The 252,476-nt window shown below is 41.3% G+C and overlaps 2 protein-coding genes and 1 long non-coding RNA gene across 14 annotated transcripts; 1 reads left to right on the top strand and 2 right to left on the bottom strand.

Moving 5' to 3' along the window:
- Positions 1–8,556: 8,556 nt before the first annotated feature.
- On the bottom strand, positions 8,557–18,399 carry SRP9 (signal recognition particle 9). The gene is made up of 3 exons (XM_014862366.3): positions 18,066–18,399; positions 13,649–13,717; positions 8,557–9,762 (listed from the first exon to the last, which is right to left on the bottom strand). The coding sequence occupies exons 1-3, from the start codon at positions 18,135–18,137 to the stop codon at positions 9,643–9,645; spliced, it is 261 nt and encodes an 86-aa protein (XP_014717852.1). The 5' UTR covers positions 18,138–18,399; the 3' UTR covers positions 8,557–9,642.
- Positions 18,400–53,648: 35,249 nt separating this feature from the next.
- Positions 53,649–68,982, bottom strand: LOC139042576 (uncharacterized). The gene is made up of 3 exons (XR_011499474.1): positions 68,923–68,982; positions 62,379–62,430; positions 53,649–61,427 (listed from the first exon to the last, which is right to left on the bottom strand). It is a non-coding gene; the product is annotated as an uncharacterized lncRNA (long non-coding RNA).
- Positions 68,983–106,896: 37,914 nt separating this feature from the next.
- ENAH (ENAH actin regulator) lies at positions 106,897–252,151 on the top strand. 12 transcript variants are annotated; one of them, XM_070501673.1, is made up of 15 exons: positions 106,922–107,167; positions 176,364–176,529; positions 184,507–184,684; positions 210,110–210,194; positions 226,748–227,061; positions 228,973–229,083; positions 231,349–231,653; positions 232,856–233,001; positions 233,161–233,218; positions 233,996–234,044; positions 238,071–238,137; positions 240,871–240,933; positions 244,321–244,399; positions 247,143–247,200; positions 247,756–250,722. In XM_070501673.1, the coding sequence occupies exons 1-15, from the start codon at positions 107,163–107,165 to the stop codon at positions 247,791–247,793; spliced, it is 1,722 nt and encodes a 573-aa protein (XP_070357774.1). In that variant the 5' UTR covers positions 106,922–107,162; the 3' UTR covers positions 247,794–250,722. The 12 variants fall into 12 exon arrangements, with proteins under 12 accessions (XP_044618763.1, XP_070357774.1, XP_070357771.1 ...); XM_070501670.1 differs by having other exon boundaries at positions 107,018–107,167; positions 228,289–229,083; XM_070501669.1 differs by lacking the exon at positions 106,922–107,167 and adding an exon at positions 107,411–107,528 and having other exon boundaries at positions 228,289–229,083.
- Positions 252,152–252,476: the final 325 nt, after the last annotated feature.

Here is a 252,476-nt window from a genome sequence, read left to right as displayed (position 1 = left end):
ATGACTTCTTCCACTGCATTTTCTTTTTTCTGGAATTCCTACTATCCAATTCTGAACTGCTTTTCCTATTCTTTCTCTCCTTTTTTTCTACCTCTTTTTTCTTTTCGGCTCTACTTTCTGAGCTATCTCTGCAATGTTTTCTTTTCACACCTCTACTTTTTCATTTCAGCTATCATGTTCTTAATTTCCAAGAGCTCTTTTTCGTTCTTTTAGTCTAGGTTCCCCTGAAAGCAGAGCCTGAGACAAGGGCTTACATATAAGTAGCTTATTTGGGAAGTCACCCCAGGGTAGGAGTCAGGGCTGGGAGGTGACATGTAAAGGAAGAAAAGGTAAGGCAAGGGTGTGTTTTCAAACGGCCATGCTCTGGGCAACTGGTGGTTTGGTTCTATGGGACCTTCTGAGAAGCTTTGCAAAATGAGTCTCAGAACTGTCCACCCAGGGGACAAAAAGTGAGAGTGTCAGTTCCCATCCCTTATTGGTCAAGGGTGACCTCACAGGCTTTAACTTCCCTGCATCTCTGGGTTGCACGTGCATGACTATCAAGAAGACTGATGTCAGACCAACACTATAGAGGAAGGGACTAAGAGAGCAAGTGACTGTTCTCAACATCTGAAACTTCTGTATGACACGGGGTATCTGTGGTAGGCTGAATAATGGCTCCCCCAAAGATATTCATGAGCTAATGCCCAGAACCTGTGAATGTTACCTTATATGGCAAAAGGGACTTGGAAGACATGATTAAGATGGGGAGCTTATGCTGGGTTGTCTGAGTGGTCACACAATGTAATCACAAGGGTCCTTATAAGAGGGAGGCAAGAAGGTCAAAGGAGGAAGAAGGAGATCTGACGACAGAAGTAAGGGCAGAAAAGGTGATGCAATGCAGAGCGTGAGCCAAGGAATGCGAACAGCGACTGGAGGCGGGGAAGGCAAAGAAACAGGTTCTCCCCTAGAGCCTCCGGAAGGAACGCACCCTGCGGACACCTGGACTCTAGCCCTTTAAGATGCATTTCGGACTTCTGGCCCTGTAACAGAAGACATTTGTGTAGTTGTAAGCCGCTAAACTTGTGGTAATTTCTTATAGCAGCCATAGGAAACAAATTAAGTTTCCAAGGAACCAAAACAGTATCCGTACACAAAGATAAAATACGAGTGACAGAACGGGTGAAATTGCTCGCAACCTAGTTAACAAAGGATCTTCTGAATATGAAGAGGATTCCTCTTTTTTAAATTTAATGAACACATGGAAATTACTATGTGCCAGGCACTGTTCTAAGTGCTTTACAAATGTTAATTCATCTAATCTTCCTAACAACTCTATGAGGTAAATACTACTATTATTGTCATTTGACATCTGAGGAAACTGAGGCATTGAGGTTAAGCAACTTGTCCAAGGTCCCAAGAACCCTTAAGGAAATGACAACCCAACAGAGAATTAGCAAAAAATTTAGAATTCAAACAGATAACACAAGTTTGGAGATGCTGTGTCAACTCAAGTCCTCCAGAAAGCACACACCAAGATGGAAGAAGAAGTGGAGATTTATTGGCAGAAATGCCTGTGAAGGGGCAAGGGAGCAGGAGCAGGTAGGGACCTCAGGCCATGACGCAGGTCTGACACCTGGGAAGCAACCTAAGAAGAGGGTAGCGCTGGGGTGCACCTGCAGCAGATCTCACAGGTGTGCCAACTGGAGGCTGTCAGCTGACTGTGGCTTTTGTAGTAGGTTCTCCGTTTTCTTTTTCAAAACATTTTGAGGAATAATTGGCATACGACAAACCACAAATATTTAGAATATACAATTTCATAAGTTTTGGTTATGTGTACACCCATGAAACTGTCACCCTAATCAAGATAAGTGAATATATCCATCACCCCCAAAAGTTTCCTCATGTCCCATCGTAATCCCTTCCATTCACATCTCCTCTCCTCCCCAAGGAGACAGTGATCTGTGGTCACTGTAGATTAGTTTGCATTTTCTAGAATTTTATGTAAATTAAATCATTCAGGATGCACTCTTATGTCCGGCTTCTTACATTCAGCATAATTATTTTGAGATTCATCCATCCTGTTGTGTGTATCAGCAGTTCATTCCTTTTCATTGCTGAGTAAGTACTGTTACGTAAGGACATACCACCATTTCTTTATTCAAAAACCTGTTGATGGACTTTTGGGTTGTTTTTGGATTTTGGCTATTAATGAATAAAGCTGCTATGAACACACAAGTACAAGTCTTTGTATGGATGGTAGACGTATGCAAAACTTTTTAAGAAACTATTTTCCAAAGAGGTTGTACCATTTCACATTCCCACCAGCAAGATATGAGATTTCTGGTTGCTCCACATCCTTGACAGCACTTACTATGGTCAGCCTTTTCAATTTTAGCCATTCTAATAGATGTGTAGTGGTATCTTGTGATTTTAATTAGCATTTCCTTTACAACTAATGACATTGAACATCTTTTTATGTGCTTATTGTACCATCTGTACATCTTTTTTAGTGAAGTGTCTTCAAATTTTTGTGTATTTTGGGGGGGAGAAGGGTTGTTTTCTTACTGAGTTTTGGGAGTTCTTTATGTTATGGATACAAATCACTTACCAGATATATGCTTTGCAAATAATCTTTTCTATGTGGCTTGTCTTCCCTTAACTGTCTTTAGAAGAACAGATGAATTTTGAAGTACAATTTTTTTTTCTTTTATAGACTGTGTTTTTGGTGTTGTATCTTAAGAAATCTTTGCCTAACCAAGGTCACAAAGATTTTCTCCTGTTTTCTTCCAGAAGTTTTATATTTAGATCTCAATCCATTTTTTGTATATAGTGCAAGGTAGAAGTCAAAGTTCACGTTTTTTAAACATATGGATATCTAATCTTTCCTGCACCATTTGTTGAACAGACTATCCTTTCTCCATTAACTTGCCTTTGCACCTTTTTAAAATATCAATTATCCACATATGTGTGGGTCTGTTTCTAGACTTTCTATTCTGTTCCACTGATCTAGTTGTTTATCTTGATGCTGTCTTGAACAATTGCAGCTTTATAATAAGATATGATAGAAAACGGTTTTAGGGACCGGTCCCATGGCCGAGTGGTTAAGTTCGTGCGTTCTGCTTCGGCAGCCCATGGTTTCTCTGGTTTGGATCCTGGGCGCAGACATGGAACTGCTCATCAAGCCATGCTGAGGCGGCGTCCCACATGCCACAACTAGAAGGAGTCACAACTAAAAATATACAACTATGTACCGGGGAGGGGGGCAGCTTTGGGGAGAAAAAGGAAAAAAATAAAATCTTTGAAAAAAAGAAAGAAAATCGTTTTAATTCTTCTTTTGCAAAGATGTTTTAGCTATTCTAGATTCTTTGCTTTTCCATAAGAATTTCAGAATGAGCATATGAATTTCTACAAAAAACCTTGCTGGGATTTTAATTAGGACTGCATTGAACCTATAGATCAATTTGGGGAAAAATGACATCTTAACAATATTGATTCTTCTGACCCATAAATAAGATATACCACTCATTTAAGTCTTTTTAATTTCTCTCAGCAATGTTTTTTCAGTGCATACCTTTTGATATTAAAAATGTGTCTTTTTAATTTCCATGTTTGTTGCTAGTATATAGAAATAAAATTTTATGTATTATATACATTGATTTTGTAACTTGCAATCTTGATAAACTCACTTACTAGTTTTGGTAGCTTTTTTGTAGATTCCACAGAATTCTCTATGCAGGCAATCAAGTTGTCTACAAATATAGAAAGTTAGTTCTTTCCAATTTTTCTTGTCTTATTGCACTGGCTAGAGTCTCCAGTATGATGTTAGTGAATGTCCCAAGTGCACTAAAAACTGTTTTCTGCTGTTGAATGGAATGTTCTGTAAATGTCTGTTAGATCCAGTTGGTCCATGTTGCTGTTCAGTTCTTCTATATCCTTGCTAATTTTCTATTTACTAGTTCTATTACTGACAGAATTGTTGCATAACAAAGAATTTGTCTGGTCTTTGTCCCTGGTTCCTGGGAATTAACTTCTAAATCTTTGGAATTTCCTGAGTGACAGAAGAGTGTTATTCATGGGGGGCCCCTGGAACCATATCTGAGTTTATTCTCATGAGATGACAAGATAAGGGCTGGCCATGCCAGAAAGACCAACCGTATGACTAGAGGGTTGAGGATTTAGGCAAGGTGTTATCAGCACATCCCCTGGGGAGGGGAAGTGGCGCTGGACATTGAGCTCTAGCACATAACCAATGACTCAACCATTCCTACATAATAAAACATAATGGACAGCCAAAGCTTGGGTGAGCTTCCCAGGTTGGTAATCATACATGAATGTGCTGGGAGGGTAACCTGTCCTAAGGACATGAGAGCTTCACATTTTGTACACTCCAAGACTTTATTCTGTATGTCTCCTCATTTGACAATCTGCGTGCTTAGACTATTTGCATTTAATGTAACTACTGATATGTTTGCATCTAGGTCTACCATTTTATTATTTGTTTTGTGTTTGTTTCCTCTTTTTTTTCCTGATTCCCTTTTCTTGCCATTTCTTGTTATTTAAATGTTTTTCAGTATTTCATTTTGTCTATTGTGTTTTATGGTATTTCTTTGCATAGTTCTTTTAGTGGTTGTTTGAGGAATAAGCATATACATATTTAGCTTTCAGTATACTTAGAATAAATATTTTACTAGTTTGAGTGAAATGTAGAAACCTTATTATTACATGGTCCCTTTATCCTCCTCCCTTATGTTATTGATGTCTTATGTATTACACCTACATACAACGAAAATACCATTAATGTTCTATTTTATTTCTATCATCAAACATATTTTAAGAACTCAAGAGAATAGTTTATTCTTTTAACCCAGATAATTAGCATTTCTGTTGCTTTTCCTTCATTCCTGAATATTTCAGTTTTCCTTATGGTGTCATTTCCTTTCTGGCTGAAGAAATTCCTTTGGCAATTCTTTTTAGACGAGGTCTACTGGCAACGAATTCTCTTCATTTTCCTTCATCCAATGGCTTTATTTCACTTGCATTCATGAAGGATATTTTCACCGGCTACAGAATTCTGGGTTGACAGTTCTTTCCTTTTAGCATTTTAGAAATGTTGTGCCACTACCTTCTGGCCTCCATCATTTCTGATGAGAAATCCATTCATTCAAATCGTTTCCCTATATGTAACATGTTGTCTTTCACTGGTTGCTTTCAGTATCACTGTCCAGTTTCACTATGATTGTGTGGATTTTTTTGAGCTTCTTGAACCTGTAAAGTTTTTCATCAAATTTGGTTAAGTTTCTAGCCAATATTTCTTCTAATATTTCTTTCAGCACCACACTTGCTCTTCTCCTTCTGGGATTTTGATGGCACAAACGTTAGACCTTTTATTATTGTTTTGTAGGTCTCTGAAGTTCTGCTCATCGTTTTGCTTTTATTTTCCCAGTTTTTTCCTATGTTCTTCAAATTAGATAAATTCTCTTGGTTTATCTTCAAGTTCACTAACTCCTCTGTTAAAGACTAGTCAGTGAATTTTAACTTTTGGTTACTGTTTTTTTCTCTTCTGAAATTTCCATTTTGTTCTTTTTTTAATCTTCTATTTCTTTGCTAAGATTTGTTTTTTCCATTGGTTTTAAGTGCTCATGATTACTTGCTGGAGCATTTTTATAATAGCTGCTTTAATGTCTTTGTCAGATATTTCAACATCTGTGAATGGGATCTGCTGTCTTCTTCCCTAAGAGCTGAGATTTTTCCGACTTCGTGGTATGCCAGGTAATTTTGGATTGTATACTTGACATGCTGAATATTGTTATTTAACTCTGGGTCTTGTTTAAATCTACGGGAAATATTGAGGGGTTTTTTTGTTTGTTTCAGCAGGCAATCAATCTGGTTAGGTTGCAGGCAATGTTGGTTTTTCATTTAATTGCGGTTGAATTAACATATAACATTATTTTAATATCAGGTGTACAGCATCAGGCAAAGGTTTTGAAAACTGAACTGACACTGGAATCATAGCCTGCAGAAGGAAGGCTAGGATGTCAGTTCAGCTTTCAAAATTTTTGCAGTGCTTTTTGCACTTAATCCATGTGAATGCCTCCCAGCTGTCAGTCTTGGATTTGGGTGTTGCTCTATGTTTTGGTATAATGAAAAGGATCAGATCCATACACAGGTACAGCCTGGGGGTAGATCCAGGAGTTCATAAACTTTATGGGGTCACTTTTCTGAGGTCCTTCCTCTCCATGACCTCCTGGTACTTTCTGGTTCCTTGTACTGGGTCTCTGGCCAGAAGCTGAAGCTTTGGTTACCCTGTGTACTTTTGCCACTGTGTCTGCATCCAGGGCCAAGCAGCGTGGAAGAAAGAGAAAAAAAAACAGGGGTTGGTTCTACTCTTTTGGAAACACAATTGTACTGGAGAGGAAGGGTCATCTCCCTGAGTTTTGGCTCCTACAGGTTCCTACCACCAGCAGCTGATGCTGTCACCACCACGGGTTGCTTGGAGGATGACGTGTAAGAGAACACAGAAAAGAAAAACCAAAAGGATTTCCACATTCTGAGTATTGTAAGTTACCCTTCTACTCCCTAGGCCAGAACTAGAGGGCTTCTGGCACTGTCTGTCTGCACCCAGTATTCACTTCCAGGTTTCCAATGTGTTGAGTTCAGGCTGAGGGATACCAGAGGGGAAAAGACAGACTCATCACAGCTTCAGTGGGACTTCAAATTCTAGTCTTCTTCCCCACCCCCGTGCCATCTTCTTTTCACTGCTGTGCCCGGTGGGAGAGCCACGGTGGGAGAGCCACGGTGCAGCGTGCTTACTCCTCCTTATCTGGAACCAGCCCAATTAGCACTTCTAACGTAAGAGAGAGGAATGAAATATTTTGACTTTCTCCTCACATTATCACAAATTTTAACTGTCAAACTAGAACATTTTTCCTGTTTTTTAAGAGAAACACTAAATAGTATGATACTGCCATTACTGCAATAAGGCATTATTTACTAAAAGAGGAACAAGAGGAGTGCAATAACTATGACAAGGGATTTGGGTTTCTGTTCCATTTTTAGCAGGCAGAAAGGATAGGATCGCTTACTGTTCTTGGGCAATTAATTTCACATTTCACTCATTCTGAATTAGCTGTAGAATACTTTCAAGACTATTGCCATCATATTGCTGTTAATGTTACATTTTTCTAAGGGTAATAAAAGATACCAACTATCAAATGCTGCCAACACCGCCTCTAATCAATGACAAAGCTGTGACTAAGGGATTCCACATTTTTAAGACAAAGTTGGCAGGCGAGGAACCCCGAAAGGGAGAAGCCCACCCTTCCCAGCAGAGAGCACGTGTGCTAACAGCAGCATTTACTGGATCTGTGCTCCAGAGTGCAGGCCTGTACAAGAGAAGAGCAAAGTGAAACGACGTGAGCCTGTAACCGTCCCTGGAATCCCAGTTACTGCAGTGACTCCATGTGGATCGCCCTCGAGGCAGCAGCAAATACATCACAAAACCATTCGCTAAAAAGTAATCCGTGAAAGTGTGACTACAGGGTCCAGAAATACTTCCAGGTTAAAGAACAAATCAGAGTATACAGCACTGAAATTTCCAGAATATACTATGATTTGGTGTTTTATTACTTATATGGTCTTTAAGAGAGCCAATACTTTTACTACAACTGGTTCTCTCAATTTTATTTTGTGCAGACACAAATAAACCCAAGTGTTAGATTTGAGGATTTCAGTTTCCCCTCACATAAGAACACCCTCCATGCTGGCAATCTTATTTTATTTCCCAAGTGACAAAAATGGCATTTAATGAAAGACACAGCTCAGGAGAAAAGGCACACATTACCTGTAAATAATCATTCAATTAAAATTATGAGAAAACTTAACAGCTGGCTACTTAAACCTTTTCCCCTGAAAAATAATAATCATAACAATAATAGCAATAATTGCTACGATTTATGGAGCTTCACTACGTTACAGGCACCATGCTAAGGGCTTAAAATGGATTACGCCATTTAGTCCTCATAAAGTCCTACAAGTACTTCTGTTTGCCCAATTTCCAGAGAAGACAAAGGAGGCTCTGAGAAGCGTCTTGTCTGAGACCAGTGAGTCAGGAAGCAGTGGAGCCAAGATGGCAAGCCAGGCAGTGTGCTTTGGAACTTGTGCTCCTAACCTCTCTGCTATAGGCTACAAGGACTCAAAGAACCCAAATACCAGTCTCTCCCTTCCTAGTTTTCTTTATATAGTAGTGTTAAAAGTGTAAATGAGAAAGGATAAGGCCAAAAAACCTCCCAGTGATCCCACTAATTCTGTGGGAAAAAACTCAAACCCAAAAAGCCCTACACTATTTGATGTTTCTTTCCTTAATCAAGAAAACAACCTTGCCATCAAGGCACAGCTCAGAGAAAGGCATGAAATAAAAAGTACCAAGAAACGAAAAACAAAATTTACTTACAGTATCATTACACTCACTTTGGACTAAACGATTACAGTATATCCCAGTCAAGATATAATGTATAATTCAAGAAGAATTATAACAATAATTCTTGAGAAGTTAAAAAATTCAAGACAAACAATATATACACATGTAATATTTTATTTACTGACCTCTCTGAAACATGCCACAATTCATATGGCTAGTGGAACCTTCCATGGCAAACCGTTGTGCAACCCAACAAATTCCTAACAAAAAACACTTTAATGTAGGAATCAACATGTGAACATTACATTTAGGTGGTAAAATCAGGTTATGAATATAAGATAAATATCAAATAACATCATACTTCTGGTTTAATGGAAAACATAAAAGCTGTGACGGTCAGTCATGCTTAACACCTTGGTTAAGTAAAGAGAGGAATGAGCAGGTGTGTCATAGAGGTATGCAGATTTAACAGCTCAAATAATCCTTAGCCCTTCCGAGAAACTAGAGATGGGAACTATGTGGCAAATATTTCTGTAATATGGTGGTTTCAGTTCATCAGTGATCATTCTGTTCATGCATTTAAAGTAACTGCAGTTGGTTTTGAGCACTGAAAACTAGATTCAAAGTAAGTCTTTCTTCAACAACCTAATGATGCTATGAATCACTTATATTCAAAAATATAGTTTAGATTTGCAAAGTTTAAGGTAAAGCATCCCTATTTTCATTATTACTTTTAGATACAACTGAGACTACGCCACCATCCAGTCAGATACACTGCTGTGCAGTTCATGCCAGGTACCACATTTCATATTTGTTGGTCATCAAGAGCACAAATTTTATGCTCCAAAAGAAACATATCAATCCAGCAAAATGGTTCCATTTAATGTTCCTTTAAAGACAGATTAAATTTAGGGAAGAACAGGCTTTTCTTGACATCTCATTTTCAAAGTACTGATACAAATTTACCAGAGAAATAATTATATATTTTGCCCAACATCAAATATCTGCAAAAAGTTTCCAAGATAGATGCAATTCTTGATCAATTTCCAAAAGTAAATAAAGGCTTTCTAACGGAAAGCATTTACATTCCTAGCTCTCTAAACATTCAAAAACAAGGTACAAAAAAGGATCTCTTGGCTTCTGAATAGCCTACTTTGTTACATAAGTATTTTCTGTCCCAATACTTTTTCAAATTCAAAAGATATTTACTTCCTAAGAACATGCCAATCTTCATTTCAAACCATTCAGTCCGTTTCCATGGCAACACTGCGGGATTCCTTGGCTACCATAAGTCGCATTAGTTGACTGTGGAATTTCTCAATCTTCTTTACATCTTGAGCTTGGTCTGTTCTATACACCAAACACTGTCAGAAATTTTAAAAGTACACATTAACTATGTAAAGATTGTTGACAATGCAGCAAATGTATGATCAGTAAAAATTTGATCTCTGCTACCATCGTTCTGCTCTATTCTCTCTGGAGGTCATACTGAGAAAACTACACTAAGTCCCCAGCAACTACGTTCCTTATGTATGGTATTTCACAGTATTTTAAATGACCCTGCTGTGGACAAAAACTCAACGAACTCTATCAGAAGTTTCTCAAAAACGACCAGTTAAGCAACATGTTAAATCCTGCTGTGACCTAATGAGAAGAACTCAAGGCCTGGAATTAGGTAATTTCTGTCTGGGATCTGGTCATAATTAATTGAGTTATACTGGGAAAAACATGGAAATCTTAGGATCCCTTTCTCTATTTGTGAAACTGTGTGTCGACGGTGGGGGTGTGGGTGGGGGGTGGAGGATAATTTAAAAAGAAAATCTAGAATCCCTTGCTTACAAGGGATTTAATTCTGGTCACCATCTAAATTAAACCAGATAAATCTGTCCAACTTTGATTTTCTGAAGGTTATTTATAATTTTTACCAAACCAAATACTTCCCTACTACAAGTTAAATTCTTCATTAGATAGAACCTTAAGATCTGCCTATGGTTGGTCATAAAACCATTTGTTCCAGATTCTTCAAAAATATCAAATTTAAGCTGGCAGCTTTTTTCCTCATTTTGTAATATAAGTCCATTTTTCTTTAACCCATCTTAAAGGTTCATATGAGTTTTAAACAACAGGAACTAATGATCATGAATAATATTCACCAGCTTAAGTAATTTGGAGTTTGACCTTATCATGCCCAACTGATCTGAATTCATTCAGCCTTTAAATCACCTCTTAAAGAAATTTTTTATCCACACATTGTACACATTTGTGTAACAATCTTGTAAAAGAGGCCACAATAATCTCCATCGTTTCAATTTTAGTATATGTGCTGTGGGAGAAGGTAGATACCTTCTCACTACAGTATGACAGAAAAAGATTTTAGGTCCATAGAAGACAATATTACAAATCAGTCACAGCATTAGAAAAAATGATGCATAGGTGGGATTATAAAAAAGTCAAAGCCATATGATCATAATAATAAATGAAGTCTAAGACTGAGTTTTCTGAAGGAATTATTAGCTATTAAAATGAATCAGTGAGGGAAGAATACAAACTCTTCTTTAAACAAGTCATCAGAAAAGAGATTTTTACTGTTGGAGTTGATTTGTTCATCTACTATTTAGGAGGATGGGTTTGATTGCATCTTTGGTCCCTTTTAGATATGGACTAATTCTCAGCAATCTTAAGAAAGAGAACAAAAAGTACTTTTCATATTTAGACCCCCTCATAGGAATCATCAATGGTAAATGAAGTCCTTTCCAATACTGTCTATCATGGATCCTTAACCATGCTTAATCAATTCCAGGGGCAAAAAGTCATCATTTGGAGAGAAAGCCTTTTGTATTAAAATCAATTCTCCATTTTTTCCTACTTTTAAAACAGGACATACCAGATTTTCTTCAGCAAATACACTCATCCATTCCGTGATGATCACGATTACAATTTTTCTCAGTGTGAATGCTCAAGATTCAAGTATACATTCACTGGATCTACTAAGCGGCGAGCTCTAATACTTTCACCCTCGTGTTTTGCTTACAACACAACCCAACTAAGGAAGCACCCTGTCAGTATGGCACTTCACGGATGAGGAGAGTGAGGCCCAGAAGTCCACACTTTTAGCCTGGACTTTTCCAAGGCCAAGCGCTAGTAAAAGGCTAAGCTAGGACTCAACTCTCTTGACTCTAGGACTAGCATACCACAGCTCAATTTAGTCTTCCTTTTTCACATTTTCAGTTACTTCACCAAATTCATCGGTTCTTGGAGGACACAGTAATCTTTGCATGAAATCTAACTTCATGCAACCGCACGATGAATCCTTGAACACAAATATAATACATGACCAAAGACAAAAAGTGATTTTTGAACTATGAAACTTTTAAAATAATTAACCTATTAAAAAATGTTTACTAAGTACCTGCTGGGTAAGACACCACGTTAGTCCTGGAAATACAGGTAAGAGTATCACTGACCTACTCTATCGTCTTGAAGCTCACAATCTATAAAGAAGACTAATGTGATACAGCACAAAAAGAGCCAAAAAGAAAAGCAAGAGCCGCAGTGGTGCCCGTGAGCCACGTGTTGAAAGATAAGCAGCGGTCACGCCACACGGGGGCGGGGCGGGGTTCACTACTGCGGAGATGGGAACAGAACATACCGAGGCGGAGGCCTCAGGCAGCACGGCGGATCAAAAGCGCTCTTCAGCAACACAGAAGAGACCGAGATCAGAGGGCACGTGAGCGTGCAGCTCACATTATGAGTGACGAGGAGCCCCTAGGGGTTTGGAAGCAGGGTGGTAACAATCAAATTTGCACTTCTAGAAATCAGTCCAGCAGCAGGACAGGACGACTGAAGGGTGAACTGGAAGCAGGGACACAGTTGGGGGGCTATTCCAATAGTCCAGGCAAGTGATAACGAGATCCTAAATCTAAGAGAGTAACAGTGAAGACAGAGAGTTCACGACAGGAAATGAGACGAGGGAGCTTCACTCAATAACCCCCAAACGATGGGGAAAGTGCATGGAACGTATCAGAGAATCAAAAGCCAAGGTTTTCAAACGAAGGTACAGTGGACACGAGAGAGAGGAAAGGATGGGGCCAAACACAATCCACGGGTAGACGACAGTACAATGGCAGCTGGGAAACAGGAGGAGCCGGTTTGAGAAGAGAGGATGAGTTCCATTCTAGACAGGCTAATTTTGAGTAGTGAGGTAAAGATGCTCAACTTAGAGATGGTCAGGAAGTAAGAAGAAAATATGAGCCCAATGTACAAATTTGGAAATAGACATAGATACGGGCAGTACTGGACTTAATGAGTGAATGGATCGCTCTAGAAGAAGTGGTGTGAAAAGGCGACCGAGGAGAGAATCCTGGAGAAACCAACATTTGTAGGGGCACATCAATGAAATAATAAGCAAAGAAAAATGAAACAGAAACACAGAAAAAGAAAAGCAAGATAAAATGGAGCCACAGATGCCAAAGCAATAATTCCCACAAGAGTGGTTTCCTGTATCAAAAACAGCCCTGGTGGCATAGTGGTTAAGTTCACACACACACTCCACTTTGAAGGTCCAGGGTTTGCAGGTTTGGATCCCAAGTGTGGACCTACACACGGCTCATCAAGCCACGCTGTGGCAGTGTCCCACACACAAAATAGAGGAAGACCAGCACAAATGTTAGCTCAGCAACAATCTTCCTCAAGCAAAACAAATAAACAAAAATAACAGCATGGAGGTGAAGTAAGATACGAACTGATGAGACTGTTGGTTCAAAATGAAGGGGCTGTGGATGAGCTCTCACAAAGAGCAGTTTCAGTGAAATACTGCATGTAGAACCCAGACGACAGAAGGTGAAGAAGTGAATGGGATGTGAGGAAGCAACAAGAGTGAACAGACGGGGAGGGAGATATAACCATAAAGCCTACAAGCTGTGTTCAAACACCATCATCCACTTTTTACACGCCTGTAAAGAAACCATTACCCCTTACATCCAGTTGTCGTCTCTACATTCCTCTTGCTTAAGGTCTGAAAACAGCAATTTTTAAACCACATGTGACATACTGCGTAAAAGAAGCAACTTAAATTATTTCCCCAAGGGCCTATAAAAGTAGCTTCTAGAATGAGGTTCCTGACTTTGGAATGAAATGCAAAATAAGCATCCTAATGGGTGATCTGCATAAATTCTATGTAAATAACAAATCAAACAAGTGATTAACTCAAACAAATTTGAAAGTATGCAACAAATAAAAGTGTATACTTACAACTAAATCATCTGTTACTTTAATACACAAACTCCCATCAGAATGCCTATATTTGAGAACCACACGTGCCTGAAATAAAAATACATATTTAGAAACAGTGAAGTCAGGAGACATTTCTCATAAATAATTTAGCCCAGGTGGGCTAAAAAGGATTCTTTCAGAATTAACAGCCAAAACATCTAAAGGCACCTTTACTATAAACTTATCATTATTTAAATGAGGCAGAAACCAGCATTTTTGTTCATTCCTATTGCTACAATTTATTTTTTTAAAGACTTTTGAAAAAGTTGGCTATTTCACTTGTAGCCAGTCTGAAGAGATATAATGAAAATTCCCCAAACTTAATTTTAAGTGGTTTGGTGTTTCTCGACAGTAAGAATATACACGAAAGAGGATCAGAGCATCCCACCTCAAAACATGCCATTTTGGCAAAAGGACGGGTTTGAGCTGAAGGCAATTAGCTCTCTGCCTTTTCTGGCTAAAAGTAGGACACAAATTAACCTTTCTAAAGGTGGTATAAAATTCCCAATTACAAAGGTGTTCCCCTCTCCCTCCCTGGCAAGAGGTAAGAGAAGTGCTCTTATCTGTGTAACAAATCTTAATAAACAACTCTCATTTATAGCACATTTCCTAGTCACCTTCCGACAACTTACCCACTCCCAGAAGCCCAAAACCCCCTTTCCTTTGTCCAGCCTCTTTTCCACACTTTATCACCCTTTGTTAAGATGGTATATAGACTCCAACTTCTAACAGCCTCCTCAAGTCACATTTCTTTATGAATTCGCAATCATATGTGCATAATGGCTTTTTTCCCCTCTTGTTAATCTGTCTTTTGTCAGTTTAATTTGCAGGGCCCCAGCCATTAAACCTAAGAGGGTACAGGAGAAAGTTTTTCCTCCCCTACAGTACCCACACTCCTAGCCACAGAGCAATGATAGGAAAAGAAGGGGGGAAATAGCCGAAATGGCTAGTTAAGTCCAAATCCATTCCTCAGGAAACAGTGCTGCAGTCGCAGTTCAGGCTCTCCACTCTCCATGGCTCTCAGGAGGTGAGTTCAGACTATGAAGCAAAACCACGTCTTTATCATGATGGCACAACATGATGCATTATTACATAAAAGCAGAATTCTGTCTTGAAAAGAAGTCTCCATCACCAACTTTTCCAAATCTAGAATAACTCCTATACTGACTGCCATGCCACACAATACTTATTGTCGTTCAGTATTCTAGAGTTAGGTAGCCAAGAAAATGATTTAGATATTAGCATATTCCAGTAAAAGAAGACATCTCCCAATAGAGTATACAACTTTCAGGAACATTATTTTTATTTCCTCAAATGATGGATTCAAAACAGTGTATCGCAGGGGCTGGCCCAGTGGCATAGTGGTTGGGTTCAGCACGCTTCACTTCAGCGGCCCAGGTTCATGGGTTCACATCCCGTGCCCGGACCTACACCACTCATCAGCCATGCTGTGGTGGGAATCCACATACAAAATAGAGGAAGACTGGCACAGATGTTAGCTCAGGGTGAGTCTTCCTCAGCAAAAAAAAGAAGAAGAAGAAGAAGAGGAAAATAGCACATTGAAGCAGAGTCAGCTTTTTGCTAACTAATATAAACAAATCTTGTTGAGCTAGCTGTTTTAAAAAGTGCTAAGTATCTATAAGCCAAAACAGGAACATAATTTTAAAATGGTTACAATGTAGCATCAGAAGAAACAGGAACATAATTTTAAAATGGTCACAATGTAGCACCAGAAGCCTCAAGACAATTCTGAAAACTAAATACAAAGGGCTATCAGAGCTGTAACTGCCAGCTTTTCCCACTATGCTCTCTGCTCTCCTGGGATTGCAAAAAAAAGCGTCACACTAACCTATGAGATTTGTGTTGGTGAGGAAGGAAAGGGAACTCAGCAAGCACTTAAGTAGATAGAAATAATAACAACTAGGTTAATTATCTTGAGGCTACCTAACTGTTATTAAGCTATTAAATTCAGTTGTACATAGTTAAAAAAATTCAGTTCTCCAGAAACAAAAAGAAACCGAAACTTTAAAATGTACTAAGTATGACAACTATGCAAAGTTTTAGCTCTCAGTTAAAAGAATACTGACTGGCTTCATTAAGAGAAACGAGAGTTAAAAAGTCTATGGTACCATAAGAGGGTCCATTTTGTAACTCAGGGGGCACCTAAGTCACCATGTCAGATGCCACAAAGAGAGAAAAAGAAATCAAGGCTCCCGCTCTCTTAGGAACTTTGAATTCCACAAACCAAAATAACCAAAACACAAGACAGCATGAATTAAGTCCTATAAAGGTATATACAGGTAAAATACTAAAAGAGAAAACGAGTAATTTACACTGGGGGAAAGGGAAGTGTAAAAAGGCTTCAGGGAGGTGGCATTGGAAACACATTTTTTTCTGTGAAGGAAGAAGGTAGGAGAAAGGGTGAAGAAGCAGTCTGAAGGAAGAGATGGTGAATTCCGTAGCTTCGTGAGACTGGAGCTGAGAACAGTGGAAACGGTGGGAGACACGGCCAGAAAGACTGGAGAGGCTCAGACTGCGGACCAGGAGCCTGGACTTCAGCCAGCAACCACTGAAGAACCAGAAAACTGAGAGAAGTCAATTCTTATGTTTTAGAGTATAGTGGGGGAAGTAACGGAAGGATTAAAAAGGCAGACAGACCAACTAAGAGGTTAATAGACGGTTCAGCAGTAAAATCACCTTCAATTACAGCAAACGCAGACAGGGGATGGGCACAATCAACGGGTCAATGGACGGGAGAGAAAACCGAGAATTCTGTGAAACAGATTCCAAAGACTTCTGACAAAATTTCTCTTCTTTTTCAGTGCAGGCAGTATGGACTGGTAGGAACAGCACAGGCTTGGGTTTTAGAGACCTGGGTTCAAATTTTAGCTTAATGTCTTAGGTACCAGGCAATCATTTAACGTACCTAAGACTGTTTATTCATCTACCTTAAGGGGTTGTCTTAATTGTTCGCATAAGTTATAAAAGTAAATATACGTAAAATGTCTGTCATACAGAAGGCACTCAATAAAACTGTTAGTAAAGCTTCCTTTCCTCACTCATCCCCTCACCTCCCTATCAAAAAATCAGAGTCCAAAACCAGCAGAAGACTATCATGAGGAAGCAGAAGTTTTTAGGCCACTGGAATTTTCTAATTGGGTAAAGAGCTGAAAGGTTCTCCCTCTCCTGCCTGTTCTAGACATGCTTTTATTCATAGCAATGCTCTGTAATTACCATTTTATTTTCCTTTTCCCTACCACTACCACCACGCTCTTAAAATATGATTACTCTTGAAGTGAATGTATATATTCTTTAGGACATTTTCAAATATTTTTAGTTTACACTGTGGGTACTTCTGGACAAAAATCCTGTATTGTTCTCCTGGTACACTGCTTGAAGGAAGAAACAAATGGCCCTATGAACAAGGGAAGTCAACTAAATGGAGAAGCCAGACATCATGTCATCAACAAAGTACTCAATCTCAAAAACATCTAACTCATCTCATCATTTATTATTATGTAAATTTTACTGTAAAGAATGGAGCTAAGAATGTTTTACAGCTTCTTGTTGCTTATCTAGATCTAAAAAGCTAGCAGCATGTTTAATTACCAAGGAGCTGCTGCAAACAATTTTTACACATGACAATAAGCAAAAATTCCAGAGGAAGAAAAATCAAGACCTGAATGCTAAATTCCCATCACTTGGACTTCTTTGCTTTTTAATAATGAGCTAGCCTCTGGCATCCACTGATAATTTTCGTGGAGGCCATGAATGAATCCCAGGGATCCACGGGCCCCCTAAAATTGCTTGCAAACATTTACATCTAATTGCATTTTTCTGAGAAAAGGGTGCAAGCATTCTCTTATTCTCAAAAGGGTTCTGACCTCCAAAAGATTAAGAACCACTATGCTAAGTGGTGCAGATGCCTCCACATTGGGGTCCTACAAGAACGTCTCGACGGTGGTAAAAAACCACCACCGTTTTATTCTACACTTTAAGATACCTTTACCCCGGTAGTACGGGTAAAGGGCACCAAGACGACTAAGGGACGGGAGGCCAAAGCTGCAGGGGGAGGAGCCCTGCCCTTAGAGACACGTAAACCAACCAAAACTGCTAGGGGAGTTCAGGGATTGGGGGCGGGGGACGGCAGACTGCTGAGCTGCTTAGCACGCAGAAATGAACCTGATTTGGCCCATTTCACAGCCTCCCCGGCCGTTAATCAGGGAGGAGACAGTAGAAACAATCAAACTCGGCAGGGTCCGTCTCTGCTCACTCCCAGCACCGCTGCCCCGCCCCCGCCAGGGTGCTGCAGAAGCTCCGGAGGCCGAGCGGACGGAAGGGAAGACATCCTGAACCGGAGCTGGGGCCAGAGGCAGCGGCCTCGCCGGCGATTTACCTTCATGGGGTCGGCGAGGTAGAGCTTCTCGGCCGCGCGACTGAACTCCTCCCAAGTCTGGTACTGCGGCATGGTGGACCGGGCGGGACGGAGTGGGAGGCACGGCCAGGAACCGCAGGCGTCACGACCCTGCACCACTCTACCTACCTCCCACCGCCACCAACCGATACAGAGCCCCAGCCGCCCAAAGATGGTGGCGCCTCCTCGCACCAACGCCTCGTCCCATTGGACAGCCCGGAACGCCTTCGCCCAATGGGAAGGAGGGATGTTGCCAGGAGGGGGCGGAGCCCCGAGCGTGGGGCTCTGGGAGCGGGCCCAGAGCAGTCGAGAGCAGGAAGATAGATGGAGGTTGCCACAGCGCCACCTCTAGGACTGGAGGAGCAGGGGGGCGTTGTGTCCCGCTGTCCTTCGGCCTGGACTGCAAGGGTAAAGCCCAGTCCCTTCAATGAAGATGAAGCAGCTCAGTGGTAAGTGCTGGAGATATAAGAATGGAGACAACAGGGCTTAGTCACACAACCTAGTGAAAGAGAGGGGAGACATAAATTCAAGACTGCAACCGAAAACATATCATAGACATTTATGTCGGGTCAGTGGAACACGAAGGAAGAACGATCACTTGTGGGTCGGGGGGATGCTAATAGTGATGGCACAAGCGGAAGCTCGAGAAACATGATGGATGTTCAACAGGTGGGCAAGGAGGGCAGGACATCTAGGCCATTTTTGACCTGTGGTGTATTTAATGTGGCGGGTGTCTGGGGAGTAGGGGAAGAGAAGCAGCAAGAGAAGAAGTCATAGCATCCCTGATGCCGGGATAAGAAATTTGAACTTTGTTCTCCAGGCAATGAGGTGACATAGAAGGGTATCTTTCTTTAATTAAGCTTATTGAGGTGTATTTTATGTACAATGAAACACACCAGCTTTAAATGTACAGGTTGATGCATTTTGACAAATGTATAAGTGTATATATACCCTTAGGGTATACCCACTATGCCACAATCAAGATATAGAACATTTCTTAATCTCCAGAAAGTTCTCTCATGCTTTTTTATATTCAGTTCCCCCACCCCAACCCTGCCCTCAATCACTGACCTGCTTTCTGCTGCTATAGATGAGTTTTTCCTGTCCATTGAAGGCCTTTAAGCAGATTTGCACTTTTTAGGGCTCTAGCTGTGCACCAAGACTGAATGAAGTGGTGCAAGCCTGGGGGCAGGGAGACCTCTTAAGACGCTGTGCAATAATAGAGGAATAAGAGCCGTGGATCTGAATTAAGGCACTGGCTTAGGAATGGAGAGGGGATCCAGATGGAGATTTACTTGGTGAGTGATGTGGGGTATGGAGGAGAGGAAAGAGTAGAATTTCTCCCAGACCAGTGGAGATAGTGGTGCCATTGACTGATACATGGGAAAAGGACGAAGAACAGGTTGGGGGGAGATTGGGGCAGACAATGAATTCAGAGTTCTGGACTTGATGAACTTGAAGTGTCTTTGGGACATCCAGGTGGAGATGTTTGGTAGCTTAGCTGGGTATCTCCATCACAAACTCCAGGAGTCATCAGCAGATAGGTCTTTGTTGAGGCTTCCCAGGGAAACAGCCTGGGAAATCCTGGGATCTGGGCTAGATAGGTGGCTAATAAATTGGGTCAAAAGAGAGAGGTTAAAGGGTCAGCTATCAAGGAAATGTGGAGGTAATATAATAGGAAGGAGGAACTGAAGTTACGGGTAGATAAGATGTTGGGGTTTAACATTTCGGAGAAGCAATCGTTCCTGGTGAGGCTGGGTTGTCCATATTAGTATTAAAGTCAGTTGTGAGTAAGAAAGGAGCTAGGATGAAGGAGAAGGCTATGAGCCAGGGGCCCAAATCCTTAGTTAATGAGATTGGGGTCGGGGAGCCATAAAGAACAGAAGTGAGAGGCAGAGAGGGTGGAGTCGGGAAGAATGACCCTCTGGGAGGATGGGTTTTTGCCTGAAGGTGAAAACATTGGAAAGTAAGACAATGCTATCTTTGCCTTCTGTCACAATGAGGAACCTAAGAGATTAAATCATTTCAATTCAGCAAAACATATATCAAGTGCCTACCCTGGGCAAGCACCATGAGCTATGCCAGGCATTGGAGACCCAGCAGTGAACAAGACAGACCTCGCCCCTGCCTCATAGAGATCACAGCTTAGCAGGGAGGGTGACAGTAAAGAAGTGATTTCCATTGCAAGGGTTCCCATCACTGTGAGTTCTAGCATCCCAGAGCCTAGCCCAGCCCCAGCCCTTAAAGAGAGAAATCAAGATGAGGAAGAAGTTAGAGGAACTGCCCTAGATCATTCAAATGTCCCCAGCTACAAGTTTATTCTTTCCAGCTGTGGAAACATGGCTTCCCAAAGGCTGGCAGAGGGTACCCTTTATAAATTGCTCACACATGCACAGCATCCGAAAAAGAAAAATGCCTTTCATTCCCAGTCAAGAAAAGCAGGGCCTCTGCACCCTTTGTGGCTATCCTTTGGCTTCATTTTTAATATCTCATTTGAGCATTAAAACAACCCTGCCAGGGTGGTCCACAAGCCCTTATCACAATTCTGAAAGATCTGATAAACAAAAGTATCTTGGCAACTCCTTTGGTGGAAAACTTGACCTGACCTTTAGTAAAGTTGTTTGTAGTCTTCATTTGTCCCACTTGGTGTGTTTGATTACAGGGTGGAGCCCAGCCTCTGCGGGTGGTATTATGAAATATATGGCATGCACATCGTATTACCTTTTGGAATCCAACAAGCTGTGAGTTCCAAAACGCATGTGGCCCCAAGGATTTCAGATAAGGGATTATGGACCTGTGCCACTCTCGTTTATAGGTAATAAAGAAGCCAAGTCTGAGAAAGAAATTTTACTTAGGAGATCGGCACTGGACTTTGCTCTCCATTGTCCAGCAAGCGGCAAGCCAGCAGATGTTAATCACAACAGGAAGTGCTATGATTAATTTTGACCTTTAGAAAATGTACCTAGTGGCAATGGCGAAGCTGGACTGGTGGAGCAGAGCCTGGGTACAAGGTCAAAACCAAAGGCCTTTGTTCTTTCCCCTGGGTTGGTTGCCTCCTGTAACTGTTTTCCTGTCCTTGCCTCACGTTCGATTACATTCCCACCAGCGTCTTCCACTCAATCCACCCCCAGCTGAAGTTGCTTTCACAAGGTCACTAACTGCTCTCACAGGTCACTACTCACCTTCGTATTGCCCAATCCAGCAGACTGCTCTCCATCCTTTCTCGACTAGATTATTCAGCTGCATTTGAGGCCACTGGCCATCCCTTTGTCCTTAAAACTCCACAGGCCCTTGGCTTTTTGACCCCATTCTTCCTCGCTCCTCCTTCTACCGCTCTGGCTTTTCCTGCTCTGACTCTGTCCTGGCCTGCTCTGCCCTCCCTGATCCTTCAGCTTGGGTCTTGAGGTCCAGCCTTTGGTTTCACCCTTTATAGTTCTCCCTGGGCTGTACTCTAGACTTTCCTTTCCACCGCCATGCCGTGTGACTCCTGGATTTCTGCTTAGTCCAGACTTCTTCCCTGAGCTTCAGCTTCATATATCCAAATGCCTGCCAGGCCCTGGGCTAACCCCAGAATTCAATTTGGGGAGATGAAAACAATTTCTCAGCAAATTGAAGCAATTTATAAGCAATAAGTGCGATGTCTCCTTTTTTACTTATTTTACTGTTGGCATTGGCAAATTATTAGCCACTCATACTATATTTGACTGCCAGGAATTCAATAATTATGTGTTGCAGAACTTTTAAGGGCCAGTCATTGTAGTGGGCCAAGTGCTTATAAGCTAATGAGGTCAGGGGCAGAGATAATAAGGCAAATTCACAAATACCTATAATTGAAGACAGAAAACGTAATCTTTGCAGACAAAAAAAATCCACAAGATTTGGAAGCACATGTGTTTATTCTCCCCTTCCTTTATCTTTCCTCAGTGGAAGAAGGTTTTGTTGTTGTTTTTAAGATAGAGAAATGACTAGCTGTGTCTGGAGTCTTCTGCTTGAAGCTTTTTGTCCCTCTTTGTTTTCCTTAGTTGTCTGGTAAAAATGGTCAGCGCCATAGCTATTCTAGACCAAGAACAGGTGTAAGTTCTTAAATGGATTCTCATGTTAATAATCATAATAATGGTCCACAGTACTGCTGCCGTGCCAGGAGCTGTGTGTCCTTACATTGATTTTCATGCATTAAGTATTGATGGAACCCACTATGTGCCAGGAGTCAAAGAAGCCGCTGTTCCTCTCCTACCTTCCCAGGTTTCATGGATTCAATGCAAAGCAGTCAGGGTGAAACAAAGCTGGTGAGAAAAGCCAACCAAGAAACCGGTCTGCCCAGTAGTTGGGTCCAGAGTAGGGAGGGAAGGAGACCTGAGGGCATCCTGACATACATGCAGGTCTGGGGCAGCTTTGGCCTGGCGTCCAGTGGAGGGCAGTGGTGTGCAGATAGTCACATGGAGACGTGTCCCTGAGGGCCAACTCCAGCCTTTCCAGTCCCCCACGGAGCACACGCCCCTAGCTTAGCTGGGGAAGGTGTTGGTGCATTTGGTTACCTTTTGCTCAGTCTCAACACTTCCTTCCAGAGAAAGCCTGGCTCTTATTTGATTGGCAGGAACTTCCCATCCAAGTTAATTCATTAATTACTTATCAAGCTCCTCTTCCGAGCTAGTCTCTCTACCGGTGCGCTACAGTGCTACAGTGAAAACAAAGATGTGCACGGGCAGCATACACACTAACGAGAGCAGAGGACGGTGCAGGGGTAAGGCGAGTTTACAAAAGATCGAAACTGAAGGCAGAAATAAGCATTTATGGAGCACCTACCACAACAGGCACAGCACACTGGGGATGGGAGCAGGTCTAAGCATGCTGTGTCCTCCCAGATGTTTGGGGGGCGGGGGGCAGGAGCTCAGGAGGTAAAGACAATACAATATTAGGTGGGACTGTATGAAGTGCCCAGAACAGTTCTTCCTGGTGTGTCCGTGGGAACAGCCCTGAGCTGACCCCCTGGGACCCACGCTGGGCACTCCCGGATCCTGTGATCAGAAGCCCTGGAGCTGCCTAGAGACAATAAGGATGACCTTGAGGCTAGGGGATGGGAGTGGGGTTGGGGAGGTGGGGAGGGAGGGGCAAAGGCAGAGATAGAAGTCACCCTAAGAAACAGAGCCCCTCCCAGACCCACACTGAAGGGGGCTGGGAGATCAAAGCCCATTAGCACCCTCATGCCACCCCCACGACAAAGACACCCCCAGGAGCATCTCAGAGCGGGAGGCTGTCTCTCCCTGTCCTGGTTGCACCCCACCTCAAGAATGCTGACATTTCCATACTTTGGGCAGGTAATGACCCCTTTAAGTTGAAACAGATTTAAGCAGAATAAACACACCTCAAAAAACAACAGAGGAAAAAAGCCTTGTTTTTTTCCAAGGGTGTTGAGAGAGAACAGGCTCTGATTGAGCCTTGGGGATGGGACATGCCACCCTCAATGCTGCCTCCTGGGGGAAGCTGGGTCAGGCCAGGTCAGACGCTGCCCAACCCGGCAGCTCCCTGTTCTACTCTAAGAGAGACCAGAGGCCAAAGGCACGGGCACCCATTCCGAGGCTCCAAGCTTGTCAGTTTCATCTGAAACTGATTAAAATGAAATGCAAACCCAAGTAGCTGGGAAGAGAAGGTCAGAATTTTAGCCCCTCCTGCTCCCCTCCCTCCTCCTGAGCACGCTGCTCTCTGGCCTGGGTCCCATCACTGCTCAGATTTCCCCTTCACCCAGGCAGCCCCACGCTGCCCATAAACCCCAGAGAATGGCCCCTTTGTAGATGAGACAAACCAAAATAGCACTATCTTCTTTTCTCTGCCTTAGGGAGATTCACTTAAAACCCCAAAGTCCCAGATGTGGACGACAATGGAAGTTGTTGTTGCAAATTAGTGATCCTGGAACAGATGAGAGGCAGGTAGTCGGAAAACAGCCAGTGTGGTGGGAGAGAGAACAATTACACAGTCACTCCATTAACCCAATTAGCAATCCCTGGCAGGAATTCTGGTAATCACCAAAGCAGCGCTGTGGGGAAGGTGGGAAAAGGAGACACCCCATGGGTCGGGGAGACCAAGGGGCTGGGGGCTGGCGACAGGGGATCGATGCTGGGACTAAAAGGCTGAGACTAAGTCAGTTATTTCTAGGCTAATAAGTGTTATTTTTATCATTTTCTAAATGTTCTGGATTTTTTTTAACCATGCCCCAGAGCATTGGATGAACGGCGTTTGCGTTAATTAATAAATCAGATGACATCTCCGCTCAGCTGCAGGCTCTGCTGTGGAAACTCTCCCGGTGGCCTGGGAAATGGTGACTGTGGATTCCTGATTGATTACAGCTGTCGTGTCCTCTGTTATTCAGTCCAACAAGTCAATCAGCACATCCTGAGCGTCTACCTGGCACTCACCTGGTTTTGTGAGGGGAGGGGGAGCGGACATAGCACGAAGAAGGCAATGTCTGCATGCACGACTAGCTATAATAAGCGGTGTTTACGATCAAGCCACAAAATTCTGCTGAGCAGAGAAGGGATAGGTTAATTGGGGGCATCAATCAGGAAAAGCCACACGGAGGAGCTGGATCTTGAAGATAAAGGTCAGAGTATGACAGACGGCATGGTCGGGCTTTTGGATACTACGTGAGGGCGTGAGCAAAGACACAGACAAGCTTTTAGGGAGCAGATGCAGCCCTTTCCCTGGGGAGATTGGGGTACCTGGAATATGGTGATCTTAGTGGCAGAGAGGCCTAGAATGACTGGCTGGGAAAGAGGGCATTGGAGTGGGTGGTGACGACTAGAAACATGGTGAGGAAGGTCCTCCCACCCCATCTTGACTTTATTCCTTCTAGAGGCCACAGGGTGAGGGGACTGGCCTCGGAGCTTCGTGTGGCCACCGGGGCTGCAGGAACCAGGACACTGATAACCACAGCCTTCATGGCAGTAAGTGAAGGGAGAAAGGGAGACCTACCAAGCTGAAACAGCTGAACGCACTGGGTGAATGTGGCAGGACAGGTGGGGAAAGAATGACTGATGAGGTGCCTGCCCTGTCTCCTTCCCCAGTCAGCTCTGGGAGCCGTGGTCCCCCAGCTCTACCAGCCTCTCGCTCCATTGTCACTCTCTCCATGCGTCATTGTGCTCTCACCCAGTTTCTCTCCTTTGCTCTTGTCCCCTTCTCACCTTCTCCAGCCTTCCAGGCACTGTGAAAGGGAAAAATAGTAAAACATGCAAAGCTTTTGTTTTCAGGACAAAGATAAGGTGTTCTGTGTCTCAGCTGGGCGTGTCTGGTTGCTCAAGCTCCTGCTAAGCTTTGCGACCTGTTCTGGTCTGTCTTCAGGATATGGGGCCGGGAGGGCAGGCCCTGACCCTTGTAACCAAATACCTCAGACAGGACCATGCTGACAGTCCTGCTCAGTAAATATTTGCTGATGACCAGCATGACGACGCTTGGAGAAACTAACCCCCACCAAACTGTTCAGGAAAACATTCTTCTTTCATCACTGACCAATGGAATTTCTGTATCCCAGAGATGTTGTCTCAGGCATGTGAGTTGAGGTCTGTGGAACTGTCATATGATAGGGGTGAGGGCTGGGAAACATCCATCTTGGCTCCAGGGCCTCCTTTCTTCTGGGTGTGGGTCACCAGCACCCTCATAGGGGCGACCTTCCTTTTTCCATTCCAGTTTGAAAGCAGCAGTCTCCTGGAAGGCCCTCCCTCCCTCTGCGCAGGCTGGCATCGTGTTTGTGCGTGAACTGATGGGTATTCTATACCCTCTCTGTGCCCAACCACACAATACCCGCCTGTTCTCTAAGCACCAGCCCAAAGCCACTCCAGCTTCTCAGGTTTCATAACTGCCCGGCGAACACACCTGGTCCTTCTTCCCCTGGGGCTGCAAGGTTGGAGGCAGAGGAGATGGCCGCCTGGTTTCCCCCACTCCTGGCTCACTTGAGTCCAGGCCCCTGAGGCTACTGGGGATCTGGAAGCTGACTCACTATTGTGCAAGTCCAGAGAGAGCCTCAGCAGCTCGGGACCTCCTTCAGGAGGGAGCAGCCTCTTGTCCTAGGCAGGAAGAGAGCAATAGGTCTGAGGCTCACTCGTAGACAGGGGTAGGACAACGACTTTGGGAGTGCAGGAATTGCGGGTGCCCAGAGAGCTTCCCAGTGTCCCCTTGAGAGCCCCCAGCCCATCTCCCAGCTCCGCTCCTCTGGGAGGCCCTGGCTCCTCTCTAAGCAAGCCCAGACAGATGTGGCCGCGGAGCTCACCCTGACCTTGGAGCTCCCTCTACAAGCAGAGACAGGCCTTCAAAGGCCTCCTCACTTCCTGGGATGGGGGTGGCAGTTAGGGCAAGTGGCTGTTGATTGCCATTGTGTCATTTTCTGGTGCAATTCCAGGTGGCCATCTGTCCAGATGTGGAGGCCAAGGGGGCTCATGGGAGAGAACCGCTTGGAAGCTGCCGACGTGGTGCTCCTGTGCCCTGTCTGGGTGTTGGGAAGCCTCACAGCTGCTGGGGCCAGCCGAACCTCCCCCTCGCTGACTTGGGGCTTCTGTGTCAGGGTGTTGGTGAAGCGGCGTTTTGGCAAGAGCCTCGGCAGCTGCTGCCAGGAAGAGGCTGAAGGGAGATAATTAGACCTGGTAATTGGTTTGCTTTTTGCTTTTTTACAGGCAACAGTGACTACAGCTGAGAGAAGAAGATACAGAAGAAAGTTGCCCTCCAGGACGAAGGCTAAGCTCTCAATTCTAGGGGGACAATTCTGGCCCCCGGCCAGCCCAGCACTTCTGTCACATCTTGCCTGGCGCATCTGTCTGGCTGTGAAATGGTTTTCTGCACCTCATGCTGCCCCCAAGACAGCAGTGGAGGTTTGCCACACCCATCTCCATGCTCACCCATGTCCATGCTACCCTGGGGACCAGGCATTTTAAAACTCAGAAGCCAAGGCTAACCTTTAGATGGCATTACCCAACTCTGGCTACCCCAAGAAGAGATTCTGTGGGGCCTCTTGCAAAGGACTTCATTAAACACTTTCATTTCTGGGCAGAGCTGACTCATCATTTACCCCCAGATAAGTTAGCTCTCTGGGCCGTTTCCAGGCCCCCATCCCTCCCGTTGGCCATTTCTCCAGACCAGATGGCTCCTATTAGACCTCAATTTGCAACTTGCCACCCTTTGTGGGCGCATGTTCTGGCTCTGTCCCAACTTGAGCAGCTGATTCACTCGGATGTTCTGGGAAGTCCTCACTATTTGATTCCACCTCAGCACATCAGCTTCGAAGCTGCGGGTCAGATGTCCAGTTTTTGTGGGGAACCTGGGAGACTGAAGTCACACCTCAGGCCAGTTACCCGGGAGCTCTATCTCAGGTCCTCGGAGCTAGGACTGCCTTTGGGAGGGCTGGTTGCTCAAAGTCCATCAGAGGATGGAGTAGGTTGGAATCAATGATCTGTTTCGTGGCTGTTTAATATCTTGAGTAAAAGCAGAGGAAAAAATTCATGACCAGTTTGAGGTCTGAGAGGTTTAAACAGCATGGCCTTCCTCTGGCTTCTCCCCCCTCCAGTTACCCGTGCCTTTATTCAGTAGATAGTTATTGAGCATACACTGTGTCCTAGACATGGTGCTTAGGGCTCAGGAATGAGGATAAAAAGACAGTTCTTGCCTTCAAGGGCTTACTGACTAATGTCTGAGATAGGCAGGCACCGACAACAAAGTGAGAGCTGATGGGACACAGAAGTCAAGGGCCCGGGCTCGGATTCCTGCTCTGCCGCTTGCAAGCCGTGTGACTGGGTGAATCATGTAACTGCTGCGTGCATCAGTTTCTTCGTCTGTAGAGTGAGAATAATGATCACCTTAGTGTTTTATGAGGATTAGATTAGTTAGCAGATTTACAGTGCTTTGAACTGTGCCAGGAATAGTGAGGATGGTACACATTTGAGATATTTTAGAAGCTGTAGCGTCCACAGGACTAGTTGGGTGAAGGACTTAAGAGGAAGGAAGGGGTCGTGTATAAACCCCAGGATTCTGGCCTCTGGACATGGCAGCCGGGAAAGCTATATTTGAGTGTAGGGTCCACTGCAATATATGTTTTGAATCTTGAGTGTTACGGCCTTGGTTTGTTCCTTTGTAAAGTGGAGACGATAATATCTTCCCTTTCAACCTAATGGGGAGAAAGGAAGAGAAACCAACACTGGAAGCTACTATGAACCAGACACAGTTTTATTCTGACAATTGAGAGAAATAACATATTTAAAACGTGTTTATATTCAAAAAATACATTGCAAACGGTAAAGTACAACACACAGGGTAATCGTGATTTTTCTCTCTACCTTCTCCCACCCCCTGGCCAATAGCACGGAAAGCTGAGAGACGGTGGAGAAGGCTGACTTTCACACAGCAGGTCTGACTTTAATAACAGCAAGTACTGCTGTGCTACTGTTTTGCCTCCACGTGACTCACCGTATCTCTCTGCTATTTAGTTCCTGATTACTAAAGCCTTGTGACCCCTTAGGAGGCTGGTGATTTCCTCACAAGGAGGACCTAAGAGCACCAAGAAGCATAGTGAGCTCCTTAGAGGGAACGTTTCACTGACGGTGTGATCTGATGGGTTGAGCATGAACATTCTGCAGCACAGACCGGGTTCCTCCAGGCCTTGGAGGGGCTGATCTTCCAGCTCCTGGGAGCCTGTCAGTGTCTCAGGGCTTCTGGGAGCAGGCCCTGCACAGAGCATGAGCCTGTCGATGGAGGTGGGTGAGGAGGGTTCGCATCCTTTGACAGAGGGGAGAGGCCAGACTCGGGGGTAGCAGTGCAGGGAGAGCGTCAGCCTTGCTGTTTGCTCACTATCAAGAGCTGCCTTCGCATGTCCCAGAGAGACTTTTTGGCAAGGTTTCAGAGCTTGCCACCAAGATTACAGGCCAGCCGGCCTGGCAACAGTGTGGGGGAGGAGGATGTCTGCGGCTGAGCGAGCTGTACTCGGCCTGTTTGGGAGCCTGGCCAACACTAACGGGATTACCATCCGCTGCCCCGCTATCTGCCAGGAAGTTGTGAAATGAAATTTCAAGGACCCTACCGCAGAGAGCCAGAGAGAGCGTGGGACGACTTGGCTGGAGCAGGAATCCTTGGGGAAATCGGTTCACTTCCCTGGCACTCCATTAGTCTCTTTGCAGAACAGAAGCTCTGCCACCGAGGCCAGCACTGGGCAGCTGTGGGCTCCAAGAGCCGGTCTGTTCTCTGCACTGCAGCCCACGGCCTTGGATGAGGGCAAGAGAGAGGGTGCCCTGCCTGGAGGGTGGCGCGGGGGTGCATTGATGTGAAAGAGTGCCAGGGCTGAACCCCAGGAACCAGTAAGCGAGTCCCTGGCTCCTTCTCTGCCTCTCCCAGGCTTCTGAAACCTAGACTGTAGGGTCAAGATAAAAACTGCCTAGGAACCTTTATCCAACCCTCTAGAGGGTGGAGAGAAACAAACCATGAGCTTGGCGTCCGCGTTCCTGGTTGGAGGCCCTGCCTGTTCACTTAATCAATCTGAGCCTCACTATAATCTGCTTATCTTGCAAGGTTCTTGTGAGGATCAATTGAAACAAGGCGTGGGAAAGTTCTTTGCAAACTGTAAAGTGCTTTAAAGGAAGGAGTTGCTCCAGGCACGGAATCAAAGGCCCAGAGGGTAAGAGGAGCTGAGTGGAGCCTTTTGGGCCCGACTCTCTGGCTACGCCAGGCTGGCTCTTCTCCTGAAGACACAGAGAGGGACCTTCCACGTGGACCTTCTTCCTGGCTTCCTCTAACGCGAGCATCCCCGCTCTCACTGGTGGTCTGGGGTCCTAGTGAGAGGGAGTTCTCCAAGGTCACAGAGCTGACTGGTTTCCTTGTTGGGACAGGTTTACCTGTGACCCCAGAGCCATTGGTCTTGGAGACAGCACGGAGGGTCCCCAGTCCAGGGACCACCGGGGACCCTGTTTTCAGCAGGATTTTTGTTTATAACATGACAGTGTCTTTACCTTTTATCTAGCAAGAGTGAGTAATCTATTTGGGATATTTAACAAAAACCAGACATTACCTCACTCGTGTCTTATCCAGAGCTGCTCCAGTCTTCCCATTAATTCCAGTGACTCGGGGTCTTTCACCATGTTAAGCAGTATAGGGAGAAATCCACAGACTCGTTTTCCCTGAGTAGAGGGATTCATAGAACACACAAATTTGAGAAGCCCTATCTTGTATTTGTCTTCAAGCCTTCTCTTTTCCCCAGTAAACATCTGTTTTCCTCATTCTGAGAACACGGCAGAGGAATTAACCCCAGCCCATCCCCCAAACCATCCTGACTCTAATCGAGTGTCTCTGGCTCCCCTCTTCCCTAAGGGACATGAGGAGTTTGCTGTGTGAACTCGCCCTGGCCTCCCATGAGATGCTCGCTTCAGTCTGTACCTCTGGCAGCTGCTGACAAAGCCTGTGCCCACTTGAGTCACTATCTCTCTGACTCTTCTGTTAGAAAGTAGCCATCAACCTCAGAGCGGATGGTCTGCCTGCTGCTTCCCTGTCTCCAGCCTGTGCTGTTCCTCCCAGGTGGAGACAGGACTGTCCACTTCCTCAAGGACCTGTTGATGGGTCAGAAATGGAATCACCCTTGGGTGGTCCTCACAGAGGAAGGACAGCTATCATGATCCAGGCCAGGCAATAGTACAGCTACGTTTTGCAGTAGAAAAATGGAGACCCAATTAAAAACTTCCATGTATCCAAAATCACCATACATTAGGTGATATGAAGGAATATTTGTTAATTTTGATAGGTGTTATCATGGCATGATGACTACATAAGAAAATGTCCATAGTTGTATAGATGCTTACTGAAGTATGCAGGAGTAGAATGACGTAGAGTCTGAGATTTGCTTTAAAATCCATTAGCAGAAATATAAGAAAGAAAAGACAGAGATAAAGCAAGTAAGACAAAACCTTGTTAATAGTTGAGTCTGGGCAATGGATAATGTGGTTTCGCTATACTGTTCTCAACTTTTGTGGTTGGTTGAATATTTTTATAATAAAAAAAATTAAAGACACTATGAATAGCGTCAAAAGACAAGCCATAGACTGGGAGAAGATATTTAGAACACATGCAACTAGCAAAGGATTCCTATCTAAAATAATATAAAGACCTCCTATAAATCACTTTACAAAAAGTCAACTCCAGAGGAAAAAAAAATGGCATAGATTAGAACAAGCAATTCCATTCCCCGAAAGAGAAACTTGAATGACCAATGTCTACACTCACTGGGGATCAGGAAAATGCAAATTAGAAAACAAGATACCAATTTATATCTGTAAGATTAGCAAAAATCGGAAAGTCTGGCGATGTCAAGTACTGGTGGAGATGTAGAGTTTAAAATATATACTTAGAAAGCAATTTGACAATGTCTGTTAGAAACGTGTCTGTCCTACCACCGGGATTCCACGTCTGAATATATACCCCTCAGAAACTCTTGGGCAAGTGTGCAATGTGTGCTTGGAACACATACCTGGATGTCCATTGCAGCGTTGTTTCTGATAGCTAAAACTGGAGACATAATCCATGGCATATTCCTATAGCGGCCTACTACATAGAAGTTAAAAGGAATTTATTTCATATATATACATATATAATTAAGAATGAATTTCCAAAACAATATAAATATTGAGTGAAATAAATTGCAAAATAAAATTGCAAAAGGCTATGTATGTTATTATGCCACGTAGATAAACAATTTAACACACCTAATGTAGTGCTTTTGACTCTTTCTATCTATGTCATAAGAATACAGAAATAGTTAGGCCACAAAGCAATAGGAGAATAGTGCTTATCTCCAGGGAAGGAGAGAAGGGAATGGGGATGACCTCAGCTGTACCTGTAATGTTTGTTTTTTCTTTAGGAAAAAATGTAAAAATAGAGTCTGAAGCAAATAGATCGAAAGAGTGATATTTGAATATCTGGGTGGTAGGTACAGGGTGTTTATTATATTGTCTCTGTATTACTCTGTGTATTTCAAATATTTTGTAATTTAAAAAACAGTTTCTTGAGTGGGGCCCTAAAGTTCCTCCTCTCGAAATCTCATCTTTTCCCAGGACTTCAGAATCCCTCGACTGAACCTTCCCCTCGATGGAAACGATTCCCAAATCTGACGCTCTATCCTTTCTCTCGGGCTTTGTTTCGGGGTCTCCACCCACTTATGGCTAATTCTTCTACCTCAACTTCCTCCCTCAAGTCGGTGGCCTCTGCTACTGCTGTCTCCAACAGCTCTTTCTTTTCATTTCCTGTTTCTGTCAGTAGTGCACTCAGTAAATGTTAGTTTTTATTTTCATTAGTCTTTTCAACTTTTACCTCTTCCCACTGAGTTCACCATACACAGAACTGCCAACTTATCTTCTTGGAATTCAGTTGGGGACTTTTTTTTCTGAAAAGCTGTTTTTCTTCCCCCTTGAAATGTTGTTTTACATCAATTTTTCCCAAGCTCAAAAACCTTATGGTGGCCCACTGCCAGCCTAAGAAGATCCAAAATCCGGAACAATTGGTGTACCACCTCGAAGTCTGCCGCCTACGTCTCTCTCCAGCTTTGTCACCCTCCGTGTGCTCGCACTAAAGAGGCGGCCCCACCACCCGGTCATGCTGCGGGTTTTCATGTCTTCCTGCAAGTTCAGTTCTGAGATGCTGTTACCTTCAAGCTCAGGTCCAATGCCCTCCCCATAAAGTCTTCATCCAGCTCTACTTCCGGAACCAATCCCGCGGCACAGCCCACAGGTGTAGGCAACGCTCTTTTTGAACAAAACAGATCTAGAAGGCACCTCCCTTCTGCCTCCCCAGCTCCCTTTCCGTTAATACTGAGCTCAATTGTTTGGCAGACCCGGGAAGCAGAGGTGGGATGACTAGACACATTCATCCATATGGTTCCTCATCCATATAAACAGTGCATCTATCTTTCTCTCTTCCTTTCCTTTCTCCTGGTTTTTCTCCTATGACATCAGCTACAGAGCAGGCTGGCCTCACATCAGCCTTGCAGAGAGGGTCAGGTGCTGTCCTCCAACTTATGGCAAGAACCTGAGGAAAATAAGATTCCTTTAAGTGCAATATTGTATCAATTCCAAGATGCACATTTTTTTCTCATTTTGATATCTCTGAAATTAGGGTGCGTTGTACAATCAACGAAGTTTTTTCTTTCTTGGTGATACACAAAAATAAAAATGTGTTTTATATTGATGGTATCTATAACTGGCTGAAATAAGGAATATGGGAAGGTATTTGGAATGCATCTAAAATGCAAATAAACAGCTTTTACTATTTGATATGAATATTAACTATCAGTGTTAAAAATGAGATTTTGGAACACTCTCGTAGGCATACCTATCTTTGAGAAAATGTTTCCAGAACAGCATTCCGGCACATTCCCTCTCCAAAGCTGCACTGGGAACATGTCTTATCTATTCTGCCATATTTTGTAAACTATTAAAGGGCAGAGACCCAGAGGAAGATATATCTTGGTATGCTCTATAAAGAGCAATAAAGGGGGCCAGCCTGGTGGCACAGTGGTTAAGTGCGCATGTTCTGCTTTGGTGGCCCAGGGTTTGCCAGTTCAGGTCCCGGGTGTGGACCTACGCACTGCTTGGCAAGCCATGCTGTGGTAGGCGTCCCACATATAAAGGAGAGGGAGGTGGGCACGGATGTTAGCTCAGGGCCAGTCTTCCTCAGCAAAAAGAGGAGGATTGGCAGCAGATGTTAGCTCAGGGCTAATCTTCAAAAAAATAATTTCAAAAAAAGAGCAATAAAGAACAGAGATAAAGCCTAACAAGCAGAAATCCTGAACAAAAGGTTTGTATGAAGGAAATAACTGGCTAGTGGCCCCCGAGATCATATGTGGGTGGTCAAGAACAGAACCCCCAGTGCTTGCAGCTCAGTCTAGGCTAGACTCCGCTATGATCGGATCTCTTTACACATGCTTCTCGCCACGAGCAGAACATTCAGGTTATCAGTAGTCACTCCAGGTATGTGTTGTGACAAGAGAGGTTGCCCGACAGCTGGGTCAGGAATTCATTGTTTCTACTTTCTCACTTTCCTGTCGTGCCTCCCACCTGCTTCCATATCACTACCCGCCGGGAGTAAGGCAAACTAGATTCTTCCATCGTCCTCTGTCACCTCCTCAGACCACTTCTCCCAACTCTTGGTGAGGTCGGGAGCCCCAACTTTGGTCACTGTCCCTAACCGGTCAACTTATGGCTCCTTTGCCTGTTCTGTTCGAATGACTCAGGCAGTAAACTCCCCGGGTGGTAACAATTTGGGTGGTCACGGGAGACTCCGAATGCAGTATGTCACTGTAAATTATTAAGTGTTGTAACTGTAAAAGCAAGGAGCTCTGAGTAACCGGAGAGCCAGGGCAGAGAGGAGTTTGAGAACACACACACACACACACACACAAACCCAGGATGAGGTTTCTCAGCGACTTTGTTACATGGTTTTCTCTTCTGCTTTATTCTGTGCTTGACCGCTTTTGCAGTCGTAAATAAGGATGTTGCCAGCTCGGTGCCTGGATGCTTGAGCCGGGGACTGGCTGCAGAGAACTTTTCCTGCTTATGGAAGCAGCAAGGGAATTGCGGGTTCCTTCTGAGGAGCCGGTGTGACTGCAGCGATGGCAGAAGGCAGCCAAGGTGACGAGAAGCATGTGTGATGCTGAAAGGTCTGAGGTCAGGGAGCCGCCTGGCGCTCGCAAGCCCTTCCACCTGGCATCCCCAGTGCATCCTCTCTGCCTCTCACCGGCATAGCCTGGTGAATGGAGGTCAGGGAATGCTATTCTGGGTGCTTAGAGAGGGACAGGAGGCTGCTGGATGCATCAGCCTGCTTGTGGGAGGACGAAGGAACAAAAGCATCCCTGAGGCTGTGTAAGCACGGATGCTGTTCTCTGACCTTCACTCCAGTGGCTGCCTCACTCCTGGGTGTGTCATCCTTGCCAAAACCACAGGGGGAGGAAGCCACCGAGACAAAGAGGTGACCGTGGAGCCAATTGCTATTTTCAGCCTGTGGCTGACCCTGGCAAGTAACCTTGAGCAGGTCATTAACCCCTCCCTAGGGTGATTATATTGGATTCCAACCTATGTCAAGGAACTCCTGTGAAAACTGATAAGTTGAGATTTTAAAGTACATCGAGATCGTAGAAGAGATAAACAAACAACATCCCTGTGTTTTGGGCCAGCGTTATGGGCTGCCCTTGAACTCTGGCTCTCCATGCACTGGCCATGCTCTCTCCTTCACTAAGTGTACAACAAATTTAGGACTAGTAATACAAATAGCTAACATCTATTAAATTCAACTATATGCTGGGCACTTTGGTTTAATGCTCACAGCAACCTTGTGAGATACAGCTGAAGAAAGGAAAGTCTAGAGAGGTTAAGTAACTTTCCCAAGGTCACACAGTCAATAAGCCAGAGCCAGTATTTGAACTCTGGCCTCCTGAGTCCAGGGTCTGCTCTTATCCACGACGTTGGAGCATATTTGAGAACCAGGTAATTCGTCATTAGTGAGCACTTGCTGTATGTTCTGCACAAGCTGGGTAGTGTGAGATAAGGACAGGAGACAGACGAAGGTCGGGTTCTAAATCAGTGACACCAAAGTGCTTTTGGAGATGTGAGGGAAGAGGGATCAGTATGGGCTGCACTTTTGGGAGAAGCTTCCTGAAGAGAATGGGGCTTGAGTGCTCTCTTTTTTCGCCTTCTCAGCAGAATTAGAACATTTCTCTCTGGAGTCGCAGTGTCTAGAAAGATGCTAACGCATATTGGTTGTGGGAAAAGGGGCGTGGAGGAAGGACAAATCAAGGTCAAATCTGGGACCTGCTGCATACACTGTCTTGAACTGATTCCTAGTGCCCTTCGGCTCTTGAAGCCTCTACAATAAAGACACCTGCCCACGTTGTATACTTTGAACTCACACAGTGTTATATGTCCTTCACATCTCAATTAAAAAAAAAAGAAACCTGCGTGTCTCCTGAATGTTTCTGGCCATAGAACACTCTTTTCATTGAACTTGTGACAAATTCATAGACTTCAAGTTTGGAAACCACTGATGTAAAGGAAAGCACCTCATTGGAAATAGAAATAGTTTCTAATCTTCAAGCAACTTAAAACCAAACTCCCTGAACGTCCAAAGTAACTTTCGCCTTTGCAAAGCCGGCGTTCATCACTATTGCTCTTATGACGTGTGTGGTTTTTTCCTGTGGTACCATTTTACTACCCTAGCCAGCCTACGAATATCTCAGATGCAAACACTTGGCTGGTGTATCTTTTGATGCCCCAGGGCTCCTAGCCCACATCTTCTCTAAAGAAGGTCAATCAATATATGTTGATTTAAAAACAGAGACGGAGAGCAGAGAGAAGAAAATGAAGAAGAAAAAAACCCACCGTTGAAATGACGGCAATTATTGGCAATTTACAACTGACGACTTCGTTGTTAATTGCTACTCATCAATCAGTCGTCTTTGCAAGAAGAGTCAATTGCTTAAAATGCAAAATAATGCAAATTTTTGTCTTGGCCTGGGTTGGAGCTGGATCTGTAGTTAAAGGGAGCCAGCTTTGGGGCGTGGCCTCTAAAATACGTCTTCCTCTATTAGCTTTGGCTGCCTTCTGCTGAACTGGGAGTGCCTGTGGTGGCTCCAGCCATGGGAGCTTTGATGCCTGAACCTAGCTTTGGATAAAGCCCTGAGGACCCCCGGGTCAGTATGGCAGCAGGTGGCAACCGAATGGCTGCTTGTGATGCCACTACTGGTGGAACAAGTAACCCGAGGGTGGTAGGGAGCCTGCAATTAAAAGTGCAGGTGACACTTTCGGTCTCAGGCATGGTCCCCAGTCTGAACGTGCCTCCCTTCCCCACTCTTCGGACCCAGCGCCCATGGCTGGAGAGGGCATTATCTGAGAGGTTTGTGACTTTTAGTCTCTTAAGACCTGTCAGTCTTAAAGGTTCTTCCCACCCTAACTCCCTAACCCACGCCGAGTTTTGAAACTAACCCCCGCTGGGAGAGGGAATTCATAAATCATTTGTTACTGATGCCTCAGAGGGGTTTCCGTGGGACTGGACAGGGGCTTCTCTCTTTTGGCCAGAAAGGAGAAAAGAAGAGGGCTCCTGAGCAGGACCTGCACAGGATAAAGATGTCTCTGGACGTTGGTGGCTTTGGCTTACAAAAATTCTGGTTCTTGTGGGTGGAAAATTGATCTTGTTTGTTCTTTTTCTTCTTCTTGGTTGAATTCCCAGCATGGATCTTGCAGGTTTTGTCCTTGGTGTCAGAGTCACCCAGGCTTGGTCCTCACTGGGCCTGGAGACTCTCTCAGATTCCTCCGTCTCCCTGCACCGAGGAAAGCCAGGGCTGCCCCCTTGGCACAGACAGCAGGAGCTGGGTGGGGGGCTTGGCGAGATTCCTGCGGGGCACTGTGGGGGCCTGTGGCCACTTCCCCTCTAGGGGGCTCCAGTTCTTGCAGCTATTTAGAAAAGACTGGAATGAGGGGGTGGAGAGACTCAAAGCCTTGAAATAGGATCTGTGGTTGTTTTTCCGCTAAAACCAAATGGATCCCTGCCCACCACCTGGCCTGCCAGTGCCCTTCAAGTCAGTGAGCCCTGAGGAATTGCTGCTGGTGGCGGTGCAGGATGACCACATCCAGGCTCCATCCTCTTTGCTTCGGAAGCACTCATGGGCCAGTCTGGAGCCAATGCGTCCTCGTGACTTCCTCCCTCGCTGGCTTGTGCTGTGGATCAAAAGGAGGCCTCCACGGCCAAGGTGGAAACCTGTCTTCAGTTTTCCATTTAACCTTCCACTGATTCCCACAGGCCTTTGCACACAGTGGGCCTTCAGTGAATGCTGCTGGGGGAGCGTCACTCCAATGGCAGACGTGGGGAAGGGTTGGGAGTTAGGAGGCCGTTTTTAAATCCACTGTTGAGGGGCAGCTGTCAGAATCCCCATCCCTATCCTTAATTTCTCTGATGCCTGCTAAGGAGCCAGGGTGTGCACAGTTCTTAGGCGCGTTGCCAACTGTCACACCCACTAGAGCAAAGAAGAGCTGCCCTCAGCAAGGTGTGCGTGGACGGCTTGGCCTATGAGGCTTTGGCCCCACCCATCTGGCCACAGGCTCTCTTTCTTGTGACTCTACTCATCACTACCCCTCCAACCATCTGGTCACCCCCACTTCTCCTACCTGAAGGGGAACCCCTATCTGGCAGAGGCAGCCTCTCCCTACATTAAAGCTTGAGGTCAAGGGGCAGGGGAAGCCGGGAGCCGAATTGGCAGGGTTCAAACAGCACCATCAGTCTGCTGGAGGGGCCTGGCTTTCCCCACAGGAGCCCCACGGTGATGGGACCATGCAACTTGCAGTCAGCTGTTATAGCCACACACTTCCAGAGACTTTTCAGGCTGAGCAAAAACTTTTGACCACTGCCTCGTCTTGGAATTCCAACAGTTCCAACTTTGGCAGTGTAGTTAACTGGATGTCTTTCTCCGAATTCCTTTATTCCTAGCATGCATAGAGGCCAACATTTACTATGATCTTCCTACGCGCCCAGCACTACGCCAAATGCTTTCCATGTGTTATCTCATTTAATCCTCATGACAACTGGACAAGGGAGTTCACTTATCACCCCAAGTTTACTGATGTGCTAACTGAGGATGGAGAGGGTAAGTAACTCGTCTGCGATCATAGAGCGGGTGCGTGGCAGGGCTAGAAGTCTGACAGAGGCGCCAGTCTCAACAACCACGCTACTGTCTCATGTGTGTGATGACTTTCCTGTGTCCTGGAGGGAAGTCTTTCCATCTCACCAAATCTGGGTCTTTTGTATATTGGTCTAGCACGAGGATCAGCAGACTGTGTTCCATGGGCCAAGTCTAGCCTCGCCTGTTTTTGTAAGGCCTCCACACTGAGAATGCGTGTTTTTTTTTTTTTTAACATTTTTAAAGCAATGTAAAAAACACAAACACACTGAATTGTACACTTAAAATAGGTAAGATAGTAAATTTTTTTTCTGGCTGGGTCTTAAAGCCTTTTTAAAAAGATTGTAGTAAAAACACACAACATAAAATTTACCATCTTAACCCTTTTTAAGTGTACGGTTCAATAGTAAGTGTATTCACGTCGTTGTGAAACAGATCTCCAGAACATTTGTCTTGCAAAACTGAAACTCTATATCCGTTAAACAGCATCTCTCCGTTTCTCCCTCCCCCTAGTCCCTGGAAACCACCATTCTACTTTCTGTTTTTATAAATTTGACTACTTTAGACACCTCATATAAGTGGAATCTACCAATATTTGTCTTTTTGTGACTGGCTTATTTCACTTAGCATAATGTCCTCATGTTTCTACCATGTTGTTACATGTGACTGGATTTCCTTCCTTTTTAAGGCTGAATAATATTCCACTGTAGGTACATACCACATTTTGTCTATATATTTATCCATCAGCAGACATTTGGGTTGCTTCCACCTGTCAGTTATTGTGAATAATACTGCTATGAACGTGAGTGTGCAACTATCTCTTCAAGGTCCTACTTCAGTTCTTTCGGGTGTGCACCCAGAAGTGAGATTGCTGGATTTATTTTTAATTTTTTGAGGAACCACCATATTGTTTTTCATAGTAGTTGCACCATTTTACAATCCTACCAACAGAGAACAATGGTTCCAGTTTCTCCACATCCTCGCCAATGCCTGTTATTTTCTAGGTTTTTTTTTAATAGTGTGAGGTGATATCTCATTATGGTTTTGATTTGCATTTCTCTTATAATTAGTGATGTTGAACATCTTTTCGTATGCTTGTTGGCCATTTGTGTATCTTCTCTGGAGAAATGTCTATTCAAGTCTTTTGTGTATTTTTTAATTGGGTTATTTGATTGTTGTTGAGTTGTAAGAGTTTTTTTATATATTCTGGATTTTTTTTTAATTTTTTTTTTTTTTTTTTGAGGAAGACCCTGAGCTAACTACTGCCAGTCCTCTTCTTTTTGCTGAGGAAGCCTGGCCCTGAGCTAACATCCATGCCCATCTTCCTCTGCTTTATGTGTGGGATGCCTGCCACAGCTTGGCTTTCCAAGGAGTGCCATGTCCGTACCCGGGATCCGAACTGGTGAACCCTGGGCCACCAAAGCGGAACGTGTGAACTTAACCACTGCGCCATCGGGCCAGACCCTATATTCTGGGTTTTTAACCCCTTATCAGATATGTGACTTGGAAATATTTTCTCGTATTTCGTAGGTTGCTTTTTAATCTGTTGATTGTGTTCTTTGATCCACAAAAGTTTTGAAGTTTGATATAGTCCCATTGTCTGCTTTTGCTTTTGTTGCGTGTGCTTTCAGTGTTATATCCAAGAACTCATTGCAAATCCAATGACGTGAAGCATTTCCCTATGTTTTCTTCTGGGAGTTTTACAGTTTTGGGTCTCATGTTTAGGTTTTTAATCCATTTTGAGTTAATGGTACAAGGTAAGCATCCAACTTCATTCTTTTGCATGTAGATATCCAGTTTTCCCAGCACCATTTTTTGAAGCGACTGTCCTTTCCCCATTGAGAAGATAAATTTTATGTTATGTATATTTTAAGAAAAAAATTTTTTAAGTGAAAAAAAAGCATATGCAACAGAGGTAGTATTTGGACCACAAAAACCTAAAATATTTTCTATTATCTTTCTGGCCCTTTACAAAAAAGTGTGTTCTCCTCTGAGCTAGCACAGCACAGCATCCCACTGCACCAATGTGGTCTGTGCTGCTGGTGAGCCCCCGCAGGGCGTCCGCCGTTCTGTAATTCTCTGATTCACTTTGGACTAGGCCTGTTCCAAGAGTGTGCTTAACAGCTAAAAACTCAATGGATTTGTTCTGTACATGAAGATGGAGGTGCCAGTGGGGATTTAAAAACCCTCGGCTGCCCCTTTGAGTCTGTGTAAACCTGAGGCCCGTTGCCTGGCAGGCCGGCCTACAGCCTGTTTCTGGACCTGCCTGGTTGTAAAATAAGGATGAGAAATTTCGGCCTTGGGATGCAGGGAAACCAACGAGGGGAATCTGACCAAGGCTCACCGAGATATTGACGAGGAGCTCTGAAGCCTTCTTAGAAGGAAGAACCAGTATGAAGCATGGGCAACATTATTACCTTAGCAAGTCTTCGAGCTCCTCATCTAAATGTGTAAGATAATCTGCCTAGGCTCAAGGAAATATCATTTCTCCTTTCACACTGGATGTGTGAACGCACGGCCAACAGGGGCTCTCTAATTTAATATCTTCTCCTGTCTCGCCTCTCCGCCGGGTGCGAATCCCCGAGGCCTGGTCTGGGTCTCATGTATTTTACTTGGATCTTCCCTGCACGGAGCAGCACACAGCAGCTCTTTCTACTTGTTTGCTGCCTGACTCATGTTCTGAAAAGACCCTAAATGGAAGCAGACCTCCAGGAAGAGTCTCTGAGCAAACAGGGCTTTCTCTCTGTCCCCCTAGAACGATCTGGAGGCCCAGAGAGCAGGTCTGAGCCGGCTAGGAGGGCCCCACTGCCCCAGGTGAGGGGTGCCCGTGGCCCAGGCCTGGCTGCCCCGGTGTTCCCTCCCCGCCCCGTCAGAAGCCACGGCTCCAGCACTCCCTGCTCTTCAGCATTCAGCTCTCCTCCGTGCTCCAGGAAACATCATGAGGGTTAATTATTTCTCGGGGCTGACTCAGACAGCGTTTTCCTGCCAAAGAATTCTGTCAGCCAAGCACCATCCTGCTGCAACCCCCAGCGAGGGAGCCTTTGTAAGCGTGTCAGGGAGGAAGCCCCACTGTCAGGGAGACCCACAGCCCTGCAGCTTGGAGGGGGGGGTCCAGACCTGAGCTCCCAGGGTGGGGCTGGCTGCCAGGGAGGGGGCTGTTGCTGGGGGACTGTGGGAGGCCCTGTGTGAGAAGCCAGCTCCAGAACACTCTCACCACCAGGCTGCCTTTCAGCCAGTCCCTGTGGGGCCACTGCTCGCCTTTCAATTTGTTGATTGGAGATTGTGTCCCTGAATACAGCTTAATGTCCTTTAGAAATTATCTGTTCTTTTTTTCTCTTGTTAAAATTTCTCCTGCTTTCTCCATGTGGTTTAGATTGTCACTGTGTCCCTAACGGCTGAAGGTGGATAATGGGACATCCGGAGAATAGGGATGATCTTCCAACACAAATGGTCTGCCCTGTGAGGCCAAACTGGGGGTGTGTGGAGGGAGGGAGGGAGAGTCTCTGGGGGACCGAGCCTGGGAGACATTGTCTCAGGGCGGTGTTGGATGGGAAGGGGATGAGCCCTGGGGGAGTGGGGGCAGGGCCTCAAAACCAGAGCAGAAGAGGTGGCGGGCCTTGGAAGCAGGTGAGCCAGGAATGGCAGTCTGAAAGGATGGGGACGGCTTGGGTGGCGGAGGCGGGAGAAGGGGAATTCAAAGACGCTGAACTGTGCTTCCGAAATCTGGGACCAGAAGCCAGGTGAGGAGGAGGCAGGTGAACGAGGTCAAGGACTCCGGCCACGGGGGCCATCAGCTTCCACCTGCCCTCTGACCAGGAGGATGTGGGCAGGAAGGTATCCGCAGGGCGGAGCAGACGAATTGTCCCCTCAACCAGCCTGTGCTGTGTGTATGGTTCCTGCTGATGGGCCAAAGCTTTGCCTTCATACAGAAAGAAGAGTACTTTGAACAAAAGGATCCAGGTGAAGGCAGGGCTGTTCTTGTGTGAGAAATGATAATTATACTAGTCAATTCCATCTCCTCTAAGAACCCAAGACCTGCAGTAAATTACATGGTTACAGTTCGACCCTATTTCCCCGCACCCCAAAACGACAGAAAACCCAACAACCACGTTTTTCAAGAGTCAATAGATATTTACAGAACAGCTACTACATACAGGGAAGTATTTAATATATTACATCGTTTAATCTTCTCAATAATTTTGTGATCATATTTAACAATAAATAAGTGAAGACTTCAGAGATGCTAAAAGGTAGCCAGGAATCACGTGACCGGACGGGTATTAAACCTAAGCCTGTCGATGCTGAGAATGCGGCGGGCTTGGCGTCTGATGAGCGCTCTATAAATCCTTGTTGAATGAATGGACGCGTCTGCTCGGCTCCAAGCTCGGGGCTTGCCTACTGCTCCATGAGCATGTCCAGGGCCCAGAACCTGGGTTGGTCAGTGCCTACAAATATGTCTCAGGGATGTATTTTTAAGATTCTCTTCTTATCTCCTCTCTTGTGCCCTCCACTCTGCAGCTGTCATCCTGTCCCCCTGCCCTTTCCAAGAAAGCATAGAATGGGAAAGTTAATTTCATTATTTGATGTACCAAGTAGGTGAGTGCCTACCATGGCGCCAAGCCTTGTTCTAGATGCTGGGGTTAAGAGCGAGCAGAACAGATAAAAATCTCTCCCCTTGTGGAGCTCGCATTCCAGCCAGGGTACAGACATGTGTCTGAGAGAGGTTCTTCCGTGACTTGTCAGTCCATGCAGGGATCCGGGAAGCTTTGGGGGAGATAGGCCAGAGTTCTGGGACTCCTGGGCTGCTGTGCACAGACTGGAGTAGGCACCTGCTGGGCTGCCTGCCGACCCTCCCTCCCCAACACTGCCTACTGCCATCATCATGGTTGCGGGCGTGGGCTCCACAGCTCCATCTCTGCTGTAGTCCCCTTCCTGGGCCATGGTTTTCATCTCAGGACGGGCCTCTAAACCAAGCTGGGCTAATTAGTGCCACCGCATCTGGAATTCAGACTAAAACGTTCAGTCTGGGCTGATCTCTTTTTTTCTTTCTTTTTTTTTTGGTGAAGATTGGCCCTGACCTAACATGTGTTGCTATTCTTCCTCTTTTTGCTTGAGGAAGATCGTCCCTGAGCTAACATATGTACCAATCTTCCTCTATTTTGTATACGGAATGCCACCCAGCATGGCTTGATGAGCAGCGTGTAGGTCTGTGCCCGGGATCCGAACCTGGGAGCCGTAGGCCACCAAAGCAGAGCACACGAACTTAACCACTGTGCCACCAGGACGGCCCCTTGGCTGATCTCTTGAACATGTGAAAAACCAGAAGCAGAGGCACAGCCTTTTGTTTATTTTTTCTTATTTTATTTTATTTTTCTTACCATGTATGAAGACATCAACATAGAGATGAGACATGGAAAGACTCTCCTGAGACCTTCTAGTCTCTGATTTGGGGATCTTCCTGAGACACAACTGCTTTCCCGACAGTGGGTGCAGAAAGAAACCCTCTGCCCGTTCAGTGATTGATCCTTTGTGCGTAAGCTGGCTTGAGTTGGTTTCGGCTACTTCCAACGAATCCAGTCTCGTCTTCAACATAAACAAAAGCAGAAGCAGGAGCCCCGGAGCTGCCTCGATACTATCAGGTCCGGGAGTGACAGTCAAACCGGGTCCCTAGAGACCACTGATGACGGGGTCGCTTCCCTGCCAGGGCCAAGGCCTCAGAGCACATGGTGAGTGTGCAAATTGATCTGGATACAGCCAGAGTCCCACTTTAGCTCAGATCTACTCCCGGTACAGGATCAGAGTTTCTGATCCACATGCATTTTTTTCCCTTGCTCTAGGCCCTAGAAGGGAGTAAAGACTGTGTTGTAAAAAAAAAAAAAAAACAAGAAGAAGAAGGAAAAAGATGAACTACCTTCTAAACTGTGGGGACAGTGCTGGAGTGGCTGTCCACATTGATCATGGCAAGATCATTGCAAGCTCAGCAAGAACCAGCTGCCGGGTCACGGCCTGTTTGGAAAGACAAATGCAGTCCATTAAAGGGGATTGTGTATCAGCTACAGAAAGCTCCTCCTTTGACTGCCTTTATTCAGCACCTGACTGGCTCCCACTTGCCCTGCAGGCCCCAGTTTTTCCTGGGAAGCCTTCCCCAAGGTCAGCTTAGGGAACTCCTCTCCGTGATGGACCTCCTTACTACACATGTCGCTCTGTTTAAATTGCCTGTGAACGTCCTAAGAGTAGAGACCAGCATCCAGTTCAGTCGCTGGCGCATGGTAGATGTTCAATATATATTTATTCAACAAAGGATTAAATTTCGGCATTAATTTAGCACTACCTAAAAAGTCCCCATACCTAAACTTCTAAACAGATGACCATATACTTGGCGCTTCATCACACTATAAGGTAGACTCAGGTATGTGTGTTTAGGAGGCAGAGAGAGCAGATAGGGCTCAGGTGCCCTTGACTAGCGAGAAATTGCGGGACCCTCTATAAAATAGAATCTATCACTTAGGATTAATGGAGACTTTATACAACAGAAAGCAAGGGTTTACTCTCTCATGTCAAAGAAGTCCAGGGGAATTCAGTCCTGGATGGGAAGGCGGACCCCATAAAGTTATCAGGAACCCCAAGCTGCTCTGGCTTTCCAGCACTATGCTTAGCACTGGCCTCCATCCCCAAGGTCACCTCATGGTCCAAGAGGGCTGTGGCATGCCAGCCATCACATCTGAATTTCACACAGCAGGACAGAGGAAGAAAGGCAAATGGGCAACAAAAGGGTGACCTGTCCATCTGAGTCTAAGCAGACTTCTTGAAAATTGCACATATAACATCCTCTTATATCTCATTGGCCAGGAAAGCTTGAAAATGTAGACTGTAGCTGGGTACACTGCTACCTCAAATAAACCTGGAGTTTTATAAGTAAGGGGGAAGAGAAGAACAGGTGTTATGCAGGAACCCGCCGTCTCTGCCCTACTCCCTAAGCAAAACTCTCAGAAAGAGCCTTTTTTTAAATAAGTTAAAAAATCAATAGGTCTGTAGGCAGCTCCACTTAGCTGTACGTCTCAGCTCCCTTTGCTGGAGGGGCTGGTAGTCAGTACTTCCATCTCTACACAGAGAACTAGGGAAGTGTGGGGGGCCACTGCCCATGTCTGCTTCTCCTTTGCGCTCATCGCTTGCACTCAGTCAAGGCGGGACCACAGGAAGAGCGCATCCTAAAAAAGCTGCGGAGGTGCCAACTGCACCGAGGCTCTTCAGCAAGTGAGCCTCTCTCACGAGGCTGGAGGAGTTAGCTGAAATGGGGCTGACGGCAACCTTGAAAGAAATCTAGTACCCTGGGGCCCTGCTAGAGAATGGACAGCCTGGATGCTCTGCATTTCGATCCACAGCTTGCAGGAAAAGCCCTGACAGCCCGCAGGCCTGTGTGCTGGTCTCCAGGACCAGGAGAAGGAGGAGGGACCCCTTTCCTTTCATCCTCATCCCCTAGGGCAGATGGTCCCCAGTAGTCACACTTACAGCATCTTCTTCATGACATGACAGATGCCTCCACGACCTCAGGCCAGTTAGTACTTTCTCACACTGCAACCTGATTCTCTCTTAAACTGGGTCTGTCTGAATGTAGGATGACTAGGCTAAGGGAAATGTGGGAGAGGAATGATGAGCCCTGGGTTGGAATCTGGGCCCTGACCCTTGATTTCTGTGTTGCCTTCCTGGCTTGTTCAACTCCCCCAAGGGTCCATTTCCTCGGTTAAAATAGGAATGGTAATGACAGAGCTGCTCAGAGGATTAAACAAGATAATGTTGGTGAATGCAGTTAGCATAGTGCCTGGAGAACAATGGGTTCTCAATGAAAGATAGTCAAGTTTACATCTGAGAAAACAGAATGGAGATAGACGGCCAAAGCCGTTGTCAAGACTCAACCCCTAAACAAAGCTCCCTCTGAAATTAGAGAAATTTGCAACCTTGGCACCTTGGCTGGAATCCCGGGAAGGGATGGGCACTTAGAGCAGCCGAACCACCCCAGCCTGAGACGCCAGGCTCCAGAGGGCAAGGGCCACTCCCCAGCCCAGGGCAGGCCCAGCTCAGCGAGCGGATTCACATTTTGTCCTGTGGACACTGCACTTGGAAAAACATTATTGATTCTGTGGTTCAGGTTGCAAAGAGAGGAAGAAAGACTAAATTTCATTACAGAAAGCATTTATGCCTCCCTGTACTTTCTATTGAGAGGGACTTGGCAATCATTTTCATTAGTGTCTCTTCTTAAAACAATCTCAGAGATAGCTTATCCCCATTTTACAAAGGCAGGACAGACAAGTAACTGAAGAGTGTGCAGCCAAAAAGCAACAGTTGGAGTTCATGACTCCAAAATTTCTCGCATGTTGTGTACCGAGCCAGCTCCAGCAATCGGCTCCGTGAATGCCTGTGGGGGCCTCTCCAGTCCTGTACTTACTGCTCAAATCGGTCCCTCGTAATCACCAGAGAAATGCAGACACGTAAATCTAGGGCATGACTGTTTTCCCTTGCAGCTTAGGACAAGAGGTAAAAAGTGATTTTTCTTCCCAAATCACAAATGGGTCTGACTGCCAGCGAGTTGTGGAGCAGGGATGTTGAAACTCTTTCAGGACAAACATCACACTATAACCTCTGGAGATGGGAGTGTTGGGGGGGAGGGCGGGGTAAGACAACCCGATGCCTCCCCTGTTTCCAGCACCTGAAAGAAATCATGCCTGGAGTGTGGCCCCAGTGGGGCTGAGGGGGAGGTTGAGGCACGGAATAGAGGTGAATCCAGGTGTCAAGGTAAAAGCAGCTCACACTCACGCTGTACCTCCCCTGTGCGGGGCTCTGTTCTAAGATTTGCATCTATTAGCATATTTCTTCTTTGCAAAGACTCTGTGAGATGGGTTTGATCATTCTCCCCTTTTACAGAGGCTGCGACTTGAACTCAGTCTGGCTCCTGATTCCGGAATCTCCACCACTCTCCCCTAAGCTGCCTCCCAGGACAGTATGAAGTGTGAGTCCATCTAGTTGCCTGTTGGGCCAGCCTCTGGGGACCAGCATCCCCTCACGGAGGAGGGCTGGCCAGCTCCCAGGGTGGCTCTCATGCCTCCAATCACAGCAGCATGGCAATCTGTGCCCGCTACCAGAAGGAAAAGCGCTCTTGGCACGTGCCCTCCTGAAGGGGTCAGTTTTCAGAGGACGAGACATTTGGTGAGCTTGTCTCGAACTGCACAGAGCACGTGGCGAACCGACCAGGCCTGCTCAGCGAGGGGAGTCAGGAGGGTGGCTGACTGCCTTTCCTCCTTTGCTGAAGCCACTGGGCGTCTGGAACCAGCCCCAAAGCTCAGGCCTGACTTCGGCCTTCCTTGTCCGGCGAACAGGGTTTATTGATTTCAAAGCATGTATTTCATTCCCTTTTCATTCCAGCACTAAAGCAGCTCCCTTTGCTCGTTGAGGCAGAGCCCCTTCCTCTCTCTTTTCCAGAAAAATCCTGAGTCACAACTGTCTTGGATTATTTAGTTGATCCAGCATGGAAGCTGCTTGTGTGGCCCCGTTTCATAGGGGCATTCAGACAAGGAGACCGCCTGACCCGGAGCCTTCAGGAGGATTCCGGGGGGGTCGCAGGTATGCATCCACTGCATGGTCATTAACTGCTAGGAAAAAACCGGCTAGTCACAACTGTCTACTGTCAGTTTTCAAAGCAAGTCTCAGCAAGCAAGTGGCTTGGTGGGAGGCGTCCTTAGTCAGCTAGGAAAGTGAAGCTGACGTGCTGCCCGATCCAAGTAAGGCATGGGTCATACTCTTTCTGTTTTCTGGTATTCTCTGGTTCTTCCTAGGGCCTTTTCTCACTCAGGTGGTTCATGCGATACAGACAGCAAAAAGACGGGAGGATGAGAGCCACTGAGCAGAGCTGGCAGTGGTCACTCACTCCCTAACGTCACACCCGCTGGCTTCCAAGTCCAGACGCAGGTGCCTGCGCCCTGCTGGGGTTCTGCCACATCTTTTGTAACATTTTAAAACAGGCTTTGAAATGCCAGATGACAAAATGTCCCTTGGAGATGGAGAAAGTACCATTTGGGTGATGACAGAATTCTGGGACTTGTGACAGATATGCCTCCCAGGGGCCAGAGCGGGAGGTCAAGGTTCCAGGCCCCCATCCCAGTTGAACCAAACGACCTCGTCTTTTTCTGGTTTTATATATTGAGGTTGGGTACAGATTTCACTTGAAAAAGAGTTCTATTTCTTCAAAAATGTTTACGCAGCCCCCACCTGTGTTCTCCTTATCATGTCCATTAGCAGCTATAAAGAGTTTTGAAGAAGGAAAAATCAGAGAGGGTGAGGTCATTATTCCTCGGGTGTTAGAAAAGTCTACTGAAGTCATCTGGGCCTCAGCAGGACATCCGTGAATAGATCTCTACAGCAGTAACACCACCTGCTGGGTTCCACAAGAGCCAGATCCTGGCCTCCTGGGTTCCTCAAGCTCTCTTCTTTGGGACGTGAGAAGATCACAATACAGTATGTTAATCCGAGGTAATAATCACATGTAGGAGATTCCTACATAATCCAGAACTAAAAAAATGTGAAATTAAGTCCTGAGTTGCCTTCAACATAGGAAGATGCTTCTAACCTCTTCCAGTCCTGGAAGATGTCACCAAATGCTGCTTCAGAGTCAAGGCAAAGAGTAACCAGACGCTAATAAGGCTGATCCGCCCTTTCCTCTCCTCTCCCGGGCAGTGTGAATCTCTGACTACAGAGACCCTCTCAATCCATCGGGGGATAGCCTCTTTTAGATGAAACATGAGGCCAGGGCTCCAACCTGCTGCCGTCCTGAGAGGCCCTGGGAAGGAAGGCTTCTGTGCTGTACCCTGGAAGCCAGGCCAGATTGCCCCAGCTGGTGCCCACACTGCCTCTCCCTCCCTAAGGGTCCTGCTGCTATCAACTCACTGCTCACATTTCCTGTCACTGCCTTTTTCAAACTGCTGAGTGACGCCAAGTACTCCCTTTGCAGGGTTCCCTCACCCGGGGCTGGGAGCTCTCCAGCAGTGTGGGAAGGTCACGTGTTCACAACCCAAATCAGCATAGTAGGGCAGAGTGATTTGGAAGCCTGTTCATTTTTTTAGTTCATCAAACTCCTACTCACCGGGAAACTCTAAACCCGAGGCATAAACCCTCTCCGGAGTTGTGACACCCTATTGTCACTCATTTTACTTCATCAAACACCCACCCCTCTTAAAAATGCCATGAGGCATGTATTTATTTTTAAGATGAAGGTGAAGTAAAATTGGAAAATTACCTGAGAATTTCCTGGCACTCTAGCAAAAAGGAGATTTACCAGGGATGTTTGGAAATCAGAAGGAGGGATCAGTACTCCACGCAGGGAAGACGTTTGACCAAATCGAGAAGCAGGAGGGAGTTTCCTTTGCTGCCTCCCCCATCCGGCCACACGGTGCCTTTCCCCATGGACATCCCTGCCCCTGGCAATTCTGTCCTGTACGTCCCCTCAGAGTACCTCACACAGGACGGACCCTCACCAATGGCCCTCGGCTGCTGCTCTGGACCTGTCTCCTTCCAACGTCCCTGTTAACTCTTATCCCAGGCCAACCCCTTCTGCAGGTGGCCCTTGTGGGTAGCTGTTGCTTTGGAAAGGAGCTAATGACTTCTAAGTTCCCTTCCAGCACAAAAATTTTAGTATGCTTAACTGTGGTGAAAATACCTTAAAGACTCGCTCCTTCCCGGGGATATTTCTAATTTAACCAGAAGTAATATCGTACCCAGAAGAATTAATTTCCAATGGAAATTCAGCAGGTAGCAGAAACGGCTGCTGGGGAGTTGGTAGATTAGCCCATTCTGCCTCATGGTAGCTTCCATCCTAGCTGTGCAAGCCTTTGCTTTGGGACAGTGTAAAAAGGCCTGGATAAGAGTCGGGTGACCTGAATCTATTTGTGACTCAATCTAATTCAACCAGTATTTACTGAGCGCTATATGCCTGGCATTGGCTGAGGTCCTAGGAATCCAAAGATAAATGAGACACATTCCAGGTCCTCAGTGAACTCCTAGGCTATTAGGAGGCAGCTTAGACCGTGAGAAACGCTTTCCCCGCAGTATCGACAAAAGGTTATGGAAACACAGAAGAGAGGATGATTCATTCTGCCCGGAGAAAGCTGCAGAGAATTAATATTTGCGTTGGGCCTTTAAGGATGAGAAGGACTCAGCAGACTGAAAACAGAGTGAAGACGGTGAGGGACCCAACACTGGAACGAAAGCATACGGAGGCGATTGCTGGGGAGGTCCACGTATCTGGAATACGAGGAGGGAGGTGGCAGGGAGGAAGCTGAAAAGCAAGGTTGGGGCCAGATTTTGGAATGGCTGTCAATGCCTTACCGAGGAAGGGAAACGTTACCCAGCAGACTGTGTGGAGCCACGAGGAGTTTTCAAACCTTTATGGAAAGACACATTCAGGAGACTGCCGCCTCCTTGCAGGCAAAGGGCAATGGAAGATGGAAGTTTCTCCTAGGGCCGTGAGGATGGAAAGGAGGGGATGGACAGAAGAGACACTCTGAGGATAGAATAGATGCAAATGATTGGCTGCTTAGATGTTAAAGGAGAGGGAGAAGTCCTGAGTGACAAATGAGTTTTCTTGCATAGGCTGCTAAGTAACGGTGGTGCCGTTAATTGAAGATAGGGGTTATGGGTAATATATACCGCACAGGAAGTAATAATGAGCTTGGTCTGGGACCTGTTGGGTTAAGAGTCTAGGGTGTGACATGAAGGTGGTTGTTGATGTTTCTGCAGAGGATTCTTCTGCTGTTTACGGTTTCGGTCTTTTTAAGAGGATACCAAGTGCCCGCCACATGTCCGTCTCTGATCTGGCCCTTCTTTCGGGGCCATCATTTCTTCTGCCGGCCAGCAGGGTGCAAATGTAGACAGAGCATAAACAAGAGCCTTGGGGAACCTCCACACTGTTTTCCATACTGGCTGCATGAGTTAACATTCCCGCCAGCAGTGGATGAGGGTTCCCTTTTCTACACTTCCTCCCCAACACTTGTTATTTTTTGTCTTGTTAATTATAGCCGTTCTGACCAGCACAGAGGTGATATTTCACTGTGGTTTTGATTTGCATTTCCCTAATAATTAGTGATGTTGAACATCTTTTCATGTGCCTGTTGGCCATCTGTATATCTTCTTTGGAAAAATGTCTGTTCATATCCTCTGCCCATTTTTTAATTGGGTTGTTTGTTTTTTTATCGTTGAGTTGCATGAGTTCTTTATATATTCCTGACAGTAACCCCTTATTAGGTGTATGATTTGCAAATATCTTCTCCCAATTGGTAAGTTGTCTTTTCGTTTTGTTCATGGTTTCTTTCGCCGTGCAGAAGCTTTTTAGTTTGATGTAGTCCCATTTGTTTATTTTTCTTTTGTTTCCCTTGCCTGAGGAGATGTATTAAAAAAAACTTCTGCTAAAACCAGTGTCAAAGGATGTACTACCTACGTTTTCTAGGAGTTTTGCTGTTTCACATCTTACATTCAAGTCTTTAGTCCACTTTGACTTAATTTTTGTATCTGGTGTAAGATAGTGGTCTACTTATAAGTGGTCCTTTGCTTGTGGCTGCACAGTTTTTCCAACACCACTTATTGAAGAGACTTTCCTTTCTCCATTGTGTGTTCTTGGCTTCTGTGAAAAACAGTATGGAAATTCTCAAAAAATTAAAAACAGAACTACCATATGATCCAACTATTTCACTTCTGGATATTTATCCAAAGAACATGAAAACACCAATTCAAAAAGATATGTGCACCCCTATGTTCATTGCAGCAATAGTCACAGTAGCCAAGACTTGGGAACAACCCAAGTGTCCATTGATAGATGAACGGATAAAGATGTGGTGTATATATATATATATATATAATGGAATACTGCTCAGCCATAAAAAAAATGAAATCTTGCCATTGTGACAACATGGATGGACTTCAAGAGTATTATGCTAGGGAAATAAGTCAGACAGAGAAAGCCAAATACCGTATGATTTCACTCATATGCGGAAGATAAAACAACAACAACCACCACCCAACATAAATACAGAGAACAGACTAGTGGTTACCAGAGGGGAAAGGGGTAGGGAGAGGGCAAAAGGGGTAAAGGGGCACATGTATATGGCGATAGACAGCAACTAGACTTTTGGTGGCAAACACGACGTAAGCTATCCGGAAGCTGAAATATAATGATGTGCACCTGGAACTTACATAATGTTATAAGCCAATGTAATCTTGATTAAAAAAGAGAGAGAGAGAGAAAAGAGCTGTGGGACTACCGCCACCATTAACCAGAGGCAAAGCCAACTGGAAGATTCTGGAAGCTTAGGTCCTTCTTATGTACAGGTTTACTTCTTCACTTTCCAAGTGTTAAGCTATCCTTCCTCCATTTGTCTCTTGTTTTCACTGTGTCTTTCTCAAGTAATATCCTTGCGTAGGGAACGAATTATTTTTCCAAAGCGAACTTGGGTCTTCCTTCTTGCTTATTTTAGCATAAACATTGTTAAGTGAAAGAAAACCAGTGTTCACTTATGAACTAGAACCCTGTTGTGGAGAGAAAGTGGTTTGGGAAATGTTTGGAAAATTAGGGGTACATCCCCCAAACCCTAAAAATCCATGCTCTTTGACCTGTAACCTCACTACTTAGAGTGTATCCTTGAGGAATAGTGGACAAGTGCACAAATATGTATGCACAACATTGTTGATCTTATCATAGTAAAAAACTAAGAAATAACCTAAAAGTCCAAAGATAAAGGATTTAGTAAATTAATTAAAATTATTCTTACAATAGAATTTTATGAAAATTAATCCATTAAAAATGACAATGTAGATCAACATTGACTGACAACTAGAAGCTAGAAAGACGTTAGAGATTTATTAACTGAAAATAATAGCTTATATAAATGCATTATGTAGAATTTTTAATAAAAATATCTGGAGCCCAAAATCAGCAAAATGTAAATCACAATTATCTGAGAGCACAGTGGGAGGAATTTCTGTGGGTTTAATTATTTTTCTTTCTGCTTGTCTTTATTTCCTAGTCCTTCTGCAACAACTATGTATTACTGGCATGACTACATATCTATACTTCTTTCAAATGTGCCAGGGCGAGTTTACCAGCTGTCCTCCAGATTAAGCAGAGGAAGACAGAAAAATTGTTGAAAAAAAAGCTATTGGAGGGGCTGGCCTGGTGGTGTAGTGGTTAAGCTCACGTGCTCGGCTTCGGTGGCCCAGGGTTCATGGGTTTGGATCCTGGGCACAGACCTACTCACAGCTCATCAAGCCATGCTGTAGTGGCATCTCACAACAAAGTGAAGGAAAGTTGGCACAGATGTTAGTTTAGTGACAATCTTCCTCAAGCAAAAAGAGGAAGATTGGCAACAGATGTTAGATCAGGGCCAATCTTCCTCACACACACACACAAAAAAAAGCTATTGGAAAAAACAGTAGCTAAGTTGAAAATTATGACCCACAAGGTATATTTTACAAGGGGACGTCCATCTACACTCCCATCTTCATGGTCTCATCCAGTTTTAAGACATTCAGTAATGTCTGGATGCAGATGATTCTAATGCGTCCAGACCTCGCCTCTGAAATCCAGACTGGTATTTCCAACTGACTACTCAACATCTTTATTTGCTGTCTACCAGGCATCTCAAAATTAACATCCAAAGGGAAATTAACATCCTTATTTTCACTCCCCCATTTGCTCCCCACATAGCATTCCCATCTCAACTTCATTCTTCAGGTTGTTCAGAACAAAAACCTTAGAGTCATCCTCGCCTCCTTTCTTCCTGTCGTACCCACACCCACTTTCTCAGGAAGTCTGTTGCCTCCACCTGCAGAATATATCCAGGAGCAGATCAGTTTTCACCACCTTCACCACTACCAGCCTGATCTGAGCCACCATCCCATCTTGCCTGGATTACTGAAATAGTCTCCGGACTAGCCTGCCTCTGACCATCCTTGCCCCCCACCACTCTTTTCCCAAGATGGCAGCTTGACTGATTCTTTCACATTTTGAGTTATAGTATGTCACTTTTCTTCTCAAAACCCTGCTATGGTGCCTACTTGGAGAGAAGAGCCAGATCTCAACGATGGCTTTCAAGGTCCTACGCCATCTGGTTTCCTGTATCGCTCTGGTCTCCTCGTCCCCCACTCTCCCCGCTCACTCCCTCCACTACAGCCACTCTGGCTTTTTTACTGTTTCTTGACCACACAGACGTTCTTGCCTTAGGGCTTTTGGACTAGCTGCGCTTTTGCCTGGAATGATCTTCCTTCTTATGCCCTTCAAGTCTGCTCAAATATCCCTGTGACAGATTGGGTGTCCCAGGCAGCAGCCTTGGAGCTGGCAACTGGCATGCGGAAAGTTTCAGGCGTGCTCTTGGGGTCAACTCCTACAGCAGGGAAAAGGAAGCGAGATCGGTCTGTGAAGCGGTCTCAACAAAGTGGTCAGCCAACCCCACGAGGAGCTCTGCAGCTGGCAGGCCTTTCAGAGCCGTGCTGAGTTACGGTGGGGGGCCCGGCCGTCCTATCGCTGTTTTGACCAGTCATAGGATGAGGCAGCCCCAGGGGAGGGGCTTCAACGGAGGCAATTCTAAAGGCAGGCTGAGCCGAGGGCTGTCGGCTGGCAGCACTCCCAAGCACTTGGGGAAAGAAGTCCATCCGTCCTGATGGGAATCACAGATGGAGCATTACAGCATCCACTGCGATCCATCTCTTGTGTGCGCGGATCTGCTGCCTCATATCGGTTCGGGGAGCAGCTCCTTTAGAATTCCAGGGGGCTTCTTTCTTGCGAGAAACTTGTAAGAGGAAGGCGAAGGGGAGGAACCACAGCCCCCGACACTGCAGATTGTTTGGGGGCTACAACTAATATTCATTTTCCCCCTTACCCCTATTTTCCACTCTGGATTCCCCTCACACACAAATGGCACCTCTACTGGCACAGGTGGCTTACCTGGCCAGGCGACCCAGACCCTCATCTCTGAGGGATCTGTTCCCTGGTCACCATGCTTCTCAGACACGGCGGTTGTACTTGCCCATTAGCTGTCAAAATTGGGGGAGGGAGTACCAGGAGTCACCCAAACAGATCACCAGCATGCCAAACATGTTCCTTCTTGCCCCCAGTGTGTAATAGCAGTCCCACCTTCTCTGACTGCCCAGGGTCCATTACCCCTGCCAAAATGGTGACTCTTTCTCTTGTCTGCTGGTCATTTAGCACAAACAGCCTGAAGTACCCAAGTGGCAGCCATAGCTTATAGTTCAGTGAGTCTTTTGCTGTGGCCTCTGGTGGAAGCATTTCTCCTTTTGTAACCGGGACCTCTAACCCCGCGGAGCCCCGAGTTGCAGAGACAGGAAGCACAGATTCCCCAAGTGGATCATTGAGAGCGACGGTAAGTGGAGTCATTCATGCTTCCACCTCTTGGTGCCCAGATGGAAAAAGTTTGTTGTCATTCTTGAAATGCCTCGGAGTTGATGCTTCGACAGGCTATTCCACCCCTCTCTCTGACTAGAGAGTGTGGTGTATGTATCATGCTCACGGGCCTCCTCTTGTACCTCTTGCTGTGCCATGGGCCACTTGGTCTAACGCAATGTGACATGGGATCCTACGCTGGCGGGTTGTACACTCTGTAAGCACTTGGATTGTGGCACTGGTTGAGGCCCTGCACAGCGAAGAGGCAAAGCCACCCCTGGAATATCTGTCTCATTCTTGCAAAATTAATCGCAGAAAACCAAACCAAAATGAAACAAAACCTTAGTTAAGTAAAATAGGGCTGTACTTTCGCACCATCAAAATACTTTGCAACCACTGAAAACTAAGTTTTAGAAGACTAGTTAGTAACGTAGCCTGTGCTGTTCTGTGAGAAAAGCTGTTTACAAGACGTTCTGTACACAAAACCATCAGTGCAATCTGATTTTGTAAATCTATGTGGCATTGAAAAATAGTCAATAAATGCTAGCTGTTATAGTCCATTTCTATTAGGGTCCCAGCTCTTTTCTTATACATTGAGGGAGCTATATATCACAATCATAACACATGTTAATCACTTATGTGACACAAATTTAGTGCAAACTTTCCGAGTCTGTTGACGCTTCATTTGCACAGAAGTTTTAAATTTTAAAATATTCAAATCTGTTCATCTTTTCCTCACTGGTAGCTTCTCTTGCTTTAAGGCCATGAAAACTGTCATTCCTGCACAGACCTAATAAATGTTATATTTGCTACTAGTTTTTCTATTAAAAATTTTTGGTCGCTACTCTGTGCAAGGTGGCTGGTTTGTCTCCTCAAGGGACGACACCAAAGAAAGGACTCAGAGTCGGTCTCTGTTGCTGGCAGGCTGGAGGTGCAGTGGTAGGAGCTGGATCAGTCTCGGCCAGTGGGAGCCCATGTTGGCGCATCCATAGCCTCCATCCCTCCCACCATGGCTATTCCACTCATGCACCCGTCATACTGGCATTTGACGGCCAATGACAGAGGCGGGTTGACTTCACCTGGCCGAGTCATTTTTGTCTACCTGGTTGTTTACTATTTCTTCGTCAGTGGGCACTATCTCACAGGCATTATCATGATAACCAACTGTCTTTACACTGCACGCCCAGTTCCCTATGTCCGTCCAAGTGCCCCTACCGCAGACTTCTTTGTCCCAATCTTCAAATCATTCTCTTTCAAGGCCACTGACCAAGACATTCACAGGTACCCGTAAGTCTTTGTTTAATCTAACACCAAGCCACTTCCTTTTTTACACGAACTACATGACAGATTTGCTGCCTGAAGGTCTAGCCATTGAGAGGATTTCTGCTTACCACCGTCTTTCGAGGTCACCCAGAGTGATACGGTAGTGCAGCTGCCATCCACTTTCAGTCTGCACTCACATATCAAGACAACCCATCCAGGATCCACACTTAGGATTTTCCCTCTTCTGTTAACTGGTCATAACTAGTTATCCAGGGGTGCACACGGAGCCATAGGAGTGAGCTGAGAGAGAGGCACTGGTGTTACAGCGATGGGTGGCAGGTGTGTCTGGGCTACCAACTTGTGCAGATCGCTTATGCCCTTCAGCCCTGCTCGTGGTTGATCCTGGATGTACCATTTCCATCTTATGGTGGACTACTTCTGGGGCAGCCTGACCTTATTCCAACAGATCTGACAGAACCCAGCTCATGACAAGCAGTTCTGGCAGCCTAGTCATTTGCTGTCCCACGGTCAGTGTTCTGTCTCTATTAGAGCCTAACAGCATGCCAAGAGCTTTCTAGAAAGGTATTTAATTCTCTGCTGCAGATGGCATGGCCTTGTTCCAGAACCCTGGAGATCTGCATTGTGCTTCTCCCGGTGGGACTTGTCATGCATTCCACACGACGTCTTTTCCTACAACTGATACCTCTAGTAACATGGAGTCTGCCAGATCATATGGTCCAAGCAGCAGGACTGCTTGCACTGCAGCCTGGACGTTCTCGGCACAGCCCTTCCTGCTCTTGGCCCTGCTTAAAGTTGACAGACTTTCATGTCACCAGGTGTAGGGGTCAAAGTGATATTCCCAGGTTTGGAATATGCTGCCTCTAGAATCCAAAGAGACCCACAAGTGTTGGGCATCCTTCTTTGTGGTGGGAAATGTAAGAGCCAACAATGTATCTTTTACTTTGGGGGGCTGTCTCAGCATGCCCCAGACCACTGGACCCCCAGAAACCTTACTGACGTGGCAGATCTCTGAATCTTTTTTCTCCCACTCTCTGGAATGCATGTGTTAACACAGGACTGGAATGCACTAGTGACTTCTTTCTCAGCTGATCCAATTAGCATGATGTCATCAATATCCAGCCAGTCCAGGTCTCTCAGGAGCATTGACATAGTCCTGAGGCAAGACTGTAAATGTGTATGTTGTCTGTTCCGAGTGAATCAACTGTCCTGATCCTCTTTTTGGTGGGATGGAAAAGAATGCATTCATCGGCTCAGAGGCCACGTATTATGCACCTGAGGACACGTTAATTTGCTTTAGCAAAGTTATCACCCCTGGCACAGCAGCTGCAGATGGACTACTGCTTGCTTGACCGTAATCTATTGTCATCCTCCAAGATCTGTCTGACTTTTGCAGGGTGCAAAATGGTGATTAAATGGAGACATGAAGACCACCAGCCCTTAGAATTCCGAATTACTTTTGTAATTACTTTGTATGAATTGCTGTCATCCCCCCTGGGATGTGCTATTGTCTTTTATTTACTATCTTGGCTGCTGGAGCAGGAGCGATGAAGGAAAGGAAGTGTCAAAGCCTTCCACTTGGCCTTGCCACAAAATAGCTTTTATTCTCCAGGCCAAGAAACCAGGATATGTCCATTCTAATTACACCTTCAGGGACTGGGGAAATGACCACCTCGTGGGCCTGTGAACATGGTGGACACACTGGGGGCCAGACCCAGGCCAGCCTACCTTAACTAACTGGCCCCCATATGCACTCACTCTAACAGGGGTCTCATGATGATGCTTCAGGTCTCAGGGTCTCAGCTCGGACTCCAGGCCCAACAGGCCTTGAAAGAGCATTCCTTTTCCCAGTGTATGGCTACCCAAATAAAGGGGCATGGTTCCCTCTGGGGAAAGACCTGGGAAATGCCCACCATGTACAGCAACGTGGTATTACAGGGTACTTCCTACTGGGGACCTTACCTCTCTTTCAATCCACGGGTTCTGGGTCTGAAAACGACCTCGTTTCTGGAAACTGAGCAAGAGCTCCTGACCTTTTATTGGGGTAGCTGTCCTTGGCCTCCTGATCAGCCATTCTTGATCTGTTGTGTTTGTTGTTGGACAGACTGAGCAGAACCCTTTTGCCCAGTTACTTTTGTGTGCAACTCTTTGTGTCTCAGTCCCCTGGCTGCCACTCCAACCTTGCTGCTTATTATGATAACTGCATCTACCTGGCTTCCGAGAGTTAACGGCCACATCTGCTCCCTGCCGTTTCAGGGTCCAATCATGCCCATTGTCATTAATGAGACTAGTTCTGTAACGGCATCTCCTACCATTGGCTCTGGCCTATAGACTCTTAGTGACCCTGGTGCCCCTCTCATACCCACCATACACTCACTGCTTCGGGGTATTCTCCAGGCCCTTCTACTGAATATAGTCATCCGGCAGGCTTTTCTGCTGCACAGAGTACATCAATTCTAGGATGGCCACTTCTCCAGGCCTTTTATCCCCTTCTTCCATCACCTGTCGTGGTGATTCTGGCATTTCCACCTCACATAGTGTAGACCGTCCTTTTTTTCATGCTTCTAAGAGCCAGCCTAGCAGTGTGTTCACACGGTCACTCTGGAATCTTGCCATGGTGTTAAATCCTCTGTCCCGAAAGCCAGCTCCCAAATTGGGAATCTCTTCCTCTTCCAGCTGTACGTTTTGCCCCTGTTGATCTCACACTTTCAGAATGGGTCCCCTGTGGACTCTCCCAGCAGTTCCTGGTGTCTGTGTTGGTGGGCTTGGCAGCTCTTTGGGGATAGAAGTTCTTTCTCCCTTATCAGGCCCAGCGTGTCCTGGCCAGGTTATGCTGTGACGTCATCCTAGTTATTGGCCTAGTGGTTGGAGGGCAGATGGCGGCAGCTTCTACAGGGGTGTGTTGTCTTGCAGAGGCGAGTCCTCTGTATCATCTCTAAGCAAGGAGGCAGTGCTAGCCCTTCACAGGGAGAGCTGGGCCACTTCTGCAGGCTCAGAGGTCTCAAGTAATCTGGAAATTCAAGATTTGGGGGAACGTCAACTCAGATATTCATATTGCATGTGTCAGGGCCCCATTTTTTCCCAGTCAGGGCCCCATCCTTGACATAGCAGGCCTGTCCAGGTTGGGAGTTTAACCATCTTTGTCTCTCTGCTACTCTTGTGGTCCAGCCGTGTGACTGCTCCTCAGCTTTCCTAGCCTCCAGGTACAGGTGATGAGTATCTCCTTAAATGCTCGCAAGGAGGAAGTTTTAAATGGCTGATTAACCCTTCTCAATATTTCAAAGGGCTAATTATTCCTAGCAAAAGCCAGCCAGTTCCACTGTCCTCATGGTTATCATTTCCCCCATATTTCTCAAATGCCTGATATACTGCACCCACTCGTGCATTCCCTTCCACCAATTCCAGTTCACCATCAGTGAAAGTTTTAACAATTTCATGGCCACCTCGTACAGGGACTATCTGTACACCACCGGCTACCATCAATGGGGTCCTCATTGCCGGCTGGAAGGCAGGTGATCTAACGTCAAAATCCCACCTCCATATCTGCTTTCTTGGCCCACTGCTGGTGCCAACAGGCCTGGTTGAATTCCCAGGGAAGCAGACGCTGAGGCAGATATTAGCACAAGAGAAGTCTCTTAGGAAGGGCTCTTGATGTCAACACCTGTGGAAGGGAAGTGACGAGGGCAAGACTGCATTCAGGGAGGAGTTGGTGGACCACAGTGCAGTTGCAATGAGGCCTCAGCCTTGCCCATGCGAAGATCTGAAGCTGGGATGACCCTTCGGACTAGTGTCAAGATGGGGCAAGGGAGCAGGCCCTCGAATCTCCACATTGACCAATCATCGGATGTGGGCTGCCCCAGCAGCCAAAGTGATCTTAGGCAAAGTGCCCTTCTTCATCCAAAGAGGACTGACTGCTGAGGGCTGTCAACGCTTCCAGCAGCTGAGGGAATAGTCTTCAGTCCTGAAGGGGTAGCCAGACAGCGTCAGAGCATCTACTGTTATCATGATAAACAGACAAATAGACCTGACTATCTACTACTCAATGAGTAGCAAACCCTCTTCTCCAATAGATAGCACTTATCATCTTCTAACATAGTATATAATTAACCTACTTATCACATTTATTGTTTAGTATTGATTTCCCTTGCTTAAAAATATAATTCTAAGAAGATAGAGACTTTTGTTGATTTTTTCACTAACATATTCTAAGCACCTAGATAAGGACCAAATGACCACATGACAGGGGCAGAAAAAATATTTGTTGAATAAATGAACAAATAAATAAATACCTAACTCATTGGGTTATTGAGAGGGTTAAATTGAGTTGATGAATGTGAAGTATTTAAACAGACCAGACGCACAGTAACCACCATGTTACTGTTATTATCGTAGAGTTCAGAGTCTTAGACTGACATGGTAATAGTGATTGTCTCTGACTAGTGGGAGGATGGGTAATTTTAATTTTGTTCTTTGGAATTTTGTATTTTCCAAACTTTGTATGATGAGCACATTTAACTTTGGAATCAGGAAAAAAAATGGTAATTATTAAATTAAAAGAATGTTTAGTTGGGATTTTCTAGACGGTAAAGAGAATGAAGGTCCCTAATGGACATCATCTCTCTGCATCAGAAAGAACAATTGATGGGACAGCAAGTTTCCAACGGTCTTTCCACTGGACCTTTGCATTGCTGGGTGCCTAGGACTGTGCTGGCCCGGAGCAAGCCCTCAGTAAATGTTTGATTGAAAATTAAAGACAGGGACGGAGATTGGCATGATGAGAGTTAGGAGGTATCCATGCTACTGTTGAAATCAGCATTGTCAGACCAAAGGGGATTAAAAATGAACTGTTCTAGTCTCAGTTTTATCTATATCTGGTCTCAGTTTATATCTCTGCCAAACAGATAATAAATACCTTTTCAGGAACCCTCATCCACTGCTGGTAGAAATGCAAACTGGTGCAGCCACTATGGAAAACAATATGGAGATTTCTTAAAAAATTAAAAATAGAAATACCATACCGTCCAGCTATCTCACTACTGGGTATTTATCCAAAGGACATGAAATCAACAATACAAAGAGATCTATGCTTCCCTATGTTGATTGCAGCATTATTCACAATAGCTAAGACGTGGAAGCAACCCAAGTGCCAACCAGATGATGAATGGATAAAGAAGATGTGGTATATATATATATACAATGGAATACTACTCAGGCATTAAAAAAAAGACAAAATTATTCCATTTGCAACAACGTGGACGGACCTTGAGGGTGTTATTTTAAGCAAAATAAGCCAAAGACAGACACTCATATGTGGAAGATAAACAAATACATGGATAAGAGAGAACAGATTAGTGCTTCCCAGGGGGAAGGGAGTGGTGGGGAGGGAAGAGGTAAAAGGGCACATATATATGGAGATGGATAAAAACTAAGACAACTGGTGGTGAGCACAACGCAGTCTATACAGAAACTGATATATAATAACGTACCCCTGAAATTACACAATGTTGTAAGCCGATATGACCTCAATAAAATAATAAAAATAAATAAATAAAAATAAAAATTTTAAAAACCTGAAAAAAAAAAGGATAATAAATACCTTCTCCCCACTCTGAGCTGTTAGTGACCTCATAGCACTGCTTCAAGAGAAAATGACTTCAGTGCTATCAAAATCCCAGCTGCCTTTTTCATGGACGTTAACAAGCTGATCCTAAAATACACATGGAAATCCAAGGGACCCAGAACAGCCAAAACAATCCTGAAAAAGAACGAAGTTGGAGGACTCACACATCTGGACTTCCAAACTTACTGCAAAGGTACAGTAGTCAAGACAGCGTGGCACTGGCATAAGGATAGATGTATAGATTGATGGAATAGAATCAAGAGCCCAGAAATACACCCTCACATATGGTTAATTGATTTTCCAGAAGGGTGCCAAGAATTCAATGGGGAGCAAAATAGTTTTTCCAACAAAGGATGTAGGGACAACTAGATATCCTCAAGCAAAAGAATGGACAGTCAACCATATAAAAATTACTTCAAAGTCAATCATAGACCTGAATGTAAAAGCTAAACTATAAAACTCTTAGAAGAAAACATAGGGATAAATCTTCGTGACCTTGGATTAAGCAATGGTTTCTTAAATATGACAACCAAGCACAAGCGACAAAGCAAAAAAATAGATAAATTAGACTTCATCAAAATTAAAAACTTTTGTGCCTCGAAGGATGCCATCAACAAAGGGAAAGGACAACCCACAGAATGGGAGAAAATACAGCTGGCCCTCCATATCCCCAGGTTTTGTTTACCCAGATTCAACCAGTTTCAATCTGGGTTGGTTCAATTCACGGAGGTGAAACCTGTGGCTGCGAAACCCGCAGACATGGAGGGTCAACTGTATTCATCGTACTACACCATTTATGTAAGAGACTGGAGCACCTGCAGTTTCGATATCCACAGGGGTTCCTGGAACCAATCCCCCAAGGTTACTGGGGATGACTGTATTTACAGATCATATATCTGGTAAGGGGCTTATATCTAGAACATATAGAGAACTCTTACAACTCCACAATAAGAAGACAATCCAATTTAAAATGGGGCACGGGATTTGAATAGATGTTTTTCCAAAGAACATATGCAAATAGTCAACAAGCACAGAAAAAGATCTCAACATCATTGGTCTCAAGGGAGATGCAAACCGAAACCATAATGAGGTCCTTCTTCCCCCCCAGGATAGCTACAATGAAAACGAGAAACAAAAAACAAGTATTGGGGAGGATGTGGAGAAATCAGAATCCTCACACACTACTGGTGGCAATGTAAGATGGGTCAACTGCTTTGGGAAACAATTTGGCAGATCCTCAAACTGTCAAACATAGAATTACCACATGACCCAGAAATTCTACTCTTATGTAAACACCCAAGAAAACTGAAAACCTATGTTTACACAAAAACTTATACACAAATGTTCATAGCGACATGATTCCTAATATCCAAAAGGTAGAAACAACCCAGGGGCCGGCCTGGTAGCATAGTGCTTAAGTTTGCGTGCTCTGCTGCACCCCAGGGATTCACGAGTTCGGATCCTGGGCATGGACCTACACAGTGCTCATCAAGCCATGCTGTGGCGGCACCCCATAGACAAAATAGAGGAAGATTGGCAACAGATGTTAGCTCAGGGCCAATCTTCCTCATGAAAAAGAAAACAAAAAACAAGAAACAACCCAAATACCCACCAAATAACAATTGGATACATAAAATGGATTAAGAAAAAATTCATACAATGGAATATTATTCAGCCATCAAAAGGAACGAAGTACTGATAGCTACTACAACATGGATGAACCTTGAAAACATGCTAAGTGAAAGAAGCCAGACACAAAGGCCACACGTGGTATGACTCGGTTTATATAAAATATCCAGAATAGGCAAATTCATAGAGATAGGAAGTAGATTGACAGTCACCAGGGATGGGGGACAGGGATGAGGATAGCGGTGGAGAGGAAGGGGTAGTGACTCCTGTAGGGTTCCAGTTTCTTCCCAGAGTGATGAAAATGTCCTAAAATTAGATAGTAGTGATGGTTGCACAACTCTGTGAATATAGTAAAAGCCAGTGAATTGTACCCTTTTGAAAGGGTGAATTTTAGGGTATATGAATTTCATGTAAATAAAGCTTTTTTTTTTTTTAAGTTAATGACATAGAGCTGTCTCTTGAACCAGAGCATTGGAGGCTGGACTAGTGCAAACCTTCAGGGGGCCAGGAAGTCCCTGCAGGGCCATGGGGCAGCCGAGCCTTCTTCCTCACAGTGCTGGTGCTCACATCCCGTTTCCCCACATGACATTCTTGCCTCTGTGCCCTCTATCAGGTTGCTAAATGGCTTTCAGAGCCTGAATTAGCCCGCAGCCAGAAGACCTGCCAGCCACGCTGAGTGACTCTTCAGAAAGGGCCCGGCTCCTCCATTCCAACAGCCCATCCAGGGGGCGTCTGGTCTCTTGCCTGGAGTGTCTCCACCCACCGCAGTCCTCAGCGCCTCCTTCTCCTGCCGCCTCCACGTAGGAACTTCCCGGTTCCTGCAGGCCCCTCTGTCCCCCACAGAATTACAAACGTTATCCACTTCACCAAATCTCATTCATCAAAAACACCACGCTGGGTGATTTTCTTTAAGAACAGATTCCTGAGGTTCACCCGCTGAAATTCTGAGTCAGTGGGTCTGGGGCGGGCCTGGGAAGCTCGAAGTGCCCTCAGGTGATTCTGATGAGCAGCCAGATTTGGGAACCTTTGATCCGGTTCACCCTACAGCATCCCCGCCGAGCAGTTGACTCAGCTTTGCCAAGGGATGTTCCCTGACTCACAGAGCCTGAGTTAGGTGCTCCACCCAAGGGCGTGGAAAATGCTGTGCTCATCACTACCCCCATCACCAGGCGAATCACGGATCATCATCGCCTGTTTAAACGTCTCACTCCCCCACTAGACTAAAAGCTCTTTAAAGAAGGGGACTGTGTCTTGTTTAATGTTTTACCCCCAATGCCTGACTCATAGCAAGGAGTCAATACATTTGTTGAATGAATGAATGAACACCACCAGCAATCTACTAATATAGTCATTATCTAAGGTGTAACGATTGTGCTTGTAAAGCATTTGGTACAAAGAATTTCGCAGTGACAATATTTATTTGGATATGATATAAAGGGAATCAGAAATTGATGGATATATCAGCTCTGAAGATCTGACCCAAAGCAAGCTGCCCTTTGGAGAGAATGATCCAGCTATTCTCTCAAGAGAATCATTTAGGAAGACGGACCATTTACTACAAGGGTTTGAAGTGTTTCCTATGACCGAGAGCAAGCTGTGAACTGGCCTCTGTTGCCCGTAGGTGCCAGGAGAAAGGACAGTAGGAGCGGATCGTTCCCCAACCCTGAGAGGCCTCAGATTCAGCCATCCATCCGGTGAAACGGAGGTTCAAGTTTTGAGGGGCCTGAAGCTTACACAATTTTAGAGGGCCTCTTAAAGAAAGATCTTTTTTCTCTATCACTCACAAACATCCAGTGCCAGGACCCAGGACATGCTCATTTTTATGGTGCCACATCTGACCCTGATCTTTTGTGACGTGCCAGTTGAGGCTTCACAGAGGGTGGCAGGAGTATTCCCGGGAGTGAGTCCTATACCCGGACAGCCAGCGATAACTTAACTCTACACTTCAATGACAGCGTGCCCCATAAACATGTCCCCCACACCCCATACTAAATGTATTTCCCATGCAACTTCCTCTTAGCTGGATCCCCAAATGCCCATGGCCACTTCAATGTCACTTGATGTGAGGGGAAGATGATGGAGGGAAAGTTTGGGTAGAGACAGAGATCTTAACTAGTTAAAATAGCTTACTTTTGAAACTTTATAAAAACATTTAACCATGAAAGCACATAGTAGGGCCCTTCCCAAAGCCTTGAAAGGGGCAAGTGAAGCCCCAGGGAAAATGGGTGTATTGGCCACCAATGCCTAACTCTCAATAAATATTTGTAGAATGGATCAATGAATGATAGAGTGAACGAAATATTTTAGAACCAAAAACTGTTATGCTACTGAGATTTGCTAATCAAAATGAAATTCAATGCAAATTATAAAGTTGCTCCAAAAGCGAATGAAAAATTACAGGGATGTTAATGACATGGGTGTTGCACCACAATTTTCCGGGATCCAGCAGGAGGACTATTGTTCTGACATGTATTAGCATTGGCAGGTAACCAGAGATTCCTCCTCCTTTCTGGAACTAAATTGGCACTCCAGCCAGTACACCTCCAAGGCAGGCCCTTCCTCAGGTCTGAAAGGTGAGAACAGGGAGAGACAAGCGAGAACCAGTCCCCAGCTCTGTGTCACCACCTCCTCTGCTTCTGCTCCCTGGCTCCCAGGAGCTGCTGGGGAGGTGACCTATCATGGGCTCATTTGTCACACCGTCCCTCGTGGTGGGCAATCTCTTCCTCGCCTCTAGCCCCTCCGGTGCCACCCCCATCTCCTAATTCACAGAGATAGAAGACTATGCCCAGTTTCCCATCACCAAACCTGCAGAGTTCCCTGCATCTGAGTCCATTGCCTCTTCCTCTGTTCCTGTTGAGATGAACAAGTCCCAGCTCCACCATTTACCAGCTCTGTGACACCAAGAAACTGAGGCAACTGTCTGGGCCTCAGTTAAAAATCGACCCCTATTTAAAAATGGGAATAACTGTATCTATTTGTTTAGATTGTTGTGGGCATTAAATGAGAGGGACATAAAAGGCTCAACAGAGGACCTGACACGAGAAACTTTCTGGAACTGTATTACTGTTATCATTTAGTCCAGGTTCTTCCTGGGTGTTCTGAATTCTATCCCATCTTGCCTCGTCAGGAACTCCATTCCTGTCAGTTATTCGCTCTCCCTATTTCTTCGACCTTTCTCCTATAGGCTCCTACACATCGACATTTAAGGAAATTCAATTTACTCCAATTTTTAAAAATGACGATGCAATTAAAAGCTTTCCTTGACCCCACCTGCCCCTCTATCTGTCATTCTATTTTCTCCTCTACTTAATCTTCCTTAAAGAGTGGTCCTGTCTCATGGTCTCTCCTTCCTCCCTTCCTTTCTATACTCACCCACCACTCCTCTGAGCCAGTCTTATCGAGATCACTAAAATCTCCCTGTGGCTGCCAGAGCCAACGGACAATCTTGAGTCTTTTCTTCCCTGATGTCTCAGCTGCTTCTGACATTGCCGATTGTCCCTTCCTTGAAATGCGTTTTCTTCCCTTGACTTCCATAGCATCACGCTCCTTAGTCTTTACTTCACACTTTTCCGGAGCCCCCTCCTGGGTCTCGCGGATGAGTCCCTCTTCCTCTGCGGGTTCTTCAGCCTCTGCCCTTCCCTGAGTGGTCATATTCTCTCCTGTTCTAGCCTCAGTCTGGCTCTTTTCTTTCTCTCCCCTCTCCCTTGGTTCACCCCCCGTGACTCCAGGGCTGCCATTATTATCCAATGCTGGAGACCAAGAATTCAGTGCCTGCAGCCCAGATCTCTCATCTGGGCTCCAGACGCTGCATCCAGCTGTCTCCTTCCTTCTCCACTTACATTCCCCACAGGCCCCTGGAAGTCTAATCTTCAGAGATAGGCTTATCGTCATTCCCCATAAACTAGTTCGTCCTCCCGTTTCCCTCTTTTGGAGAATGGCACCACTCTTTACCCAGTTGCCCAAACTAGAAACTTGAGAGTCTCCCTTCACTTCTCTCTCCAATCAATTAAGGAGCCTTGTCAATTATTCCTCCTAGAAGTTCCTCAAATCCATTAACTTCTGTTCTTTTCCACTGTCACTACTCTCCTGATTGGCCTCTTTGTTTCCAAACTCCCTCCCTCCCCACAGGATAAAACCCAGGCGTGGAGCGTGTTGGGTGGGGTCTGGAGGGATGGGCTGGGCTCCTTGTGGTCTGGCCCCTGCTTACCTCTCCCCCCTCCAGTCTTTCCCGCTCCTGGCCACCTTCTCTTCCCTCTCACCGTACGGCTCCACTTTCAGTTTCCAAAAACGCTGAGCTCTTTCTTGCCCTTGGGCCTTTGATCCTGCCACTCGCCCTGAATGGAATGACCTTTGCAGCCTTTCGTTCCTGACTAGGGTTGGAGCCATCTCTGACAGCCCCCATATGTACCCCCATTATAACATTCCGTTTGTTGTGTTCGAACTGCCTGTTTGCCTGTCTGTCTCCCCTCCCCTTTACAAACTGCTCGAGGAGGGGACGGAAGCTCTCTTGTTCACTGCCGTATCCCCAAGGCTTTAAGAAAAGCCTGGCACACGGGAGGTGTTGGACACCTAATTGCCTGATGAACTGATGACCTGCTGGGTCTGCTGTGCGTCCGGGCAGCCGTTTAAAGGAGAGTCCTCAGAGTTGCTGAGTAACCTTTTTAGGCACGTCTTTGCTGATATCTCAGCACTTGCCCCAAACTTTCTTTCCACTATTATCGAGGCTCAAATTCTGACACGGAAACCCTGGGTATTCTGCCTCATCTTCCCCATCCTCCAATAAGTTTATTGAGGACCCAGTCTGTGTGCAGCCCTGTGCTGGGGGAGGAGAGGTGACCAAAAAGTCTAAGATGTGGTCGCTCAACTCAGAGATCCGATGAAAAGAAACACACATGAAACAGTACGGAAGAGTGGATGGCGGAATACAAGTAAGTACCGAATTACATGGCACAGGCTAGACTTCCTGTCAGGGAAGTGGAAGAACACCGAGGCTAGACAGCCCAGGGAATGTTCAAGTTTAAGGTATGAGCTGAGCTAAACTGTGTATAATGGGCAAGATTTTGGGGGGGACGTGAGGTTAGGGAGCAAGTGCCAGGTTAGAGTAAGACATGAGCAAGGGCTCCCATCTAAGCTCCCTTCAGACTTTTTTTCACACTAAAGTGTAAGTGACTGACAAGAGCTTAAAATGTAGCCTAGAAACTGTACTTGCATTTTACATCAGGGCCTTCAGCTTAGAAGATGTAGTCCTAATGACAGAATTTCAGGCATCTACCCCGAGCTGGAGAAGAGTATTAGAGTAAAAAACATATATAGTCATTCCTCTCTCTCTATTTGGTTTGCAAGTTTTCCTATATAAGAACCAGGCACAAATACGCCAGCTCTGCTGTGCAAATATTTTCCTTGATATGAGGTCAGAGTGCTGTCTCAGCCTGCCTCAGGCACACGCAACCTCGCATCCTCCCCACGGGCCGTTTGTTCTCAGTGTTGTTCCATGTCAATCTCTGTTCAGAGTGCTTTTATATCCCAAGTGTTATTTTAATCAAAACCATGTTTCATTTTTTTTTTTAAATCCTCTCTTATTTGGCACAGAAATGGCTCTCTTGTGTATTGTGAGTGATACTCCCAGATACCATATAGTGTCTCAAAATGCTTCGCATAGAGTCGCCCTGCTTAACCTTTCACAACAACAGGGTGAGGTAGGTTCCACTATTGTCCACATTTACTTAAACACAAGGACACTGAGGCACAGACAAATTAAATAACGCACCCACGTTAAATAACTTGCTGTGAAGTTAGGGCGAGAGGATTCCGCTGCCAGCCTCTGCCAGTGGCTGGCGGCGGTGGGGCTCCTGCAGCTTTGGAGATGCTCGCGTTTGATTAGCCTAACGACAGTTTGTGGTATCGAACCTACAGCCATGCTTCTCCAACTGTCTGCATTGAAGGACAAGTTTTATTTTAATTTTTTGAGTTTCCAAACCATTGAGTGACAACACTTTCAAAACTGCTATAAAAGTTTCTAAATGCGCACTTGCAATTTCTATACTTATCTCGTTGCACGTTAACAACAGACAATTTGCAGATTTGCAGACTAGCACCAGTTTGAGGAATACGTTTTAGTAACACAAATGCATATTATCAGCAAAATTGGTTTCATGCTTTTAAAATTTCATTTCATTCACTCAGTGAATATTTGTGAAGTGCTGACTACACAGCGTGCAGTAGGGCAATAAACCAGGTACAGTAAACAAGAACATTAGGGCCTGGACAAAGCTAACATTCCAGCAGGGGAAGCCAACTTGAAACAATTCACTGAAAATCAATTAACTTTTTAGATAAATGCTAAGAAGTTTAGAATACTTGGAGTTCTTATCAGGGGGCCCCAAGCTTGTCTGACAGGTCAGAGGATGTGGCTCAAAGGAATCTTTAATCTTAGAGCTGAACAATAAGTAGAGGGTGCTAGGCCCAGAGTGGGGAAAGAGGCTTCTGGGCAGAAGGAAGGGTATGTGCAAAGGCCCTGAGGCAGAGAGACAGATAGGAAATAAACAGGGACGGTGGCCTGCAGGTTTGTAAAGCCATGCATGCCAAGGGCTTTATATTTTGTCTTAAGAGCTATAGAAAGATTCTGGAGGATTTTGAGCAGGGGGGTGAAATGATCAGATTTACCTTTTAAAAATAACAGTCTTACTTTCCCATTAATTTAAACATGACAAGTTTTCGTAACAATTGTAATGGGGAATAACAATCCATTTCAGACATTTTTACATTTGAACAAGAAGTTTGGAACTGCTCTCATGTAGCGAGGGTTCTTTGTGGTGACTGTACCTCTAAAAACACACGGAGACAGCCACTTACTTCTCCAAAGGGGTCAGTGTGTTCGACCTCTGTGCCCTTCCCTCAGCCCCGCCATCCTCACAGGAGCATCTTAAGGAGAGCAGCTTTGTGATGTGTCACTAAATGGCATCCATTCCTCCCTCTTCTGCACTAACAGAACCACACTTTTGTTCAAGCCGGCGTACTCCCAGCTCAAATGCATTTTTCAAGCCTATTGAGAGTGATCATATGGCACAGCTCTGGCCAATGAGAAGACAGCGGAAATCTGCTGTGGGTTCAGCAAAACCTTTTGCTTTCCGGATGAAAGCAGCCCCATGTGGCCAGTATGGCCCTGTCCCCTTCTTCCTACCTTAAAAATGAGTCCCAGAGGTGCTACAGACACTTTGCCACCACGAGGTGACAAGCACAAGGAAGAAATCCAACATGGTAAGGTTGGAGGAACAGAAAGGCCCTGAGTCTCTGATGACTCGGCCTGGACTGCCCACTTCCTGTCCTCTTGTTATGCGAGAAAAATAAATCTCTGTGTATGGAAGACACTGTGCATCTGGTTTTCTGATTCTTGCAGTTGAAAATAATTGAGCTTTCCAATTGGAAATGGATGGTCCACAAAATCAGATCAAAGTGCAAAGCACAGTGTTCTCCCCCTGTGGCTGTTCCCATCTTTGGACATTCAGATATTTCAAAGGAAAAAGGTTTCTCTTTTATTTCTGACATCCCGCCACCCTTCTCACCGGGAGCTGTAACGGAATAAGTCACTCCGCCTTATATCCTTTGTTTCCTCAAAGGGGAAGGGCAGGCAAGGAGGCTTCGGGTGGAAAAGGCTGATATACTACACCACATCAGAATGTGCTGTTCTCATTTATTTTTTAAGACAAACCCATCTTTGCATGTGGGCACTGGCAAAGAATTGATGGTTACGAAACAGTGGGCGACAGCGGTAATATAGGAGGTAAGTGACACACAGCAAAGGAATCTTGCGTTCCAATTACACAGAACGCAAAACCATTGTGGTTCATGACATAGCTCCCACATTTTTTCCCTATTTACCCAACAGGGCTCCCGTGAATAGATAGTGCACTCCGTTTGTCAAGTGAATATGTAAAAATACTGGGCTGGGTTGCATGAAGCAGCATGTAAAAGCCATAGGAGGAAAGGTACCAGGAAGGGCTCCTGCTGCCTGTTGGTCATTCCCCTTGGCACCACTGAGTGCTGTTGAGAACCCATAAAAATGTTCTGTGCAGCATTCAGGGCTGAAGCTCGGGAAGTGGCTGTCCAAATTGATGCACGCCGCAGTTACTGTATTCAGCGCCAAAGCAATGCGTCTACCTTCATGAACATAGACGAGCAGAAAGAGTGAATTCAAAGGTCGTTCTCTAGGCAGAGAAGACATTGCAATTCCAGACACACACTGTCGAGAAGCCCATGCGCCTACAGTGTAAAGGGCTTTTTAAGATTATAAGCCGTCTTTCAAGCAAAGCAGCCTCTACTAAAAATAATTCCATTTGATCAAAGTAGGAAGAATGCTACTGGTTGGTATCTCAGGGGCAGAGATGGAATCAAAACACAGCGTGAGCTCTCCTCCCACGCAGGACCTCATGAGGGGCCATCTATCAAAGGAGAGACGTTTTAAAGGAGCGCATGCACTATTGGGGCGGCCAAATGAAAATATGAAATACTAAGACATACGCGTAATGAAGCCTCCTTGGTTTCTAATGAGGGGGACATCCCACTGACAGGGGCGGGCTGAAACTCTGAACTGGGAGAATGAGGCTGAAATCCCCATGACCTTGAGGCAGCTGCTGAAGACTTTAATGTATGTTCATTTTCAGTCACTAAATTTTTGTTAACTTCCGGAGCGTGATTAATGCCTAAAGAGGTTTAAGAACTTCTAATGACGCTAATAGCCACTGGTTACCACTGAAAAGCGGTCCTGCTGCCAGAACAACAAATGGCCAGGCACTTAAAGCCTCTAGCAGGGTGGAAAAAACATCTTGCCAAATTTAGTCCCCTCCTAGAAACAGCGTGGTCAGTTTTCTGAACTACACTTGAACTCCAGAAGTCCATAGATGCTTCATTGGATGAAATAATCTTCCCAGTACTTCAAGGAAATTTGAAAATCTTTGGAAAGTCTAAAAAGTTGCAAGATCCTAATTTTAGAAAAAGAGGAATATTAGAGGGACCGGCCCAGTGGCGCAGAGGTTAAGTGCGCACGTTCCACTTCGGTGGCCTGGGGTTCGCCAGTTCAGATCCCAGGTGTGGACATGGCACCGATTGGCAAGCCATGCTGTGGCAGGCGTCCCACATATAAAGTAGAGGAAGATGGGCATGGGTGTTAGCTCAGGGCCAGGCTTCCTCAGCAAAAAGAGGAGGATTGGCAGCAGATGTTAGCTCAGGGCTAATCTTCCTCAAAAGAAAAAAGAAAAAAAGAAGAATATTAGAAATATATACACAGTAAAATGCATTAGGAAAAATTTTTGACGTTAACAGCAGTTATATGAGGCAGTAGAATTGCTACTTTTTTATGCACCTCATATTTTCTGAATTTGCAAATCTGAACATATATTATTTTTTTATTTAGACCATACGGTTTATAACTGTGAAATTTCAGGTGTACATTATTATTTATCAGTTTCTGTATAGACAGCATAGTGCTTGCCACCAATTGTCTAATTTTTATCCATCACCATATATATGTGCCCCTTTACCCCTTTCATCCACCCCACCCCCACCCCCTTCCCTTCTGGTAACCACTAATCTGTTCTCTTTGTCCACATGTTTGATTATCTTCCACATATGAGTGAAATTATATGGTGTTTGCCTTTCGCTATCTGGCTTATTTCACTTAACATAATACCCTCAAGGTCCATCCATGCTGTTGCAAATGGGACGATTTTGTCTTTTTTATGGCTGAGTAGTATTCCACTGTATATATATATATATATACTGCCTCTTCTTTATGCCTTGATCTGTTGATGGGCACTTGGGTTGCTTCCATGTCTTGGCTATAATGAATAATGCTGAATGGACACACACTATTTTTATAACCAGAAAACTTTATAAACCATTTTTTTTTAAAGATTTTATTTTTTTCCTTTATTCTCCCCAAAGGCCCCTGGTACATAGTTGTATATTCTTCGTTGTGGCTTCTTCTAGTTGTGGCATGTGGGACGCTGCCTCAGCGTGGTTTGATGAGCAGTGCCATGTCCGCGCCCAGGATTCGAACCACCGAAACACTGGGCCACCTGCAGCGGAGAGCGCGAACTTAACCACTCGGCCACAGGGCCAGCCCCCTTTATAAACCATTTTTAAGAAGAAAAAAAATGCTTCAAGAGACTCATTGAAAAACCAGGCAGCCTTTTACAGAGGAGAAAGGTGAGTGGGTTTCCCCCCTGCCCATCACTAGCTGTGTAACCTTGGTATTGGAGATATACTTTGTAAGATTAAATGAGGTAATATACGAAAAGCACCCATAATACGTGGCGGTTTGCATCATTATTCCTGCTTAAATGATGTTCTGTGTTCAAAACCATATTCAGATAGCACCAGGTGGAAAATTCTATTTTGATGAGAAATTTACCTGAATTTCAAAGGGAAAGAAAACTGCCCTGCGAACAGGATAAAAGAACAGTCCCACCCTAGCTGCAAAGCATGGGAATCCTCCCTTCCTGCCTCAGCCCCCGTGGGCTCCAGAGAGAGAAACAACAGGAGGGGACACGATCGTGTTGGCCGGGCGCCACCGTCGGGCATCAGAATCGGGCTCCCTTTCACCTCCGTGGGCTTCCAGACGGATAAAATGTGGGAGGCTCTCAAGACCATTTGTCAGGGCCCCCCACGTCTGGGGTCAGGTGCCGTGACGTGGGTCACAGCAACTGCCGTTGCCGCAGCTGTTGGCCATCAGCCCTGGCAGGGGCTATTTTAGGTTTCACTGAGTGTTCCTTGCCCCACAAGCGAAGCTTCTGAGAAATGCTTTGAACTATTCAAGGACCAAAAGGCCCTCAGGGCCTCCATTCCTGGGAGGCCAGCCTTCTGCGGAACTCGGCCACAGCGAGGGTCGAGTTTCTCTCCTGGGCTGGGAGACTGTCTTCGCCCCGGGCCAGAGCTTTCGGGGAACAGAACCATAACCATCCTTCCTCGGAGCCAAAGTCCTTGTGGAGATTTTCTGCTCAGTTTTTCTAGTCGTTCCAGCTGAATATGTCTCGAATGAACTCTTCCCTTGCAGTGCAGGTCGGGAGGCAGTGCCCCAAAGATACAGAAACAACGACAACAGCGAACATTAGTTACCACTGCCTTTGTGCCCAAAGTTGTGCTAAGCAACTTCTGCATTGTTGTATTTATTTCTCCCACCAACCTTGTGAGGTAACTACAGTTGTGACTATTTTATATATCACTGGCCTGGAATTACTATGAGCCCACAGCCACCTTGCAATGCATACAAGCTTAGGAGCGTCCTCTGCTTACCGCCTCTCTCTGTAAAATTCTCAAATGAGCCCCAGTTTAAAATGTGCACATTTGAGTCTTTATATATTCAAAGGAATAACCCTCATTAGATTCTTCTCTTTCTCCACATTCCTACCTCGCTGACCCCAGATACTTCTCTAGAAGACCCTGCATCCAGGTTTCAAGTGTGCTTTCTTTGTATCCTGTCCCTCAAGACTAGTGCTCTGAGCTCCTGGCCTCAATTCTCTCCTAGAAGCTGTGATACTCTTTTTTAAGGCCTGAGAAACAAATGTACTTCCACAACGACCAAAAGATAGGATGGGATAGAGAACCAGCCAGGACCATATGCACTGAATTTTTTAGTGTAAGAAGAGCCCATGGAGCCCATTATTCATTTATTACGCAGGCGTCCGCTGGGTAACAGCTGACAAATGCAAAATGATGCTCTGTGCGTTACCAGACTGTCGGGTTTCTCAGCGCAGCCCAGCCGCGGCAGCCCCTTCCTCTGTCCTTCCTTCCACCCACCTCTCAGGGCCCGCTCTCGGCAAACATATGGGAGCCATTCGGGCTTCCTCCTTCTTTTCCGATGTCCAAGTCACGTTGACAACGGGGGATTTACAACTGCCCAAAATGGAGTGTTTTGTTTTAGTTTGGATTATTCCAAGATTGGGGCCTGTTAAAAGTTTTGTAACTACGTAAATATTTATCCAGAGTTTTTGGTTACTATATAAACATAACAGACACGACCCGGGACCCAAATGCTGTAAGTTGCATAAAAGTCTTCCAATTAAGAAAGGGAGCAGCTAATAAAGGCCTTCGGAACTGATTATTTTTATCATGAAATATTTTACTGCTATTTTTATTCCAGGCTTTTAAAGTACCAAAATATGTTCATCCTTGACTCTGTATAAATATTCAGACCTCACGCACCGACCATCAGCCGACGTGTTTCAGCATGTTCCGGATCACAGAGACATGGGGGAGAGAGTAGATGGTGCAACCCGGGACTTCACCTTTACACAAAACATCAGAACAACAGTGGGAAGCCGTGCGTGAAAGATGCTGCTTGGAGCTGTGTCACCTTTGAAGGCGAGATGTTACTTTCTGTTCAAATGTCACGTGTTTACATTTGTTGGAGGGTTCTGGTTGACACTTATGGGTGCTGGGTAGAAAGAGCTGAAATGTTTAGTGCCCCAGATGGTAATTACCAAGCATAGACATTGAAGTCCTCAGACCTAGGGAGGCACATGTTCACGAAAAATGTGGGGGAACATATTACTGCGCCTTCTTTTCTTAACCCCTCTGCTTGCCATGAAGTTAACCTTCCACATCCACGGTGAAGTTTCTGTTTGATGTTCTTCAGAGCTGTGGTCTCAGAAGGAGGTCACCGGCAGAGCTCCCTACTCTTCTGGGGAAAGCGCATCTGCTCTGGTGAGACCTGCTTCCTCTGCCCTGGCCTGCATCCATCTCCTCCATCTTTCTTCGGCTCCCTGTCATCACTTCCAGTGGACAAGCAAGGCAGGTCCTTCTTCATTGCTTTGCAGCTGGTCGGACTGGACCCAGGAAGCGGATTGTGTTTCTGCGCTTGATGGTCCATCATTAAGGGAAACAAACCCTGTAGCTTCAGCTCCAGGTGAAATGGGGCAGCTTTGCCGGCTTCATAAACTCTGGCATGATCTTATCTGTTGTCCAAGAAGGAGATAAGAGAGCAGGCCCTGGAAACCTTGTAGAACCCTGCTCTGGGGAAGCTCACAGCTGCTCTGCGGGGGGCTTCATTTCTTTAAGGGACTTAGCTAGTGGGCAATCACTGTTGTGGGAATGTTCTTATCCCCACTCTGTATACGAGTGAACGTTCACAGCAAATGGTTTAATGACCTGCTCCAAATTTCCTAGCACACCAAGATTATAGTTAGAGAGGAAAATAGCTAGAATTTCTGACTTTCAAACCCATGCTTTAGCCGGGAGGCAGCTCTAAACCGACATACCTTAAATGCACAGTAGGTTAATCTGAGAGAAATAATGAAGCTTTGGATGGAAGTTATCAAAGCTCGCTGCTAACAGTTGAACTCCCTCACCTCTGCATGGACCTTCACGGAGCTGAGCAGCATTGCTCTCTTTCTCCCTCTGTGGACTTGTGGTTCAGAGAGGTTAAGCTACTTAGCCAAGAACACGTTTTTAGACGTGGAGCATGACCAGGGCTCCTAGGTCTCCTGACTCCAGATGAGGGCTTTTCCGGTGATGCTAGAAACCGACTGGCAGAGGTCTGAGCAACAGTTACATACCTGCAATGATTTTGTATTGTCCTGTGTCAGCTTGGGTTAGCTGGTATTATGTTTCCCAGAATTCCCTTCTTTGTAGACTCTAGGTTAGAGGTGGCCAAAAGAGAAATAGGGGCAAGATTTGGAAGGTGGAAGTAAAGGAACAGCCACTACTCTGTGAAGGTCATTGTGGTTTCATGTGGTGACAGACAGATGCAGAAGTGCTGGTGGGTCCCAGCTTCCATTCCACGTCCAGAAATTCTTTCTTTCTTTTTGGAACCACTTTATTGGGGTATGATTGATATACAAAATGCTGTACATATTTAATGTATACAACTTGATGAGTTTGGAGATAAGTATAAACCCATGTATAATCACCACAATCTATGCCATTAACATATTCACCACTTCCAAAAGTTTCCTCCCACCCTCTTTACTGATTTATTATTATTATTATTTTGTGTGTGTGTTAAGAACACTAAATTAAGATCTACTCTCTAGGTCTCTATACTCTAGCAAATTTCTGAGTATTCAATATAGTGTTGTTAACTATAGGCACTATGCTGTACGGGAGATCTCTAGGACTTATCATCTTGTATAACTTAGACTTTGTATCTTTTGACTAATATCTCCCCGTTTTCCTCTCCCCCCAGGCCCTGGCAGCCACCACTCTACTCTATCCAGCAGTTCTTTCTGACTGCTGGTCCTGTGACCAACAGTGGCCCCAGACCTAACACCAGATGCAAAGGCTATAGCTTTCCATGGGCTTCTCTAGAAGCTCTGCTTTCACAGTCCCACTCCAGCAACTGGATGTGCCCGGCTTCCCATATTCCTTGGCAAGCTTTGACTGGTCCATTCACACCAGCGCTTTGGGAGGGCTGGTTAGTGACAGGTCCTCCAACTCCCCCGCGGGCACCCCTACTTCCTCAGCTTCTCCCACAACTGCCTAACATATCCTGTAAGGCTTACAGTGGATCTGCTTTCCCAGGTTGAACTCTGACTGATAGAATAGCCAACATGGTAAAAGTATGGGACTTGCCGAAGAAATACAAAGGCGTCCCTGCCCTCGAGGGGCTCCCAGCCCATTGGGGAGATGGAGCATTTAAACACAGCCAGCTGGGGACTCCTGGCAGCTTAGGGATCAAGTGACAAATGCACAATGTAGTCATTGCCTTGTAGTCCTTGCAGCCCGAGGTGTCCAGTGTCTTTTAGTGCAAGGCGTGAGGAGCTAAATGGGATAGGACACAGTCAGCATTCTCCACAACTGGTATCCACATTTAGTCCCAGGTGGATACAGACTTTTTCCTCCTCTGTTCCATCCAGCCTCTGGACTCCTTATCGACACAAGAATGGAAAGTTACTTACATGTTGGATGGAAATGTGGAGTGCAATTCAACGCAAATGCTGACATTGAAGATTTCCCATCCAACCAACAGAAATTCCCCTGGCCCACCACACTTGGGTAACTCGAGTTCTGGAATTCCAGCCTCGGTTAACCCAAATCCACAAATTTGCTGGAGTTATGAAACTTAGTGAGAGTACTCTTTTTCTATTATTCACTCCCAATATGTTGTGTTCTGAGCCGACACCACGGAATTTATTTTCCCCACATGTTTAACCCTCTGCATGTTGATTACCTTTTGGTATCTGCCAAAGGAAAAACAGATAAAAGCATGCATTCTTGGTCTTTTTGCAAAATAAATTTTATTTCTAATTTGGCTGGAAACTTCTCCAGTCACTCGGTCTGTTGCCTCATTTCGTTGGCCTCAGTTTCCTTCTGTTAAAAACAGAGTTATGAATACCTGCGTCCTCGGGGAGGGGAGAGCATCAGTGCTTGGCTACCAGTCTAGGGAAGATCTCTGGATGAAAGGTGATATGGAAGGAAAGCAGCAACCTGGATGAATATCCGCTGAAAAAGTCCAGTACTCCGGCCACAGCAATGCCACAAGCTTCCGGAGGCTGCTTGTGAACCGACGCTTTATTTTGCAAGTGTGTATCTACGTGCCTGTGTGTCTGGAGTGTTCACTCTGGAGACCTCAGGATACAGTAGATGACATCATAGGTAGCTCAAGGAAAATGAGGATTTATTTTTAGCTGTTACGCTTGTCTGTTAAATGATCTGAATTTTAAAAGAAAGAGGAAAGGGGAGAAGGGAAAGAAATATAGAGGGCCATGAAAGAATGTGAGATTTCCGCTTGATCTTAAAAAGCACCAGAGTGAAACTCAAGCACAGCTTTCTTATTTCTTTTCAACCAGAAAGGTGTTGACAGGAAAAATGTATGAACAGCGGAGGATATGCCCTCTCATGAGAATTTGGTTCCTTCTCCAGATCATTCATTTTGAGAACGTGGCTCCAGGTGTCCACAGTGGAGGTGGCGGTCTTTGTCAGATATCGAGCCTTTGGCTTGTTACTCGTTTATTCCTGGACATTGTAAGATGGTACTTCCAAGCCATCTGTCCTGTTTGTCTTGCTGTCTTATGTGCTGACATCCGAAAGGTTCCTGCCCGCTCTTCGTTTCTGTGCTGTGCCGAGACCTGGCAAAGAGAGAAAGGCAGCCAAGGAGTGAGGTCAGATAGAAAGCTGGGTCTGCTAAGCAAAAAGGGGGGAGGAGTAGAGAGTGCTGGAGGATGGAGAAAGAGGACTCAGACAAGGACGGTGCTCTAGGGAAGAGACTCTGGAAGGAAAGCAGGAATCTGAACAGTGGCACGAAAATAGACAGGAGACCAAGATCAAGAGACATAAGTGTTCGTTTCTGTACGAGCATGGTTGACTTAGACTATGTCGTGAAATGTGGTCAAACACTTTGTCATGGTGCCCTGACATAGCTTATACTTCAGGAACATCTGGATTCTACTCCCAGCTTTGTCGCTAAATCAATGCATGGCTTTGGACAAGTCACTTGGGCTCAGTTTTCTTCTCTATGAGCAGAAGAGGTTGAACCAGGATAGGGGTTCCCAAAGAGGAGATCTCAATCAGAAGAGATCTGACTCCCGCAGAGGAGTCAGAAGAGATCTCAGACTTGTTAGAGGACTTAAGCTGGTTGCTTCCAGCCAGCCACGCCTGGCCTGGGCCCCTCCTCCTGCCCTTCCGACACCCACGGAGTCGGCCGCGAAGCCTGGCAGTACGCCTTCTCCTGCCCTACCTCCCAACTCCCTGTGACCTCAAGACCTCAGAAAGCCAAAACTAGCTTCTCTACCCAAGTCCTAGAACTACTTTCAACCCCTTGAGACTTCTTTCAACTCTAAAATTCTTGCATTTACTGATTCTATTACAGAATAGCATTGCAGGCCACTTACATGGCAACTGACTATGGACTCTTAGAACAGTCTGGAGGTGAGCTGTCCCAACTGGTGGGCAACTGAGCTTCAGGGACCCAGGCCTTTTCTACCTTGTTGCTCTTCCTTCCCCCAGAGTTGTCCCTTGTCTGCATCGTGGACGCAGGGTCATCACCACATGAGTGCTCAGCTTGTGGGAGAGCGGAAGGGTGAAAGAAAAGTCCTGGATAAGCAGTTTCTTTTTAAGCAAGTCATGTGGGAATTACACACATCGCTGGCGCTTACGGTCCGTTGGTGAGAACACAGTCAAATAGGCATACTGAACCATAAGGGGGCTGGGAAATGCAGCCTCTGGCTGGGTGGGGATATGTGGGCTGAAACTCCATCACTGTGGAAGAAGGGGAGACATCTGCAGTCTGCTACAATAAGGAACCAGAAGACTACACCAATAGGGATGGGAGGAATTGCGGACCCTTGACTAGCCATCAAAAATGTCATGGGAAGGGGAAAGGAAAAAAAAGCTATCCTTGTTAGGAGCTGCGTGTCTGTTTGAAGGAAAATAAACCATCAGCAAACCCCAGCCTGGCCTTCCTCTTTAGCTACAGCCCGCTCTTCTAAGGACCTTTGCTTTAAGGTGAGTTGTTGTAGGGTATTCAAACTTTTTAAAAAAGAACTTGCATTTATAAAAATAAATTCTTACATCGGAATCTATTTGTAAAAAAGAAAACAAAAGCATTGCTCTGGTTGAAACAGAGGAGAGGGCTCAGAGCTCTGGCTCCCCCTTCATCCTCCCTGCTCTTGCTGTCTTGGCATCCTAGAGGCTGACACTCAAGGGATGTGATGTCAACTCAGAAGTCTTCCCCCAGAACAGCGGGGCTCCAAGAACCCAATCTGAGAACCCCTGAGCTATGGGAACCCCGAAGCTGCTACCAAGGATAATGTCGTCCATGCCAAACTAGGACTGTCATGAACCTCGTATTGATGCTCCAGGTCATATAAGTGGCAAACGTGAAGTTTACTCATTTTCTGGGTCATAACTTTGTTATTATGGAGACGTGTATTATTTGATTTTTGTTTTATGATATTAGGTGGCTATATTTATGATTGATTTAGTTAACAACACAAACCCCAGTTTAACATGGTTACCATGGAAAAATATCACCCACTTTATGACGTGGTTTTATAGACGGCACAACTGCCAAAAGCCCTCCTGGGACAAGGCCCATCTTGACCCCAAGACAGCTCCAGGACAGCACTATGCAGACCTGGGCAGAAGACACAGACAGGGGCTCCCTGCTGACAGTGCCATTACTACCAGCACCCAGGGACCAGCGACTCTCTACCTCTTATGGTGAAATATCAAGAGAGGGGCATGTGAAAGAAAAGACCTAGAAGTCCAACTCAAGATTAAATTATGGATGACATCAAAAGAAGCCTCTGGACAGTGAGGAGCCCATAATCCCAATGTCACATGAACAGAGGAGCAAGATGTTTGACTGGGCTAGAAGAGATATGGGCTGGGGAAGGGGGAGGCGGGCTGCTGTTCCTCAAGCAGCATCACCGAGGGATGATTGACAACCCCTCAGACTGTCTTCAACAGCTACTACACTTTCAAGAAAGAAAAAAAAAGGCACTGGACCTGGCTGAGAGAGACACTGTTCCTGACGCAGGTTTATTCCTGACAAGGGTAAGCAGAAGGCTTTGGAAGTAAAAACAAAAACTGAGGTGCCAGTTTTCCTCTTACACCCATCAGAGCAGATCAAGTTGCTTGACTCCCAATCCAGCCCAAATGGAGGAATGTCCCCATTTAAGCCCTGGGTTAAATGAGCAAAACGCTACGTGATGCAAATTGTTCAACAAGCGCCTTGTTAAAAAAAAAAAAAACCTAACAGAAAAATGGGAAAAAGACATGAATAGGCATTTCACAGAGAAGGTGAATAAACAATCCCAAAGATATCAAGCTGATCATTCCTCAGGGACTCACAAACACAGTGAGATGTCATTTGACACCTACCAGCTTAGCGAGAATTAAGAACTCTGACAATACCAAGCTTGGAAAAGGAGGCAAAGCGACAGGCATCCATTCACATTCCTAGTGGGAGTGTAAATTGGTATAATCACTTTGGAAAACAATTGGGTATTTTGTTGTAAAGCTGAATGTGCATATAATTAGGACCCAGCAGTTTCACTCCTGCATAGATATTCCAGATCAGGTTTTTTCAAACACGTATCTATTAGTGAGTCATGAAGCCAACTTAGCGATACACAACCAACATTTTTAACAAACAAAGGAGAATGCAGTAGAGTAGAAAAACTTAAAAGGACACTGTCTGTAGTAAAGATAAGTTTGTTTCATAAAACGTCTCACGTATGTGTATGCTCGCACCTGTGTGCAGGTTGTGATGTAAAATTTTTATCGTACCTGTAAAATGCATTTATTATGTGTAGATAAAATATTACTCTTTTTTTTGAGGAAGATTAGCCCTGAGCTAACTACTGCCAGTCCTCCTCTTTTTGCTGGGGAAGCCTGGCCCTGAGCTAACATCTGTGCCCATCTTCCTCTACTTTATGTGTGGGACGCCTACCACAGCATGGCGTGCCAAGTGGTTCCATGGCCTCACCTGGGATCTGAACCAGCAAACCCTGGGCCACTGAGAAGCAGAACGTGGGCACTTAACCACTGCGCCACCGGGCCAGGCCCAAAATATTACATTTTTTATAAGTGTGGAAACCAATGCCCTAGAGTACCTTTTTGACATATGTACCAAGAGATATGTAGAATGTTCATTATTCACAAGAGCAAGACATTGCAGACAACTCAAGTATTCATCACCAGGAAGATGGATACATAAGTTGTAGAGCATGAACACAATGAACTATTACATAGCAATGAAAAGGAATGAGCTCTAGCTACACGCAACAATATGGGAAGATCTCAGAAATACAATATCAAAAAAAAAAAAGAGGGCTGGCCCCGTGGCCGACTGGTTAAGTTGGTGCGCTCTGCTTTGGTGGCCCAGGTTTTCGCCAGTTCGGATCCTGAGCGTGGACCCAGCACCAGTCATCAGGCCACGGTGAGGCAGCATCCCACATGCCACAACTAGAAGGACCCACAACTAAGAAATACAACTATGTACTGGGGGGATTTGGGGAGAAAAAGCAGAAAAGAAAAAAAAAGAAATATGATAACAAGAGAAAAAAGCTGTGCAGAGAAGACTGTATCTAGTGTGTTATTTTTATAAAGCCCTAAAACAGCAAAACAAAACAAACCGTATTACATACATGGCAAAATTGCTTTTTTGAAGCAAAGAAATCCCAAATTTAAGATAGCGGTTACCGCTGGAGGGGAGGGAAGGAGAGAGTTACTGGTAATGTTCTGGTTCTTAAGTTGGGTGGTGGGTTTCACATGTGTTTATTTATAATTATAGTTCAGAATTTATAGATCGGTTTCATATATGTATACATGTATGTAATATATGAATGTGTGCAATGTTACGTAAAACCAAAATCAATGTAGCCATAAAAATGTCTAATCCGCTAACTCAAAAAACATCTGTTTCCAATAAGCAAATATACCTTTCCCCCTCAAAATAGAGATTTCTATCAAAACCAACAAAAAATGGACTAAACAGAAGAAGAAAAAGAATAATCCCTTTAGGCAGTCTTCACCAATCGCTTTAAAGCATTGACCACACAAATCCGTCCTTATTTTCATAGTTGGTAAATGAATCAGGCCAGACTCTTGTTAAGGAGTAGAATGTTTTCTCCTGAGATCAGCCTTTGAATGTTAAAGCAGAAAAGGTTTCCAGAATAAATCCACTGAAGTTAGTCACAGACCATGTTCCCTGCCTACTTTTCTTGACTACAATAGATTATTTTCTTCAAACTGTACTTTTGCACAAACTCATTTTGCCAGTGGGAGTACAGTACGCCCCAGACTGGAGCCGGCTCTTTAGTGGACCCAATTCATTTACTGTGCTCACTCTCAAAACACAATTGAAATGGCTGTATCCTTTAAACTGAACACAGGCAATGGCTTCTAGGCACGCATTTGGCTCAATAATTCATGAAGTATTCATGATTGCGTATTACTGAGAATAGAGTAAAATTAGCCGCAGAGCAGCCCAGGAAATGGATCCGCCCTAAAGTATTAAGTGTCACTACATTATGGCAAACTTTGCTGTTTTAAAAACCATCCATAGTCCCAAGGACCTACTGAAATAAAAGCATCAATTATGAATTGTTGGGCTTGCAAAGGTGGAACAAGCTTTCATATCTTTGTGTTACGGGGTGGATTGTTTCTCCTCAAAATTCAGGTGCTTAACCCCCAGCACCTTAGAATGTGATCTTATATGGAAACAGAGTCATTGTACATGGAATTTTTTTATAACAAAGTCGTACCAGAGTAGAGTGGGCCCTTAATGCAATATAACTGCTCTCTTATAAAAAGGAGAAATTTGGACAAGGACATGTGCACAGGGAGAATGCCATGTGAAGAATGAAGGCAGGCTGGAGTGACGCAGCAGAAACCAAGGAATGCTAAAAATGCCAGAAAACCACCAGAAGCTGGGCAAGAGGGGTGGAATAGATCCCCCTTACAACCTCCAGAAGGAATCAACCCCACTAACACCTTGATCCGGGGACTTCTGGTCTCCAGAACTGTAAGGCAACAGTGTCTGTTGTTCTAAGCCACGCAGTTTTTGGTACTTTGTTACAATAGTCCTAGCAAACTAGTACACTTTGGTTCTTTAAGATTTAGAAAACATTTTATCTCCTATTTAAATGCTGAATATTGTAATTATGACCTCTGTAGGCTTACAGTTAGCATTTGAAATCAGGAGACCTGGAATAAAGACTCTGCTCTGCCTTTTAATTGGCTGTTTAATCTCAAACAAATCATTTACCCTCTTTAGTTTGTGTTCTCGTGTGTGAAATGGTCGTGATCCCAATATTTACCCTACTCACCTCTCACAGTGGTAAATGGGCCCAGTGAGAGAACACATGGGAAAGTGTTTTGTAAATTGTGAAGCATCCGATTACTGTGTAAAATATTCTGGTTTTCATCCATTAAAGTGACGGTAGTGATTATTGACCAACTTTCTAAAGTATTGTGCGTGTTAGTATGTCATATGCTGGCTTCCCAAATAACGCCAGCAAACCTGTTGATAAGACATAGCTGAGTTTATTGCTTACTGCGGGAAGGGAGAACACCACCTCGACAGAACTTTGGTGGTGTCTTAGTGACAAGGTTGGAGTTTATTAAGAATTTGAAGTTTGGTTTAAGGCAGGTCTTTCCATATGGGGGCTTGAGTACGATTGGTAAAGACTGTCGGATAATGGTGCGAATAGCAAGGCAAGGATTTTGAGACAGGGTTTCAAAGAGTCTTTGGACGTAAACTGTTGATGCTTTCTGTTGAAAGAGTTGAAAGTTCCTGTGATGAACAATAAGGTTACTTGCCTGTGAAAGTGTCTCCTGGAGCAGTAGTGCAATTCTGGTAAACACAATGGAATAATAAAGTGATGCTAGTGTAGACAGTAGATGGTTTTGGTCCTCACGTCCAAACTGGATGGGAGTGGGGAGAGAGAGTTTCAGTTCTCAGGCACAAAATGTGGGCAAAGTGCTTGAGTTAGTGGCTAGTGTCGGCCCATTCTCTCTCTTTTGGGCAGGCTTATCTTGCTGTTCTCCATCCGTGTTCTTTCTCCCAAGGTATTCTTTCTCCCAATTTATTCAAATTGGCTCTCTGCCAGAATTGTCCCTCATCATTACCCCAAAACTCATTTCTTCCTACCTTAAAACCCAATGCTAATTTTGGTTAATAAGGCTCTATAGTACTACAGATTTCTCATTGTTATAAGAGATCCCCGAAGAGAGTTGTTTTATTTTAAGAAGAATTCAACCCAGATGAACAATGCTGCGTAGACAATTGTGCAGCAAGAATTATCTTCTGAGGAGGATCAGTGAGGGCTTTCCTCCTTCCAACACCTCTGTGTCTGTCTCCACCGCGGCCTCAAGGCAGAAGGCAGAGGGCACTTGGCCCACTCAGCTTCTGCCCCTTCTGCTGTGCTGATCAGAGAGACTCCATTAGCATCAGCTGTGTTCAGTATGATGCCCATTTCTTTGCATTAAAAACAGGAGCAGGGCCCAGGGTTTAGAACTCAGATAAAAGATCTCAGTTTGAAACTGGCTTCTAGGTCCTGGGTGGCCCAGGTTGAATTAATCTAGACCCCATTTCCTACCCCCTACCTGTTTCCCAGACTTCCTCACCCCCACCAAGCTAATTTCTTGTTTTAAAAAGCTACTTTGAAGAACTGGTAATTCTCTCCTTCTGGTGCAATCACGAGCGAATGAATGGTTCATTGTTAAAGAAGTCATTCCGCTGAGCAAGGCAACCTCTCCTTCGAACAAGGTTAGGAATGCCGGACCCAACCTTCTAATTAAGGCGAGGATTTGTGTACATTTCTCGTTCTGTAGCCCAATGTATCATAGGCATTTCAAATCACTGAATTTTGGGCGTTGCATGAATGTTATTTGTCTACAAATGAATTCATAGATGGGTATATCTTACTTTTCTAAAAGGGTTCAAAGACGTGAGATTTTTGAAAACAGACATTTTACAGGGAGCGAGAAACGTAGCTAGCAGTTTGCTGGTGGCTAAGAGTGTTTGTGAGAGTTCAGGTTACCAAGACAATTATACTTTCACTAGATGCCCAAATCCTACTTATCCGCTTATAATTCCTGTTGATTTACGAGTGAGAAATGAAGATACAATTTACTGGCTAAGCCAGTACTATAATGAGTGGAACAAAACAGGATATTCTAGAAGAGTAATAAGCACTCATCTTTGATTTCTAGCACCGTGGTCAGGGAATTTGAATTGGTTGTGAGTTAGATCTTTCGAAAAAAAAAGTGTCACTAGGTGGTCCCTAAAATTTCTGCTGGGAGATGTTACTTTTTAAAAAATGTGGTAAAATATACATTACCTAAATTTTACCATCTTAATGATTTGTAAGTGACAGTTTAGTGGCATTAAATACATTCATTCACATTGTTGTGCAACCATCCCCACCAGCCATCTACAAAACTTTTTCATGTTGCAAAACTGAAACTCTATGCTCATTAAACCCTAACTCCCCATTCCCTCCCGCTCCAGTCCCTGGTAACCACTATTCTAGATTCTATGTCTATGAATTTGGCCACTCTAGCTATCTCACATATTTGATCTCTAGGTATCCCAATATTCGTCCTTTTGTGACCGGCTTATTTCACTTAGCATAATGCCTTCAAGGTTCATTCATGCTATAGCATGTGTCAGAATTTTTTTCCTTTTTAAGGGTGAAGAGTATTCCATTGTATCTACACACCACATTTTGCTTCTGCATTCATCTGTTGGTGGACACTGGGGTTGCTTCCACCTGAGATGTTACTTTTCACATCTGTTCATTTTCTGACATCTCCCATCCCTGGCTCACTAGAGAGAGCCGGCCACAATCGGAGAGTAGGGGTGGGGGGCGGGTTGGAGGTGAGGCAGGTGAGGGGGGAAAGATGAGGCAAGTGGGAAGCCAAGCACATGTGCAGAGCGAGGCAGAGAGGGCCGCGCCGGCTTCCCTGGAGGCCAGGCAGACAGCAGCAAGACCTCCCAGGAAAGTTCTACCAGCAGCCATTCTTCATAGTTTTAGGTGTCCTTTGACCCTATGTTTAGAATCCCCTGGTCAGGTGCAGCCTCTGGTAAGTGACTGTAGAATTATACTAACACTTCTACATAAACGTTCACTGAAGCCTGCTAGAAAGACATTTACCAGAAGCAAGCCAGTGATCATTTTGACCCAGTCCAGAGGAGCAGTCAGGACGTGTGAGTTTCAACCCCCCTATTACCTCCGGACAGCAGTGTGTTAAACCTGAGTTTTCAATTTGACCAAAATGGAATCATCTTACAAGTTCTTCCTGAATTAAAAAAAAAAAAAAGGAGGCCTCTGGCCTTGGGAAAATTAGGCTGTAAGACATTCTGTAAGTAAAAATATTGATAATTTCAGTACTTCAACACATTGGACATAAATATTTTAAAATCAATTTGAACACAAAAGCTGGGTCATTTCATTTGATTTTCACAATAACCCTCAGGTGGAGGTTGGAGCAAGTATTAAGAAACATCTTACATGTGAGAAAAGTAAATTTCAGAAAAGCCATGTGACATATCTAAGGTTACACTCCTAACAAGTGACAGCTTTGGAACTGGAAACCAGGCCTTCTGAGTTTCAACCTTATGCCCTTTCTTTAAGTCAGGTGTATTTACTCCTGGGAAAAGAGACAAAAGGAGACTGAGTTGCACTGGGACTGGGTGAACTATGGATAATTTGCAAGCTGTGAGCCCTGGCTTTGCCACCAACGAGTTATCTCACCGTAGCTAAATAACCTTATCACAGCCTCTCCTCCTCGGAAACTACGACTCAACGGCTGACTAGCCCAGGGACCGGCCAGTGCAGGATTTTAGCCAAACGGTCTCATTTGAACGGTCCTCAAATTTGACCTCCATTCTAGATCAGAAACATGTCTTTATTTTTGATTATGATTTTCCAGAGAAAAGTGTACTCAGAGTTTAAAATGAATGAAGGCAAAGCTGCGCCGATTGAAGCGGGTGGGGGTCCAGAAGCTCCCCTCAGGAGAGTGTCCACAGGTCAGCCTGAGGAATCCTGGGGGGAATCAGCTGCCAGTCAGTTTGACCAGAACTTTTCAAACGTTTACAGGCCTTCCTGAAGCACACCTTGACATCTCGCTCTCCTCCAGCCAGAACTGTGGCATTTACACTGTGTGAGGTAAAGCTGGGCGTTTCTCCCCCAAGACTTCAAAACCGATTTCTCTAAGACAGTCACCCAACCCTGAATGGGGTGGCCTCTCTCTGCTGCTGGTGATGGCTGTGGGACCAGCCAAAAGGGATGAGGAGGGCTTCTTAATGGAGAGAAAGGAGAAAGGACAGGACTCCCTTTCAAGGAGAAGCTGAGAGGTGGCCTATGCACTTTGCCGTCTCCACACGTCCGCGGATCCCCCCCCAACGGCCGGCACTGTCAGCGGACGTCCCAGACCCGCCCCTGCGGCTGCAGCCTCCGCCCTCCAGAGAGGCCGCGTTGTTGCGGGGAGAGCGTGTGTGTAACTGGTCCGAGGCCGAGATGTGCGCGCAGAGGCACCCGCCTGGCGAGAAGGCGGCGTGGGCGAGCGCTAATGAGTGAAGCTGGGCCCGAGAGACTGTCACCAAGGCGATCGCCAGGCCGGCCTGGGTGTGAGGTTACTCAGATGACTGCAAACATATGGGCAAATAACACCTCCTTTGTCTAGCACTGGGGAGGAGAGTGAACTCCTAGATACTGGAGCATGTTGGCAAATTTTCCAGGTGACCGGAACTTAGAGGAACCCAAACTGCAAATTTTAAACATTTATTGCTGTTGTTTTTTGAAACTTTCTGAATGTATTCGTTTTAATGGGTCCTCATTACTAGGACTCCCTTAATGTTCCCTGTTTAGGACCCCCGAGGTTCGTGGGTCTCCTATTCTGCCCCAACAAGTTCCCACCACCCTCACCTCTGTTATGAGCCTGTAAGGTGCCTGCCTGCTGTCACACCTGTCCCTGCCTTGAGGCCTCTTTCATTTTTTGTTAACTTTAATTTGTATATGGTTGGGGGAGCCAGAATGTCAAACTCAGAACTGGTTAATAAATAATAAATAAGACTGAAATCATTCTCATATGAATTAAGTGCCCTAGCTTTTGTACATTGATTTTGTTTTTTGAGGAAGATTAGCCCTGAGCTAACATCCACTGCCAATCTTCCTCTTTTTGCTGAGGAAGACTGGCCCTGAGCTAACATCCGTGCCCATCTTGCTCTACTTTGTATGTGGGACGCCTGCCACAGTGTGGCTTGATAGAAGGTGCGTAGGTCCTCGCCCGGATCTGGGCCAGTGAACCCCAGGCCACCGAAGCAGAGTGCACAGACTTAACCACTGTGCCACCGGGCTGGCCCCAGTACCTTGATTTTTAAAACAACACAAATGTGTTTTTTTAATTATTCTTTTTAGTTGTGGTGAAACACACATAACATGAAATTTACCATCTTAATCAATTTTCACTGTACAGTTCAGTGGCATTAAGTACATTCACAGTGTTGTGCAACCATCACCACCATCCATCTCCAGAACTCTTTTCACCTTCCCAAACTGAAACTCTGTACCCATTAAACAGTAACTCCCCTTTTCCCCTTCCTTCCAGCCCTTGGCAACCACTGTTCTATTTTTCTGTCTCTATGAATTTGTCTACTCTAGGTACCTCATATAAGTGGAATCATACAGTATTTGGCCCTTTGTGACTGGCTTATGTCACTAAACATAATATCCTCTAGGTTCATGCATGTTGAAGCATGTGTCAGAATTTCTTTCCTTTTTAAGGCTAAATAATATTCCTTTGTACGTGTCTACCACAATGTGTCCATCCATTCATCTGTTGATAGACATGTGGGTTGCTCCCATGTTTTGGCTTTTGTGAATAATGCTGCTATGAACATGGGTGTAAAAATATCTCTTTCACTCCTTGCTTTCAATTCTTTTGAGTATATACTGGATTGCTGGAACACGTAGTAATTGTATTCTTAATTTTTTGAGGAACTTCCATACTGTTTTCCATAGCAGTAGCACCGTTTTATATTCCCACCAACAGCGCACAAAGGTTCCAATTTCTCCACATCCTCGCCAACACTTGTTACGTTCTGTCAAATGCCTTTTTTGCTTGCTTATTGGTTCTTGGTTGTCTTTTAGATAATGAAAACTACCAGCTTTCAGACCTCTGCATCAGTGGGGTGTTTCCTATAGGAAGCAATAACAAGTTAAGAAAGTTTGTCTCCTTTTGCACAGCAGTTGTAATAATAAAAATCATACTTTAAATATATAGAGGCGCTAACCACTAAAAAGAAGCCTATAATCAATTATTTTAAACAGATCTTTCCTAAAATACATTTTTTATTATAAAGTAATATATATTCACTGTAGAAAAGTTAGAAAGTATAGAAAAGTAAATAAAGGAAAATAATGCCAGTGTCTAAAGATAATTTCAGTTAACATTTTTGTGCATATCCTTCCTTTCTATACATCCCCACACACCTGTAGATACAAGTATTTATGTACATACATATATTTGCTGCCACTTTTCTTCCCTACATTTTCTCCCATGACCTGCACCTCCCCCACACTTGCACCTTAGGCTGTTGACCATTCCCTAATCCTGCCATACATGCCCATGGCTTTGTGGTTTTTCTACTCTTCTTTAAGAACATTGGCCTCATTCTATTCTTACAGTTTGGTAGCCTGGTTTTCTCACTTTATAATATATTAAGAGCATTTTCCCATGTCATCATATCTTTAAATCATCTTCAGATACAAACTTTTTAATAGCAGTATGGTAAGAATCCTTAAAAAAAAATAGTCACCTCTTCTCATCTATTTGGGAGGTTTTCATGTTCTGGACTTTCTTGGGGATGCTATAGAGTTTAAAAAAAATAATTAGGGGCCAGCCCCGCGGCCGTGTGGTTGGGTTCACGCACTCTGCTTCGGTGGCCCAGGGTTTCGCTGGTTCAGATCCTGGGCGCGGACATGGCACCGCTCGTCAGGCCACGTTGAGGGGGCGTCCCACATGCCACAACCAGAAGGACCTACAACTAGTATATACAACTATGTACTGGGGTGTTTGGGGGAGAAGAAGAAGAAGAAAAAGATTGGCAACAGATGTTAGCTCAGGTGCAGTCTTTAAAAGAAAAAAAAATAATTAAACCTGTTTTTACCGGAAACTCTCTGGGAAGCCTCTTTCTTGAGATTGTTACTCCCATTTTATAGATGGTGAAAGACAGACACCCAGAGAGGTATTTTTGGTCTGGTATTTTTTCCTAAATGGCAGGAATATTGACCTGTTGCATATGGGAAAGAAGTATGCAGAATGGGCCAATTCAATCAGGCACTCAGACTGTCAGGGGAGGAAGAAAATCCCTAATTTGGACAAAAACTCCTAAAAAATACGAAGGAGTTCTGGAAGATTATTGTTGTGTGATTCTGTGAGCAGCTTCGCCTCAGAGTTAATTGACAGTCAACAGTAATCCCAGTGATGCTCTGGCATTGTCAGAAGTTTGCAGCTCATGCCTCCATGTGTCTTTTTAAAGAGCAATTAATAAACGTTGGCAGTGTGTTTGTGATTCTTCTGAAATGCTTGGGAAGGATATTGTTGCTGCTGTAGCTTTGTGTATTTTGGGTCTTACAAATGATTTACCACTTACTAAATTTGAATTCCAATTTGTGGATTTGGCTCCGGCTGTTGCCAGCCAACAAATGTTATAACACTGGGAAGAAGTTAAGAAGCTATCATAGATGGCTTCAATTTCTAACTTTTTCCAGTGTAATCATGTGGAAAAGAAACTTGTGGATTTATAGGTCAAAAAATATGACAGGGAATTTGCATTATTTAAAAAGATATTTGTGATATCCTATATGGGAAAAATTTCTTTGTCACATATTTTTAACCTGATATACTTGAGTAAACAACTTTTTTTAGATTATGAATAAATGCTACAAGTTAGAATTTAAGTAATAATTACTAGATTGCTTTAATTGTGACTATTCTGCTAAATAGTAGACTGTATTTTCCTAAGTATTTATCATTCTTCTTCCTTTTGTCTTCCCTCATGGTGTAAAAGAAGGAAAAACACGACATATAGAAACATAAAGGCAGAAATTTATAGGAAAATCTTAGAAGGTGCTGTTGTTGCTGCATTGTAGATTTCCACTAATATAGTGCAATTCTTCATTATCACATCTGGCAGCAAAGTTAATTGAGACAAGACCCACTATTTTCACCTTATCACTTCATAGTGAACACGATGTTGCTCCTCAAAGCAACAAAGTTGACAATAATGCAGCGTTATCTAATTAGCACCATTTGCTCTGTCATCCGGTTTTGGAATATGTTGAAATATACTAATTTACGGGATTTCAAATAATAAATATAGAATTTTAAAAACATTAGAACTGGAAAGATACTCTAAATCAGCTATTCTCACTCTCTATTTACAGATAAGGAAACGGAGATCTGGAGAGGGTAAACAATTTGGCAGGTTCTTTTTCATTTATCCACTCAGTCATCCATCCACATAGTTAGTCAACCAATTTACCAAGCAGGAGTTAATGCGAGGCCCTCAGTAGGCAGGAAGCTGTAAGACACCATCACTGTTCTGGAGGAGTTGAACTCCAGCGAGGAGAGGCCGGCAGGCAGAGCCCCACCCACCCACTACAGCAGATTATGACGAGACCTCGTTGGCAGCATGGGCTGAGTGCTACCAAAGCACAGACATAGCTGTTAATTCTACCCGAGGAGGTCAGGAAGGCTTCCCAGGAGAGGAGACTTTTGAGCTGGACCCTAAGGAATGAACATTTTATGTATTCATGTGGAGAAGTGCAAAGGGCAGCCGAGGCGGAATATACAGCAGAAGCAAAGCCATAAAGCCCTGGGCGTGCACGGCAGGATCAGGGAACGGCCAACAGGCTAAGGTGCAAGGGTGTGGGGTAGGGGAATGAGGAGAGGTAGGGAAGAAAAACGGCAGAAGGTTGGTCTTAAAAAGTCTAGTGTGGCTAAACTGGTAAAAGCTTTGAATGCCATGCTGAGAAAGGTGAACCTTATTCTGAGAAAACAGGGCTCCGAGGAAGGCTTCTAAATAGGGCTAGGATGTGGTCAGACTTTGGTTTACACTGGAGATGAGTTAGAAATTTACATTCTAAACAGGAGGTGATGAGAGCTTAAACATGGAAGAGTGGCAATAATGAGGAACAAGGAAGATAGATGGATGGCCAATAAGCACATGAAAAGATATTCAATATATTGGTCATCAGGGGATGCAAATTCAAACCACAATGAGATAACACTACATGTCCACTAGAATGGTTAAAACTAAAAAGGCTGACCATACTAAGTGTTGGCAAGGATGTGGAGCAAATGGAACTCTCATATTCTGCTGGTGGGAATGTAAAATGGTACAATTTTGGAAAACAGCTTGGCAGTTTTCTATAAAGTTAAATATATACTAACCATGTGATCCAGCCATTCCAAATCTAATTACTCACCCAAGAGAAATGAAAACGTATGTCCACACAAAGACTTGTACATGAATGTTCGTATCAGCTGTATGCCTAATAGCCTAAAAACTGGAAACAACCCAAATGTCTATCAACAGATAAATGGATAAACATATTTAAACAAATTGTGGTATATCCATACAGTGGAATACTACTTAGCAATAAAAAGGAATGAACTATTGATAGCTATAACATGGAGGAATCACAAATAAATTATGCTGAGTGAAAGAAGTTCACACAAGAGCACATACTGCTTGATTACATTTATATGAAACTCTAGACAGGACTAATCTAATCCATAATGACACAAAGCAGACCAGCAGCTGCCTGGGGCTGAGAGTGGGGGGCAGATTGATTAGGAAGGGTCACAAGGGAACTTTTCAGGGTGATGGGGTTGTTCTATACCTTGATTGTGATGGTGGTCACACGGGTGCATAAATTTGCCAAAGCTCATTGAAGTAATGTAAACTTTAAGTGGATGCATTTTATTATATATAAATTGTACAATAAACTTCATTTAAAAATACTAAATTGAACTTGGTGAATGAAATAAATGAAAAACATGCTAGTTGATCTGATTTTAAAGGCTTATCTCTTGGTTCTACTTAATTATGAATTGATGTCTTAAAATAATCTAAACAGACACAGAAACAAATACAGAAGGGACCTCTCATTCCATCCGGCCAATCAAAGGGAGAGACTTACACAGTAGAATTCAGTAGCCAGTATGATACAGAGACCCAGTTCCACACGTTAACAAAAAGCAACTCAACTAGATATTAATGGAGTATTAATAAACTCCACTAGAATTGGAAATAATGTATTTTAAGGATTCCTGCACCACCTTTCATCCATTTGAAAAGTTACGTTCTTCTATGTTTTAAATGCATCTCTGCTCTATTTATGTATTCAGGCTTAATAAAATAATTGAGTTATCTTTAATACTGCTGGTTTTAAAAATTCCTTTATTCCTTTGTATTTTCATTTTTATTCTAATTAATTTTTAATTAAAATCTTTTTCATTTTATTGCGGTCACATTGGTTTATAACATTATGGAAATTTCAGGTGCACTTCATTATATTTCAGCTTCTGTATAGACGGCATCGTGTTCACCACCAAAAGTCTAGTTTTCATCTGTCACCGAACACATGTGCCCCCTTTACCCCCTTCACCCTCCGGCTGTCCCCTTCGCCTCTGGTAACCACCAATCTGTTCTCTGTGTCTATGTGTTCATATTTATCCTTATCTTCACATATTTTATTATACATCCAGGGGAGAAGAAATGTGGAGAAGTAAAATACGGAGGGAGGTAAAGTGAAAGAGGCATTGCCCAGAACTTGTTCCATAGCTGCTACGTCCTTGTTTAGACTTTACTCTTTTCCATCTTACTCCTTAAAGGAGTGATCCACTGGGAAGCAGCAGAACTTCGTAGGGAAGCCACATGAATTTAGAACTGTCTTATCTCCGTCTTCGGGGGGGCGGGAATGGGGGGGATGGGGGGAGGGGGGAAGGGGGAATTCCCTCCCTTCTTTTGCAGAGCCTCTCTTCCCTCCCTCCAGGGGCGTGATTCCAGCAGGGCACTCACACTGGGTGGGGGACAGAGCTACATCCATCAAAGTACTTTATCCAGCTGGCCGGTGTTCTGGTCAGGTAGGGGCACGTGACCCAAGAGGGTCAATCCGAGCTTTTCTCCGTTTTCCCCGCCTACAGTTTATTGGGGTAGAGCATGTCCTTCTCTGATAGCCAAGTAAGAGGTGAGCCAAGAGCAGCTGGCAGCTGCAGTTACAGCCTTGTGAAGAAGCCAATCTGAGAGAAAGAGAGAGATACAAATAAAAGAGAGAGAGAGAATCTTGACCGTTTGAGACGCTGGTCATCCCTGTCTTTCCAGAGGTTTTATTACATGAGGAATAACTCCCTTAGTTCAGGCTGGTTTCTGTCCATTACAAGCTTTCAAAAAAAAAAAGAGATTAATATATGTCTCTTGTCCTCCCGTATGGACGACAATACAATCAGCCTTTCCAGGGCAGCAGAGAGTGGTGTGGGGTGCAAATGAAAAAAAATTGAGGGGTCCTCCAGCGAGGGCATATGTATATTGACATGCAACCTAATTGGTTTCTAGGACCCCTTCCAGACCACTGCACCCCAGATATTTGTAAAAGGCTTCCCCGCCCGCTACCGTCCATTCCTCTTCCTGACTCAGATGTCCACTTCCACTCAGACCTAAGTGTCTCAAGCTCTTTAAGTTCCCTTCTTAGAGCCTTCTGGATCTTTCATACACTCTAGCTTCACTGCAGTTCCTCCACTGGACCGCTGCCTAGTAAGTCTGGAGGCCAAGATCTAAAATATGGCTCTGAGACCTCCAAGAATATCTGCTCCTCTTCTCTTCCCTCCTTTGAGAGAAAGGCCTTCTTGAACTTCTGAGGGATGACCTCAGTGTCTTTTTCAAATTGGAGACACATGGGTTTCATCCCAGCTCATGCCTGGCTCCTCAGCCATGACATCCAGACAATGGTCCCTCACTGAGAACTTTGCCGGAGAGCTGATTCCTAAGAGTTTAGTGGATTAGGGGAGTATCTTCCTCATATTTACCTCTGCCACCAACTTGATGGCCTAAGAGGGGTGCTGTTCCTTCTAGAAACTTGAACTTGAACATGGACAAAGACTCTTAATATGTGGTGGAACAACTGAGAGCAGTTTGGAGCATTCAAACAGGACTTTACTAAAGATTTGTGGATAAAAAAAGGAAAATAAGCAGAGAGGGAAGCAAGAATGTAGATCACTGGGTTGTAAGTTACAGTTCTTGCTCATGACCTCAAGAGCTCCTGTCTTATCTGCATGTAATGTGGTGCCCTAAGAGGTTCTGCCTTCTTATCATTCTGCGCATCCTTCCCCATCTTGCATTTCCTGCCCTCTTCTGGAGGAGGAAGAACTCCAAAGTACATTAACCAACCAACCAGTGAGGAGTTGTGGTGCAGCAAGGCACACGGACTCTGAGAAGTTCTCAGAGCATCCCTTGATACGAGAACCTAGGTGAAAGTGGACATCCTTCAAGTGGACCAAAAGCTTCAACCACAGATTTCCCCCTCAGTGCAGCAGCCATTGCTCTACTCAAAGACTGTGGGAACTTCTTGAAGGAGAGAATTGGTTTATTAGTTAATTTTGCTGTATAACAAACTACCCCATAACTTTAATGGCCTTAAAACAATAACCGTTATTTCTCATGATTCTGTTGGTTGACTGGGCAATTATTTTGGTCTGGATCAGCTCAGCTGGGGTTGGATGGTCTCGAACTCTCATTCACAACTGGGGGTTCACAAGCTGTTGGTCCAGGACCTCAGCTTGGACAACTCTCTTTTATCCATGTGGTCTCCCATTCTTTGGCAAACCAGACTAGGCTTCCTGACATGGCCATCTCATTTTCGGTTTCCAAGGAGCGGCAAGTAAGGGCAGGCCCCAATGTGGAAACCATTACAAGTCTCTGCTTTTGCTATTTGCTATTGTCTCATTGGCCAAAACAAGTCACATGACCAAACTCAGAGTCAACTAAAAGGCATGAATATTGAGAGAATATTTATTATAACCATTTTGTAAAAACTCTGACCACGGGGTAGGCCCCTGACTTGGTCCTGGCCAATTAGAGAACCTCTTCACTCTGGTTCAGGATGGTCATGTGGCTCAAGCTGGTCCAGTCAGAGTCCTTGCTGGTTGCATGGGATTGTTCAGCTTTGGGATCACCGTGCTGGTAGAATGTGAAATTGGAACTATGTATAGTAGGAGAGAAGAGGTCAAAACACAAAGGCAAAGATAAGCAGAACTCTGAGATGGAGATGGTGACGTTGTTTGCACCCCTGAATCTAGCTAGTCTGAAGATCATACTTGAAATATACAGATAAGTTCCCTTTTTTTTTTTGCTTAAGCTACTTTGAATTGGGTTTCCATGAGCTGCAACCAGAATCCTTATGAAAAGACTTGGTTAGACGGTCAAAGCAAGAAAATCTCCTTTTCTTTGACAGGTTAATGGTCATGGTGGGAGTAGTTACGTTAGGTTTAGCATCAGGGCCCCTTGTTACAATATTCCTCTTAGTGTCCTCTCACTAGAAACTCTATCATGACGAGAGGGTTAAATGCCGTATAGTCTATGGATTGACGCCAAATGAGTAGGAGTTAACCAAAAGATCAAATTGCCCCATGTCAATAACTTTTATGCATTTATGCTCACTGCCTAGACTGCTTTAATGCTCCCTTCCCTACTTGTATCCTCACATCCAGTCTTAGAACAGAGTCACTATGGAAAGCACTCATTGAGTCAAACCTGATATAAACTATGAACTTAGCTGGTTACATCAACTTTCAAAATTAAACAGACCGTTCAGTGCTTGGGATACCAGCAAAACATGAAGAATCACAGGCCAGCTTTCTTAGGAATTGTTTCTTAACTTAATTTGGGCATCATTCAGTAGGAAAGGAATGCCAAACCAGCCTTGATATTAGACAGAGGCCTGAAGATTTAAATAACTCATATAAAGCAAATCAAGATCACCATCTCATTAGTAACAGGAGAGAAAATAAAGGGAAAAATAAGAAAAAGACCAGACCGTGAAATTTTGAAGGGAAATATTATTTGCAAGTGAGACACACTGAATAAAATCAAGTACAATGAGATGCTCAGTGAAGGCAACATTACAGAAAACACACAAAATAGGAGCTATTTAAAGAAAAATTAATTATGAGATGCTTGACAGATATAAAATGCCACCTGGCTTAGACAAGAAAGCCTGAATGGGAAGCTAAGAGACTAGGGTTCTATTCAACGTCTTTCCCTGAAATATTGTAACCATACGCATTGGTGATAAATTTCCAATGAGTACTTAACACCTAAAAAAGTCCTTCACAAGAAGATAAGTGAAGAAATAAATGAATCTTTTCCAAAGATTTTTGTTAAGTTTCATCCTACACTAAGACTTTTATGTCCAATTGCTTTGCAAACAACCAAAGCTCAAGATAGCATGGGGTCACCTAGGGGCTATGATGTTCCCTATTTAGTCTCTCTGATACTAATCAGAACATTAATAAAGAGAATATAGACACTTTTCTAAACACCTTTGGGCTTGGCTTCGTTTTGTTTATTGACCTGTATTCAACAAAAAATGTTAGCCAATACACTCCAACCATTTGTATACACGTTTTTGGTTCACTGAGTTGCTTTAAGAAACTCTACCCCTATAAGGTCTAGAAACCTCTGCTAGCTGTATGCCTGGCATATCTAAGGTGAAGGAGTGGTGAATGACTGAATTACCATTGGTCACTTCCCGGTAGCATTATCATCCTGGAGAAAAACCCAACATTAATTGGAGTTCCCTAGTTCGGAGACTCATTTAACTCATTTATGGAGTCCCTACATTGCACAAGGTACCAGCCTGGGCACCCGAGATACAAATCTCCACTCAGGGGAGGGGTTTATTTATAGCTCGGGTGATCCGAATGTCATGATTTACTGGATACACTATTGTTCCAGCTACCCGTGGCAGAATCGCGAGTTAAATGCCTTGACGGTGTTTTGCTTTCAACTATGCGAGTTCCATTTCCTAAGTGGAACTTGAGTCTCTTTTTCTTTTTTCTTTCTTTTTTTAACCAGAGGAAGTAAAGTGAAGTAGAAGAGGCCATCTGGGGCAGATGTTAAGAGTGTGGCCTGTGGAACCGGCCTTTCTGGCTTTCTCAGTTACTAGTTGTGTGGCTTTGGGTAAGTCTCTTAACCTTTCTGTGCCTCACCTTCATGAGCTACATGTGTATCAAGGATGACCACAACGGTACCCACTTCCTAGGAATGTTGTGAGGATTAACTGAGTCAATGTATGTTAGTGCCTAGCAGGTCAGCAAATATCATTACTGGCTAGTCAATTACTTAGCTACATTCATCTCTTACATTCCTGTGACTCAAAGAACACTGCGTTTCTCAATGTAAAGCTTATCTACGTTGGCTACCATCTAAAGCAGGGATTAGTGCGGAGAGGAGATGGGAATGGGAGACTAAATTCTGCCGTTAATTATCTTAATTTTTGATTTGCACTTCATTTCACTTTAGACCAAATGAGAGTATTTAACCACTGACTACCTTGATCAAAGGACTCATTCTCTTCATATACAAGATGAGTACGATATCACCATTTTATTTCATCATAAGTTGGTACTAATGATAAATGAGTTAAGAATATTAAAATGTTTGGAGGCCAAATGGAAGTATTACCACTAATGACACATAATGGAATCTTTTTTCTGATAATTGCTGCTTTTCTTTCGACTTTAGGAAGGCTTGATTAGAGATTGAATTTTGACGTTAAAGCCAAGAAAATGAAGATTTGAAGATAATTTCTCAAACTAGAATCTGGCCAGGTCACCATGCTTAGCAACGGTTTCAGAGAGAAAGATAATTGGGATTTTTAATGAACTTTGAAACTTACCTGAGCAGTGGGGAAAAAAGCTACAAAAGACGTGGTGTTAAGCAGTGTGAATTAATTTTAGCTTGTTCAGGATACATCCTAGTGGTAATTTCTTTCTTCTCTACTGTGATTAGCCGAAAATAATCTTTTCTTTATTAACTTTTCTCCTGATTTCCTTTGAGGAAAGACTCCAAATTCAGTTGTCACCTGATCATAATGTCCCTAAAAGAAAAGACTGGTATTCTCAAGTTTGATTACAGTAAATGGGGTTAGTAAATCAATCCGGTGGAAGAAAAAGGGCAACCACTCGTTTTTCTTCCCAAGCTACCAGCTTGATTTTATAAAATAAAAGATGAAGAGTTCAGAATTAGATTATGGTGATGCTTCTTTTCAATCCAATTTCTAAAGGACCATGATTTGATTGCTGTCTAGAATTGGGGCCCACCTGCTGAATTCTTTAAATGGCAGCCATGGCTGAATTTTGTGGAAATAATGCATTGCATTTTATAGAATATGGCCTCTACCGACTAATGTTACTTCAATGCTGTTCAGGCTTTATGAATCTTCTGCCAAGTTTAAACAGGGTAGTGCTAAGAAAAGAAAGAGACACTGGGGAAGAGGAAGTGAAATTAACTGAATAAATCCTAATTTGGAAGGGAGAAAAATGACAAATGGAAGAAAAATGCAAATGGCAGAGGCAAATAGTTTCCTCTAATGTCTCTGTCTCTTGATAATATTTTAGAACCGAGGTTATATATGGGCAGCTAAAGCTGAAAGATGAGTAATAAAAATATCTTGAATCCTACTGGAATATCATGTTCTACATTATTTTTCTTCCATTCTTGGAGAGACAAAGAAAAATTACACTGTGAATTAATTGCCACAAAAGAAAACAGGTACTGTTACAGATAAGTAGAAAATGTATAATCACATTCGCTCCAAGCTACCTTCTCTTCCTCACCCATCCCTAAGCAACTCCTCATTTTTCAAGGGAGAATCCTTTTTTGGGTGATGGGGGAGATAGTGCCTACAATCCTTAGCAATGATTTCCTGACTGCTGAGTAGCATTAGTCATGCATCCTTCTCACGCCCATAAATGGAGGACAAGCCCACACTGATGCTATCAGACGAATTTAAACAAGGCATGTTCTGAGAGAACCCTGAGAGCCAGACTGACAACACTCCTGCAGCAAACCCATCTTCAACAGAGCACGTTTTGTTTCTTCTTATGCCTGGGTGCACACAGCTAATAGATGCGCAGGTCAACTTGGGATGGCTGTGTGTACCCAGGGCGTGGAGCAGGCCTACTATTGTGGTGTTAAGCTGGGCTTGTACTGTGAGGGAAGATTGAGGTCCATATGCTTAGTGTTAAGGAGAGTGTATTTCTTTTGATTAATTGTTTCCTCATCATCTTAGAGCAGTCATTCGTTGATTCATTCATTCACCTTTCAATCATCCAGGTACCTACATGAGGGCCGGGTATGGGGCTTCAGGTGGGGCAACCCCTATGAGAGAACAGTTCAGTGATTTTTACCATTCAGCCAAGCCAACACAATCTCAGCTAATTTTTTTTTCCTTTTTGTGAGGAAGATTAGCCCTGAGCTAACATCTGTGCCAATCTTCCTCTATTTTTTGTATGTGGGATGCCTCCACAGCATGGCTGATGAGCCAAGTATGTCCGCACCCGTGACCCGAACTGGTGAACCCTGGCCGCCAAGCTGAGCGGGTGGAACTTTAACCACTCAGCCATGGGACCAGCCCCTCAGGTAATTTTCAAGCAGAGTTTATGAGAAGAAAATCACCTTAAATTTTTACTGCCTTAACCCACTCTTACTTATGTCATAGGAAGGTAGCATGGTGTGGTAGAAGGGGGGATGGACCAATCATTGGAAATCCTAGGTTTAAGTTCCGGTTCCACCACAAAGGGAACGCATGGCTGTGGATAACTCATTGAACCTCTCTGGGCCTCACTTTCCTTTTTTGAAAAAATGAGGGGGTTGGACTTGAGATTCCTTCCATCTCTAAAATTCTTTTATTCTATATGGCAACACATTCCACAAAGTTTCCTTTGTGACCAGAATTAGTCTGTGATTTCCTAGCTCACATTTCCCTTTTGCCCTCCTTGACTGTTAAACCAAATATGAACAAGAAGCAATAACATTTGGTCACAGCCAACAAATTGCCCTTCCACAGAATGACCTTTGGCGGTCAGGCCACCCATTGCAGTATCTAAATCCAAAGGCAAGGGTATGACCAACTTGTGAGCTGGCGGGCTGCCATCCAGAAGGATGGAAATGGTTGTAGGCAGCCAAAATTCTTGGCTGGTACATTCTTAATAAACATAGAAAATAAGAACAGCATTTTCCACTTGGATTGCTTAATTTGGTACCCATACCACTGGAACATTTGCTGTTAGGATAAAGATGATGTGATATATCACTTATTTAGTGCAGGATGGATTAACTTTCACGAATGAGAAGTAGGTTATGGAGTCATCTGTAAGGAATTCTTATCCTTGCCTCTTGTCTCTGGCAGGAGATAGTTTGAGTCATTACAGCAAACTCTCCACCCCTTTTGGCCCTTTGTAAGAGTTTTCCCTGAAACACAAGCTCTGCTGGATTTACTGTATTGCTATGAATGGACTAAGGCAAATTGGTGTGAATTCTTTGCGGTCGAATATGTCTTATTAACACTTTTCCAAGATGGTTCCATATGTCCTTATTACTTTTCCAAGAAAAAAGCCTCCACAGCAAATGTTCTTTGATTAATTTGGAAAATAATATTTGAGGTGCCTGTGTTTTACTTACATAAATGACAGTGTTTATGACAAGACAATGAACCTCCTAGTTAGTAGCTATGATTTTTAATCATGCCTATTGCACTAACTCATCCAGTTCTTCAGCTCTTATATTCCGTCTTTACTTGTAAGATGGCAACAAGGCCATTTGACTGGCAAGGGTGTTTTGTCTCTAGTGCTTGGAGATCCTTGAGTAAAATACTCTCTGTGACGGTGAGCTGTAATTAGATATGTGGGTGGAAATTAGTGTTCTTCAAGTACACCATGTTTAAGCAGAGGTACTGTGCTTTTTACTACCTGAGGCCACCCTGGTCCTGTGCCATAGCTCCAGGTCACTTGCTCCCACAGGGCTGTGGGTTTGAGACTTCAGGTTCCAAAAAGAAAATAACTGGGTATTGAGTCTGAAACCGGGGAGCTTTTTATAGTTAAACTGGGCCACACCGTTCTATTACAGACAAGTCAGGCATTGACCAAATATGACTATAACTTGTCCACTTTTGTTTTGGAAGTGTAAATGATCTCAACTGTCGCAACCATACGTAATTCGAATTGTACTTCCATCTTAAAATAAAACAGCCAAACTTATGAATAGATTCCTGGAGTCACAGTCGGTCCTCCATTTTGGATTAGATCCTCTAGTAATAGCAGCCCAGAAGCAACAGACCTTTTCCATCCTAGTCATCTTTTATAGAGAAAATACATCCCCTACCTCGAGACTACAGGAGGCCTGCAATTTGTCCAGTTTAAATTTTTATTTGATTATTGGATTTGCTTCTGGATACCGAAAAACTCCCCCAACTCTAAATTCTGGCTTCCTCGATGACCCCCGTACGCCCCCACCCCCCAGTGAGTTTGCTTCGCCAGCATTTCACAATTACCTTTTAAAGGAGGTGATTTCAAGACCGTGTGAATGACGGAAAATTTAAAACCATCATTAGTTCGCAGCCCTCCCCGCCCGCCGGCCGGAATTCCCTTTTTGCTAATGACGAGAGAAAGCGGCTTCACTGGCTGCGTTTCTCTCCTCCACTCCCGCGGCTGCACACGTTTGAGCGCGCGTCTCCCGGCGACTGCGTTTCCCCGCGAGCTGGCTGCGTTCGTTTGGGGATGAAGTCATCCCTAAACATAGCGTGTGCATATCTGCTCGTTAAATCGGTCCAGCAAGCTGGGATTCCTGGGGAAGAACGGGAGCGCAGCGAACAATGATGACCATATTTTACATTTGCACGCCACCCCCTCCCCCCTTCCCGGAGGACTCGCTGGGAGCCGCCGCGCGGCGGGGGCGGGCGGTGGGGCCGGCCGGGATGCCCACCGACTCGCGGTCCCGGGCCTGAGACAGCAACAGGGCGAGCTGAGGACAAGCCCCGCGCGAGGGCACCCGGCCGCCAGCAGCTCCGGAGTCCCCCGGCCCGGCCCGGCCCCGTGCCCAGTCACGCATCCCGCTCGCCGCCTCCCGCTCCCCACGCCGGTGCCCGCGCGTCCCGCGCCCGGGAGGTCCCGCGGGTCCCCGTGCGGGAGGCCCGGGAGCTCCCCCAGCTTCAGGGGAGCGGGAGGCGACGGGGAGGGGGCCGACGGTCACGGACAACCCGGGGCGAGGACCCCCCGCGGGCAGCGGGCCGGGGGTACGGGGGGCGCCCAGATCCCAGGGGGCTGGAGGGGGCGGGGCGGGGAGGCAACAAAGAGCTTGCACGGCCCCGCCGCCGCCGCCGCCGCGCCCCGCCCCGCTCTCCGCAGTCCGGCGGGGGCCCGGGCCGCCCGCGGGGGGTGCGCGCCCGCCCCCGCCTCCCCTCCCCCCGCACCGCCCCCTCGGCCCCGGGGGAGGCGGGAGGAGGGCGGCGCCTGCGTGCTCCTCCGCGCGCCCCGCCTCCTCCGGGCTCCGCGCGGCGCTCCGGCTCTCCGCCCGGCTCTGCTCCGGCTGCCGCAGCTGCCGCTTGCACACGGCCTCGGGCGGGCGCGGCGGCGCGGGCCTGCGGAGCGGCGGCGGCGCGGGCCGGCGGCACCCCCGAGGGCGGCCGAGGAGCTCCGGGCGGCGGCGGCGGCGGACTCGCTCGGCCGGCTGTGCGCGCCCTCCCCGGCCCTGGTCTCGCCCGCTCGGCCGTTAGGGCCGGCGCCGCGGCTTTGTGCGCGGGCATGGTGTAGCCCCAGCCGCCGCGCGGAGGAGCCGGCGCGTGGCTCCGTCTCCGGCTGCGTCCCCGCCCCCGGAGGAGCGACCCCCTCGGCTCGGCGTCTCCCGGCTGCTGGGGACCCCTCGGCGCCGCCGGCACCATGAGGTGAGGGGCGCGCGGGGCGGGGGCCGGCGGGCCATTGTGCCGCGATCCCCGCGTTCCCCGACCCCGCCTTCCCCCGCCCGGCCCGGCGCGGCGCCCCGGCTCAGCGAGCTCTTCTCCCCCTCCCCCTTTTGTCCCTTCCAGTTTCTCTTTCTTTCTTGTCCCCCTCCCCTGGCAGCCCCTCTTATGGGGGGGCTCTCTTTTCGACGGTCTCCCAATTTTCCTCAACTGCTCTCCTTTCGTCCTGGATTTCCCTTCCGAAATTTCGTTTGCTCCTGGCTCCCTCCCCCCCAACCTTGGCGAGCCAAACCTGGGAGATGGGGAGGGGTTCGAGAATGGAAGCGTGCATGTTGCTGGGAAACAGGTATTTTTCTGGAGATCTGTGAAAATGTCGTGCGCTTTTATGACAAAACTCTGGCGTTTCATGAAAAAAGGAAGAAAAGTTTGAAAGATCTGAAATCTGTGCGGGTCATCGAGTGCTCTGGGAGTGGGAGGGGAGGGAGCTCTGAAAGGTGAAATTTCACGATGGTGGGGGAAGGGAAAGGATTTATTAGGTTTATATTTGGGGGGACAATGAAAGGGTGGGATAAGTAAGTTGTTTGGGGTGTGTAGACGGGGGCGGGGGCGGGATGTGTTTGGAAAACCCTTTTCTCTCCTTCCTCTGTTGCAGCCCTCTGTTGCATTGCAGCATCTGGCTTTCCCCTTTCCTCTGTAATCAATAAAACAGAAGCTAAATTATCTTTTCAGTCCCAAAGAAAAGGATTGAATGTACTGTCGTAAAATATTTTTTTAATTGATACGCTGGAACATATGGTGTGATATTTTTCTTTGTCGTTTCTCCAATTGTGTAAGAGAATAAACCATGATGTGGTGTGTCATTCATTGGGAATTTTTTTCAGCCTTCCCTAAGCCTGTTTTGTGTCCATAACCTTCTCTTTTCGGATTGGTGCAAGACTTCGTGAGAACTGGGACTCGGGAGACGGAAGGCTGGTCCGTTCTGCGGTATCATCCTTGTGGGCCTTCCTTTTAGGTTAAACAATTGTAAATAAAGTAAATTACTCCATTTCTGTCTCCTGGAAGAGATAGTCTTACACTTACTTCTTTTGTATTTGAATCTCCTTTGTGTTAAAGATTAATGGCCAACTATTGCCAAGACCTTTATAATATAGCACAATGAGATTTGAATGATATAATCTTCAAATTCCTTCGCTTTGGCGAGAAAGTGTCATGTCATTGGAATTCTTTCTCAATTTAAGTAGTTTCCATTTTAAACTTCAAGGTTTTTTTTTTTTCCTAACAAGGTTAAGCACTTTCCCATTTTGTTGATTTATGTATTTTTTTTGTTATGTAGCTGTGTGGGATTTTCACTTCAGCTTACTGTGAATTTGCATTATGTTTTTCTCTGATTCCAAGTTACAGACCTTTATTTTGATGGCCTAAAAAAACTGTGTTCAATGCTGTTTCTCTAAGTGACCCTTTTCCTTGGTGATTTCACACAAGTTACTTTCAATGTAGTGGATCAGTTTAAAATGTAATTATGGCATACAAAAACCATAATCTTTGTAAAATATGGCTTGAAAAACTTAAGCCAAGTGTTTGAGCATGGTTTTTTATTGTTACTAATGTCCTTGAAAACTCAGAAGATAGAATAAAACATTCGTAGTGTTATATCTTGTAATATTATGTATTGTGGATTTCTGCTTTAAAGATTTAATGCTATATAGGGGTCTTGCAGACCAGAAATTACCAGTTTTTTCCAAACTTCGGGTAAATTTATCTCAACACTGAGAAATGTAAAACCGTGAAAGTGGGATATTTTTAAATGAAATGATAGTAAAGTTGTCTGATTCAGAGGTGACGAACCAAAGAAAAAAGTAGTTTTGGGTATTCACTGAAGTTTGATCACTATCATGTATAGTTGTCAGTCTGTCACAGGCATATTATGTCTTCACTTAAATCTTCACTGAAAAGTTCCTTTTCTAATGAAAAGTAGCTTGTGATTTTTAAGGTATTTTCCTGCTCTATTCCTTCTTAAACCCTGGGAGGGAGGAGTCACACTGATGCTTCCCAGCAACGTAAATGCAGAATGAGGCCCACGGGTCTGCAAAGTTCGTTCAAGTAGTCTGCAGTAATTCTTTGTAGGCTAATTTTGAATAATTTAAGAGCAGAAAAGAGGATCAGCTTCTCACTCTGGAAGGCATCGGGTCATCTGGGAGGTGGCGTGTGCAGCTCGTGCATGCCAGTTCCTGAGACACCTGTAAAAGCAGGGTGGTCTCCTGGGGGGTAAAAGGTTCTTGTGCTGGTTGCAAAAAGCTTTGGGATATTTTGGTGCTTAAGAAAAGGCATTTCAGGTTATATTAATATTTGACTTAGTCTTGATGCTTTCAAGTACTGTAGGATATAAATGTTATACAATTAAACTGAGTCTTTTAGTTATCTTAAGGAGTAGTTCTCATGTCTTCAAGGCCGTCCAGAAAGAGGAATTTCCACTTAAGTTAGTCCAAATTCTGAGGCGAGGATATGATGAATATGTTGCGGTTTAAGTATTTGCGATAAGGTCTCTCAGATGACTTTAATTTTAGGCGTAGCATGCTCATTGTGCTATAGTGTAATAATCCCTATGCAGAGGGAACTGAATAATACTTTACATTCCTGAAACAATCTTCAGGGCATTCTACACATGTAAAAAGCTGTATGTAGAATTGCTTGCTAATACTTGGCTTAAAGATGAGAATTAAAAAAATGAAAAAGTGTATTTCTTATACGAGACAGTGAAAGGGCTGACTCACAAAAAATTGGTAGTTTTATTAGTGTAATGTCCAACTTTTTGGTTCTATTCTTTTCATTTATGTAAATTTTCAAAAGTATATGATGATTTGTGATTGAGGTGGGTGTATATATATGTAATATTATAGAGTGTATACCTTTTAAATAGTTGCTTTTTTTTTTTTTTTTTACTAGTTGGTTAGTTACTTAAGATCTTTTTTTATAGAAAGAGGAGCTTATCTGATCTAAAATAGTTGCATGTAGCCTAGTGGCTAAGAAGAGCTCAGAAGATTTTGGATTGACATTCTTGGGTGGATATTAAATATCCAGGTTCCACTCACCACTCTGTGGCTTTCTCATGTAAAAAGGGGTCGTGAGGTTGTGGGGATTCGTCCAAGCCACTTACTAGCTGGATGACCTTGACCTAATCACATTATTTCACAGGTCCATATTTCAAACTATGTAAATATAGGGATAATTCTTTCCTGGGTAGTGAGGGTCAAATGGTAATGGAAGAGAGGGTGCTTTGTATCCTTGTAAGCGTTACGCGGTTATGTTACCCTTGTTTCAAGGCTTAGTGCTCTCTTTAGACTAGTTACGTAAAACTTTTGGGTAGTTTGCTTCACCTTTCTGGGCCTTTTATCTGGTTCAAGGATGGCGAGTAGGTTACGTTTTGCTCATCTGCCTCCATAAAGGAAGCCATAGGCCTGAGTCTGAAGAAGCTGAGACGGGCTGTTGAGGACGGGACATTGTAGACATCACTCATTCATAGGGTGGCCAGGAGTCGGAGCTGACTGGACAGCATGTGACAGCAAGCTCCAGCTGGTAGTGGCCGCCATGTTGGTAAGGACATGGATGCATTTCTGGGCTTGGTGGGAAAGCGTGCTCTGATTTGTAATGTTTGATTGGGATGTGGGTCCCAGAGAGGGGCAGTGGAGAGTGTTTCCTGGAATGCTACTTATTTACCCATCTCTGATCTCGTCCAGTCTTCCTGTTTTATAGATGAGGAAACCCATCTTTAATTTCCTTTCTGTGTGTATATTTAGAGTCTTGGTAAGACTTGTGATTTTGTTACTTTCATCTATGGTAATGCTAAGTTTAATATATATTTTAGAGTCAGGTCCTGTCAAAGCCCAGAAGATCCAGGTTTTATATGCTGGCTCGTTAATTGAGCAAACTGGTAAAAATGGAGATAATTCTATTATTTCACAAGATTGTTGTGTCAAGAGAGATATCTATGAATGGATACAACTAGTAGTCTCTGTTCCCATGTGGCTTCATTTCTACTTATGGCTGTTGGATGTGTGACTTTCCCACAGAGGTTCTTTTTAGGGACAGGAGCCAAATTTGCATTTTTTTGGAATGTCAGTGCCTTGTAATTAGGCGTTGTTTGGCATTGTAGGTATTTATTAAGTGAATAAATGTTGAATTAGTGAGGCTTAATGGAGAAAATCTCCTGAAATTTATGCAGTATTCAAGGTTTCGGATACCTTCTTGGCCCAGTTGGAATAAGCAAAATGACTCGGCAGGCCCCATTTGGCTGTTATGGAGGAAATTACCTACTGGACTGATGATTTTGGTTACACCCAGCTTAAATCTGGGGTGATTGTATAACTTGTAGAGCGCCCAGTCTCTCTCATAAGTGTAAGGAGGATTTGGAAACATGTGATTTCCATTTTTATGTGGTTGTGGGGGAGGGAGAGAATCTTAGAGTCTACCTGTGCCAACTTAAAATCTCCTTTTCCTTTACCCACCTCCCCTTTCTTTGAAATCGGTGGATGGACTTGAGTGGAAGTAAAAGTTCAGAAACTGAACTGAGGCTGTACCTCAGTGGATGCTTCCCCAAATAAGGGCATATGAAGTTTACTGGAATAGAAAGCAGGAAGGGAATTCCTTGTTAGACCTTCTGGGAAGTAGTCTGATCTATTTACCTCCCAGCTATTCCTGTGTTCCTATGCACTCTGCGTATTTCTTTGCTGTTGCATTTATTACATTGTTTTATAATTATCTGGATCTGTCTGTCCCTCTTCATTGTAATTCCTTGAGGGCAGGGACTACGTTTTTATATTCATGGTACCAGCAAAATATTTGGCAAACAGTGGGTTCTCATATAAATTTCTGACTTTGACTGGAGCGTTCTTTTCCAGAATCTGTTCACTGACAATCACAGCCACCATTTTTGGAGCACCTGTAATGTTCTAGAAGCTCTGCTGGGTACTGTAGGGTGTGATATAGTATTTCGCATATAGTAAATATTAAAAAAGTTATTTAATTTCAACAGCCAAACAAAAACCAGCATCCTGACCAGAGCAATAGATGTAGGGTTTGTTTCTTACTCAAACAAAGCTCAGAAGTGGCCCAAAAGAGTCAGACTCAGGTTTGTCTAACTCCACAGCCCCTTGGAGGGTACCATGTTTCTGTAACTTTCTTGTTAAATCCTGAATTAATGCAGGGGCCATCCTTCTGTGCTTTAGTCTCTTTGATCATGGGACTTGTAAGTATTTTTGAGCAGCAAGTGTATGCATGTCTATTGGTTTAGCTTATTTCTGCTCCATCGAATGCCGCCTTTGTTTTGATTCTTATCAGTGTTTAAAATACCAATAATTTTTTCCCTATTTTTTTGCAATTATAAATTCTGAAGGCTGGAAGTCTGAGATCAGGGTGCCAGCATGGTTGGGTTTTGGCAGGGCTCTCTTCTGGCTTGTAGACTGCCATCTCGCTGTGTCCTCACACGGCAGAGAGAGAGAGAGAGACAGATCTCTCTGTTCCTTCTTAGAAGCTCACCAATCCTGTCAGATTAGGGCCTCACCATTATGATCTCATTTAACCTTTTTATTATTAGTTATTTAAAGATTTTGTTTTTCCTTTTTCTCCCCAAAGCCCCCCAGTGCATAGTTGTATATTTTAAGTTGTGGATCCTTCTAGTTGTGGCATGTGGGACGCTGCCTCAGCATGGCCTGATGAGCGGTGCCATGTCTGCACCCAGGATCCAAACTGGCAAAACCCTGGGCCATCGAAGTGGAGGGCGTGAACTTAACCCCTCGGCCATGGGGCCGGCCCCTCATTTAACCTTAATTACCTCCTAGAAGCTCTATTTCCAAATACAGCCACATTGGGGGTTAGGGCTTTGACATGCGGATTTTGGGGGGACGCAATTTAGTCCATAGCAGAAGATAGCCAGATTTTGTTGTCAGTGCATACCACTTTGATGGGAAAAGCTAATCTCTGTAATGCTTAGGTGAGTTATAGATAGGTTTTGTTTTAAGTAACCCTACAGGTAGAAATCATTTACTAAAGAAAATAAATGAGGGGGCTGACTTATGCAAGAAATCTCATTTTCTAGAAATTTCTCTACCATGGGAAGCTTCTTTTTTTTAAATAATTCTAATAAATTTAATTAATGGGTAACTGTTCCAAAGAATCCCTCTGATGTGAAGCAGTGTGCATACATCTGAGTGTGAAGGTTGCGTGGTATGGAGGGTACAGCTGTGAAGTCAGCCTGAGTTTGAATTCTGTTTTGACATTTACTAACTAATTGATTTTTGAGTAGGTTACACTTTTTGAGATTTGAATTCCTTCTGTAAAATGGAGATAATTTTTGCGTTACAGAATTGTTGGGAAAATTAAATCAGAAATTACATAAAACCCTGGCATAACACTTGGCACGTAAAATGGTCTTGATAAGAGGAAATCCTTTACTTCTATGGAAGTCTGACATCTCTTAAGTTTATGTTAAGAATGTGAAAAATCATGTAAAGTGGTACAGCTGCTTTAGAAAACAGTTTGGCAGTTCCTCAAAAAGTTAAACATAGAGTTACTGTGTGACCTAGCAGTTCCACTCTTAGGTAGCTGCCCAAGGGAAATGAAAACATATGTCCACACAAAAACTTGTACACAAATGCTTATAGCAGCAATATTCTCAATAGACAAAAAGTGGAAACAACCCAAATGCCCAGTGACTGGTCAGTGGATGATCAAACCGTGATCTGTCACTACAGTGGAGTGATGTTTGACCGTTGAAAGGAGTGGAGAGCTGGTGCATGCCACAGCGTGGATGGAAACAGTATGCTGAGTGAAGAAAGTCAGATGTGAAAGGCCACGTGTTGTATGGTTCCGTTGATGTGAAATGTCCACAATGGGCATATCTATAGACAGAAAGGAGACTAGTGGTTGCCGGAGTCTGGGGAGAGTGAAGGAGGAATGGAAAGTGACTGTTTTTATGAGGATAGGTGCTTGCTTTCTGGGGAGATGAAAATATTCTGGAATTAAACAGTGGTGATACTTGTATAACCTCGTGAATAGACTAAAAACCATTGAATTTTATGCTTTAAAATGGTGAATTTTATGTTACGTGAATTGTATCTCAACCTCCACTGCCCCATCCTTGGTTTGTTATTTTCACTAGAATAGATAATATCAGAAGAGGCTCTCATTTGCTTTACATTGTTTCTGACATTTTTATTACTTTGCCTTAATGTTTTAAATTGACGTCTTCTTGTTTTCTGAAGAAGAGACTGAAGACAGAGCCACTGGGCTTTTCTCTGGAGGGAACCAGGAGATGGCAGTGCCCCAGGGGCAGCACTGACCCTGGTGCCTTTGAGAGGCCTGGACAGACTTTGCAGCCCTGTTATCCTGCCAGGGTCGCAGCCATCTCTCTGGGAGCCCTGTTCTAAGTAAGGATGTCTAAGGTCGCTGATCAAGCCAACAAAGCAAATCCATCAGAATCTTCAGAAAACTGTTTACTCTGAGTGGTGATTTTTCTTGGGTCTGTTTACAATAATCTCAAATACCAAAGAAAGTTTCGTCTTTGGGGGATGAAGTGGCCTTGATGGCATTTTTAAACGGACTGAGTACTTTTCCAGTGGGTAAAGGCCTTCAGAACATCTGGTCTTGGTAACCAGCACATCTGAAGATGAAGTCAGAATGACTACCTTTAACTCTGGCTTCCAAGGTTCTCAGTCACCTTTTTTTTTGGTGTCTGCGTTATATGTGTCAACGTGGTAGGGAAGAAGCTTCATAAAGGACCCTGGACATAAGTGAAATAAGATGAGTCGCTCTTGAGGGCAGGTCTCAGAGAGTCCGTATTGCTGGTTTCACAGGGAAGTGAAGGGGTCTTTCTGTGCAGGTTTTAGTAAATATTGGTTGTATTTGAGTGTCTGCTCTGTTCTGCAACCCTGAGATGTCCCTTCTTCTCCTCTTCCAGATTCTCATCTCCTGTTAGACTGGTATTACAAGCAAAATTGTGACTGGTCAATTTTTAACAATTTACGATTTAGGAATTAGAAGTTTTCATTTAAAACTTAGAGTTTTTATTTCTCTGTAGTCTCTTTAATCTTTGTATTTGTAGCATTTTACGAGAATGAACCAATTACTGTTGTCCGAAGAAATGTCTGGTCAATGTTTTGTCTTTTACTTTTTTCCTTCTATTATAAAGCGGTACAGGTTTTGCATAGATTTTAGAAAGAATGGATGGTCTAAAGATGTTAATAACTCAAATCCAAACCGTCTAGAGTTTTGACATTTTGATGAATAGCTTTCTAGACTTTTTATAATGCGTATATACAGCCGTAAATGTGCTTGTGTGTGTGTGTATGAATGTGTTTTAAATAAAAGTGAGATCGTACTCGGTAAAGCTGCAGTTATATTATATATTTTGTAACTGGCCCCTTTCCACATAATTCTTGTCACTAAACACAGATCTGTATAATTTTACGTAGACTGCACAGTATTTTCACTATGCTTTGGATGGCCTTAATCTACTTAATCATCTCTTAGGCATGGACTGGTAGATTTTTTCCCATTATTGTGCTTATTATAAAAAACACTGCTGTGAACATCTTTGGATATATGTTTTTTGTGCACATATCTGATATTTTATATCTGCACATGTACTTAGATTTTAGGATAAATTCCCCCAAGTAAAATCAAGGAGTAGCATTTATTTCCTTCCTTTCTCTTAGTTTTCTCTGTCAGCAGGTCCTCTCAGGCCGACCTCCATTGCTTCTCTCCGTCTCACTGCCACTGCTCAAGTCCAGGCCACTGTCACTCACCTGAACAGTTAGTGTCTCCTCATTTCCATTCTTGTCCCCTGTTTTCCATGCATCAGCTAGAATGATCTTAAAGAGGAAATTAGATAATTGTTATTCCCCCTGCTAAAGCCTTCAATGGCATCTTTGTACATTTAGGATAAAACCCAAATTAATAATAAAACCAAAATTATTAAAGTCCTGGCTGATCTGGCTATATTCCTAGCTCCCAGCACCAGTGTCTGTGAGTACACAATAAGTATTTGAGAGAATAATAAATGAAATTACCAGACCAAAGGGAATTTTATCAGTTTCTGATACATATAACCAAGGTAGCAGCCCTAGGTGAGTGTGCCAGTATCTTCACGTTCTGGCCAGCTCAGGACATTATCAGCCTTTTTAATCTTTACCAATCCGATAGGCAAAAGGTGTTATCTTGTCATATTAATTTATATTTCTTGGATTACTAGTAGAGTTGAATCATTTCTTCATGTGTTTATTGTACATCTCTATTTTTGTGTGAATCAGTCTGTTCGTGTGCTTTGATTTCTTGATGGGATGTTTAGTTTTCTTGTAATGATTTATAATATGTTTTAATAAGTGACCCTTTATAAAGTGCAGACGTAGTGTGTCAGTTCTCTAATGCCGTGTAACGAACCACCTCAGGACCTAGTAAAACGTGTGTGAGTTGGTTGGGCAGTTCTTCTGCTGGTCTGCCCTGGACGCACTCATGTTTTTGTTCCTTGGTTGGGTCCATGTGGTGTGTCTGTCTCTTACTTTGTCATAGCAGCCTTCCACAAGATTGTGCCCCACTGTGCAAGCTCTTCTTAGACCTCTGCCTGTGTCCCGTCCCCTTATGTCTTCTTGGCCAGAGCAAGTCACATGGTCAAGCCTAGGGTCAGCGTGGGAGGAGACAATACACGGATGTATCAGGAGGTGTGATTCATTGGGGGCCGTGATGTAAAATCTACCACATGTATCTCCTAAATTCGTCACTTTTACGTCTGTTTGTTTTGGTATAGACGTTTTAAAATTTCTTGTCAGATCTGTCAGTCTTTACCTTTATAGCTTCTGCCTTTCTTGTCATGTGTTCCCCAACCTAAAGTTATGTGCATATTAATCTACATTTTCTTCTTTTACTTTTCTGGTTTCATTTATGTTAAAATTTAAGCCACTTGGAATTTATTTTGGTGTAAGGGGAAAGGTTAGTATCTAACTGAATATCAGATAGTCATTTGTCAGTGTCATTGTTCAATAATCCGTCCTTTCCCGTCGATTTGAAATGTCACGTTCATTGTGTAGTGAATTCCCATAAATACTTAGTTCTGTTTCTGGACTCTTTAATTATTTGTCTAAGTCTATGCTAGTACCTCACTATTTTAATTACTCAAACTTTATAACTTTTTAAATATCTAGTAAGGGAAGTTACTGTTCATTTTCTTATTTTTCAAAACCATATTTGCTATTTCATTAAATATATTCTTTTCATTTAATGTATTCTCTATTTTAATATATTCGTTTTAGATTCATTTTGTCAATTAAAACAAATCAAGATGAAATAAAAAGGAAATTTACACCCTCATGCCTGTTGAAGTTTTAATTAGAATTGTGTTAAACTAATGGATTAATGTGAGTGGAGGAAGAATTGAGCCTTTTATAATACCAAGTTTTCCATTCTTTTTTTCTCTCCATATATCCGCATTTTTTCTTTGATCTTTAGTCAAGTGCTGCAACACAGTTTCTGGTTTAATAGGTTTGATATGATACTTTTAAAAAAGTTCTTACGTATTTAGAGATTAAACTTTTGGCTCATTTTCACTATGAGTACATCTGTTTTCACTTTTAATTTTATTTAAAATGCATGTGCTTGTAGTTAAACATAAAGCTTGTGTTTTTTTAAAAAAATTTTCCTTCACTAATGAGCTTAATTCCAATGTTGGCGTTTATATTCCTAAGTTTTCTTAGATTTTGAAATGTAATACCTAACAGTTATTGAGTACTTACTGCCTGAAGTATTTTGCATATCAACCATTTAACACTCCTCTGACAGCTTATAAGGGAGGAACTGTTGTAATCTCCCTTTTATAGGTGAGGAAACTGAGTCACAGAGGGTTAAGTGACTTACCCAGGGTCACCAGCTGGTTAGCAGTCAGACTGGGATCCCATCCCTGGTGGTCTGGATGTGAGCCCCATGCTTTTAGCCGTTGCACTTCAGGGCCCCTCTGTGATGGTTAACTTTTATGAACTGAGGTCTATATTTGAATTTTCTAATTGTTGACATATGAGCAAATAGTTTATTTTTGTTTGTGATTTCATCATGTAAGAGTTCTTTATTTTCTGAAAATAATTAGCACAAGAACAAGGCCATCTAGAGTGAATTGAACTAGAATAGGAGCAACATTTCAGAGAAGCAGGGGTAGGGAGAAAAGGCTGATTTGGGTTTAATCTTGAAAAAGGAAACAAAATTATGAAAACATTCATGACATGGTGGCAACTATGTATTAAATTCTTAGAATGGAAGAATGAATCAACTGTTGGTTGCTTTCGTTTTTGCATAATTTTTCTTGAAAAAATGGCAAGATAGCATGAAACTATGTCCTTCATATTATGATGGACTTTTCCAGCATGATCCTTGCGAAAGTCATTTTTGCCAAAATATTCAAGGGCTTCATTCATAAAGCCCAGGGCTTTCCTTAGATTTTCAGATAATTTTCTTTTGACCTCCTGTTCTCTTGTCTTTGTTAGCTGTCTCCATTTTATTAGCTGATTGTATCCGTTAAAACGCTTTCAGCTGCAAGGAACAGACTTAAAGTGCCTAAACATTGAGAAAATTGACTATCATGTAATTGGAAGTCCAGAGGAAGAGTGGGCTACGCCACTCAGTGGCTCGCCGATGTCTTGAGAACTCAGGTACGTTTTGCTGTCTTTAGTGTCTGCTTCGTCTTCACACTGGTAGCAAGCAGGCCTTGGGATTTCTATGCTTCACATTCAGGAGCAGTCATTCTTTGAGAAAAGAGGACGATCTCTTCTTGTGTTCCTCCTCCCCACTTCGGGTACAATTTCCATACAGCTAAATGCATAAATCGTAAGTGTACATACAGCTTGATGAGTTTTTGCTATATATACACACCTGTGTAGCCCCCAACCGGGTCAGGATACAGAACATATTTATCACCCCATTAAATTCCCTCCTCCCTCGTGTTCCTTCCTGTCGGGGGCCCTCTCAAGTCTTCATTTTTGTCAGTGGCTTTGCCGGTGGTTGGAAACTGTTCTCATCATTTTCAGTGATTTCATAGAGACCTGCATCTTTTGGGGAGGTTTGCACTTTTGCTTTGTAGATGATTTGCATTGTGGTGCTTTGTGACTGAAATACCTGCCAATCATGGAGGAGAGACTGACAGGGCAAAGGTGAAATGGACTGACAGAGGCTAATGCTACCTTGGGAAGGATGTTGGACAGGAACTAATTTTCTAAGTGGTTAGTTCACTAGTGGATATTTTTATGGTGGGATTACTTCTGCTTCCCTGGGCAATCTGGCAGCTTATGGGAGTCTGGCAACGAATCATATTAGGACCCCTGAACCTATTTTGTCTTTATTGTATTTTTATGTGTGTGTTCTGGATTCTCTTAATTTATTGCATTGGTTTATTACTCCATCCAATCTGTTGTCCATGCAGCAGTCAGAGAGATCTTTCTGAAGTTCAGATTTGAATGCTAAGTCTCACGTCTGAAGCACTTCCGTGGCTTCCCATTGCTCTTAGGGTTAACACCAAACTCCTTATCATGGCCTACTTCCTGCATGTTCTTCTTGTTCCGTGATTCCAGAGTTAGTAAAATGGCCCAAAAAGATAAATTTTCAAAAACCACTGACAAAAAAGTAAAGATGTGCATAGACACATGCCATTCCCTTATGCTCAGCGTTTAGTGGTGGAGGAGGCATCAGTCAATTTGCAAGAGCCGTGAAGAGCGCTACCTGGTCTCCTGAGGCTAGAGGCTATTTCATATATTTTTGTTTGATTCTTTTCTAAATAATGTCGTCTGCAAATAATATTTAAAAATTTCCTCTGGTATGTGTGCCTTTTGGTCACAGCAGATTGCCAGCGTTCTTTTGTATTGCTTTAGTGTTGTTCTGTTCATCTATTATGTTGTTCAGATCATCTGCTTTAAGGGAAATCCCTCTCAATGTCACCTTTTTATGTTTCTCTGGATGTGGAAGTTTTTCTAGGTGCTTTTATTTTGGGAGGAGATAAGTTTAATAGAATCATCATTGGCTTCAAAGTCATTCTGCCATTTACTGGCTCTGAGGCCTTGGCTGTCGCAGCTCTTAGTTTCTTTCTCTGCAAAACAGGATCCATAATCCATTGCCTTGTTGTGCGGTTTGCCATAATGCATTTAGAGGATTTATGGGTTTGGTGTATTCTGTTTATTGTTTTCCTTTGTTGCGCCGTAAATAACTTTTTTTTAAAGTGAGTTCAAGCTCCTGAATGTTCTTTTGCCTTTTTTTCTTTAACTTTTAATCTGAAAGGTGTCTTTTCTGTTTTAAAATTTAAGATGAACCTTTGCATTAAAAAGCAGACCCCCTGACCTGTGGAACTGTCATTTGCATCACGAGGAAGAAGTCCCCTTTCTCGCCCTGCAGCCGCCCCAGTTCTCTCACTCTACTGTCCCTTCATGATGCTTGGTCCTGGCTTGGTCAGCTGTTGCTAGCCTTCCTCCTAAAAAGCCTGTGCCCCGTGGCACACAGAAGAGATGTCTCAGCTGGGCATTCAGGGCCCACAGAACATTCCAGCCTTGCCTTTCAGTACTGCCCACGTGAATTCATTTCAGATGGTGTTTATTGTTCCCCAAAGGCACTGAGGGATTTTGGTCTCGTTACTTTTGTTCTGTTTTCTGGAAAGCTGCCTTCTTTTTGCTCACTCAGTCTCACTTTTGCTTCAGTTTCCCCTTCTAGTTTATGTCTTTAGTGATCACTCCAGGCTAATTCTCTGTCTTAGGGAACTCACAGCATCTGTTGACTGTCCAGTTCATTTGGTACTTCAGAGTAAATTTCCCCTCAAAACATGAAGTGTAAGCTGCTTTTACTCATGGCCCTTTTCCCTGAGCACTTTGTAACATGCTGGGTACAATCAGGGACTTCCAATAGCTTTTTAAAAATAAATTAAGAAACTAAAGTGGACGGCCTAGTTGCAGAGTGGTTCAGTGTGCACAGTCCACCTCGGCAGCCCAGGGTTCGCAGGTTCGAATCCCGGGTATGGACCTACACGCTGCTCATCAAGCCATGCCGTGGTGGCGTTCCACATACAAAATAGAGGAAGATTGGCACAGATGTTAGCTCAGGGCTGACTTTCCTCACCAAAAAAAAAAAAAAAAAAAACACAAAACGAAACTCATGATTATTGATTGTTTTAGCCCTTCCCATTTTAATTCTGTAGGTAAATCATCTAATTTTCAAACATATTAGGACAGTATTTTGAACGATTTTATATTAAGCACAGTATGTTTTTATACCCCTTTAATGAAGTTATATAAAGGTATGAATAAATGAGAAAATGAAGATGTCATGGTGTAAAATCAGATTAAAAATTTTAGTATGTGCTTGAAAGTATAAGAAAAACACATCAAGTGTGTGTCTCTGTGTGTATGTGTATGTATGTTTTTTCCCTGCCTGGAAATCTTGTACAAAATAAGTATCCTGTCACCCGATCAGCAATCCTGTTTCCCTTTAACACATTAACTGTTTTAGTTCTTTCTGTCTGAGTCTATAAAAAGTACTAAAATTAAAAGCTAATTCAGTAAGGTTTTTATACACATCATGGGTATACAGATTATGAAGTAGGCAGTTTATTTTTTGTGACCTCCACATTTACTCTTTTCCTGCCTCTGTTTTCCCAAATGCTCCCATAATTTCTGGCAGTTAAGGTCCTCCAGAGAAATAGAACCAACACTTATTTATTTATGTAAAGGAATCGACTCTCACAATGGTGGGGCCAGGAAGTCTGAAGTTTGTGAGGCAGGCCGGCAGCCTGGAGACTCGGACAGGATTTTTGTTACAGTTTTGAGGCAGAATTCCTTCCTTGCCTCTCTGGCTTCTGATGTTTGCTGGCAATCCTTGGTGTTCCTTGGCTTGTAGATTCCTCAGTCCAGTCTCGGCTTCTGTGGTCACATGGCTGTCCTCTCCCTGTGTGTCTCAGTCTTCCCATGCTCTTCTAAGGAGACCGGTCATATTGAATTAAGGGCCCAACCTGCTCCAGTATGACTCATCTTAACTAATTACATCTGCAATGACCCCGTTTCCAAGTAAGGTCCCATTCTGAGATCCTGGGGGGTTAGGACTTCTACGTTAACTCTTGCTTGAGTTTCTCATTGGAGTGTGGATCACAACTTTGGCCTCATTCACCTCTCACTTTAATCAGATGGACTAACTGCCCCAGGTGACAGATACAGAGGGAGATATGCATATGCATATATTAAATATAAATATATGCAAAAAAATCTATGATAAAGCTACTGGAACTAATAAGTGAATTTAGCAAAATTGCACAGTACAAGATCAACACATAAAAATCAGTTGTCTTTCTATATACCAGCAGTAAACAATCTGAAAAGGAAATTAAGCAGTTCCATTTACAGTAGCATCTAAAAGAATAAAATACCTAGGAATAAGTTTAACCAAGGAGGCAAAAGATTTGTATACTGAAAATTATAAAATATTGCTGAAAAAAATTAAAGAAGACCTAAATAAATGAAAACACCTGTGCTCATGGATTGGCAGACTTAATATTCTTAAGATGACAGTATTACCCAAAGTGATCTGCAGATTTTTAATACAATCTCTGTCAGCATCCCAAAGGCAATTTTTTGCAGAAGTAGAAAAACTCATCCTAAAATCGTGTGGAATTTCAAGGGACCCCAAATAGCCAAAACAATCTTGAAAAAGAACAAAGTTGGAGGACTCACACTTCCTGATTTCAGAACTTATTGCAGAGGTACAGTAATCAAAACTGTGATACTGTTTTGTGTGGCGCTATAGACCAATGGAATAGAGAGCCCAGAAGTAAGCTCTCACATGTATGATCGCTCGATTTTTGACAAGGGTGCCAAGACCATTCTCAGTGAAAGGATGATCTTTTCAACAAATGATGCTGGGAAAACTGGATATTGCTAGTTCTTTTGAAAGAGAGTTTAGCATTTCTTCCTGCAAGCCTCCTTCTAAATCAGGGTTTCTCACTCTCGGGACTGTTGATATCTGGGGCCGGATAATTCTGTGTGTGGGGCTGTTCTGTGCATTGTAGGGTCTTCAGCAGTATCCTGGCCTCTGTCCACCAGATGCTAGCAGCTCACTCCTAACCGTTCCCTCTAGTATGACAACCAGATGTCTCTAGACGTTGCCAAAGGTTGCATTGGGGGAAAATCACCCCAGTTGAGAACCACTACGCTAAATTCTATTATTCAGGAACTACAGGATAACTTTTATAAGTTTAAAAAATATGTTCAAATACTTAAAACATTTAAATATTTGATGTTTAAATGAAAAAGGTGACACTTGTGCTGTTTCCTACTTTTATTACAAGAATCTTGTATCTTTTTGGTTACTTTGACTTTAGCCTGGTAACCCAACCACGATTTATAAACAGTGTTTCAGAAAAGAAAATCCTCCCTGAAAATCAGTGGATATTAGCCCATTTGTAAGTTAGGAACTACCTGAAGATGAAAAATACCGGCTTTTGCATTTTAACAAGTGAAATAAAAAAAAAAAAACACTTTCAAAGAAATTGTTGTATTTCATTGTTAGTTCAGTGTAAATATTTAAAATAAATTTAACTCATTGCTTTTAAAGATAGTTTTGTGATTAACTTTTGTGTCCCAAAGACCCCATAAATTTTCCTCATTGTTCCGGAGGCCCAATGCTTGAAGATCCCACACATGCCTGGCTTTCAGTCCCAGCATCTCTGATCAGGGCTAACCTTTGGGTAACCTTTGCGCACACTGGATACAAACCAAGTGGGCTAGCCAATTGCATATGACAACTTTTAATATGCTCTATTTATGTAAAATAAGTAGACATTTGATAAATAATAGCTGTTATTTGTTCTGCATTTAAAGACAGGCCAGGCAACTTGCTGAGTGCTTCACATGAGTCATTTCATTTAGTGGATTAGAATAAGCCGGGAGATTGGTGTCTTCATTGCTCTTTTCCACTGGGGTAAACCAAGACTTAGAATGCTTAAGTGACTTGGCTCCAGTCGCAGAGTTGGTTAATGACAGCTGAGATACAAAGTCCTGCATAATTCCAAAGGCCTCACTCTTAGAAGTCTGTCCGGCCTCTAATTGCTTTACCTTTCAGTGCTGTTCTCAGATTTCATCTTCCGTTCTCAGCATCGGTCACATCCAATGTTATCTCCACTCTCATCTTGGAGTTTGGACTGGAAGTGGTAGGAAAGGCTGCAGATTGGGCTGCATTGTGTAAGGCTTTGAATGACAGGTAAAGTAATGAAACTAATGTGCTATGTACTTCTTTACATTATTTTTTTCCAATCCTTACAGCTACTCTGCAGGGGGGCTGTTATTATCCTCATGAACGACCTTCCTTGAGAGTATGTGGCTAGTAAGTGATGGGCCCTGGACCTGAACCTAGCACTGTCTTGCTTCCATACCTCTGTGTGTTTTTGTCTTCAAAATGATTCAGCCTTTTCCGGTAGCTTAATGACTTCCAGTTTGTGGGCTCTGGAGGCAGCTGTGGGATTATTTTAAAGAGTACTTGAACCCATGTGGGTTCATCAAGCTTTGTAATCCACAAACGCCAGCCTTCATATGCATTATATGTCAAGTATATGTAGATGCTGTTATGATAATGTACAGATTAATTTAAAAGTGCTTTTAAACCACATTTTCTCAGTCAACCTATATTGAAAGTAGAATTCATGAATTTAAAGGGCCTTCTCATCTTCGAAAAGGTTGAGAACCGCTGTTGTAAATTGATTTTATCTCTGTTTAATCTATTTCTTAGGTGGGGCTTGGCAGTCATTTAACTTTCTCAAAAGAAAGGAGGAAATCTCAAAACAGTGAAAGCATTTAAAGCTATCGCAGGAATAACTGCAAACTTTAATTTTTTGTTCTTTACATGAAGTAGAATTCTGTAAAAAAAAGACAAAATTTGTGAACTGTTACTAGTTGCCTACATAGGCAATCCATAAAAATAGTAAATAAATTTTAAGTAGCAGAAAATTTAAATTGTTAGGGAATTATAGCCCTTGCTTATAAATTATGATTTTTAGAAAATAAACTGAAAGGATCCAATTACTTCTTTTAAATTATGAAACAAAAGATGTGTGGGTATGCTATTACCTAGGAGTTCTAAAAAACCAACTCTTGCAGATGATGCTTCTAAAAGTAATGTGTCCAAATTGAGTATCGGTTTTTTGCTAGTACATAGAGAAACACTGAGAAAAGGCATACCTGTACCATTCAAGTTGTAAATAGGCTGGAATTTGGGCTTGTGATTTTAGAGTTTTAGAATTTATATCGTTAGACTTCTGACGTTGGTGGTAGCCCATGGGAATTTGTTTTTGCTTACTTTCTCAGCCTTGATGGGGTTAATTGAGCCTTGGCGAATCAAGAAAAGGAGTTCTGGGCTGTTTTCAGACTGCAGAATCTTGTTGCTATGCAACAAACATTGTCAGTCAGTATAGGGTATAGTAAATTGGTATTCTCTGTCCCTTTTTACCACATGCTCATTTTGTAATCTGAGAAAAGTGGTTTTGGGCTATTTTGCAAGGTTTTATTTTAAAACAGGCATTTTAAAGATTTTTGTTGCTTTTTGTAATTGGTTACATTTAAAGTCTGTGGAGTCTCTCTGTTCTTCTGTAGAAGATAAACTAAAATGCTTGTGTTCAAGGAAAGGGTTTTATAGATCTGTTTCCAGGTTGTTTCAGGTTAGAGTAGTATTTTTGTTTTGTGACTAGAAGTGGGGTGATACTGCCAATTTCCAATGAGTGAATTTTTGCTAGAAAATTCAAGTTGAGTAACTTGAACATCAGAGCTTTACCGTAGCACTACAGATTATTTTGAAATTTCATTTTGAAAAGCGTGGACCCAGAAGTTGCTATCAGTATCCCTTGTTTGATAAGATTATTTTTAGAGGAGTTCTGAACTTGTATGGCGTCTCATTTAGAATCTGGTAGTTCGTTTTCTTTCAGGAGAAATTAAAATGTTTTAATAGCAAATGGGTGTGGATAATAGCCCTTTTCTAAAAAAGTATGGTAAAATGTATAACGTAGAATTTACCAGCTGAACCCCTGTTGTGTGTGCAGTTCCGTGGCACACGTTGCGCGACCGTCAGCTCTTTCCATCTCCAGAACTGAGTAACAGCTCTTTGTATCCACTGAGTAGCCCAGCCCAGGCTGTCTTCTAAACGCTTTAGATAAATGAACTCATTTGATCTGCATATCAGCGCTGTGAGGTAAGCACTTCTCTTCTGTCCAGATGAGGAGACTGAGGCACAGAGAGAGGAGCACACGCTGGTTGTGAGTGGAGCCAGAATTCAACCCCGGCCTTCCCGCGCTTCTGTGCTCCCAGCCACTTATGTTGTGTTGCCCTCTTTTGGAATTAATTACTTTCTTTTCTGTTTGGTAGTAAGAGCAACAATTAAGAAAATTTTTTTGGGTAGCTTTTTCAAGTAATGTTAATATACTTTAACAGTGTTGAACTGTTAATGAATTTAGTTTGGCCATAAATCCCTGTAATATTTTGGATATTTTTTCCATAAGTATTTTAAAAGGATACAGTGTGTATTATTTAGTTTTATGCTTAATTGTACATAAAATGATATATGTTATGGTAAATCATATGAAAAGGATTTAATTCCCCTTTCAGTTTGTTTCTGGACCGTTTTCCACGATGGTCCTTCCAGTAGAGTGTACAGAGAATGTAAGTTATTTTCTGACAGTTTCATGTAAGTAGATAGTAAGGCACATTGTTATTAGAGAATTCTAAAGTGATGCCATCGAATGTCCAGAGCCCACTGGCATTGGATCTGCTGCTTCTTCGTATGTTCTGAATTCATGCCGTCTTTTTCATGGATAGTCTGGAGTTAATTGTGGTATTGGCACTCCAGAATAAGGAGCAGTGGGCAGGAATGAAAAGGGAGAAAAGCAGTGCACGGTGTCATTTGAACTTTGAGTTGACGCAAAGGGATGGCTTTTTGCGAACTCCGCTTTCTTTCTGCTAGGTACCATATCCCTGTTCTCATTTTAGCTAGAGAACTTATGTTTCCCTCGACCCTCCCCTTCTCCCTGAATATTCTGGTAGATCTGCGGTGAGAACCCTGGACCTTGATCCTCCCTGAGTTTTCATGTTCCCATCCTGATCAAACAGATTTACTTTACAGTCAGTTTGCTTTTCATTTCTCTTCCCAGTTGTACCATCTTTTAAAAAAATTTCCTCTTTTTATTTTTGTGCGTTTGTATACACGTTTGATTATACTCCACACAGTTTTTGCTTTGTTCACTTGATATGTTTTGCATTTTCTATGCTTTGAAAAAACTCAGAATTTTATTAGTTGCATATTTCACTGTAATTTACCTATTTCCTTTTAAATGGCTATTTACATGGTCTAAAGTGATTTTGTATAATGAATAATGTTTCATGAACCCAAAGGGTTTTTTTCCTCCTAATTGCAGACTAATTTCTTAAGATAGATTTCCAGAAATAGTGTTAGATCTCTGAAGAAATAGAAACAGTTTTAAGAGCTCTTGAATCATATTGCCAAATGCTTTCCAAAAGTGTTGTACCAGTTTTCATGCCAGCTAGCAAATATATGGAGTGTCCGTTTCCCCACAGCCGGCAGCAGCAGCGAATGTTTTCACGTTGACCTTTCAGTCTAAGACTTGCCTTGTGGCTGTGTTGAGCTTTGTCTTGAATTACACCTAGAATTGTCATCCTGGTCGGGATGGGACTGGAGAGAAGGGAGGCCTGGCTACTACGTTCTGCTCCTTAAACTGCTTTTCCAGTTCGGTTTTGGGACAGCCGCCGCCCAGGTAAGGTTTCACGAAACGCTCTACTCTTTTGGGTGCATGAAGTGACTTCCCTCCTCTGCGTTTCAACCCCCTAAATTATTTGGTAAGTTGAATGGTACGGGACAAAGGAGAGTGTGTTTCAAATGACATTTCCCTTGAAAGTTGGGGCAGGAAAAGCATTGGCTCCCTCCTTCAGCCTGCCAGTGGGCTCCATGGGTCAGTGGAGGTGTCTGAAAGCAGGTCAGTGGCCACCTTGTCCAGGGCATGCCTCTCACCTGTAGCCTGGGTTACTGCTGCTGCTTTAGCTAGAAAATCATTGTTTAGCTAGAAAATCATTAACAACTCTGGGGGTAAAGAGGCTTCTACGTAAAGACTTGTCGTGGAATTCAGATAGACTGAGTACTGGTAGAAATTTTTCCCACCAAATAGAAGAGAGGTCAAGGGAGAGCATCCCAGAAAGGCGATAGTCTGGAGGCTTATCTGGCTGCCTCTGACCTCACACAGCCGTTCAACACTGGTCACCATCCTGGCCTCCAACCACTTTGACTTGAGTGGTTTGTGCTCTCCGGGTTCTCTCCTTATCTCATTGGCTGCATTGCTTGGTCCTTCCCTGCCTTTTCTTTCTGTTTTCCCCTCTGACTTTCATCCCCCCCCACCCCCCCCACCCCGTCTGACTGAGCTCCTGGGCTTTCCCTGCTGTGCGCTCCTGATTCCCGCATTTCCATTTCTGGCCAGCACTCTTAGGAGCTCCAACTTAATTAATTTTGTGTAACTCGTAGGCCCCTTATATATCCATGTCCAAATCTGAGTGTGTGATATGTTCATACAAATTTATGCTTACGATAAATAGGTATTTCAGTGACAAGGTTCCCTCAGATTTTCAACTATAAAAATAACATAAGGGGCTAAATGATAAATAATACCAATATAAGATTTTGTAATATTGAAATGAATGTCCTCTGCTCTCATTTTGTGACCTTTAGATGCCATTATTTTTATTCTGGTAAGCCAAAAGAAAGTTTACCTATTTCCTTCTGAATAACTGAGTGTGAAAATTATTATTAAAAGATTTTACTCGTGTGAGCTCGTCTGTGGTATATATCTGTGCCATGAAATACCACTCCTTTTCCTCAGTTGAGTATTTTGTATTCAGTAATTTGAACTATTGCATGGTGTACAGCCTGCTCAATCAGCAGTTGAATTTTGTCAGTATTGATGCCTTTGTAGAGCATTGCCTGCTTATTTGACTATTATTGTATTTTTGCCCTTGTAAAAATGAGGGGAAAAGTAGAAGAAATTTCATGTTAATAACACAGTTGGGTAGATATGGAAGTCTCTAGCTATTCCAGAAGAGGTATTTCTTCAGTCTCAGTGGGACTGGACCCTATTTGTACGTAAGCCAGTTGTCTGTATCTTGTATCAGACAAGATAATTTTGTTATCACTGACGGAAACTCAAGTTAGCTTAAGAAGGACCCTTTTATAGCTTCCGTCATCAGAGTGAGCGCTCCCAGGGCCAGGGCAGCTCCAGGACCTCAGGGTCGACAGGAGAGCGAGCCAGTTTGGTTCACTAGGAGTAACTCTCTCTCTCATCTTTGCTCAGCTTTATTTGTTGTCCCTGCAGTCTTTCTTCAGATGGTTTTTCTATTCTTCCAGTTTTTGTAAATTGAAGTCAAAGACTGTTTTCTGTAGTCTTCAGGTAGAAAAATCCTGGATTACGACTGGTGACCAGCCCTGGTTGGGTCATTGTCCCTTCTTCCCCAGTGGGCGATGGGGGTACTGTGATGAGCCCCAGTGGGTGGTGGGGAATGAACACTTTTCTGAAGTGAGGGAAGGAATGTTGGCAGCAGATATCCGTTATGATATCCAACTAACAAGGACAGTAGCAAAATTAAGTTAAATACACAACATACAGGAAACATCTCTAAAAGGTAAAGTCTGATGATGGAAGAAGTTGGAGATTAATGTTTTAGTGATCTGTTGGACTTATAGGACAGGATTCTAGAGCTTGTTAAGGGACGTAACTTGCAACACTCCTTTCCTTTACAATAATAAGAGAAGGCTGGGGTTCACCTTCATCCTAAGAAAATTGGTAGGACAGCGTCTCACTTCTTGTGAAGTCTCTGAGCAATTAAAAAAAAATCACTTCTGTCTACTAAATATTGCTGTAGGTAAAAACTAGAATTGGAGGCGAGAATTATTTAGAAAATTAATTTTATCTGCACTTTATATTTACTTTATCTTGTTTTAAGTGATTGCTTGTACCTTAGTTTTTAAAACTAAACATTCATCCCCTAAGTAGGCATTTCATATTTTTTGGCTCTTGGAATGAACCCTAATTTTTAAATTAAGACTACTGCTCAGCTCCTCCACCTTCTGCTTTCAGGAACGGGTTCTGTGTGAGAGTAGGGACACTGGAATTGCACGTCTGAGTGTTCCATGTCCACATTGCTGACCAGAGTGCTCCCCCATCACATATCAGCCTAAGGGAGGAGCCACTGCACGTCCCTCAGGGTCAGGGGGCACTTACATCTCAGCTTTCTCCCTTATTTGGTGATGCAGGGCCGTACACACCGCGTAAGATTGTGGCCTGGGAACAATCAACCCTGTGACAGCTGTCACAAGTATCAGGATCCCAGAGTATTTCCTCTTCAGGGGACCTTAGTCTTGGCCTTTTCATTCCCTATAGCAGGGTCCAAATGTTGAGGAAAACAGAACGTCCTTTCATTGCTAGGACAGATTGTCTAACCTCCACTAAATTATGAAGATTTTTTAACATTTAAAGTTTCTGTATTTTCCAAGAGATTTGTTAATGGAAGTATCCTTGTCCTTTGGATTTACCGGTAAAATTTTGGGGTTTTGATTGCTGATAAAAAGACTTGTTATTTCCTTTCTTTTTTCAATTGCGGGTTAATAATACAGGTGTTCTTTAGAAAAGCTAACCAACACAAAAGAGTTAACCCCCAGACTGAGCCCTTGAGGAAGTATTTTACTAATACGAAACAAAACAAAGAGAAACTGGGAAAGATAGTTTAGAAAACAAATCAAAGGGACTAACTTACTTTGCTAATTATAGGTAAAATATGAAAAAACTTTGGGCAATAGAATATAAATACTAAACACAAGAAGCATATGTCCCTAAAAACAGATAGAAAACCCCTCCCTTTTTGTTTTATCTTGTTCTTTTCTCTAAGCCTATTTTTTCAGGAATCTCTTAAATCCGTCCTAAGACCTCTAGTGTCTTGAAAGTTCTGGGCTGCTTTTCTTTCGGATTTTCATGTAATCCAGAATCTTTTATGTAATATAAAAGTTCTTCTACTTCTAAAACTTAACTCGCAAGGTTTTTTGCTTTAAGTAGAGAAGACTTCTGTAAACTGGATGTGTGTTTGGGATTTCTCTTTAAAAGTGTATCTTTTTTTTTTCCTCCTTTTTGTGGTTTCTTGCGTTTAAATTCACCCTTTGAGTGACTTTATGGAGCAGATTACGCTCGGTGTCCCCCAGCCTCCAGCCTTTTCCTGAAGGCTCTCCTTGCATGTTTGAGGCTTGTAGTTATGTCATTCTGCCACAGTTTCTCAAACATGGCATACAACTTAAACATTTTAACAGCTTCATTGAGGTATAATTAACATACAATAAATGTCACATGTTTAAAGTGTATAATTGGACAAGTTTTGACATGTATGTGCTCATGAAGCCATCATCGCAATCGAGTTAGTGAACCTATCCATCACCCCCGATTTAAAAAGTAATATACGCATGTCAGCAAAAATTTGGAATGTAGGGAAAAAAAGGGAAGTCACCCATAAACCCTAACACTTAATTTGTGTAATTTTCGGTGTCCTTTTTCATTTAACGTGGTATCATGAACACTTTTCCCTGTTGTTACGGGGTCTTAATAATAGCAAGACTTTTTAAAGAGTTGACCAATGACATGTTGAAACACCCTGTTTACACATCTAACATGACAGTACACAGAATGTTTCATGTTGGGGGTAGAAACAGATTTTCAGCTGCTTTTGAAGTAAGAGAGAGGAAGAAGGTGGCAAGGAGAGCTTGAGTGGTTCTGGGTGTTCCACTCTTTTCCAAAGCAAGTACTCCTGTCCCCAAGGGCTGGGAGAGGGGGTGCAGGTATGCCACCGAGAGCTTGTACGTTGTAATTGAGTGAAACTGAAGCTGTGGGTAAGGGACATGGTAAATGAGAGTGCCTAGTTGGGATATATTCAGCTGTTAAAGGCCCATGTAGCGTATGGGAAAAGTTTGAATTTTGAAATTCAGTTTAATTCAAATGAAATAATTTAGGAAAAAACAATGAAGAACTCGGTAGGTGGAGTGTCAGGAGCCTCATGGTATATATGTAAAGTAATCTCAATGATTGATGGAGATAGATTTACTTATTTTTTACATATGCACATTTCTTTCTTTTTTCCCAGCTTTATTGAGATACTGTTGGCGTGTATGTAACTTTACGAGGTACACTGTGATGATGTGATGCATGTGTGTACTGTGTGAAATGAATACCACAATGAAGTTGGTTAACATCTACATCCCCTCACATAAGTACCTTTTTCTGTGTGTGTAGTGAGAACATTTAAAATCTATTTTCTCAACAGCTTTCAAGTATGTAATACAATGTTGTTAATTATAGTCACCATGCTGTATATTAGATCCCCAGACCTTATGCATCTTATGGCTGGAAGTTTGTCCCTTTTGACCAACATCTCCCCATTTCCCCCACTCCACAACCCCTGGCAACCACCATTCCACTCTCTGTTTCTGAGGACAGCCTTTTTAGATTCCACGGATTAAGTGAGAAGATACAGTATATTTGTCTTTCTCTGTCTGGCTTATTTTACTTAGCATAGTGCCAAGAGGTAGATTTAAAGAGATAATGCTCATGGCCATACCAGGAGGGTCAGAACGGTGATAAATGTAATGAGAATGGTTACTAGGACAAGTTTAGATAATTGGTAGGAATACGAAGAAATGTTTGGGAAGATTTTTTTTTGAGGAAGATTAGCCCTGAGCTAACTGCTGCCAATCCTCTTTTTTGCTGAGGAAGACTGGCCCTGAGCTAACATCCGTGCCCATTTTCCTCTGCTTTATATGTGGGACGCCTACCACAGCATGGCTTGCCAAGCGGTGCCATGTCCGCACCCGGGATCCGAACTGACGAATCCGGGGCCGCCGAAGCGGAATGTGAGCACTTAACCGCTGCGCCACCGGGCCAGCCTCTGGGAAGATGTTTTTGTGAGTAAAGTAGCATTAGTCTGGTGATGACTCCAGTATGGTGAGATGAAAGACCGTGAGGTGTGAAGTTTGCACCAGCGTTCTGGAATTGGTAATAGGATGATGGCCTTGTCACCCTCCAGAAGAAGATTTTAGGCAAGTTGAAATGCGGCAAGGATTTTCTGGAGAAGATTGGTTTTAATTGAGGACACATTTTATTGTTTGATAGTAAGAGACTGTGCAGAAAAGTGGATTTCCAACAATTAAAAAGGATTGTCCCCACCAGTAGGGAGCTTATCATCTGTTGGCTTAAACCCAACGCACTTTCAGAAAATGAGATAGGGCTGATGGGGGAGTGGGCAGGGGTTGAGGCTCCAGATGGGTAACTGTGAAAACAAGAATGAACCAGGCATCCCAGGTTGCGTGGGAAAGTCGTGGGTTTTTAATAGGGGCCTGGGACTTTTCTGGTGGGTAAGGGGAGAAACCAGGAATGGTCACACTGAAAAAGCTTTCAGAGATAGTAGATCCCATCACAGCTTAATTTCAGATGGTCCCAGCTTTTGAAATCACTTGTTTGTTAGGAGCTCAGCACATGCCTTTCAGTGGAAACTGTGGTCTTGTGAAGGCTGATTAGGTCCTCAAGCCTCAGGCCATTTAATGCATCGTGTCCTTGAGGTGTGTATTATCTTATTAGTTTAACTATATGAAACGTGCTGGTTTTGGAGGTCAAAAAATCATCAGATATTGGCGATTTAATATGGTTTAACCCAGTACATTTGCTTATCACCAGACTCTTTTATGCTTTTTTTTTTTTTTTTGGTGAGGAGGATTGGCCCTGAGCTAACATCTGTTGCCAGTCTTACTCTTGTTTTTTTCTCCTCAAAGCCCCAGTGCATAGTTGTGTATCCTAGTTGCAAGTCCTTCTAGTTCTTCAATGTGGGATGCTGCCACAGCATGGCTTGATGAGTGGTGTGTAGGTCTGCACCCAGGATCCGAACTGGCGAACCCTGGGCTGCCGAAGCAGAGTGCATGAACTTAACCTCTACGCCACTGGGCCGGCCCCTCACCAGACATTTTTGATGTCTATAATTTGTTTGCTTAACAGTAACAATATTGTGCTACAAAATTGACCTGATGGACGTTTCTTACAAACATTCCTCTGGGACCACCCATTCAGTGTTTCAAATTGGGATGCCCAAGATTGAAGATTCCCCCCTCCCCTGGGTGTTGCTCCCTAATCTGCTTTGGGAACAGGGGTTTTCCTCAGTCTCAAGGTTCTGATGGGTCTTCTAACAGTCGTGCTCCCTTCCTCTGTCCCCAGAATAAAACTTACGGAGTGCGGGAGGAAGAGAGGCAAGGCGGGGAGCTGTTTTAGGGTGGTGGTCTTCAAACTGCATTTTTAACAGCATTTATCAAAATCAAAAGAATAGAATAGAAAACATCAGAATGTGTTGCACATGGCAATGGCAAGTACTGTTCCATGAAACGTTCAGGTCTTTGTGTGCATGTGCGCTGGGTTGCAGTATATGCGGTGTGTTTATCACCAGACTCAAAACTTTGACGAATGCTGTTGTGGGGGATGCATTGGTTTGGGTCGGGCATCTCAGGGATTCACAGTATGCCATTGTAGGGGTCCTGGGACTTCCTTCACCTTCTCCCTTTCTACTGGGGGCCGGAATGATAGGCCTTCTCTCTTTCCACTGGTGCCCCAAGCTCCTCCAGACTGCGGCTCACGTCCCTCCTTTACCTGCTATGTGATGAAATATCGTCTAGCACAAGGGCAGAATCCTTTGTTTGTTAGTTTTTAAGGGGCTTCCTAGTAGTTGCTGGGGTAAAGGTAGTTAAAAATAGAAAATGTAAGGCACAGAGGCACCTTTCTTGTTTTTCATTTCAGTGTTGTGAATAGAACATAGAACTTCCTAAGTTGAGTTTTTGTCCAGAAATCCCTGAGGATTCGCCTGTGATTCAGAGAAAACAAGATGAAACAGTGCCTGACATTTAGTAGGCACTCAGTAAATATTTGTGGACTGGATGAAGGAATGGAGAGAGTCCTGAGCACTCGTCTAGGATCCGTGAACTGCTGCTGGTGAGTGAGGACGGTAGGAACAGAGAGGCTATCATCTTCCCCTTATTTCTGTGCTGTGCTCTCTTGGAAGGAGAGCGATAAGGAGAAAGGAATCCCAAATTGGCAACTGGTTGATTAACAGCAGTCCCTGTGGCCGGCTTTGTATCTGGATGGCCATTCGTTTTTAGGAGAGCTGGGTAAGCCATTCATACAGAGCTGCTGCTGGTTTTGTTTTTTAGGGATATTGGCCCATGATTCACTTTTTCTTTCTCCCCAGTTACCGGGGAAGTTGATTGCTGGGGAGGCTGATTGCTTTCAGGGAGCTGTCGTTTTCCTCCTGGGGGATATTTGGATGAGCGTGAGGCTGCTTTGGCAGGGCAGCAGCTGCTCAACAGTCTGTTTGGGGATTAGGTGCAAGTTGGTATGTCGTTGAAATCTGCCTCCTGGTTCCCGAAGTTATGTTCCTTTGCCTCAAGGATAAATGTTTTCCTGCCTGATCCAGTCATAGTCGCTTAGTTTTGTCTGGTAATGTTTCTAACTAATAACCTTTCGCTTTAAGGGAGCTTCCTTGAAAGAGCATTTGATAGCTACTCTGAGCGAATTGAAAATGTTGCTTCTGCCTTCCCTTAGTTTTTGCTCAGAATTTAAGCACAAGTTGGTGGTAGCAGGATGTTTGAGTTAAAAAGTTAGCTGTTTATTATCTAACCACTTTGGTAATGGCGGAGACTGAAGAAGCCTTCTGAATGTTTCGATGGCAGTACCTAGCGAGATTTGTCCATACCTTGTAGTGGAATTTAAGTTCTAACAACCTTTCGAAGTGTTAGTAGTAGAGTTTACTTAGCTGGTTGAATCCTAAGCTTGCTAGTGGGTTGGGGTTGCATACATGGGTCCCTGTCTGACCGGTTCTGGTGGTACTAATTACGCCAAGAGATTACAGAAGAGACTCAATTAATTGCCAGCCTCTGACCATTGCCCACTTAGCGCTGTTCTGTTAAGATCGCTCTGATTATCTGAGTGAATACTTATTTAATACTACAGAAATAAGAACCTGCAGTATGTGCTTTTAATTTGGGTGTATGCTGACCTTTATGTATCAGATAATGTGTCTCAATCCTGAGCAGGATCTTAACAACCCCAATCTCTATTTAGGCTTTGCCTTCAAGCTCAGTATGCTCGAAGGTCTTTTGTTTTATCTGGAAGGTTTTTTGTGATATCTCTGAGCCTGGAAGAGTAAGGTCCAAGGATTCGGAGGTGTATTTGCATGTTAAGTTTGGTGGTATCTTTGTGAGTAGAATTTAAATTCACTTTTAGAGTTGATGACACAGTCGTCAGTGGACTGGTAAATTTCATCTAACTAGAGAATCACAGACGCAAATGTCCTTTTGTTTCTGATGTCCCAGGTTGCATTTGGTGGCCTGAGCTCAGCGGATTTTCAGCACTTAAGCTGGGCAGTTTCAAACCTTGATGGAGTGGGTGGGCTCCGTTTTCTGAATGACTAGTAGAAATGTGACAGTAAACTTTGAGTGCTTGTATTTTATTGGAGTCTGGAATTATCTCTTCCAAAGAGTGGTATCACTTTTGATTCTTGAACATCTCAACCAACTCTTCTCTTCAGAAAAGGATATTTTTCTCTTCAATTTTTATATATGGATACCATGTAAATATAGTTGTAAATACTATATATAGTTATGTTCTTGTGAAACTGCATTTCAACTACAGATCAACAGAAGAGTAAATGTAGTTAGGCTGCTTTTCTAGTGTATTTTAATTTGAAATCACTTATATTGGTAAAATTAAATTTATTTAGTTTTTTTCTAAGTATTATTTAATATTGGCATACTGTTTCCAGTGAATTCTGAAATAATTCTCATGCCTTAGATGTGACTCTGTTAACATATTACAGGGTTTGTGTGTGGGGGGAAGGGCATGGGGTGATGGAAGGGGGGAAGGTTATTAAGTATCTTATGGGAGCAGAAATTTGAGACAGGTGTCTAAGCTTCTGAAAATAGATAAGATATGCCTCATAGCGTATCTTCACTTCATAGTGGGCTGGAGCATTATCCTTTGTCAGGAAGGATTTATAATTAGTGATTTTTGTTGTTATGACTGAAAACCAGACCCTTGTCTTGACTTTAGGGAATACCCAGCAAAGTTCTATATTTTCTTTGGCTTGATAAGTGATATTTGCCCATTGAAGTAGTTTTATATTTAAAATAGCATTAAAAATATAAAAATAGATGTGCTTATTATAGAAAATTGACAAAGCATGGAAAAGAAGGAACAAGTGAATAGGTCAACTAGTATTTATTAACCTTACAAATACTTGTTATTACTGCCAGGCACAATTTTCTGGCCTGGGGCTATGTAGGTCTCTGTACTCAGGAGGCCCACGTTCTGGTAGGGGATGGAGGGGAAAGATGTACCAAAAAATCAGTAAGTCTGGTATTATCAGGTTGCAATAAGTGCAAAGAAGATAAATGGGTGGTGGAAAAAGATGGGGGAGGGGGTGCCCCAAGACCTGACTTGATTGGCATGGTTAAGGAAGTCCCTTCTTGGGGATGAGGTCTGAGTTGACCAGAAAGATGAGGAGGTAGTCATGTGGAGATAAGGAGGAAGAGCATTCCAGATAGAAGGTACGGCAGGTCCAAAGGCACGGTGATGAGAGTGAGGTTGGTTTGTCCAAAGAGGCAGGAAGGGGAAGAAAATAAAGCGTCCGTGGCAAACCCACAGTAAACATACTTTGAGTCTTTTTTGATGTATAGTTTGGCTTGTGTTCATAGAATTTGTATTCTGCATTTATCCCATTTGCTTCATAATGTAAATGTTCCCCCATTTCACAATGAAGGCCTTTAGTATACAGTTTTAGTTTTGGCATAATTGATTTTGTAATTGTGTCATGATTTACTTACCCATTCCCTGATAGTTTGGCATTTAGATTTTCTCTTTCTTTCTTTTTTTTTTGTTATTATAAATGTTATAATTTGAGCACTTTTGGATCTAAAGCCTTTTTTTTCTTAGGGTTGGTTCTCAGAAGGAGAAATATGAACTGGGGCAAAGATATGAATATTTATTATTTATTGCCAAAATAGTTTGCAAAATGGATTGTTTTTAGTTTGTGTTTCAATTACCAATGAATGCTTGCTGTATCCTGACCTGCATTATCATCTTTTTCTTTTGAAAACTTTTTTTTTATTGTGGTAAAGTACATACAACATAAAATTTACCATGGTAACCATTTTAAAGTGTACAATTCAGCGGTGTTAAGTACATTCACTGTGTTGTGCCCCTACTACCACTGTTTGGTTCCAGAACTTTTTCATCACCTGGAATGGAAGCCTGTGCCTGTAAGCAGTCACTTCCCCCTCCCTCCTCAGCCTCTCAGCCCCGCAGCCCCCAGCCCCTCGCAACCACTAATCTGCTTTCTGTCTCTATGGATTTGTCTATTCTGGGCATTTCATATAAATGGAATCACGGCCGATGTGGCCTTTTGTGTGTGGCTTCTTTTGTTTAGCCGAGGTTTCAAGGTTCACCCATGTCGTAGCAAGTGTTAGTACTTCATTCCTTTTTATAGCTTCGCCCTTTCTATTCCATTGTTTGGTGTGTCTGTATTTGCCACATTTTGATGATCCGTTCATTTGTAGGTGGCCATTTGGGTTGCTTCTTCCTGTTGGCTATTGCGAATGGAGCTGCTATGAACATCGATGCCCAAGTACCTGTTTGAGTGCCTGTTTTCATTTTCTCTGGGTGTTTACCTAAGGAGTGGAATTGCTGGGTCATGTGGTAGTTCTCTGTTTAACTTACTGGTGACCCACCAAACTGGTTTCCACAGCTGCACCATTTTACACTCCCGCCAGCAATGTATGAAGGTTCCAGGTTCTCCACATCCTCTGCCAACACTTGCTATTTTTGTTTTTCCTGAGTGAAGTGGTATCTTATTGTGGTTTTTGATTTGCATTTCCCTAATCACTGATGATGGGCATCTTTTCATGTGCTTGTTGACCATTTGAGTATTATCTTTTTTCAATTTGAAATTTTTGTTGAATATTACATGTGTAACAGGTACAGAAGAGTACCCCCTGTCGTAAGCGTTCCCCTCAGTTTTCACTAACTCAGTAGACCCATGTAACCACCACCGACACCAAGAAACAGAATCCAGCTCCTCTCGTGCCCTCCTACGGTCTCAGCCTCTCCCCGAACGGTAACCACAGCGCACCTTTAAAAACATAGTTGAGTTAGTTTTGTCTGTTTTTGCACTTAGATAAATAGAATCACACAGTATGTATTCTATAGCAAGCTGCTTTGGCTCAATGCTGGGTTTGTCCTGTTCGTGCACGTCGTTCCTGTTATTCCATCGTATGAACTGCTAGTTTGCTGATGTAGTCGGCTGTTGGTGAATATTTGCATTGTGTGCAGTTTTGGGATCTTGGAATCTTATGAACATTCTCGTATTTGTTTTTTTCTTGAGTATATGTGTGGGGGTCAGATTTGGCTTTTGTAGTGGTTATACCAGCTTCAGTTTTAGTCTTATTTTTACAACGTTGCCATTGGTCTAAGTATTTCCTCTACTTTGTTGGTTGGTTCTTTTTTTCTTTTCAGTTCTCTTTTGGATATAGAGAAGTTTTAAGTGGTTTTGTTTTTCCATTCTTTGGTTTCTTTCAAGTTTAGAAAATGACTCCTCCATCTAGAGTTTTGAAATTGGAAGGTAGCTCTCTGAGCCAGATAATCTTGGTATAAAGTTGAAGACTAATGAAATGTAAGCATACTTGAAAAGAATGAGAATATTTTCTGACCCAGGGACCTGGGGTTGCTTTGTTTTCTTATTAGATTTTAAGAATGTCCTCCAGTGTTTTTATAGTAATTGTAAAAATCACAGATTTATTTTTAATCCCACCGTGGCACCAAAGTGACTTATTGGGGCAGGAATCAATATTACTTTAATTCTTTGGTCTTTGAGCTCTACTAATGTTCTACTCCTTGAATTACTTTCTTTTAAAATTACAAAATAATGCATATATGTTATACAAAATTTGAAAAATACAAAAAATTACAGTTACGAATCGCTTAATGTTGTTCTGAGAAATGCGTTGTTAGGCGATTTTGTTGTTGTGTGAACATCACAGAGTGACTTACACAAACCTAGATGGTACACCCTACTGCACACCTGGGCTCTATGGTAGTAATCTTAGGGGGCCGTTGTGTCTACGTGTTGTATGTTGATGGAAATGTTGTGGTGTATGACTGTAACACCTCTACTCCAGAAAAACCACTTTTGGTGTGTTTACTTTCTATTTTTTTTTTTAAGCAATATTGGTTTTCTGTTAAACATAATCTTCTGTGGTGTGATTTCCCCCTCAATAATGTACTGTGAATACTTTCCTCTGTAATGAAATATTATTCTAAAGCATGATTTTTTAAAATAAAAGCATGATTTTAAAATTTAATTTTGATCAAAGTAGTACAAAGTTTATAAAGTCAAATAGTTCTGCAAGGCTTAGAATTAAAAAAAAGAAAAGTCCCCAGCCGTGTTCCTTTCCCTTGTAGAATCCAACTGTCCAGAGGGACCACTGTCCCCTTTTACTGGTTTCTTCTGCAGTCTTTTGGTCTTCCCAGATAGTGTGCTTAAACCAACATTTCTTGACTTGCTCCAATTTTTAGACTTTATCTCTTGACTTCCCACTATGGAAGATACAGAATTAGTTTGTTAACGTTGCCTCCTTCCCCATCATGCGTACTTTTCATCTTCTGGATGTGGTTATATGACAAATTTTGGTTAACCAAGTTTGCATTATTATGATGACATAAATATTATTTACATCAGAGGCACGTTGCATACCATGACTGCATTTTCTCTTGAAACAACTTTTTATTTTATCTAGATTTTATGAATCTTTATGTTCATTTACTTAGTTTTCCATGCGTTCATCACTTATTCAGTTCCAAACTCTCCTAGTGATGTTCAGCTTTAATTTTGCTTTCAAAATAGTCAAACACATCAGGTAATCTTTCACTGTCTTTACATTTTTTCTTGGATTCCTTTTAATCTTCTGTTCCAGTTTGGACTGGTTGCTTCCCTGGCCAGCTTCTTGTAGTGAAATTTTCACCATCATTATGGGAATTCTCTGCCTTTTTTCTGTGTTGCTTGTAGCTTCCTTGTAAATGAAGGATGGGAAGCAAATTCTTTTAGACCTAGAGTATTTAAGAATATCTTTATTCGAGCTTCCTCTTGGTGGATAATTTGGTTGTGGTTAGAAGCCAAGGTTGGAAATTATTTTTCCTCAGAATTTTGAAGCCACTGCTCTTGTGTCTTTGAGTTTCCAGTGTTGCTGTGAAAAATCTGATATGATTCTCATCCCCAGGCCTTTGTAAGAAACCTATTTCTCCTTTCTGGGAGCCTTTAGGATCTTCTCTTTATTCCTGGTGCTCTGAAACTTTATAGTGATGTGTCTTAGTGTGAATCTGTAAAAAGATTCATTGTGCTAGGCCCTAGATGGACCCTTTCAATCTAGAAACATATGCCTTCAATGCTAAGAAATTTGTATTTTTTTTGGTAATGGACTCCAGAAAGGAGGAACTCTTCTTACGGGGTTTTCAGTCCTTCTGAACCAATTCTTTTCTTCTCTTTCCTTTCCCATTTTCTATCTGTTGTTGTTTTTCTTTATGTTTCAACTCAACTCCAATAAATAAATCCAATAAAGGATTTAAAATTTTTACTGTCTTTGTGTGTGCGTGTGTGTGTGTGAGGAAGATTGTCGCTGAGCTAACATCTCTTGCCAGTCTTCCTCTGTTTTATGTGGGTCGCTACCACAGCGTGGCTTGACAGTTGGTGCTAGGTCCACACCCAGGATCTGAACCTGCGAACCGCGGGCTGCTGAAGCAGAGTGCATGAACTTAACCACTACACCACCAGGCCAGCCCCTACTATCTTTTTTTTTTTTTTAACTTCAAAAGTTTTCTTTTTTAATGAATCTTCCTTTTAATAACATTATTTAGCTTATTTATTTTTTAAAGCTGTATTTATTTATTTATTTTCCTCCCCAAAGCCCAGTACCTAGTTGTATATTCTAGTTGAAAGTCCTTCTAGGTCTGTGTGAGCCACTGCCACAGCATGGCTACTGACAGATGGGTGGAGGGGTTCTGCAACCAGAAACCAATCCTGGGCCAAAGTGGAGAGTGCCGAACTTTAACCAGTAGGCCATCAGGGCTGGCTCAGTAACGTTCTTATTTCACCAGTGAATATCTCTTTTTTTCTTTGAGGGTGTTAATCACTTATAGTTTGAAATTTTTTTCTGTTCCTGTGTTGTCTGTTTTGGTTTTGTTTTTAAAAATTTTCCCCTCTCCCTTTGTTTTGCTTCTTACTTTCAGGTTAAAGGATTTCACAAATATTTGATGATACTTGGCTGTCTATTCAGATTTAAGCATAAGGCTTTTTTTTTTTTCTTTTAAAGTGAATTGGAAGGTGTGCTTTCATGAGCTGAGCTCGTAGAATGGTGTTCCTCTTTGAAGGTGAACTGGTGGATCTGATCTTCCTTCTGAGATCTTCAGCCATCAGTGTCTGTATAGGTCTTTTTCTTTCAGGCATTTTGTTTTCCATAGAGGTATTTTCCTGCCTAAGAGAATAAGCTTGACTGCCAAGCCTCTGTGGCTGAGTTGGGGAAGAGGAGGGTAGGAGGTGGTTGGTAGTTTCCATTCAGTATTTAGACTTGCGCTTAATTCCATTCTTTGTCTGCAGTCCTGCTAGTATAAACTTTCCAGAGTGAAGGGCTAAGTGTCTGGTTGGGTTACTTGGGTTATGGGATCTGGGAGTTTGATGAATGGCTCCTTATACAGCATTTCAACCGCTTCTTTTTAGCTTCCCCCACTGCTGATTCTGGAACCTTTCTAGGCTTTCTTCCTGGTACCCACCCTCAGCAACTCCACTGGACACTTTCTGTTTTCTTCAGCCTGCTACACTAATCCATCTCCTGGCCAGCTTTCAAAATTGTACTGGCGTCTGTAGTCTGCTATAGTCCTCTTCTGTTTCTTTTTATTTTGTTCATGGTCTCTGCCTTTAAAAAAATTACGTATTATTTAGCGTTGGACTTGTATGAAACACCGCTACTCCATTCTGCCAAGGAAAGAGTGAGGTCTTCTCAGATCTTTGTGCTTGGTACTGTCAGCTGCATTATTCAGGACCTTAGTGTATGCTTAGTTAGTTTATTAGGTAAGTGTAAGAAGGGCTAGTTTTGTGATTGGTTAGGCCGTTAAAGTTTACTTATTTTGAATGGGCTGCCAATGCTTTTCAACTAATTTCTTAAAATATGGTAATTCTAGTAGGTTAAATTTAGATGTGTATATATATATATATGTATTTTTTTTTTAAAGATTTTATTTTTTCCCTTTTCTCCCCAAAGCTCCCCAGTACATAGTTGTGTATTCTTCATTGTGGGTCCTTCTAGTTGTGGTGTGTGGGACGCTGCCTCAGTGTGGCTTGATGAGCAGTGCCATGTCTGCGCCCAGGATTCGAACCAACGAAACTCTGGGGCGCCTGCAGCGGAGCCTGCGAACTTAACCACTTGGCCATGGGGCCAGCTCCTTAGGTATATATTTTGAAGGATCTAATATTGCATCAAAAGTATTTGTAAAAAATTCTCTGATGGTGCTTTATGAATAATCTATCTAAAAGGAGCATATTCTTTAATACAAGGGGGCTATGAGGTTTAGGTTTTTAAGATGTTGAATATTTTTAGGGTAAGAGTATTGTATTAGTTTGCTATGGCTGCCATAAAAACATACCACAGACTGGGGGGCTTAAAGAACAGAAGTTTATTTTCTCACAGCTGTGAAGGCTGGAAGTCCAAGATCAAGGTGTTGGCGTGTTTGGTTTCTTCTGAGCTGGCTCTCTTTGGCTTCCAGATGGCTGCCTTCTTGCTGAGTCCTCACATGGTCTTCCCGTTGTCTGTGTTCTAATCTCTTTTATTATAAGAAGTCTACTTCTTATATTAAATCATATTGGATTAGGGCCCACGTATATGACCTCATTTTACCTTAATTACCTCTTTACAGATCCCATCTCCAAATACAGTCAACATTCTGAGGCATTAGGGGTTACGACTTCAACATATAAATTTGAATGGGGACACAGTTCAGCCCTTAACAAGGATTTTCATGATCACTTATGCTTTAAAAGCAGTATTATTTCTAATACACTTGAGAAAGGAATGTATTAGTGTGACCTCGCGGAAGTAGTCTGGGCTTTGTAGTCAGATCTATAGGCTTGATTGAATCTTAGCCTTACCTCCTAATTGTTCCCTAAGTTATTTAGCTTCTCTGAGCCTTGCTCCCAAATCTGTGAACTGAGAGTAACAGTACATCACAGATTGTAAAATATGAGACTGTATGTTAAAGTGCCTGATGTAGAGGTGATGCTCACATATTCTCATTGTTCTTTCTTTTTTCTTAAAGTAGTGTGTTTTGTATCCTTTTTTTTCCTATTTAATATCAAGTCAATTTCAAATATAGATATGTATTATAAAAATAACTGTATGCTTTTCTATTCACAAGTGATTGAATGTTGGCAGTTTCATAAGGTTTAACCTAAAAGTGTGTTTACCCAGCAAGTCCCTTGTTGGAATTTCCCATCATCACAAGTAGTTGCTGGTTTAGCATCCTTATACATATGTAACACTCTTCCTTATTTCCCTAAGTGAAACCTGCAGAAGTGTAATCTGCTCCATCACTGGATATCTACATTTTGAAGACTTGTGATGCATAACGCCTGTACCTTTCAAAATGCTTATACCATTTCACTGTTATCAATAAGATAGGGTGATGCTCTTTTCCTACTCTGACATTCTCATGGTTGAAAAGGATCTCTTGTTTTAACTTGCATTTCTTTGCCATTTCTTTGAGCTTCAGTATTTTTCATACCTTTGTCAGCCTTCTCTAAATTTTTTGTGTGGATCGTTCATTTTTATATTGAGGTGTTTCTGTTTTCCTTACTGATTTTAAAGATCTCTTTTCCTTTGTCTCTAGATTGTCTTGTTTAAAAGTTGAAAACTCTTTTACTGTTTTCCCATTTGTTAATTAAATTAAAGAGAATAGAACCTTTTCATCTCATGGATGAAGAAGCTGAAACCAGAAAGACCAAATGCATACACACTTGGTAGTTAAGGGAAGGGTCAGTTCTGGGCCCAGACTGCTCAAGTTTGAATCCTGGTTTTATGGATTAGTACCTTTATACTTTAGGCAAGCTCTTTAATATATAAGCCACAATTTCCTCATCTGCAAAACTGGAAGTAACAACGTACCTATTTCACATGATTATTGCAAGGATCAAATGAGACAGCGGTTGTAAAGCTCCTATCCAGTGCGTGTCACGTTGTAAGTACCATTGAAGGTTAGCTGTCAGCAGTAAGATTAGATAATGGCTGTGGGAGTAGAATTTCTGATTCTGTGCCCTTTGTTTTTTGGCATTCCCAACCTTTTCACTGGAAACCTCATCAGCATTTAATAGAAAGCAAGTATTTATTTTAAATAGTATTTATCATTTTTCATTTTAAGACAGAGTGGGTTGCCAGCTGATTGTAATTAGTCTTAAAAATGATTTCTTGAATATGTCTATTTAGTTGCTTTTGTTTTTCTGATTATGTGATGATGGTTTGAAAACAGTATAGGACATAAAACGCCATATTTAAGAGGGATTCTGATTGTCCACAGCAGTGGTTTGCAGCAGAGGTCAGTAACTGACCCTGTTCATGACAGCACATGAGTTTTGCTTCTACCTGCTCATGTTAGAACACAAACTCACACCCTCCATGTATCTTGATTTTTGGGAGAGTTAAAGCTTGCACGTGACAAGAACCGTTTGACCAAAAGGCTAGTTTTAACTGTTAGATGTTGCTTGGCTAAATGCTAAGAAAAATTGGTGACTTTTTTCTTTTTCAATAAAATTTAAAAGCTAGACCTGTGTATCCAGTCTGCTTTTCAATTAGATACATTCACTGCTTGTTTGCCCGTCAGTGGTACTTCTTTTTGTGCTATAACAGGACTGGTGAAAGGGCAGATGTAGTGCTTTGTTTTTACATGTTTTAAGCTTTATTTTGTTATGTTCTTATTGTCTTTTCAAAGTAATTTGTTTGCTTTTTTTTTTTAGATTTTTAATTTGGTGTTTCCTGTTTGTGTTTCAGAGAATAACAAGCAATCTGATTGCTCTAGGTTTGGGTTTTTGGATCTGTTTTTCTGTCGTGCAGATTTTCTTTCGTAAGCCCTGTGAGAAATCAGCACTATACGCTGACATCATCCCTATTGGGTATAAACTGGTGAGCCCTTCACAACCTACTGTAATGTCTAATTAGTGTTGACTAGAGTGCGCTTGCAGCCATCCTTAATCTTGTCTCTTAGGGCTTACTGAAACACTCTGAGTTATGTTTATTTTCAAATCTTGTTTTTTCTCCATTTACAAATATTTGTTGCGAATATTTAGCTGAATAAAAAAGGAGAATTTATGCTGTTTGGTCTTTCGCCTACTGTTATTAATATATTCCAGTATTTTATGTTAAGACATATAATTTTTAAACTTTGAAACTTATTTCCAGTGGTTAAGTCACTCCCTCAGTGTATAGTCCCCCTTTGTTTAATAGCCATTCAGTGCATGTTTTCCCACCTACCTAATGCCCCCCCCCCCGTTATATTAAGCCCTTATTTTCCCCTTTATCTGTTTGCCCATTCTCCCTCAAGTAATTGACATTATCCAAATTAAAAAAGAAACAGTAGTAACTTCACTGGCCAAAAATGGTGGAGTCTGGACTTTAATTGTTCCTGGAAAACCCGTAAGAGTTTGGTTTTTTCAAAATGCAAGAGACAAGGAATTCCGGTTTTTATGTCTGCGACTAAAAATAGCTTATTTAAGTTTCTGAGTTTTAGTGGAATGACAGTGTTATTATTTTACTCATCATGTCTACTGTTACTGAAGATTTTTTGGCATAGGAGTTTTTGCTTATTAGAAGTTTCTAGCAGAAATTAACTACTCACAAAAAGTTTTACATTGTCTTATGGTTGAATAAATAAGATTTACAATAAGATTGACCCATTAAAACCTGATATTTGAAAGGCTATTAGCTCCTATTTTCATCTGTTTTATATAGCACATTTCTGATTTCACCATGATCTTTTTTTCTTTGCAATCCTAAGTGATCAACAATTTTTATTTTGACCATTTACGGCCATAGCCATATGCTACTTAAATTTGTGAACTTTTATCTAAAATGATTTCAGTTTTATGATTTTGTATATTGGCTGATGCTCTGATTTTTAAAATTTTACATTTGGTTAAATAGTAACGTTTTCCTTCATGTACTTTTTCACTGACTTTTTCACTGTCCGTCTGATTGGTACTTCCTAAGTTTGTCTTTGAAAATAAACGCGGCTCACAGTGCTCAGGTAGCTGGAGCAGGCCTGTAATGAATGCTTCTCTGTCCATTTCGGGCTGTGGTAGAATAAACATGGCAATTCCTTTCCTTTTTGAAACTGAAGCTTGATACTATGTAATATTTAAAGACTAACAGAACAGTTGTTTGAAGAAAGAGAAAAGCGAAGTTATATTTGAAGGCATACTTTTTTCCAGTTTTCTCTGAGTATTAATGTAGAATTAAAAATAATTTTTGACTTTTGTGTAGCCTAAAATTGAAATATGATGTACACCTGAAATTTATATAATGATATAAACCAATGTTACCTGAGTAAAAAAATGAAGAAAAATGCAATTTTATAGGAGCTGCAAATTACCGTATCTTAACTTATTTCAGGGGTTATTCTTTTGGTAATTCACTAGCTTTTAAACATGTGCCTTGAACTCTAATAGAGATATATGTAGTTAAAAAAAATTCTTCGGAAGTTTCAAAAAGTTCCACATCTAATTTTAAATGTATGTTCATTAAATTATTTACTTGTTTTTACTTAGAGAAAATGACCTGTTTTAAGGTGGAGTCTTCATTTTGGATGGTCAAGAACCATTGATTAAAGGATCTGTTTTTTTGGCCATTGATTTGTGGTGCTCTTTTATCCTTTATTTAAAGTTGTTGTTTAATTTTGTGTGTCCTGGAGAAATTCGCCTTAGTTCTGTTTGGCCATCTGTTCTTGTGTGCATCCTTGCTGTTGTCACTATTGTGGCTGTAATTTATAGTAAGTATGTCAGTATCTGAGAGTGCCGGTTTACTCTTTTTAAGGTTGACTTAGCTATTGATTAACCTTTATTTTTCATAAACATTTTTTGAGGGGGGATTTTCACTATTTATTTATGCAACCTCGGCCACCTTCATCTGGATGGACGTATGGTCCCCAGTGCTGATGACGCTGTTGCTGGCGGAGCATCTCCGCGGCGCGCGCAGGTCCGCGCGTGTCGAGGTCGCGTCTGGTCCGCCCCCCCTCCCCAGAAAGCAGAAAGCTGCGTAAACGTTTTAGGTGAAGTTTATTGAGTTCCTTAAAGAATCCAAGTAGAATTTGAGATTGCATTAAGTTTATACATTAATTTTGGTAGAGAAATGCTGTTCTAATATTTGGGGATTGTATTGGTTCTTTTAGGTAGATGATGATGTCATCAGCAACAACGCCAGTTCCATCTCTTCCTTTCTAACTGTTGCACTCTTTCTTTTTCTTTTCTGACTGTGTTGGCCAGGGACTCTAGCGTTGTGCTAGACCGCATGATAACATCCTTCTTTGACTTAAGGGGAGTGCACCTGAAGTTTCTCTATTTTATATTTGTTAGGAATTTTTGGTATACATACATAACCTTTCCAAATTAAGGAAACTCCCTTCTGTTCCTGGTTTGCTAAGATTAAAAAAAAGTTCAATTAAATAGATGCTGTCTTCTTCCTATTTTTCTCCTTCTATTGAGATAGTCATATGTTTTTCTTTTTTTAGCCTTTAATAATGGACAATCTTTGTTTTTTTAAGCAAACTTTTAGATCTGGTTAGTCAATATTTTATTCAGGGTTTTTTTTAATACCTACTTTTGTAAGTGAATTAGCCTATAACTTCATACTGTTATCTAGTTTTAGAGTCAAGATTATACTGGCCTGATAAAATGAACTAGGCAGCTTTTGCCCTTTTTTTACTTTTTGAAACAACTTGTTTAAGATAAAAATAAACTGTTTCTTAAAAGCTTGATAGAATTTGCCTATTAAAAAAATCTCAGCCAGGAGAGTTTTTTTGGGGAGAGAAGCATTGCCATTTCAGTTTCTTTAATCTTTTGATCCGTTTTTCAATCTGTTTTTCTTTCAGTCTATCCCAATTCTCTGTATTTTTGTGATAATTTTGACATTTCATCTAGATTACACATTCGTTAGTGTTTAGTTAAAAGGAAAAAATCTGTTTAGCTACTTCCCTTTTCTTGGGTTTTCTTCCTCTTTTTCTTGATCAGACTTTTAAACTAGAGTTTTATCTGGTTTATTAATATTTGCTGAGAAGCAACTTTTGGCTTTTGTTATCTTCTCAATTGTTCCTTTGGTCTAGATTTTTCGTTGATTTCCCCCCTTGTATGAAGTCCTCTTTCTTTGGCTTTTTCTGTTGGTTTTCATTTTTTTTTGGAGGAAGATTAGCCCTGAGCTAACATCTACCACCAGTCCTTCTCTTTTTGCTGAGGAAGACTGGCCCTGAGCTCACATCCGTGCCTATCTTCCTCTACTTTATGTGTGGGACGCCTACCACAGCATGGCTTGCCAAGCAGTACCATGTCCGCACCCGGGATCCGAACCGGCAAACCTGGGCCGCCGAAGCGGAACATGCGATCTTAACTGCTGCACCACCAGGCCAGCCCCTTCTGTTGGTTTTTAAGTTTTAAACCTTTTCTATTTCTATTTTCTATTTCTGATAAATGTATTTAAACCTATGTATTTTCCTCCTAAGTTCTGCCTTTGCAGAACTTTTTATTTCCTTTTTAACCTAAGGGTTGTTTAATTATACTTTTTTTTTGGTTTCCAAATTTGAGATTTTTGGTTGTTTTGTTATTGGTTTCTAATTTTATCGCATTGTTATCAGAACATAATTTGTAAATAGACTCTTTGTAATTTAATGAGGCTTCCTTTATGCCTAATACATAGTTTATTTATGTAAGTGTTTCAGATAGCCTAGAAAAAATAGGTATTTTCTATTCCGTTGGGGCCGAGTTCTGTGTATGTCTAATTTGAGCCTTCTAATTGTATTGCTCCACACTTCAGTGTTTTTGTTTATATTTTGTCTGCTTCATCTATCAGGTCTGAACAGAGTAGATTAAATTAAGAATAATTGTTGATTTTTCCCTACAGTTGTTTTAGTTGTTAGGTATATTTTGAGGCATATTATTTAGAGTGAATTTGTTTAGGGTGGATAGATCTTATTCTCCTGTCGTTTTCATCAGTATGTAACCTCTTCTTTATGTCTCTTTGATTTCCTTTTTTGGGAAAAATTTCAAACCCTTAGGAAAGTTATGAGAATATTACAAAGGAAATTAATGTGCTCTTCATGTAGATTCACCAATTGTTACTATTTTCCGTATTTGCTTTCTTACTAATTTTTCTTTGTGTATCTGTGTGTTTGGCGCACCATTTGAGAGTTCCACACGGCACTTTACCCCCTAAATGTAAACAACATGGGCATACTCCTCCGTAATCACAAAACAGTGATCATAGTCTAGATATTTAACAGCGGTACCATGTTGTTATCTAATATGCTGTGCGCCCAGATTTTCTTCAGTTTCTTCAATGATACTCTTCATCGCCCTTCTCCCCGCTCCCTGCATTCATTCATTACATTGAGTCATCCTCTCTCTTTAGTCTCCTTTAATCTAGATTCTAGAATGGTTCTTCAGCCTTTTTTTTCTTTCTTGACTTTGCCATTTTGAGGAGGCCAAGCCATTTGCTTTGTAGAATGTCCGTTATTTTGGATATATTTGATTGTTTCTGCGTGAGTAGATTCAGGCTAACCATTTTGAGGCAAGAGTATTATTTTAAACAGCTATGTTGTGTTCTTCTCAATCCATCATCTGGAGGCCTGTCGTGGCCGTTTTCCCTCATACTGTGATGTTGTTTGATTGTTTTGTTAAGATGGTATCCGCCAGATCTCTCCATGGTTAGAAGCATCCGTGTCTTTATAATTACCACGTGGTCTGTGGAGTGATGCTTGAGACTGAGTCAATATCCAACAACTTCTAACCCAGTGTTGAGCATCCGTTGATTTTTACTTTAATCAAATAGTAGTTTAATAGTGACTTTTCTCTTTCTATTATTCTGTTAACTGCCATTCTTCTATAGTTTTGCCTTACTTTATACTTTATTAGGTATTAAGGTTGCTCTTATCAACTTTCTTTTATATCTTCTACCATCCTTTTATTCTTTCTTGTCCCTCCCTACCCCTTCCTGCTTTCCACTGGATAGGTGGAATTTTCTTCAGTTGGTTTAAAAGTTATCCATTCTTTTTGTGTGTGTGTTTAGCCATTTGCTCTTAACTTAAAACATATATATGCTTATTTGCTTTTATTAGTTTAAAAAGTTTACCACTGTCTGTATCTTCTCTAATAAGACAAGGACTTTATGACACTTCCATGTTCTTGGGAGAGGTGTTTCCCCCACCCAGTCAAGTTGATCTTATCTAGGGTTTTTGTTTTCTTTAATTGTGGGTATACTTTCTGTATTTCCCTTTATTTCTTTTTTCCTTTTTCTTACTCCCTTTCTCCCTCCTTCTCCTTCATTCCTCCTTCTCACTTTGTTTCCTGTTCTCTTTACTCTTGTGTAGGGTTCTTTCTTGTAGATGACAGCAGGATATTGTATAATTTATATTATCTTTCCAATGATTAAAGTAGTAAGTAAAAATAAAATTTTGATGCTTAGAGTATAGAAATACTCTTGTAAGTTGAACAACTTAATTCCCTTCCACTTTACTCCATGAGACATTAGTGCATGAAACACTGTTTGAAAGATGGAACGCTTTTGGTTCAGCTGGGTGCTCCTAGGTAGCTTCCTTCAGTTCTTTGCAGCTGTTTCCTTATCTTCAAAAAGGAAATTAAGAATACTGACCTGGCAGAGATTTTGTGAAGTTTGAGGTCATATAGAAGCATATGACTAAATAATAATGTTAATAATTATAAAAAACATTAAGCAGAGGGAAATTCTGAAAATGCCACTGATTAAACAGATTTAAATAAAAAGTTAGGTTGATTTCAGATCCAGGTCTCAGTAGAATATGATCTTAGAATATATCTAGTAGACCTTATGTATTATCTGCTAATATTTCGTGCGGTTTTACTGTAGCAAAAAAATATATATATATATATTTTTCTGGTCTAGGGATAAATTCAGATGGCGTGTTGGGTTTCGTTGTCACATCTCTTTTAATATTGGACAGTTCCTCAGTCTTTATTAACCATGACCTTTTTGATGAGTAAAGATTATTTATTTGGTGTAATGTCCTCCGGTTCAGGTTGTATTTTGTTTCAGTATTAACCTTGTTCCAAGGCACTACCATCATTACAAAACATGGAGTTTCTATGGGTAATGATTTAACTTGCTGTTTTTTCGTCGTTGTTAAGGAAGATTTGCCCTGAACTAACATCTGTTGCCAATCTTCCTCTTTTTTTGCTTGAGGAAGATTAGCCCTTGGCTAACACCTGTGCTGATCTTCCTCTATTTTGTATGTGGGTCACTGCCGCAGAATGGCCACTGACCAGTAGTGTAGGTCTGTGCCTGGGAACCGAACCCTGGCAGCCAAAGTGGAGCATGCTGAACTTAACCACTGGGCCACACTGCTGGCCCCTTAACTTGGTTTTAATGTTTAAATTGTTATCCATCACCACTGGTAGGATGCTTGCTTCTTGGCAGAACGGAAACAGAAACTGGTTACTTTGGGCATGTGTCCCAGGTGTAGGAATGGTGTCTAGCATTTGACTGGACCACTTCCATGGTGCAAGAGTGTAGGAGAAAGGAGAGGAGAGATGAGAAGGGGGTTGAATGAAGTCTTCTGTCTAGACCTCTCATCAGAATGACAGAAACAGTGCAACTGACAGCTGGGACCACTTGTTCAACTGATTTACCATTTTTATCTTACTCGTCAGATGTTTTATTTTGGTTTTCATTTGAACATCTAGAGAAAGATTGAAGTCTTCAGATGGCAGCTGTGTGTGAGGAATAGCCTATCCAACTGCAAGATAAAGGGGAATCTTTAAGCTTTTGCTGTCCAATCACTTAATTATGATGATTTTCTTTGGCGGCTTTTGAAATGGAATTGCTCTCTGTGAGATCAAGCTTTCAACTATGTTCCTAGACCGAATAAGTTAAATTTCCTACAAGCTGTTACAATTGATTTAGAGCCAAATACATAAGCCGAATCACTCCTTCCAGGCTTGATAATTGGAGACTATTCATCGTCTGTTTTGTATAATTTAAGTGCTATTGGATGAGTATAAACAGTTAAACAGTGTATTAAAGATGGCATGAGCCTTGTGCAGCTAAGCGGCTTATGAGGCCGGTCAGGGAAGACAGAGTAAGCCAGTTTCAGAAGACTGTGTCAGTCACAGTTGTGGGAGGGCACAGTTACGTCAGGATATCGAGAAACCTGTGGTCTCTAAATTTTTAGCCGAGAAGAATGTCCTCTTTAGCAGTAGGGAAAGAGTAATAAAAAAGAATACTTTAAGTACAGTCGCAGCCATTACATATCTTGAGGAAAAAAGGGAGCGCTTCTAAAATTAAAGTGCAGCCCATAAACATTTTAATTTTTTATGAATTGGATTACTCATCATTTTGAATGTTGCCTTCTGCTAAATTACTCCTTTAACATGAATTGAGTTGACTGTGTTTCTCGTTCAGTCATATTCCTAAATGTTAGATGAAACTCGCTGAATGTTTTGAACTTTATATTTTTAGACGTACTATAAAAATTACACAGCTGTTGCCTGGAGATGTATGTGAATTGCTTTGAGAAATAGGATCGGGATTTAGAGCCTATGCCAGCTGATAGTCAGCTGCTGCAAAGTTAAAAGATTAAGCTAACACTTGGGAATATGGGTATAAACATCGTACTGGAGAATGTTCTGAGTAGTGCCTGCCTTGTTTTAGGTTCCTGCTTGTCACGACAGGGTGCATTTCATGATTAGGTGACTGGCTTTGGGTTTTCTGTTGGAAAGCTGGGAGCATTTTCTCCTCATTTTGTTAGGAATTGGAGTAAGTGTGACCAACTACTTATGTCAAAGTGTATTTCATTAAATCAACTTCATTTTCACACTTCATCTGATTAAAATTAATTGATGAGGAGAAATATTTAGTTTGAACCTTGGTGCTGTGATTAATTCGGTAGTTTTAAGACTGAGGTGCTCTCAAGCTTCAGTTCAATAAATCGACACCGTATGTGTTGTTTTCTATATGCTTATTTTCTCTCAATTATATCAATTCTCTGTTTATTTAGTACATATATAGTTTCTAACATTCACTGATTATAAGCTTTTAGCAAAGCTGTCTATAAAGTAAGGGAAATTTTCCCATTGACTTCAAATACAAAATTGCCTGTTATTTTTGTGGGAGGTGATCTCTAATAAAAAAAAGTTTAAGAAGGTTAAAATAGTGGTTGTCCGTGTTTCATGCTGGGCAGTGTAATCCATTGGTTCGTTTACATTCAGCAACTACTTGAATCTGCTTCAGTGTTAACACTGTAGAGAGAGGTGCTGCAGCCGTCTGCACTAGGACTGCACGTGGTGGGAGCATACCTGGAGGGCTGTGGGGCCTCCCGGAGGGGTGGTGTGAAAGAGGCCAGTCCCGGGAGACTCCTTGGATGGAAGCTGTGAGATGCGGATTGAGCAGTAACAGTTGACAAGAGGGTGGGGCAAAGAAGGCTTTCCGGACGTTCAGGAATCGCGATTAAAGGAACGGAGAGAAGACAGACTGTTGCCCCAGTGGGAACGACAAGATGTAGTAGATTTTAATGATGTAATTTCATTGAAGCAGTCCAAGAAACTGAGACTTTGTGCACTGCTTGAAGATGTCCTCACTCAAAAAAATAAATATTTCGTATGCTTATCACTTTTCACAACCATTTAAGAACAGATTGCTGTTAAACTTTGAATCCAGCAGGCTGCCAGGGAGGCAGTGTAGTTGGTTCTCGAGGTGAAATCACGTCGGCATTTCCAGGCTCATCTTGGCTTTTCTTACACGTCCACTCTTTCAGCTGCTGCTTCAGGTGGTTGGAGAAGAGAGTCTTCACAGCTGATACAACGTGAGCACAACAGGTGGACTCTCAGGGCACGTTAGTTTGGTTACTTCTTCTCTAGGTCCCAGCAGACAGCCTCTTCCGCAACCATTGCTTGTTCATAACTGCACTTTGTTGGTATTATCAGCAAAGCACAGCACTAAGGCCTTCTAGGCACGCAGCTTTAAAAAAAAAAAGTGTAATAATTACCATTACACCTTATTTGAACATTTTGTAGAAGTACAGGACAAGAAATTCCAAAATTTGTTGAAGGTCATGCAGTTTGTATTTGTCTGAAGACGAATGATAAAGCTGGCCCCAGTTTTTCAGATTACGGCCAGGAATTCTCTTTGATTATGCTGTGCTATTATTACTTCCTGAGCACGCTGCCAGAGTGTGTGAACAGAACATTATATGCTAGGGATTCCTAAGTCACTCTTAGCTTTTATCATGTGTATGCTGTTGTCAGTGGCAATCACACGACTGCTGACTTTGCAGCTATGCAGTTTCTTCCACCTCCCAGTGTCTCCATGTAGGTTTGGTATTCACCTTGAAATTCAGTCTTCCTCTTTAGCACTTAACGGCACTCTTTGGTGCTTCCATCTTCTCATACTGCTCGGGTACTTAGACCCGCCTCAGGGACATGCCGTGTGTCCTAGTGTGTGGAGCAGACCATAGACAATTGCAGCGTATCTACCCAGAACGTCAGTTTTACTAAAAACCTTTTGGGGACAACATGATATGAAAACAGGCTGTATAGTGGAGTGAATTGCAAAATACTCGTTAAATTTTAATATGAAACAGGAACCTTCTAAGAAATTTGTTTGCTGTAGGCTCTTTAGAGTTGCTAGATGTCTTTAGGGTATGCGTATTGAAGTCTACTCGGCTGTCATGTGGAATCTTCATAGACTTTTTCTGGAATTCTTGTTTTGTGGTGGTCATCACAGTCTAGTCCTCAGAGCTAAGGTATGCTGACCTTGTTTGATTTAGCGAATTTGTGCCAAGGGTGATGGGATAAATCGTCCTTAGGGGCTGAATTCCTGGTCTGAATGGAAGAACTAGATATGGAGAAAGAGGAGAGAAGTGTGCTTTCTCAGCTGTAGTGGACAGACTGTTTGTCAGGACAGAATTTCACAACTTCTAAAGTAGTTTTGAGCAGGAGTTGGCAGTTGGTGAATGTTGGAAGTTTTTGCCAAACTTTATAAATATCTGGTCTGGAAACATGAATGTCCAAGAAATGCTCTTGGAAAATTAAGAGTTTGCTTAGGAAAATAGGAAAACCAGGCTTTCCTCAAGTGGTTATTTTTAAGCATGAGAAACATGAGTTTATAATCAGTTTGACTAAGTATCCAATGTACCTGAATATCGTATTCATATATATCTTACTTTAAGTTGACTTTTAATTCAGATGTTAAAAATTAACAAATAGCCTCTTCTTAGGACTTGAAGAGTCCATAATTCTTAAGTTACATGCAGTAGCGGTTAACTTAAATTGAAACAAGAAGTTAGAAGTGTATTCCAGTCCCGTAGAGATGTGCCAAGCAGCAGCCATTTGTAGCAGTGTGCTGGCGACATTTCAAGGCCATTGTGAATCCCCAGATCCGTAAATACCCACTGTAGCCTGTAATAGCTACCAAATAAAATGATTACCCAAGGATGAGTAGAAATGAAGAAAGCCCCATTGGCATGTAGATGACAGGAACTTGATCAAGCTCACTCTCCACGTACCAGTCTCCCAAGTGCGAAGTTCCAGTTCTTTTTTTTTTTGAGGAAGATTAGCTCTGAGCTAACTACTGCCAATCCTCCTCGCCCTGAGCTAACATCCACGCCCATCTTCCTCTACTTTATATGTGGGATGCTTATCACAGCATGGCTTATTGCCAGGCGGTGCCATGTTTGCACCCTGGATCTGAAATGGCGAACCCCAGGCTGCTGAGAAGCGGAATGTGCACACTTAACTGCTGCGCCACCGGGCTGGCCTCAAAGTTCCAGTTCTTGAATTTGTCAAAAGATGACTCCATGCATACTGTGGATCAGTAGGCTTGTTGTCGACACATCAGATGTTATGTTTGTTGGTGGTGCGCTCACTTGTGGTTCTGGGACCCCATTTATTTGCTGTGCCCATTTACCAAAATGCTGCTGCTGCTGCTACTAACGATGGCTGACATGACTGAGTGCCCATCAGGTGCCAGATACTTGAAGTGCTTTTTGTAGTACATGGTTTATTCTCACAACAGTTCTGGGAGGTAGGTACTGTTATTATTCCGCTTAGACATCAGGAAACTGAGGCTTAGGGAGGCTAAATACCAACTTGTTTAAGGTCACACAGATGTGTGCATGGAAAGGAGAGAGCTGGAATTGAAATTCACTCAGGTTTAATGCTGGACTCCCAGGCTCCAGCACTTCTAAGGATACCCACTCTGTGCCTTATGGAACCTAGTACTGATGTTCAGATCTCAGAGAGAAATGTGAAGCCTTGTTGAATTACAGGCTGTGTGAGCGGAAAAAGGTATAGTCCATGTATCAATGATTTCCATAACATACGTATGCTTAGCAACAGTTCTATAATGAAATCTAAGATTATCATTGTCACCTGGCGTTAACTACAAAAGTGATGTTGTAATGTGGATAAACTGTCTTTATCAGTTTACCTGAAAATGAGATTAGTGAAGCCAGCAGAAATGTACATCTATTTTGTAAAAGGTCCTGATTAAAATATTATCAACTAGAGTCTCCTATGCAGAAACAGTAGGACATATTTTCTAGATAATATTAAGATGCTTGCTTATCCTTGATCAGGAAGTGCTAATTATGGGGCTCCTAGCTGGAGTGGTGGAGGTAGGAAGACTATTTTGGAGGCCCCGATAGTAATCCGGGAAATTATATATTAATGCAGCGGCTGTGGGACAGAATGGAGGGGTTTTAGTAGCGATTTGGTTGGTTGATTGACAGGGCTTGGTGGCTGATGTGGGGATGACTGCAGAGGAGCAGTCTAGAGTGACACTCAGGTTTCTAGCTGGGGCCAGACAGTAGGGTTTTTTCAGATCCTTCACCTGGGATGGGAAATAGGGAGGGAGGAGCAGATAGGGTGAGGGAGGAAAATAGGTTGCATTTTGAGGTTCGTTTGTTATATTTAGGTAGAAAAATATACTAGGCAGTTGTCTATGTGGGTTTGGAGCTAAGGAGAGAAGTCTGGAATTTAAATACCTTTTGGGCACTTTTTAACAGGTATTAGTGTTAAATATGAGTATGGGCTCTGTTTAATCTAAGCCGGTGGTGGTGGTGGTCCTGCCGGTGGTGGTGTGCGTTTTGAGTGACAAGGAGAGGAGGTTAGTCACTACACAACTTGCCAAACATTTTCATCTACACGTTGTGTCTCAACTCATTCAGTTCAAAATTTTTAGAGTTCTTACTTGAATGAACATGCAGAAATAAAACATGCCAGTCTTTTGTCTTTCCTTTTTATTAATGAAGATATAAAAATGTACTATATTATATAATTTTTATTAGGCGTGTGAAATCTGTGCATAATTAGCTCCTTTATAGAGAAGGCTGCACAGGAATGAACATTTGGTTAATATCCCCCACCCCCAACAATTTATTATGAAAAATTCCAAACATGCAGAAAAGTTGAAAGAATTATTCAGTAAAAATCTGTATACCCACAATCTAGATTCTACCATTAACATTTTACTGTACTTGCTTTATCAATCTGTCTATCCATCTGTATATAATTTATTTATTTTGGTGCATTTCAAAAAAGTGAGTTAGTCATCAGTGCTCTATTTCCCAAATATTTCAATACGTGTATCATTTAAGTAGGGTTCAGTAATACAGTATTTTTTCCTTTTGCAGTAAAATGTCTACAGTGAAATGCACAGAGCATTGGGTGAGTTTTGACAGACTCACACACCTATGGAACCCAAACCTTTCAGGATATGGGACATTCTGGGGTGATGGCAACATTCCCTGAAGCTCCTTCCCATGCCATCTCACTGTCGCCCCTCTCCCCCACAGACAACTGCTGTTCTGATTGGTTTCCACTGTAAGTTAGTGTTTCCTGTTGCCGAACTTCATCTGTTAGGAATCATAAAATAGATACTCCTGTGTAAGGCTTCCTTCACAGTGTAATGTTTGTGTATTTCTTCTGGTGTGGCACATAGCAGTTGTTTGTTTTTCTTGCTCTGTAATGTACCATTGTGTGAATATACCACAAATTGTGTGTGCATTCTGTTGATGGATCCCTGGGCTCTTTCCAGTTTTTGGCAATACCCAGCATTGGGATTGACGGGTCAGAGGGCGAATGTATGTTTAGTTCTGTTCAAGTGCCAAATCGTCTTTCAGAGTTGAACCATTTTACTGTATGCTCCACTGACAGTGTATGGACGTTACCGTTGTGCCACATTCTAGCCTTTCTGGTGGGTGTGTAGTGGCGTCTCACTGTGGTTTTAATTTGTTTTTACCTGATGATTAATGATGTGTAGCACTTTCACATGGATTTACCGACATTTATATATCATGTCTTGTGACATCTGTTCAAATTATTTGCCCAGTGTTTTATTGGTTGTCTGTCTTTTAGTTCTTTAGTTGCAGGAGTTTTTAAAATACGTCTTGGATACATGTCGGGTTTATGTTTTGCAGATTTTTTTTTCTCATCTGTGCCCTGCCCATGTATTCCCTCCCTTCCTTCCTCTCTGTCGCAGCTTTACTGAGATGTGATTCATGTACCATACGTATGCGTTTTCTTAAAGGTATTTTTTAATGAGAGAACATTTTAACTTGCCTACGTTTTGCTTCTATGATTATTACTGAAACCTTTGCCTACCCTCAGCTCATGAAGATATTCTCCTGCGTTTCCTTCTAAAAGTTTTATGAGTCTAGCTTTTATGTTTAAGTATATCTTAATTTTTTTGTATGGTGTGAGGTAGGGGTTGAGATTCACATTTTTCTATATGCTTGTTCAGTTTTACCAGTACCATTTATTGAAAAGGCTATCTTTTCTCCACTAATACGCCTTTCTACCTTCGCAAAAAATCAATTGTCCATATATGTGTCAGTCTTTTTCTGGACTTTATTTTGTTTCATTGATATATCTGTCTGTCTTGAAGCCAGTACCATACTCTCCCAATTAATTGTAGCTTTATAATGTCTTGAAATTGTATAGTGTTAGCCTTCCAACATTATTCCTCTTTTTCAAAGTTGTGGATATTCTGTGTTCTTTGCATTTCCGTATGAATTTTAGACTCAGTATGTCAATTTCTAGAAAAACACCTCTTGGGATTTTCTTTGGAATTGCATTTAATCCATAGATTAATTTGAGGGAGACTTGACATTTTAATGATATTGAGCCTTCCAATATATGAACATGGTATATATTTTTATTTAGGTTTTCTTTGATTTCTCTTACCAGTGTTTTCTAATTTTCAGCATAGAGATTTTGCACATCTGGTATTAAGTTTATTCCTACGTATTTAACTTTTTGGGTACTGTTTTAAACGGAATTAAAAAAATTTTGCTTTTTAATTGGTTGCTGCTACTATATAAAAAATACAATTAATTTTTATTAAACTTGAATCTTGCGACCTTGCTAAATTTACTTATTAGTTGTAGAAGCTGCTTCGTAGATTCATTAGGATTTTCTATATAAATAATTTGTCATCTGTAATTAGAGGCCATTACTTTTTCTGATGTGTCTTTTGTTTCTTTCTTTTCTTTTTTTTTTTCCTTAGTACGAAGGCTAGGACTGCTACTACCATGTTGACTAGAAGTGGTGATGGGCCTCCTTGCCTTGTACCTGATTTTAAGGGGACGGAGTTCACTGTTTCACAATTAAGTGTGATGTTAGCTATAGCTGTTTCTGTAGATATTCTTTATCACATTAAGGAAATTGCCTTCTGTTCCTGGTTTGCCGAGAGTTCTTGTCATGACAGATACTGCATTTTATCCTGTGCCTTTTCTGCATCTTTTGCAATGCACAGTTTTCCTCCTTTATTCTGTTAGTATGGTGACTTACTTTGGTTTTCAAATGTTATACTAGCCTTGCATTCCTGGGATAAAGTCTACTTCATCATGATACATTATTATTTAAATATGTTGCTAATTTCGATGTGACAGTATTTTAATAACTTTTCACATCTGGGTTATTGAAGGATAATGTAGTTTTCTTTCTTTGCAATATCTTTGTCGGGTGTTGGTATTAGAGCCATGCTGGTCTCATAAAACAAGTTAGAAATGTTTCCTTCTCCATTTTCTGAGTTTGTATAAAATCGATGCTGTGTTTTCCTTAAATGTTTGATACAATTCAGTAGTGCAATTATGTGTCTGGAGTTTTATTTGTGGGAAGCTCTATAATTTCTTTAATAGATAAAATTGTTTAGATTTTGTTTTATCTTGTATCCATTTATTTTTGCAAGGAATTTTTCCATTTCATCAGATTTGTCAAATTTAGTGGCATAAAGTTGTTTATCACATTCTCTTACTAGTCTTTTAATATTTTTATAGGATCTGTAGTGATAAGGGCGCTTTCATTCCGTTAGACAATTTGTGTTCTCTCCTTTTCTTGAGCAGTTTAGCCAGGAATTTTAATTTTTCTTACTGTTTTTTATTTCACTGATTCCTGTTCTTTGTTATTTTCTTCTACTTCCTTTGGGCTTTCTTTGCTCTTTTCTCACCTCTTAAGAGAGGGAAGCTTAGACAATTGGTTTGGAGCTTTCTTTTTAAAAGAAGCATTTACAGCTATCAGTTTCCCAGTTAACATTGCTTTAGCTGCATCTCATGATTTTTCTTGATCATATTTTCATAATGGTTTAATTTGAAATATTTCCTAATTTCCTTGTGGTTTCTTCTTTGACTCATGCATTACTTAGAAGTATGTTTTAAAAGTTCCACATTTATTTTTTTGGTTGTCCTTTTTGGTTAATTTCAAGTTTAATTCCATTGTGATCAGAGAACATAGTGTGTATGCTTTCAGTTATTTTGAATTTATGAGAATTTTTTATGGGCCAGCATATCATCTGTCTTGGTGATCATACTATGTGTACTTGCAAAGAATGTGTATGCTGCATTGTTGGGTATAATGTTTTTAAAATATCAATTAAATCAAAGTGGTTGAGTTTTCAGATCTGTGTGTACTATTTTTTGTGTGTCCTTCTGTTAATTGTCTAGTTTTATCACTTACTGAGAGGGAGTGTTAAAATTGGCAACTAATACTGTGGAAATGTCATTCTTCCTTAAATTTTGTCAGTTTTTTTTCCCACTCTGTTGAGAAATAATTGACATATAAGATTGTAGAAGTTTAAGGTGTTGACTTGATAGGCTTATATGTTGCAGAAATGATAATTCTGTCAATTTTTGCTTCATGTATTCTGAAACTGTAATTAGGTGCATGCACATTTATGATTGTTCTTTCTAATGAATCTACCCTTTTATAATTTTTACAAGTCCTTTATCTCTGCTTTTTGTTTTAAAGTCTACTTTTTCTGATATTACTATATAAATTCCAGCTTTCTTATGCTTATTGTTTTCCTGACATACAATTTTCTACTCATTTACTTTCAACCTATCTGTAGCCTTACATATTTAAAGTGCCTCTCTTAAAGAGAGCGTATAATAGGATCCTTAATAAAGAATCCATTTTTTTAATCAGTATTTAGTCATTAACATTTAATATAATTATCGATATGGTTGGGCTCCTGTCTACCATTTTAATATTTGTTTTCTGAGTGTCGCCTCTGTTTTTACTCCTTTCCTGCCCTCTTTTGGGTAAATGGAATCCCTTTAGAATTCCATATGATGCTGGCTTTTTAGCTGTACCTCTTTGCATTTCTTTTCCTTCAGGGATTGCTCTAGTTCTTAGAGTGTACGTCCGTAACTTTTCACCATTTACTTAGAGTTAATGTTGTAGCCTTCACATAAAGTGTGGAAACCTTGCGGCTGTCTAGCTGTCTTCCCCCAGCCTGCTTTGCTGTAGTTGTCGTGTGTATTCTGTCGGCACAGTTTGAAAGGCCATAAGATGATATTACAATTTCTGCTTTCAACAGTCACAATCTAATTTATATTTACCATTTTCAATGCTTTCATTCCATACTGAGTGTGAGTTTCCATCTAGTACCATTTCCTTTCATCTTGAAGAATTTTCTTTTATCTGAAAATGTCTTTATTTGGCTTCTTTTTTTAAAGAATATTTTCCTTTATGCTTCACTTCTTTTTTTTGGTCTCAGACTCTTCCATGTATGTTAGATTTGTTGGTATCGATCTGCAGATCCCCGAGCCACAGTTCATTTTTCCCCCAGTCTTTTATTCTCTCTCATCTTTAGACTGGATAATTTCTATTGATAAATCGTAAAGTTTACCAGTTGTTTCCCCTGCTATCTCCATTCTGCTGTTAAGCCCCTCCGGGGGATTTTTAATTTTAATAATAAGGAAAAGTAAATATCGGTGGTAGAATTTTCATTTGGTATTTCAAAAAGCTATTCTGGTGACATTTCCTGTCTTTTCACTGTAAATATATTTTACTTTATATTAATGAACATGGTTATTGTAGCCGCTTTCAAGCCTAGCATTGCATCATCTTCATCCTGTGGGTGGGTTCCATTAACTGTCTTTTCTCTCGGGAATGTTGAGTGATTTTCATTGTATTCTGGACCTTGTAAATGGTGTATTGTGCTCTGGTTCTGTTACGGTGCTCTGAAGAGGCTGGATGTTTTTGTTATAATAGGCAAATAACTTGGTTGGACTTAAACTGAAAATTCTATCTTTTGGGCAGCGGGTCAGGTTTTAATTCAGTTCTTTTGGCCTTAGCTAAGTTGCTTAGAAAGCACTCTGCGTGTGCATCGTTCAGGGGTCATCAGATGTTTAGGCAGAGTTTGTACACAGAGTTTAACCTGTGTTCCCTCCCCCCTCCCATTCTCCCTTAGAATTGTCCTCCAGTTTTCCAGCATCTGTGGATTGCCCAGAACTCTCTTTGGTTCTGTTTTTTTAAGTTTATTTATTTATTTTTTCCTTCTTCTCCCCAAATCCCCCTAGTACATAGTTGTATGTTTTAGTTGTGGGTCCTTCTAGTTGTGGTATGTGGGACACCGCCTCAGCGTGGCCTGATGAGTGGTGCCATGTCCGCGCCCAGGATCCGAACTGGCAAAACCCTGGGCTGCCAAAGCAGAGTGTGCAAACTTAGCCTCTCGGCCATGGGCTGACCCCTCTTCTTTGGTTCTTTAAGTAGAAAGACTAGCTTAAAGAGGTTTTCTGTTGAAGTTTTAGCTCTCCCATGTAGCACAGACTGGGACCTGTCCTCAGTCTAAAAACTGTAAAAATCAGATAATTCTCCCCACATCATTCGTTTCCTACAAAAGTTGACTTCCTTCCCATCGTTCTTCAGTACTCTCGCATAGTTGTTCTGTTAATTTTACCCAGAGTTTACAGTTTTATCTATGGGAGGGTCATTCGGGAAGGAGCTCATGTGGCCCTTAGTTGACCAGAAGCACAACCCTGCCTGCGTAGATTTCTGAGAAAAACAAGTTAAGATCCTGCAGTAATCTGCTTCAGTTTTCTTTCTTGATCTCATATGGTGCTTGTCTTTTGCCTTACTGCCCGCACATGGTCATTGAATTATGATCTCAGGAAGTTAATAATCTTGCAAAGTGAGAGTATAAAGGAAAAGAAAAGAAACCCCACTCCCCACTGTGCCTGTTTTTCCTTCCACGTCTGTCCTAACCTGGCCCTGTCTGCTGTCTTTATAGCTAAAATCAGCCACACTCGGTATGTTTAACTCAGCAATGCTTGGAAGTACTTTGGGCTGCTTTGCTGTATAACCTGATAAAACTATCATGAGGCAAAAAACTTCAGGAAACAGGTGAAATAATCTCTAATGAGTTGCTCTGAGAAAAATTTCTTGTTGGGAGGATTATGCCAGGTGAAATGTTTCCCCATGTTTTTTCCTTTGTGACTAATTCTAAATGTGTATACTTTTTGTGAGCTGTCATGCTATTAATGAGAGTTTGGGTTAGCTAGTGCATTGCAAATTAATCTTTGAAAACTGCAAACCCAGTGGAAAAAAAGATGGATGGCTAGATCAAGAATCTGAGCCCTATGTGTCTGTTGTTTGCTAAGTGCTGTGGGGCATGTGAAATCTGAGATTATCTTGGCTTTCAAGAAGTTTACTTAAAATGCTGTATTTTATATTTGAAAGTTGCTAAGAGAGTAGATCTTGAAAGTTCTCTGTAAAGCACTGTGACCTCAAAAAAAAAAGCTTCTCGTCACAAGAAAAAAAATTTATAACTGTGAGGTGGTGAATGTTTACTAGCCTTACTGTGGTGATCATTTCACGATATGTACAAACATCAAATCCTTATGTTGTGCACCTGGAACCAATACAATGGGGGGAAAAGAAGTTTAAGGTCTTGGGGACAGGCAAGAGTATGTGTGTGTGGGGGGGATGTATTAGTTATTTATGACCGCACAATAAAATTACAGCAAAACTTAGTGGCTTAAGACAACACACACAGGTTTATCATCGCGCAGTTTCTGTCATCAGGAATCTGAGGATGGCTTAGCTGGGTCCTCTGGCTCAGGGTTTCTTAAGTGCAGTTAAGGTGTTGGCCAGGGCTGCACTCTCAACTGAAGTCACTAGACGGGAGGATCTGATTCTAGGCTCATTCACCTAGTTATTGGTTGGATTCAGTTGCTTTCGGGCAGTTGGACTGAAGGTCTCTGTTACCCTACAGTCAGTCTTGTCATGTGGGCCTTTCCCACAAGATGGAAGCCACAGTCTTTTTGTAAATTTGCCTTAAAGTGACATTCCATAACTTTTGCTGTAGAAGAGAAGCAAGTTGCTAGGTCCAGCTCACACACAGGGGAGGAGATTACACAAAGGCATGGATACCAGGAGATAGAGATCATTGGGAGCCATCTTTTTGTTGTTGTTGGGAGGAAGAAAGAAGTCGATTTAAGTTATTTCTTATGGTGTATACTTAAAGTAGGAGTCAGGAACATAGAGCAGTGAGAAATTTTAAAACAAAGCTTACAGCTAGGAAGCTATGGGTTATCAGGAACAACCCAAAGAGATGCCTTATAGGAAGCAATAAGAGTAACAAAACATCTCAAGTAAAAGGATGTAGCAAAACTTTCTATATTCATGTTATAACAAGTTGAATCAATTCTAGAAAATGTCATTGTTTTCTTTATTAATATTAATTTTTAAAAACTTGTGTTAAGATACAACCTTCAAATGCGAGTGAGATTTAATAAATATACTTTTATTCTTTGGAGGACAAAAACTTTCTTAGATTTTCTTACTATTTGAAGCTATTATATTTATTTTTTATTATGGTAAAATATACGTAACACAGAATTTACTATTTTAACCGTTTTTAGGTGCACAGTTCATTGGCCGTAGCCACATTCACATTGTTGTGTAGCCATCACCGCCATCCTCCTCGAGAACTTTTTCATCTTCCCAAATGGAAACTCTCCCCGTAAACAGTTGCTCCCCACCCTTCCCTTCCCACAGCCCTGGCACCCACCCTTCTTCTCTGTCTCTATGAATCTACTACTCTAGGTTCCTCGTATAAGTGGAATCATACAATATTTGTATTTTTGTGTCTGGCTATTTCCCTTGGCATAATATCTTGAAGGTTCTTCTATGTTATAGCACATGTCAGGATTCTTTCCTTTTTAAGACTGAATAATATTCCGCTGTATGTATAGACCACATTTTATTTATCCATTCATTGGTCCATGGACATTCAGGTGGTTTTGACCTCTGGGCTGTTCTGAGAAATGCTGCTGTGGACGTTAGTGTGCAGATGTCTGAGTCCCTGCTCTGGGCGTTATTGTAGAGGCTTCCTGGTACAGGTGCACATAGGAAGGAGTTGGCTTTAAGTTTAATTGTCTTGAAAAAGAGATCTATATCAGACGAGAGAGGTTTCTACTGTTTTAAAAAGGCAAATGGTAGATACCTAAGTAGTTAATTGTTTCGTTAAACTTTACCAAGTTATATTGTTTTTTAGCCTTTTTGTGGAAGACCAAAGTTTTTATGAAGAATCTTGTTTCAGTGACTGCTTTAAGGAAGAGTTAACTCTGATGCAGTGTTGTAATTTAAGATGCTGGGACGTTATGGTGTTTAAAAAGATAAACAAGCTGCCACACCAGATTTCACTGGGTCTGCCGCCCTTTCGCCTTTTCTACAATAATTTTAGATTCAGATTGTAATATAGGTGTGCCCAATTTGAGAAAATTAGAGACACTAAAATAGCCACTTATCTAAAGGTGAGATTTCTGGCAACTTTAACCATCTAGAACTTGGCCACAAAATGGAGCTTTCTTATACTGTATATATATATTTTTATTCATCACTTCACTCTACACAAAGTATTTGATTCAGGAGAAATTTAGTGAGCTGAACACCCAGCTAAGGTAAATATTTTAGTAATACATGGTCCCTGCCCTCCCAATCTAGTTGGGGAGACTTTAGTAAATAATTACAGTGTCATCCCTTAGTTCGATCCATACTCATATTCAACCCTCTTCGTTTTCATTTATGTGGAAGGATCTTTTTTTCTGTAGCTTAGGTTGAAATTTTATCTTCATTTTCTAGCCGATACTTTGCTACACTGACTTGGATGAAAATAAAGTTTCTTATATTGTTTCTTTTTACTTATTCTTTTTGAAAAATGGGAGTTGTATTCCTCAAATTGGCTAATTTATTTTAAAGTTCATGTACTCCCTGTAATGCTAAACTGATACGTTGTGTAGTAACAAAATCAGAGTAGTTTAAAATAATGGAATGGGGGGTGCTGTTCTACCATATGACTTGTTTTAAAAATCGTGTTATATTTATATACTCTTCATTTGTGTGTGTGTGTGTGTGTGTGTGTGTGTGTGTGTGTGTGTGTTTGTAGTTTGGTGCCTAAAATGCTTCCCAGAGATTTTGCTTTCATGTAATTCTTTGAAGAAGGTTGCGATTCTACTTGAAGGAAACTTCCCCCGAAGTATTAATGTTGTGCATATGTTTTGCGCTATCTTTAAAAAAAAGCTGTGATAGTCTAGACATATTTTTGTTATAGTATAACATGATATTTTCCCAGTGAAATCTTCAGAAGAACCCATGCTTATTTCTGCAAGAACGTCAATTTCAGCAAATACACAGATTCCCTTCCCTTAGCTTTAAAATAGCATAAAGTATAATGTGGAAATAATATAAAACTTAGGAGGAGATAATTTTGTGGAACTAATAGAGTCAACAGACGGACTCTAACTCTCATTCAAGTAGAGTGGTCACGAGTCCGGACTCTGAAGTGGACTGGCTGCTCTGAATCTGCCACTTCCTGTAGTATGTCCTTGGTCAGATTAATTCACTTCTTATTCTCAACTTCCTACCTGTAAAATGGGAATATTAACAGGTATCTACCAAATCAAGTTATTGAATAATGAATTAATAAAGGCAAAGCACACAGAACAGTGTGTGGCACTTATCAAGTACTATATTCCTATTAGTATTTATTTTTATAATTCATATGATTATTATCCCATCACTGGCTCAGTCATTAATTACCTACGTCACTTAATTGTCTCTGGGTTTCAGGTCTTTCGTAACGTAAGGAGATTTGGATTCTTTATGACTGTGACTGGGGAGATGTCGGTCTGTACTAGATACTGTAGACAGTGATCCATTAATACATTTTCTCTCATTGATTTTGTTATGATTTTTGTGTTTGCAGTTAAGCGACACTTTGAAACATAGGCTGTGAAAATATTTACCTATGGATAGTTGTAGAGTGCAGTCTCCCGAAACAGTTGGTTTCAATTTTTAAAAAAATAACATTTGTTTTACTTTTGTTACCGTCTTCTTTCTCCCAGCAAAGGAGGAGGGCTTGCGTTTGCCCGTGCTCCTCAGCGGCAGGCCGGGTCTGCTCCAGCAGGGCTGCGCGCGTGAGCAGGCTCCCCTCCGGGGTCTTTCCAGTCTTACTAGTTTCTTCTGTCTTTTTTTACTCCCTGCTCAATATGATTTCATTTATTTTCTCTCCACAAACTTTTGTAAACTCCAGCCTAGTTGTCTTCTCTCTGTTGTGGTTCTAAGAATATTGGATTTGTGCGTTTTTATTTTCTATATTGTTCCTTTCTCTCCAGGTATATTGTTGACAGAGACAGGTTCTTTTTCTTGGCCGTCACATTTATAGAATTTTGTGCATTCTCTACTTATTCAAGTAAGGGGTGTTCATAATTCAAGTCAAATGGTACCGTAAAGATCTTAAAATGAATACTCTCATTATTCTGAAACACGCATGACTGCTAGTAGCAGGTGCCTCCTTTAAGGCACTTTTTCTACATTTTACTTAACCTAATGATTTTTCCCTGTTTTAAGAGATTTTTTTCCTCCTAAAGGGTAACCCAACAGGTTTGCTGAAATGTTTTCTAAAACATGCTATCCTGCGTTAGATATGCTGATCATTTTCTCTGGTAACTGTGGATCAGTTATCATACTAGATTGCATTTATACTTTGTACATGAATATGGATATTGTGGGATAAAGAGTTTAGCAGGGAGATTATGATAGTTTTGCTTTTTTTTTTAATCGTGGAATTTCGTAGAAGGATGAATGATAACAAATGTGTGGTCTTGACAGAGTTTTGCCTTTCTGCATATTTGGAGCTGCGACCTCCCAGCCAGTTTTCCTGCCTTGCAAGAAATAAGTTTGTTTGCTGCCATTATTTGTGCCTGCCGTTTATCAGGGGCATTCACGGTGTTTTCCCTGTATCCCTCAGTCAGTGAGCCGGGACAGCAAGCACCTAATTGTTACTAAAAGCAGCTTTAACCCATCCTGAATCTTAGCAAGTTTTTTTTTCTTTTTGGATGGAATACAAAAGGAGAAAGCTATTTAGTATTTCATGAATGTACCCGTCATAGAAGCTCTCATCTCTAATGTGATCTGTGTTGGTCATAGTGGTTGGTTAACTGAACTAGTTCACGTTTAGTATCCTTAAAAACAACATATACCTTTAAACACTTTAGTCTACTTTATAAGGTACTTGTTAATTCTGTAGCCATTTTCAGTAAAGCTTTTAGTGTTGGTCTGGTGATGAGAATTCTACATTATTTTTCTTTCCTAAGGCGTGCCCATGTTTTACTCTAAAGTTTCAGCTTTGGCTTCTTTAAAGTGGAGAGAGAACCTGGAGCTAAGCAAAGCGTTCTGAGCACAGAATTCTCCCAGACTTGATTGATGCCCCATCTTTTACATATGTCTTACACCTTGATAGAAATTTTCCAAAACTGTCGACCTAATTTCATAGAATTTCTGTAATTTTGCATTGTACCCGTTTGTATGGTATTTAAATTGCATAGTTATGAGTACAGTTGGGATGAATACATTTGGTCGCAGACACAGCTGCCTCTTGGTAAGTAGACAGCTGCTGGGAGTGGACCGTGCAGGGCGGTTAGAGCTTACTAGCTCTGAGTTTTATAAGCGCTAATGGTGTGTTTTATAGACAGAAGGGAGAGAATTTGACGCATTGTCCATTTGGGCATTGGAAGTCAGAAAAGGGAACTTTTGCTGGCATATTTTGGGGCTCTTACTCAAAGCTTACAGATTTTTACTTTTTACAGTTAATATCTCTTACTACGTTTCAAGTTTTAACAGATCTTAATTAGGAGAGATGAAAAGACACAATGGCAACCAGAGATGATATGCATAGAGTGTTGCAAGAGGACAGGGAATGAGTTCCTGTTTTGGACGGGAGAGGAAAAGCTTTCAAGAAGATGTGACACTTGTGTCTAAACTTTGAAGGACAGTCAGTATTAGAAGGTGTTTGGAAAGAGGACGTGTTCCGATGGGTCAGGCAGAGAGAAAGGCTTGTGCAGAGGAGTAGGAATATGGGCAGGTATAGCATAGTTGTTATGGCTCTAGTGTTGGGGTTTTGGACTATTTTGAACACTTATGTGCCCACACCATTTGAAAGAAACAAACAAAGAACGTCAAGGAAGACAGAGACAAATTCACTGGGGACCTTGTATGCTATGCTGGGAAGCCAGAGTTTATCCTGACGTGAGCCTTTGGGGTGTCTTAACCAGAAGAGTGATCTGATCAGAGGTGATTTCGTAAAGTATTCCTCTGGAAGCAATGAGAGGAGGGAGTAAGATTGCAGTCAGAAATACCAGTTAGGAGATTGTCGAAATAATCCGGTTGAGAAACTAGGGAGTGCCCAGATTAAAGCTTTTGAGCATTGTGAACAGAGGGACCTAATGAGTTTAGACGTCTTTAGGAGTAGAATTGATGGGCCTTGGTGTCTGAGCGCACGGGCGAGTGACGGGCTGGGAGGGTTCTGGAGTCTGCAGGATGAGTAGAGTCCAGAGTGGTAAACTGAGAGAAAAAGCACTCTGTTCGTGACTCTGCTAGTGCTTACCACAATATAGGACGTGCTGTTTATTGTTTACTTTCCTTTTTGAGAAAAATGCACGTTTATTATTCTGGTTTGAGTGCATAATCTTTTATAATTGGAGATGACCTACCTCAATTTTACTATCCCCTAGGAGCTGTGGAACAATATTTGTGGAACTGAATTGAAATCCAACATTGTCTTTCCTCTGAGCCTTTTTAATGCTTCAAGTGTTATAAAATTGCAGCCTTGAGCAAAAAATTTGACATCAGAGAATAAGTTGGAAATCCTGTGTTTAAAACTCCCAACTTTTTTGTGTAATTTCTTCCTTAATATTTTATCTTCTGAGTAACTGACATCTTAGGTCATCGAGTGACTCAGTATCAAAACAGACGAGGTGCTAACTCTTTCTCAGGGCAAACTTTCTAAGTGGTTGGTAGTAGAGTAGAGGTTATTGTGCAGACCTTAATAACTCACCACAGACCAGGCTCTGTGTTGCATATTGGGGATTTGAAGATGAATGACATTCTCCTTTTTCAAAGATGGTGAGACATGTTTGTGTGGATGTAAGAATAAATGAACTGGAACCATGACTTTGAGTAGTGATGTATGTTACAACATGTCATGTACTACTTTGGGAGTATCAGTAAGATGCCAGATGTCATCCATAATTCTTTTCCTGCCTTTGCTTGTCCCCTCTCCTCCCCTCCTCTTTCATCTTCTGTTAGCAAAGCCTGTCTGCCGTCCTTCCAGTATTTAACCCACAGGCTTCCCTCTTTGTTTCTAGTCTAGTCCGGGTCTCACCATACGTACATCTCACACTGATCTTCATGCTTCCTTTCTTGATTTCCATGCCTCCTTCTTGAATCCCTTCTCCACAGTGGCTAGAGTCATCTTTTAAAAATGGAAGTCATGTTCTGCTTAAAGCCGTCGAGTGGCTTCCCAGTGCCCTTGGGGTAAGTTCCCAACACCCTCCCATGGCTCAGATATTATGTGCTCAGAGAGTCCTCCTTGTTGAAAGTTGAGGAGGAGTATGGGAACTTAGAGGAGGGAGCAGTTAATTCTGGCTTTGGGGTATCCAGAAAGGTTTAACAGAAGGAATGGTATTTGATCCAGGTCTTGATGAGTAGGATTTTGTTAGGTGAAATTATGCACTGAACAAGCATTTGAAGAGTGCCTACTATGTACTAGGCACTGTCATATTTGTACCTTAACAAGTGGTGTCTTTGTAAGGCAGTTGCTATTTTCAAAGACCTGGCTTTATTGCAACCTCAGTAAATAGCATATTCAAGAATAGCCGAGCAATCCTCCGTCAGCTTCAACACCAGGAAACACTTCGTTCACTGGTACCCGTGAGAGTAGAATTTGGCAAGCGTTCTCTGCCATCGTATATACCTGTTTAGGAAATTTGACTGTGTTCAGACATGAACTACCTGATAAAGCCACAAAAATTGTAATGTAGTGTCATGATTTTTAGACCTTTTAACCAGCTTTTCTAGCCTTCTAATGCCATATTTCATTTTAAAATACCAAAATGAACATCGGGAAGATGAAGTATAATCAACTACAAATACCAGTTGCATTTGGTGATAAAATGAAATTTTCGTTTAGAACTGATTTAGTGCCTCTTTTCCCAATAGCTTAGTAATTTACTAATTACTTAACACCAAGGGGATTCCAAGTATTTTAGGAGCTCTGTGCCAGGAACTGAGGCGAAGCCTAAATATTTTTTCCTGTACCACAAGACGTCTGCCTCCAGGGAGGAGAGGTCCTCAGATGCTGTGGGCAGGAACGTGAAGATTTGATTTGCATTTGTCACTGAGAACCCCAGTGGGCAGTGCCATCCCTTCCTGGCTGGGCCTTGATGTGGCTTCTCTGAGTGCCTGAGGTCTCCCAGGACCACGGAGTTATTTTGGCTTAACCTGTGCCTTCACGGCTTGCCACATACCCACGTGGCGGTTCCCGCTTCTCCAGTAACACCTCAGCTCTTAGCCACATCTTATTATTTCTTTCCTTGATCTTGGCTTCTCGGCTTATTTCAGAGTTGGATGTGTATCTTTAACATGTCATTTTGAAGATTTCATTTCATTAGAAAAGGAATCAACTAATCACCTAATTTTTGCAGTTTTGGCCTTTCTTGGCTACTTAGATATGTTTATTTGGGGGTGTCTTTGTTTCCATGGCTATAGCCTTCCCAGGGAACTCGAAGTGGGCAGACGTTTGATTGCTGACCAAGTGGTTTGTATATAGCTTGATTGATTAAACACTAGTCAAAGCTTAATTAACTCTGTGCTTCACTATTTGGAATGGCTCCAGCAACCCACCCTACAGCAATGGGGAAAAAAAGGATGGAGGGAAAAGTTGGGACATTATGTCTAATTCTCCGGGTTTTAGACTTTCTCTCTCTCTATTTTTTTTAACTTTTTTTTCTGAGGCACAGAAAGACCTAATTTATAAAATAGGGGTTCAACTATTGCTTTAGCTTGTCTGATCCCACTGGGACTTCCTGAAGAGACATTATTTCTTGAACCTTGGGAAACAGTGTATGTCCCAAAATACTAACTTTTGAAAACTGGAAAAGACTGTTCTATATTAATATACCGATTTGTTTATTGAATTGTTATTTACAAGTAGTAGTAAATTTGTTTTGTGGATTGTATCCTGTAAGAGGCACTTTGCCTCGGCTTGTTTCGTGTAATCTTTCTATCGGGTTATGTAAATGTTGTCACTTAACAAGAATTTCTGTTGTGAGTGATGAAGAGATTTCAACTGCTGTGCTGACAAATGCTCTTTAATGAAGCTTTTAAAAATAATTCAAGCTTTAGTCATGGGCTTGTTTTTATTCCCTTTCCCCCAGAACTATTTTACCAAAAAATTTCGCTGCAGCCTAAAGATTTAGTCGGTACCACTGGGTTTATTTCAGGGTTTGCGCTGCACAAATATTGTTACAAGTTAGTTTTTGTGTAATTTCTGTAATGGGAAATTATGTACAGTTAGGACCCCAATAATCTGAAGGGATTTCAAGGCTTCCTCTTGTGACCTCTTTAGGTCTCCCACCATCTTCTGTCATCAAGTCACGTGACAAGTCGAGTAAAACACTTAGGTATACTGTTGAGAGATGGGGCAGAGGGTGAGTTAGAGGGGAGGGCGTGGCAGTGACTTCTTGTTTCTGAGAATATTGAGGAAGAACCCACATGATTTACTGTGTAAGGTCGTTGGGGCTCACGTTGGTGGAATGAGCAACGCTTTTGTTAAAGATGGGGTTGGATGAGCTGCTTAGCAGCATCTTTGTTCACTATGCTCAGGCGTCAGAGAAGTCTTCTGTATGGAGACTGAGTTCTTTTAATTGTTAATAGCATAGAGTTAATGTATGTTTTCTTCTGTTGCTCAATTTTGGTATTTGATTTTTTAAAAATAAAATACGGTATGAAATAAAGTAAAATTCAAATCAGTCTTTTTTTCCCTGGTAGTAGTATGGAATATTTGAAAACTGAAAATATTGCTTAATATGAAATTAAGATCATCTCTACATTCTATTTATTTGTGTATCTCAGTCTCATTTGGTAACAAATAATTGAGATGAAGCTGAGATTTAAAGATTCTGTCATGGAATTGATCTTTTCTTCTTTAATATTTGTGAAGGTTAGAACTTAAAATCTAGAAAGATCCTTAGAAATCATCTCATTTTACTTTTTCTTTTCTTTCTTTTTTTTTTTGAGGAAGATTAGCCCTGAGCTAGTGTCTGCCTCCAGTCTTCCTCTTTTTGCTGAGGAAGATTAGCCCTGAGCTAACATCTGTGCCAGTCTTCCTCTATTTTCTGTGTGGGATGCTGCCACAGCATGGCTTGATGAGCAGTGCGTAGGTCTGCATGCGGGATCCAAACCAGTCAATCCCAGGCCACCAAAGCGGAGCGTGTGAACTTAACCATTACACCACTGGGCCAGCCCCACTTTTTCATTTTTAAATGAAGAAATGTGCAGCATGGGATGTTACCTTGCCCAGATGGAATCAAGGACTTAGTTACAGTGACATCCATTGATTGTCACTGGCCACTCCGTATCTCAAGGAGCAGATAGAGCTTAGGAGAATTTGTTATATAGGCCTTGAAGCAAGCCTGATGATAAAAATAATTTTGCAAGTAAAGAGAGGTCATCACTACCAGGTCACCAATGTTATAATTGTATATGCAATTAGATTATACTTGATTTATAACTGTAAGATTAATTTACACTTGCAGTTGTGCTCAGTTTATTGAACGTATTAGATTCTCAGATTTAGAAGAAAACACCTCATGTTGCTTGTCTAAGTGCTCTTTGTGGCTCCTGAGCTCTGCTACTCCCTTATTACACTTGATTTTCTGGTCTGTCTTCCCCATTAGACTGTACCCATAAGGGCGGGAAGCCTCTCTCTTGTTCACTGTTGTTTCCAGCACCCAGTAAAGCACTAATTGTTGACTGACTGTTAGTTTGGCGAACTTGGGCTTATCTGGCTTTGTGGGAAACTTAGCGTATTTTAAATATCTTGTTTACTTTTTTTTTTTTTTTTTTTTTTTTTACAGTGAACAGAGTATCTGTCAGGCAAGAGCTGCTGTGATGGTTTATGATGATGCCAATAAGAAGTGGGTGCCAGCTGGTGGCTCAACTGGGTTCAGCAGAGTTCATATATATCACCATACAGGCAACAACACATTCAGAGTGGTGGGCAGGAAGATTCAGGACCATCAGGTAAGGGTCTGTTAAATTCTCAAAGTTACCCAGTATTACAAAGGACTTGGTATACTCAGCAAAATAAAGTAGTGCTTTAAAACTGTAGTTGGAACAGTCTCTCTAGGAAAAACTGGTCATAGGTTTGCCTGCCCAGCCTTTTCACCTTTCATGAAGCCTGAATTTAGATGAAGATTTAGAACCGATTGTACAAAACTGTGAATACCAGTGTTTGAATTGTGGATATTCCTTAGATCCTCTGGCCTTACAGCTAGTTAGCTAGCTTTTGGAATCTAAAGTAAAATTAGGACAAACGAAAATGTGAAACACCACTTAAGTAGCAGATTGTGTGTTTAAGGAATTCATTTCCTGTCAAAGGAATTTGGAATGGGGCTAGAGGGAGGAATTGAAAGTGCGAATAGTTTCAGAAAATATTGTTAAATTCATCTCTGATAGAAAAATTGTAGGTATAATGGTTGCTAGAATAGTTAGGCTTTTGTAATTCACGTTTGGGATGACAACTAAGCTTTTACTAATTCCCTGCTCTGGATTTGTTAGAAAGGTGACTGGATTATCTGATTACTTGATTTCTTGGGCCTTAACCGATCAGGAGCAGTAGATGGAGGAAACATAGATAGGGTCTTACCAGCATTAAGCATATAATAATAGCAGTGAGAACTTTTATAACGAATAGATTGACAGGATACTTTTGGTTCTGGCAAGATGGTGGAATCAACCAGCATTGAGGATATGCAGGGAAAAATGTAACACGTTTCTGGCTGAGCTCTTTCTAAAGAAAGGTAGAGCCCTGGGTTTCCACTAGGAAACAGGGTGCTGTGTAAACAGCTTCTGCCCAGCCCTGCGCTTTTAGGATGGAGATGATGAACTGGCCGTAGCTAGGGACTTAGGTTTGTCATATGTGCATGTAGAGACTGGGCCTCTGAGGTTGGGCTTTGAAACTGGTGTCTCTGCATAAAGCTGGGACTCTTAGAGAGGCTGCGCACTGTAAAAAAGAACTAAGAAAAGTCCTTCTATTGGCACAGGTAAGCAGAGGAGTTCTTTTCTGTCTGAGCTGGGTTAGGGGCTCCCCTGAAGAGTGGGAACCTCCAACTTCACTTACACAACTCCAGTCAAGGAATGAACGCATACTGGTTGCAGGCCAGTGAAACTCTTGGGGCACCTGGCAGAAACGAGTACAGTGCTCTTCTGGAGACAACTTCATAGACCTGAATCAGTTTGCAGAAAGAGCAGTTCACTGAATTTAGCAAATCTGCCTTTTGCTCCATGTACCTGTTGCACAGCCTGCTTTGGTCTCCCCAGTCTCTGTACCAGGAACCCTCGCTGCCCTGTTGGTAGTCCTGCTTGTCCTGTGTGCTTTCTTTGCTCTTTTATCTTTCGTCCAGCAAAGTGTCCCAGCAGTGAGTTAGGCCAGGGACAAATCAAATACTACTATTAGAGAGAAAAAATGAAAACTGGACAATTAAAACTTTGTAGAGGTTGTTGAACGTTCTTAACATTCTAACCGAGTAGCTGTAAAATAAACACATTTTTGGTAAGTTTGGTGAATTGATAAACAATCCTAAAAATATCTAAATATTGGTAAAAAGGAAAATGAGTATTTAAAAATAATTAGAAAGAAATCTTGTGTAAGTCAGGACATTTCCATATGAAGCACTGAAATTTTTATTCATAAGAGAAGTAAGCTCTCCTCTAGCTTTTGAAAAATGGAGTGTTTCTTAAAATGGTTGGACATTTGAAAACATACTTATGAATAATTCATGAGACTAAGATGAAAACGTTATGAAGATTAGAAAATGTTTATAAAATAAGAAAATGCTTAGACCTGAGTGACAAGATATTACATATAGAAACCCATAGGACGTCTAAGCTGTCCTTAGATGGACAAATCTTAATAGCATATAATGAGCTTAACCCAATGAAAGCAGAGGGAAATACTAAAAATAAAAGAAGAAACTAATTAAATAAAAAGAAATAGGGGCTGGCCCTGTGACCAAAGGGTTAAGTTCACATGCTCTGCTTCGACGGCCCACGGTTCTCCGGTTCAGATCCTGGGCACGGACCTAGCACTGCTCCTCAAGGCATGCTGTGGTGGCGTCCCACATAAGAGAACTAGAATCACCTACAACTAGGATACACAACTGCGGCTTTTGGGGAGAAAAAGAAATAGAAATTATTAACACAAAAGTTGCTCCACTGAATAGAAAAAAATGACAGTCTAATAAAAAAAGTTACAAATAAACAATATTAAGATTGGAAAAGAGATATTGCTATAATTATACTAAGGAAATAAATTATAAGATAATATTATGAACAGCTTTATGCCAGTAAATGGGCCATTTTGTAGAAAAATATGATTGACCAAAATTGGCAAAAAAGTAGAAAAACATAATAGATCTCCAGTCATAAAATATATCAATAGTTAATAATCTAGCCCCAAAATTTAAAAAAATACAAGGGAGCATCCATAGCATTTACAGACAAAATCTAAAAACTTTCAAGATAATTGCTTGTTTTATGCAACCTATTCTAAAGAATAGATTTTTGAGGCTGGTATAATTTTGGTATCTAAAACATAGATCAGTTTGAAAGATGAAAATTATAAGCCAGTCTCAATTCTGAATATTAACATAGATATAAAGGTCCTCAGTAAGATATTAGCAGACCAAATGCAGCAATGGATATGAAAAAAAAACCAGACTACCTCTTGACCAAATAGGGTTTCTCTCTCTTTATCTCTGTAGTGTAAGGATATTTTAACATTAGATAACCTGCTAATGTAATTTACCAGGGGAAAATCTACAAGAAACAAGATTCAAGAAAAGGATTTGAAAAAATTAAAATTCTTACATAATTCTCAGCATGTTTAGCATAAGAATGATTTTCTCAAGCTGATAAGGATGGATAATATAAAAATATAGCAAACATCTTATAGGACAGTACGGTGTTGGGAGGATCTCCATTAAACTCAGGAATAAATTGAGGATTTCAGCTTTAACCATTTTCATTTAGCATTGAAGAAGAGGTAACATATTAAGATAAAGAAGTGGAAGCTATCAGGATTGAAAAGAAGAAACAGCTGACTTTGCTCACTGATGATATAATTGTCTACATAAAAAATCCCGAAAATATCTGCAGATAAAATATTAGAACTAACAAGGTTGTTCATCAGAGTTGCTGGATACAAGATCAGTATATAAAAATCAGTAGGAGTTTTGTATAACTAGCAATAAACAATTAGAAAATATAATTCTATGAAGATACTACTTAAAGTAACAAAAATGATAATATACCTAAGAATAAATCTAATAAATAATTGGTTTCCTCTCATTCCAGAGTACCTTGTTACACTTCTTAATGGATGTCAATCAGTTCTGAGTGGAAACATGTTATAATTTATTAAATCAAATCTAAACTTTGTGTAGAAAGAAAGCACTGTAGAGCCATTAAAAAAAACCTCACCATTTATTTGTAAAATTGAATATGTGCAAATTATATAAATATATATTAAAATATTTCATTTTTTTGCGTAACACTTAGCTGCTTATTATGTTCTGGGCACTGTGTTTAGGTTTTATGTATGTAATAAAATTCCCGACCTTGAAAGAAAGATACAGGAGAGAGTGTGGATGTTCAGAAGGTGGGGAAAGAAGTGCAGTAAATTGTTTCAGTAATGATAAATGTAAATCATAGCACACTGAGAGCAGAGATGAATTTGATCTGGGTCTTTAAGCACGAGTAGGAGTTCTCACAGTGTGGCTGATCTGAGAAAGGGGCAGATGGACCCCTTGTACAAAGGCCCACAATGTCCACCTGAAGTTTGCATTGTCCTTCAAGCAGAGGAAGCAGTTGGAGATGGATGGAGGCTAGCATGCCTGGTGGGGATGGAGGGAAGTAAGACTGAAAATAGTTTAGAGCAAGATGTTTGATTAGCATTGCTTTTCATCTTGCGGTCCAAATAAACTGTTAGGGGAGTGTTGGGAGAGATGGGAATGGCCACGGGCAGAGTCAAGACTTGAACTCAGGTCACAGACCTTGAATCCTGCATTTTCCAGGATGGGTAGTATCTGAAAAAAGGAACTAGGGATATTTAGTCTGCAAAATCATATCATCAGTCAGTTGACAAATGCAGGCCATTCATCAAAAATACAAAATTCAAAGTGACATTCAGTATTTAAAAAAAAAAACAGAAAGAATCATCAGTTTGTTGAGAAGATGGGGAAGAGGATCGTGGATGACTTCATAGACAAGGTAAGATATTGAACCAAGTCACAAGGAGGAGTAAATGTTTACTGCGTGATTTTCTGTGTTATGATTAGGCCAAAATGGATGGGCGTGTGGAGGATGGAGCAGCGCCTCTAATCTAGACTGAAGCTCATTGGGTCTGAAGTGCAGAATTTAGGATTATGAGGAAGTCCAAACCTGATGACATGCTTATGAAAATCCAGTTGTTAAAGCTGTAAAAGCTTTTAAAGTTTTTTGAGATTATTTACAGGATTGTCTATCCTTGAAAGTTAGAAATGAATGAAATAATTGATTCAAATTGTAAAATTCCTTATATTGGAAGTTTAAAATTCATTTAGCTTATTTCACGTAGCATAATGTCTTTAAGAGGTCGTCATAGTTTTAAAATAATTTCAAATTTGAGTGTTGCTGGGATGAGGTAATTTAGATAGAGCCTTTCTCTGAGAACTAAAACAATTGGATAAAATAATTAAAAAGAAAAAAATCTATTTCAAGGGCTCACATGACCGTGAAGAATTATGGGTCCATGATCTGAAACCAGAAAGAACCAGAGAAGTGAGCCCAGATTTGGACCTCTCTGCCTAGAGGCATGTGTCAGATTTGAAAGGGGGGGCTGAGGAGCTGAGCAAAGCTTTTGGCACTCATGGAGCTAATAGAACACAAATTAGAAGTTAAGCCCTTCTAATGAGGGGAGGGTTGTCTTGGTAATCCCCCAGGCCGTGATTTGAGACCCAGGAGCCCCAAACCCTGGGAAGAAGTTTGAGTCAGAATTAGACTGACCTTTGAAGGAACTGAAACCCAGCCTCTAATCATTCCAATCGCTTTTGGATTAAAGTGATGTGAGATTGTTAGTTTCCCTAGCTGCTTGCCAAAAGCAGATGTAAATCTTCTCTGGAAAAATATAACATCATTGTAGGCCTCAGAATTTCCATACAACTGTCCATGCACAGTGTCTGGCACTCAGTCAGAACAGCCAGCCATACGAGGCGACAGGAGGAACAGTGCTAGAACAGACCCTCTGGGAAGCCAGTTAATGGAATTATCAGAAATTGATTTTAAAAGAATGTACTTAATATACTCAAGGAAATAAAAGACAACATAGGGAATTTCAGCAGAGCTGGAAACTTGAAAAGAGAACCAAATGAAAATTTTAGAATTGAAAAATAACTGCTATTAACAGTAACAACTCAGTGACGGGTTTTACAACAGATTATAAAGAGCTGAAAAGAATTAGTAAACTGGAATATAGATCAGAAGAAAATATTCAGACTGACACTAAGCTAATCTGAGAGAGAAGAATATAGATACATAAAAAAAGCTTAAGAGACTTAGGGAATACAGTAAAAATAACTCATAATGTGTGTGTAATTAGAGTCCCAGAGGAGAGGAGAGATTGAGGCAGAAACAATAATGGAAGAGAGAATGAACAAAAATTTTCAGAAGTGATCGAAGAACCATAAACTTAGAAATGCTATAAACCTTAAGTGGGATAAACACAAAACCATATATAACCCCATCATATTAAGATTACTAAACTAAATACAAGTGGAAAAAAACTATTTTAAATAAGCTACAGTAAACTTTTAGCTGATTTCTCAATAGAAACAACAAAAGCTAGAAGCCAGTGGATTTCAGAGTACTGAAGGAAAATAATGACCACTTAAAATTCCATATCTAATAAAAGTATTCTTCAGAAATGAAGATGAAATAAAGACATTTCCTGACAAAGAAAAATGGAGAGAATCCATGACCAGGAGATCTGCATTGAAAGAAATGCTAAAGTGCGTTCTTTAAGATCAAAAATGGGCCCAACAGAAGTTTGGAGAAGGCAGAAGGAATAAAAAGCAACAGAAAGTGTAAATATAGAGTAAATCCTAAGTGATCGTCAACTGTATAAAACTACTAATGTGTTTTGTGGGGTTAAAAATACATGTAGAATTTTAAAACCTGGTAGAAATAGCATAGGAGTCCTGAGAGGGGCGTGGGAGACGGAGTGCTGTTGGAGAAAGCGTATGGTGAAGTTTTTGTGTTGAGGGAAAGGGAAAACTACTAGTTTTTATTTGCTTTTGATAAGTTTAAGATGCCTGTTGTCATCTCCAGGGCAACCACTGAAATAACAGTAAAAACGTATAATTCATGAAGTAATAGAGGGTGCAACAATAATAAACTCTAAAAGAAAGTATGATAGATTTAGACCCAAATGTATTTGCATTAAATGTAAAGGGACTGAGTACTCTGATTAAAAGTAGAGACTGCAGATTGGATGAATAACACAAAATTGATAATCTGATATAAAATTGTAGCCACACACTAAGGACTGAGCCTGGCCAGAGCACTGTAGGAGGATGTTTTCTGTGGCTCTCAAGACTTAGGATAAAGCAGCAATAATTAAGACACTGTGATGTTGGCTCAGAGATAAGCCTGTTGACCAGCAGAACAAAAGAGAGCCATTTAGACACTTGATTTATGAAAACGGTAAACCTGCAGCACAGTTAATAAATAGTGCTGATCAATTGGAGAACCATATTGAACCTTATTTCACACCGTAGGCATAAGTCGATTCCAGTTGGATGGGAGATGCAAATATGAAGGTTAAAACAATAAAGCTTCTCTAAAATAATATGGGATAATATTTTCATGACCTTGGGGTTGAGAAACATTTCTTAAACAGGTTACAAAAAGCATTAACTATTAAGGGAAAGATTGCTCATTTGGACTGAATAAAAGTTAAAAACTTCTGTTCATCAAAAGACACCCATTAAGAGAGTGAAAAGACAAGCCAAAGAACGGGAGAAGATGTTTGCAACCCAGATAACCAACAGTGGGATCATATCCAGAATGTATAAAGGACTCTTACAAATCAATAAAGAAAAAGATGGACAACTCAGTATTTGTAGTTGTGCAAGCTGTTGTATGCTGCTGTGGAAGTGAAAATTGACGGAACCAATTTGGAAAGCTACTTGGAGTTTTCCTTAAAAAAGTTAAACATATATATGGCTTGTGACAGTTCTGCTCCGGGGTAAATGCCCAACAGAAATGTGTGCTCACGTGTACCAAAAGACCTTTAGTATTTAGTGGGATGTTCATGACATCACTATTTTTAATAGCCTCAAACTGCAGATAATCCAAATGTCCATTAATGAGAGACTGGATAAACAAACATGATTTATACAACGGAATACCATAGAGCAATGCGAAAGAATAAACCACAATTACCTGCAGCAAATAGAGGACTGTAAACAATTTTGCAGGAAAGAAGGCAATTACAGTACATATTGTGTAACTCCATTTATGTAAAAACCAAAAACCTACAAAAGTAATCTGTGGTGTTAGAAGTGTGGCTAGTGCTTTTCCGGAGGTGGGAGGAGTTACGAAGGAGGTTCCTGATGTTAACGTCCTATTTCTTGAGCAGGTTTTGGCTACACAGGAATGTTCACTGAGATACATGCTTATGTTTTTCTGAGTTTATCGTACTTCAGTAAACATGTTAAAATATATTTAATGAGGGATATAGATTGATTTTGCTGATTTGCAGACCTTTGTAACCATCAGGCAGCTGAACTTCCATCTCATGGTTATTTCTACACCTGATTTTACCTTAGGTAACTGCTTTAACTATTTTTTGCCAAGGTTTGTCAGGAACATGTTTGAATGAATATGTCCAGTCAGGACTTGTTGACTTTGTTGGTTTTACCAGTTACTAGCTTGACTTTATGAAGAATTCCTGTCTTTTAGGTCGTGATAAACTGTGCCATTCCTAAAGGGTTGAAGTACAATCAGGCTACACAGACCTTCCACCAGTGGCGAGATGCTAGACAGGTGTATGGTCTCAACTTTGGCAGCAAAGAGGATGCCAATGTCTTCGCAAGTGCCATGATGCATGCCTTAGAGGTGTTGAATTCCCAGGAAACAGGTAAGGTGCCCGTGGTTTCCTTGTTTCCTTGACTTGGAGTGCCATGTATGTGTTAAAGCTAATCTTTTCTGACCAACTTTTAAATCATAGAAGTATTTTAAGTATTTCTTAAATTTCTATTGTTTTCTACAAAAATGTGAACTTCTGTTTGTTGATGATAAACATAGTCTAGAAGGGTCATCTTATGAGATTGATTAGTTAGTGATTTTTTAACCCTCTCATTTGAAGTTATTTAGGTAAAATGTTCATCGTGCTCTAGAACCTCAACTTGTTGCAAGGACGTGAGGCCCAGAGACTATGCAGTGGATAGAAATTATGCATATTTATTATCTCACTCTTTATGAAGAAACGCATTTTCTGAAACACCTTTTTTAAGCCAGTACCCAGCCCATGAACTGCAAGTAGCACTAGATTTCTTCATCCTAGTAGATAAAAATTTGATTCTAAAAGTTGTTGAAAGATTTTAGGAGTGCCCTCGGGTGGTACAAGCCATGAATTGCATGTCCTCTGACACTGCGTGGTGGTTAGAAAGACAGGTAGAAATAATTCACTTTTAAATTACTGTTTTACAAAACAGTCTGATGTGTATGTGTCAGAGATGAGCTCTGTTTTTGTTTTTGTTTAAAAACTAGGCAAAGAAATACACGGATGTGTGGCTATCTCTTTAGGGCGATAGATTTTATAACCAGAAAATAAATATTATATATAAGATAATATAAATATGATTACTCATTACTCTTGCCTTTGTTGTGTTTTTAGTAGTGACCTTGATACAAATGTGCTATAAACAAGTTTTATTTATGTATTTTAAGAGGAAGGACTTACATAGTGAGATTAAAATTTGCTATCTTGTTGAAGGTATGGAATTTTAAAACCTATTATAGATATGTTAAATTTTATTTATACTTTGCCTTGCTCTAAAAAGAATCGAAACATCTAGCCCATGTGTTAGTCTATTTCAAATATGAATTTGAGAGCAAGAAGACGTTTTGGCATCCAGAACTACATTATTACTCCTATAGATGGTTTATGTTAGATCTTCTTTTGAGGAAATTAATACCTCTATAAATAATTTGTGCATAGCTTTCATATCTTATCTATTTTGAGAAAGTAACCACTGGCGCTTCTCCTGGTTTGTCAGTAAGTCCAGAAAATAGCGAAGGAAGGTCTGCCTGTATGTACAGTCTTGTATGTAGGTCATCTTTCTGAGTCACTGTGTTTTCCTTGCAGGCACCCAGTATTTTATTGGCATTCTATTGTAGGTATAGAATTGTTGTGTCACCATCATTTTACCATAGGGAAGAAGCTAGGGTTTTGGTTCTTGATATCTTATTAAATAGATAACCATGTGATAGATAAGTAAAGGACCAAGTTTAGAGAGTGTGTGTATGACAGAAACATTTGGCTTCCCTATGTTTGGAACAAACTAGCATTATTTTTATTTCTAAACCTTCAGAAGAGTATCCATTGATGTTAGGAATGAAATGATACTAATTTAAAGTGATTAAAATTATTGTTCATCTGGCATCAATTTTTTTTAACCAAATGGAAAGGATTATTTTTTATCAGTGTGTAGTCATATAGTTTGCTTTCAAAATGCAAATGCTAATTAATGTTTTTTTCTCCTGATCTTGATCTTTTGAAATTAATGAGTCAATGTGGAGAGACTTAGTTACATTCTCTGTTGTAATTTCCACATTATAAAAAGTTTGGCAAATGGGAAACTCGCTCATCATCTCACTAGCTACTCAAGCATTTTGCTGAGGGGAAAAAATGATGATTTTTGAAACTTTATCCTCTTCTCTGTCACAGTCTTAGCTGAGGAAAGAGGAAGAATGGTGGAAGTTGGTCCATGCTAGCCATCTCCTTTATCATGGCCAAGTCATTGGCAAAGAAGCTTTTAGTTCTGTAGCTTTTTCATCAGAGAAAACAAGCATATAAAATGGTTGATGTTCTTTATAGTCTGATTTTTTTAGAAAATGACTTTTCATAAGTTACTGTAAACACTAATTTCTGATTTTTGATGGCAGTTATTAATCAGCTTAGAAGTGGCGGCGTAGGAGAATTTAGATGCCAAGAATCAGAAGTGTCCTTGGGAAAGGATATGATTCTTTCTAGAGATCTCCAAAGTAGGAAAGGTGTGTACCCCACCCCAATATTATTTAGTGGGTCCCCTCCCATCCACCTAAACAAACATACCCCATAATGTCGCCTCTCATCTTGAACATATCTTCCCCTTCCACAGCTGTTTGCCTGGGGTTCACAGCCAATTCCTTGTTAAAACCATCTATTGTCTTCCTGCCAAAACCAAGTTGAAAAAGCTTAACTTGCATGTTCCCCTCCCTAAACAAACAATGTACCCAATAAATCTCTGATCAGAAGTAAAAGAAACAAACATTCATAAAGGTAAAGCAACTATGGATGTTAGTCTTTCCTATTCTTAATGTTTTACCACATTTTAAAACCATTTTTTGTGTATTGAATACTTCCTATTTATCTTTTTGTTTATTAGATGTTGATACCAATATTATCCATTGAGTATTGGTTAAATCTTCTTAGTGATTTTCAGACTTTTTAAAGGTATGGACACTGTTCTTGTTCAAACAACATCTTTTTCAGAAGCTCAGTCCATAAACGGACAAAGAAATGGACTTTCTCTGATTAATGTAGGGGTCGAGAGCCCCCAGCCACTGAGGCCCCTATGTGGTTCTCCAGAGCAGGACTTGAAAATTACTAACCCATCTTTTTTGCTAAAACCAATAATCACACAATTCTCCTGTCTTGTCTCCCTTGCCCCCCAAGTCCTCTAAATCCTCAAACAAATTGTTTAAATTAAGAAAAAACAGCTTTCTTTGGGGCTAGTCATACTGACCTTTACAAGGTGCTCTGTGTGTGTTTAATATTTCCATTTGTTTTATGAAAAGGGTGGGTGGCAGGAATGTTTTCCTTTATTTTGTTTTTAACTTGGTGTGCAATTATCTAATATACTGGAAAGTACAGGAGGTGCTAAATACAGTGAGTTATATTTGGAATTTAAAAAGCACAAATCGCATGTTCTAGTATTTTTGAAAAAGAGTTGATTAGTGCTCTTCCTTTTATACTAAATGCTACAGTTTATCTGTTTCCTTTGTCTAATGGAAAGGGACTCAATTTTAAACAAGTACGTTCAAGGCACATTATCCAGACTGGTATTTTTGATTTCTGTATTATTTATCAAGTACATTTATAGCAATTCTGCAGATAGTATTTATAGATTATATAAAATATAAAGTCAATCCTTGTGATGATTGATAGTGTAGATTTACACAATCTGTTTCATTTTTGAAAAAAATTTCAGTCATTTGAAAATAGGAGATAACTTTTTAAATCTCTTTTTTAAAAATGAAAATCATATGCATACCAGTAAGATTTTGTTCTACTCAACCAAGATAAAAATATTTTACCGTTAACTAAGACAGCTTTTGCTAGATTTTCTTTTATATCTTTTGAAAATGAGAACATAGTCAAGGATTCCTCATGTTTGAAATTTTCTTTAGATTTTATGGATAAATATTTATAAATATTTAGATCCCATACATTTTTTTCCTTAGATAATTTGGCCTGATATACTTTCCAATATGAGCATTTGCATGAATTTTATCTCAGCATTTTTTAATCTTTTTGAGATGTTTTAGAATTAATTGGATTTTTAAAAAAATCTCAAAAAGTTTCTAGAAATATTTTATGTTCACAGTGCCACTTTTATTTTTCAATTTTCTAGATTGCCAGTATTCATGGGAACAATGTTAAGGGGGTATCACAAAAACCATCAAACATGTTTTCGGCACAGGTGCTATGCTAGGCACTGGAGATAATACGAACATGAAAAGGCCCATCCCTTGCCTTCCAGGACATCACAACTGGGCCTGAGCTACTAGAAACAAGGTCAGCAAAATTAGAATGGTTCGTGAATGAAGTATGCAGAAGGACCTTTGGAATACCAAGGAAAATTCTAGGGTCAAGGAAAGCTTTGAAGAAAAGATGGTGCTTGAGCTATGTATGTTCTGAAGAATGAGTAGACCTCATCATGATAGAACATTCTAGGGACGCTTGGAGGCATGAAAGCATGGAGCAATTGGGAAACAGCTGATAGGCAGTGTTGTGGCTTGGGCATGAGAATTTATGTGCGGGGGAGGGAAGTCACAAGAGCTAAGAGTGGAAAGGTTGGGAAGGGCCTTGCGTTCCTGCTGAGGAGCGTGCATATTGTGATGCAAGCAGTGGCACAGTCATTGAAGGGAGCTAAGAAATATTTGATGTAATTAGGTTTGTGCTTTAGGACACACGTGATGGATTGGTAAGCACGTGGTTACAAGCACGGAGATCAGTGTAGGATGCTGTTGTGATTTCGGTGAGAAAGACGAGGCCTGAAATGATACAGTAGAAAGAGGAAAGGAGTACAGTGAAGAGGAGGTGACAAACTTTTATTTGATGCCTGCTGTACCTGCCAAGGCATTGTTTAGGCCTTCTCCTTATGTCCTCATTTAGTCCATAAAGCAGTTCTGAAGCAGGAATCGTGATCTGTTTATTGGGTACCGGCTGTGTGCCAGATCCTAACTGGGCGCATATGTTACTGATAATCTTTATACAACCCTGCAGAGTTGGTGGTATTATCCTTGTTTTAAAGAGGAGATTGGCTTACAGAGGGTCACTGGACTGGCCTGAGGCCCACACCTAGACAGTGGCCTAAGTGGGATTTGTATCCAGATCTAGTTTTAGAATTCAGCCTCTTTCCTGTGTAATAGACAGTGAGGTGTAGTAGACAGGCCCTGGTGTTATAACATGATTGCCAGATGTGTCAGTTTGGGTCACTGGGAAGATGGTACTGTTAGCCAGAGGTGGAGAGTAAGAGAATTGGACAGTGGATAACAAATCTGATTCTGAACATAATGCATTTGGGGTACTTTATTAATGCTTTCTTAAAATTAGATAAAATTGGACCTGGAAAGGATCCCAAAGGTAGTCTTGGACAGTGTTTTTCACTTTTAGATTTCCTACATCAACTAACCTGATTGGAGGAGTAATGTTTTGAAACCGATAATGCATGAGCTGCTCGTCGGGCTTACAGGAGTGACAGGTTTGGGGGTTGGGTGGTGGGACATTCTTTCGTGGGTGCTGTCACGTGCTTCTTCACTCTCATCGATACTCTTCCACAGTCTTCCCCATTCATGGACTCACCATCTTCACAGTAATGTGAGCTTAATCTGTCGGTACTATCGCTCCCAGTTTCCAATTAGGAAGATTGACGTGGAGAGATGGGACTTCGCTGAAGTCGTATGTACGTAGAAAGGGAGGCACAGCTGGGACTGGGTCTTGTGACCTTTAGGCCATTTTTATTACATTTCTCTGTTTCTTAATTCAAGATCTTCAACGCATATTTTAAAAGGCTTTTGAGAGAAGTCACTTTAGGGTGAGAAGGTAGGAAAGAGAAGAACTTTCATTTTCTTTTTGTTTTATGTTTTTTAGTAAAATTTTAAGGTCTTTTATTGTGATTTAGCGGAAAGAACTTATACTTGGAATCAGAAGACTCCAGTCTTCTCTCCCCCTCTGGTGACAGGTTGCCTTCTCTAAAGCTGTTTCCTTACGTATAAAATGTGGCTCATGAGGATACCTATGTTAGGATAGCATTATGGGAATTAAATGAGATAGGGACATCAGTCTTATTAAACTATAAAATGTTATTTTTGAATGCCAGTATTTTAAAATACATAAAAAATTCTACTGTGTGGATTAATTTACTTAGAGAAAAAGTAGTAGAGAGACTTTCAAATTTTCTCCAACCTGTTTTTTGTCTTTACTGCCCATTAAAGAAGTATCTTATTATATTTTTTCCCCAAGGAAATTAGTTACTTCATTTATCATTTGAGTGCATCTGTATGCAAGGGGAAATTAGTCTCAAATCTTGTCCTCAAGGATTCTTCTGCTCTTGAAGGGGAGCTAAGACACAACCATAATCCAAAAGACAAAGTCATACTGGAGGTACAGAGAAAATCCTATATGGTTACAAGAAGAGGAATGAGATTTGTTTTCATTGGAGCAATTGGGGGAAGCATTGGTGAGGAGATGGCTTTTTGAGCTGATTTGGAAAGGTGGATAAAATGTAGGCATGGAGAGATGAGGGGGAAAGGCCTGTAAGGCCTGGGAAATAGCATCAGGGTGCAGAAGTGGGAAGCATGAGATCTGTTTGCAGAGCAGGGAGTTACGTGATTGGCCTTGTGGGAATAAAGTCAGAGAGGTAAGTCTGATCAGGAAGGGCCTTTGAGAGCTATGGCTGATAGCGGTTTCGTGTAAGGTTTTGAGCAAGTGGCATAATGTCAACAAAACTGTACTCGAGAAAGCTAGCAGCGGTTTGAAAAGGAGCCACTGGAGGCTGTGGTTCAAGCATTGATTGCTGAGTGGAGGCAGAAGTAGAGTAGAGAAGAAAATTCAAATAGGAGAGAGATTACAGTGGTAGAATCAGGTGAGTTTAAACAGGAAACCATGATTGAATTGGTTGTACTTCATCCCTTTAGGTAACTTTTTTCATTAAAAAAGAATTCTGGCTACCCATTTTCACATGACAACAGTAGAGATCTCTGGGACGGTATCATATTTGTTTGTAGATGATGTGGTACCTAAAATTATTTCTGCTATTTGAAGAAAATCAGTAGTTTGGGTGAAAGGTGAAAAATGAAAATATAGTTCAGCATCTTTGAATTCCTGCTGTGAACCTGAGTCCAGGTTTTAGTAAGAAAGGTACATAGATACAAGTTTGTTTTTAAAGAACTCACAGTAAGGCAGAAGAAACTTCATTAGTTTCTTAATTAGACAAAGTGAAATTAGAGTGTGAATATGTTAAGCCCCCAGCTTAGTAATTTATTAACAGAGTTGGCGTACAGGAGATGTACCAGCGTCCTTTTCCTGGGAGGTAATTCTGCTTGGATTAGAGCAGCGGTTTTCGGCTTGGTGCCTGAAAACCACGGAAGTGGTTCTGAGATCATTCTCAGTGTTTCGGAAAGCTGAGTCAACAGTGTCCGTGCGTTCTGTGATAGCATTGGTTATACCTCCTAACTCTGATATTAAGCTGCTTTGTTTGGGGCTAAAATTCACCAGCTCTTTGTAGAGATACTTAGCTGAAACCAGTCACAAGTTCTAATCAACTGTTGTTGACCTTTTTGGCATTTTTGGATCTTGTGATTGTGCCAGTGACTGATAAGAAAAGTTTAGATAGTCTCCGTGCCTGAATTGAAAATGGCCAATTATGTATCTTTGATTACTTGTGAAAGAACAAAGAGTAATGATAAATAGTTTCTTTGGACAGGCTCACTCTGGATATTGAGTCCAAGGAAGTTGGTTAAAATAATAAAAGGGTTGGAAAGGTTGGGAGCTGCTGGATTAGGCTTCTTGTTCGCACGCCCTACCCACTCACAGCCTGAATTTTCAGCCACTCTCTGCGCCTTTCTCAACCAGGGTTCCATGAGGGAATTCAGCTCTATGGAAAGTGCTTTGGGTGACTGTCTTTTTGGGCACATTCTTTACCTACCCTGGATGCATTAGGGCCAGAATCTCTTGGAAGACCGCTTCTCTTCTGTTCTTTCCCTTGGCCTCTCTCTATATATACCTCTGTTTTCACCTGCGAGAAGTACCTTGAAGTTCTGGGCTGGACTCGGGACCAGAAAATGACCATGGATTAATGGAAGTGAGAATTACTTAGCGATCAGCTTTCTCATTTGTTCAGTACAGCTTTACCTGCTAATATTTCTATTGATCAGTACTTGAAATTATTCTGTATCTAATTCTTAGTCACTGAGGAAAGTTTGAATGAATGTTTAACGTAGCTGCTACTCTTAGTTTGCAGACCTCCTCGTCATTAGAGGGATTAATGCCTGGATTACTGTCTGCTTGAGTGTTCTCCATATTCTCATTTTCTTTTGGGCTGAACCGGATGCAGAATCAGAAATCTCGAGTTTAAAACGCTAACTCACGGATTCAGGAAGTATGCTCTAAGCCCCCATGAGGATCCTCTTCCAGACCCTCTGAGGGGGTCTGAAAGCACCCCCTGTTCTCCATTATACTTAACCAGAGCAGCATCCTGAAGGCAAGAGCGAATGAAACAGTCCACCTGTCTTCTGTTAAGCCGGACATTCAAGAGATTTGTAAAAATCTAAAACCATCATTCTAATCACTAATGTTTTTTATTTGGAAAATAATTTTTTTGTTTTGGAAAATTATAATTTTTCATAAAAATGTTATTTATGTTAACATGTAACAGCTTTTTAATTATCTTTTAAATGAATGACTAAAAATTCAACGTGAAAAAATGTGGTTATTTAATACAGTAAATAATGATAGATACAATGCACATAAACAAAAGCTCTTCAGGGTCTTGAGTAATTTTATTTGAGAGTATGAGGGGATCCCATGCCAACAAGCTTTGAGAAATCCTGCCCTGACTTATCAGGGAGAGCTGTTGACTGAGAACAGAATTTTTAATGTCTTTTTATCTTTTCCAGACGGCCTAGCAAAGAAATCTTGTCTGTTGTCTGTTGGATCCGATTGTCTATTGGATGAGAATTTATTATTCCCTATTTCCTCTCTCTTCACTGTAAGCCTGGCTTTGCCTATAACAGAGAAACCTTTCTTCCTATCGTAATGATTTCCTCTCTTCCTGCTTTTCATCTTCTTTCCTCCCCTGTGAAGAAGCCTTCATGGAGGGCTGGGCATTTAAAAGTGGGGATTTGTCTAATTCCCATCATCATCATCTGTCAATGAAAGGGAAAATGGAGGTCTGGTGGTCTTTTTTTGTGCTTAATCTCTAAACACTGCCCGGTGATTAGATTTGTAACCATCATCTGTCCAGCAGCAGCAGTAACCAGTGTTGCTGTTTCTATCTCTGCTTCCTAAAAATTCAGGTTCTTCTGGTTTCTAGTTACTTGGTACATTTGTGGCTTCTCTGTGTGTGATTTTTCACAATTGTGTTACAATATAGGAATTATCATATATTCAAATACCATGTGAGTGATATATTCACGTAATATGTGAATTCTTATTTATAATAAAATAACTTTAAAATGTTTACTTCTGTGGGTTTTAAGTTCCTGATCTCTAGCTGTGTGGGAAAGCAGCTTTAGCTGGACGCAGCTCCGGTGTGATACTCCGTTTTTCATGAGCATGGCTTTAGTCTTAACGTTGTGGGACTTAGGATATCTTGTCCTGCTCCAAAGTGGGAATGATTAAGTGGCTAAAAGAGGCAGATAGGATTTTTGTGATAAATCTGCATTTTATAACCTTAGAGAAAGCTGTTTTAGCCTGGAGTTTGCTGTCAGACAGACGCTGTGTTCTGTGTGCCTCTTGTTCCTGTTCTCTGCTTCTCTGGCAGGTGGCCATCTTAGAGTGTGTTGTCTGGTGCGCATCTGTCTGTGACTTCAGTTCTCTTCAGGCTTATTTTACAGTAAAGCTTGGAATTTAATTAATGGTGCTGTACGATCCCAGGAAGGATGTCATCTACTGTTATTTGCATGTTTTCCTGCATGAGAATAGTAATTTGAATACAGTTACTTTACTTGTGTTCCTGAATTTAATCCTGCGTGAGAATAGTAATTTGAATACAGTTACTTTACTTGTGTTCCTGAATTTTAATCATACTTGTTGCCCACAAATTGGAGAAGCATTTTCCCACAATAACTCGGATACTTTTTTTGTAGGATTTTTTCATCTTTAAACAAGGATGCAGGGGAGAGGGAGAAGCTTGAATAGAGCAGATTCTATCTTGTGGTCTATTGATGATAAGAAATGGATTGCAGGAACCCCTTCTGTTCTGGTGAGCAATCACAGCACATGGTGGTGACCAGACCTGCACCTCAGTGTTGGCAGCTTACTTCTGGGCGTGCTTTCATCGGTCTGTCATGTGGTGGTGTCTCATTGGGGTGTCCATGTTTTTATTCAGCAAACAGCATGTGCACGTTGGTGCAATGCCTCTGAGTTAAGGTTGGGTATTCCTGCTTTTATGATCTAGGCAAGGTAGAAGAATTCTTAATCAGTCTTTTGAAGATGGTGTTAAATAGTGGTACCTTTGAAATCAGTATTTTATATAAAGAATTTTGTAACATTGTTTCATTAATCCATAAAACATTTCTAAGAGGTAAATGATCTCATAATCTAAAAGAAGACAAGCCACGGTGAACGGAATTATTTGTACGCCTAATAAGGGACTGTGTTACATGCTATGAGAGAAACAAAAATGCATAATTCAAAATTATTGACCTTAGGGGCGTGTTAATTGTGTAGAGAGGATAAGACATGGTCAGAAATACCAGCAAGGCAGTATAAGTACCATGAATGGTACAGAGTGGTAATTAGGAAGTAGCATAAATAAATATGGCACGCTACTCATGTAAAGATGCCAAAAGCAATTTTTATAAGGTAGACCTGCTATTTCTATGGGTTTTTGCAATTTCTGAGATGATTCATACCAGAAAACAAATGACTTCTGTTTTCTGGAAATTTGCAGGGATATTTATTAAGGAGTTTTCTTTGCAAATACTGTCCTCATCTTTACTGTGGTAATACTATGATAAATACAAAGGGTTACTTTTCTCATTCAGATTTAGAGTCACTGGTTCTCATGGACTTAAAATTTTCTTTAAGCATTAGAGTTATACATTCCCAATTTTAAGATATTGACTGGATGAGTGACATTAATTCTGGGAAAATGAGTCTCGTCTGTTCTGCAGATAATACTTGGGATCGACCTTACATTAATAGGAGATAGGGTGGATTTTTGCATACCTACTGTTCTGTGTACCAAAGAATCTTGCAGTGGCTTCCCAGTGCTCTTAGAATAAAGTGTAGGCTCCTTAACCTGACTCTCGATTCCTTCATGAGCTGGCCCCCTCTGACTCTGCATTAAGCAAGCACACTCTGCTGCAGCCAGATCCTTGTACTTTCTGTGCCTTCTTTCACCACTATTGGACTTATTTTTTTCAAAATGATTTAAACTGTTAATTTCTGAACTGCATGAATAAATTTGGCAGAACCTAAGTTAGTGACAATGCTAATATAGTGACACCTCTAACAGATTTTATCTGCATATAGAGATCAAATTATTCAAAGTGTCTCTTTCTCTTTCTGCCAAAAGACATTACATCTATTTTTTAGTGTAGCCTACAGTCTTATTAATCTGGATTAAGATACAATATGTAAACAGCTCTCAAGTATATTTAATGCAATAATAGTAATTTATGGTATTTACATGAATAGATGTTTAAGTCTCTAGAATTTTGTTCTTAGGAAGTTTCAAAGGGATACTATTGTTTTGGGAAATCAGCTTGAATTATATCTTCTCTCTCTTAAGAGGTACTTTTGCCTCAGTTTGGATAGTAACAGTTTTATTTTCAAGTATCACATCCCAGACAAGAACTAGGATTTCAGGATTCTGTGATATTTCCACATTCTCAATTAGCCCACCAATTATTTCTCTGCCAAAATCTACCCTTTCATCTTTAAGGTGTGAACTTGGACAGGTGTTATTTAAATCTTCCCACCAGTGTTTCTTCCATTTCATCTTCCTGTAAATAGTGATGATATGGTCCCCGTGGCTGGCTTGTAGTCTTGACTCGCTCAAAAACAAGTTCAGCATAAGACTGTTGCCAGAGGAGTTGCAGCCAGATTGCCTTTCTAAAGAACACCCCTGGTTTCTAAAGTCCCCTCCCTTTATCGTGGCTCTTGTACTGCCTTGTGATGGTTCTTGGTCATGAAGCTTGGGGAAGGAACTTGTCTTCACCTGAATTTCTTCACTCTGGGAAGTGGCTAAGAACCAGCCCTCTTCCTTGCTTTTTAAAGAGGTAATTTTTCCTGGAAGCTTGTGGGATCCCAACCTTACAGTCCATTAAAAACTCCAGATATGGATTTTCTGGGGTTTTCTTTACATTATACTGAATTAGACTTTGAAGGGGGGACTTCCCCATCCACATAAATGTTGTTTTTTAGTTAAAGACAATTTTATTTCCCTGACTTTTGTTTAAATATTTCTGGTCTAGTATATTTCTCCTGCTCCTTTATTATAAAATTATGTACAGATTCATTCATTCTCATAGTTGTTCTCTGCCGTGTGCATTACTTAGATGGATTGGTGTGTATAGAGGTACTTAGACTACAGCTAGCACATAGCATACCTCCGACAAATTCTATTTAAGTTGCATCAGTTCTGTAAAAAAAACAATGTAGTTAAGCAAATTCGTCAATTACTGTGTGCCCAGCACTGTTCTGGTTGCTGGTAATAGGAAGGTGAATATGGCACAGATGCCGCCTTTGAGCATCTTGAAGTCTAGTGAGGCAGACAGCTGACTCTCAGTAGGTAATGTAAAGTAATAATTCGTCAGTCACACAGTACGTTGGAAAGATCTTGGGCTCTACCAGTTGGTGCTGGGGTTTTATAATGTGCTTGCTTCTGGACTCTTGCCGACACTGAAGGGTTTTTTCCCCCCTCCCTCTGTTTTGTTTTGTTTTTGAATAACAATGACTTGCTGTTGCTTTTATAGCTTATTTTCAGAGGGTATGAATAGTAAAAGACTAAGGTTTAACACGGAAAATGTCTAATGAAGAAAATAGAATAATATAAGCCTTTCTAGATTGAACTTAAATACTAAAAATATCATTTAAAATATGGTAATAAGTATTTTATGCACAGTTTTCCTGAAAAAGAAGTACTTTATTGAGTAACATATTAAGTCTTAAGAGTGGGAACATGACACTCCTAATATAAAGTTTCCTTAATTTTTACAAGTTTGGCAACATAAATGATGGCTTTTTTCATTTTCTTTGTTTGCCTTAATGTACTGATGTTTCGTCTGAACCACATGCCATCATGTTTGAATTGGCATACCAGAATTTATGGCCTGCTATTTATGAGACAATATATTTTTTAGAGAGTAGTGAAATAAAGATACATATTCTTACTGATATAATTATATTTCACAGACTGAAGTTAATGATTTTTAGTTTATAAACAAGTTTATTTTAATGTCCTTGCTGACAGCCCACACCAATAACTTTACTTGTACTGAATTCTGTTTAATAAACTCCATGTGAGGTAAATAAACCCAGTTTATTTAATTTTTTATGTATTCAACAAAACGGTTCTTTCAATAAAATTTTACATATTTTTGAATTTCAGAAAGTAAGTTTGGACATCTTTGTCATTTAGATATTAGTTGTCCTGCACTGTTTTGGAGATAAGTTGCTTCCTGGTTTCAGTGATGAAGTATCATGAATTATTGTACAGACAAAAGAAGAAGGGCCAGTGCAGTGGAGATCCCTGGAGAAGGCGACAGTCCTGGTTTTCCATGAACCATCCTGGATGGATGTGTGTTCAGAGTCAGGAGCTAAGAAACACCTTTGGTTTTTGATTCCTCCAGAAAAACAACCTGATGGCAGAGGAACTGCCGTGTGCCTTCCCAGACCAGCTCCGATGTTTGGAAAGGGCGTCTGGGTCCCAGCCCTCGGTCCCTCCAGCCACTTGGGGTCACATTGGTGTTAGTAATCGAGTCACATCCTTCATTGTTTACATCCAGTTCTCTTGTCAGAAACTAGAACCCGTTAGAGCTCCACCCGACTAAAGAGCTGTTTTGGGGAATAGAACTCCAGCACTGCATTTTGTTTTTCAAGTGAAAATAACGTTTTTTTCCTTGACTAAAAAGTCGTGTGCTTATTATAAAAATTGAAGCAGTTCAGAACAGCATAAGGAAGAAAGTAGTACCTAAAGTCCCACCACGCAGAGGTAATCACCTTCAATATTTTCCGTGATGGAAAAGGGGTAGGCATTGAGATATTTTTCAACTTTGTGTTGAAAAATAATAAACAATTCTGAGATGAAGAACACAGGCAGAACATGGCACTTTTGTTTCCGTCACGGCTTTATTGAGCTTTACTTGACATATCATAGTTTACTCATTTAAAGTGTACAATTCAGCGGTTTTTAGTACATTCACAAGGTTGTGCAGCTATCACCACGGTCAATTTTAGAACATTTTCATCACACCGAAAAGAAGGCATGCACCTTCAAACCATCGTCACCGTCCCCACACCTCGCCCACCCCAGGTCCTCCATACCTCCCTGCTCCTGGCAACCGCTAACCTGCTTTCTGTCTCTAGGCATTTGCCTACTCTGGACAGTTCATGTAAATGGACTCATGCAGTTGATGCTCTTGTGACTGGTTTCTTTTGCTTAGTATAACATTTTCAAGGTTCATACCTCTTATAGCATGTATCATACGTGACAATTTGAAAAGTAAAGCATAATAGAAAGCATCTATTCTTATATGTAGGTGTGCTTTCTAAGTTTCAACAATTGACTTTCTTGTTTTAACAATTGATTCTCTTGTTTTAAAGTTGTATGAGTATGGTGTACAGTGAAAAAAATGACTAAAATCAACATTTTTTAGATAAAGAGATTAAAAGCAAAGCAGAAAGCCTTCCTCAGATTCTTTAGTTCAAAAAAAAGTGAGCATTTAAAAACCTGGTAGATTGTGTAAAGCAGAACTGTGTAGTAATTTTTATGCCAAACTCAACGTAAATAGAATGAATACTTGACCAAATTTGTGAAATCTCCGAAGTTTATTCTTTTAGTCCCCAGGCTCAGTTTTATTGCCCAGAATTGTCCTGCCTTCATTTTTTTCCACACCCAAGTGCATTAGCTTAGAAACTTCATACTTTTTTGGTTCTCTTAATTCTTTTTCTCCTACAGAAATATGAAAGAACAGATATGGTCTTTGAAAGTCTCTGTATTATATTTTTAGAATGAAAATACTATTCTTGGTTAAGAGAGTTTCAGCTCTTTACATGTGGATGAGGGAGTGAAATTGCATGAGTTTCCTTAAACATGATCTGAGGCACCCTCATGTCCTTGAATGCAGGCCCCCTCCTGTACATGAGCCTTGCCCATAGAATTGGGTGCCTTGATCATTTTCTCTCCAAACTTTAAGTTTTTAGGCTTTTGAAGATCTATTTTCTCTTGGTCTCCCACTTTCTTTCTTGTCCGGTATGTTTGGACCACTTTGCCCAGTTTTAACATTGCATTAAAACTTTTCTCAAGTCTTTAGACAGATTCTTGATATTTCTTAGAAAATTTGATACTATCTAATTTCATATTTGTGCTTATTATCTCCTTTCAAATTTTTTGAAGTCACTAATAGGAAAAAATATAAAAGTAGAGAATAAGAATTCCCAGTGAAGGAGGGAGAAATAATTACCTTGGTTGTCTGGGGGCTAATAGTAAGTTGAGTGTTGACCATCAGAAAGTTCTAATTAGTAAAAAAAATAAGCATCCCAGTTGACCAAGAAAAGAGTATCATGGGCAGAAGGCATGTGCATGTGCATATAAATAGCATGTGTGAAAAATTCGAAGACCAGTGTACCTGGAGCATAGAGAGTGACAAAGTATGAATTGGATGAGATAGGCACATTGCAGGAGAAAGCGCTGGATTTTAATATTTACCTTAGGAGCAGTGGGAAGCAATTGAAGAGATTTTCCTAAGGGAGATGATTTGCTTTGGTTTAGTTACTGAAGTATCATTGGCTGCTAGTGGGAAGGGGGGAGGTACCAAGATGAGAATGGGCAGCTTGATTAGATGATGCTATTGTAGGAGCCTAGGCTGGTAGTCTCTTAATTTTTGAACTTATCTCCTAATATGTGTGCCTTTATAGTTTATGTATATTTACTTCAGTTGGCATATTGCATACATTATAAAATATTAAAAAAATAGAAATCTAAAAATGATGATGAAAAAATGAACAGAAATAGAGTGCTGCCACTTTCTTTCACATCCCAGTGTCTGTTTAGCATTCTGTATCCCACTTTGAAAACCACTAGTCTAAACAAGGGGTCATGGAATGTGAACGCTGGCTATGGAGATAGTTTGGCGAGAGAAATGAGGAGGTTGAATTAACAGGGCTTGGAAACTGGTTAAATGGTAGTAATAGTAGAGAAGGAGGGGGTGAGGAAGGCCCTAGATTTCTGGTTTGGGTAACTGCATAGATAATAGCGCTGGTTAGAGAGTTAACACATGCTCGAGTGATAAGCTCATCATGTTTAAGCAGCATTCTACCTGAATGCAGTGTTTTCTCTGAGCATCTGCTTAGTAACAGAGGGCAGGAGGTAGGAAGGTGATTTGATGGACAGGTCTTGATCTCTGCTCAGGAAGAAGCAGCAGAGAAATGAATGGGGGACATGGGTTGCTCTCGCCTTGGGAAGTATTAAGATATGACATGATTGGTAAATTATAGGCCCCTCAACTTCTGGTTGACTCTTGACATTTCTTTTGCTAGAAGCAGAGCCATCCGTTCCACAACTGAAATAAATGGTTTACAGAATAGATGCTGGACCGAGGAGCATATTGAGACCATTGTCAGTCAAGCCTAGTAAATTACCAGCAGTTTATCGGCTGTTAGCCGTCATTTTCATATTTGCTTAGAACGGAATAAAATGCATTTGAGGCCATAAGTTGGGGGAGAATTAAAGAAACAGGGGGGTGGGGGAACCCAATCATGTATATAGTTTTGCCTAAGATTCAATAAAACAAAAAAGAGAGGGAGAGGGTTCTATATGATGGTGTTTTTTCATATGTGGCTATGGATGCTCCATTTCCTGAGCTGTATAAGGATTTTCTTTTATTAAGAACGGCTTCTATTTTAAAACAAAATTTGAAGTTCTTTTGAAAATGTTTTCAAATACTAGTTTAAAGGTGCCGTCACTTTGGATAAAATTTACTATTTGTATATCTCATGTCTCCTGGCACAGTGCACTGGGTACCTGTTTTTTCCCCCCAGCTTTATTGAGGTGTAATTGACAAGTAAAATTAGGAGATACTTAAGGTGTGCATTGTGGTCATCTGCTATGTGTATACATTGTAAAGGGACTCCTCTCTTCAAGTTAATTAGCATATCTGTCACCTCACCTCACATATAGCTTTTTTTTGGGTAAGAATATTTAAGTTCTGCTCTCAGCAAATTTCACCTAGCTTTACGTTAGATCCTCAGACCTTATTCATCTTATTGCTGGAAGTCTGTACCCTTTTACCAGCCTCTCCCTGTTTCTGCCACCCCCAGCCCCTGGGAACCACTTTTCTACTCTGTTTCTGTGGGTTTGACTTTTTTAGACTCCCCATACAAGTGATACCATGCAGTCCTTGTCTTTCTCTGTCTGGCTTATTTCACTTAGCCTAATGCCCTCAAGGTCTGTCCATGCTGTCACAAACAGTGGGATTTCCTTCTTTCTCATGGCTGAATATTATTCCATTGTGTAAATATAAACTGCATCTTCCTTATCCATTCATCTTAGATTGTTTACGTATCTTGACCATTGTGAATAATGCTGCAGTGAACGTGGGAGTGCAGATTATTCTTTGAGATCCAATTTTCACTTCCTTTGGATATAGTTCCGGAAGTGGTCTTGCTGGGTCGTATGGTAGCTCTATTCTTAACATTCTGAGGAAGCTCCATACTGTTTTCCCTAGCGGCTACACCGATTTACATTTCCATGGTGCCTGTTGCTTTGAATGCAGGCAGCCATGGCACTGCAGGGTCTCCCTCCGTTCTGTTCCGGATACCTTAGAACAACACGCACACATTTGCTTTCGTGCCTTCGTGTAATGTTTGTAGTAGATCTTTGCAGTCTTGAGGGTAATACCTGGGGGCCCATTGGTGGTCAGAGTGTGAACCCTGCTAATTTGGATGCTGATGCTGTGCTCACTCAACAGACCAGCTTTCCAGAGTGCCAATCAATTCAAAACCAACTTTAAGCAAGCATCTCGTTTAATCCTCAGAAAAAATGCTGAGATAGGTCATATCCGCATTACAAATTGCCTTGGGGTTAACGGCTAATCGTGGAAACCTCTAATGTTAAAACATAGGAATGCTAAGGGTCTGCTATAGTAATTATATGTAGAAATGAAATATTGTAATGCTGATCAAATCTAAACAGCCTGTCATTTTCTGCTGCTCACATCTCACCCAGGGTTTCTACATTTCCCTGCTCGTCCAAAAAAAAACACCTAATGGTAGGGAATGTTAAAAGGAGGGGGGAAAGCCTGTGGGACAGCTGTTTTACAAACCACGTTAGAGATAAATGAACAACCATGACAAGATTGTTGTAAGGTCAGCGTAGCTGATAAACTTGGCCATTTTTCTTCTCTGTAAGTCTGATACAGATGCTAAATTTTGCCTTTTTTTGATACGTGAACCTCCTCAGTTCATGCTTTCCTTTATGGCCCATCCTAATTTCTGTCAACCCAAAGCCTATTTTAATATGGCTAACTTAAAAGAGAAATGGCCTTTCATAGGCAAAATGTAAGATAGATGGAATATGACGCTAGTCCTAAAACTGATTATGCTGTAATCATCGTATTACTGAATTTACTCCATCTGGCCAATGACTGTTCTTTCCCATATTCACCCCTCCTTCCTTGAATGAGTGAAGAAAGAGTTAATAGCATCATATTAAGCAGGAAGTGCTGTTAGCCTTATGCATATGATGGATGAATAATTTAGTATCTTCAGGAAATGCAAACTGCAGTAGAATTCAAGCAACCTTATCAGAATTTAGATCAGTATTTTACGTGATGTTATGAAGTAAAAGTCTAGAAAGAGGAAATGCTTAAAGATACCAAGAGCAAGAATGTTGCATAATAGTTTAAACTGTGGCGAGATTGGGAGGTTTTGGTTGAAAACGTTTGTCTTACGCAATAATAACAGTTTACCTGCATTCTGACAATTGTCAGATGGCTTCTTGCCAAAATGATTGGTAATGGAATGTGGCAGTTTCTTTGCTGTCAGAGACGAGATAATTTCTCGGGTTTTTCTTGTAAGTTTTTATATTTTTCTTATTTGTTTCCCCTGTAAATATGAATTAAAGGAACTGAAAGGTAAAGCCTGAAAAGTAGGCATGTTTATTTAATAAAGGCTTTATAGAAGTAGTCATTGACAAACATCGGTAAGACAGATTTTTTTTTTGTTTAAACTTAAAATATACTTACTGAAAGTTTTCTAAACTGTTTATCTCCTTTGCAATGATCTAATTAGCTTGGTAGACAGTTTATATGTATGCCTGTGGTGTTATTTATGTCATTACTGCAAATATTGTGCATGCGACTTTAAAAATAATAGATTGAGTGGTTAGAAGTACTTAGCAAAGGTGACATTTATCAGTCTTATCTATTCTGTTTGTGTTTAAAATATCTGCTGTATGTAATATTTTTAAAGCAAAGTTTAAACTTAAATGGGATATATTAAATCTAATTTCTAAATGTGATAAGAAATTTTCTTGATTATTTAAGACATTGCCATTTTTAGATGTGCATTCTTTAAATATAAATTGGTTTGGTTCTGATTCTCTGCCAACTTTTTTAGTTAGCATAGACTGTGTTTTTAAAGAATCAGTTTTAGGGGAAATTCCAAATATTGTCTTGTTTGCATTTATGTAGTCTTTCTTAAGTCAGTATATTTTTAACCTGTTCATTGTTTCTTGCTTAATACCCATTGGAAAAAGAAAATCTTTCCCATGCTGAAAAGAAGGTCTTGAGGATTTTATAGAAAATTATTGCTGTGAAGTTTTGAATGTCACTAATATACTACTAAAATTTTTTAAAATTTTGTTTCTTCCACCTTGATTTTGAGCATCAGCTTGATTTTATATAAGCCCTTCCCCCTTTTCGTAAATTATCCCCTCCTTCTCATTGAGTTTTTCCTCTTAAAGAGAATTTACTTCATTAATACTTAAGGTAAATTTTGATGTAGATAACTTAAATATTAAATGGCTATTTTATGTGGCCACACATTTTTAATAAGATATTTCGTCAAATATGTACACATATATACGTATTGAGCAAAAAAGGAAGAATAAAATGTGGCTTGGTAAAACAATGATTAGTTTTGATGTTTTTCAAAGTGCAAAGCAAATGAAAATATTCGTATTTTACATCAGTCAATATAAAACACTTTAATTGCTGTAGGCTGTTTAAAATGGCTTTGGGTCATTTTCAGCTAGTAGAAATGAGCTCATCTCATGTTTAGTTGACCTTAAGCATTTCCCCTAAAGTTTTCTCAGCTGCAAATGTTCCTTTCTGAGCAATTCTAAAAGAGGGTAGTTATCCTGAAATTAACACTAATGGCCATAGATCTTGACTTCCTATACCTCAGCTCCATTTACTTTTTAAAATATAATTGTAAAACAGAGATCGATTGCACTCTCTGATTCTGTAACTCAGGAAATAGTTAAGCTCTAAGTGCATCATTTGATCTGTGGCTTATTATAGGGTTTTTCCACAAATACGATGACACATAAATTTTTTTTAAAGCTCATGTTAAAGAGGATACGTTTTTATTAAATTACAGAGCTTCCAGAACGAGGATCTAGATAGTATGTCTAAATACATTTTGAACCTTTCAAAGCACCTGTTAGTTTATGTGCGTTCTTCAGATGGCCCCGCTGTCCTTTGACGTTTCTAACACCAAGGTGTCTGTTGCAGCCCAGAGCAAGGTTACTGCTACCCAGGACAGCACTAATTTGCGATGTATTTTCTGTGGTAAGCAACATTACGTTTACATTACTTTTTCAAGCTGTGGTACATACTACTTGCACATTTCCATGACTTTTGTTTCCTGAGGCCATGGTCTGGTTCGTGGTTTGGGGTATATGGCCAGCTGCTGTCTTATGTTGTGATATTTGTTGTGGTTCATGTAGGTGGTTTGGTCAGCTTTCGAGTTGGCTTCTTAGGATTTAGTTAATAGTAGGATCTTAAAAAAACTAAGTCTTGCCTGCTTCTTCCAACACGAATGAGGGGTTTTTGTTTGTTCGTTCGTTTTTGTTTTCAACTATTTTGTTTGAAAGCAATCTTTTAATTTAGCGTTTAAGAAAAACAATTATATCCATCTTTATACTATGATTTGGGGATGTCAGTGTGCCTTATTGGAAGGGAGCTTTTACTTCACTTGAATGAATTTCTAGGTGTGCCTGTTGTGAGGCAGATGTAAGCTCTTCCTTCTTTCATGGTCTGATTTCTGACCGGCAGCCTCCTTTAGTCAGTAGCTCAGATACGTGTGGCTCAGGAGTGAATCCAGGCTGATGGAGTGTTTTCTTTCACACTCATGTACACGTGTGCACATATATATATTGTTTGCAGGGAGAAACCAGATATGTCACTTAGCCACCCCAAATTACAGTTAATCAGATACATCATATCCTTGTTCTTGAACAGGGATGTTTCTGTATGTTTGTACACACACACACAAACAGACGCACACACGCAGACACTCTTGTCTGAATTCTTCTTATCCTCCTGTGATTCTAAAACTTTGTTTTGAAAACCCGAGTTCAAAAAGTGACTTTTAAATCTTAGATTTTTTTGACTCATATATGCCTTTCTGACTCCTGTATACCTTGGCTGACCAGCTTGTTTTATGAGAGAGAAAATTATAAAATGACGTACTGCTAAAAGTTTATATAAACAGTTCAGCTGTGTTATATGTACTTTATCCACGTGACTCAGAGTTTTTGACTTGATTCTTCAGTTGTACTGATACTGTTTCTTTACCTCCAAAGAAAATTATTTTAAAACATATGTGCTTACTGGTTTAGGCAAAGAAGCATGTGTTAAAAATTTCCAAAAGTGAAAATTCTAATGTATTTCTCAATCACCGAAGCTTACATCTTACGATGGCCCCAGGTGACACAGTTAGAGCTGCCAGCCTATTGTACCGCTCTTTGCAGACCCCCTCTCTGTCCCAGATTCCAGTTATTCAGTGCAGATTAGGTGTCTCATCAGTAACTTTTGTGTCTGATTTTTCTGCCTCCTCCTGGGGGATCTCCAGGCCATCTTGTGAACTAGTCACGAGTCATTATTCATATTTGTTTTATGAGGACTCTCTTTAGTTCATTTTGAAAACCTACTTGATGTTCTATACTTGGCTACTTATACATTGAGTTCCACGTGCAGAATAAGAGACTCAGTTTACCCAATTGCAGAGAAAAGATTGGTTTGGCCTTCATCATGTGTTAACATGCAGATCTCTCCCCATTACTTACTACTACCTTTAATTGATTTAACTGTGTACAAATAATACCACATTACTAAGGTTAAACTTGATTGTATTGTGTATATTAACACCTATTTGTCTTTTTAGTCCTGTGTTTTTAAATAGTCTGTGGCTAAGTGTGGAATTTGTGGAAATTAAAATGTGGCAGTTAAGTGAAATAAGCTTTAGCCAAAGCTCAATATTGAAGTCAAGACTGAAATGCCATTCATTCCTGGTTGAGAGATACTCTATTCTGATTTCCGTCATTTATAAGACACCATGTCAGTGACATGGACACGTTTTCTCTGTTAGAAACAGTAATTCACGTACTTTGCTATATGAATTCTAGCCAGGACAAATTAAGATCAACCATTGTCTTTGGCTGTGGTAATAAAACAGAGAAAACTAGTCCTCAAATAGCTACTGTTCTTTATGATAATATAGTCGGAACAAAGCAGCTTCCCTTGTTTCTTCTCTTTTTTTCCAAAAGAGAACTGTTAACCACCATATGATGCTCATAAAATATTGTCATTTGCCCACTGGTTAGGAAAGTACCTTTTTTGCATTCTATGAGAACACAGATACTCACCTAGGAATATGGCCTATGTGGAGTAAGTAATAGTTATATTCCAGACAATACGGTGGCAGCTGACAGCCTTGCCTAATCTCAGTTGCTGCTTCATGTTGTATGTGATGCCTTCAGTATAATTTACCAATTGTATAACCCAGAAGAATGTTTGACGAGAAGGAAAAATGTAATTGTGTACCTGAAGTTTATAATTTACCTAGAATTCTTTTATTTGATGCTTACAGCATATTTATATTATTTTTTAAATGCACATGAATTTCAATGTGCTCGTTATTGTGACTTGACAATATTGATGAAGAGATGAACAAAACAGCCAGATTAAATATAGACATGAGAAAATGCCAAGGGAAAGGCTTCTCCTCTCTTGCCTGCCATTTAAGAAATGTCTATGGAAAGACAAACAGGCCATTATCACAAAGAACCATGTAGAAAAGAATTTTAAGAGCTGTTCTTGGATCAAAATTCCCCCCACTTTAAAAAGCCCTTCCTTGAAGTTTTTCTATGCTTCTCAGCTGCATGAATAAAATGTAGTAAATTATTTTTATAATTAATGATATCAGCCAGAAAATATTGCCCATATTTTTAAAACAAGTTTTCTAAGTAAACTTTAACTTAAAATCCAAAATAGTTTCTGTAAAGTGCTAAGATACTTTTTTCTCATTCAGATTTTTTTGAGTTATATCCAACTTTTGTTAGTTTTTTTTTTTAAAAACCTCTTTAATAAAAATCAATAGGATTGAGTTGAAATTTTGACATCTTTTTCTTGAATTTGTATATTTGAGTTAAAACTTACATTGGTCGATGTTAGTTGGTGAATTCTGTTAACATGGTTGAGCTATAATGCCTGCCCTCGGTGTCGGTAGTGTGATTGCATTGTTCTTTGAGATGGATGGCAGGCAAGTCTAACCTGCTCACATCCAGCTGTTTAATTATTTGAGCAGCATGAGGTTTTCACTTAAATACACAAACATTATTTTAAGAAATAGTTAAACCATAATGGTCTTGTAAATTGTCCATGCTAAATGCTCACATTTAGTATTTTTGGGTAAACATACCTTTGGATACATAAAATACTTCACCCAAATACTTTATATTTTCTCAAATTTACCCTCTCACCTTGTCTGTCCCCCTCCTTCTGCCAGAAGACATATCTTTTCCCTGTAAAGTATTAAGCGTATGGCTTAATATGACAGTCTGTTTTGCATCATTGTGTTAATTTCTGGAAGAAGGAAAGCCTACCAGTCTGTTGACTAGACAAGTTATAGATTTTCATTTATGCAAACATTCAAGTGCATATTTAATTTTAATTTAAAAAGCTTTTTGATTTTGTTGTTGTTGTTGTTGTTACTGATTACATGGCATTAATATATTTTTATATTTCCTTTATGTGGTTCTCAAAATAGCAGTCTTTTAGGAAATCTAATGAGCTATATCACTGCATTTGTCATCTCATTTGTCTTTAGAGGACAAATTAAATGATTAATTTAAAAACGTGTAAAGAGATGAGGAAAAAAATTAGTAGGTAAGTTCAGACCAGATTATTTATTTTTCTGCACTTGGGATATGCTAGTACTGTATTACATTCTAATGAACCGTATCCTTCCAGTTGTGAAGACTGCTCCACTAGTATAAAATAGATACTTTGCGCTCTTAACTCACAGATTATAAGAATTTGCTGTAGTGCACAGAGCATTTATTTATTCACTGATTTTTATACTAGTGGTCTACAAAACACTTTCAGAATATCCGCTAGGGCATTTGCTGGCACACTAGGATTCACAAATACGGACAGCATCATTACTCATATATTTCTCTCCAAGAGTGGAAGATAACTACCATTTCTTTATTCTCTTATTTACTGCATTAGATTTCAAGATTGTTCTATTGTAAGCCTAGGCATTGTACATTAGGTCTAGTATTTATTTATCTCATTTTATGATACATTTAATTTTTATATCCAGTGACATTAAAATGTCCCATAATTTAGTGGCATTCTTCATAAGATGCTAAAAATGGATCTCCATTGTACTTGATATGTGGGAATGGATGGTCATTAGTTTCTCATGACAGAATCATGTTGTTGGTTTGAATGTAGGGTTTTTTTTTTTAACCCCAAATGAAAAGTTATTAAGATTACCTCTGTTCCATTAAAAATTCAGATACGTAGGTTAATTATATATGGAAGTTTAGCAAATGTTTGTTTTCACCAGTGCTGGAAATGCCAGGCCGTTAAATAAGAATCGCAGCTTAAATTGGGCAAATTTGATAAATGCATTAGCAATCGTCAGTCTAGTAATAAGGTTCTCATGCTCTCTCTCTCCTGTTTTTCATTTCCAGTGTTCTATTTAGGTGAGTTTGAATTCTGATTTTTCATTTGAGTTCTCCCTCTCCACTCCATGAATAAGCCCCCCAAAGAGAATGTCTCATTGTCGTAGAAAATGTCGAGCTTAGGTGCCTATTCAAATGCTCATTGAACACTTGTTTGACTCAAGCTCTTCATATATAAATGTTTATTTTTCCTTTATTGTTGACGTTTTCCATTTGTTTCAAGTAAGCCTTCTGGAGATGATGATAATATTATGTTGCAGTCTTTCATTTGCTCTGTGTTATGTAAAGCTTCTATTTTATTTTGCTAAACAAAAAGAAGGAACATTTGTAAATATGTGATGGTTTTATGTTACTCTCATGATTTTATCTCCTCTGTCCAGCTAAATATAAAGATAATGTTCATCTATAATGTTTTCCTCCCTTTTTAGGGCCAACATTGCCTAGACAAAATTCACAACTGCCTGCCCAGGTTCAAAATGGCCCATCACAAGAAGAATTGGAAATTCAAAGAAGGTAAATTCACAAGTTGTCGTTGGCACTTTTTCTTTTACTCAGGACCAAACTGGGAACACCCTAATATTGAAAGTAGGTTATGTCTTGGCAAACATTTAAAAGTCAGAACTGTTACTGTTATATTATTAAGTTTTGGAATTACTGTTAATAAGAGAGCAGATTCTTGTTGTGTTGGACAAGAGATGTTATGAAATTTCATATCTGCTTTTTGGGTAAAAATTGTACTAGTGTAGGTTTAACGTATTTTAAATACGCTCAACAGCATACAAACTGTCTTTACACTTCAAGGAGCCTTGTTTTTATGGTAGTTATAAATTAATCTTGGATCATTATGGCTTTCACATGACTAATTTAACTAGAAAGCTGAAATGGTCTTGGCTTTTCTATAAAGCATTGATCTTGGGATCTCACCGTGGGGTTTAGTAATGGAATACAGAATCATTCTCTTACGACTAAACTGCTAGTTGAATGTGATCAGTAACATTATCTTCATTATTTCAGTGCAGTTTAGAAATAACATTTGAAATTACAATACAGCCTCATTTAGGGGTAGTGTTTTCTGAATTAGCATATGGTCTCTGAATTATAAGCTACTTTGTAACAATAGTTTTATAAAATTCAGGTTAAATTCAGGTAATTAAAATTGAGCTAGTTAAACCAGGTGTCCCATTTTAAACAAATGAAAACTTTTTGGGAGATGTTGATATCGCATTTTATCACTAGTAGATTACCCCTGCTTTGTTCTGGAGAATTCGTAACTATTATATAGATGGACGTTTCCAGTTGAGAAGCATTTGCTCCATGGCAAGCCAGCATTTCATCTTGTGACCTCTGATTTGGATCTGACGTTTGAAACAGTCTTCATATTCTCTGTGTTGTCTTAATATTTGTGTCGTATTCCCCTGATGGACGGTCAAAGGGATCTCTTGCTATGGTTCCGTGTCGGCTGCTTTGGTGTCTAACTACTTAGCTCTTGAGGAAGGTCCTCTGGGAATCTCCCAAAATGAATTTTGTTTTTGCCATAGGCTATGTTTTCAGTAGATCGCTCTGGAAATAGCCTCCAAATTTGGTGAAAATCTGTCCAATTCTTTTGAGTGATGCTGTAACGGAAATAAATAAAATTAAGTTTCTGTGGAAATAGGAAAGCGTAGAAGATACAATTTCAGTTCCATGTGGAGAGTTTTAAACATACCCAAATAATTCCAAGAGTTAGAAATTATAATGATATTGTTGTCATACATAGAAAAACAGAGAAGTAATTAGTAAAAAATGATCATATGTTATTGAGAGTGACACATCTTTAGAAAACTAGGAGGAACCAGGAGAGAACCCAGAACATAATAGATAATCTCTGGTAATACAGAATGGACAAGCAGGTATTTCCTGAGACGGTTGCTGGAGGTCAGGACAATACAGGATAGAAACAGACCGTCGGAGGTACTCCTGGCTTGTTAAGGGTCCCCGATGGCTGATCCACTGCACAGAGGGTTGTCAGGGACTTGCAGCTTGCAATTTTGGTGTAAGAGAGTATTGAGTGAATTTTTAGTAATTGTTATAAAAACTCCAAGCCTCACGTATATGCTTTCTCCTATCAAAGTGCTCCCCTGTCAGTGCCCATCTGAACTTGAGGTTTTCCTGTTTGGATCTAAGTAGATACATAAGGGTTTGACAATTGACACTGTTGTCTATATTACTTATTTGTTTAGTTGAAGACTTGAACTCAGTCATTTTGAAGACTGAAATACAAGTTTCTGAAAAAGTGGTATGAATTTTTCAGTTATTTTCTTTCCGTAGCCATGCACAGACTCTTGTCGTGTTGATAAACCTTCCACGAGACAGCAATCAATTTCTTTCTCTTTCAGTATTAGTTTCATCTCCGTTTCTCTCTTTCCTCTCCTCCCATTTCCTCTTTAGTCTTGTGAAATCTGCTTTGCGTCTCCACAAGTCTGCTGGACACGTGGTTTCCCCTGTTGACTGGCTTCTGGTTTGAATGTCTCCTCTTAGTCCACGTCTGCCGCTTTTCTGTCTTCCTTTTGATGCTGTAGAGTCTCTTCTCTTTTGCTGACTCTTCTCTCTTTCTATCCTTTTCTGTACCTCTTCTTTTTCCTATATAGGGCCTTGCACTTAGCGATCTTTTTTCCTTTCTGTATGCAGTATACTTTTGACAAATTGATGATTTGGTTGGATGTTATTGTTTTCTCTTAACTTTTATGCTGGTGGCTTCCATATCCACAGTTCCCGCTGTGATCATCCACTACGGAGATCCAGACCCATATTTCCAGCTAAATGGAGTGTTATGGATCCTTTAAGAATTTGGTGAGAGCAGTAGACTACTGCCCTCTTCCCCCCGACCCCCAGGTCCTTCAGATATGTGTGCACGCACTTCAATGAAGAAACGTGTACCATTTCTGAGGGTCACGGAGCCCATACATTCCGACACTGGATCTTCAATGAGAATTCCTCTTGTAGAGCTCATCCATTTCGATGTCCTCCTGACACCTCAATTTTAACTCTTTATGATTTTATTCTTACTGTATGTTCCTTCTTCTCTTTAACATTCCTCCCAAATTTTCAGCTTATAAAGTCTGTAATTATCTTCATTCACAATCTCTCTTCAGGTATACTTTATTATTTCTTTCTCTAAAAGCCTCTTAGATTTCCTCTTCTGACAGTCTCGTTATTCCCTTATGTACTGCCATGGTTTTTAGTCAGTTTTTCTTTTTTTAACCTCGATCCCTTTTGGTTATTTCTACTTTATTACTGCCCGATTCATTTTTCTTAAACAAAGAAAATCTTAAACACTACAGGAGGGCCAAAAATGGGTGAAGGTCCTCTGCTACACGGTTGTGCCCCTCCCTCATAGGAATCCCCAGAATTAATCACTTTTAACCATTTCTCCTTTCAGTACTTCTAATGACTTCCTCCACTAAATAATATGTTTATGTTTCTATTTCTTGGTTAATCAAGTTGTAGCTAGTAGCTATTGACTCTCCACTGTGAAAAATGGTGCATTCTTTGCTTCACTTGCCAATTATCAGTAGTTATTATTTTTAGTTCCGCTGATGGTTTCTTTTCCAATCCTGTGTCTTAACTTTAGACACTTACCTCTTAGCTCCTCCCTCGGAAGAGGACCCCAGTGGTGCTGGACATCTGCCTGTCCCTTTTCTTCCGTTCTCCAACCTGCTTTTGGCAGACATATCGTCTTTCTATTTTCAAGGTTTATACATTTGCAATGTTTCCATAAGTGTCGTTAAATCTTTGTCTTTAGGTTTGTAAGTGATCTCCCCCACCTCAACTTCTAGAATCTTCTTAAACCTTCTGATTAACCATGGTGGTCTGACTAGATATGATTTGGGTTTTGGCCTTTTCCCCCCACTTATTTAGCTCAGTATTTAGTGTACCTTTTCTATTTGAAGACTTGGCCACAACTCTTAAAATTAAAAAAAAAATTATGTCTTTAACCATTTCCATCTCTCTGATTTCTCTGTTGTTTTTTGGGGGGCAACTCCTACTGGTCAAATGGTGGACCTCCCGGATTATTGTCTTAGGATCCTTACCTTTTATCATTTTCTGCCTCCCTTTTTTTTGTTTTGTATTCTTGATGGGTTCTTTTTCTTGAGGAAGATTGGCCCTGAACCAGCATCTGTGCCCATCTTCCTCTACTTTACATGTGGGACGCCCCCACAGCATGGCTTGATAGGCGGTTTGTAGATCTGTGCCGGATCTGAACTACTGAACTGTGGGCCACTGAAGGGGAGCATGCGAACTTAACTGCTGCGCCACCGGGCCGGCCCCTGTCATTGACGATATTTTTAACCGTAGATGCTAGACCAGCCCTATCTGGTAGAACTGTGAGCCATGTATGTAATTAAATTTTTTCTAGTAGCCAATATTAGCAAAAGTAAAAGGAAACAGGTGAAATTAATTTTAATAATGTATTTTATTTAACCCAGTGTATCCAAAATATTATCATTTCAACATGAAATAAGTATAAAAATTATTAAGATATTTTACATTCTAATTTTCATCCCGAGTCTTCAAAATTCGATAGTATTTTACACTTACTGCATTTTTCTGTTCTAGTCACATCACAGGTGCTCAGGAGCCGCTTGTAGCCACTCATGGCCACCTAATTGGAAAGCAGAGTAGTAGGCTTTTTATTGAAAGTTTAATTTTAATTTTAATCTCCAACAGCTTTTTCTTTTTTGTAATTATTCCTTTATCGTAACAGCCTGTTCTAAATTCATGACCATATCTTAAGTCTCTCTTGTTTCTCTTTCTTTGCTTCAATTATCTCCCTCCTATAGAGTTGTATTGTTTATCTTAATGGTTTTACTCAAATATCTGGTGATCTTCAGTCGTCATTTATTTCTATGAAAGAATTAGGTTGAATGAGATCAGTGCTTGTCTTGGGTTTCCTCTTCCATCGCGGAGTTTAGATCTCTCCTGGGCAGCGTCTTCCCTGAGTGAGGGGGCTGCCAAGGAGGTCCGTGGAAGAAGGCAGAGCAGGTAGACTGACAGGCTCTCCCTCAGGACAAGAGTGGGGAGCAGACAGGCCTCAGGACCCCACAAATGCTTATCCACCAGACGCCCTAGCTCGCCTGAGTCAGCTTGTTCCGTTTCTTCAGAAAACTGTCTTCTGTGGCAGACGCCGTTCCTCCACTGAGCTGGGGTTGGAGAAGGGCTGGGCTGGGGCAGCTGTTCTTCAGACGAGGCGTGCCCCTTCCCGTTCTCTCTCCTTGCTGATCGCCAGTAGATCTTTGCCAGGTTCCTCTTCTCGTGTCTGCTTCAGCCGTTTTCAGTGTGCATTCTGGACTGTGGCTGCCTCCAGTCTTTGGTCCAGTTATATTCCAGACACCGTTTGTTCTAAGGGCTTAGGACACCTAGGGGAAGGCATGCGACACAGGGAGGCAAAAGCCTTACCCTAATCAGACAGTGAACAACAGACATGACGTGGTGTATGAGAAGATGCTAAGTGCTGTGGGAAGAAACAGAGCCAAGTAAAGGGGAGTGTATGTGGCAGAGAGGGAGAGGAGGTGCTGCTTGTAATTTTAAGTAGGTCGTTCAGGGTAGATCTTACTGAGATGAAAGGATGGCGTTAGCTGAGTGGATGTCTGGGTAGGTGCACTGTGCGCAGAGGGAACAGTAATGCAAAGGTCCTAAGGCAGCATTGTGCTTGTGTTACGGGGAAAAACAAGGAGGCCGTTGAGCCTGGAGCAGAGAGAACGAGAGGAGGAAACAAGAAAGAGTAGTGGATGAGTTTGAAGATAATGGGGAGTCATATCTTGCAGGACCTTGCAGGGGCTTGTAAAGAATTTAGCTTTTATTCTGAGAGATGTGAGGAACCACTGGATGATTTAATAGGAATGATCTAGATTAACATTTTAGCAGAATCAGTCTGGCTGCTCTGCTGAGGCTGGACTGCAGAGCAGCACGAGTGGAAGCTGCCCAGCAAGAAGCCAATTAAGGAATGACGTGGCGTCCGCCAGGTACTGGAGGTGGTGGGAAGTTAGCTTCTTAGATTTCCTGGTTGGTTGTCTGTGGGGTGTGAGAGAAGCGCAGGAGTTGTGTTTTTTAACCTGAGCCAGTGCGAAGGGTGGAGTTGACCTTAACCAAGATGTGAAAGACTGTGAGTAGAGGAGGTTTCGTTGGGGGATCTCAGAGATGAATTTTGAAGATAGGAGGTTGAGATTTTCCCTGGACATCCAAGTGGAGACGTTGAGTAGGTAGGTGGATGTACTAGTCCGTAGGAACTAGGCAAGAGGTCTAGCCGGAAAGCTCCTCTCTACCCTTCCTGTCTTCTAGAAATGGCATGATAAATTTGCTTTACTAATAACCACTCTCCTCAATTTTCTACTTACAATGGTTTTGTGTACAGTTTTATGATTTTTCTGGAATTCCAGTAGAATCTTGGAGTAGGCGAAGATAGTCTGACTGCTCAAATCTGCCAGCTTGAGTAGGAGTCCACATGCTCCGATGATGCTGTGTCCCTGCTCAGCGTTCCTGATGGCCGCCTCTCCTCACCTCCAGTTTCATTCTTTGGCCTGACGTTTCAGAACCCACCCTTTGTATCTCTTTCATTTCTCCTGCCTACCACTGTATCTATACTTGTTTTTTCCTCTTTACCTCTTCTGACACGCCTTTCTCATCTCTGTGTTGTCATTTTCTGTAAACTCTGCTTCAGGCCTAGTAATGGTTTTCTTTTCTGTACTCCTATGACTTAATCATACACTCATATTTTATTGTTTATTTTACATAGGAGTCTTACCTCCACAGTGACCGTTATAGGCTGCTTGAGAGTAGAGACCTGAATAATAATAGAGACCTGAGGCATCTTGCTTTTTAACACTGTAGTGTTTTCAAGTTATAAGAAAGGTATATGCCATTTTCCTTTGACCTTCATCCCATACAATCTATTTTTGCCTATGGTTAAACCACACTTAAAAAAAGATACTACAAGCCCCCAAAATACCGATTAAATTCTGTTAGACACTTAGTACTGGTCTTCACCTTTTCTCACCAGCAGCGGTTTCCCAGGTTAGGAAACACAATGGCAGAGGGATGCACAGCATGGTCTCGGGAGAAGTTTGCTTCCCAATAGAAATTCTATTTCCAAAATTTATTTCATGCCGTTATTCATATAAAAATAAATTTTCTTTTACTTGGTTTTATTTTCAGAGGCGTGATAAAATACCCTTGGGTGAACTTTTATTTCATAAGCTGAGTAACTTTGTCCTGTTAACTTTGGCTGTGTAACTGGCTCTTTTCTACCCCATTGCTAAGAATTGTAATGAAAAAGAATATTAATGTGCATCCTGGTATTCATGCATAAGTTTCAGTGGTTATATTTTTAGTATAAAGTTCGTATTATAATCAGTAATGTTACATTTCTGTTACTACTTTCAGGTGAGCTCTTGGGGGGTCTCATAAGTTGATTTTTGAAGACTGGGAAATGGTTTGTATTTGGCGAGCTAATAATAAGGAATGGGGTGGGAAGAGAAAGATGAACAAGGTGTTCCTCAGGCATGTGAACGCACGTATATGTTTCATATGCATAAAAAACTTTCTTGATAGGATTTTAGCTCAGAACCATAAATTATAAATGGGTTATCTTAATAGCTAAAAATTCTTATTCTTCGAATTATTTTTCTTAGCTTTTGAATATAGTTACAAAAAAAGAAATTAATTGCTTAAAGAAAAGCGTAACAGCATATTTAGAGTCTGATTTTGTTTAGAGAAATCAATTGCACTTTGAGGAATACCAGTGGCACTTCAGGCGCATCAGTTAGACAATGTGACAGACAAGAAATGGCCGTCCACTTTCTCGTTTACGCGATTTTGTTGAGGAGTGATGTTCTGGATTGAGTTGTGTCCTCCAAGAAAGATATGTCCTGGTCCCCAGTACCTCAAAATGTGACCTTACTTGAAAATAGAGTCATTAGTTAAGGTGAGGTCGTACTGGAGTAGGGTGGGCCCCCTTAATCCAACATGAGTGATAGCCCTGTAAGAAGAGAAAGACACAGAAGCAGGACGACCCTGTGAGGACACAGAGACACAGGGAGAGCACCAGTGAAGATGGAGGCAGACGGTGTAGCGATGCATCTGTAAGCCAGGGAACACCAGGAGTGTACCAGCCACGACCAGAAGCCAAAGAGAAGCGCGGACCAGATTCGGCCTGAGAGCCCTTAGAAGGAGCCAGCCCTGCCGACACCTCGATTTCAGGCTTCTAGACTCCAGTACCGAGAGAAGAAATTTCTGTTATTTTTAAGCCACCAAGTTTGTGGTTCTTTATTATGGCAGCTGTGAGATACTAATACAGGTGGCAGCTAACTTGGGAGACCAGCAAAAGTTAAAACAAGCCAAGACAGAGAAGAGAAGGGCTGAGTTGCTGTGGTGCCTGCCAATAGCAATCCATTTCACAATGCTGCACCCCAGAGGGTTAGTTAAAAGTCTTCATAAGGAGTCTTCAGATATCCACATTTTCTCCGCCACACCCAAACAGGAGACTGGAGATTTATTCTCTCCCAGAGATGCTCTAGGCCGGTACTGCTCCATGGGACTAGAATGCAAACTGTGTGTCATTTTAAAATTTTCTAGTGACCACATTTTTAGAGATTTAAAGGGAACAAGTGAAATTAATTTTAATAATAAAACTGTGCAGCTGAAATATGATTTCAATAGGTAATTGATACAAAAATTTTAGAGATATTTTACATTCTTTTTCTCATATAGGTATGAAAAATCTGGAGTTATGTTTTTATACTTAGAGCACATCTCAGTTCAGACAAGGAACATCTTCAGTGCTCAGTAGTGGCAGACAGCTAGTAGCTGCCATTTTGGACAGCACAGCAGTCTAGGCTGGAAGCTGGCAGACTATAACTTGCCGGCCACATCCGGCCCTGGGCTTGCTTTTGCATAGCCAAGAGCTGTGAATGGCTTTTACTTTTCTGCAGAGTTGTTTAAAAAAAAAAAAAAAAATTTAAAAAGAATATGCGACAGAGTACTTTGTGGCCCTTTGCAGAAAAAGTTTGGTGGCCGCTGGTCTAGACTGAGGTACACCAGCCCAGCTGTGAGGCAGGGAGAGGCGCCATAGTGGAAGGACGGGTTAGTGAAAGTTAGCCAAGTTGATTTCTTTCCCTTGCTCAGTTCTTAGACATCGGCAGCCAGACCTGTGGAGGCCAGGCAAGAAACTTTGAGAGTCCCCTTTGGGAAAATTGGCTTGGCCGAGAGAAAAGACAAAGATGTTGGCACTCAGGGTCCCTCCCAGTGAAGCTCATTTATTTAAGGGCTTCTGATCAGCTTTCGTGCCCTTTTTAAGTATGAATGGACAGCCAAGGATCGTCAGACCATTAAGGACAACTTCTGTAACATGAAGACAGATCAAAACAAACGAAAAATTGAAATTAGAGGAAATAATACAAGGAGCAAAAGAAAAATTAAAAATATTGTATAATTACTTCAGAGAACCAAGAGAATATATTTTATTCATAAAGCAAAAACTTGTAAGTTATTTAAAAAGAAACTTACAGAGCCTAAGAAAATGTACTTACAAATTAAAAAAAAAAAAAAACCAGCATATTAGTTTTAAGAATAGGAGGTTTGAGAAATAAGGTTGAAGAAATTGCCCTGAAAATAATGTAAAAGATAGAGGTAGTATATGAGAAAGAAAATGGAAGAAGATCAGATTAGCACATCTACTTCCCAATGATAGGCATTATGGGGGGAAAAGAACAAAAATGTGAGGAAACAGAATCTGTGAATACATAACAGAAGAAGATTTCCTGGAACTCAGTGGCTTGTCTGTGTAGGTCAGAGGACTGCAAACTTTTTCTGCAAAGGGCCAGATAGTAAATATTTTAGTTTGTGGGCCACAGGTTTCTATGGCAGCTGTTCAGCTCTTCCTTTGTAGCTTGCCACGACGATATGTAAATGATGGGCCTGGCCGGGTTTGGGCCTCCGACTGTCGTTTGCCAGGCCCCCTGGTCTAGAGTGAAAAGACTCACCAAGTGTCCAGACCAGTAAGTAGGAAAAACATAAAAAGGCCCACCACCAAGATATATATCACTGTGGAATTTTAGAGTACTTGAATAGAGAGAAGATTTTAAAAGCTTGGAATGGGACAAGGGAGGGAACTTCAAATTCCTGAGAGACTTCCAATCTGAACTTCTTCCTCTGTACAGCTTCCTAGGAAGCTACTGGAAGATGGATTCTATTAAATGAGAGTGTAAACCAAGAAGGATGAGACCACGGGAGGAGCCAGGTAGCCAGGGATCCGACTTCAGAAAGAGATGAGGGAATTCCCAGGGTGACTGAGGGGAAAGGAGAACCTAGGGAGCCGTCTGTCCGTCGGAGCCAGGAGGGCCGAGGCTCCTGATGGCGTGTTTCCGGGGGGAAGAAAAGCAAAAGGAGCAAACAAAAGTAGAATACTCACCTGATATGTTTGACCGTATTGAGAGGGTTTACAGTTCTATGGAGAGTTTGGGGTGAAATTGGAATAGGAAGAGAAACAAACGTCAAAAAGTAGTATTACTTTTAACACCAGAGTAAGAAATAAATTGTTGTGAAAGGTGACTGTAGTCAGCTATGAGTGAGTGAATGTTGACGTCTCCAAGGTGGTGGTAGGACTTTATTGGGACAATGAGGAAGGAGAGGTTTCAGGGGGTTGGAGGGTGTAGGGACTAAATCATTTGTTTGGTAGGAAATCAGTAGATAATACCCACATCTGAAAAACTAAGAAATATTAGTTCTAAATGGTTTAACTATATTTAGAGATATGAGATAAATACCAAAGTGTCAAAAGTAGGTGCTTCTGGGGAGCAAAATCAGAAGTGGTGAGGATTGTTTTGTTATAAGCTTTGTAATACTATTTGACTTTTTAAGCTATGTGTATGTGTTTTATAAGTTTAATTTTAAAATTTTTAATAAAAAGGGTGAAATTAAGTTGATAAAGTGAGTATTTACTTTAGGTGTTAAGTCTTATTAGTCCAATACCTTTACTCTGGGACCATGAATAGTGTAGTTTAGTTTTCTGTTCATTGTGCATCATTTGTTAATATCAGCTTTTGGTTCCTACTCGTATTATTAATAGTTGGCTCTCTTGGCTGATTGTGATGAAAAAACATATTCTGAGAAACATGAGTCAGTCCTGTGTTAGTCTCAACGTGGAACTTAATTATTTAATATCTATAAATAGTTTGCAAATCACCACCGCTACCTGGCGGTTATAAAAGGGGAACAATAACCCCAGCACAGAGCAGGGAGCTGGAGCCATGAAAGTGTATGGCCCTCCGGTTGGCCCGCAGAGGCAGGATGGACCCAGGGTGGACCTCCTTCTCCTGTAAGTGTTGTCTCTTGTCTCAGGAGCTTTATAATATTAAAACCTAATTATCTTGTTTAGTTTGATCTGTTTTTCGTTTGTTTACTAATGGAGAGGTGAAATGCCCATATGATCTGATCAAAACGTATTTATATAGTTTTATTTCCTGACAATTGTCAGTATCATCAAAGTGTTACTATATGTTATGAACCCAGACGTTTTTCTTGGTCTGCCCTCCTACTTTATTATGTCAAAATTTAAATCACTTTTTATTTACCTAACACTTATTCATTATAGGAAAGTTGAATGAAATGTGTTTTTAAATTTTATTTATATCTTACTTAAAAAAATAAGTCGAATCAACATAAATTAAACGTGTTTGAATATGTTAAAAAAAACTATTCACCTCATTGTTGGCCAGTGCTTTGTGCATCTCTTCACTTGGGGAGAAATAGATATTTTGGTGGTGGAGGGAACTATTTCTGATATTTTTTAAATGTTCTTGAAGGCTATAATATTGGTCATTGGCACTGTAATTGTTTCTGAGAAAATATATATTTTCTCATTAACTTTAAAATTATTGTAAAACGCATATCCTAACTTAAAAGAAAAGTCAGTCCACCAGAATTTTTCCATAGTTCAGAGTTAGGGCCTTTGGACTTCCAAACACAGTCTTCCGATGATTCTGTCAATGAGCGAGGAGAGCAGGCGGTTGTAGATAGACTCTAGGAAGAAGAGTCATGTGCGTTTCTGGGCTGAGTGTTGGCAGTGATATTTCTAAGAAAAGCAGAGTTTATAAGTTTGGAAACTGTTTCCCTAAAAAGATAAACAAATGTCCTGCTTTAGAGGTCAAAACATTGAAAGTTGGAAGATTTATATACTCTCCAGTTTAGGTGGGAATTATTCATGCCACTAAAGATTTGTAAGCCTGGGATTTTTCTGTCTGACACACTACGTTGGGAAATATACGTAGCTGTGCATCTTTTCAGTGAGTGGGCTAAATATTGTTGGGGACTTTTAACGCTTTCCTTTCTTACCTTCAAACCAAGAAAATAGACAGCAGATCTGCAGTTGTGTGAACTGCCTGCTTTAGTCATCTGTCAGTGAACTTGGGAGATCTCTCTGGCATTGTGCTCTCTTCCTGCATCAGTAGATGCTCTTCGTCTTTTCTAAACAGAAAACCCTAGAATATTATGGTATGTGGAACCATCTTCCTCAGTTGGGACATCCTAGTTGTAAATGTCGTCATTCGGTAATTCTCTGATTCACTTTACGCGTCCCTGGCCGTCTACCTGTGATTTAAGCTTACTTTTTATGTTAAAAGCTTTGTGTTGCTGAGAGAAGCAGACAGTAACTTAGGGGCAGAAAAACAAAGAACTTGGATAAGAAATGAAATGTAATCTTAGAAATACTGTGTTTCAGCTGTGAGCACTATTTAGATTATTATATTAATAACGTTAACTCTGAGTATTGACTTACCCAGAAATCTATAGTCTCTCATGACTCTATTGGAAGAAGCTTGTGCATGAGGACGGGGTTGCAAGAGGCACCTTCTTATTAGAAAGTCAGTAAGTAATATCTAAAGTTTAAAACATGAGAAACAGCCAGAAGAGTTGACACTAATCGTCTCTGATGTGTTAGAAACGGGTGGGAGGGTCAGGGCAATGGACTGCTGGTTTTTGTTATAAGCTTTAAAAACGGTGCTCATACTATTTTGATCAAATAAAGTGAAACAGGTGGCACAGAAATGTAAAAGGACTCAATAACGTGGATCTTTTTATCGTAGATTTCTTGGTGCAGCCACTGTCCTCGAAAGTTACATACTTTCCCTTAGCTTCTGTATTCAGGTGTATTCTAATTAGAGTAGTGTGGGTGTATCTTCTGCCTTTTGGACCCAATAGATAGAGTATTACGTTTAAAACGGCCTTATTTTTTGATGCATATTGTATGCTTTAAATTTAATACATATAATCCCCAGGTGAGTTTATTCATTAGATGCAGGTTATTAAAAAAGTAAGAACTGATTTTCTCTGTCTAGTTTATTATTAAAAAAATTCTTGAGAATGCACCTAATTTCTTGCCCTCTTCCCCCAGTGATATGTTGTCCCTCAGGAACATTGGCAGCTAGTGGCTTATCAAATAGCGTAATAAAGTCAGTATTAGATTCTGAAAATCTGATTATTTTATTTAGCAGTCAGGATCTTAAACAGCTGCCACTCATAATAAGCACTACCTCGGTTTCTTCTGTTTTTCTCTTGCCATTATTGTTAAGTATGGTGCTGTGTCCAGAGAGAAGCTTTGTGTTTTTGTGAGAGAAGTGGGATTGATTTGTTTAAGTGGGCTTGTTTGTTTGTTTTATAGTCAGTTTAGGAAACGTGAAGGGGAGAGATTCTGGAAAGATCTTACTGGCTTACTGCTACTACCAGGAGGAACGAAGAAGGGTAGCAGACACGTTCTGTCATTCAGTGCTGCCACACGTGTTAGCCCAGAGAAAGTCCCATTGACATTTCCAAATTATTATTATTATAGCTGACATTTATTGAGCATTCTTATGCTCTGGGTACTTTTTAAAGCGCTTTTAAGGCACTGACTACCTCATTTAATCTTCCCCACAGAGCTACGGAATGTGTTACGTGTAGGGTGAAGAGTCCTTTTTTTTATTTAAGGGAGAGTTAGCTTTTACGGCAAGATGATCGTCTAGGCGCAGCTGTGGGTCCTGGAGACGTTTTCATGCTCTTTCATACATATGTGTATGGAAGGTAAAAAGCAAACTTTTGTGTTTGATTTTTATGAGTGTTTTAGAGCCACATACTGTAAGCCTCTGTAGGTTTCAACACATATAGTCAGCATTTGAAGTCCGAGAGTGAAAGAAGGTTTTCAATTGAATTGAATAAACACTGAGACATTCCGTATGTTCTTAGATATGGAGATAAGAAGATGTGAATGTTTTTCTAGTTTATCTTCAAATTTAATAAAACATTAATAGGATTGAGAGGATGAGACTCGGCAGAAAGCGTAAATTTAACAAAGTGATTCTAAAATTTACCTAGAAAAGCCAAATGTCTGAGAATCATCTAGAAAAACTCAAAAAGAGAAGCAATAAGCATCATCACTAATCATGAGGGAAATGCAAATCAAAACTACACTAAGATATCACCTTACACCTGTTAGAATGGCAAAAATAAACAAAATAAAAAGTGACAAATGTTGGAGAGGTTGTGGAGAAAAAGGAACCCTCATACACTGTTGGTGGGAATGCAAACTAGTGCAGCCACTATGGAAAACAGTATGGAGATTTCTCAAAAATTAAAAATAGAACTACCATACGATCCAGCTATCCCACTACTGGGTATCTATCCAAAGAGCTTGAAATCAGCAATTTCAAAAGTCCCATGCACCCCTAGGTTCATTGCAGCATTATTTACAACAGCCAAGACGTGGAAGCAACCTAAGTGCCCATCAACTGATGATTGCATAAAGAAGATATGGTATATATATATACAATGGAATACTATTCAGCCAAAAAAAAGGATAAAATAGTCCCGTTGACAACAATATGGATGGACCTTGAGGGTATTATGTTAAGTGAAATAAGCCAGATAGAGAAAGACAAACTCTGTATGACTCCACTCATAGGTGGAAGTTAAACATGTAGACAAAGAGAACTGATTGGTGGTTACCAGGGGCAAGGGGGGGTGGGCACAAAGGGTGAAGTGGTGCACCTACAACATGAGTGACCGTAGTGTACAACTGAAATGTCACAAGGTTGTAAACTATTATAGTCTTAATAAAAAATAAACAAAAAGGAGAGCAGTAAGGATGGATGCACCCTGCTAGATGTTAAAGTATATAGTCATGTGCCACGTAATGACATTTCGAGCAACGATGGACCACATATATGATGGTAGTCGTCTGAGATAGTACCATGCAGCCTAGGTGTGCAGGAGGCTACACCGTCTAGATTTGTGTAAGTGCACTCTGTGCTGTTCGCACAGCTACAGAATCGCATAACAACGCATTTCTCAGAACATGTGCCCGTCCTTATGTGACTATTTCAGACATCGAAATATCCAGATACTGGTGCATAGAAGGCAAACAGGTCTGTGACCTGAAACATCCTGAAAGTTAGAAAGTCAACTCATGGAAAGGTGGCATCTTAAATCAGGGCTGTCGATAAACGGTGCTGTGATGTAGATCACTACTTCCTGTCTCCAACCCAGGGTAAATTTCACAGGAAGTCAGGATCTTAGTATAAAAGATACAAGTATTTAAAGAAAGTGTCAGTGATTATATAATCTTGCTATGGGGAAGGGCTGCCTTAGAAAGACATCAAGGGAGGATCACACAAAGGAATGTTATTCCTTGATCCTCTACATAAAAATAACAGCCGTATTGCAGAACAACTTCTAAAATCAAAGACATAAAAAAAAAGAGTAAAAGTTAAAATGCACATGCCTAACATGTGTGATAAAGGGTTATTATCTTCCATATAGAAAAGACCTCTTTCAAATGAATATGGAACATTAACTATCCCAAGAGGAAACTGGGGGAGACTGTGTGCCGTCATTTCACAGTGCCCATGTGCAGAATCAGTGAACAGGTTCCGAGTACTTAACAATGCAAACTGTTATGTGGCATCAGTCATGTTAGCAAAGATTAAAACGACAGTCATGTTCAGTGTCAGTGAGGGAAAGGAAGTGGGCCTTCTCATATACTGCTGGGCTGCTGGGAGTATTAATTGGCACAGCTGTTCCTGAAGACAGTTTGGAACCGTGTATCAAAAATCTTGATATTTCTACCTTTTCACCCAGCAAATCTGGTCATCAGTGGTGATCCTTAAGAAGCAGTTAGAAAGGGTCCAAAGATAAATGGAGATAAATGTTTGCTGCAGTGTTAGTAATGGTGTTAGGCTAGCTGACATCCTGCCGTAGGAGACTGCTTACACACGGACAGCTTAGCCACAGAACACTATGCGCTCCTGAAAAACCACGATGCGAAACTATGCTGAGTGCCTTGGAGAATAACCTTTTACAGTATCTTAAATGGCAGAGAAGAACGTAGATTTCAGAGCGATCGGGAAATAGTATTTTGTCTTATTTGGTTTTTAAAGTTTATATGTATATTTTTACGTGAGGAGAATCTGGAGGTATGAATGCCAAAATGTTGATTATAGTTAATCTTTGAATATGAGATGATTTCAGTTTGTTTCTTTCCTTCTTTCTTAACTGTGTATTTTTTTTCATTCAGCAAACTTTTATTGAGCTATTGCTGTGACCAACCAGTGTATTTCCTAATATTATATAATAATAGTATATTACTTGTACAATGAAAATTTCATGTTATGTTTTAGGAAGGAAATGACAACTTAGAAATTTTTTTCAGTAAATGATTAAACTAATGACTTGTTAGTGCTATGTTCAGTTACTTGGAAAATGCATTAATTTGCAACATTTTATTCATGATAAGTACAGAATAAAGTGAGATTAGTGTAATGTGCTGAAGCATTCAGCCAAAAATGATCTTGAGAAGAGGAATTGTTTTCATTTCTATGAAACGAATGTGTCATCTCTATCTAAAGTTGCCGTGCTCCGGTGGGAGGAGAGATGTTGACTGCATGCTCTCCAAAGCTTTGTGTTCGAGTCAGAAATAAGGTTCACATAGGTTCACTGTGAAAGGAATAGGTTTTTAATGATGAGTGGCCATAGATGCATATTTTCTTTTTTGTTTTCCATTTCAGGCAACTACAAGAACAGCAACGACAAAAGGAGCTGGAGCGGGAAAGGCTGGAGAGAGAAAGAATGGAAAGGGAGAGGTTGGAGAGGGAGAGGCTAGAAAGGGAAAGACTGGAGAGGGAGCGACTAGAGCAGGAGCAGCTGGAGAGAGAGAGACAGGAAAGGGAGCGGCAGGAGTGGCAGGAGCGCCTGGAGCGGGAGCGCCTGGAGCGCGAGCGGCTGGAGAGGCTGGACCGAGAGAGGCAGGAGAGAGAGCGGCAGGAGCAGCTAGAAAGGGAGCAGTTGGAATGGGAGCGAGAGCGAAGAGTATCGAATGCTGGTAAGAAGTTGACACGTTGTCCTGCGTTCTTAATGTCTGAGCTTGGTGGTGGCTGAGGGTTTGTGTATTCACATGTTAGAACATTTCCCATTGGAGATGCTTGGGATTAAGCGATACGATTGGAAATTAGGAAAAATATGCAAGCAGTTGAACATTTTATTTCTCTCTGTATTGCTTTTATTGCTTGGAGACTTGACAAAAGCTCTTGGAAATTTTTATTCTGCCATTCTAATTCTTCTGACTCCCTATAAATTGGCTATAAAGTGTAAAGTGTGTTTTTATGGGGAAATTTTTATATTGGATGAACTTGGAATATATTTCCCTTTTGAGATTGCTTAAAATTGTCTTGAATACTGTAGTATTACAGTATCATTCAGCAAGAAATTTTCTTCATTGTATTCCAAAGTTTTTGAAGGAGGAATTAAAGACAGTAGGTGAAAATACCCTCTCTAAAACTGACTATTTACATTTATTTTCTAGTATTGCAAAAAATTAGAGAAAATTACTAAATCTGTTGGCTTTACTTATTTATATAATTTATTGAAGGACCCTAAGGGTTAAGATATAACGGAAAGTTTGAGATATTTTTACATTCATTAAAATTAACATTTATTATAGGATTTAAGAATTATTTTTTTATTCCATGTAGCTTATATGAAAAGTCTCGATGTGGGTTGATTCAATATTGGTTGATTGGTTTGTTGTTTGAGTTACTGCATTTATTTTTAACTGCCTAACTATTTTCTGGGGTTATAGCCAACAAAACAAAACTTTTCTGCAAATAAGCACTGAATAGCGGGTTCCTAGCCTTTTATAATAAATATTTGCCAGTTTTGCTATTTGTTGTTTTAAAAAAAACAACTAAACTTATTCTTCTGTTTGTGGTCCTATTCATGTAATCATAACGTCCTTCTAGTGGACTAAATAATGAAAATTAAGGCTACTATCTTTTTCTTGTAAAGGGTAAACTAATCGATGTAATTTATCAATCTACTTGTTAGATAAAAACAAAACTTATTTCGTCCTCTTCTGGATCTCAAAATGTGTTTATAAGTTACAGTATTCTGGGGTGAGATTAGGTGTTTGCACATGTGGCTAATTCTCTGTACTAACTGTAGTGTGCGTTTGTACATTCCGTCTGAATGCTGGTTTCGTGGCTTCACTCGCTCCCTTTTTCTCTCTCCTTTTTTACCCTGTCTCTTGCTGCCGCTTCCCACCTCTGCCCAGCTCCATCTTCAGACAGCTCCCTGTATAGTGCTCCACTTCCTGAGTATGCCAGTTGCCAGCCTCCTTCAGCACCTCCTCCATCATATGCTAAAGTCATCTCAGCTCCAGTGTCAGAGGCCACTCCTGACTATGCCGTAGTGACCGCTTTGCCACCTACTTCCACACCCCCCACACCACCACTTCGACACCCAGCGACCCGTTTTGCAACATCTCTAGGTTCAGCCTTCCACCCTGTTCTTCCCCATTACGCTACAGTTCCTCGTCCTCTGAACAGAAACTCTCGGCCTTCTTCTCCTGTGAACACACCCTCCTCTCAGCCTCCAGCTGCGAAGCCCTGTGCCTGGTCTCCTTCCAATTTCTCGCCCCTCCCTCCGTCTCCTCCAGTCATGATTAGCAGCCCCCCAGGCAAAGCTACGGGTCCAAGGCCTGTCCTCCCTGTTTGTGTTTCTTCTCCTGTGCCCCAAATGCCTCCATCACCAACCGCACCCAACGGGCTGCTTGACTCGGTAGCATACCCAGTGTCTCCACCGCCTACCTCGGGGCCCGCAGCGCCGCCTCCGCCACCTCCACTGCCTTCCCTCGCGCCACTCGCACACTGTGGATCTCAAGCCTCTCCTCCTCCAAGCACCCCCGTTGCCTCAACTCCCTCATCCAAGCCTAGTGTTCTCCCTTCTCCCCCTGCAGCTGCCCCCGCCTCTGTGGAGACTCCTCTAAACTCTGTGCTGGGAGACTCCTCTGCTTCTGAGCCAGGCTTGCAGGCAGCCTCTCAGCCGGCCGAGACTCCAGCCCAACAGGGTAAGGCTTCCGTCATTGCTGCTGACAGCTAACCACTTGAAAGTATTCCACATCGGCAACTTTAACTGCCTGGAAGAGTGGGGAGGATGGTTTTGATGATTGAACATCTTTATGCCGTAGTACCATATTTTTTGTAATTTAACAAGTTAAAGCAGGGCCAGCCCAGGGGTGTAGTGGTTAAGTTCACATGCTTCACTTCAGCAGCCCAGGGTTCTTGGGTTTGGATCCCGGGCACGGACCTACACACCACTCATCAAGCCATGCTGTGGCAGTGTCCTACATACAAAATAGAGGGAGATTGCACAGATGTTAGCTCAGGGCCCATCTTCCTCACCAAAAAAAAAAAAAAAAAAAAAGAATGTTTTTTTTTTCTCTGTTGAATTAATTGCATTTAAAGGATCGATGTGAGGAATTTCCATATTGAACTAGATTTTGGTATCTTCTGCAGTATCATAATTGGAGGTGTTTTCCAGTATTTAAGGGGCTTCATAATACATTTTTTAAAAATTTCACTAGGAAAACATTACGTGACTCATTTGATCTATGTCATAAATTTATGGCCTAACTTGTCTTCTTTTAATTTCTGGGAAACTTAGAGATTTAGTGCCCAACTGTAATCATCGTGTACATCTTCCTGGAGGCCCCTCTGGAACAGTTCTGATGGTGGACCTGTTTCATCTTGGGCTCTCCTGTGCTGGGCCTCCCATATTGGACTTTCCAGGGATTGGAGCAGGCTGACTGCAGGAGGGCTGGAGGGTGGCAGGCTTGACATATGTCCCAAAGGGTTCCATTTTTGAAACCCTCAAAATGGACCCTCCAGTTTTGAGGGTCCAGAATCATGAGAAGTAACAGGCTGAAGGGATCGTTGGGAGAGTAGCCTCCTCTGTAGTGTCCCTTCCGCATGCCTGAACCTCACTGTCATGGCAGCAGGGGAGGGAGGATGCAATCCTCTAAGATGGGTTATTTCTAAGTACAGAAGGACCTGGTTCTGTAAGTAAATAAGAAGATGTCCAGTGACCTCCTCCTCCTCCTCTTTTTTTTAATAGGATTTAGCAAGAATTACAGGAAGGAATACGACAACAAATTGGTACTTAAAAAGAAACAGTGTCATAGTCTGGATTTAAACACACCTCTTTTAAAAAACCTTAGTTCTTAAGATAAAGTACCAAGGCTTGTTATTGCTGTGTATCTGTTTTTCCTGTTGACTGAGCGGATTTGCATATACCTTGAACCGTGCGCTTCAGTTATCGCTGTGACGGGAATGCTGGGCTGCAGAGGCACAGTCCACTGATAGGTGAAGTGGCCTTCGTGCTCTGTCCTCAGAGCTCCAGGGACGCGGGGCAGATTGACAGCCTGGTGCCCCGTAGTACTCTTCGTTGAGCAATTTTTGTTTTCAGCTTGTGTAACTGCTCAAAGTTAGCAGCTTAAAAAAATTTACCACTCAGTGTACAAATAGCATTTTATTTGTCCTAAAACGCCCATTTAAGCTTTTAAGGAAAAGAGTACCGGCTAGTTCAGTCTCCTGATAGTAAATAAGTTCTTGTTCACTCCCTTTGTGGACTGCACCAGATTTGGACATTTCTCTCTTACCACCCGTCTTCCAGGCTGAAAAAACTCTGCACTTCAAATTCCATGTCATTTAATTATTTCTGATAGTTAGCCTGAGGTTTTGCGTTGTACTAGTAGATGCCTTTACGTTGGTGATTCTCAGCTCTCGCCGGACATTGGATTTAGACGTGGAATGTTTTGAGAAATTGAAGCCTGGGACCCACCCCCCCTTCGTATTCTCACTCCAGTCACTTTGGCTATCTATAAACAAGTAATATACGTGTTCACTATTGTGGGGTTTATTGTGTCCAGAATTAAGGTCTGCACAGATTACTTTGGCTCTCTTAGTTCAAATAGCACTAACTGCCATCATGTACACTAGTTTACTTTTTACGGAGGCTGCCTCCCTCCCAAACTTTAGAAGGGTTTATTTTGTTTATTTAGCAAATCCCCATGAACAACAACAAAAAAATCTAATTAAATCTATTGCATAGTTCTATTAATAAAGTGTGTAAGTAGTTATACACTTCGGCTTTACATTTCAGTATCTTTTTAATACTGATCTAGACTTAAAACATTATGGTAAATGGAACTCGTTAACAGGTAGTAACGTTTGAGTGAGTTTAATTTAGCTTGGCATTCTGCATACCTTTCCTCATAAAATACTATCACTTAGCTCTAATGTTGATGGTCTTATTTAACGTTTCTATCTCTCAGGCATTGTCTTGGGACCACCTGCACCTCCACCCCCGCCTCCCCTCCCACCAGGTCCTGCCCAGGCTTCAGCCACACTCCCTCCACCTCCAGGACCCCCTCCACCCCCTCCTCTTCCATCCTCAGGGCCTCCGCCTCCACCTCCGCCACCCCCTCTTCCTAACCAAGTCCCCCCTCCGCCTCCACCACCGCCCGCTCCTCCTCTCCCTGCATCTGGATTTTTTGCGGCATCCATGTCGGAAGACAATCGCCCTTTAACTGGACTTGCAGCTGCAATTGCTGGAGCAAAGCTTAGGAAAGTGTCGCGGGTAAATGCATTTCCAAATGATTGTATTTTTTATATATGTCTTATCCTGTCTCAATATCTAAAATACTGAATTTATTGTATTCTAATTTTATGAAGCTTATTAACTTCATCGATTAAAAAATTTGAAATAATTTAAACTTACAGAAAAGTTCTAAGAATAATATAAAGAGTTTCTGTAAAACCACCAGCCAGATTCACCACTTAACATTTGACCACGTTTGCTTTATTCTTTCTTTGTCTACATTTGCTTCTCTATAAACGCTCTCTTTTTGTCTGAATTGAGAGGAAGTCAGACACTGTGCCCCATTTCCCTAAATGCCTCAGTGTGTATTTTGTAAGAACAAGGACAGTCACCTACATGACCACAGTATAATTATCAAAACCAAGAAATTTAGCATTGCTAGAATACTATAATCTACAAATCTATTTAAAGTCTGTCTATTGTCCCATAATGTCTTCTATGGCAAATGTTTTTTTCATCTAAGATCACTCATTACATGTAGTTGTAATATGTCTTTATTTTACTTTAATCTGTTAGAATTCCTTAATCTTTCTTTCATGATATTGACATTTTTGAATACCATAAAGCAGTTACTTTTTAGAATATCATTTAGTTTGGTTTGTCTGGTGTTTCCTCAAGATTAGATTTGGGTGATGCATTTTTTACCACCGAAGTAACATGTCCTCTTCAGTGTATCACATGAGACACCTGGTGGTATTAGCATTTCGTCCCATTGTAATGTTACCTTTTATAAAACTGCCATTGATATAAAGTCAATGCTCTTTACTCCATTGGTTCTTAAGAAAATGTACAAAATGATATTTAGAGCCAGCCCTCATGGCCTAGTGGTTGAAGTTCGGTGCTCTCACCACTTTAGTGGCCTGGATTTGGTTCCCCATCTTGCAGCCACACCGCTTGCCTGTCAGTAGCCATGCTGTGGTGGCAGCGCACACAGAAGAACTAGAAGGAATTAGAACTGGAGCATACAACTATGTGCTGGGGCTCTGGGGAGGGGAAAAAAAAAGAGGAAGATTGGCAACAGATGTTAGCTCAGGGCAAGCCTTTCCCAGCAGAATAATAATAATATTTAACTGTGTTTATTGACATTCATGCTGATGTCTCCTTCTGTTTTGAATGTAATCTATTAATAAATGTAGGATTGTCTAACATAGGAGTTTATGATGATGTATATTCTCATTAAGATGGAGGATGCCTCTGTCCCAAGCGGAGGGAGTACCATTGGCGTGAATTCGGCCTCATCTAAAACAGATTCAGGTCGTGGAAATGGACCCCTTCCTTTAGGGGGTAGTGGTTTAATGGAAGAAATGAGTGCCCTGCTGGCCAGGAGGTAAGTGAGAAATTGTGTGGATGTCTCCAGAATTGAGAGGATTTTGTTAATTTTATTCAAATATAATTTAACTAGATGCAATTCTTCCCTTTTGAAGAAGTAGTTTTAATACTAAGAGTTGGATGACTTTTTAAAAAATGCAGTTTACCTTCTTTCTAGGAGAAGAATTGCTGAAAAGGGATCAACAATAGACACAGATCAAAAAGAGGACAAAAATGTAAGTTATAGTCTACTACACGTAAAAATGTGAAATTCAGGAACACCTCATTCAGGAAATCGTGTCAAAGATTAGTGTGAATTTCATTAATTTGAGTTCACAATTACTTGTTTTTAACTCCTCAGATATTAAAAATCGCTTGTTTTGAGCAAATTTTTAATGGTCCTTTTAGTAAAATGGGTTGAATGTGTGGAGTTATGGGAAAAACACTCAAGTTCAAACCTGTAAAGTTTAGAACCGTACCTAAGCCCACCAGTAAATGAGTACATGACCTGCTACCAGGTTTTTTTCTTTTTTACTCTTAGAGTTTCAGTTTCTTTGCATTTAAAGTGAAGGAATGAAGCGAAGTGAACGGTTTTCAGATATTTCCCCCAGGAGCCCTGTGGTCGTTAGCTTGAGTGTAACCTTCGTGCCCCCTCCCCAGTTCACCTGGGCAAACTGCTTTCTCTGTTCTATGTATGGGTGTTTGGCAAATGATATAATTGTTTTCCCTGCTGTATTAGCCTTCTTTGGTCCATTCCTCAAGTCTGTCCCTTAGATCTGGCTCAGTAACATTGGCTGGTGCGGTGCTCCATGACAACACACGAGGAAGGAGCTGTGGGGAACGCAGGAGGGTAGGAGAAGAAAGAGCCTGAACTTGGAGAGAGGGAGAGAAGATTGATGAAGGGAAGGTGGGAGTGGCAGAAAGAAGGCTGGACATGGAAGTTTAAACAGTAAATATGTACAACAGGCGTCTCCTTGATCTGATGTCATTAATACATATTTCTGTTCATTTAGGAAGACTCAGAGCCTGTGACTTCTAAGGCCTCTTCAACAAGTACACCTGGTAAGTTCAAGAGATGTGTTTTAACCTAAAAACTTTCTCTAAATATTACTACTCCCCAGTTAAAAATCCCAATTTCCCCACGTTTGGATCAAGTGACTGCGTGGTCACTGAAATGTTGAGGTTCTTTGTTCATGCTTGAAAGCACTGACGTTTTTCCCTCTGCCTTTCTGATCCCAGAAATAGCTATTAATTCCTTTCTGATTTTGGGAGACCCAGTAAAACCCAGAGTTCTTTCCTGATGACTGTGTCTTTGAAAATCATAATTTTTACAGATTCCATGTGTATTATTGTTAATGATTTGACATCGTTCACTAAAACAAAGAAAAATACATTATCAGGTGAAAAGGGAAGTATTTTTTATAATTGATTCTTGAGGGTAAAGATTAAGTAAGTGTGTCAGCTAGCATTGAAGTCTATTTCAGAACATTCTCAAATTGAGAAGCTTGTCATTTTAACATTCATTTGGGTGATATTGATAATCAAGGAAATAAAGCTTCTAATTTGTAAGGCAGAAAAAAATCTCCTTAAAGCTTTTGGGAAATGTTCTTGAATTTGGTGAAATTTCTGACATTGACAACTCTTGGACACAGAATATATTACTTAGAATATTAACAAAATATATTTCACTGGAGGCACTTAGTACTGTATCTGTGATGAGAATATGAGATTGTTACAAATGTACATGTCATTTCTTCATATTTGACTGAAAGGCTAAGAGCTGGACTATCTATTCACCTCTTCATCCAATTTGGAATTAGATCACATAAATAAATTTGATGATTTTGATGAATTAGTATCTAGAATGATCCATAGGTAACCATTTTAGAGAAATATCTATATTAATTCCTACGTCGTGATTTGGAGACCCCCAGCTGCCTCCAGATTCCACTTTTTAGAAAAGATACTTCGGTTTTTGTGATTTTAACCCATTTGCAACGAAAAAGCCCCAACCTCTCATTCTCGTTATTGAATTGAGACTGTGGAGTAGTCTTTTGATTGCTGAATTATAGGTACATTGTGGATTTGTGAGCTATTTTTCCTCAGCTCTCCTTGTTTTTCCTCTGAAAAGGACTCAAGTCAGTTTACATTAATTTTCGTCAAAAATTCTCTAGTTTGTGACCCACTGATTTTAGCTTTATCTTTCTTCTATCAGCCAAAATTAATTATATATGCTGTTTTTAAGACCGCAGATATTTTGGAACTCAACTGTAATTTGGGGTCACAGAAGCTTTTAGGATTTGAAAAGAGCTGTGAATCCTCTCCCCAGGGAATATTTATATAAATTTGCTCATAATTTCAAAATGTTCATGAATTAATTAAAGGTTAGCCATGGACCCCAAGTTAAGAATTCCTTACCTCATATATATCTCCTTATTTAAAAGACGGAAAACTAAAGCATGGATGGTGTGTGTGTGTTTGCATCGTGTGTGCCGTATGTATAAAATCAGGGATTCGTTCAGCACGACTGGGGGCTTCTTTTTTCACTTGTTTCATTCAGGTTTTTTTTTTTTTTTTTTTTTTTTTTGGGTAATTGGCCTGTGTCAGACACTTGACAGGCCAAAAAGAAGTGAAATTGGTGCCCTGAGCACGAGAAACTCTAGAGTTCCTGGGAAGTCAAGACACAGACAAGTGAAAAGCTAATCTTTCATGACCACATGTTGAATGTTAAATAATGTGTCAAAGAGGGAGGGGGTCCTAGAGTTTGGAGTGGCCTCGGTCGTCTTTGGAGAGAAATAGGACATTTTGCTGTGGCTTGAAGAGTATGTAGTTTGGCTGAAAGCAGAGGAGGGGGTGATACGTCAGGAAGTGGGTGTAGCGTGAGCAAAGAAGGGGGGCTGGAGAGGAGCAAGGAGAGACCAGGAAATGCTAAGTAGACTTGCCTGCCTAGAACAGAGAATTCTTTTTGAGGCGGATTGGGGGAAAAGGTTGGAAAAGTGAGTTAGAACCAAAACGTTGAAAGCCTTTTATGGGAGATCAGGAGCTTAGACTTTATCCTGCGAGGACCGAGTTGATGACCAGCTGAAGCTGTTTCAGGAACATTAAAATGGCAGCTGTGAGCAGGACCGAGATAGGGGAACTGGTGCCAGTAGGGATCCTGGTGGAGGTAGCCCAGCCTCTGTCCTTTCTCCTGAGAGCAGCCTGGAGCCCCGTGGAGAGAAGGGGACCGCTCTCCCTGTGGAGCTGAACTGACCTGCTCTTCCTCAAAACCAGAGCAGCTCTCTTAAGGTTAAATAGTTCTGGTTTGGCCGATTGAGAAGGGACCTCAGCCAGCCGTTAAACGGCAGCACTCGCTACCTCTTGGTGCCTTGGAATTATTTCCTCATCTCGCCGCCTACCTCTTCTTTGGCGACGATGTCCTGATGACCATTCCCCTGCCTGTCCAGTTGTCCTTGAGTGTCGTTCAGGACTTCCCTCTTCGCCTCCTCTGGCTGGTGTTTTGTGGGTGTATTTCTGATTCTGTCTGTCCTGGACCTCCTCTGCTTAGCTGATGTCCCCTGGCCTGCTCTGTGGTGGTCACTGAGAGATGTGTTAGCGGTTAGAATACAAAAGAAGGAATGGCAAAGTGTAATTTGAAGGGGAGAGTTGATGATTGATTGAAGAGAGGAGTAAAGCAAGATCAGTGCCGACTAAGGTTTCACACCACGTGACTGAACTCGGCAGAAATCCACACCAAAGGCCGTGTTTCCTGGGCGGGTTTGAGTTTAGTTTTGCATCTGTGTAGACTGAAGAGAGGACGAGCTATGTCGGTGAGAACGTGCAGAAGCCAGCTGAGGGGCCACATTGGAACTCAGTGCAGAGTTTCCTGGTTAAAGCTGGGCAGTGACGGGCGTAGAGGTGAAGTTCACGCGCTCTGCTTCAGCAACCCGGGGTTCGCGCGTTCGGATCCCAGGTGGGGACCTACACCACTCATCAAGCCATGCTGTGGCAGCATCCCATACATAAAATAGAGGAAGACGGGCACAGATGTTAGCTCAGGGACAGTCTTTCTCAGGAAAAAAGAAAAGGAATGAAAAACTGGGCAGTGAGATCACTACTCAGACTTAGACTCGATTCCCATGTGGCCCAGATGCTTCCTTCCATGACAGGATGCCACTCCCAGTGTCACCCAGTCGTGAGTGAGGCCTGTGATGCCTCAGTGGGTTGGCCCAAATTAGAGCAGCGGTTCACAGCACTGTAGACTGCTGACCAGTGCGTCACTGTGTAGGTCTTCTGTAATAAGAGCTTAGCCTGAGCTTATTTATATTTAGCTGGAGTTGTCCACTAAGTCCCGAGTATTGGTTGTTTGAGCATCAAGGAAGTACAGTAGAACTTGATTCTGAAGTTTGTGTTGAGTTGTTTGAATTTTTTTTTCAAGAGGGCTATTTGAATTTAGATTAAATACTGAAGTACATGAACATATTAAAGATTATACTTTTTGTTTTACCGCTGGCACTAAAAGTAGTTTAGTAAATAGTATAGTCAGTACTACCCCATCTAACAAATTTAACTATCCTTATTAATTTCAAATAATTTATACTATTCCATTCCAATTAAAATTATCCTGTTCTTATTCCTATTATCATATCTTTACTAGAGAATCTCTTACCCTCTGGTGTATAGATTTGGTTATTATTATTATTATTTTGCTGAGGAAGATTCGCCCTGAGCTAACATCTGTGCCAGTCTTCTTTGTGTATGTGGGACACCTCCACAGTGTGGACGCCGATGAGTGGCGTTGGAACCTGGGCACACCGAACTGAGCCACGGGGCTGCCAGGGCTGGCCCTAGAATGATAGTACTTTAGACTTAATATAAGTTTTTCCTAAGGAAGCTTGTCTCACTTGCTTATTTCTTTTCATTTTGAGGTCTGAAATTAATACAATTTAGAATCTGTATAGAGTTTAAAGTTCAGAATTAAAATTAAAAAATTTTTATCTATATTGCTACATTAACATGTATATTGAGATTTAGTATTTTGTTATTTGTTTTACAATATCTCTGGGAACATATAAGATAGTTACTAACTTATGTTCTTTATTTTTAAAGAACCAACGAGAAAACCTTGGGAAAGAACAAACACAATGAATGGCAGCAAGTCGCCCGTCATCTCCAGGTATGAACTTTGTTACATTTGTGTCGAAAGAGAAATTAACATCTGCATCTTTATTGTAGAAAAAAATCAAACGGTAGATCGGAAATTGTACAAGGAGCAAAGAAGACACTATAATCCTATTGTTGGACAACCACTGAGCCCCATGATATTTTTACTAGTGATTGTCTTAAATTCTACCGTATGCTTATTATTATCTGACAGTTTCTCTCAAATTTTTAGATAGCTTTTATTCTTCCCAGTGTTTTGATTTTGAAAAAATCAAAACTACAGGTAAGTTGAGAAAACAGCATCGTGAACACCCATGCACCCGTCGCCTAGATCCACCAGTTATATTAGCATTCCGCCACATTTGCTTGAACTCTTACCTATACACCCACACTTTTTTCCCTCTGAATAGTTGGGGAACACTTTACAAATATGTGCTGCATCAACCTGAATACTTGAACATTTTCCTAATAGCCAGGGTGTTCTCCATGTGACCCCAAGAGCATTATCGCTCTCAGGAAGTTTAACATTAAGCCATTATATTATGTAATGTATATATTCGCAGTTCCCCATTAATCTCCATGACATCCTTCATTTTGCAAATGTAATTGTGGAGAGAAATTTTTATGTTTAAAACTGAAAAGCAGCTGGAGAGAAAAGACTACAGGGTTTAAGAGAGAGCAACGTAAAATCTAAAACTTTGAATTTGTAAAGTGGAAAGATTTATATCTCTCTCAGTTGACACTATATAATCAGGTTAGAGAAGTTAATACCCAGAAACAAGGCTAGTTAAGGTGTCTCTCTACAAGGGGCCACCTGGGCACGGTCAGCAAATCCAGCTCTCCTTAGCTAGGCATGCTTTATTATTGTAACTGAATGTAATGTCACCGGTCTTGAACATGGATAAAACCCTTTCTTGGTTTATGAGATAGTTTAAAGGACTCATTTTTCCCAGAAAAAGTATGTATTCAGAGACTAAAAGGTTTTTTGCCTTTTCTCTCTGAGCTATTTGCCTGATAAAAAGCAAACTTGACTCTAATTATAGAAACCTAATAAAAATACAAGGAAGGGCCTCATATTGTCACAAATCTCTTCTGTCTTAGCCTGAATCTGAACATTTGGATTTGATTTTTGTGTGGTTCTTTCTGCTGGTAAGGGAAAGATTTGGTGACAACACAATTATTTAAGCTCCACGAGGAAACTGGGCCTTTTTGAATGTATAGACGCTTGGAGTTTCTAAGTGACTGAAAGATGAATGTATTTGACTTTAGAGGAAAATGCAGGAATTGCCTTTGGTGGACATGTTTCGATGGAGTAGAAACATTTTTGTGTTTCCTAGATGCCTGACTGAGGTGGCCTTCTAATGCGTGTCTAATAGTTCTAGATGTTCTTCAGTAGCACGCTATGAGGCCTCGTTTATCCAGGATGTGTCAGAGAACAGAACTGCGATGATTAGTCCTTTGAGATGTGAGTGGTGACGGGGAGGGGCTCTTTCTCCTCCTCGTCCGTCCCTGCCGCGTGGAGAGGAGTCCCACCGTGAGCCTGCTGAAAGCTAAAGCTGAGTTCACGGCAGAGGGCGCATCTTAGAAGGCTGCTCCAAATGGAATATGTCCCTTGATGTGTTTGGGTTCGTTCAGTGAAGGAAAAAATATTCTTTGAAAGATTTTTCAGACTTCCAAAGGAAATTTAATAAGTGTTCTAAAGGTCACCATTTAAAAACTATTTTTACATAGATTAATTGAATATTGGTTACTGTTATCTAGTAGTGCACTGAAATCATGTTCTGACTCTGGTGCATGGTTTTCCTCTCCTTTCCCCAAGTAGAAATTCTGAAATGCCCGATTATTTCCTGGCCACTCATACCTTTTGACAGCTTTGATCCAACAGCTGATATGTATGTCTTAAAATTTCACTGCGAGCAGTTTTAGATGATAAAAGATTTTTAAAATATGTTTAAAAGATTAAGAACGGTATTGCTTTTCTTTCCAAGTCATCTCCCCCGTTCCTTCTGAAAGGAGTACATTGGCCATTTTATGTTTTTATTGACATGTGCCTCATCCTCGTGCGGTACTGAAAGCTGCTGTTTCTCCTCCGAATGTCCATGTCAAAATTATGTTTGTGGTCAGATGGGTTAATCCTGTCATATAAATGACATGTTGCATTATGCCGTATATATTAAGTGACGATGTCAGATGGCAGAATAAAAGCAAGAATGTCATAGTTAAAAAATGCTTTAAACTATGACTGGAACGCAACATTGGAAAGTTTGTGAGCTCTTCCTGCGATTTTGTTAAGAGCTTAGAGATCTTATATTCAAGATCGGAAGTTCTTCACGTGCCTCATGAGAAGAGTTAAGTTTGTGTACTCGAAGCTGCAGTGATTTTCATGGTGCTTTTCACTTGAGTCTGTAGCTTTACGTTCACTGATAGCACAGCTTTGATTGTGTTTTGATACTTGTTGAATCTGTGTGTGGGTAGGTTTCACTGTCATCAGTCTATAAAAGTAAGCATTGCATAATGATGTTTTTAATTCTCTGTAATTGTCAAGTAAACAGTATCCTCGCATAACTAGGGTTAGTCTCCAAATATCTTCTTTTTTTATTGGAACATGGATCGTTTTAAGCTTTATGGACTCCTTCAGTTCTTACTTTGTTTGCTGTGGCTAAAACCCTATAAAACAGTAACATAATGAGAATTATTCTTAAAAGTTCTATTTTATACCCCTTTAAATGGTTTTTCCCCTTCATAGACGGGATTCTCCAAGGAAAAATCAGATTGTTTTTGACAACAGGTCCTATGATTCATTACACAGGTATCACCCTGCTGTGCCTTTGTGACTTGGGACTAAGTAACCTGCTGAGGGGAGGGCTGAGCTTTTCTGCGTGGATGGGTAATCACCACGGGGAGCCCATTAGGAACACTGAGTCTTTCATATTTAGCTTTATTTAGAACACTTAAGAAAATCCTAAGAGGTTTTAATTAGAAAAACTTCCTAGCATCCATTTCCCTGCCACGGTTTCTAGCCGGGTTAGGATGGATACAAGTGGTAAACGCCTCGGAAACACTCAGTGGGGCCCCAGGTGGACCCGGGCTGTTCGTAGCTCTTGCACTTTCTTTTAAAGGCTGTTCTCTTTGTGCGACGTGGCTTTTAAACAGTGGAGGAGCACACCGTGCGCTGGTCGTTACTGGAACGCCGGACGGTATTATAGCCACACTTGTGCATCCTTTTTCTTTGAGGAAAATCTCTGTTTCCGAGATACTTTGTAATAAATTATCTTTAACAACCCAACGTCTAACATCCTGAGCAGATGTTTTTTTTAATTGAGAAAACTTAAGATATGAACCATATATTTCTTTCTTAATTAAAAAAAAATTTGACAATTTTTAAAAATCCTCAAATACTTAAGATATTTTTAGAACTAATTTGGCAGAATAGGGACTTAAATATCATATTACAGTTATTTTATAGTCAGCTTCTAGGGTCAACATTCTCATGATAAAGTAATAAAAACTTCTGAGAAACCTTCATATTTTATGACCAATTATGTTGAAAACCCATAGGTTAGAAATAATCGAAGTATACCCAAGTTGTTATGTGCATGTATTCTTAAAAATGCACATCCAGTCTACTGGGAACATGAATTAAATAGTCTGTGGAGGGGGCGTCTATGGCAGTGAGCAAGGAGTTCTGTAATCAGACTCTATTTGGCCAAATTGTTCTTTGCTAAAATTATTTTCATTTGCTAGTACATAGAGAGAAAAATAGCATTTGACAGTGAGATTTTCCATTGTAAATCTCTCAGTTGCCTTTCTGCTTTCACACATAGTAGCCCCGGGGGTAAGTTGTTGATAATCCTTTTTTTAAAAAGTGGTGATTACTTCTTTCCCTCAGTATGAAAAGTTCCCCCCTTTAGTTAATTACCGTGGTGGTGGTGGTGGTGGTGGTGGCGGTAATGGATTGCATGCTAGCATGAATTAAATTTTTTAAACATTGCATGTTTCCACAATTGTTTATTATATAACAACAATAATTTTTTGCATTGTTTGGTAAATATGGATATATTCATAACATACCACCCGGTTAAGTAGCAGACTATAGTTATTCACATGAATTTTGGGGGTATTCATTATGTAACTGAGGCGAAAATAATTAGCCAAGTGTACCACTTAAATATGAAAAGAAAAGCAGAGTAATGAAGACTGTCATCCGGGAGCACAGGAATAGAGAGCACGGTGTGTCACCTTCAAGAATATTTGCTCAGCCAGACTGCACAGAGCGCCGGGCCTTGCGTACGGTAGATCTCAGTAAATCTTCAGTGACTTTGGAACTAAACAGCCTTCCCAGCGAAGGATAAAGGTGTCTCCTCACAAGAGGAGGGGAAATGCGTCATAGAATCTTCATACCCCCACGGTGCTTGGCTCAGTGCTTATTGAATGGAGCTTTCTGGAAGTTCTTAGTTTCCTTGTTCAGATAAGCAGAGGAGCAGATGTCTAATAAAGTGAAATTGGTTGACTTGCTTCGTAACAACCTTTTAAGCAGTAATGTGTTTTGATATTAAAGCAAATTAACTCAGTATTTCAACTTCACAAACTATGCCTATGGGTTTGAAGTATAATATGCCTTATAAGAATTATGAAATTATAACTTTGAAAAAGTTATTATACCTGTTGAGTCTTGGTTCAGACTTCTAACCACGGGTACTCTGCAAAATGGAAAATATGTGACTTGACTGATGGTTTTCATTTGCATTGATTTATGGCCCCTAGAGAGTGGCTGCTTACTATATTAACGCAGAAAATAGAGGAGTACTCATTCAAAACTCTAGATTTTCCACTTAGGATTTTCTCTTATTGCCAGAATTGGAGAGGGAGCCATGACTGATTTATTTGATATTGAAACTTTTGCTTAAAATGTACCCAATCCCAGGGGCTGGCCCCGTGGCCGAGTGGTTAAGTTCACGCGCTCCGCTGCAGGCGGCCCAGTGTTTCGTTAGTTCGAATCCTTGGCGCGGACACGGCACTGCTCATCAGACCACGCTGAGGTGGCGTCCCACATGCCACAACTAGAAGAACCCACAATGAAGAATACACAACTATGTATCGGGGGGCTTTGGGGAGAAAAAGGAAAAAATAAAATCTTATAAAAAAAAAAAAAAAGTACCCAATCCCTAAGACTTATTTCTTCATGTAAAATTTTTAATAGCATCTAAACTTTTGAAAGTGTAATAATAATTGACAGTCTGCTTCTGTCTGGCATTCCTTTTTTTTTTTAAACAAAATAATTTTATGGAAATAGTTGGAAACACTATTCAGATGACATCTCCATAAAAACTTTATCTGGAACTGGCCACATAGCCAATTGGAGATGAATATAGGTTGTTTTGTTTTGTTGTTTTTGGTGAGGGAGATTGGCCCTAAGCTAACATCTGTGCTGGTCTTCCTCTATTTCTTATGTGGGACTCCGCCACAGCATGGCTTGATGAGTCGTGTGTGTAGGTCCACACCCAGGACCCACACCCGCAATCCCTGGGCCACCAAAGCATAGTGTGAACACTCAATGGCTATGCTGCCGGGCTGGCCCCAAGATAAATATACTTTTAATCTAATAATCTCTTTTCCAACATTCTTATTTATTTTGATGCTTGAAATGGAATAAAGCATATACAGAGAAATCATGCTTACTAAAATGTCTTTTTCCTGAAAATTAAGGCCTAGAATTTGCAAACTGATCCATATTGGTGTAAAATATTCAAGTCTTTATATTTTCCCTTCCATTGGTTTGCCAGATATTTAGTAGACAATGCACAATTTCAAAAGAAGGAGAAAATGAGATTGTGTCCGTGGGCCTCGGGTATTCAGCTGGCCTTTCACCTCTGTCTTGATCAGCACGCTCACCTCTCCTGGTCACCTGCCTCGTGCCCAGAGGATACTATCTTCTACTCTTTACTGAAGGAGTCCCGTCATCTCATCGCCTCTTTCTGATTTCTTTACAAATAACTGAAAGTACTGAGAAAAGTGAAAAATATTTTCTGCTTTATGTTCTAATCAGTCCTGCAGCTTTGACAATTAACTTTTTAACACAGTGTGATTTAAGAAATGTACTTAAATCTGGTGTTGGTTTGGCAAATTTGCAGTTGTTCATGAACTCATTCAATATCCTAAGTGTTGTTTACCTGTCCTGAAAATCTCGTTTGTACAGACCCAAATCTGCACCCTCGTCCCAGCCCAGTGCCAACGGAGTCCAGACGGAGGGGCTGGACTACGACAGACTGAAGCAGGTGGGCGCTCCGTGGCAACTCCCCTTTGTTTGTTTCTTTTTAAGAAATGTACACGCGTATATTTGACAGATCATGAATGTACTTGAAAAGAATATAGAGTTAAGACATTTTTATACAAATTAAACATTAGTGGCGTTAGCACTGTATTGCCTTTTTCAATCCTCATGTTTTGCGTCAGTGAGTTCACATAAAGTTCCAACAGTGGTGGAGGGTGGGCGCACTGGTTGAATGGTGCAGTGTGAACTTTAAATGTGAGTGCCTGGTGTATAGTTGTGTAAAAAAAAAAAAGGCTTGCACTTTTCACTTATCATTGGCAAAAATGGGCACTTTGCAGTTTGGGAAAACATTCAAAAGCCTTAAAAATAAATGTCTTACCCTTGAACTCAGCAGTTTCACTTCCAAGAGTTGATGCTGAGACAAGACCATAGAAATATATGAATACACAGTGTGTGGGAGGGCCCTGCAGCGTTAGGGAATCGTGACTGAGAAGAGTGAACAGCGAATTGTGAACACTTTCTCGTGTTAGGGGAAACAGGTAACCAAACTATACGGACAATTATCTCAACTTTATAAAGAAGAAAAAAGGTGTTGTCCCTATTTTGGATATATATGCATTGTATTTAATACCTGTGTACTCAGGGGAAAAAAGTGGAAGGAGTGATAGCTGATGAGATTGTGCAGCTTTTATTCCAAGAAGAGGTAAAATAATGTTTTTAAAAAAATTGGTAGTGTTAAAAAGATTTGAAATGGAAGGCAGTGCATCTTAGTAAAACAGCTCTCGGTTTTGCAGACCTGAGTACAGATGGGCCTGTAATGCAGAATTTAATCTCCATCTTGTCACCCTGCCCTTCAGGATGGCCTCTGAAAATAGGGGTTATTCTCATCACCAAAACAACCATTTATTGACTGTCTGGTGGACGTAAGTGCCAGGCATTTGCTGGGTTCTCACGTGACATTGTCTCCTAATCCTAATGGGAGTCGTGTCATGTTTCTACTCAATTTCTGCACGTCTAAGGTTCAGAGAAGTTAAATTTACTCAGTTCCACAGCTAAGTAAGTACTTGAGTCAGGATTAGAGCCCAAATCTTTCTTCAAAGCCCATTTTCCCCATTCCATCACTCATTGTTTAAAACACTAGCAGGTGTTTAATTGGAACTCAAAAAGGGACCAATAATTTTGTAGTAATGTGAGTTCAAAATACAAGTTAAATAGCAATTAAAAAGAGAAATACTAACAGTAATTTCAGATAAACCTAATTTTTATACTGCAAAACTATTTGAAAAATTAAGTTGAGTTATATAATTTGAAAAGGAACCGTGTGGTCATTGATGATCAAGCCCTTGTTTTCCTGTGTATTAAATATGGCTTTCTTTTCTTGCAAAATGTTTTAAAATAAAGCACTTGCACACACTTTAAAATACGGTCCGTTCTTGGCTATCTGAAGTAGTGGAGTAAAAGAGAGGATAGATTTGATTTTAGCACTGATTTTAAGATTAATCTTAATAAGGATATCTGTTAGTTCATGTATTAATTTCTGTGCCTCAGTTTCCTCACTGGTGAAATGGAGGGATTAAACTAATTGATAGTTTTCAACCTTATTTTAAACATGGAAAGTTTTTTTAAAAAAAATGAAGCTTAACACAGAGCAATTTCATTTTACCTGAGACGTGCAATACTAAAGGAAGTCACGTAATTCGAACCTAACCCTCCGAAGGATAGATGTTCTTTTCACTCATTAAAATTTTGTCACCTTGTCATGTAGCCCTTTTAGCTTCCATATTATACAGTTCTTGATCATTTTTAATTGGAGAATGTCCATTATTTCAAATTGAACTTAGAGATTTTGCAAAAAATATGAAGATGGAGTGGTTTTCATGGAGGAAGGCGGGTCCAGAGCATCACTAATACATAGAAGTGTAACATGGGCCACAGAAGTATTTAAAATTTCTAGTAGCCACATGAAATAAGTACAGAGAAACAGGTGAAATTCATTTTAATATATTTTATTTAACCTAATATAACCAAAATAATATTTCAATATGTAATCAATATTTTAAAATTGCTAATGAGTTATTGTGCATTATTTTCTTCATACTAGATCTTTGAGATCTGGTGTATATTTCACACTTACAGAGCATCTCATTTCAGACGAGCCCCTTTCGAGTGCTCAGTAGCTACATGTGGCTGGTGCCTGCCATATTGGACAGAGCGGGTCCAGCAGGATCCCATCCACCTAATCTCCATCTATTTGAGCAGCCCCTGAGGACCCTCCAGGGGAATCCTAGATTCCTGGAAACATAATCTGGCAGCTTTGGTGACCCCTAAGGAATCACCATACTTCAGTCCAGATGACAGATGTGCCAAGAGCTCATTGTCCAGTTGACTTGTCTTCCTTGAAAGTTCTTTCTGCATCACTTCTCAGTCTGCTCCCAGAAGACTAGATTAAAAGCAGAGCTATTGTCTTTTCCAGAAATTATCTGAATCATGCCTTTCATTGGATGGCAGAGTAATTATTTTAGTTTGAGAAACCATTCTGTTTCATATCTGGCTAGGCCAGAATAAGCAGAGATTGGGAAGGGAAGACTGTTAAATTTACCAAGGCTAGTCTTCTAGGACATAAGTGTGGCTCTGGAAACAAAAAACCCATGTCATATTTCATACATTCTTAAAATTTTATATGAAGAAGAGTGTTTTTAGCAGTATTTTTTTTCCTGTATTCCTGATGTTTTTCTCTAATATTTTAGGACATTTTAGATGAAATGAGAAAAGAATTAACGAAGCTAAAAGAAGAACTCATTGATGGTGAGTGTTGAAAAAAATTCGCTGCCCCTAGAGTGATGTTTAAGAAATAGCCATTTTTAAGAAAATGCAAATAAGGAAGTGTCCAGTTTATTACTTGAGGGCATAAAACAATTACTTTCCCAGTGTCCTGCCCTTCGCTTGGCTGAGGGTGTGAGGGAGGATCTCTCGCTCCTTCGTATAATTGAAATCATCTGTAAAACTAGGGACCAACAAGATCCCTAAGTTCCAGGTGACGGAAAGCCAGGCAAACCAGCCTTTCTCTAGGTCACCTCCCCTCATCCATCCCACCCCACTGCCTCTTGGTTTTGAGCCCACAGAATCAGTGTTTTCGTTTTGTATACAAAAGGGAGAGAATAAATAAATACACACATATAGAAATTAGTGTCATCTTTGTGGTAAGAAAACAAAGGTCTATGCAATGAAAGATGCAAGGTCAGAGTATCTTTTTATTACTGGGAGTTTGAGTGCAATCATGAACATTTCTTAAAAATGAATTACTCATTTATTTTACCTTATCGTTATATTTGCTTTCAATACTTTTCCTTTTCCTACCAGCAATCAGGCAGGAACTGAGCAAGTCAAATACCGCGTAGAGCCACAAACTAAGGAGAACAGAGGACTTTAATCTGGAGAAAGAAGAAAAAACCTACAAACAACAAACGCCTAGATTTTGTGAGCTGTAAGAAGAAAATGGAGACAAACAGTCAGAAGGAGGGAAAAACCAACGTGTTTGAAAGCCTTCAGACATTCTTACTCTGGTGATAAGCTATTTCCCTCCCAGTTTGCTGCTTTTTTCTGACCTTTTCAACAGGATGGAAGAGAGTCATGTAAGAGTTCCTACGACAGTTATGCAGAAAATACTAAACCCGTCAGACAGGATCACCGTGCATTGAAATATTTTCATGTCGAGAAAAAAATTGCACACTTCCCACAGTCCATTGCTAAAATAAAGAAGAAAAAGGCTTAAGAAGTGTTTTTCAGAGAGCGCTGATGAAGAATTTAGCAAGTTATGCTATTGTATTGTAAATGTTTCTCTCAGGTTTGTCTTCCTATCATATTTGATATTCCATGAATAATTGAGATGTAGGTTAAGATCACAAAATGTGGAACAAATGGAATTGTATGTGCTTTTCAAGGGTGATATTTATCAGAAAGTGTCCTAAAAATGACTTGTCCAGCTTGAGGAATTTTAGAATGATAGGAAGTCTCTCGAGTTAGCCTTCATGCAATTTTGTAGATTAAAACATAAAATTCGTCCAGAATTTAAAGATTTAGATGCCTTCCTAAATTGTTACAATGCTTTACCAAATCTATGACTCCTACATAACACAAACCAGTGGTCAAATGTAAAACAATATATTGTAGATTTACTGTAGGTTTTCAACCTTTTTTAGATTTATGCATGTGGACATTTTTATAACGTAATTACAACCACCACAAAGTTAGCTTTTTTAATTGCAGACAGTAATGCATGTCACACTAATACGTAGTGGCCTTTGCAAGGCCTAGTCCCAGGGAGATCGTTTTGTAGAGTATAGGGGAGTGGGAGGAAGGGAAGGAATAAGTTTTTATTTAAAGTTAACTTCTGCACTATCTTTTTTTCTCAATTACCTGCATGAATAATAATGAGGAATATTTTGTGACTTTAATTGGTAAATATGTTAACAGAACCAAGTACTTAATCTGTTACATCATGTCTTCAGCTATTTGTATTTTAGCTTCAGTAATTTCGATGGTCTGAAACGTGACTCTGAGCTTCCCGAGTCCCCTCTCACTGTGGAGCTCAGAGGCTCGACCCCGGGTTTGGCGGTTGCCATCCCCTCGGGGCCCTGCAGTTGTACAGGTGTCCAGGTACATGTTCCTGACAACAAAGCTGCTTTTGAACTTTGTTATGTTGAAATACAAGAGTTAACAATGATGGCAGCCATTAGGATCTCAGAAATCATTAGGTGAAGGGAAACCAATGAAGACTTCTTCATGATTTTCTTTGAATAAATAAAGCGAGACTTAGGTGGTGGGAAGAGGAATTAGACACCCAAGTTCTCATTGTGTGGGTGCGCGCGTGTGTGGGTGCGCGTGCGTGTGGGTGTGCGCAGGCAGGCGTGTATGTAATCCACTCCCTTTTCTTCGAAACTCGTAAGATTAAAAGAGGGGAGAAATCCTGTATGTTGCAATGATAGATTTCTTTTTGAAAATTTAGGAAATCAGAAATTCTCCAGGCTCTCCATCTTGATTTATGCTTGAGTTGTTATGTGCCATATTTGCTTTGAAATTTTTGAGTATCAGAAGTTCTACTAAAATTTTGGAGACATAATCCATTTTCATCTGCTTTCTAGATTTCTTACCTCTCGGTTCATAAGGACAGAGCTTGTGGATAGCTTAGTTTTCTAAATGCTGCCCTTCTGCAGCCACTACCACTGCAGAGAGGTTGGAATGAGGGAATTTTTTTTCCTTGTTAAAATAGTTCTTGTTTCTGTAGAAACTTCATTTTGAGATTAATCTGTGATGGATGAGCTATCATAATTCAATAATACAGTTCTTTTTTCTATAAACTATTCACCGTCATGCAATAGTAGTGAAGGCTTATAAGTACTATTTTCTAAAAGAAATAGGAGGCATTTTCATCTTTATTATTGTACTTTTGGTTATGCAAACACTTTAATGATACAAACGTTTATGTCCCCTATAAATCTGGTCAGAAATCACTTTCGATTTTGTTGGTTAAGTTAAATAGTCTATGGTAGGATAGAGTACTGGGTACAGTGGTCCAAAGTAAGGTAAAAGACTACAATAAATTGCTAGATCTTAAAAGAAACCGGTTTATGCACTAAACGTTTTGTGCCTTGGTCTAATATTGACACGATGTCTGTGTAAAATGACAAGAAGAACCAGTGTCGAATCACATTCTATTTTCCATCATTTTGCACTATCCCAGATTGCTAACTGTGTTCTTTCCAAGAGGTTTGATTGAATTACTCTATATATTTACTGTCAGGCGTGACAGTTTTGTCATTGTTAGAGATTTCAGTAATTAAAATGGGAAACAGAAGCTTAAGTTATTTTCCTCCTCAAAACTGTGTTCCTTGGAACCCCTTATTCCGATGGTTTCGTGCTCGTGTACATTGGATGTCTTACGCTGAGCGAAGTTCAGGGGCCCTTTTTCATTACAGGAAGGCACTTCTTCCCTCAACACTGTGATCTGACCTGTGACAAATCTGTACCATACGCTCTGTCAATGGCTAACCAGTCAATGCAAACCAACTGAATGTACAAATCTTAGTGCTGGTGCTGAAATCTCTTCAGAACAGACATCACGGTTTCAAAGTTTGTTTCGAAATTTGCGAGCATCAAGTGTCACTCAAAACTGAAGATGAAACACTAATGAATGTCGGATTCTCATGCTTTAGGTGTACTTCCTGTTTAGATCTTTCGGTTCTCTGCTATTTTTACCGTACTGTTTCATTTAAATTTCCTACACGCTAACTTCGTTTGTGCGATTGAAATAAAATTGCGGTATATACATGTTGCTTGTTTGTGACACTTAGATAATCATCTGAAATAATCTGTTGGTTCTCAAATAAGTTATATTGAATGTGAAGAACACTTTTTAAAGTCCACGACTTCATTACTTCAAAGTTTACGTATCACACCACTGTTCTTTAAAGATTTCATAAAAGTCTTAAATACTAAGTAATGTATACAAAGGGAATGTGTGTAATGTATCTACTTTTTGTTTGAAATAACTTTTGGGTGTTTCCTCTTGGTTCTTATTTTCTCTTGGCCCAGCTTGACACAGTGTCTTACTCTTACAGTCAAGAGAATGATAAATATTTAATTTTGCTCTGCTTTGTTCTACAACATACTCAGATGCTTAAGCTCATTTACACAGTTCAAATCTTCCTTTATGTATTTGCAGGGTATAAAGGACATTGTGTGGTAAAGGGCCTTATCGAGTATGAACTTTAAATATAGTGAAATCTGTCTCTGTGGTGTTATTCATACATCATGCCAATTTCTGGAAATCTACGTATAAGCAACCGTACTTTTTATCTGACCCTTATGAAGGATTAATTTTGAGTTCCATTTTAAAATTCTGATGCCTTCATTAGAAATACAGTGGTCCTTGTCTTTTTTCCTTTTCCAGACCCGGATGTTCCCTCGGCTGTCCTCTCCACTCCTCATGGAGGGCGTGTTCTTGTCATTCGTTACACAGCCACAGTTCTAAAAATATCAACTGATGTTTCTCTCTGTCCTGTCTCAGGTTCTTGCTTCCTTTCATGTGTAAGTCAGAATGTTTGTCTGCAAACTAAAGTCACTTCTTCCCGTTCGAGAATGAATGAAGTAACAGATGGCCGCTTTTGCAGTTTGCCTTGCTGCAACTTTTGCGCCTCCTAAGTTTGTAGATCCTTTCAGTGCCATTGTGCAGAACTGGCCTTACATTCTAAGTAGTGCTGTCTGAGGAAGCACAGTTTACAAAGGAGGCTGCAGGATCTCTGTCCTTCTTTTTTGTAGCCATCGTAACTTCATAACCCCAGTACTCTTTAAATTCTATCGATTGTAAGCATAAAAATGACATCATATAAAGCATGCAGTGTGAAAGAACTCTCTAGGAGCTCTTAGTTCCTTTAAGTAGCTGTTATAAAATCCACTTTCCTAAAGACATTTCTACTAGCGTTCACTCTGAAGCTCCAAACCTGATCCTGCTAGTTCCGTTTTTGTTTATAATAGAAAGATGAATTTGTATCTGTCCATCTCTTGAAAGCTCCAAGGAATGGGAAAAGTAACCCAAGAGAATGTGGAAATTAGTGATGCTTAATACCTCTGACTTTTCCTGAAAAGCCATTTAATATTTCTACTTAAATGCTTTTGAAGTCAAAACTTGAAGTATGTATAAGGAATCTTTGTGAATCTGAGTGAATAAAATTGTTCTGGGCACCTTTGGCTACCTAGAGACGTGGAGAGCATTTGCTTTTAAGAAGCTAGAGTGGGTACCCCTCCAAGAAAGGCTGTTCAGACGAGCCAGTGCATTGAGGTCTGTAGTGCAGGTTTCCTCTGTTCCCAGCATCCAAATAGGGTTGTGGATTAGGTTTGTTCCCTTTGGGTTGTCTCTAGGTAATTTTTGAGAATCAAAGAGATTTTTCTATGTTAATGATGCTGGAAAAGTGAAACCTTCCAGTTTGAAAGAAGTCTAAAATTGATTAGAAAAAACAATATTGAAAGAGTAAATTTAGGATGGTTTAGGGATATTCAGTGTCAACCTACACAGAGTTCTAGAG

Source organism: Equus asinus, chromosome 30 (genome assembly GCF_041296235.1).
Source record: "Equus asinus isolate D_3611 breed Donkey chromosome 30, EquAss-T2T_v2, whole genome shotgun sequence".
Lineage (NCBI taxonomy): Eukaryota > Metazoa > Chordata > Mammalia > Perissodactyla > Equidae > Equus > Equus asinus.
This window is presented reverse-complemented; position numbering and strand designations above follow the sequence as displayed.

Excerpts from the sequence above, each read along its gene's own strand:
- SRP9 (XM_014862366.3), bottom strand. The coding sequence starts at position 18,137 with ATGCCGCAGTACCAGACTTGGGAGGAGTTCAGTCGCGCGGCCGAGAAG. Across the intron at positions 13,718-18,065 it reads ACCTCGCCGACCCCATGAAG|GCACGTGTGGTTCTCAAATA; the intron begins GTAAATCGCCGG and ends TTTTTATTTCAG. Across the intron at positions 9,763-13,648 it reads AAGTAACAGATGATTTAGTT|TGTTTGGTGTATAGAACAGA; the intron begins GTAAGTATACAC and ends AATTTCTGACAG.
- ENAH (XM_070501669.1), top strand. The coding sequence starts at position 107,482 with ATGGGGAGGGGTTCGAGAATGGAAGCGTGCATGTTGCTGGGAAACAG. Across the intron at positions 176,530-184,506 it reads GGAAGATTCAGGACCATCAG|GTCGTGATAAACTGTGCCAT; the intron begins GTAAGGGTCTGT and ends CCTGTCTTTTAG. Across the intron at positions 229,084-231,348 it reads CGAGACTCCAGCCCAACAGG|GCATTGTCTTGGGACCACCT; the intron begins GTAAGGCTTCCG and ends TCTATCTCTCAG.